This window comes from Prionailurus bengalensis, chromosome D4, assembly GCF_016509475.1.
Source record: "Prionailurus bengalensis isolate Pbe53 chromosome D4, Fcat_Pben_1.1_paternal_pri, whole genome shotgun sequence".
Lineage (NCBI taxonomy): Eukaryota > Metazoa > Chordata > Mammalia > Carnivora > Felidae > Prionailurus > Prionailurus bengalensis.
Window position 1 is genome coordinate 4525029 of NC_057359.1, and position 236828 is coordinate 4761856.

Here is a 236828-nt window from a genome sequence, read left to right on the forward strand (position 1 = left end):
GGGGAGCCGCAGCGGCAGCTGCTGCCCGCCTGTGCCCACGGCCAGGTGACAGTTCCCATTTTCCACTCTCAGGTGTCAACCCAACGGTTAAACCATCAGGTCAACGGAAACGGGAAGCAGCCCTATCCGATCCTGAGTTCTTTTCCTCCGCACCTCAGACCACACTCGCCAGGAGCAGGGGGCTCTGGGGGGGGTCTGGGGGCGGGGGTGGTGTCCCAGTCCCAACCGCCCAGTCATGCCGCTTCCTCTGCCAAGCAGGGAGGCCCTCCGGTTTCAGGATACACATTCCGACATCCTGGTTCGTGTGTCAGCAGCATTCTGCCAAAGCAGCGGGTGAGGGCTGCGCACGATGGCCCTGAAGCTCAAGATGACCTCAGGGGCTGCACCATCACGTGGTCGGGTCTGTGGCTCCGCGGCTCGCCCCCCTTCCGGCCGCTTGTACAGGCAACATCTTGGTCCCATCCAGACCCGCAGGGGAGCAGAGAGGGCGGTTCTCCAGCACACGTGATGCAAATTCCCCGCTGAGCTTCGCCGGCCCCTGTGCCACGGACCCACTGCCACCAGCTCCGATGGCCCCGTCCCAGGCTGGCACTGGGGCCAGGCTGCCTGCCGGTCCCCCCGCAGCTGTGCTGCTACAGCGGCCCCTCTCCCGACCAGAAGCCCTGGACCCCCCCCAGGGGGGGCGGTTCATTCGGGCTGAACTGCTCAGCGAGCAGAGGCACAGGCGGCCCTGGGCGGTGGTGCAGGCAGCCCATTCCCAACTCACCGCCTCGCCCCCACCCCCGCCCTGCTCCAGGGCCCTGGGAAGTGCCGGGCTGCAGATCCCCAGCTCTCAGGGGCCATGGGACCTCAGGAGGAGACAGGCTAAAACCCCAGACCAACTTCACGTCATCGGCCAGGAAATCACCTCCGAGAGACCCTAGCAGAAGAGCGACGGCATGGGTTTGCATCTGTCACGTGGCAACGTAAGTCCACACGCGGACGGAGTTGCCGGTCCTGGACGAGACCGCCGCCCCCCCCCCACCCCGACCCACGGCAAGCACTCAGCCCCAGGGCATCGCCGTGGGGTCACGCAGCACCTCCACTGCCCCACGTCCGCGCAACCCGCAGAGAGCCGACCAAAAGTTCTGTTTCGCTTTATTGGATACGCCAGGTATGGGAGTTACAAGTGAGAGCCACCGGGATGCGGGGGTGGCGCTGTCCCGCCAGCTCAGACATGAGCGGACCTCGCCCCCACGTGGCAGGAGCGCAGGCAAACGAACGCACGAGCGAGATCTGGTGGCATCCCGGCGCGGGTGGCACGAACGGTTAAATTACTAAAGCGCACGATACGTCAAGGGAAATGGTGCAGGAAACCACGTAAGTTACAGTTTTCGGGCCCGTACATGATTCTCAAGACACAAAAGAACAACACCGTGCTCTGTACGACGTCGCTCCTCGCGTTTCCAAACCCAAGAAACGCTTTCCAGAAAAGTGGGCAAGATACACATGCGGGAGAATTCAAACCATTTCACAAAGATACAAAATCCCATCGGTGGGTTTCTCTTTTTTTAAGGCACATTTTCATTGAAGGCACACAGGACTCCCACTGCAGGAGCCCACTGTGGCAGCGTCCTGTTCCCGCCGATCCTGGGTGGCTGAAGGGGGAGACCGACCCTGGCTGGCGGGGGGCGGCGGGGAGAAGGCAGGCCTCCCCCGTCCTCACACAGGCCAGCCGCCGGGAATCTCAAAGCCCGAGGTCGCACCTCGCCGCCCCCCCGGGGCCCGTTTTCCCAAAGTTTCATCACATTCGATCCATATGCCAACGTGGAGGGAAGATGCCGCCTACGTTCCCGCCGAGCACGGGCAGAGAGCACCGCCGGTCTGACCTCAGGGAATGCAGGCCGTGCAGGTGGGTGCCGCCCATTTTCCCGGGGGCACCCGGCTGGGTGCCACCAGCACCCACACCCTCCAACCACGAGTGGCCACCGCGGCAGCTCTGTGCACAAGAGGACGACGGAGGAACAGATTTCGCACGGTGACACCGCAAACCAGCCCGGCGGGGGTTGCCCAAGCCTCCCCGGGTGCCCGGCGGCCCCGTGCCCCTCAAGCTTCCAGCTGGCCCTCGGCCTCACCCATCTGCAGAGTGTCATTGTCCCCCAGCAGCTCGGTCTCCGGGACAGAGCCGTCCTCCTCCTCGGCTTCCTGCACAGGGCTCTGGGCCGCGTCCTCCGGGGTGTTCTGTGCGTCCTCGGTGGCCTCGGAGAGCAGGGCCGCCCTGTCCGCCATGGACGTGTTGGAGGGCGCGGTGGTGACGTAGCCCGTGCTGGTGGAGCCGCTGCCGCTGTGGTGGGAGCCAGGCTTGGGGACCACCTGGGCGGGCACCTGCTGCGGGGCCATCTGCATCGGGATCTGGACCGGGTAGAAGTTGTGCAGGTAGGCCCCGTAGGCTGGCACGGGCTGGTACCCGTTGACGGGGATGTAGAGCTGGGGAGGGGGCACCATGGGCCTGATCTGGCCCTTCATGGGCATGAACGGCGGCTGCGGGAAGGGCTGGGCCTTCGGCTTGGGCCCCCCGTAGCGGGCGTTGCTGACGTTGCTGACCGGGCTGGTGCTCAGGGAGCTGGTCTGCGTGGCGTTGCTGGCCCCCGAGGTCTGCGCCGAGCTGTTGTAGGCGGACAGGTTGCCCCAGGCCCGGAGCCGGCCGTGGATGTCCTTGAAGCGCGGCCGCCGGCTGGGGAAGTCGTTCCAGCACTCGAGCATCAGGGCGTACACCCAGGCCGGGCAGTCGTCGGGGCAAGGCAGCACCTGCCGGCTGCGTATCATCTCCACCACGTCCTGGTTGGCGTGCCCGCAGTAGGGCTGCAGCCCGTAGCTGAAGACCTCCCACAGGACCACGCCGTAGGACCAGATGTCCGAGTCCACGGAGAACTTGCCGTACACGATGGCCTCGGGAGACATCCAGCGAACGGGCAGGAGCGCGCTCCCCGTCAGCTTGTAGTAGTCGGCCGAATACACTTCGCGGAACAGCCCCAGGTCCGAGATCTTCACGCTCAGCCTGTCGTACACGAGCACGTTGCGGGTGGCCAGGTCCTTGTGGACCACGTGGTGGCTGGACAGGTACTCCATGCCCGAGGCGATCTGCGCCGCGACGTGCACGAAGTCGGGGGGCTCCAGGGTGGACTTCACCGTGCGGTCGTCGTCGGTGCTGCCCACGTCCGAGTGTGGCGAGCGCATGACCAGGAACTCGTGGAGGTCCCCGTGCGAGCAGTAGCTGAACACCATGCTGAGCGGCTGGTCCTTGGTCACCACGCCCAGCAGGCACACGATGTTGGGGTGCTGCAGCCGCGCCCGCAGCATGGCCTCGTGCCGGAACTCCTCCCGGAGCGGCCCCTCCGCTTTGTCCTTCAGCGTTTTGATGGCCACGGCCTGGCTCTGCTCCCCCGGCGTCGGGCCGAACAGGTGGCCTTTGTAGACCTTCCCGAACCGGTCCTCCCCGAGCTCCTCCATGAACCTCACCGAGGACAGGCTGATCTCCTTGAGCTTGGCCTGCCGAGGAGAAGAGGCCCAGTGAAACACAGGAGGGGGACGAGCAGAGCAGCTGGGAACGGGGGTGGGGGGGGGAGGCTTAGGGGGCAGTCCCAGCAACGCCCCCCGGCCCTGCCCACCACTCTCTGCTCTTCCACACGCTCTGAAGCCGTGAGGCTGCCTGAAAACCTTGAACGGCTCCCAAGCAGCCCGCAGATGACGTCCCCCCAAATACTCTGGGGACGCCGTCACAGTGCGCGTGCACCTGTTCACACTCAAGCGCACACCGCCCCCCCGAGCCAAGCTGGGCTCCACTGTCCCGGGGGCACCCCTGGACTCTCCCAGCCGCGCCCCCACCCGGGCCTTTCCTGCTGCTCTGGAAATGTGCCCGCCCTCAAACGAGGTTCTGCGTCTCCTCACCATCCATCCCCAGAGCCCCCCAGCAAACACACAGTGACTGCCGGCTACACAGCTGAACGAGTCCACTCTACCTCCTTCAGAGCTCAGACGGGAATGAGCTTTCCGCCCCCATGCCTGCAAGTAACAGAAACGTCCCCTCACGTAAGGCAGGCGGGTGATGACTTTCTCGTGTGCTGTATTTTGGGATGCTCTCGCTGTCCTAGGAGCTCTCGGGGAGGGGGGTGGCCTTCAGCAGCGCTCTGTCCTACCCCCACAAGGAGTCTGCTGCGACCCAACTCCACACGGACCAGAAAACACACCCCAGCCCCTTGGAAGAGCCAGCCTGGCCCTCGGGACGTGGGCCGATCCAAACCCTTTTCCTTTTGTTCTCCTGTGGGGAGCGCAGAAGCCCTGCAGGTTCAGGACCAGGATAGCTCCCTCGGGCTCCCTCGTTAGCGCGCAGGTCTAGGCGGAGGGGGGAGCCTTAGACAGTGGGGCGGGCGATCCCAAACATGCCTACAGCTTACTTCCTAAGCACACGAATGTCCTGATATGTCTTAGAGAACATACAGCAAAATCAAGGGCGGTTTAAAATAGTTACGTGTCAGGGTGCCCGGGTGGCTCAGTTGGCTGGGTGTCGGACCACCCCCCCGGGTTTTGGCACAGGGCACGATCCCAAGGTCGTGGGATCGAGTCCCGCATTGGGCTTTATGCTGAGTGCGGAGCCTGCTTGAGATTCCCTCTCCCTCTGCCCCTCTCCCCAGCTTGTGCTCTCGCGCTCTTAAAATATAAAAAAATAAAATAACAAAATAAAACAAAATAAAGGAAAAAGAAAAGAAAGTAAAATGCAAATTAAAAAGTAAAGAGAAAAGAAAGTAAAAAGAAAAATAAAACAAAAGAAAATAAAAATAAAGTAAAACAAAACAAAACAAATTAAAAGTCAAAATAAAGTAAAAATAGAACAGAGTAGAATAAAATAGGATACAGTAGAGTAAGAACAGACTAGACTAGACTAGACTAGACCAGATTGGAATAGAACAGAATAGCTACGTGTGGAGTTTCGAGCAAATCGAGAAGCCCAGCGATCTCCAGGTAGAGGCTACGCCTGGAGGGGCGGGAGACCTGCTTATGCTGGTTGATGAGAGGCATCTCCACGTCCTGGCTGGGAGAGGCCATCAGCTGCCGCCGCTGTGGTGTGGACGCAGAGGCCTTCTGCCTATTCCGACACATGCAGACCAGGAAGAAAAGGCACGCGATGACCAGGGGAATCGCGATGCTGGGAACCAGGATGTACAGAATTCCCATCCTGCTGCTGTCCTGGGGGCCTGTGAACAGCAAGGGTCACGAGTTTTTAAGAAATATCCCCTTCCCACCCGACGTGCTCCACCAGCCCCCCTGCCCCCGACTCCGCTCTAAGAGTCAAACACAAGTGGATACGTTTATGAGACACGATCCCAAACTGCCACCAAGGAATCAAATGGGAATGCCCAGCCAGCACGGAAGACAAGTGAACTCGAAGGGTCTTACAGGAGTAATAACCAAGGTACTGGGATGAGCAGTGACCCTTGTCTGCAACATTTGAGGGTTTTCCACATTTTCTGTATAACGGACACATATTCTTTTAAGATAATAATGACAAATGCATTTGATTTGAGGGGCACAGGCACCCAGTGAGTTTGACCCTATACAGTATGCAACTGGGGCTCGAGCATTCTTGAAGAAAGCATGGTGGGATGTGGGAAGCCTCCGTGAGGATTTACCTTTCTCCGTAATGAGAAGCAACACTCTGTCTCCCTCTACAGGACTTATGGAGACGCACAGGGGGCAAGCTGGGCTGAGGCACTGTCCCAGACCAGGGTCTGTCTGTCCCTCCCGTCAGTCCCATGCCCCCCACCCCCACACATAAAATCAAAACTCTCCTGGCCCCACCCTCGAGGCAGATGTTCTAGAAGCCTCAGGGGCAGTGGAGATTCCGGGTCATGGTCATTTGTCATCAGGAGGGCTGGGGGAGATTCCACATGCCCCTCAGGCCAAGGTCAGTGATGTGAGCTCAGTCCAAACACCTGTGCGACCATCCATCTTTTCAAAATCACCAACAGATAACATGCTTATTAAGGACTCTGGTATTACGGGAAAGTGGGTGTTCCTAACAGCACATTCACCAAAGGCTATCCCACTGTCAACAGGTTGGTGTTCACCTGATTCTCTATGTGTATTTTAAGGTGACCCTGAAATAAACGATATTCAGCTATTTCGGCACACAGAAGCAACAATTTGACATGATTTTAAAAATAGAATTATCAGTAGAATTCTTGTCAAATAGAAATCATACCACCCATATTTTCCTGTTCCTGGTTTGGTGGCAGAATAACACATCTCAGACAAGGCTTCATGAGAAACAGACAGCCCTATGCATTCTTCAACGGCCGCACACAATTCCATGGTACGGATGTGGTTCGATCACCATCCAACCTCCTACTGGTAAACAAGCAGCCTGTTTCTTATTTAGCTACTAAAAGTGACACTGCAATAAATATCCTTAGCATCTCTGCCCTCTTGAGTGCAGGTATTTTTGCGATGTTAGGTATTCTTAGAATTGCCAAATCAAACAACGTACAGATTTTTAGGTTTTGGTTTATTTTTAACTATAAAAGTAATCACTGCTCGTTGTAAAAACGTCTCACATTTTAACATTTCTGTAGGCCGTGGGAAATCACCGCGAAAAGTTTGGTGTGCGGTGTTCCAAAGCTTCGCCCCGAAAATGTAGGTGCCTACGTGTGCTCACACACACCCCCCCCACACACAACCCTTTCCTCTATGAAGAAAGAGACAGAGAAGGGGAAGGAGGGAGGGAGGCAGAGAGGGAAGTTGCGGGGAGGAAGAGCAAAGAAATAACACAGCTATTGCCCTACAATTTCCCTCTTTCCCTCAACAGGACACCATGGACATCCTCCCTCGCAGGAAATTGTTTTAGACAACCGTAGCGTTCCACGAAGTCGCTTTACGATAATCTAACTACTGGCATTTTCATTCTTAAAGTTTATTCCTGCAGCGATCACACATTCTTGAAGGCCAGTGTTAAGATCTGTGGTGAGAGGTGCCTGAGTGGCTCAGTCAGCCCCGTGGCTGGCTCTTGATTTCAACTCGAGTCATGATCTCACAGAGATTGAGCCCCTCATCGAGTTCTGCTCGAGATTCTCACTCTTCTCCCTCTGCCCCTCCCTGCTCTCATTCTCTCGAAAGAAGAAAGAAAGAAAGAAAGAAAGAGAAAGGAAAGGAAAGGAAAGGAAAGGAACCAAAAGGAAAGGAAAGGAAATGAAAGAAAAGAAAAAGAAAGATCTGTGCTGAGTAAAGAGTGGCAAATTTGGAACTGCCCAATTATACTTCCAGAAGGTGATGGATGCTAGTTTTCACTCCTGGTGACTGCAGGTGGAGACGTGCCCGGCCCGGGGCCAATAGGGGCACAGTGAGCCGGGTTTTGCTTCACTGTTCATCTCTCCTCATCCATGTCTTCTCAGTAACGTTCCACCAACCCACTGCCTCCAGGGTCCAAAATATAAGACTCAGAAGGCTCTTCTCTCGGGGTATCCAGGCGGATGGGAGCCGGCAACACGTACATAAATGGTTGTAACAGAGAAATAACGTTTGTACTTTGTACCGTCTGCAGCCAGCCCTTAGTCACACTCTCTCTTCCTGTTCATAATGTAACAGAGAAATTGCAGGGAAACTGGTTACAAGACTGAAGTCCTGTTCTTCCCAACTCTGCCGAGCCCACCTACGAAAGCTGGTGCAGCGGGAGGCAAGGGGGGGGCCAGGCGGTGTTGCGCCCCTAGCGACAGACGCCAGGAAGCACCCTATCAATACAGCAAAACCTTGGATTGGGAGTAACTTGTTCTGCGAGTGTTCTGCGAGACGAGCAAACATTTCTAATAAATTTGAACTTGATCGATGAGTGAGGTCTGGCGATACGAGTCGCCGGACGTCACATGATCAGCCCCGAGCCGAGGGTTCCTGAAATTCGCTTTGGGTCACAAGCATGTTTCCGGGACGAGTTACGCTTGCAAATCAAGGTTTTATCGTACTGGCACACGTTCCGTGACGATGCTCGTGGAGAGACGAGGGGCCTAACCGAGCATCCCAGCACCACGCACAGGTGACAGAGGGCCCCCAAAACGTAAACAGCAGTCCACGGAGCGGTGCAATTAGGGGTGACCAGCCCACGCCTCCTCAGACCTGTCTCTAACTTAAAACGTCCTAGAATGACCAGGTATTACTTCCCTAACCGCCAACGGCTTTACTTAAAACCGACAATCACGGTGGTGATGTGGGGGCGGCGACAGCCCCACCAGCCTCCTGGCCCCACGTCACCACGAGGTCGCACACAACAGTCAACACGTTAAAAAAAAAAGAGAGAGAGAGAATACATACTACAAGGGGGTACGTCACACAGTTCCATGCGTACGTTTTTATTCTGCGTGAAGCACCAGGGGCCCTCCATCTGCCCCCCGGGGTTCCGGCAGTATGCGTGGCCCCCTCCGAGCTCGGGGAAGTCCGTGCTGCTCAGGTGGTGGCTGTGCGGGAGCTGCAGGGCCCACGGCTGGCACTGGTGCCCGGACTTGGTGGTGGTGGCGGTCCCCCGGTAATCCGTGCCAGAACCGTTGTAGCACTGATGGTCTGCGAGGGAGGAGGCGTTAGGAGGCCCGAGGGCAACGGGCAGCGGCCCACCCCCGGCGGGGGACAGACAGCACCCTTCTTCAACTACCCCACAAACGGAAGCAACGAAACCACCGCGCCCACGTCTCCCACACTGGAAATTTCCAGACCGAAAGACTGTACGTACATAGCTTCCCGGAAAAGCGCCACTAAAAGTCATGACTTCATAAAGCCCTGAGCCCACGAGTTAAACTGGGGGTGCATCTGGGGCGCCTGGGTGGCTCAGTCAGTTGAGCGTCCGACTTCGGCTCAGGTCATGATCTCCCGGTTTGTGGGTTCGAGCCCTGGGTCGAGCTCTGTGCTGACAGCTGGGAGCCTGGAGCCTGCTTCGGATTCTGTGTCTCCCTCTCTCTCTGCCCCTCCCCTGCCCACCCTCTCTGTCTCTCTCTGTCAAAACTAACCATTCAAAAATTTGTTTTAAAAATTGGGGGTATATCAGGGACACACAGGTGGGGAAGAAAACCCACCCGGCGTTATACCACGATCCTGAAACCACCTCTGGGACCCACCAGGAGCCTGCATTCCAGAATGAGATGTCAACCCCAACCTCATGTTCACTTGCAGCAGAGGCAAAGCAGAAGTGAACGGGGTGGGGTTGGGGGGGGTGGGTAAACCCCCAGGCCCACAGCCTCGGAGACCCTCTTTGCTGCCCAGCAAGGACATCACGTGCATCTCTGCAGCCCAGGAGGAGACCCAGAGAGCTCTCTGAGCCAGACCTGGGGTGTGGGCGTTGAAATACAGAGCTTGCAGGGATGGGCACTGTTCTAAGCACTTTCTGAGGATGAACTCACTTGATCTGCCTCCCACCTTCGGAGGTTAGTGGTTCTTATCCCGGAGCAAGGGGAAGAAACCGGTATTTAAACTGTCCAAGGTCACACCTGAGGAAGCCCTACAGCCAGGATCGGGGCGTGAGCGGTGAGCCCAGGGACCAGGCTCTGAACTGCCCTTGGTGAGGAGTTCCGCCAGGCTCTGGGACCCCCCCCCCCCCAGCCTCGCCAAAGAAGTGAATCCAGTCCCAAGCCTGGGGGGGGGGGGTGGTGGGGGAGAAGGAGGTCTCTTCCTTGGGTCCCCGCCCCCTTCAAGGGGCAGCGCACCTGACCTGGTCAGGGCTGAGGCGCTCGGGGATCCCAGGGCAAGTCTGCCTCCCTCGGTGCTGTCAGCCTGCGGCGGAAGGGCTCCCGGTGACTGCGCCGGGCCGGTGGGGACCCCGGGGCCCTAACAGACACCCCGCCCCGCCCCTCGCCCGCCCGCCGGACTCACAGCGGCCCAGCCTCTCCGCAGGGATGCCGATGCGCATGCAGTTGGCGGCGTCCGGGCTCTCGGGCAGGGGCAGCGCCTCGCACTTGGGCAGCTGCAGCCGCATGAGGATGAGAGGGTTGGAGCGCGCGATGGTGTATTCCTGGCGGCACAGGTCGCTCTCCAGCACCTCGCACTCGTCCCGGCACAGCTCGCGGGGCTTGGGCGCCCGGGAGCGCGCGTCGCACAGCGGGAACACGAAGTGGCAGAAGGAGGGGATGGCGAACTGCGAGCACTGGTCCGACAGGTGCGTGGACGTGCCGATCATGGTGAAGGCCGCTGCGAGGGCGGGGAGACTGGCGTTAGCTGTGGGGTCCCCGAACCCCGCCCCACCTGGCGCGCCTGGCCCCTGCTCTAGCCAGGTGTTCCCCGCCTGCCCGCGGCCCCCGGCCCCCTCTCTCCTTCCCCGCACCGGGCCCCCCCCCCAACCCTCCACGCTGTCCTGCGCACACCCGGAAAGGCGCTCACACGAGCAGGCCCCCGGGCCGCGCAAGAGCCTCTCCGATCGGCACCAGACACAGAAAGGCCCTGGTCCCCACGCCTCACTTAACACAATCCAAAGGGGAACAAGGAAAACAAGGGACTCATCCAGCTGGATGCTTTTTCCATCAAAGGAAGACCCGGATTTCCGACCCAAAAGCCACTTGCTCGGGCCCTCCTGTGACCTGTGTGGGTAGAGCAGTGACTTCTAGAGGCAGAGATTGGAAAAAAGGACAGGGACCCAGGAGGGAGCCACCGTCTTCCGGCATCCCCGCCCCGTGGGCCTGCAGGCCGACGCCGGGGCCTGGGGAGGTGAGAGGGCACCCCAGAGGATGAAGGCTGTGCCGGACAGATGGACAGGTGGCCAGCCCTGTGAAATGCACCGCAGGAGGAGGAGTAAGAAGACAGTGGCGGAGGCAGAGGCGAGAGGGAGAGCCAGGAAACAGCTGGCAGGTGCTCAACGTGGGAAGGGCGGGAGGGCTTTGTGACAAAGAGAGCACAGAGGCAGGTAGAGGCAGGGGGTCCGGAGCCAGGATGGGCTGGTTTGCTGTTCAGAGGTAGCACACAGGACGGAGTGTGCCGGGAATGAACCTGACCCCTGGTCTGGGGAGAGGATACCGGATGGGAGCTGCAGGGTGAGCAGGATGAACAGAGCCCTTACTCGCCCCCTCTCGGCCATCGGGGCCCAAAGGAAGGCATCAGCCCCATGCCCACTGCCAGGAGGCCCATCCCCTTTGACCTGCGAAGACCTGCTTGTAACAATTTGATCCGAGGAAGCTGAAGAAAAAGAGGTCCCTTTGCTGGCACACCTTGCAGAGATGGGGAGAAAATGGGACAGGTTGGGATTCAATCCCTGGGACGCCCCCAGCTCTACCCAGGACTTGTGGTGCGGTGCCCAGTGTGACCAGCAGGTGGCGCTGCGGGCACCCCTTATCCCGGGGTGGGGGGGGGGGGGGGGACGGACGCGCAGCAGCCCCAGGAATAGGTGAGCTGGTGTGGGAGCCCCCTGCCCTGTTATTTACTATAGGTCAGTGGGTCACTCAGTCCCTTTCTGGTCCTGTGTCTTTATCTGCCAAGTGATTTGTTGAGGCTGTTGAGGCCAAACACTGTGGAATGGATGGCTGCACAGAGCCTGTATGAGCACATGAGGTGCATTCAGGGTCCTGCCTGGTCCCTTCCGGTCTATATTAAAATTGAGGACCGGGTGTCGGTGCAGGGTCTCTCGGAGACGGCTCAAGAACCAGGTGTGAACCCAGTTCTGTCCCTTCATGGCAGAGCTGGTGACCATCAGGAGGGCGGTCATGATGTACACCTTGACCGCCAGGCAGAGAAAGATCGTCTAAGAAAGCCAAACCCGGCATTTCTTTTGGGGTGATCAGCCAATAGGGTGTCACAGCTGACCCTGTAAGGGTCTCTCCTCTTCCCTCTCTCCCTCAGAACATATCGCATGAGGGCTGACTTCCGATCACCCAGAAGATCCAACAACTCGTGTCCTCACCTTCCCCCGCTCCCCACACCACTCTGAAGACTCCTTGGAAGCTTCCAGAGTCCTGGGACAAGCACGCTCTCCAAACAGAACATCCCCACAGCCAGTCTCTAAACCCCAAGCCGGTCCGTCTAGAGCAACTTCCACTTCAATCCACAAATCTAGAGATACTCATTTGACCCTTTTCCCTAAAGACGGCTGTAAAATCAGTCTGCTTTGGTATCTGAGTTGTTTAACGCTTCAGACAATTCCTAAAGAAATCACTGAGGGGCACTCTTGTGCCTGGAATCAGGGCTTGCCGATTAGTGGGATGTAAAATTTCAGGGTCTGTGGCTAGCATTCTAGAAGAGGCTTAGAACGCCCGAGAGGACTCAGAATGCAGGGTTCACGATAAGGCGGTAACCCGCTCTTCTCCCTTAATGAAATAAAACCAAAGAGAGAAACCACTGCTTTTGTTAAGGGAGCATTTTGTTTCCTGCAACCCATTTCCCGTCTGTGAGATCCATGCACGCATACACCCAGTCCTAACGTCAAGAACATAGCTCGCTGGCTGTGGTCCCCGAAAAGGTTTGAGAAGTTCTGCTTCCAATGGCATGAAATGCTTTTCCGATGGTTTCTTTTTTTTTTAAATATCTTTTTTTTTTCCACGTTTTTTATTTATTTTTGGGACAGAGAGAGACAGAGCATGAACGGGGGAGGGGCAGAGAGAGAGGGAGACACAGAATCGGAAACAGGCTCCAGGCTCTGAGCCGTCAGCCCAGAGCCCGACGTGGGGCTCGAACTCACGGACCGCGAGATCGTGACCTGGCTGAAGTCGGACGCTTAACCGACTGCGCCACCCAGGCGCCCCTTTTCCGATGTTTTCAAAACGTCCTCCTGCTGGGCCCCCCACTGCCCTTTCCACTTCTCCCTGGACACCTGGCCCTGTCCTCAGAGGGCTCAGTCACCACGGGCCAGGCAGGTCTATGCGTGACCGTGACCTCAGCCCCTCCAGGCTGGGGTGAAAGGCAAGGCCACGGCGCACCCGCATTTAGAAGGGCGTGTCAATGACACCCCCAGGAGCATACACCTAGGACCCTCACTCTTGCCCCTTACCAGGGCACCGCTTTCTTTGCCAGGCCCTCTGCCAACCCCACCACGTCTCCCGGGGAGCCCGGCCTCAGAGGCTGGCCGGTGGCTGCAGCGTGTGCCTGGGGGGACAGCAGAGACAGGAGGAACAGGGCTTTGCGGGGCTTTGGTCTAATTCATTTTCTTCCTTCTCAGAGGATTTTCCCTAAGATGACCTTCACATCAACGTGTAAAGGTCAGTGCGTTGAGGGCTAACCGCCCACCAGAAATGCTAACTCCCAAAGAGACAGAGAGCCGGCCGCTTCATGCTGAATGATCGGCTACGCTGTTCGTGCTGCGAACAGGCACCTGAAAACCCGAAGGCTGATTCGGTCTGATGGTGCAGCGTCCCCACGCACCACCGCCAACCTGCAAACCGCTCTCCCGAACAGCGCAGTTGTGGCCCTAGTAACCAAGCACAAGTCCGAGACGGCGCAAGAGTCAGGAAAGGCGGAACAAAGAAGTCAAGTGACGGAACGCCGTGGGCACCGGCCCGCCTGCAGTGTGGCCAGCCCAGGGACAGGAGGCCCTGACGACGCAGTGAGGACAGGACAAGGCAAGACTTGGGACCCATCTGGTTGGCCCGATTCGACGAATCAGACTGTATATTCTAAGCAATCTGCCCTTGGTACTGTGAGCGCACCAATGGGGACATGCTGGATCAAACCACAATGGCGACTCCAAATGCTTCTAATAAAGGTCTCCGCCTTTCCATCGCCAAGAACACAGAACAGGGACTGACTGTCCGAGCGAGTAACTGGCAAACACAAGCGGGTGCTCACTGTCTCACCGCAAAGATGTCGGGCTCCTACCTGTGATTCGATTTTCAATCTCTCCCTGCATCTGGAGGGAGTCCACATAAATGGTCCGGTTCCCGATGAAGCGCGCACAGGCGATCCCCCGGTAAGGCTGGCAGAATCCGTCCTCGTGGTAGTCGTCTCTGGGAAAGACACAGTCTGTGACCACACCAGAAGATCTCGGGTATCCTTCAAGATTTTTTTTTTTTCCCTTGAAAATCCATACCTTATGATCTAGCCATCTCGTTCCCCGGTATTTACCCAAATGGACTGAAAAGGACCACACGAAAATCTGCCCACAAATGTTGATTGCAGTTGTATTTATAACTGCCAAAAACTCAGAAGTAACCGAGCTATCCTTCAGTAGGTGAGCGGACAAACAAATTGTGGTCCATCCAGACAGAGGAATGTTATTCAGTGCCAGAAACAAAGTGCTGAAAATGTATTTTCTCTCTCCTGTGATGTTTTCAAAGTGTATTTATTTTGAAAGAGAGAACGTGAGAGGGAGAGGGGCAGAGAGAGAGGAAGAATCCCAAGTAGATTCCATGCTGTCAGCACAGAGCCCGACCCGGGGCTCGAACCCACGAACCCTGAGATCATGAAATGAAGAGTCGATGCTCAACAGACTGAGCCACACAGGTGCCCCTCCCTTAGGATTTTCTTGGTAACATTTTCTTTTCTGTAGCTTACTTTATGGTAAGAGTTCAATATATAATACATACGACATACAAACTATGTGGTCATTGACCATTTACGTTACCAGTAAGGCTCCTGGTCAACAGCGGGCTATTAGTATAGTCAAGTTCTGGCGGGGGAGTCAGAAGTTATACACTGACTTTCAACCATGCGGGGGGTCAGTGTCCCCATCTCCGCGTTGTTCGAGAGTCACCTGAACATCTGTCCAAATTTGCAGAATGTCCATCACCAGGAGTGAATGCTAACGAATACTACGGACTTGAGTCGATCATCATGTATTGAAACTGGCCCATCGATCGTAACAAATGCACCACACTAACGCAAGATGCAACTGACGGGGAGACCGTGGATGTGTGGGTGCTGCAGGTGGCACAGACCACACGTAGGAACATGGGGGACAGGCGGGGGTGTGGGCAAAGGCACGGCCCTCCCGCTGGGTCCCCCAGTCTGACTCCTGCCCCGGGGCCCAAGGGGAACAGCCTGCACATGCCCACCACGCGCACGTCCACACCCCCTGCCACCGCTGGAGTCTGTGTCACATTCCTTCCTGCAGAACCTGTCAGTCCTGCCTTCAGCCCACGGGATCAGGCATTCTGAGGGGCTCTGAGGATGCTCCCAGGAGACAGTGGAAGTTCCCACAGCAGATACATGAGGACTGCCCACCTGCTGGGGAGCAAAGGACAGGGGCCTGGGGCTCCCAGGGCAAGCTTCTAGCAAACGCCTTAGGCCTGTAATTACGTCAGTTGTTTTCCAGCAAATCTGTAACCTGCCCCTAAGCCTCATCATCTCACCCTACGCTGATGCAGACCACCGCCCATTGAAATTCTGTGTTGTCCAATTCCGCCAAACGGACTTAAAAATCCCTATCTTAGCTCCCTCCCAGATGTAAACTCTGGACGCTCCTAACAGTGGAGACAAAGGACCCGGCGGTACACCCTCTCTTCTGCCGCCTCTGGCTCTCTCCCCCCTCGGCACCTGCAGAAGCTCTTTTTCTCTCAAAGAAAGGAAGCTGGAGCCATAAATAATCTAAACAAAGAGACTGTGATGCCAACCACAGCGGGATGCCCTTTCTCGTAAGCTCGCTCAGCCATCATTTCTTCGGGTCAAGGATTCCTCAAATATAGTTTAAATGGCCCAGCACGCGTGCTGGCCATACACACCAGCACACACACCCCACCCCCAGCCCCATGAGCCGAGTTAAGTGCCGATGACATTAAAGCCAATGCCCACGCTCACCAAACGCACCGAAGGGCAGGTCAACTCTGCCCCGGGGTGTGCGCTACGAGTCACCGCAGCTCGGTTCGGGGTGCTCGCACACTGTGCGGGGAAAATCGCTGAGAGGCGCGTGCTCTGTCTACCGTCACCTACTCCCAGGTTAGGGGACTTGATGCAGCCGGTCCCCGGGGGCGACCCCACCAAGCGAGCACTTTCTTTCCTCCGCTTCAAGAGTCAAGGCATAGAAAGCGTGGTCCTCTGCCATGGGCTTCTTCCTGTCCCCTGTCAGGTGCCCCCAGAATGAGGGAAGGAGCAGTGGGCGGGCAAGATATGCTGCGAAGGGGCTCGGGGCCACTGTGTCCCATCCACTGCTAACTCAGCTCAGGGGGCGTCTAATCTGAACTGCAGAGAATGTCCGAAAACACAAACAGAAGTGGTTGGAAAATGACATGCTTCGGGTTTCTGAATTATGGTACAACAAGCAGGAATTACTTTCTAGTTTCAAGCACAGTTCTATCTTATCTTTACGGGGCAGAGTTGGGGACCTCTGAAGAGTGACAGAGCTGGAACAGTGTGTACAACTGGCCACTCAAAGACAAAAGAGAAGCACCGAGACAGACGCCGTCATCTGTAAAATCCCTTAAACCACGCAAGTGAAACAGACCCGAGTACCAAATTGCAGAACCTCAATGTTACGGAAATGCAATTTGGGGGATCTCCTACATTCCTAATGTCCCAGGCACTAATCTAAGGCCTAATGACACAGATGAAGAAGAAACTTACACACCTACAGATTCATGGTCAAGGAAGGGAGACATGAGTAACTACAATATTGGATTAAAACAACAAAAAGCAAGGGAAGGAGTAGGCGATTGAGAAGAAAGGGAGGAAGGACAGAAGGTGTTTTCCGCAAAAGGCAGAGAAGATGATGGGCTGATGGCAGGTACCTTCTCCTCAATGGTACACACGTAAAAATTAGTCTGAAGAAAAACATGGAAAAATTCCTGGATATAAGAAATGAATGACCTTTTCTCCCCCCCCCCCCCCCCCACAGTAAGCTGCATGCCCAGCGTGGAGCCTGCTGCAGGGCTTGAACTCACAACCCTGAAATCAAGACCTGAACTGAGATCAAGAGTTGGATGCTTAACTGATTGAGTCACCCAGGCACCGTCAATTAATGACCTTTAAAGGGAAGTAGGCTCCCTTGAAATTGAAAGGCAATCAGTGTCAAAATTCCAATGTAGTTACACATTATGTAGGAAGGTAACTTCCCCCCCCTCAAACAGTTTTTTGCTAAAACTGTGGTAACACCGTTTTCCTAATTGTTGTTCTTATTATGAAAGGGTCAGCCTGCATTAAATGGGCTGTCTGATGGAGTGAAGCAGAGGAGGCTATCTCTCCGGCATAGTGGAACGGGGGGAGAGCAGGAAAGAGCAAAAGCACAAAGAATAAATGGAGATAAATTGCTTTAACAAAGCCTGAAACTCCCTAAGTTTCAGGTGACCCGACAGCAACCTAATAGGCTGCTGTAACAAAACACTCTTCAGAGGAATGTAACAAAATCTAGAGTACAAACTACAATGTCTGGTATAAAAAGAAAAATTACCAAACACGTGGAGAAACAGGAAAGCTTATAACCCAGGGTCAAGAGAAACAAACCCAAGGACGATCCAGATGTTAGACTTGGCAGACCAGGGCTTTAAGGAGCTCTAAGTGCCGTAAACAGTGCATGGAACAAAGTGTAATGAAGATACAGGTAGTTTCAGAAGACACGGACACTTGGGGCACCTGGGTGGCTCAGTCAGTTGAGCGCCCGACTGCGGCTCAGGTCATGATCTCACAGCTCGTGAGTTCGAGCCCCATATCGGGCTCAGTGCTGACAGTGCAGAGCCTGCTTGGGGATTCTCTCTCTGTCTCTCTCTCTCTCTCTCTCTCCCTCCCTCTCTGCCCTTACCCACACTCTTTCTCTCAGAATAAATAAAGAAACTAAAAAAAAATTCCAACCTGAAACAGAGACAGACCAAAAGATTTACAAACAATAACCAGAGCCTCAGTGAGCTGTGGGCAAATACAATGGGTCTAACTGATGTGCCATCAAGCCCCAGGAGAAGACAGATGCAAGGGGTCAGGGAAAAGGTTTGAAGAAATAATCCCCAACATCTTTCCAGAGTTGATTAAAAAAACAGTAACAGACTAAGCAATGTCAGTGAAGAGCGAGTGGGATAACACCGAGGAAATCACACCTGCTCACATCACAGTCAACCTGCGCAAAACCTAAGATAAATAGAGGCAGAGCAACACGACAAATAATGGCTGGCCCCTCATCGGAAACAACACAAAACAGGGTGACAGCTTCCACGCACCAGCACAGAAAATAAATCGTGAACCTGCAATTCCACACTCAGCAGAAACATCTTTCAAACAGAAGGGTCTGTTAACCAAAAAGATGTAAATACGAATACACCTAATTTCAGAGCTTCAAAATATATGAGCAAGGGATGCCTGGGGGGCTCAGTCGGTCAAGCGTCTGACTCTTGATTTCGGCTCAGGTCATGATCTCACGGTTCATAAGATCGAATCCCGCATGGGGCCCTTTGCTGACACTGTGGAGCCTGCTGGGGATTCCCTCTCTCTCTCTCTCTTTCTCTGCACCTCCCCTGATCATGCTTTTTCTTTCTCTCTCTCTCTGTCTCCCACTCGCTCTCGCTCTCAAAATAAACATCTAAAACAACACAACAAAACATAAACAAGAATTGACAGGACTAGAAGACAAAACAGAAAAATGCACAATTATAGTTGAAATATTAACACCTGTCTGTCAGTAGTTAATCAAACTAGACAAAAAATCAGTGAAGAAACAATGGTGGAAATGCTGGCCACCCCCCTTGACCTAATGGACGTTTGGAGAACAATATACTCAATGAGACAGCATGGGTGCTTCAGTGCGCACGACACATTCACCCAGACCAACCATATTCTTGCCGTAAAATCAATCACAATAAAGTTAACAGAACTGGAGCCACAAATCTCAGATCACGTTGAGTCAAATTAGAAATCAGTAACAAGAACCTATTTAGAAACTCTGCAAATATTTTAAAATTGAAGACCCCATTTCTAAATAATCCTTGGGCTCAAAAAATAAAATACAAGAAAAATTAAATGGTATTTTATTTTATTTTTTAAAGTTTGTTTGTTTATTTATTTATTTAGAGAGAGAACGAGAGGGGGAGGGGCAGAGAGAGAGAGAGACAGAATCCCATCCAGGCTCTGTGCAGATGCTGGGCTCGATCTCATGGTTCCATGAAACCTTAACCTGAGCCAACATCAAGAGTTGGGATGCTTAACTGACTGAGCCACCCAGGAACCCAGGAAAATTAAATGGGATTTTAAATGAAATATGAAAATATAAAATATGAAAAATGAAAACAGGCTACTAAAAATTGTGAAATGCAGCTAAAACAGTAATTAAAGAGAAATTTATAGCTTTAAATGCTTAGACAAGCTTTTGCATCTTAACAAGTTGGAAAAAGAATACCAAGTTAAGCCTGAAGTAACTAGAAAATACTAACGATGAGAGCAGAAATTAATAAAATAGAAAAGAAACAATAGAAAAATCAATAAAGCCAAAAGTTGGTTCTCCAAACAAAGTAACAGAATTGCTTATACCTAGAAAAACTGATCAAGAAAAAGAGAAAAACACACATTACCGATATCATGATTGCTAAAGGGGGCATCACTAAAGACTCTACAGATGTTAAAAGATAATAAATATTATGAACAAATATGTGAACACAGATCCAATAACTTAGAAAAATATGGCAAACTCCTTGAAAAATACAATACACTAAAATTAATGGGAACGGAAATAAAAACTCAGAATAGACCTAAATGTCTTAAGGAAATTGGAAATTATAATTAAAAAACCTCCCCACGATTAAAACCCCAGCCCCAAACAATAGAAACTGGTGACTTCTGTTAAACATTTAAGAAAAAACCAGCAATTTTACACAAACTCGTTCAGAACATAAAGGAGGAAGATACTTCCTAATTTACTTTACAAGGTAAAATGATACTAATGCCTGACAAGGATGCCCAAGGACATTATAGACCAAAATGCCCTTGACCAAATGGGCACCATGCTTCACAAAACCAAAGCAAATTGGACCCAGCCAAGTTTTTTTATTTTTTATATTTTACTTATTTTCTTTTTGATAACAGAGACTTGGGTAATGAACGAACTCCGCTAACCAAGAATACAAGGTTATTTCAACACTTAAAAACCAGTCACCAAAAGCACACAGACAAAGAGGGAAACCATGTAATAATCTCGGTTGGTAGGGAAAGGGCTGTTGACATAGTCAACCGTCATTCATTACCCAAAGTCTCAACAGTCGCTTTCTTAATCTAATAAAAAGGGCATCTATCGGAAGCCTACAGTGAATATGCTACTTAATCGTGAAATACAGAACACTTTCCCCACAGACATCAAAAAAGACAAACCTGTCTGTTCTTACCAATTCTATCCAAATTGCTGTGGAAATGTTAACCATTATGAACAGGAAATAATCAATCCATCCATCCACTGATAAACAGACACGTAAATGGTATTTGGATAAATGACTTACAGATTAGAAAGAAATAAAACTGCTTTCACTCACAGCTGATATCGTAATTTACATAGGAGATGCTAAGTAATATGTATACATATATATATTTTTTAAATTTTTATAAGGTTTATTCATTTTTGAGAGAGAGAGAGAGAGAGAGAGAGCGCACAAGCAGGGAAGGGGCAGAGGGAGAGAGGGAGACACAGAATCCGAAGCAGGCTCCAGGCTCTGAGCTGTCAGCACAGAGCCCGATGCGGGGCTCGAACCCATGAATTGCGAGATCATGACCTCAACCGAAGTGAGACGCCCAACCGACTGAGCCACCCAGGTGCCCCTGTGAGGAATATATTTTTAAACTACTAAAAATAGGGGCGCCTGGGTGGCTCAGTGGGTTAAGCACCCGACTTTGGCTCAGGTCATGATCTCGCAGTTCGTGGGTTTGAGCCCCGCATCGGGCTCTGTGCTGACAGCTCAGAGCCTGGAGCCTGCTTCGGATTCTGTGTCTCCCTCTCTCTCTCTACCTCTCCCCCACCTGTACTCTATCTCTCAAAGATAAGTAAACATTAAAAAAAAATTTAAACGGGGGCGCCTGGGTGGCTCAGTCGGTTGAGCGTCCGACTTTGGCTCAGGTCATGATCTCACGGTCCGTGAGTTCGAGCCCCGCGTCAGGCTCTGTGCTGACAGCTGGGAGCCTGGAGCCTGCTTCAGATTCTGTGTCTCCCTCTCTCTCTGACCCTCCCCCATTCATGCTCTGTCTCTCTCTGTCTCAAAAATAAATAAACATTAAAAAAAAATTTAAACTACTAAAACTAGTACAGATTGAGTAAAACCGTAGGACTAAGTCAATACAATCGTTTTCCTATACTTAACAATTAGCAAATGAAAGTTTTTTTAAAATGTCATTTACAATCATGTTAAAAGCACACAAGAGAGTAGTCAGATTTATAGAGACAGAAAGTAGAATTGTGGTTGCTAAGAATTAGGAGGAAGGGAAAATGGGAAGTCATTGTTTAATGGATACAGAGTTTCAGTTTGGAAAGATGAAAAAGTTCTGAAAATGGATGGTGAGGACAGACAGCCACATAAGAGTGTGAATGTACTTAACACCATTGGATTATACACTTCAAAATGGTGAGATACTTAGGAGAAAACCTAGTAAGATACATACAAGACCTCCACACTTAAAACTTCGAAACACTGTAGAGAGAAAGAAAAGGGACAGAAATAGAAACATCTACCATATTCACAGGGTGGACCATTCAATGGCTTTAAGGAGTCCACTCTCCCAACGTGCAATCCCACCCATCGAAATCCTAGCAGGATTTTCTTCCAAATTAGTTTCACTTATGCAGTTAAAAATAACTCTATCATGAGAAATTTTTTTAAAAAAAGAAAAGAACCAAGTGGGCACAATTAACAGCACCAGTAAGGGGCAGACTGACATCATGTACCTCCAGATACAAGACCCTGAAAAGGAAACATCACTTGATCCGCTTTTAAGTAAAAAAAATGCATGGCCAGAATCTAACATCATAGTCATAACATCATAAACATCAGCCAAATCCCAATCCAGGGACGTTCTGTACAATAACTGCCTTGCACGTGTCAAACATTTCGATGTCGTGAAAGGCTGAGGAAATGTTCCTCACTAAAGCAATATGGGGGGCATTCTGTCCCAGGGAAGGGGTCTCCACAGAATCACTGAGGCCATGAAGGCAACTGGAGAGTGATGCCAATCTGACATACACCCTGAATTTGAAGCTGTTGTTCTGTAAGGAAATACGGTTGATCTTAGGGAATACGCACAGAAGTATTAAGGGGAAAAGGGTGTGATGAATGCACCCACTTCTCAACTGGCCCAGGAAAAGTAACACTTACAAACATGCACGGGCAAGTGATAAATCAAATGAGAAGGGATAAGCCTGGGGAAAGAGATCTGGGACTACGTATTACTCTTCGTGGAACTTTTCTGTACGTTTGAAGTAATTTCAAAATGAAAAGTTAAAAAAAAAAATCCCAGCACATACTTTTGTAGAAATTGATGAACTGGTTCTAGAATTTACTTGCAAATTGCAAAGATACTAGAATGGCCACAACAATCACGAAAGAGAGGAAGAATGAGGGCGCATTTACACCATCTGATTGTACGATTTACCGCGTTGTAACTGTCGAGACAATGTCATGTTGGGATATAAGGACAGGGCAATAGGACACGATACAGAATCTCAAAACAGATGCTCACCTGTGGCCAACTGATTTTCAATAAAGGCACTAAGGCATTTGAGGAGGACCATACAATCGTTTCAAAAACAATACTGGAAGAACTGGGTATCTGTACGGAAAAAATAAACCTGAACCCATAACTCTTACTGTACACAAAAACTGCTTTTGAGATAGATCACAGACCTAACCATAAAAGCTAAAACTATAGCATTTATAGAAGAAAACACCGGAGAATGTCTTTATAGTATTGAGACAAGGAAAAGCAAAGATTTCTCAGACATGACGCATAAAAAAAAAAAAATGACAGACTTACCAGAATTAAATCTTCCTGCTCATCAAAAGACAGCACTACAAAAATAAGAAAGCAAACCACAGACTGGGAGAAGACATTTTACGTATTTGGCAAAGGAATCATATACAGAATATATAAAGAACTCCTATACCTAAATAGGAAGATACCACAGTAAAACTGGACAAAAGCCTAACAGACGCTTCACAAAAGTGTGGCCTGAAAAGACGGCCCACTTTCGGTGATGGGAAAATGTAAATGAAACCACCGTGAATCATCACAACACAAGATGATGAATGGCTAAAATCGTACGAGGCCACACTTTGGCGTGGACGTGGAATAACTGGAACGTTCACACACTGCTGGTGGCAGTGTGAAAGTGGAAAGACCACTCTGGGGAAGAGTCTGGCGATTCCTTATGACTTAGGTCCACATTATCATCTGACCCAGTAATCGCGCGGCCAGGATGCATTCTAGAGCGATGAAAACATGCTCACAAAAATACTCGAACACGAACGTTCATAGCAGCCTTAACTGTAACTGCCCCGAAGTGGAGCCCAAACTTCCATCAACAGGTGAATAAACAGAATAGTTATCAACCAATAAACAGGAATAAACCACAGGAACAATCATTCGGATATTACATTCCAGGAAAGAAGCCAGACCCAAGGGTCTCCCCAGAGGATGTAAGCACCCCATGGGAGGAATTTTTAGTGTTTGTCTGTTTCCTTCATTGTCATGTCCCCAACACCCTGAGTAAGGCCTGGCACATCCTAGGCCCTCAATATAAATCTGTTAAAAGAATGAATGATTTCCTTAAAAATGAAACACTGTGTTTTATATTTCTGAATCCAAGACGAAATGCTCCTAGCCTCCAACTATACTGACGTCGTATTAGATGTGGCAAAAGCGTCCACATGATCCAAACGAACACGCCCAACACCCAAATTCATGTCATACAAGCTCAAGTCTGCAGCGCCTCTTAGAAATACTCACTTCTGCCATGGCCCTCTCTAAGGCCAGGATCACACGCGGCGTCCAGAGGCGGAGAAACGGCGGCTCCGGCGTTACCGGTTACCCGAGAAGTTAAGTGTAATTCTCCTCTACTGTGTTCACGGGGCTGGCCCCTCCCGGGCCAACCTTGGAAGGTTGGTATTTCCTTGGATGACTTTGGAGGTCGGTGTGTAAAAAGCATTCATCCACGCATCATAGGGCATACCAGCTAATGCATGGGCTTAAGTGAAAACAAAAGGCTAAGTGGGAGCATTAAATGTGTTACTACACGTCCAGTGCTAATACTCTCGTTGCCGCTAAAGCGCAAACGTCTTCGCCTGTGTCGCCTGCGTGGTCTGAATGAAGGAGAGTGTGCGTGTTCTCTAACTACTTTACCCACGATGATCTCTTCAGTCACTTGTTACCCACATCGTCCACTCCTAAAATGAACTACCTTTCTATCTTTTATTCAAGTTCCACGCTGTGGGATTCCAGGAGTTACGTTTTCCAAGAAATGGAACCTATCGTTAATGAGAAGTCACGGAGAAAAAAAAACAAACAACAAATCAGGCTGGCTTCTCTCCTCCCAACAACTCAGTTTGATTAGGTCGGTGGTTTAATGGCTTTAACATCAAATGCTCTGCGTCAGCCTTCTGCCTGAGCTAGTTTACTTACCAACGGGTAAGGCAGCTTGGTTTCTCCTGAAGTCATTTTTAATCACTGGCTTGGCAGTCTCAGGTTTTGTGTTTTTTTCATAGTGCTATTTTCCCGTAATTAGGATACAGTTTGAACTCGGTTATGACAGTTCCCTAAAAATACCAGTGGAAGCAGTTGGAGGGAGCAGACAGCCGAGTTCTGTTTAGACACGCCAACCGTGGGGTGCCTCTGAGTCACCCGCCTGGAGATGCCCATGGCTGAGGTTGGGGGCCTGGGAGTGGGGATTCCAGGGCCACGAGCATTTGGGTGGTGAGTAGCCGAAGCCTCAGAGTCACCTGCAGTTTGCGAAGTAAGAAAATAAAGGGGCTCAGGACGCAGCCCCAAGGAAGACGGTTTCCCAGGGGCCAATAACGAACGTAAATGGTATTTGTCCGGAACAATAACACATCTTCCATTAAGCAGTGTTTGTTGAAGCCCATTATGCGTGCACACACTTTGTGGCCCATGAACTCGGCCCGGGACAGCAACGCAGGAAACACGGAAGCTCTCACGTGCAGGTTTCGGGGGCCACCCCGCCACCGTGCGGCCATGCCACCGGGCTACCCCGTGGTGCGCGTACGGGTCTGTAGTCATGAACACGAGCCACTTTTTAAGAGAGCAGATAAAAATGAAACCCACATATGAAACGTGAGACACGCAAGTGTTGCATTAATCCCCTCACGTTCCCCAGGCTGCTACCTGAGTAAGCTATAATAACCCTGTCTTTGAACCTGCCTCTGTGGGCTAACAGCCTGTTCTGAAAGGCTTTGTTCCCCATATACACACCCTCCACACCCTCCCTCCAAAAAGATGAAAGGAAGAGCAATGTTTTAACGGTAGTAAATCCCTCTACCTCCCCCGACACACATGAACCGCTGTCCGGCGAACCTCCAGAGTCTGGGCGTGTGGGTGCGTGCGGGCAGCAGCTGGGGGCGTGACCTTGGATCGGAGTCACTGCGGCCGTCCCTGCTCGTGTTTCCGGACAGTAGCACGTCCCGACGCTGACCCGCGGCACTCGGGGATCGGCCAAGGCTCCGCTATTACTCACCGCTCAGCTCCCCATTTGGAGGCCCCAGCACACCGCTTGTCCAACAAGGAAAGAGCCTTGGGAAATGGCCCAAGAGAGGAGTCACAGGTGGGAAGAGCGGGTGACACTCCAGGGACGAAAATGGGAGAACGTGTGGACACATCTGGCTTAAGCCCACTGATTTCCCCCTCTTTCTGTCCTGGTTTTGGTTAACTTCTGAGATGCCACAAGGAGGTGGAGGTTAGTCTAGAGACCCGTGATCATGGTCAAGCGTGGGGACCCCCGACCACCAGGTGCCCGATTACAGAAGGTCATCTGCCACCACAACGCAGCAGATCAATTCAGCAGCCTCCTGAAAGAATAACTCCCCCTGACCGAGGGATTTCAGGCTCGAACTGTAAAGCTCCCCAACTCAAGGAGATCTACTATGCAACATAGTATGTTCAAAGAGAGAAACTACACAGTCACCTCTGTGTCTGAAAAAGTAATGGCAAAAACTGGATTTCTATGCAACTCTAATAAAACACAAACTGACAAAAATCCGGATGGAAGAATAAAAAGACAACGGCCAGGAGATCTAAAAGACACGGTCCGGGAATAAGGCGGATGTATGTGTCAGCTTAGGCTGCTGTGACAAATGGCCCAGATGGGGTAACCTGACTTCTCACAGTTCCGGAGGCTGAGAAGTTCAGTATCAAAGTGCTGGCCTCTTCAGCCCCTGGCTTGCAGATGGCCGCCTTGTCGTTGTGTCCTCACACGGCAGAGAGAGAGACTTCTGATGTGTCTTTCTCTTCTTGTAAGGAGAAGTCTGGTATTTCTTACAAAACTCAGCACACAAATACCCTGTGAGCCACACTCCTCCCAGGTATTCACCGAACACAAATTAAAATGTATGTCCACCAAAACGTGGATGAGAATATCCTTAGGACCTTTCTCCAAATAGTCCAAAGATGCAAACTACGTAGGCATCCATCAACAGAAGAGTGGGTAACCAACCGGTATGGTTATACTGTGGAACATTCTTCGGCAAAAAAAGCAGTGGTCTATCGATACAGGCACAGCACAAATAAATCTCAAAAACGTTATGCTAAGTGAAAGAAGCCAGCCTTAAGTGGCTATGTGCTGTAGGATTTCATTTCTATGAAGTTCCAGAACACATAAAACAAGTCCATGGTAGAAAAAAGAAAAAAACAAAACAAAACAAAACAGAACAGTGGTTGCCCGAGGAGGAAGTGAGTTGCCTAAGAAGCTGCATGATGGAACTTTCTAGAGTGATAGGAATGTTCTGTGGCTGGACATGGGGTTTGCACCGCAGAGAATTTTTGGCATTCGCTGGACCTTATTAATGGGATACTTAAGATCTGCGTGTTTCATTGTATGTAAGTTTTTTTTTTTAAATGTCTATTTATTCTCAAGAGAGAGACAGACAGAGACAGAGTGTGAGTGGGGAAGGGTCAGAGAGAGAGAGAGAGGGGGGAAACACAGAATCTGAAGCAGGCTCCAGGTTCTGAGCCGTCAGCACAGAGCCTGACACGGGGCTCGAACTCACAAACCGAGAGCTGAAGTCGGACGCTTAACCGACTGAGCCACCCAGGCGCCCCGTAAGTTTTAACTCCAAAAGAAGAAACAAGACTAGGACACAGTCACTGAACTCTTGTCAACGATTTCCCCGCTGCAATATTTACGTACAGATACACAAATACCTATAACTGATCATGAAACACATTAAACAAATAAGTTGGATTGATGATGGAGAGACGGGTGATAAGGTTAGCACAGTGAAGTGTATGCAAACGGCAGGGTCTGGTTGGTGGGTATATGGATCCCATGTTCATGGTCAGATCCTTTCTGCTTTTCCATATGCTTGAAATTTTTCCTAATAAAATGTCAGGGAAGAAAAGAGCATCTCAAAGCATGAAGAAAATGGTGCTTGACACAACAGTTCAATTTAGATGTTAATTTCCACCAACTTTATCCTACAGTCCATTGTCATTCCAATCAAAAACACCATCGGAATTCTTCAAGGAAATTGGGGTGTTCTTTAAGAGCTGATACAAACACCTTAAAATCGCTGGTGACTACTGATAAGTGACAGAAAAATTTTAATTTCTATGTGATCAACTAAAAATCACGAAGGAACAATGTGAGGGCAGTGGCCAAAGACAAGGAGACAGGTGACAGAGTGGAAACATGAGTGTCCAGAAACAGCGAGCAAACGTCACTGGTGGCAGGGAAAATAAAGTAGTCGATACCAGTCTTTCTCCTTCAGAGTAGCAACAACGAAGAGATTTACGGGAATCACCTTGGAAGTTAGGGAGAAACGGGTCCTCCCTTCGTGGCAGGGAAGGAACCCGCGCACACCTACTCGGCAAGATCACCGATCAAAGGTGGTCCTGTGCCCCTGCGTGTCTACGCTTCAGAATGTCCCCCAGAGAAACACCAGCCAGCCTCGGGACACACACAGGGAGGCCGCGGTGGATGTGGGTCAAGGGAAATTCTCATCACTGTGGGAATATCACACGCTTCTCCCGGGACAGAGAGAGGGAGAAGCACAACCCGGGAAGTTTAAAGTATACTGACGTCCTGGGCATCAAACATGTCCAGTGTGATATCCTTTAGGTAAAAAAGTGCACGGCAGCCAGAGGAAGCCACACTCCAGATACACGCGTGTGCTAAACGCTCGGAGAGGCTTTATCTGGCACCCACCCAGTGGGAGAGATGATCCTGGGGGCCGGGCTGGGGATGGGCCAGGGAAACTTTCACTGGACCAGAATGGCCTGAATGGTTGATCCTTCATTAAATGCATCCTTAATTAAAATGGATCCTTAATTAAAAATGAGAAAAAAATAAATGCAAAAATATTGCTGAAATTTTTATACAAAATGTGACTATAGTTGATATTTACATGTTTAAGAATGACATTATGATTACATATAAATTATATTTTGTGTCTTATTTCCCAATAGTGTCTGTTTGTGTTATAGAATGTTTACATAAAGTTTACAAGTATAAAAAAATAATTTCAATATTTTTGAAATCACTTTGAAATCACAGACATTTTCTCCAAAGACTCACAGCCGTGCCCCGGACGATGGCCACACGCATCAAACACCACAGCAGGTGACGCGGTTGGGGGCGGTGCTGGGATTTCCGTGGGAACGGCCTCCCCGTTTCCCAATGTGCTCGGGACGCCCGGGTCCTGGGTGGCCCCAGCAACCTGGCCTGTACTCCCACACACGCCCTCCAGCCTTGTAGGGTCACGGTCACGGAAAGGAATGAACAACCGTTGCTCTGAGACATTCCTCCCTCACCCTGAGCCACAGAAAACAGAAGTGTTCCAGCCCGAGGCCAGCACGTCGCCATCTTGTGTGAAGTCCAGCCAGCGTCCAGCAAATTCGGCACAGACATGTGCTTGCTGGATTGAAAAACCCGGATTCTTACATAACGGAAACCCTCAGGGAATGAGAAAATGGTTCGAGGAAAACAGATACTTACTGAAAGTTATGATTTGGGCTGTGTGTTGGACCTAAAAAGGAAAAAAAAAAAAAAGATAGGCTATTAATGCTTTATAATTTGGAATAAAACTTTTTTCCAAACCAGCCAATGGTAAAGGCAGCCACAGCCCAATGCACTCATTTGTGGTGAGCCGTCCTCGGGCCCCGGGCTTTGCTGCTGCCCAAGATTATACGGCAGGGACGATGAAAAACCACAAAATATGGAAGAGACGCTCTCTGTGTGTGCAGAAACGTCTAGAGGGATTTTTGGGGTTTGCGCTGTCTTCCCTCTCTCTCTCTCAGCTCATCCAACCTTGACTCACAAGATCTGGTTACTAACAGGGGCCCAGATGGTCTGGAGCCTGTGTGACAGGGCTGGGGCACCGTGGGGACCATCTCACAACTGGGATGAGAGAGGAGGCGTCCCCTCCGGTCGTGTGATTTCCCCGCCACCTCTGACGGGCACAAGTGTGTGGAACCATCAATGCGCTCCGCTCTGGGTTCTGCCTCTCAGCCGGGCCCGGGCTTCTGCGGGTGTCCGCGTCCCCGTCTCGGGGTGCGCGAGGCCGGCCTCCCCCACCCGGCGCACGGCCTTCCCCCTACGCCTCGAAGCTCACCTTTGTGTCTGGGGTTATTTTCTGCACTCCAGGTTTACAGCCCATTCCATCTGTGTCTGTTTTCCTTATGACTAGTAAATGGCTAACAGGTTAAGCCGGGACCTCGTGCACAATGGGAAAGGCCCCGGGGAAATGGTTTTATGGATTTCCTCTCTGCTGGCTCGTGCGTGTTCGCTTTCAGGCTGCAAAGTAATCTCCTGTTCCGTGGCTGCGGGCGCTGCTGGCTGATAACCACACGCCTGGGCCGCCCCGACTCACCGAGCCGCACGAACAGGACGCCGGTGGCGGTAATGGTCTTCACCCCGTTGGTGGCCACGCACTGGTAGTAGCCCGTGTCTGTCGTGTCCAGATCTTGGATGCGCAGCCGAGAACCGTACTCCGTCTTGCGGATGATGACGCGCCTCGGCTCCTGCACGACCGGGGCATCGTTCTTCAGCCACCGCACGGTGGGGGGCGGGTTTCCGGCCACCTTGCAGTGCAGGATGGCCGTCTGGCCTTGCACTATGGTGATGTTGTTCACCGGCTCCAGAAAATTCAGAAAGTAGCCTGCAGGGGAGAGAGCGGTCACAAAACAGCAAAGCTGAGCGAGGGCTGGAAGAAAGGGCTGCCTGCGAGGAAGCCTTCCGTTTTCTCTCATAAATACAGTCCGTTCCTGTCACTGGTGGGGATTACATTCTAGAATGTTCTGAGAGACATGCGTCAGCAAACACTGAACCACCGCTCCCGGGGAAATACGGCGTCAGGTTCCTTCGGGCCTCTGGTCGCAGTATTTTCATCAATCGCGGCATAACCTCATTTTCTGTGTGTTTCTGCTGAAAGATGCCTTATTAATACGTATTGTTGATTCACTGACATCGAGCCCACGGCTGACGCTGCTGTTAACTCATGCCTGGAAGAAGCTTATCTAACACGTGGTTTCCTACCACGAGGCACAGCGCAGCCTTCTGGTGTTTAGGAACGCTAGGCCGCCCTTCAGCACTGTCCCCGGGGGGATTTTGAACTGCAAAATCACCAGGGCGCCTGGGTGGCTCAGTCGGTTGATCGTCCTGTTTTGGCTCAGGTCATGATCTCACAGTTCATGGGTTCAAGCCACACGTCGGGCTCTGTGCTGACAGCTCAGAGCCTGGAGCCCGCTTCGGATTCTGTGTCTCCCTCCATCTCTGCCCCTCCCCTGCTTGCTCTCTCTCTCTCTCTCTCTGTCTCTTAAAATGAATAAATGTTTAAAAAAACTAAGCTGCAAAATCACCAAATCAAAGCACAGAAGTGCAGGGGAAAAAAAGACTATACAGACCCCCAAAAAGTACCCTTGTTTACAGTATAAGCTGGGACAATTAGACAGGTGTCGCCTTCTTGGGCCTCAGCTAGGAACGTGTGCATTGGGCAACTCTAAATGTTCACGGCTCTGGGCACGCCTAAATGCCCCCAGTGCACCAGGAGTAATGATTTGGGGTTACACGTACACGTTAGGCAGTGGGTGAACTCGAAAATACGGAACCCGAAAATGAAGATCAGCCGTGTTTCTCTCTGCAAACCCTAGATCTTAATCCAACCTCAGGGACTCGTGATGTAATTCGCACTCGGAAAGGCCACCCCCCCTTCCGGCCACAGCACCTTAAAGCTTCGATGAGGAAAAATCCAAAACAGACAAAACAGACACACACTGAAAAATGAGCTAATCCCTGGCCGGGACAGAACAAAGGTGTCTAGAACAAAGGTGTGCACGCTCGAGTACACGCCTGGTGTGGGTCAGGAACTGAGAGATGACTCGAGATGGACGTGCACTGCTAAATTCCACAACACGTAAAAAAAAAAAAAACCAAAACTAAGGCTCGACAGACAAGACGGTCAATCAGGAGATGAACTCGCTTCAGACCAAAGGAATATAATTGAGCGCTCTGAAAATGACCACAAAATACATTCATGTTCTGAATCTTTGGGTTCCTACGCTTTTTTTAAGCAGTGAGTTTGAAAGATTGAAAGACGGCACAAATCTGTTAGGACTGCCTTAATTGGATGGCAAATGACAGGATTTCTAGTGGGCCCTTGGGGTACATTTCACAGCACGGATGGTGGCCCCTAGATGTTGTGTGGCAGGGGGCAGCAGGGGGTGGGGACGCTGTGGGTTTTAAGACGAAGGGATGGTCTTACTTCACAAGGGAGGGTGGATGCATAGCTGTTTGTAAAGGTTGTCACTAATTAGCAGTAATCATCATTAACCACATCCTTGATTCTCCTTGATTCTCTCCTAGCCAACCCTTTCCTCAGTGCACTGAAGTAAGTTGCAGGTGAGAATTCTCGTGGAGGGACACAAAGCTGGAATGTGGAACAACCCCCTGAAAAGACAGGCCGAACCAAGCAGGGTGGCATTCTGGACGTACACTCTTCATAAATGCAACTGCACAAGCTGGGCTGGGGGAACCCTGGTTCCCGCGGCTCCCACCTCAGACCCTGAGTCTTTGGACACTAAACCCGATACGATCTGACAGTCTGCGGCGGTCACTTCGACACAATCTGGACCGCCCTGATTAGGATAAAGACACCACGTCACAGTGTTCTGGCCAGAGCCCAGCTTAATCGGGGGGGGGGGGGGGGGGGGGGGGGTTTCATACGAAGGAAACTTCCAAGTTGCTTGATATTCAAATGCTTCGTCAAGGTTTGCGTAACATGAATGCACCAGGGGGGCATATAAAGTGGTCATCAAGCCGGAATGGGAGATAGCAAATGACACATTAAAATCACAATGCTCTCTTTCGGGCGTGAGCTGAACTCCCATCTCCCCTGATGGGAGAAACTGATGACAGTTTCTCCAAAGCCCGGTGACAAACCGCAGCTTCCCAGCAGGCACGGGCAACGGGTCTGTATTCGGGTAGAACAGGAGCATCGGCGTCTCTGGGCTGATCAGCAAAAACATCTACAAGGAGCAGGCCCTGGGGATCTGGGGGCCGGGACATGATGGTCACGACTGGCTCTCATCTCCTCCCTCTAGGGGACCAGGTTGATGGTACTTCTCCCAAGGCCTCCCTCCACTTTTAGGACGTTTGCACACATCCACCTGGGACAGCTCCGCCAGCCGGGGCTGCGTCTCCTGAAAGATACAGGAGGATCCTCTTCAACACGGATACATTCATCTAGAAAGGGAGGGGGAAGTGGGGGAAGACGTCAGAGAGGAAGGTCAAGGGGATCGTTCCTTTTGAACCACCGAGGAGACTTGAGGAGGAGCCCGCTGGTAATCGCTGCACCATTACCACAAACAGACCCAGTATCTGCTTCTCCAGAGTATCTTTTTTTCCCATCAAATAGGTACGGAAACACGGAATTAATTCTTCACCCTGCCCGCCGACAGCTTCTCCTGCACTGTTGATTTGACAATTCGTCTTTCGGTGTTCCCCAAGAAGGCTCCTTTCTGAGAAGTCAGAGTAGGGAACATGAACTCCTGCCTCTCCTGCCCCGTGCAAGGACACGGAGAGCGGGGTGTTACCCCACCCCACCCGGCAAGGTGCCGTGAAACCATCTACCGGAGTCAGAACAAGGCTTAATTCAGAGATGGTGCCAGTATTTCCTTTTTAGATGCTTCAGCCGTAATAGCTAACATGGCCTGAAGAGACGCGTATGTGCTGGAAGCAAACACCATACGCCATTGACTTAACCACTCAAGCACTCTTGGCTCTGTCTGTTTCTATGAAATATCCAGATCGGGTGAACCTATAGAAGCAGAAAGCAGGTGAATGGTTGCCAGAGGCTGGGGGTGGGGAACTTACAGAGTGACTCTTACTGGGTATGGGGTCTCCCCGTGGGGCGCTAAAAATGTTTGGAACGGAGGTGTGCTGATGGTCGCAAGACACCACAAGTGTGGTCCTGGGTCAGCAAATGCTCCTGAGGCGGGACGGGGAAGGTGAGACCAGGTCGGACAAACCAGGTAAAAGTGGGGGGTACGGTGGGGTTGATGGAAGTGTCAGGTGTGGGGGAGGGGCCACTCTGTCGAAAGCATCCTTCCCCAGGTGCCGGCAACCACCCTCAGATTTGCTGGAATCCTGGGGTGAGGCCACCACCGATTTCTTCTGGGCCTGAGGTGTCCAATTTTTCCAGATCCCCTTCACTGGCAACAGACAAACACTCACCCCTGAAGCCACACCCTCCTCAGTTTGCAAAAAGCGAAGGAGAATCCGGTGCAGTGATCCAGCCCGCATGTGGAGCTCTCAACCAATCCTTCTTGACCCTCCACCATCTAAACCAGGGAGCTCAGCTCTGTCTTCACACTGGAGCCACCTGGGAGCTTACAAGAAGACCCACGGCAACCAGGACCCAGGAAGGGTCTGGACAATGGCATTCGTCAAAAGCTCTAAGTGTGTAGTCAGGACCTGGGACACCTGCTTAAAAATGCAGAGGACAAAGAGAAGCTACGGTTTCTCTTGGGATGAACCAAACCCACCCAAGAACAAAGTCAGTGCAGACCAGAGACAACCCCAAGATGAAGCATTGTTGGAGGAGAGCATCAGGACTGGAAAGAACGTGTCTGTATGTCCAGCACCAACCCCTGGAGGTTCTGGATGCAAAGGCATACGAAAGCCTCATCTAGTTGGGAATGGACAGGGCAGAATCTCCATGGATGGCACCCTTGCCTTGACATGGGTCTTATATCTGCCTCTACCAGAAGCTTAGAGAGACCAAAACCATAGGTAGATACCATGGTAACTTACTAAACTCATAGTACCCTCCCTAGGTGAGTGCCTAAAACAGCCTTTGGGAAGAAATTAAGACGTCATGATGAACAGCTGATATCCATGGTATCAATGCTTCTGGAATTTTCTCTAACCTTCCCATACTCTTCCTCCACTGGAAGCGGGGGGTCCCTTACTCTTCCGGAAACACACCCAGCTGGTCCCTCATCTTGCCGTCAACCAGAACACCCTGTCCTCAGATCTCTGCTGTTTCGCCAGGGTCAAGTCTCTGCCAAAAGGTCATGTCCACGGACGGTGTTCCCCTGGCTGCCCCATTTAAAACAGCTTCTATTCATTTCTAACCTTGCTCCCCACAGCACCGATCTTGGCCTGATGCTATGGCAGAGTCACATAATGGTTAAATTACGGTAACTGAAATAAGTTAGTAAGTTTTGACATCGAGAATAACAAAATGTGACTTTTTGGGGGTATGTTTCTCAACTTCGTGGCTACTTCTTGTCCAGATTCAATTTAGAATCACCCCGGTAAGTTTGATTTCAAGCCTGGGGTGTTGATGGAGAAAAGCTCTACGTTTAGAGATGATTTGTATAAAGCCGCCCTCTAGACAACAGGGAGAAAGCATGCTCTACGTCTCAGTCTCGGGCCTTCTCACTCATTTAGGACATCTCTTTGTCAATTTCTTCCTATAGACCTTCACGTGTATTTTTAGGTAGTTTTTTAGGTATCCTGTAATTCTTGGCACTGGGGTGTGAATTGTTTTCATTTCTATCTAAGTAGTTTAAAGGAGGCTCAGTGGTTTAAGAAGGCGTGGAGGACAACTCTTAGATTTCTACATCGACTTCCCACTGCTGCTGTAACAAGTTAGCACAGACTTAGTGGGGTAAACCAGCGCCAATTTATTGTTTCACACTTCTAGAAGTCAGAAGTCCTAACATCCAGGTAGTGACAGGGCTTTGTTCCTTCTGCAGGCTCTGGGAGTCTCTGTCCTTGCTTTTGCCGCGTCTGGAGGCGACACATGCCCTGGCTCGTGGCACTTCCCTTGCGTTTGGCCCCACCTCTGCCCCCATCACCACATCTCCAACTAGTAACGGTCACCAGCCGGCCTGCCTTTATAAGGACCCCTGCGAGTGTAATCACCTGGATCATCCAGGATCATTTCCCATCTCAAAATCCTTAACTTAATCCCATCTGCAAACCCTGCACGGTGAAAAGTAACAACACGTCACAGGTTCCAGGGGCATCTTTCTCTTCTGTCCACTGTGTATATTTTGCTTTTATCTTGCCCCTTTACTGAACTATCTTACTAGTTCTAACAGTTTCTGAGTCGACTGTCCTGGATTTTCCGTGCAGATCTCTTCTTCTTCAAATAGCAATAGTGTGGCCTTTTTGCTTTCAAAATTCATACCACTCACATCTCCTTTTGCCTAATTGTTTTGCTCAATATTATTTTTTAAAATAATTTTTTAGGGGCGCCTGGGTGGCTCAGTCGGTTAAGCGGCTGACTTCGGCTCAGGTCATGATCTTGCGGTCCGTGAGTTCGAGCCCCGCGTCGGGCTCTGTGCTGACAGCTCGGAGCCTGGAGCCTGCTTCCGATTCTGTGTCTCCCTCTCTCTGACCCTCCCCGTTCATGCTCTGTCTCTCTCTGTCTCAAAAATAAATAAACGTTAAAAAAATTTTTTTAAATAATTTTTTAAACCTTATTATTTTGAGGGAGAGGGAGAGGGAGAGCGAAAGAGAGAGAGCACACCCGAGGGAGGGGGAGAGAGAGAGGGAGAGAGAGAGAATCCCAAGCAAGCTCCATGCTATCATCACAGGACCCAACTTGGGGCTCGAACTCATGAACCCATGAGATCGTGACCTAAGCTGAAACCAAGAGTCAGATGCTTAACTGACTGAGCCACCCAGGCACCCCCCAATATTAGTTCGTTTTAATTTAACAATTTTAAATACTGAAATGGTACAAACACACAAAACTACAAATATTAATATAATAGATACCTGTGTACACAACATTAACATTTATGCTAACATTTTGCCATATCTGATTTAAAACACTGTTAAAAAAAATTACATACTCTAGAATGCATCTAAAACCCACATTTCCCTGTTTCTTGAAAACTGGTTATGCACCAGGCCAATGCACATTTCTACTGTTTTATATTTTTAGAAATGTTCCCTGAAAGATCACTTTGTTAGTTTTTTTCCCCGTTCAAAGTCAGCTTGGGATTTATTTTTGTTGATGCTCATTTATTTTAATGACTGTGTAATATTTCACTGTACAAACCAACCATAGTTTCTTTATCCTTTTCTCAAATGCAGGGCAGTAAATTGTTCCCACATTTTTGTTAGGACTTAATCACCACCTGTACACACATCTCATCGTGCACACATACAAGAATTCCTTGAAAGTGTCCACCCGGATGCAAGAGTGATGTCACGGGGCTTTGAAATCTCTCATTTATGTAAGTCTCAAGGGTGCCCGAAACCATCCGCGTTCACCATCAACGTCAATCGAATTGTTTCCCTTTCAACTATGTCAACATTTGTGTTTAGGGGCCAAAAAACGTTTGCCAACCTGATGAATCTGAAATAGGGCTGTTTCACTCTCCATCTAAAGAATGTGTCCTGAGATGGGGCTCCTGGGTGGCTCTGTCAGTTAAGCGACTGGCTTTGGCTCAGGTCATGATCTCATGGCCCAGGAGTTTGAGCCCTAGCTGGGCTCTCTGCAGTCAGTGCAGAGCCCATTTTGGATCCTCTGTCTCCCCCCATCTGTCTGCTCCTCCCCGAATAGCATATGTTTGCCTCTTCTCTCAAACATAAATACACATTCAAAAAAAAAAAAAGTAAGAATGTACCATGAGCTGGAGTCTCTTGGAAAGGTTACTGGCCCCTGGCCTCTCCTTCTGCAGCTGTCTGTTCAAACCTTTACACTGTTGCTCTAACTACTGCCATTCATACATTTTCTTTTTCCATTTTTTTTTAATTGATTTATTTTTGACACAGAGAGAGACAGAGCATGAACGGGGGAGGGTCAGACAGAGAGGGAGACACAGAATCGGAAGCAGGCTCCAGGCTCTGAGCCATCAGCCCAGAGCCTGACGCGGGGCTCGAACTCACGGACCGCGAGATTGTGACCTGAGCTGAAATCGGACGCTCAACCGACTGAGCCACCCAGACGCCCCTTTCTTTTTCCATTTCTAATATAAGCATTCAGTGTGCAGATTCCCTTCCACTTCTTCTTCAGCCATCTAATAAGTTATTTAATCTCCATACGGTTGGTCGGCCAGACCCACATATCTTCCAACTTACATTGTAATATTTTCTTTTAGCTCCAAGTTATTGAAAGTGTGCCTACCACACTGTTGTCATAGAACCCGGTCTACGTGATGATGATTCTTCGACACCACTGATATTTGCTTTACGGCCTAGCACGGACTCAATACCTAGAGTAGCGTTCCACATTTTACCAATAAGAATGTGTTTTCTCTAACTGCTCAGTGCAGGGATTTACGTACATGCGTTAGATTAAACTTGTTAAGTTTTTCAAAGTGTTAATAGGCTCATCTATTACTTTCGATGACATGTGTGTTCACAGACTCTGTGTTTGTCAAATGGCTATTAGTAACTCTGTGAAGGTGTGTTTACATATTGGAAACTATGTTACTGGGTGCAATAAACTTCAGGTTTATGGCATCAGCTAGTCTTCATATACTGTCTAATGCTTTTGTCTAAAAGCCCATTTTGTCTGATTTTGAGGTAGGGTACTCTTTTTTTTTTTAATTTTAATTATTTATTTTGAGGAAGAGAGAGACAGAGTGCAAGCCGAGGAGGGAGACACAGAATCCGAAGCAGGCTCCAGGCTCCGAGCGGTCAGCACAGAGCCCGACGCGGGGCTCAAACTCACCAGCCGTGAGATCATGACCTGAGCCGGAGTCGGACGCTCAACCGACTGAGCCACCCAGGCACCCCTGATGTAGGGTACTCTTGATTAACATAGTCCTGCACTATATTTTTAATTTTTAAAACCATTTTTATGATTATGCTTTAGAAACGAATCCTGTAAACAGCATATAATTTAACATGTTAATTGATGAATCTTTACATATGAACCATGAGTTTTTTAACTGGCCAGTTTTATTTTGAATGTTTCCATTTTATATTTTATTTCTCATTTCATTTTCATTTTAATCTGCCTTTCCTGTTTTCTGTTTGATTGATTTAAAAAAATTTTCTTTTTCCCCTTTACTTGTCTAAAACATGTAGTAGGCAGCTAACTTACCTATTTTTTACAGGCAGACCTAATTTGGCAAAGTTTCCTCCAAATGCAACCAAATACAAGTGCCATGAAATGCTCAGAGATGCAACCACATGCCCACCCACCAGTTTTGAGTTACTGCTTCCCGGTGTTCAGTTATACTGGATATCTGAGCCCCAGCGGTCATTACTATTTATGATTTTTACTCTCAGAGTTTATTTAGACTTGCTGACCTGTTAACCAAGTGCTTTTCCTTGCTTATGTGGCTTGTACTTCACCCTTCCTCTGGGCTTAGCTGAGAATCATACTTGGTCTTTGGGTAAAGGACTGAGGTTGTAAACACCCTCGGTCTTGGTCTAAGAGTTACCCATTACTTTCACACTTGAGTAATAGTTTAGCTGGGTATGGAATTCTGGCCTGACACTTACACTGCCATCTTCTGGCTTCTGAGTTTACTGCAGAAATCAGGCTGGTTCTTGTTCATTTGTGGGTAATCTGATATTTCCCCTCTTAGGCTGCTTTTCATGTTTCCCCTCTATTTTTGCCACTCCCACATATCTCTAGCTGTGAATTTATCTGTATATAGACTTAATGGGCCTCAGTACCATTCCCGATTCCACCAATTCTGTAAAATTCTCCACCAATACCTCATGAAACATCGTTCCTCCATTTCCCTTTATTCCTCCTCTGAAATCTGCTTCTGCATAGATGCCAAATTTCCTCCCATATGTAGTTTCTCCGTGTGCTTCGCTGCTTTGATATTCCCTAGCTCCTTTTAATCTCCAGCTGGGCACCCTGTTGCTCCTTGATCTGCCCATTAAGTTTCTCATTTCTCTGACTACAATTTTTTATTTCTAGACAGCCTCTTTGGTTTTCAAATCCACCACTGCCTTTTCTTCCTTTATTTTTAATCCTTCTGGCTTCCTTGTTTACTAGCTCACCACTCATCCCAAGCCTCTCCGAGTGTGCCTTGTAATTTTCCACTATAGGGTGGGTTTTCTGTGGGAACCCCTTGGGGACTAGGTTCCTGCAACACTCAATGCCAAGTCTTCACGTTAACTCTTGGGCCTGGGATTCCCCCACACACACAACATTCCCAGCATGTAAACCGGGTTTCCTGGGGGGTGGGTCCACGTCTTGTTTTTCATGGTAGCGCCTTCCGTGTTCGCCCCCTCGGGCCAGGGCTGAGGCGAGGACTGTAGCCCCTAGGTCTCCTCGCCTGCTGCCAATCACTTACCTACCATGGTCACTCAGTTCCCTGGACCCCACAGGTTCCTTCCTGGTTTGACGCTGAAACCCAAGATTCCTGCTGTGGCTGAGCCTTGATGACCGTTCAGAGGCCTTACATAGGGCACAAGAAATGTAAATGCTTTCACTGTCCTGAAGCCAAATTCGATTTCTGTCTCAACCTCTTATTTCTCCTGATTGAAGGAAATGTAATATCTCCAATTCCAAGTGATGTCAGTAAAGCTAAGGAATTTATTCACATGATCCCAATCAGCATTTTCCCTCTCTTGGCTATTCTCTGCAGTGTCACATTTGCGTCTGGGGATACTCCTCCAGCCTCAGTGTTTGGATGACTTGAGGCACCTGCAGAAGCCTTTTGCCTGTCTCCAGCATTTGCCAACATGTGCACGCCTTACTGGTGTTCCTTCTACTCTGGAGCCCACGGATGTGTCCATAGCCACATGGGGGCACATGTTGGGGAGCCCGCATCATAAGTGCATGACACCTGCAAAACACCACTCTTAGTCTCAGATAAACTAAACCATGGGGACATTCTCCAAGGCTGCAGAGTAGGACCACCTCAAGTGGCTCGTGCCCTGGCAGCCCAGGGCGGCCACAACTCAGCTTCCTCCCTATTCCTGGCTCCTGGTCATGTCTCCATCTCTCTTCGCAAGTGCACGTAAGCAATTACATCTTCTACTAATTTTTATTGAGCACTTGTATGTAATTTAAGCGGGGGGGGGGGGGGGGCAAGTTAGTTTGGTCCACCATCGTAACCATCATTAATGCTCTGGAGGCCAAGATCCAAGCCAGAAAGAAAGTTCTCTGAAGAGGAAGCACAGTGTTGTGTTGGCCCCTGGGGTTAGTTCACAGGCTCCCATTTAAACTCCTGGCTTCACTTCCCTTTTGTGCAAAATACGGGGTTTGTACTAATCTTTGCTCAGCTTTCCTCCAGGTCACAAGGCTTCCTTTTAGGACCATTCCAAACCACTCCGGACACGACAGAACAGGCCAGGAGGGGCCAGACCCCAGCGACTGAGAATCTGGCTAACTTGGATCAGTCAGCACCCCACAGTGTTAGAGGCAGAACAGAAGTCTTCCCTTCTAATTATCCAAGAGGGTTTCCCCTCTGCACAGCGGGGGAACTTTAACAACGATGCTAATGGATTCCGCGCCCCTGTTCCCAGGGCCAGCTCTCTGCTCACCCCTAACTCTGGACACCGGACCCGAGTCCAAGCAGGACCGACACGCCAAGGGCAGAGGTAACAGGAGAGCCCATTACTATGGGCCAGCACTCCCGTCTCACAGTCGGATCAGTGATGGATGGTCTTTTTCTCCCAACTGACCGTCCCCACGTTTTCTCACTCGGTCAAATTACTTAGGTGTTTGAGAAGCGGCCTGTTTACCAGGCCACGCTGACTGGTCTGGGAAGGAGATAAGGAAAGCCTTATGCACCAGGGGTCACAAGGTCACAGGGCTTTGACTGGTGGGAAATACAACAGACAAGCTGCCTGGCAGGGCAGGTGAGGAGGGGACCCTGAGGAGCACACGGAGGACATAAAGCCACTCTTCTCAGGGGAAGTATTTACAGCTCCATAAATCAGCCAGGGGCAGGGGCGAGGGGTCACTCTGCTCAGACGCTCCCGCTGAGCTGTCTAGCAGTCTGCACAGAGCCAGCTGCAGGTTGGGGGGGGAGGATGGCTGAGCAGAAGAGCCACAGGGACAGGATGGGGGGTGGTGAGATGGGCAAAGGTGGGAGTCAGAGAACACGGGAAACAGGAGCAAAGGAACCCGAAGGGCCTGAGAAATGCAGAAAAGGACGTGAGCGTTTCTGCGCATTTGGAGGAGGGTGAACGGTGGCCCCAACGACACAGGTTGGAACCTGTGACCGTGCCCTTATTTGGAAATAGGGTCACTGCCGATGCAATCAGGTTAAGAGGGGATCACATGGGTGGGCCCTAGTCCAATGGCTCTTGTCCTTATCAGAAGAGGGACATGTGGACATGGATGCGCAGAGAAGACCACACGACAAGAGGCAGGGACGGGAGAGACGCGGCCACAAGCCTAGGAAGTCCGCGGGCTGCCGGGCGCCACCAGCGGCTGGGAGAGAAGCCCGGGACGCTCTCTCCTTCAGAGACCCCAAAGGAACAACCCCACCCCACCCCCCGCCCCCGCAGACACCCTGATTTGGGACATCTGACTCCAGAACTGGGAGCCGGTTTCTGTCATTTGAGACACCTAGCCTGTGGTCCTTTGGTAGGACAGCCCTCGGAAGCTACTGCAGAAGGGTAGAGGGACTGAGGAAGGAAGGAGCTGGCCCCACAAGCCTATACCTGCACTGGGCGACACCCACAGACTCACAAAGGGTCGGGGGCATGAACACACACACACACACACACACACACACACCAGAAGTTCCAGAAATGTACCCAATGTATACACTAATCAATCCGCATGCCCTACAGGACTCAGGAGCCCAAAGCTCAGGAGACAGAGACAACAGGGCTCAGGGCCAGGCCAACACCGTGATCTGCGAGCTCTGCCGATTGTTCTGTCCCCTCCGTCCTGGGAGACTTCGGGTCGGCACCGGAGCGCAGCACCTGCAAATAGCAGGGGGCAGCCTGGACTCCTGCCCTGTGATTTAGGATGCCCTTGAGATCACCTACAACTGCAACGTATCCTCAAGCGGGGAGAGCTTGGAATTCTCCCGGGCCCTCAGAAATTATCCGCTTCCCACACACATTCCAAAGTACTGATTTGACAAAACCCCAGACGTGTTACCTCTCCACTTCAAATACAGCCTTGGAGCACAAGACCAAAGGGTTTCTGGGGCAAACGTATGCTTTTGTAAATGTCACGACAATAACCGTGACAATGACAAAAATGCTAGTGACCTCGCCAGTAATAAGCAGTGTGTCTAACGCGGCAAGGAATCTAAGCTCCTGGTATATATCCGCTCCTGGGTTAGCCCAGCACCGTAACCCAGGAGCCCTAGGCCTGCTTCCGTCCGAACTCCGACGGTGGTTTGGCGTGCGAAAACTTCAGGCGAACTTTCCTGGCGTAAATCACGTCTTCTGTGTTTTCTCTCCTACGTAGGCTTTTCGCTTGGGGGTCTTTCTCTGCCGATACCCACCACCAACTATGTATCTGTTAAAAACCGACTGCTGGCAGATGGCAGAGTATATCTGCACACAAATGCTGTCTACGCGTGTGCCTAATTCCCAGGTCCCGGTTTGCTCGGAAGAGACGCAGCTGTTCTCTCACCGGAGGACTGGCCTGCCAGCCATTTCCCCCTGCTGGTGATTTTATAGATGCTGGGGCGTCATAAATGCTAACCGGATTAAAAGAAAGAGCTCATAGAGTCCATTCAGCTACCAACACTTTTTTTTTTGTATGATTTAAGCCACATATGGCCAAATAGTGACACTCCCTGGAGTTCAGCAAAAAAAAAGCACACGGAACAACAAGTGTGGCGGGGCCAGGCCAATTCCTTCCGTCACGAGCGCGTGACGAGGAGGCCGGGGGAGCAGAAAGGAAGGGTAGAGTGAGTCCCCTCTTGTGCAAGAGCCATAACCCAGGAAGAAAGAAAATCGCACTACAGAACCAGAGAATTGGGCTGCAATGACTGGCTGGGGGGCATTCGCTAGGATCCTGTCCCCAAGCGGCTGCTGAGGTCTGGACGCCTGGGACTGAGGCACACGCGGATGGTCGCACCCGGGAAGAATAACAAACAGCATAGGCCTCCTGCCACTGCTTCCTGGGTGAGTGCCGTGCGCTGAGCCCTCCTGTCCCGCCGACAGCTGGGGGTGCGCCGGCCACAGCGGGATGCTGGAGCCGCATCCGATCCCGGGGTGTCCTCCAGCCACACCAGGCTCACACGGCTGCTCTGAGCAGCTGGCGGCACCCAGGCGGCCCCCACGGGGAGAGGGGCCCAGCTCGCCGTGGCCCCCTGCTTCTTTCCCACGGCCCAGGCACGGCGTGCGCACACAGGCCCACACGTGTGCACACACGCCCGCTTTGCCAGTGAGCATCTGCAGCTGGTGTTTCTGTGCCCTGGAGAAGCCAAGGCAAGCTTCCAGAAGCCTCAGCACTGCAGACACGAAAGCACGCTCCGTTTTCACACAATCCCATGTGGGTTAACAAAAGCAGTCAGGAGGCAGTCGAATCCCAACCAAGCAGAGGGCCTTACAAAGCATGCGGCTGTGGGCTTGAGAAATTGCTCCCAGACCAAGAAGGAGGGCCTGGAATCCCACCCAAGGCACAGGATCTGACTTATCCATGTTTGGAGCTTGTGGCTGGATGCAAACAAAAGTTTCTGTGAACGTTCGGCCTACGGTCGCTTCCGAGCCTTGGTCAGCAAATGCGTCTTGCATCCGGGCGGGCCCGAAGGACCTTTCATCTTGCAGCTGTGACAGGCCCTTCTGGCCCCTGGACACCCCGCACCCTGCACCTGGGGGACAGGTCTGCTGTAAACACGTTGCCCCCTGGGGAGTCTGGAGTCTACGAGGGGAGTGCAGGTTAGAGTTCGACTCAGCCAGCCCCACCTCCCGCCCACCGCCCCCTCACCTCTCTCTTATCTGCCCCTCACCTCCCTCCCACCGCCCCTCCCATTTCCCCCCCCATCACCCTCCAGACTACCAAGGCAATCTTTGCACAGCCATCAGGCTACCCCGTGTCCCAGGCCAGAACCTTGCACAGTGGAAGACGGCGCTCAGAATAAAGCAGAACATCCTCCTGCCACCTAAAAAGCTGTATATGTTCTACCCAGGGCTGCCCAATATAACTTTCCGTGGTGACGGAATGTTCTAGATCTGTGCTGTCCATCGTGGTGGCCTTTAGCGCATATGGCCACTGACCACTTAAAATGTAGCTCTGAGAACTAAGGAACTGGATTCTTGATTTTACTTCATTTTAATTGATTTAGATTTGAAGACCCACGCATGGCTGATGGCCTTGGGACTAGGTCATGTTGGTTTAGTCCCCTGACCCTTCTGACCTCAGCTACCCAACCCTTTCTCTCAGCTGCCTCAGGACCTTTGCACAGGCACCGCCATGCCTCAGGACTCCCCCGTCTTTGTCAGCTCTTCGGATCTCAGTGTAACATCTCGTCCTATGCCAAGACGCCCTTCCCTTCCTTCCAGATCAACACAGCCCCGTCTCTTCCTTCCAGCTACTCTGTCGCGCATTCAGGATTCTGACTCCCCAGTACGGGGCAACGTCATGAAACAGAGACCACACGGGATGGTGTCGTGCTGTTTGGGTCACCAGCGTGTACCTGGGCCTCACACAGCAGGGGCACAAAGAGACGGTCAGGGAATGTGTGTGGCCCATCCGGACTGCAGGCTAAGTCAGCCTTCTGAGAAATGTTTCACCAGGCCCAGCATCCAGAGCACAGGCCTTGCCCCCTGGGGACACATCCTTATCCTGCTGGAGGTCTGACGCCTGCAAGCAGCCCGTGTCCCTGTGAGGTCCCATCGAGGTCCACACACCAGGCCCCACCAAGGGCAGTCATGGCTCCACACGCCCTTGACTGAAATGACTGGCCTGTAAGCAAACAGCACACACTGGTGAGCGTTCTGGGACGCGGAGGGAGCTCAGCACCCCGTAGGACCCCGGGCAATCTCTCGGGACCTGCAGGGACAAGCCGGCCCTTAGACTGAGGCCAGCAGACTTGGGTCCTAGCTGCTCAAAGCCCAGGAGACCCAGCTGCGGACACACGGAGGGGCGACCTTCCTGAGGGGACGCGGGACCCTCAACACACAGCGGGCTAAGAAATGATTATGGATTCCTGGTCTTTGAATAATTAGGAAGAAATCAGGCAGAAGGAGAGCGGATTTTTTTTTTTAGCATTCTCATTTTTTTTTTAAAGTTTACTCATTTTATTTTATGGGAGAGAGAGAGCCCGTGTGAGCAGGGGAGGGGCAGAGAGAGAGAGAGAGAGAGAGAGAACCCCAAGCAGGCTGTGTGCCGTCAGCACAGAGCCCGACGAGGAGCTCTATCCCACCCACCTGGAGATCATGACCTGAGCCAAAAACCGAAAGCCAGACGCTCAGCAGACTGAGCCACCCGGGCGCCCAGAGTGGTCACTTTAACAGGCAATCGTCGGGCACTGAATTGCGTCTCCCCCGAAACGCACACGTCGAAGCCCGGCGCCCAGCGCGACGGCGTTTGAAGGTGGGCCTTCGGGAGGGGTTAGGTGAGATGAGTCTCGAGGGGTCCCCACGAGGGGGTCGGTGCCCTAAGGGGAAGAGGAGCCGGAGTGCTCTCTCCGCCACGTGAGGCCAGAGAGGGCGCCGTCCGCAAGCCAGGAAGGGAGGCCTCACCCAAACTGACCTGCTGGCGCTCTCACCCTCGCCCCCCAGCCGCCAGGACGCTGGGGAGTGCATTCCTGCAGATGACGCTGCCCGCACGTGGTGCTTCCTTACAGCAGCTGGGCTGGGACGGCGATCAAGCCGACAGGGTGACAAAGGGCTGAGCGGGAGGGCGGCCACCTCCCCGAGGAATCGGGCTGTATCGGAAGAAATGTGTCCCATCCACTCACGCTACCAGCCCAAGATGCCTGCAGAGTGCACCGCGGGAGCAGCGAGCCAGACGGTGACCTGTGGGGGAGGCTGAGGCACAAGACAGACCACCCGCTCCTCCGTGAGCCACCCGCTCAGGCGGGACGCCCACCGGCTCCGGACGATTCCAGGGAGGACCCCAGGAGACCGCCACCCGTCAGCAGGTGACGGCGGCCCAGCCAAGAGTCCGGCTCCTCAGGGTCTGCTCAGCCCCACGGGGCTCCCCACAAGGCCCCTTCCCCCCCTTCCGCGACCATCTGCCCGCCACCTGCCAGCCGCCACATTCCGACCGGCTCGGACCAGCCCTCGATGCCCCCACGGCTGCCGAGGCAGGCACGTCACCACACCCACCAATGGGGCAGCGCCGGGCCACGGGCACCCGCCACCCATCCCAGCAGCCACGCCCCGGGTACAGAAGGCACCCCACGCCGCTCCACGCGGGCCCCCGAGAACGCTTCCGAACACCTGCTTCCAAGAACTCCTCAGTCTTTTACCTTTCAGAGTTGGAATAGGGCCGTCCTGTCCATCCAGCTCTCCCAGAGGGTCATTCGGGTCCGGAACCTCCATTTCCCCTGGACGAAAGAAAGAGCACAGCACACACATCCGTGAGGTTTACTGCACGCCCTGCACTCGGCTTCTCGTGCAAGAACAACAGTATTCTAGCAAAACCATCCACCGTGTACAGAAAACCTAGGAGGACAAGGCGCTGTGGGAGCCTCTGGAAGGCTCTCATCTGGCATCGCAGCAGAAGGGATTCTTCACGTTGACCCCCAGTGTGGCAGAACACACAGACGAAGCGCACGTGTGACCGAAGCCCGAAGCGCCATTCAGGGAGGGACAGAGATTCGAACACGGGCTGGCGAAAGAGAGCACCTCGGTCGCCAGAGTCTGCAGGTGGCCCTCCGGAGGCGGGCCCTGGAGATTGTGAATAAATTCGGAACCGGGGTGTTTCAGGCAGCGCGTTCCCCTCCTGGTCCCCCCCGGATCCACTGGCAGCCAGCGGCCAAGGACGGACCTACCTGCAGCTGTGAGGACAGAGGTATCTCGTCCTACAGCTCTAGCAACCCACCCTGTAGAGACGGGGTCACAGCAGGCGCAACCACTCCCAGGCTCACCCCCACCCAGCGCGGGAGCAGATCTGGTCCGCCTAACCCGGAAAACCACACAGAGCCGTGGGCCCCTGTTCCCGGGTCCCACCAGTCGGGCCAGGAGGGTGGGGTAGAAATGGTGGCTCTGACGACACATCCGGATGGATCTGGGTCTGTGACATCAAAGCCTAGCATGGAATGGGACACACGTGCCGAACGTCACGCGGCTTAGAAGGAAATCTTGCCCTGCTACACGTGGATGAACCTGGGGGACATTATGCTGAGGGAAAGAGCCAGACACAGAAAGACAAATAGCGTCTGACCAGTGAGGTCCCCAGAGGTGTCCGATTCATAGGCAGAAAGCAGACAGGGGGGCGGTGGGGGGGGGGGGGGAGGCAGGAGTTGTTGGTTTAATGGGGACAGGTTCTGGAGATGCGTGGTGATGGCAGGAATACAATAATGTGAGTGCCGTTAACGCCACTGAACCCCGTACTTAAAAATGGCTAAGACGTGGGGCGCCTGGGTGGCTCAGTCGGTTGAGTGTCCGACTTCGGCTCAGGTCGTGATCTTACGATCCATGAGTTCGAGCCCCGCGTCGGGCTCTGTGCCGACAGCTCGGAGCCTAGAGCCTGCTTCGGATTCTGTGTCTCCCTCACTCTCTGCACCTCCCCTGCTCACACTCTGTCTGTCTCTCTCTCAAAAATAAATAAACATTTTTTAAAAAATGGCTAAGACATGTGGAGGTTCCTCAAAAAATTAAAAATAGATCTACCTTATGACCCAGGAACAGCACTGCTAGGAATTTACCCAAAGGACACAGGAGGGCTGATGCACAGGGGCACTTGTACCCCAATGTTTATAGCAGCGCTTTCAACGATAGCCAAATTATGGAAAGAGCTGAAATGTCCATCAATTGATGAATGGATAAAGAAGATGTGGTTTATAAATACAATGGAATACTACTCGGCAATGAGAAAGAATGCAATCTGGCCTTTTCTAGCAACGTGGATGGAACTGGAGGGTGTGATGCTAAGTGAAATAAGCCAGGCAGAGAAAGACAGATACCATATGTTTTCACACTTATGTGGATCCTGAGAAACTTAACAGAAGACCAGGGGAGAGGGGGAGGGGGGGAAAAAAGTTACAGAGACGGAAGGAGCCAAACCCTAAGAGACTCTTAAAATCTGAGAATAAACTGAGGGTTGATGGGGGGGGGGGGCGCGGAAAGTGGGTGATGGGCATGAGGGGGGCACCTGTCGGGAGGAGCCCTGGGTGCTGTATGGAAACCAATTTGACAATGAGTTTCCTATTTAAAAAAAATGGCTAACACGGCAAACTTCTAGGTTATGTGCATTTATCACAATTTCTTTGAAAGTCTCCGGAAGACGGTTTATAACTCAGTTACAAACCGGGTCACCCCGCTTGCCTCTCTTACACGAGACACAGGAACCAACAAAGCACCCAGACACTTGAGGCCGCTCTTGCGATGAGAAGCCTTGCTCGAGGAAGCTGGGGCCTGCGAACAGGGTACAAGCGGTTTTCACGCAAGAGTCTTCAAATTCTTCCGCTGAATAAACACCGACTGGCCAGCTGATTCATGAGGGCACCGGCGTCTCTAAGCTAAACCTGTCTGCACGGCCAGGTCCGAAACCCCAGGATGCGCCAGGGAACACATCAGCCTTGAGCGCCCTTGGCGTTGAGCCGCAGCACCCATGTGGCCAGCGGGAGGGTGTTTCTGCCCGGGCCGGGGCTTCTCACACCCAGTTAAGGAAGGTCCCCTCTTTCTATCACTTCTAGTCCAAACTCAACCACACAACAGACGCCACGCTCCATGCCGGCTTCCGTAAAATGTCCCCCATCGAACACGCGTCCTTTCTCCAATTCCCCGTATCGCTCAACGTTCCCCAGGGGACTGTAAACAGCGGTTAGGCCATCCCAGCATTAGAACCTAGACAGAATCCGGGGCCCCGGCAGCACAGACACAGGCAGAAACCGGGCAAGGCAGTCCACGGATGTGTGCTAAAGAATCAAACTTGAGTTGGGTTGGAAATTTTCAATTGGCATGTTATACATGCCATCACTCAGCGCTGTGTAAATGCAGAGAGACCACAGGAAATCAAACACACTTGTACTATATACACACATCTGAAAGAGGCATAAAAATTATTAACTGCTTAGAAATTGACAAATGGTGTGAAACAGTCAAATAAATATACACCCCGAAGAAAAATAAGCACTATTAGCCCAATTCTACCGCGGAACAGATTCCCAGCTCTTCCAAGGTAGCTTTCTGTTTTGCCGCACAAGGTTTCCCGGCGCGTCTGAGTCACGGTGTCCCGTGCGAAGGAGCCGGAGGCGGCCCCGATGCTTCTGCTGACTCTCGGGTCAACCTCACCCACCCACCCACCCAGACCTGCAAAGTCGCTGTTCACCGCAGAAATGCTAAGACTCTGTTTGAGCAGGTTGTGATGGTCAGCACAGAGGCTGCGACTTGACTTTTCATCTCTTTCGGCCTCAAGCTTTGCCTTAAAAAATAATTTAGTAGGGGCGCCTGGGTGGCTCAGTCGGCTAAGCATCCGACTTCGGTTCGGGTCATGATCTCGCGGTGAGTGAGTTCGAGCCCCGCGTGGGGCTCTGTGCGGACAGCTTGGAGCCCGGAGCCTGCTTCGGATTCTGTGTCTCCCTCTCTCTCTACCCTTCCCCCGCTCACACCCTGTGTGTCTCTTAAAAATAAACATTTAAAAAAATTTTTTAAATAAAAAATGACAGCAAGGGTCACATATGTGAATAAAGGCAGAATATGGCCCATTACCGTGGTCCTTCGAGCTGACACCCTAAGTTTCCACAGAACGGGGCCCCGTTGTTGCTTCCTGAGAAAGGAGGACCCCACTGATAGCCTGATATTAGAAACTGTCATTCTCCCTACAGAGCATGAAGTCAGACACAGAATGGTTGTCCTCACTCAAGATGCTGCACGTCCTAAAATTTAAAAGCCAAATGGAACAGGTGCAAATATGAACTTGGGGAAAGGAGACAAGTGGGCCCAGCGTTGCAGCAGATGCCAACAGAACCTCTCCCGGCCCCCCAAAAGGGTTGGAAACACCCCAGAGGAAAAACACAAAACAAACACAGGCCAGAACCAACAAAACAAGTGCAAAAACTACCACACACACACACACACACACACACACACACATATCCAAATGTCACTGTTGCATAGCCAGAATTACAAAGGTAATTTAAAATGTCTTCTTTTATTTTATTTTTAAACACCTCTACGATGAAAACACATTGGATTATTAATCGATGTAATTCACATACCACAAAATTTGCCGTTTTAACGTCTACAGTCCACGGGCGCCTGGGTTCAGTGCCAGGCTCTTGATTTCTGCTCAGGTCATGATCTCACAGTTTGTGAGTTCAAGCCTCACATCAAGCTCTGCGCTGTCAGCACAGAGATCCTGTCTGCCTCCCTCTCTGCCCCTCCCCTGCACATTCTCTCTCTCTCTCTCTCTCTCTCCCCAAAATAAATAAACTTTAAAAAGTATCTTTAAAAAAATCTCAAAAAAACTAAAAATAAAGTCTACCTTCCAGCTCCAGCGGGTTTGGGGATATGCACAAGATTGTGCAACTGTCTCCACTATGTGATTCCAGAATATTCCATCACTCCCAAGAGAAATCTTGTTCTCATCGGCAGCCCTCCCCATTCCCAGCTCCCCCAGGCCCGGCAACCACCGGTCTGCTCTCTGTCTCCAGGGCTTTATGTTTTGGGCATATTATATAAATGAAATCACACAACATGTGGCCTTTTGAACAAACACCAATTGTATGACTCTTTTTGCCTTTTGATATTATGAGTGGAAGTGCACACAAGACCCGAGGTGAGTACAGGACAGGAGGCTGGAGTCACCGGGATTATGGACGCCAAGACGGGTCTGAAAGTCACCTGCCAGGACACCAGCACACGTCCACACGCTGCCACGGGAAAGGCGGGGCTCCGGGGCTCTGGACACAGGGGACCAAGTCGGGGTTCAGCACCGCCAGCACTGGAGCTGGTCCCTCCTGCTTGCGCCCTGACTAGCGGGTTCTCCTGCATGTCACTGCTGCTGGCTGACCGACCTGTACCCACCTTCCTAACCCCGCACACTGCCTTGGTGATCCCTGCCAGCCCGGCTGGCCGGTGACAGTCCCCGGCGGTGTGAGCCCCGTGACATCTCCCTGATGGCCTGCCCAGCACCTCCTCACACAAAGCCCCGCTTCGGGCTTGCCTGGTGCTGCTGCCTTCGCCTCCGCTGGCCATCCGACAGACGAGGAGACCCGAACAGGGAACAACCTAGGGGAGGAGCCCTGGCTGCCCCAACGCCTCGGGACTTAATCCTCTTCTGAAATGGAGCAAATCACATGTCTTTCATTTTGGTAGAAGGCTACAGGGCATGCTATGAAGGCCACACGTGTCCATCAAGGGCGTGGAATTTCTGATGCTCTAACTCTCCTGCACCAGACATGGGGGGGCTTTCACTGTGAAAACCCACGCAGGGAGACACGTAAGGCCACCGGAACACAAACCATCGATGGCCTCAATCAAGTAAGAGGTTTATTAGCTCCTTAATTGTTTGTTTGATGTTTGAAGAAGAGAGAACATTTAATTTGAAACCAAGTGAAATGTGGCTGCTTTAGTGCAAAGACACATTAATTGCATAGTTTGATAGTCAAACTATTATAGTCAAAATTATACTTTAGTCAAAACTATAGTCAAAATTATACTTTAATGCCTAGAAGCAAAGGCTGAACACAACGTGATAATAACCCTCCTGGAACATGGGATTCTGGAACAGAAAAAAATACATTAGGTAAAGTCTAAGCAAAGAGTAACGGTATGGATTTTGGTTAAGAATAGTGAGTGGCCGGGGCACCTGGGTGGCTCAATCGGCTGGGTGTCCGACTCTCGATTTAAGCTCAGGTTGCGATCTCGAAGTTCGTGGGATCGAGCCCCATGTCCGGCTCCATGCTGACAGTGTGGAGCCTGCTTCGGATTCTCTGTCCCCACCTTTCTCTGCCCTTCCCCCGCGCATGCTCGCTCTCTCTCTCTCTCTCTCTCAAAAATTAAAAAAAAAAATCTCTCCCTCTCTCTTTCCCTCCCCCCACCACATGCCCTCTCTCTCTTTTAAAATAAATAAATAAACACTTTTTCAAAAAGAATCAGTCAATCGAGGCACATTTGCTGTGACAAATGTCCCACACTAACGTGTAAGATTTAACATCAGGGGAACCAGGTGCGTGGTGCAGAGGAACTCGATACGACCTTCACATCCTTTCTACTAATCTAAAACTGTCCTCACCGAAGAGCTCACTCAAAAACACTCACACATCCCATCACGTGGCTTAAGCCCATAACCAAGGCTCACGGGTAGAGAAGGGCTGTCGGAAAGATCCTATCTCCAAACACCTCGCATTCTGGATCACTGGATACGGCCCCAAAGCCAGGCACGAACGGCAGATTCAGTGTCAGGTGTTCAAAGGGTCCACAGCAGGCCAGTGACTACTCAGAAGTTAAGTGAGTTAGGTTTGGACCTGAATCCTACGTTATTCATCAGGCGTGGTGACGTCAGCTCTTACTCAGGAACTTAGGGCATATTCTGGGCAGCACTTATCAGCGTCCCGCACGTTCAGGGCTGAACTGACCGGCGTCGGAATGGCCTGATGAAAAGATTTGATGCTGGTATTTCATGGCACACACGCTGCCCACACGTGGGAAAATGCAGAGCGATTAGGAACCAGGCAGCAGTCACACACACACACACACAGAATCTTCCACAGACCTTCTCTCAACACGGGCCTCCAGCGTGACGTCCTGATTTAGGGCATCCGTAAGAGACGTTTGCGTCTGCAAAGCAGCAAATGGGTCTGTGCTGATTTCCAGGCTCTTTCTGTCCTATTAAAATCCCCGCTTTCTCAGGGCGCCTGGGTGGCGCAGTCGGTTGAGCGTCCGGCTTCAGCCAGGTCACGATCTCGCGGTCCGTGAGTTCGAGCCCCGCGTCAGGATCTGGGCTGATGGCTCGGAGCCTGGAGCCTGTTTCCGATTCTGTGTCTCCCTCTCTCTCCGCCCCTCCCCCGTTCATGCTCTGTCTCTCTCTGTCCCCCAAAAAATAAATAAACGTTGAAAAAAAAATTTTTTTTAAAAAATTAAAAAAAAAAAAATCCCAGCTTTCTCATTAGCAGCAGAGACACTATGAAGCAAGAATTTACTAATGAAGTTCAACCCACGCCCTCGGATTTGGGTCCACGGTGCTATTTTGTTTGCGATTTGCGTCTCTTAAAAAGTGTTTTGTTATTCATACTGTTTTCATCCTTACTCCCTACCTGTTGATCTGAATCGGTACACGTGCTGTGATTTAATTAGATGTAGTCTCTGGAATATCTGGACAACTTCAAAGCAGGCTCCTTTTAATTCGTGAGGCTGCCTTATTCACCGAAGCTTGGCATTCTTGGATCTGGTCATCCTTGTGAAAAGCTATAATTTCCAGGATATGAGAAAGAACAGCAGTCAGGGAGGGCCCAGAAAAAGCCCACAGTCTGGAGGGGTGATCGTGGTGCAGAACAGGAGCCTCCGGAAGGACAGGCCCGGATTTTACGATGAAAACTCAGACAGCACACCCGTTTTCGACGGGCGGCGTTGGCCATGCCTCCAGCGCAACCCCTCAGCTGAGCACCATGTGCCACCAAAACCATCCGTGACGCTGGAAGAGCAAGAATGGAGGGAAAGAAACTAACAACCGGGAGGGCGCGCGGTATATGGTCCTAAAAGGTGCGCCCGTTAGTCCGGGCGTTCGGCCGGAGAAGGTACGTCCGACAGTAAGAAGATTCCATAACGTCTCTGGGAACACGCTGGTTAAAACGTCGCACGCTGTGTGTCTCCAGCCAGAAAAGCGCACAGCGGTCAGGGTGAGCGGCCTGTGCCTAATCGCCGGCCGTCTTAATTCTCACTATTGCTACCTCGGGGTTGAGTAAACACTGGTGGTGTTCTCCCTCAAGGGCTGGCCTAACCCTGCCTTGGAAACACGGAGTAAAGCCCACCAACCTGAAACGGAGTCACCAGGGTCCCTCACCAACTTACACTCCGTGGCACTGCTGCCGAGGGACTGGCACTGTTGTGTGGCCAGCTGTCCCCTCTGCGTCCCCTCTGTGTCCTAATCTCTCCTTATAAGGACGCCAGTCGCATTGGCTTCGAGCCCACCCTAATGACCGCATCTCAATGTAATTACTTCTGTAAAGACGGTATGTCCAAACAAGGTCCCCCTCTGAGATACCGGGGGGCCAGGACTGCAGCGCGTCTATTCTGGGGGAGCACGATTCAACCGACAACAGGTAGCGTTCCTTTGCCCTCACTGCCTCTTTAGAAGGAATGCGGATGTGAAGCGGCTCTTGCGAGCGCGGGGCGCAGACGGACAGACAGGCCTCAACGAGACAGGAAGCAGGGGTTTGGACCAGGGTACAGAGGTGCGTCTGGGGGACCCGCCCACAGCCCGCTAATGATTCTAGCGCCCTGGCTGCTGCCTCAGACACCTTCTCTCTTGTGCGAAATACACCCCGTGGCTGCGCTCCCCCAGACGTGAGGCAGGACACGGGTTCTCCGAGCTCCACGCGCCCGCGACTTCCAGCAGCAGCTGTGACACCTTCCGAGCCCGCACCTGCCAGGCCCCTCCGCTCACGGCGCTCACTCACGTCAGCGCCACTGTCCCCGCTGGGCGGCAGGGAGGCCCGCAGGGAGGGGGGCGCTGGTCAACGTTTACATGGTGCCTCAGTTTACCCACGTCGTCCTCATAGCCCCTTCCCACGACCTCCGCGTCTGGACCTTCTCTTCCTGCCCTCATCTTCCGTGCGACTGAGTGTCTCCCCCTCCCTGCTCCTCCAAAGGCTGCACCTGCAAAGCTCCTCCCTCCTTCCACCCTTGAGGGGAGAGACGGCTTGGCTTTAAAAGAGCAAAACAGGGGCGCCTGGGTGGCCCGGTCAGTTAAGCGTCTGACTTCGGCTCAGGACATGATCTCACGGTTCGCGGGTTCGAGCCCCACGTCGGGCTCTGTGCTGACAGCTCGGAGCCTGGAGCCTGCTTCCGATTCTGTGTCTCCCTCTCTCTCTGCCCCCCCCACCTCTCTCTCAAAAATTAACTTAAAAAGAAATAAAAAGAAAATGCACAGAGCCCCCAAAATGTACCTTGTCAGGTCAGACCCCTCTCCGGGAAGCCAGTGTCACAGACCCGAGGACCGGTTCCCATCTGACACGCACATCATACTCGACGTGTCCAAGCAGGAACCCCGCTCTCCTCCACAGACTACTCCCCTGCAGCTGCCCCCCACCTCCTGAATTCTGACTCCGTCGAGCCAGAGGCCAAGGCCCCAGCCCCCCCCACAATTGTGTCTGACTCCCCTTCCAGCCACATTCTGCGTCCAACCCGTCATGAAATGTCAACTGCTCGGTCTTCAAGATGAATCAGAATCGATGCTGCCGGCCCCGCCCCACCGCTCACACCTGGTCCCCGCCGCTCCTGGCTCTGCCGGGTCACATGACAGCCCCTGCACAGGCCTCCTGGGGCCCACCTCCCCTCCAGAAGGGGCTTCACGCACCATCACCTGAGACAGCAGAGGTGACCCTCGAAAACATAAGGCCCGGCGGGAGAAGCCGGACACAGAAGAGCCCAGATTGTATGACTCCGCTTACACCAAGTTCAACCAGAGGCCGAGGCACGTGTGGTGACGGAGGTCAGCAGCACCCTTGCGGGGGACGGCCAAGACGGAGCAGGACAGAGGTTTCTGCGAGGCTATTGGTGACGTGCGAACTGATGCACGTATGCGTATTACGCCCACCCCAAGCTTACCGCGTTTCCCCTGGCGTGTTGGCTCCTGTAACACTACCTGCTTCAACGAGGCCCACCCTGACCCCTTCCTTCCACATCAAGCTCTCAGTCCTGCCGCCTAAAAGCCACACGCTCGTTTATTCCTCCGTCTGTCTGCTCCATGCTCAGCCCGGCAGCTGAGCAGGGATGGTTCATCTGGCGAACGGAGTGAATGAATGAATGCTCCTGTGCTCGACACCTTCCAGCACCTTCCACCTGCTCTACCCTCTGTCCGCCCTCCATGCAGATGCACACGCACACGCGCCCTCCTGAACTCACCCGGGCTCCTCTACCCTTCACGCCCCCCTCCCCCCGTCAACAACTCCAGCCCCTTCTCCCTCTAGAGTTGAGGCTGTTTGCCCCCCCGCCCCCGGAAAACGCCACCTGAGACCTCTCCGCTCCGTTGCTGGCTTGTGAGGCCACCCTCCCCGTCCCTTGCTGCATTTCTCTCCAGAGCAATGCGTCTGTCCCACGTCAGCAGAGGGTGATCCGTGGAACAAGGCTGCGGGTGACGGTCACAGGCGTTACCTCGAACCCCGGCATGCAGGAAGCACCCCAAAACTCCGAGGACAAAACGCATGCTGGCAGAGTCGTGGGACCGTCACGCTCACGTTCCGGAAACCCTGAGGTTCGGCTCACGGTGTGAAGGGGGGGCTCACACCTGTCCCAGGCATGCGGGGGGGCCCCTTTGCTGCACTCCTCTTCTCAGAGGCAGATAAGGGGGTCACAGTGAGGGCCCCTGCTCCTCCCAACAGCAAGCGAGCACCTCCTTGCTCCACTGCCCTCCGACCCGACCTTCCTCCCCGTGCCCCAGCAGGTGCACCTGAGATGCATTCTGCTGAGAGACGCCAGGCCCCCGGACCACACGCTGCAGAACTGGCCCGCAGAACGGTGGCCTGAGGATCTCGGTGAACTCACTCTGCCTCCAAAACAACAAAATCCTGGGCCACGCGATGAAAACCAAGCATGTCGGAACTCTGAGAATTCACCGGGGCCACCGAACGAGCTGAAAACAAATCGTCCATGTGAAACAAAGGACTGAAGGACTGGGCCCCGGGAAGATGGCCTCGCTGAGTCGTCTGGACGTGCAGCACCCGGGGGAGATCCTAGGTCTGACTTGGCTGGCCTGGGGCTGGGGTCGTGGGGAGGCAGCGGGGAGGGGGTGTCACCCCTGGGACACTGTCAAACAGAGCAGGCTGCCGGCAACGCCTCAGCAGCTCCCTCGTGGCGACCACAGGGCAGGAAACACCAGGCGCCCAGAATTCAAAAGGAAATCCAGACCCAGGGGACCACGGGAAACTTCGAGAAGTCCGACGTACTTCCCGGATCAACAACACTGCGCGCGCGGAAGGCCATGTTCAGGCCCGAGGAAGGCTACAGGGGGAAGACACCGGCCCCACATCTCTGGTGCCATCAGGAAGAGGCAGCGAAGGCTGATGTTTGATGGATGCCCGCTCACAAGATCCCCTTGGCAAAAGGTTCAAGACAGGCAGCGAGGTGCGTAAGAAAGTCTCCTGACCAGGGACTGGCTGGCCACACAACAGTGCTGACTGAGTGGTGACCCTCAGGAACCCAAACTTGAAAACGTAGAGGACCTTCGGCGCCGGGGTGGCTCAGTCGTTTAAGCGTCCAACTTCAGCTCAGGTCACGATCTCATGGTTCATGAGTTTGAGCCCCTTGTCAGGCTCTGTGCTGACAGCTCAGAACCCGGAGCCTGCTTCAGATTCTGTGCTTCCCTCTCTCTCTGCCCCTCCCCCACTCATACTCTGTGTGCGTGTGTGTGTGTGTGTGTGTGTGTCTCAAAAAATAAATAAACACTAAATAATTTTAAACAAAATGTAGAGGACCTCATGTTAAGTGTTCTTATCACACAGACAAAATAATAACAATAATAACAACAGTAATAAAGACGGGAGAAGGAGACTTTTGGAAGCAATGGCTATGTTTATAGCCCAGACTGTGGTGATGGTTTCACGAGCATCCACTGATCCCCAAACTTTACAAGTTGTGTACGTTAAATCTGTAAAGCTTTCTGGATGCCAATCATACCTCAATAGAGTGGTTTAAAAACAAAACAAAGAGAACTTAAGAATAGCGGACAACTCAGCGGTCACACATCATAGGAAAGAGAGAACCCGCAGAATTAGTCAAGGAAAGCCACTAAACAAACAAACGGTAACAAGAAAAACACCCCCCAAAACCGAAATGAAAAACAAAAACAAAACCACAGCAGCAAAAACAAACCTTGTTGGGTAGAGGGGTTTGCTACTAGAGTTGCTAAAATATTATTTAAAATGTCCAATTTTGGGGGTGCTTGGGTGGCTCAGTTGGTTAAGCGTCTGCTGTCTCACTCTTGATCTCAGCTCAGGTCATGACCTCAAGATTTTTGAGTTCGAGCCCCACATCGGGCTCTGTGCTGATGGCATGGAGTCTGCTTGGGATCCTGTCTCTCCTTCTCTCTGCCCCTCCCCAGCTTGTGCGTGCTCTCTCTCTCTCTCAAAATAAATAAATAAATTTAAAAACATTTTTAATAAAAAAAAGAAAATGTCCAGTTTTAACAAAGAGTACAAAGACATACAGAAAAAAAAAAAATCAGACAGCATGCCACATACACAGGAAGAAAAAAAACACCTAACAGAAAATGTCCCTGAGGAGACTAAGACCATTATAAATATAGTCTTAAACATATTATAAATATGTTTAAAAAAAGAAAGAAAACCACATCTAAGGAATCAAAGGAGGGGCACCTGGGTGGCTCAGTCAGTTAAGTGTCTGACTTCAGCTCAGGTCATGATCTCGCAGTTTGTGGGTTTGAGCCTCCCGTCGGGCTCTGTGTTGACAGTTCACAGCCTGGAGCCCACTTTGGATTCTGTGTCTCCCTTTCTCTCTGCTCCTCCCCTGCTCACCCTCAAAAATAAATAAACCCTCAAAAAATTGTATAGAATCAAAGGAAATTACAACAACTTTTTCTCACCAAACAGGGAATATCAATAAAGTGATAGAAATCAAAAGAATCAAATAGAAATTCTACAGTGGAAAGAACAATAGCTGAAATTCACCAGGTGGGCTCCACAGCACATGTGAGCTGGCAGAAGATTCAGTGAACTAGAAGACACTTTACTATCTTTCCTGGAATAGAGATTATCTACTCTGAAGAGAAGACAATGAAAAGAATGAAGAAAAGCAGCAGAATCTAAGGCACCCATGGGATATGACCAAGAGCACCAACACATACATAATGGGAGTCCAGAAAGAGATGAAAAAGGCAGAAAAAAATATCTGAAGAAATGATGACAAAAAACTTACCAAACCGGAGAAAAAGTATTCATTTAAACACTTAGAAAATCAAGAAACTCTAAGTAGGACAACCTCTAAGAGACCTACAACTGGACGCACCACAAACTTGAAAAACCAAAGCAGAATCTCGAAAGCAGACCTACAACTGGACGCACCATAAACAAACCTTAAAAACGAAAGCAGAATCTTAAAAGCAGCAAGAGAAGGGACTCGTCATGTAGTGGGGGTCCTCAGTAAGATTAAAGAGTTGGTTTCTCATCAGAAACCAAGTGGGATGATGTATTAAAAGTTTTGGGGGGAAGAAAAAGACTGTCAGTCCAGAATTCTATACCCAGCTAAACTCTTTTTCAAAAATGAGTAAGTTAGGCCACTTCCAGATGAACAACAAATGGGGAAAATCTGTCATTAGCAAACTTCTCTACAAGACATAGTAAAGGGAGTTATTTGAGGGAAGATGAAAGGACATTGGAAGGAATCCGAATCCGCACAAAGAAGTAAAATAGTACCAGTAAGGTACGTACATAGGTACTATGAACGTTATATAAACGTATTTTTGTCTGTAGCTCTTTTTTTCTATTTCTTTTAAAAAAACCACTGCATAGAACCATAACTATAAAATTGTGTTGATGAACTTAAAACATATAAAGATGTAAATTGTATGGCACTAATAGTTCAGAGGGAAGGGGAAGGAATAGCAACATATTGGAGCAAAGTATTTACTATTAATATTAAGTTAGTATTAATCTGAACTATATTTTTTAAATGTTCATTTATTTATTGGGGGGGGGCAGGGGCAGAGAGAGAGGAGGGAGAGAGAGGATCCCAACCAGCCTCCACACTGTCAGTGCAGAGCCCCACACTGGGCTCAATCCCATGAACCATGAGTGAGCTAGATTTTTTTTAAATAAGATGATAATAGTAATCTTCATGCAACCACTGAGAAAATGATTTTTAAAAATGACATATATGAGAGACAAATTAAAGAAATTTTTAAATCACACCAGGAGCTATCTACTCAATACACACACACACAAAAAAAGGAAGGAATCAAGGAACAGAGGAACAAAAAAGAAGTGATATATCGAAAATAAGTAGCAAAATGACAGAAGTAAAACCTACCTCATAATTAATTAATTAAAAGCAAATGGGTTGAAAGGACAAATCAAAACAGCAGAGATTGGCCAAAAGGATTTTTTAAATTATCCAACTTTATGTTGTCTATAAAAGATAGTTTGTATTCAAGAACACAAATAGCTGGAAAGGGGTATCACACACACAATAATCATAAGAAAGCTGTAAGGGCTATATTAGTACCTAACAAAATAACCTGCAGGATATAAATCATTACTAGAAACAAAGGACATTTTATAATGACAAGATGGTCAATCCAATCTATTTTAAACACGTATGCACCTAAAAACAAAGCCCCAAAAACACAAAGCAAAAACTTACAGAAATGAAGGGGAAAATAGCTAAGTCAGCAATAATAACTGGAGATTTCAATAATCCACTTTCAATAATGGACATAAGTACTAAATAGACCAGTAGGGGAACAGAAAACTTAACACTATACACTATGCCTAACACGAAAGAATATTCCACGCCAACCACAAGATACACATTCTTCTCAAACTTACACAGAAAGTATTCTAGGACAGATAATATTCTAGGCAATAAAATAAAATTTGATAGATTTAAAAGGAATAAAGTCACGCAAAGTACGTTCTCTAGCAACAGAATGGAATTAGAAATCAGTAACAGGAGAAAATTTGGGAAATTCACAAATATGTGGAAATGAAACACAACATTTCTAAATAACCAATGAGCCACAGGAAAAAAAAAATCACAGGAAGATTATAAAATACTCTGAGAGGAATGAGAGTGATGCCCAAAGTAACAGAACTTAAGTGTGCAACTAAAGTAATGCTTAGAGGGAAAGTTAGTCTTAACTGTCCGTACTAAAAAGGATGTCAAACCAATAACCTCGCTTTACATCTTAAGCCCTTATAAAAAGAAGAGCAAACTTAACCCAAAGCTACCAGAAGAAAGAAAAGAATAAAAATAACAGAGAAAATCAAAGCTGGTTCTTTGAAAAGATGAACGGAATTGAGAAAGCTTTGTCTAGGGTGATCAAGAGAGAAAGAGAGGAGACTCAAATTATGAAAATCAGAAATGAAATATGGGGGCATTACTATTGAATTACAAGAAACAAAAAGGACTAGAAAAGAATACTATAAAGAATCGTGTGCTAACAAGTTAATAATATGGATGAAATGGACACATTCTTACAGAAACACAGCAACTGACACTGATGTCAGAAGAAACAGAAAATCTGAACGGGTCTAGAACAAGTGAAGACATTGAATTAACAATAAGAAAACTGCACAGAAAGAAAAGCCCAGGGCCGGATGGCTTTTCTGGTGAATTCTACCAAATGATATATATCAAATATATCAACATATTTGATAAGGCTGGTATTGCCCTGATACCGAAAGCACGTCATGGTAAATCTGAACAAAGTAAATCTGTATACAAAGTGCAGAAAATTGCAAAGTCAAGACTCCTGAGTGAGCAGAGCAAGGTGAGAGCCAAGTGTACCCTGTGTCCCCCAAAGCCAATCCCAGACACAGAAAGGCAGGTGACCTGGAGTCGTGGAAGCTAGGCAGGAAACACAACCCTGCAGAGACTTATGCAGGAAACAGGATGCACCATGTCTGAGTCATGTTAGCAAATTTAGACATGTCCTTTTCCACTAAAAAAAAAAAAAAAAAAAAAACCTACCTAAATTTTTTAGGTAGAACAAAATAACTCATCTTGGAAATTCTATAACTAACGAGATTTTCTAGGGGCATCTGGGTGGCTCAGTCGGTTGAGTGTCTGACTTCGGCTCAGGTCATGATCTCACGGTCCGTGGGTTCGAGCCCCGCGTCGGGCTCTGTGCTGACAGCTCAGAGCCTGGAGCCTGCTTTGGATTCTTTGTCTCCCTCTCTCTGTGCCCCTGCCCTGCTCACACTCTGTCTCTGTCTCTCAAAAAAGTGAAGAAACATTAAAAAATATGTATATATCAAAAAAACCTAATGAGATATTCTAGTTTTTTTTTAAAGAATGTCAACAATTTAATGAAACTACGTAACTTAAAATATCTACCGCACAAAGAAAGATGCAGCCATAGTGAGAGTCCCCTGCACGCCCCAGGAGTTTTAAACAACCCAAAAACAGTCTTTATATTCTGTTTCCCAAATACCTGATCCCCTGGAGAGTATCTGATCCGTTCAATGCAAAGAGCAAGGATTTGCAATAGCAACACGAATATTTGCACTCTGTCAGTTATGATTTTGGACCGTTAACATTGACTATATTAAAGCAATACAGGGGCACCTCAGTGGCTCAGTCGGTTAAGCGGCGACTTTGGCTCAGGTCATGATCTCACGGTTCGTGAGTTCGAGCCCCGCATCGGGCTCTGTGCTGATGGCTCGGAGCCTGGAGCCTGCTTCAGATTCTGTGCCTCCCTCTCTCTCTCTGCCCCTCCCCCGCTCACGCTCTCTCCCTCTCTCTCAAAAAATAAATAAACATTTAAAAAAATTTTTTTAAACAATACAAACCAGGGGAAGTGGTTACCATAAAAATGCAGGTAATTGCCAATTATCATTTTTTCTATAAATGAATGTCGTTGTCTCTTCTAAGCTTCTCCTTTTAAACTGATTTACTGAAAGCATGAAGTTGGCAATCCTATCTCCAGACACTGCCTATTTCCTCATGCTCCAATAAAAAAAGGACATTTTTCAGTACACTGTTTTACCTAAGTGAGACTCTTAAACTCATAAATCATGGTTGCTTCAAGATTTTCTTTGAGGCTTTCTTTATTTTCACAGCCAGAAGCCCTAAACTAATCAATCATGGAGTAATGTCATGGGCAATTACCACGGGCGGGACTTGCCTGTTCTGTCTCTCAAGGTGTATTCTCAGCTTCATATTTTAAAGCACATTTGTTTTAACAACCAAAGGGCACCATGGAAGCTCTCTCTCTCAGTTGTTGGGACACCCAGGAAACACACACACACACACACACACACACACGCACGCATGTGCCTGTGACTCAGAGGGTCCCTGCAACTTCCTCCTCATGACTTTAAGCTTTCAGGATCTTAGATTTGGAAGAAAATGCGACCAGATGAGAAGAACAATAAGGGCTGGCATCCCTGGGCACAGGGACAGGGGGCTGGCATCCCCGGGCACACGGGCAGGGGGCTGGCATCCTGGGCACAGGGACAGGGGGCTGACATCTCTAGGCACAGGCATAGGGGGCTGGCATCCATGGGCTCTCCCTCCTTGTCCATGAAAATGGTAGCATCTCAGATACATCCTATGCAATCTGTCAGCACTGTACTGTACCTTCCCGAACCTTCTTTCCCAGCAGAGAATTCAGGGAAAACACCATTTCTGCTCATGATACATCTGTGAGGCTGAATAGACCTCGGGGTGAGGGAAGCAGGGGGAGAGAGAATGGCCACCAGCCAGAGAAAATCCCCTCCCGGCTCATCTGCAGGCAATTTGACAAGGACAATACAACCCTTTTGGAGAGCTGCTTGTAAAGAATTTTCAAAGAGAACAAACAGTTTAATGGAAATGAGTCTCTCTCTCTCTCTCTCTCTCTCTCTCTCTCTATTCCTGCCTCCCTTCCTCTCCTCCCCCTCTCCCATTTTAATTCTGTGTTTTTCCTTTTCGTTTTGAGGGTCCGTACGTGTAGGGGTAGAGGAAGCTGTAATGGGACCATTTCTCTGTCTCCTGGTCAGGTTCTCCTTCCAGACTCCCAGAGGGCGCCCTTCCTCCGCTCCACTGGTTCTCAATGGGCAGAGGGATTTTGCACCCTCCCCCCTCCACCCCCACTGATGTCCAGCAATGCCTGGAGATGTTTCTGATTGTCAGACTGGGGTGGGGACACCAGTGGCCCCTCGTGGCCCAAGGCCAGGGACGCTGTAATGCACACTCACCATGCAGAAAATCCCCCATCGCACAGAATTATCGGGTCCCAAATGTCCACACCGTGCGGTTGAGAAACCCCGCTTGGCTCTGTCCTACCTTCTATTTCGCTGCGTGTTCTTAGTTGAGGGTCCGCAAGCCTGAGAGTGGGAATAAAACTCAGGTACGATCTCATCCAGCCATCGGGGCTCCGGGCTCATCCTTTTCCAATGGCCCACGCGATCTAAGCCCTGGAAGGCTCTGGCATGTTGGACGAGCCCAACTTTTACAGCCGGACAGAGGTCCCCTAGCCTCTGCCTCTTACCAGCTCTGAGGGGGGGCAAGACAAGTGGCTTCCCGGCCTCTCTGACTCGTACCCCGGGAGACAAGCTTACAGAGCCGTGACGGTCCCGGGAAGTCACACGGAACTTCTTGGACTGGGCTTTACATCCCTCCCACCGAAGCCGGTAAGTGTGTGTTCTTGTTCTCCATCTGTCCCCTTTGTCTAAGCTTTCCTCCTCTGCCACCACGGCTGCCAGTGAGGTGGGGACCCCCCACGAACACCGGCCCAGGGCAGCGGCCGCAACTCGGCCGTGAAGGACCGGGCAGGACCAGCGGAAACACCAGCCACGCCTATGTTTGCTTCTGTGACGCCCCGTCACCGCGGACGTCCTGCGTGTGTCCCAGGGTGCCCGCAGGCCAGCCGCTGGCTGGGGCTGCACAGAAGGCGGCCCGCCGTCATCGGCCACGGAGGGACTGGGGTCGCCCAGACCGCTAAGCTACTGGAGGAAACACGCGCCTTTGACCAGGGTGAGAGGGACGCGAGCTCTCACCCACCCGTGGCTTCTCACCGCCATAAAAGCGTGAACAAGAGGGGAGGGTGGCCAGCGGCCCAGGCCGTCTCGGGAAGAACACGGGGACTGCGGCTTCCAGCGCCCACACAGCCGTCCACATGCACACCCTCTCGTACTTGGCTCCGCGCTTAGTGACCAGGCCACGGTGAAGTTCACGGCCCTGCTTCGAATATCTACCAAAACAGATGCCAAGGGTAACAGCACGTAAACGTCGCGGGGCGCAAAGGCCGGGAAAGCCTCCGCGCTGGAGGGGGAGGTTTTGCAGAAATGGGGAGGTCAGACCAAGGCACTCCAGCAGCGCCTAGCTCCTACAAAGGAGGCTGGATCGTATCCCCAGGCCACTCCGCCTTCCTTCCCACCATCACCTTTATGTGTAAGGAGTTTACAGCATGGGGGCCCCCCGGGGGGCTCAGTCGGTTAAGCCTCCGACTCTTGGCTTCGGCTCAGGTCGTGATCTCGCAGTTTCTGGGTTGGAGCCCTGTGTCGGGCCCTGCACTAACAGGGTGCAGCCTGCTTGGGATTCCCTCTCTGCACCGCACACACCCCCCCCCCGCCCCCGTCCAAAAAATAAGTAAACTTAAAAAAAAAAAAAGACTTTGCAGCACGGACACGGACGTTACCCATCAGAGGAGGCTAAGCTGTCCTCTGAACACGGGAATGGCCACGACGTGAGATGCGCAGGGCAGGGTGCTGGGCAGTTACTCTCTTCCAGGGCTTTCTTTGGACCTCGCTGACCCTCAGGCCTTGTGCTAAAAGCGGGGAGTAAAAAGGGAAGAGCCCAAAGATACCTCGGTGGCAGTTTTCAAGAGGGAAAGAGGACAAGGGATCACCTCCAGCGGGAATACACTCCCCTCAGTGGGAACAGAAACGTGCCTTCAGCACACCACACTGCGGCCCGGCACGGTGACGAGAGGCAGCGTCCACGCAGGGGGGCCCTCGGGAGGGGCAGACAGGTCCACACCTGAGGAGCCTGTCACCGATGAGGGTCCCTGAGGGCCCGAGGCAGCAGCTGTGCACGGGAAGATTGGAAAACAGCGGGCTCTAAAAGGAACTAGAACTCGAGGGCTGCTGTGATCTATCCAACATCCCTGAGGCCATCTTACCTGTCGAGAGGTAGGCTGGGGCCGGGTCCCAAGTGAGAGGCCTTGCGGCGGCTCCGTCACCAAGTCCTGAATGACAAGCGCACACGCGGAACAAAACTACCACTGGCAGGCTGCCAAAAGGAGTTTGTGCTTTCAATTTAACACGGGAGGCAGCCGAATGTGTGCGGGGAGGGGTGGGGAACCATCCCACGTGTGCAGGCCCATCTGGGTGACTCTGGCCCACGAGCTGCCCCGGACCAGAGTTTACCTGGCGTTTCAAAACTGATGGTTCCCCCCCCCCCCCACCATCAGCTGGCAAAGATCCCCAGGTCAGGCTGAGGAAGGTGCGGACACGGCGACGGGCGTGTATCTGGGGGAAAGGCCACACGGGACAGCCACCTTCCTCTGCGACGTTCACACCCGCCACCCGCCCGTTCCACCTCCAGGAAATGCATCTCGCAAAACGAACTCACGCACGCATGAAATGCTATGCGCCCACGGTAACCGAAGCGTTGCATTTCTGCTTTTGTTTGCATTTCCGTGGGCTTTTATTTTGTCTCTCGGTGTCCAGACTTAACAGATTTTAACACAGGAACAAATTCATTTCACCACAACCACAACCGATATGGAGAACAGACTCATCACCCAAAAAACTCTTCCCACACTCTCCCTTTACACACACACACACACACACACACACACGCACTTTTTTCTCCATTGGCTTTTTTGAGAAAAATGGAATCACATAAAATGTAACTGACGGGGATCAGATCATGCCACCCCCAAAAGAGGCTACTTTGGCAGAAGGATTATTCTGAATTGAGGACAACTAAGAAACAGCAAAGAGAGGGGAGCTCTCTGCTCTCTGCATCCGCCTAAAAGCAGGGCACACATCTCCCTTTGTGAAGGCGTCCCCCTCTTCTGTACCAGGAGGGAAGAACGGTCCTGATCGTGGTAGGTAGTACTTCTGGGTCCCTTTGTCACAACCCACCACCCTTGGAAGCCCAAACTCTTTCCCTTTGCTTCATCTTGTCTCCGCGACGTTTCGCCCTTCGTTTACGCAGCGTAAGGCATCCGAGCCTAAGCAGTTCTTTGGGTTTTCGCGGGTTTTTTTCCACGAAGCTTTCATCCGCGTGAGAAAATCAACATCGACTAAATCCGTGCACCTTTCCTACTGTGACGCCGTCTGTCAGTTTAATTCCCAGGCCTTAGTCACAGAACCTAAGGGAGTAGAGGAAGCTTTTTTCCTCCCCTACGTGACCTTTGATACTGGCTGTTTTCTCTCAACATAATGTCTTTGAGGGGCCGTCTAATTTGGTGTCTGTGGAAAGAATTCACTTCCTTTTTTTTTTTGATAAAACAGTATTCCATGGTATGGATGGGCCACAGTTTACTTATCCATTCATTCACTGAGGGACAGCTGCACTGCACCAGTTTGGGGCCATTCCAAACAGAGCTGCTAAGAATATTCGCGGACAGGTTTGGTGGGATTAAGTTCCCATTCTCGGGGTACAGGCCAGGAGCGGGGAGTGTCTGCTTTGAGGTGACCCCTTTGGACTCTGACTCGGCTGGCTGGGACCTGGGATTCTGCATTCCTAACGGCCCCCACGCAAAGCCATGCTGCTGGTCCGCGGACCATCGTGAACGGTCTTGGCTTCTGGGCAGACGGGCCACACGCTTTCAAGTTGGCGTGGGTTAAGACTGGCAGCCATCACCAGGCCCTTTGATTGGTCAATGACACTCGTCACAAACCTTTGCTCAATCTGGAAGGTTTTAGGTGAAGGACGCACTTGGCACTTGTATTCACCACCGAGCCCTGCGGGCGTTTGGGTCTGAGCCCCTGCTGAGTCTCATCTGCGAGCAGGAGAAACTGTGAGCACAGCGTCTGTAGACCCTAGATGTAGGGGCTGTACTTCCTCTGTGCCGCAAAGCATCTTCCAAGGCACTGAAACAGGGGCAAATTCACCTGCAGGGCTCAGCAAAGAGAGACACAGAAGAGGCCAGGGCAGTGGGGAGGGGAGGTGTGCAGAGAGCCCGTGAAAGAGCTCCAGATCACCGCCCCTCTTGCCCACGGGAAATGGACTGAATCCAGCCCCACGGGGCCATGTGTGCCGGGAGAGCCAAGTTAGGAAGGATGTGAGGTTTTTCTGGCTTTCCAACCATGGGGAGGGGCAGGAACCACGACACCATTACCCCAGGGAGAAAGTGCAGGGCGTCGGAGGGCCACGCAGGGATGCCGCCTTGTGAAAAGCCGAGGGGACTGACCAAAAAGTGGGCAAAAGGCCCAAAGAGACATTTCTCCAAAGAGGAAATGCAAACGTCCGACAAGCACATGCAAAGGGGCACTTGGGTGGCTCAGTCGGTGAAGCGTCTGACTCTCGGTTTCGGCTCAGGCCACGGTTCGCGAGATCGAGTCCCGCGCAGGGCTCTGCGCTGACAACACGGAGCCTGCCTGGGATTTTCTCCCTCCCTCTCTCTCTCTCTGTCCCTTCCCCACTCATACCCCCCTCAAAATAAATAGACTTAAAAATAAAAGCACGTGAAAAGATCACCGATCATCAGAGAGATTACAAAAACATCGGCAATCACTGGCAAGACCCACGAGCCACCGCAATGAAATACTTCGCATCCATTAACAGAAAACGACAAGTGTGGGAGAGGATGTCACCAAGCCAGAGCCCTTGCGTGCTTCTGGTCGTAATGCAAGATGGTTACCTGCTGGGAAACGGTATGGCAGCTCCCCCCAAAATTAAGAATATAATTACGACAGGACGCAGCAACCACACTTCCGAGTATGTACCCAAAAAACCCGAAAGCAGGGTCCTGAAGAGACAGCCGCACACTCATGTTCACAGCAGCTGAAACATGGAAGCAGCCCAAGGGTCCACCCGGGGATGAACGGGCAAGCTAAGTGTGGTGTATACGCACAACACCATAGTGTTGAGCCTTAACAACGAAAATCTAACGTGCGCTGCAGCGTGGATGAACCCGAAGATGTTCTGCTGAGTGAAATAAGCCAGTCACCAAAAGACAAATACTCTAGGAGTCCTATGAAGCGTCTAGAATAGTCAACCCCACGGGCACAGAATAAAGAATGGCGGTTGCCAGAGGCCAGGGCTGGGGAGTAGCGGTTTAGTGGGTATACAGTTTCAGTCTTGCACGGTGGGAAAGTTCTAGAGGTGGTGCGACATCGTAAATGTACCTACGACCACTGAACTGCACGCTTAGGAACGGCTAAGATGGCAAATTTTATGTGGTTGGGTTTCTTGTTGTTGTTGTTGTTTTTTAACCGCAATTGAAAAATAAATCTGCGCACGCTGGATGGGCGCACAGAAGGACGCACAGGTGGGGCGCGTGGGTGGCTCAGTTGGTTGAATGTCCGACTCTTGATTTGGGCTCAGCTCGCGATCATGGTTCGTGGGATCGAGCCCTGCCATCAGGCTCTGCATTGACAACACGGAACCTGCCTGGGATTCTCTCGCTCTAGCTTTCTCTGCCCCTCCCCCACCCCCAAATAAACCAACTTAAAAAAAAAAAAAGGAAACAAGGACACACAGTCTGGCCTCAAGACACCCACGTACGATGTTCCAAGCAGAGAGGCGCCCGACGGTCTCAGGCAGAACCACAAACACGCCCCCAGTGGGACCACGGCCGCACACGGACGAACACGGACACACGTCCTCTCCGGACCGGCTGGAGCCCTGCACAAAAGCGGCGTGGTCTATGCTTTCCACGGGGCCTCGGTCACTGGCAGGAACTCCTCCGACTCCACAGGTTCTGCCTGGCGACCGCCGCCTTTAGAATCTCACGGAGTCGGGGTGTGGACGTCAAGGCCCACATCACGTGGGATTACGTCATCTCTGGGTGAAAGCATTTTACATTTTTCATGTACCGGGACTCCGGGGAGGCCATCGTCACCAGAAACACGCTCGTTTCTGAAAGTCTGACACAACGAGAGCAATTTGTGGCTCTGGGTTAGGCGCCCGGGGGCGGCTCAGGCGGTTAAGCGTCCGTAGGTTTGTGGGTTCGAGCCCGCGTCCGGCTCTCGTGCTGACGGCTCAGAGCCAGGAGCTGCTTTGGATTCTGTGTCTCCCTCTCTCTCGGCCCCTCCCCTGCTCTCACTCTGTCTCTCAAAAATAAATAAGCATTAAAAAAAACAAAAAAATAAACGCGTGGCTCTGTCTCCCGTCTGCAAATGGGAGCAATACAAACAGCGCCCACCCGTGAGAGCCGCCGATCAGCACAGCACCGGGCACATGGGGGCTCGGGGCTGGCCCACTGCAGCGGCACCCAACGCGGAGCACACGGTGGAAGCATCGCATGCCACCCGCGTCTCCCCGCCGTGCCCCAGCAGCCCCTGATTTCCCACGCCGAGCCAACGTACCCATCGCTAGATCCCGTGCCTGTCCCCACAGCGGCAAGGCCACCACCTGGCTGCCCCCGGAGGGGCCTTGGCTTGGCAGCCTTTTAACCTGAGGTCCTGTGCAGCTGGGGGCCTCCCAGGGCGGGGGGCTCCCTCCCTGGCGTCCCGGCCCACAGGCTCCGCGTGGTGGCCAGAAGGTAACGGGCACACAGGACCAGCCTGGGCAAGCCCACTCCGGGTCAGGACTCAGCAGGTTGGCAAGAACCTACTGCCATCCCAGCGTGCCCTCCAAGCGTGACTGCCCTGCGTCGTGGCCGGTCCTTGCCCAAGATGCCGATTCCCCAAGATGCCACTGCCCTTCTCCGGCCACCTAAGCTCTGGACTCTGTTAAGAGCAAATCCTTTTTTTTTTTTTTCTTTTTAATGTTTATTTAACTTTGAGAGAGAGAGTGCAAGCAGGGGAAGCGCAGAGAGAGAGAGAGAGAGAGAGAGTGGGGGACAGAGGATCCCAAGCAGGCTCCGCACTAACAGCAGAGAGCCCGACGCGGGGCTTGAACCCAGGAATCACGAGATCGTGACCTGAGCCGAATGGGATGCTCAACCGACTGAGTCATCCAGGCGTCCCCAAGAGCAAATCTTCAGGGACGAGGCACGGCAGCGGTCCTGAGCTCTGCAGACCAGAAGTCTGAATGCAGATCGTTGGGACATTCCTTCAGGACACGGCTTTTGCATCATTTTCCTCTATTTTAATTAACTGGATCATTGGAAAGCTTCATTTGTCTTCTCCAGTCATCTCTATTAGCATTTCCCCCGAGGAACATTCCTCTTCCTTTTTTTTTATGGTTTAAAAGCTTTAAGCGAGACGCTCAGCAGGAATAAGGCAGATGCCCTTAATCCTCCAGACTTACCCAAAGCACTTTACGTTAACACTCCCATACTAAGTGTTCAATGAATACAACTGTATTCAACAGCTTCTGGCCTTCAAAAGCCACAGGACTATGCTCAAGTTTCCAATCTCCTCCGTATCCCCCTCTCTGTGCCTCAGTGTCCCTTGCACACACACACACACACACACACACACACACACACAGAGTACAGAGATCGTCACACAGGGCCGACACGGGCCTCTGGACACCCACACTGGGCCAGCAACAGTCACGGGCCACTTGCTTTTTACCCACTCCCTCCCCAGGCGCTGAGTTCAGGGAGGAACAGGGAACCTGACAGCCCCTCCTCTGGCATTAGCTGCCAGCTTGGGAACCAGTTACACAGGCAAGGACCCCAAGTCAGCCCGGGCAGACCGGCCGGAGGCAAAGCCAGAACAGCCCTGAGGTCCTGCCTCCTCCAACCCACCCCTCACCCTCCAAACACGGCCCCACTCTCCCCCTCTGTCCTGAATTAAAGACGCTGCACTCTGGCCTAGAGCAAGAAGTCTAGAGTAGGGGCACCTCTTGGCTCAACAGTCCCACACTCCCAGCACATGAGCTGAAAAGTCAAAATGCAGACCCTTACAAGCAAAGGGAGCAGGACAGGAAGAAATGCCAACGTGCTCTGGGTGTGTCATGAGGGGGAAGCCACACTCACAGATGCACGTGTCCACACATGTGCACACACGCGCACTCACATGGGCACTCATGCTTTCGTGTGCACACGCATACGAATATGCACACACGCGTGCACCCATTAACTCACACGTACACCCATGCTGTCGCGTGTACGCACGTGTGTGTGCACACATATGCACACGTGCAGGCACATGTGCAGATCCCCACACGCGTGCACATATGTTCACTCACATTCGCACGCATGCTGTTGCGTGCACACACATACATATATGCACCCATACACACACATACGTGCACGCGCGTGCAGATTCCCATACACGTGCACAGGGTCACTCACAGGCACACACACGCTGTTGTGTGCACACGCATACATCTATGCACACACATGCACACCCACACATGTGCACGTGAACACACATATAGACGACACATGCACACACAACTACGCTTGTCACAACGCCTCGTTGGGAAGCATCTCGCGACACGCCCTGGGTTGAACGAAGAAAGAACAGGGATGGAAGGGGCTCCTGGGCGCCTCAGTCCGTTAAGCGTCGACTCTTGATCTCGGCTCAGGTCATGATCTCACAGTTCACGGGATCAAGCCCTGCGTTGGGCTCTGCGCAGACAGCGAGGAGCCTGCTTGGGATCCTCAGTCTCCCCCTCTGTCTGCTCCTTCCCCACTCTCCCCTCCTTCTCAATCTCATAAGTAAATAGATAAACATTTTTTTTAAAAAGGGACCAGGGACAGGATGATGAGAGCCCACTCAAACTTCCAGAGGAATTGCATTCCGTCATCAACATCATCCCTTCCAAAAGGATAAAGGGACTATTATCCTCAGCCAGCATTCTTCCCGGGGCGTAACTCCCAGGAGAGCACAACACGTAAGCACGGGAGGGGGCGGGGTGCACATCACCCCACGACGCGGACACTGAATTCAGCAGCAAGTTCAGCTTTACTTGGATAGACAGCTGCGTGTGACGTGCATTTCAGCGGTAGGACCAGCTGCTCCTGACTCCTGGGTGGGGAAGGCGAGAGAAAGGGGCCCAGGGTGGATTATTAACAGAACCAGGGAAAACACGTAAGCGGTGGTTTGGGACGCGAAAAGGCATTCCATTCGGGGCTCGTTGGGGGAGGCGGATGAGATAGCTGCAAACTACGGGAACATGACAGACGGTTTCCAAACCAGCTGGCGGACCCACTGGGACAGGCCGTCTGGCCTCCCCTGGCGGGTGTCCTGGTCCCCTCCACGCCCCGACCGCATCGCCGAGCCCTGTGCCTTTGAGTGGCAGCTGTCGAGCCAAACCTGCTCCCAGCAGCCGTGTGCTACTTGCACGGGGCTCTGGCGAGAAGGACATTACTGCTAGAGAAGCAAAGGTGAACGCTTCCAGAAGAGAAATGAAAGTGGGTTCCCTGGCAACACTCCACCCCGTGTGCACATGACAGCAGTAAACACTGGGAGGAACGGAGGCCCGCATGCTGTAAGTGTCTTTTTCTTCTTTTTCTTTTTCTTTTTCTTTTTTCTTTTGTTTTGTTTTTTAGGTTTTTATTCAGTTACAAATAGACAGGGAGCCAGCAGGGGAGGAGCAGAGAGAGGACAGAGAGAATCCCAAGCAGGCTCTGCACCGTCAGTGCGGAGCCCGACGCGGGGCTAACGCTCACAGACCCTGAGATCACGACCGGAGCCGAAATCAAGAGTCAGACCCTCGACACACTGAGCCACCCAGGCGCTCCCCCACGGAGGTTTCTTTCCATTTCAAGGCAGTGGATGGGGCGCCTGGGGGGCTCGGTCGGTTAAGCGTCCGACTTCGGCTCAGGTCGTGATCTCACGGTCCGTGGGTTCGAGCCCCGCGTCGGGCTCTGTGCTGACGGCTCGGAGCCTGGAGCCTGCTTCGGATTCTGGGTCTCTCTCTCTGCCCCTCCCCCGCTCATAACTCTGTCTCTCTCTGTCTCAAAAATAACTAAAAACATTAAAAACAAAATTAAATAGGGGCGCCTGGGTGGCGCAGTCGGTTAAGCGTCCGACTTCAGCCAGGTCACGATCTCGCGGTCCGTGAGTTCGAGCCCCGCGTCGGGCTCTGGGCTGATGGCTCGGAGCCTGGAGCCTGTTTCCGATTCTGTGTCTCCCTCTCTCTCTGCCCCTCCCCCGTTCATGCTCTGTCTCTCTCTGTCCCAAAAATAAATAAACGTTGAAAAAAAAATTTTTAAAAACTGGAAACTTCCACGCACGCCCAACGAGTGAATTTCAACCACTGAAGCCCTCACTTACGGACCCTTCACCCCCAGCAACCAGCTCGTGGCCAGACATTGGCAGCAGCTTCAGAGACACCAAAAACGTGCACACCGGCCTCCTAACTGAGCGGGAGAACACAGGACAGAGCCTGGGGGTGGGGGGGAGGGGGCCGTGCCACAAAATACCCAGCACGTTTCGGGGCAGTGCAACAGAAATTAAACAAAACTCCACTCGAGAAAGAAGACAGGACACAGTCCGTGGCCTCAGTGGCCAGGCAGCACCATGTCGGGGACCCACGAAGAACTCTGTTCCAGCCATTCCTAACACGACCCACGCAGACAGAGCACCTTGAGGTCACCCATCCCAGAACCAGCACGCACGTGGCTCGGCTGCTGGGCTATGTGACACAGAAGGGACACCTTCCAAGTTTGTACAAGACACAGCCACCAAGGACAAAGACATGGTCACTGAGGAGAGGGCTTCACGTCTTCTTCCCTGGAAAGACACGCCCAGTGGTTGTGCCCGTGGACAGCTTTTCAGGACAGCGACACGCCTGACTGGGGAGTCGGTCGCTTGCGTGTGCCGTGCGTGTCCCCTTCCCCGTGTCACAGGAAGAAAGCGGAGCTCGAGAAACAGCCAGAAGGACCACCCGCCCGCAGCTGCTTCACGTTTTGACCCACGCGTCTTCAGGAGAGGTCCCCCGGCAGTTAGAGGGCCCCCAGGACCGGGAAGAGCCGGCTTTCAACCCTGGTACACACCGGGACCACAGGGGCTTTGTAAACCCCATGCCCAGGCGGCACCCAAACCTGCCAAGCTCCCCGGATGATTCCTGCATAGACCAGGGAGCACTGCTGTCCTTCCCCACTCAACCTTGCTGGCCCGGTGCCTCTGAAACCCGTGTGGGCGTCAGAGTCACCTGGGAGCCTTGGGAAGAGTCCCGAGGGGCTCAGCAGGTGTGGGAAGGGCCCGGGAACCTGCACGTCCAACAAGGTCCCAGCGTGTGATGCTGCAGGCTCAGGGACAGCATGCAGATGACAGCTGCCCTGGACGGTCCACCCACATGGCGTCATCTGAGCGTCCCCCGAGAGGATCTGAGACTCTGATGCTCACTGACCTCCCAGCGATAACAGCGTGCCAGCTTTCCTCTGCTCCCTGCGGCTTCTGCTTCTCTGCAAGTAACCACATGCCTTCCCGGCCACTCTTCTGGCAGAAGCAATGATTTGGCTCCACAATTGTCTGAATCCCTTTGGACAAACCACTGACTCTCCCTGACACACACACATACCTAAGAGACACGGAGAGAGAGAAAGAGGAGGAAGAAGAGGAGAGAGGGAAGACAGGTGGGGGAGGGAGGGGAGGAGGAGGTGGGGAATAGGAAGAGAGAGGAAGGAGGGGCAGGAGGGGAAGCAGCAGGAGGAGGAGGGGGAAGAGGGGGATGAGGGGAGAGAAGGTGGGGGGAAGGAGGGGAAGGGAGGAGGGGAGGAAGGGCGGGGGAGGAGGGGAAGGGAGGAGGGGCAGGCGAGGAGGGGGAGGTGGGGGAGGAGAGGGAGGAGGGGAGGAAGGGAGGAGGGGAGGAAGGGGGGGAAGAGAGGGTTGGGAAGACCAAGGCAGGGAAAGGCCAGGCCTGCCTCATGGCTGTCTGCAGCTTGTACTAATCGGGAAGGTCCTGGGCCAAAAGCAAACCCGGTCAGCAGCCCGCAGCGCTCACCAGCATGATTCACATTCAGCAATTCACTCCCACGTGGCCACATATTGTGGGTTTCGGGGACCGGGGGACAGCAAGGGAGGGTACACGTAGCGGGCGCCCTCACTGCTGCGTGTGTCCAAGCGCCCACGCACCCACAGACCAGACCCAGGAGCCCCCACGCACCCCACCGTGGGTGCCGTAAGGGCTGAAGTTAACCTTTAACGGATGGGACCACGTCGCCAGGAAAGGCTGTAACACATCCACACCCGTAACGGCATCTAAAGGAACAGTCAGCTGCGACCCACAGGGAGGGCCTGTCTCGGACACAGTTTGTGGCAATTTGGCGAAACGGACGGGACGCACCCGCAAGAACAAAGCTGGCCGAGCTGTGCCGGTGAGCCCCGGCACCCCCAGCTACGAAGGGAGGCAGGGGGGTCCACCCGTGGAAAGGACGAAGCAGGAGCGAGCATCACGGGGCGGGCTCCCACACCACCCAGAGGGTGCCAACGCCCACAGGCTGGCCCGGGACACCTGCCACCCCGCCTGGGGCCGCCCCAGCCCCCGAACGGGCCACTGCGATTTCCCGACGCCCCGGCTCGAGCTGGGAACGCCTTCGCAGCCACCCCATCTGTGGCACGGGGAACACGGAGCTCGTTCTAAGCCTTCCTGTGCGAGGGAACCGGGCAAAGAAGAGAGAGGCAGCCAGGGAGCGACTGGCGGGACCCGAGGGCCTGTGGGACTGACCGGGGTGGCATGGCAGGACGCGTAAGCAGCTAGCTGTTTCCACAGGAATCGCCTACCCGTGCTATGCGCTCGTGCAGGCCCACGGGGGCCGCCACACTCGGAGCCCGCTCCTGCCTCCTGCCGTCGGGCTGGGTGTCCGTGCAAGTGTGCCCAGCCCCCGGGGCCGCGCGGGTGGCCGCGAGGGGAAGACACAGGACACGGCAGGGGACGCCCTGCAGCCACGTGCCTCTAACACTGGGATAAACTGGACCCGAAACAGGCCGTAAACACGGGCACCTCCAGGCTCTCCCCACGGAAGCCCGGCGACTCAGGAATACAGGCTGCCGCGTGCTTCCCACGGACGGCGGGGACCGCAGTGTCTGCACTCACAGTCCCGGCGTAGGAGGTGACAGAGGGCACAGCAGGGCGGATGGTGTCCAAGAAGCCTGGGTACTGAGGCTGGCCTTGGTGATGACCTCAGCACAGGGGGCCCTGTGGGGCTGTGTTCCAGCTGCGCTGGGGCTGGGCCGAGCCACCTACGTCCACGGGGGCCTGCACGCTTTGCGCGGGGTGGAGGGCAGCCCCCCCCCCGGCCGGAGCCCCCTCCAGGGTGCCGGTGACGGGGGCGACAGAAGACGATGCCAGAGGGACTCCCTGTCCTGCTTTCTCAGGTCGGCGTATCTGTTATGGGCTGAATCGTGGCCCCCACGACCCGTGAGTTGGAGTCCTAACCCCAGCACCTCAGAATGGCGCTGTATTTGGGGGTGGAGCACGGACAGAGGTGATGAAAATACTATGAGGTCACTAGGGTGGGTCCTAAGCCCATAGGGTTGGTGCCCTCGGAAGAAGGGGAGATCGGGACACAGACACGCACGGAGGGATGACCCGTCGACACACCAAGTAGGAGGCCGAGGGGGAAGCCGCCCGTGCCCACGCCTGCCTCCCGGACTTCCCGCCTCCAGGACCGGGAGACAGTCAGTACCTGTTGCTAAGCCACCCGGGCCGTCGTGCTTTATCACTGCGGCCCCAGCAGACGGACACAGCAGAACGAGCAGCCGCTGGGTGCTAACAGGCTGGAGGTGAGGACAGAAGGTCGCTGCAGCGGCCTGGAAGTGCTCGACACCTGCCCGGGAGCCAAGAGCGGGCTGGCGGTCTCCTGCCTCGGCGGCCCCGGCCCCGGGCTGTTGTTTCTGTTCCCGTTTATAATCCGCTCTTGGTCATGACTGCGGATATAAAGGGGGCACTTCAAGTAGAGGAAGAAAGCCAACGGGGTCCTCATCCCCAGCATCAGAGCTGGACCTCCACACACCTGCTGGAAGGGGTGTGGCCACCTGCGTAGACACAGTGCCCTCCCTGCCCCCCCCCCCCACAGGGGAGGAGAGCTCACAGAAACCTCCAAGGACAGGCTCCAAACAGTCACATGAGACCCCACCTGCAGTGACAGGAGCCCGTGTTCCGTTCACTCAGCCGATCCCACGTGCCTGCACCACCTAGGTCCTCGGGCACCACCGTGGCCCCACGAGCCCCTGGCCTCCTGCAGCTCACACCGGCCACCAAGAAGCCACAATCGTGTCACTGAAGATGGCCGGCCTTCTGCGGGGATGGGCAGGGCTGAGAAGAAGAACCTGAGGTTGGGTGGGGCCCAGGAGACGCCCGCGGGGACCCCAGGAGCAGCGAGACGACGGGGGGAGCCGGGGAAGTGAGGTGCTGGTGGGCTGCAGGCGTGGACGTGGATGGGCAGGAGGCCAGCGGGGAGGCCGGGACCCGCCCGGATGGGGCAGAAGTCCGCCAGAAAGGCGGTAGGTGGCGGGGGTTCTGGGTGAAGCCAGCCCCCGGCAGCCATGCACACCACGGCTATCTTTTAAAAAGTCAACAAGCAATAGCCTTTGGGCCAGTCTGCAGTCTGCGAAGAAGCAGAACCAAGAGCCCCAACTCTCCAATGCCACGGCCATCGGCTCCTTCTTGAGACGAGGGTGGGAGCCAGTCAGTGAACTGCGAGACCCCAGTGGGTGGTAAATTTCTGAGGTCCAGTTAGAACCCTTATATGTCCTCGAAAGGAGCAATTAATAGAGGAAATCCACGATCTTTAGTGACAGCGGCATCGAAGCTATTCGCGCAGCGGAACGTGAATCACGAGGCGGATTTCCAAACAGGACCCGCGTGTTCGATTCTCGCCAGCCTGGGGGACTCCAAAAGTGTGGCCCTCGGGAAGCAAACGGCAGAGCACGAACAGGTCTCCCCCAGGCGGACGCCTCGGGCCCCCTTTCAAACGGAGCTGGATTCCAGCACTCGGAAACGTGAGCCCATCACACCTCGGGGTCAAGAGGAGAAACGAAAAGGCACAGCATGCCCAGATGACTTGTTTTTCCGGAACCGTGTTCGTGGAGACGGGAAGATGATACACAAAGACGCGTGGAAAAACACGCAGGAAAGAGCCGTCGCAATCCAGCGATTAGTCGGAATGTGTCTCTGCCTCGCTTAGGTCAAGCCAGGCACACGCATGCGGCCTGAAACCCTTCTCATGGCTTCTCTCTTATGAGGATTTAGATTGTTTTTTCTTCACGTAAATATCACAGGCTTGTAAAGTAAATGAACTGATACTATCGTAAATGTACGATAATGCATTTCTGTGATCCGATTAAAATAACCCCAAGAAACCCAAATAACATGAATTCCCATGACAATATAGACATCCTAAGACACAGAGAGTCAAAGATATTTTTAGAACCGCTCCCTCTGCGCACCTCGCTTTGCCTCGTCTCTGGGGCACATCTTCATTCCAGGTAACCTGGCGAGCATCCTTCCCTCCTTTTCTCCAAAAGAAATGCTCCTGGGTGTGGCTGGGGCCCACGTGAGGCCTCCCTGAGGGAGGGGTTATATTAACCACTCCTTTGTATTTTCTGCAGTTCTGGTGTTTTGACATTCAGGGCCTTTTGGACCCTGAAGACACCGGCCCCCACCCGTGGGGCTAGCCAAAACGCAAACCAACCAAACTCTCAGACCATCACCCCCCTGCCCTCATCACCCCCAGGGCCAACCCCCACGCCCCAACCTGCTTGGCCTGCTCACGCTGGCTCACCCATTTCTTCCTGCGGAAACTACAGTCGAGGCTCCTGGCCCAGACTCCCCTGTGCCTCCGGACTGACCCCGGAGCTTCCCCTCGCAGCCCTGCGTGCATCCCGGGATCCGTGAGGATAAAGCTTCTCTCTTCAGAAAAGTCGTTTTCCATGTCTGCCGTGTATCACGCCTGATTAAAGCAAATCCCAGGCACATCTGGGAACGGAGCCTTGCTGTCGGGGGGATGCCCACGCACACTGCCAGCACCTGCCTGCCTCTCACTCGGGGCTCTGGTGAGGCCCGCCCTGCTGTTCAGTTCACCTGCGTCTGCCTTTGCGCTCAAACACACACAATCCCTCCTTCAGCTCCTGTGGGTGCGTGTGTGTGTGCACGCACGCGTGTAACCCATGGTTCTCGTCTCCTGGAAGGGGAGATGCGGGAGAACGTAAGTAGATTTAGCAAACAGCTAGTCCAGATGACTGATCCATGTACTTTCCCAAGTAGGTAAGCTTGTCTTTTTAATTTTTTTAATGTTTATTTATTTTGAGAGCACGAGCAGGAGGGGGGCCAGGAGAGAGGGAGACACAGAATCCGAAGCAGGCTCCAGGCTCCGAGCGGTCAGCACAGAGCCCGACGCGGGGCTCGAACCCCCGAACCGCAAGATCATGACCTGAGCTGAAGTCAGACGCTCAATGGACTGAGCCACGCAGGCACCCCCCCCGCCCCCCCGCCAAGTAGGTAATCTTAAAACAAATATGGCCTCAAACCTCCAGGCTGGGCTGAGCATTTGGGGAGGAGGGGGCATCAGGGAAGCCTCAGAAGCCGACCCCTGATTTGCAATGACTGAAAGTCGATGCAAGGGTGACCTCCAAACACGGGGCGGGATCAGCACGTCCAGGGGTCAGGCACCCCCAGGTGTGTGGCCGCCTGACACCCCGGGGACCCTCTCCAACAGGCCTTGGATGGGAAGCAGGGATGCTGGAAACCCGCCGTCGCTGGGGAGAAACCCCAGTGATCCCTCCCACCCGGGCGGCTCTCTGCCTCTCCCGTTTCTCCTCATAAAGAAAACTACTTAATTTTATGGGACGTCCTGTAGTTCCCACGTTGGCCAAGAAATAGAGAGGGAGCCTCCGCTCTGTCCTCCCACAAGAGAGGCCCCGCCCTCCGTGCCCCAGCGGTGGAGCTTGAGGCCGGGGACTTGGAGGCGACACTGCGGTTCCTCACGCGTCCTTCTGTCCACTCAGCGTCCGAGTCACCTCAATCACAAGTCTTTGTGGCTTGTCTCTCGCTCTGTTTCAGTACCGGGAAAAGAGCCGCTACAGGTGACAGCAGGCCCCGGTGCAGAGTTCACGGTCAGCCCGCCCAAGCCAGCCTCGTTAACACCAGCCACCTATGCGGGGTCGACTTTTGCCAAAGACATTTTTTTTTTTCTTTCTGGCAGGTGCCGCCTGCCCCCTCGTGATTAATTCCCCGCGAAGGAAACAGAACGGCGTTGGCCTCCTGGCACGATGACAAAACACACATGAGCGAAAAGGTGGGCTTTCTCCGGCTTACATCACTCACACCCCTCCGTCTCCGTGGCGTACAAATTACAGCTGTGGAAGTTTTCACATAATCTAAACTTTCACTCGGCAGACCTCTTACTTGTCGAAATGTATTTATACTCTCGGTAATGGAGGGGCTCATTATTTACACCGGTTGTTTAAACAGTAACCAGATTGTTTGGGGCTGGCGCGTCTGGGTCGGGGCGGGTCTGCCGTCTGTGGGCCGCACGCTTACAGGAGCCAAATAAGCGGGCAGCGGGGAGATTATGACGTGAGAAGAGACCGTTGTGGGTTGTAAACAGGGGTACATTGTAGGGCCTGCTTTCTGGATCCTCGGTGAAACACACGGCGAGAAGCATTCCACCACAGAAGCCCCACCGGTCCCTGTCCCAGAGCCCAGCGCAGCCTTCTAGAAGATTCTGTCGTGCCCCGCCCCCTGGGCTGCCCTGGGCCACTCAGGAGGAAGTCGGGGCCCACTCTAGAAAGTGCCCTGAAGAGGCCTTTCCGACTCTCCCTTCACAGATGCGCCATCGGAATCACGAAGCCCATGCAAGAGAAGAGAAGGCCTTCGGACACTGGAAATGAGCAAACTCCACGGGGAAAACGTAAAGAGGGCAGAACAAGAGAGCTGGGGACCCGCTGGGCACCACGGGCACTCGTGATGACCCTGAATACCGCTGCATTTTCTCTCTACGAGGAGAAACCACGACATAATTCTGCCAAGAAAGGAGGAAAAAGCCCAAGCAAAATTAAGTCTGGCATATTCCTATCCTCCATTTCTGAGGGGTCAGCGGCCCAGAGAGCCGAAAACCATGCCCAAGGCATGCACGCCTATTTCCGGCCTTTAGCACAGCCCTGTGCACGTTCTGGTGAGGACAGGGGACACTCAGGGCTGCGTAAGACCTCTCTGGGACGGGGGCAGAACATCACAGCAGGTGGGTGCCCCAGGGCCGTGGCATGACAGGCACCCTAGATCCTGGTCGCTGGCTGGGTCGTCGCTCAGTGACTGCAGGGTTGCCACCAACCCGTGACTTCCGAATACAAGACAAAAATACAACGTCACCATAAGCAATACTGTGAAAGCAGACCGGCGGCTCGGAACTGCACTTTGGACCACGCTAGAAACGGTAACAATAATTGGGGCGCCTGGGGGACTCAGTCGGCTAAGCGTCCGACCCTTGATTTCGGCTCAGGTCCTGACGTCACGGTTCATGAGTTGGAGCCCCGCGTCGGGTTCTGCACTGAGAGTGCGGAGTCCGCTTGGGATTCTCTCTCTCTCTCTCTCTCTCTCTCTCTCTCAAAATAAAGAAATAAACTTAAAAAGAAAGTTAACTCCTGTTCCCTGAGGTTTAGGAACTCCGCTCGTGCTCCATTCTCTGCAAGAGTAAATTGACGGGGTTCCTTCCTGCCTCTCGAGGGTCCGGACGATGGAGGGACAACCACAGCCTCCCAGGGGGAGGAGACGGGGTCTGCACGGATCAATACCGTGAAACGGGAACATAGGCTTCGTGATTTAGAAAGCAAAACAAAGAACACGGAGTTCAAACCCACTAGCTGCACTCCCCGGGCGCTCTATCCCCGTCTCAGCCCAACGGGCCGACACAACCCGTGACAAGCCCGGGGCAAGGGTGGGAAATGAACCGTTCCTGAGAAGTGCCTGGCCAAGGCACTTTGCCGTCCAGCAAGGTTTGCCCTCGCGATCCGCTCAAAATCCAGGGTCCGGAACACAGTAGCACTTCTACGTCAGGGTCCGTGAAGGCAAGCAATTTAATCCTCCTACTGAATTGTGAAGGTATGTGTGGGTTTAGGAGAAAGTTCACCGTTACACAGATTATGTGTCAAGAAGGAAATCCAATCACGTCAACCACCCGCTCCCATAATAAATGATACGCGTTACATTTTTTAAACGACCTATGGCTTCCAACGGGCCGTATTGCAGATTCATGGCGTATATAAGATGATTTTTCTCTGACGAGCCGGTATGAGAGAGCACTCTAGCTCCCTCTCAGGAGCGAAGAAACCACCAGCGTTCTCAGTCATAATAAAAGTTATCACGTGGCTTGAAAAATAAACCTTAAGGCAATGAGAATACACGGGTCAGAAAAGGTGCTTAAAAGAGAACACTCACAATTTTGCAGGTAAAAAGACTGAGGCATTAAATCAAGCTCCCCTTACATTTGACAGGCTCCTGAGAATTACAGGATTTTCACTAATCCTCGAATAAACAGTGTAAATACTGTTCTTAGCTCAGAAGTTGCTGGCTGGCCGTCGAGGGGGTATTCTTGATGGAAACTGTGACAGCACCTTCACTGTCAGCCTTCTAGAAACTGATGGTCTTCCTGTAAATTCCTTACCAACCAAAACTATTCGAAGGGATGCCAAAGGAACCATGCCGGGTAGCTCTGGGGGACCTTTGTAATCGATGAGGAGGAAAGCACGAAATCCCTAAGCAACACCCAGAGGGCTGGAAGGCGCCTGTGCTTCAAACACCCAACAATAAAAACAATGCAAAAGCAACAATCACCCAGGGCAAGGGGCAGGGGTGGCGGGGCGGGAGGGGGGGGGGGCGCGCTGCCCTTGAATCTGCTTTCCAGAGCTGGTTCTCTGAGTATGCTCACGGTCACGGGCAACGGATAACGGACAGCCCTGTAGAACTCCCAGAGCCCACGGCTTCCTCCTCTCAGAAAACCCTTCTCAATCAGTGGTAAACAGCCCCGTCTTTGGTCCAGGTGTTCAAGGCAAACACCATCCGCCATCTTGCTTCTGGCAGCCAGTGGGTCAGGAGTCAGTTCTACCCCAGGGCAGGTCCCGAAGCAAGTTTCTTTTCCCAGCCTCCCCTGCCCCAACCCAAAGACCAGCCTCCGCCGTATTTGTTCTGGTGCCACAATGCGGCCTTCACTCAGGCTCTCCACCTCCACATTCGCCCATCATAATCCACATGCTTGCACCCCCCCCCCCCCACATCCCCTCACACTGCTGGCTGCATTGCCGCTACCTCTATCCCCAATCCCTTCGCTTACCCTTTAGTTGGTTACCGTCTCCCCCCTTTTCCAGAACTGGTGGGCTCTTCGTATTTCAAAGGAAATTATATGATAATCCACAGAGGCTTTAAACATGAGATAACAAATCAAGGGCGCAGGCCAGTAGGGGAAGACCTTCATTTACCACGCATTACTGGTTTTGAGCCCAACTTCAAAAAGAAAGGACACTTATAAACGCGACTTGTGAAAGACTCATAACCAGTCGCTGGCAAGTTGTGTTATTTTAAGTCGGCATTATCTCAACTCGCCCAAAACTGTGACAAAGTGCAGTTTAACGGACCACCCCCGCTTCAACGACTTTTCGGCAACACGTTCTGGAAGCTCGGTGCTGGGGAGGCCCCTGGCTTCGGTCGTGGCCAACATCACATCTGGGGTAGAGCCTGGGGGGAAGGGAGGTTTGCGCCCAGCTGTGGGACAGACCTGGGTGGGTGCGTCCCCCCCATCTCCCCAAGGTCATTCCTGCTTCCAACTGGTGGGAGGCTTTCCACGGCGTCCAGGGATCCGGGTGGCCGCCCAGACCCACAGGACCACGGCTGCCCTGAGGGCCAACCGATGGATCACATGGTCACGGTCAATGAGCGAGGCCACGTCAGGAGCTTGTAACTGTGGCCTCAGGGTGTATATGCATCTGAGAAGAGAACGTCTACCACCAGGAGCCGGAGAAGGGGGTCTGTGTCCGGAAGGCTGTCACCTCGTCTTCCCACATCTGGCAGGCCCCAAGAAGGGGCCTCCCTTGGCGCCCACTGGTCCGGGTGATGACGCCCGGGAACACAGCACCACGGTCCCCCTGCAGCCGGGCAGTCCTGCGTCCATCTCGCCAAGCCGAGGCCCCATCTGGTAACCATGGGAACGGAAGAAGTCAAAGCTGGGCTTAACCACCATGATGCAGATTTACTTAGGGAGTAAAAGCAGAAAGAAACCACAAGGCCGGGGGGTTGTTAAGGGGAGAGGGGAGAAGGCGGGAGGAGGGCGCGGAGGAGGGGCCGGCCAGGCTTCTCGGTGTCTCCCGCGTTTGTTTATGGCTGTTCCAGACGATCTGAAAATTATCAGGTGGGGGAGAGGGAGCCTCGGTGCGCTGGTCCACGGGGCAATTTATGAAGCATTTCCTCTTCTCCGGGGCCAGAGATGGGGTCCCATGAGCCTTTGCTTTTCTGAGTTCCATGTTTGTTTTTGTAGTTTCTGCCAAACTAAATCAATCCAGCTTGTGGCAACCTTTAAAGAGTCGTGACTCGCTCCAACAGTCTCCAAGTTTGACTTCCTTCCAGGAACGTCGACCAACATTTGTACAGGCTTCACATGCCTGGTGATCAAACCCTCTAATTACTCAAATCTGTGTCACATAACTGTACATTAGTGACTTCTGAGATGACAGATTTCCACTCTTTGATGTGCACAGCTGAGCATCTTTCACTCAAGCCGGCAGAGACACTCAAGCTTTCCCAACAGCACCCGCCAGGCGGCCGCTGGTGCCTCTTGTAACATGTGTAACGGGAACAGAAGGCCACACGTCCCCGACAGCCCTCCGCCTCCACCCCATCATGGCCCCTACCCCCCCACCTGGCCGTGTCAACCCTCCCGTGGAGCCACCCCTCAGCTGCATGGTCACCGCGTCTCTGGAAGCCTGATCGGCCCTAACAGAGCCCTCCGGTGTGGAGAGAGGAAGAATCTGTCACAAAAGTGGCCCCCGTGGCTTTCTGCAGAAGACACGGGAACAAATGTTCCAGGCCACACAGAAATCTAACCCTTTCATACGGGAGAACCCAGAAAAGAACAGGCAGAGGTCAGGAGCACTCAGCCACTGCCCCAGGACACTTGTGCTACGGTCAGAATTCCTGTATGGTGGCGTTAGTGGGGGGGGCTTTGGGACGTGAGCAGGTCCCGGAGGGGGGGCCCTCACGAATGGGATTAGCGCCCTTAGGAGAGGCCTCGGAGAGCTCCCCACCCCTTCCTCCACGTAGGACGCAGGGAGGAGGCAACCGCCTGCCATCCGGAAGAAGGCTCTCGGCAGACCCCCCCTAGCACCCCGATCCCGCACTTCTGGTCTCCAGAACTCTGAGAAACCTTGTTTTTCTAAGCCATCCGGTCTGTGGTGTTTCTTCACAGCAGCCTGGATGGACCGAGACAACTTGGAAACACAAAACACCAGCCAGAGGCCAACTGGCCCGCCCACGGCACCGGGAGCATGAACTTGGGTCTCTCTCCCCGCTGGAACAGACACGGCCAACGGCACGAACGTCAACTCCGGTGAACTCTGACCTCTGGACCCTGAAATCTCCCTACCTGTGACCTGCGGGGCATCAGACCTTCTCCACCCTCCTACCGTCTCCTCTCCACGGGTCACCTCATTTGCCTCTGTTCTTCAAGCACGGCGCCCCTTTCTCTGCTCCCCGCTGCTCCGCCCGGGCAGACCCTGGGGAAGTCACCCCTCCTTCCCCGCCTCGACTGCATCGAGGAGCCTGATGGTCCAGCTTCGGGGAAGAGACCACTGCTGGGCAAGCAACCAGGCCAGGGTGAGCGTCTGGGGGACAGGCTGGCCGGATCCCCTGTGGCCCGGGGAGGGCGGGCAAGGGGCCAGGAGCGGAATGGGTGCCTCCATCCCATCACTAAGCTTCCGATCCCTTCAGCCGCTGGGCACCTCGCAGGGTTATCACCACACAGAGAGCACCCTTGCTTCACGGTCTCCTCCGCATGAGGCCCTGAACACTCTTCCCCGGGGCTGTATTACAGGGTGGTGGTGGGGAGGGTATCTAACACCCACCAAACTTGTTAGGAACAACTAAGTAGAACTGGACAAATCCCAGCTCTGAACTGCTAACGGGGGGCGAGGGCGCCTCCCCTCCCCCCAGAAACGGGTGTTTCTCTAAGGGGCCAGGAGTAGAAACGGGTTGGGGAGCATGATGCAAACGGTGCCTGGGGTCAGGTCCCAGGGGCCCCATCTCCCAAGGCTTTCTGCTTCCTGGGCAGGTCACATAAAATTGGTACTTGAGGTGCACCTGGTGAAGGGTGAACACAGGCAGAGACGACACGGGAGGAGACAGCGTTACACACTCACCACCAAACAAAGAGCAAGAAAAGACCCTTCAAGGAGCGGCAGATGGACAGCGAACCGAGGTTGGGATGCGGGGAATTCAGGAAAGTGAGGAAAACGTAGAGGCGTGCATTCCAATTCCAATTTGAATCACAACGATCTGGACAAAATCTTTTTTTCTTTTTTTTTTTTTTTTTTTTTTTTTTTTTTTTTTTTTTTTTTGAGACAGAGAGAGAGCGAGCTGGGGAGAGGAGCAGAGGGAAAGACCAAGAAAGACTCTTAAGCAGGCTCGGTGCAGAGCCCAACACGGGACTCGATCCCACAACCTGGGGACCAGGACTGGAGCCGAAATCAAGAGTTGAACGCTCAACGGACCAAGCCACCCAGGCGCCCAGAAGTCACGCTTTTTAAAAACATGGAGCTAGCCACAGAAAGGGCCTGGAAGCAATGAGGGCCCCGTAACCAGGAGGCCAGCAGCACCCATACCTGGGGTCTCCACATCGCTAGCAAGGACCAGGCTCCCTGGGAAAAGGGCTGCTTGTCTGTCTGGGTCAGGGGGACGCTGAGGGGAGCCGGGCAGCAAGAACGCACCCTCGAACGCTAACAGGGTCAAGTCGAAGGACGCAGGTGCCAGCCTAAAGCACTCCACTGACTAAACGTGAGCATCAGCAAAACTAAAGATGCCTTTAATTCTAACACATTGAGGGGTTTTTTTTTTCCTTTTTTTAAACCCGCAGTCCTAACGAGTCCCAGAAACTGGGGTGGAAGGAAGCCTTGCGGTATTAACGACTAAATGAGAACGTCACCGTTTCGCCACCTGCTGCGTTGCAACTGGTTGGGACAGGGCTCGTCCCGGGAGGCAGAACACGGTGCAGAGAGGGCTGTGGGGGAGCTGGGACCCTCCGTATGCGACGCAGTAGGAAGCACACAGCTCACCCACCCAGCGTTCGGGCCACAAACGCTCAAATACCGTCCCAAGAGTGTGCGCGAGGGATAGGGGCGCCAGCGGGAAGGAGTCCGGCATTCGGGGCGGGCGACATCCCACAGGCTAACCAGCCCGCTGTACCACACGGCCAATGTCACAGAGATAGGAAGAAAGGGGGAGGAGACTTTCTGGATAGAAAGAGGCCAACTAGTTATAACCACGAAACCGATGAGTGTTTGGGGACCCTGGTTTGGGGGGGGATAGGAAGGACACACACTTGGGGAGACCCGGAGAAGGGAGCATGCAGCCCACAAATCAGCAGCCGCTGACATCCCGGGACAGTGGCTGCTCTTCCTCCGTGTAGGAACGGTGTCACCGGGATGTACAAGGAAGCCGTAATTCTCAGGAGATGCTCATGTGCGAGGTCCGGGGACAGGTCACAACGTCAACAGCTTAGTTTCAAAACAGCTCAGCGAACGAGGTTTGCAAAACGTAAGTGCGGGGGCGGGGAGTCTGTGCGTCTCTGCCCTACCAATACGTTTTCTTTTTTCTTTTTGAAGTTTATTTATCTTGAGAAAGAGAGAGGGAGCATGAGCAGGGCGAGGGAGTTGACAGAGAGAGAGAGAATCCCAAGCAGGCTCTGCACCTCCAGCGCAGAGCTCGAGACAGGGCTCGAACCCATGAACCGTGAGATCGCGACTCTGGAGTCTGCCGAATACCCGACTGAGCCTCCCAGGCGCCCCCTGCTGTACTGTCTTTCACACTTCTGCACACTGGAGAATGTGCATCGTCAGGACATGAGGGACATAAAAGGAGGGAGGCACACAGGCAGGGTGACGACGAGTCCACAGGGTTATGTTCAGTTAGGTTCCCGGGGAAGCCCGATACGCCGCCCCCCAAAGTCCTGGCACGCAGTCCTGCTGGATTTGGGTGACTCCTCTGAGATCCCCAATTGGTAGCCGCTCTTCCCCCCTCCCCGCCCCCACCTCCCTCGGGTTCGCGAGCCCTTAGAACGCACGCCCTGCTCAAGACACATGGTCTCTCCCTCGGGGAGGAAAGAATGAGGTCTGCTGACCGTGCATTTGCGGGACACCACTTCCTGCGTCCCTGGTGCTCATCATGACGCCCCCCCCTGCAGGGGAGAGATGGCTGCTGGCCCCTCTACATGGAGAAGGGACTTCAGGGGGCGCCCGGGTGGCTCAGTCGGTTAAGCGTCAGACTATGGCTCAGGTCACGATCGTCTGGTTTGTGGGTTCGAGCCCTGTGTCAGGCTCTGTGCTGACAGCTCGGATTCTGTGTCTCCCTCCCTCTCTCTGCCCCTCCCCTGCTCATGCTGTTTCTCTCTCTCTCAAAAATAAACATCAAAAAAATTAAAAAAGAAAAAAAGAACGGATTTCAGGGGGGTCAGCGGATGCTCGGGGCCACAGGGAAGTGGCCAGTGGGACACAAGCCCATGACTCACTCACGCTGCTGTGCACGCAAGCCCTCCCCACTCCAGGTTAGGCCCCTCGGGCGGCATCAGCGTCCCCTCTGCGGGACACAAGGCAAACACATTCACAGGAAGAGAAAGGAGAGGCAGAAAGACTGGAAACCATTTCCCGGAGCTGCAGAAGATGCCCCAAATGCAACCAGATCCCAGCGCTCAGCAACCTGCCCCAGGACGTTTGTGACGGATGCGTCCGGGAGGCGCACCTGAGCTGAGGCAGGTGTCCTCTGTCCCTGGTAAGGGAGGGATGGCCCTGCTTCCTCGAGGAGAAACAGGGCATCAGGGGCGGGACACGCACAGCTCTCAGCAGGCGGACACACAACCGGTCCCCGAGTTCTGGAACTCACCCATGTGTTTGCAATCAGGAGGCGGCCTGGCAGGAGGGGAGGGCCCAGCAAAGCCTCCTGCCAGCTGCCAAAACAATGCCCCCTAAACCCAGCGAACGGCACTGCTCACAGGGCATCCTGGTCCTCTGGCCTGTGGGAAATGGAGGACAGGGAGCTCTGGACTGCAGATATGTGTCCAAGTCAGACAGGCCACACGGCCAAGCCCCTGAATATTTCTTTACGGCCTTCTGGAAGCCAGTGCCAAATAACATGTGTCTCTCAGACTTAGGGGACGATCAGAAAAACACACACATCTGTTTCCACCGCTGGCATGCCCCACACAGGGGCCAGTGCTGTGCGGTGTGAGATGGCCAGCAGGGAGGGGCGGAGGGGAGGTGCACGGGACGGGCCCAGGGACACCCCCCCCTGGAGAGCCGGTGTGCGGGTGACTAGTACGTCCCGCTCACGTTTAATTCATCTGTAATCACGCTGGGGTGAAAACTGAAACCGAGCAAAACATCTGAGAGACCAACCTGAGATCCTGCCCCTGAGAGACCTGGAGAGCTGCCATTGTCCAATTACGATTCCTATAGGACTATCTGGCCTGGGGCACAGTATCTGACTTCGGCTCAGGTCATGATCTCATGGTTCGTGGGTTCGAGCCCACGAGCTGTGCTGACAGCTCAGAGCCTGGAGCCTGCTTCAGATTCTGCGTCTCCCTCTCTCTCTGCCCCTCCCCTGCTTGTGCTCTGTCTCTCACTCTCAAAAATTAATATCAAAAAAAAAATTGGGGGGGGGAATATCCAGCCTGACACCCGGGAGGGGAGAAGGTGGCTCTGAGGACGCCTCCCGACTCCCATCTATTGGGACGCCCAAGGGACGGGACACGAGTCACATGTTACGGTTTTATAAATCACAGGACTTTTGAATCAGCTCAGAATTGGGCCATCAAAGGAAAAGCATCAATTTAGCAAAGCCGCAGAGAGAATCCTCGGATTTTCTCCATGGCCACAAACTGCTGACTCGGGCAAACACTCTGATTTCAGCAAGACAAAGTCCTCCTGAATTCAGCAAAGGCACCGACGAAAGGCATCAGGGCTCATTAAGTCAGCAGTGATCCACAGGCCCAAGGGACACCGCCTTTCAGGTCCACACATTCCTGGCTTCTATGAAAATCTACCCGGGTGGGAAGACGGGAAGGCCCACGTGGCAGTTCTGACTTGCAGGGGAGTAACCACTTTTCCTGGGGTCTGTTCTGACAGCATTGCAGTAGATGTCCTATAGTTTTTGGCCAAGTCCTAGACAGGCCAAGGATGTCCCCAAGGAAGATGCTCTCCTGGTTCACAGGATGAAATGCACAGGAGTGTAGACAGAGCATGATACATCGAGCACCCCACCCGTGCTTACGGTGGTAGTTCATTTTTATATGTGTCTTTCTTTTCCTTTCAGTTTTTTTAGATGTTTATTTATGAGAGAGAGAGAGAGAGAGAGAGAGAGAGACAGCACGAGTTGGGGAAGGGCAGAGAGAGAGGGAGACACAGAATCCAAAGCAGACTCCAGGCTCTGAGCTGTCAGCACAGAGCCTGACTCGGGGCTTGAACTCATGAACCACAAGATCGTGACCTGAGCAGAAGTCAGACGCTTAACTCACTGAGCCACCCAGGTGCCCCCGTGTGTGTGTCTTCTCACACACTCCAGGTCTTCTTCTTCTGCGTGGTCCTTCTATCCTTGACATACTTTTTTTTATCCTTGACATCTTTCTTTGTGTTACAACCAAAGTGTTCTCCTAGAAACCCCACATGTGTTGTGGTTAAATTCCTTGACCCTGCAGTTGTACAAGGTAACTACAAATCCAGTAAGTTAATTCATGGGTTAAGCAGACGATCTTTTGTCAATGCGAATAGGCAACAATTACTGTGTATATAAATGACTCTGTGTTTAATTACTCTTGTGTTCACATTTTGAGAAGGGAACACTGTAAGTTCCCTTCCTTTCTTAACTTTGTTCTTAGCTTTGTTCTGATCACTGAAATAGAAGTCAGATTTTACGGAAAATTTGGGAAATACTAGAAAGCACAGGGAAGAAACAAAAACAAAACAAAAAAACCTATCAGACTTTGAGCCAATCAAAACCAGTATTAACGTTTTGGTGTGCGTTTCTTTTTGACTCCCCTGACTATACATGCTTACATGGTGATAAAAACACTTATTGTTACCGGGGCGCCTGGGTGGTGCAGTCGGTTAAGTGTCCGACTTCAGCCAGGTCACAATCTTGCGGTCCGTGAGTTCGAGCCCCGCGTCAGGCTCTGGGCTGATGGCTCAGAGCCTGGAGCCTGTTTCCAATTCTGTGTCTCCCTCTCTCTCTGCTCCTCCCCCGTTCATGCTCTGTCTCTCTCTGTCCCAAAAATAAATAAACGTTGAAAAAAAAAAATTTTAAAAAAAACAAAAAACACTTTTTGTTACCAGAGGAGAGTCATTTCGTAAATTGAGCTTTATATTGTTATATGATCATTAACAGTACAGTCATAATTCCTCCCTGGGCTCTATGCTCCATAAGGAAGGGAATTCTTCATAGTTCAAACAGATCCTGGGAGTCTGGAGCACTGTCTGAGACACGTGAAGCACTCAATATGCCTTAGTTGAACAAATGAATATTATATTGTAACATTTTCCCCCATCATTATAGGTATCATTGTGTGATGAAGATTTTTCTGTATCATCAATTATTCTTTGAAAACGTAATTTTTTTTAATGTCTACAAAATACAAAATGGAGTATGTCAAGTTTACTTAACTAGTCTCCTGCTGCTGAACACTCAGGCTCTTTCTAATAATTAACTGTGCCAAATGAAGCTGTAATATACATCCTTGTCTATAATTCTTTCTCTCTCCCCATATTCCCAAGATGGATTCCTAAAAGTGTAAGTAATAGACACAAGGTCTGGTCCTATCCACACATTTGCTTATGATATATGTAAGAATACTGGGGCACCTGGGTGGCTCAGTCATTTAAGCATCTGACTTCAGCTCAGGTCATGATCTCCCAGTGGGTGAGATCGAGCCCCACATCGGGCTCTGTGCTGATAGCTCAGAGCCTGGAGCATGCTTCCAATTCTGTGTCTCCCTCTCTAGCCCAGAAATAATAAATGAATAAACAACAACAAAAAAGAATATAATTTTGGGGGCACCTGGCTAGCTTAGTCAGTCAAGTGTCCGACTCTTGATTTTGGCTCTGGTCACGATCCCAGGGTCGTGGGACTGGTACCCAAGTTGGGCTCTGCACTGGGTTTGGAGCTGCTTGAGATTCTCTCTCTCTCCCTCTGCCCCTTCTCTGCTCATGAGCAAGCGTGCATGTTCTCTCTCTCTCAAAAAACAAAAACTAAAAATAAAAAGAATATACTTTTTGAAAGCTTCATGATTCAACAACTAAACAGCAGTCCATCATTCAGGTTAATTTTTATTTGCATATTTTGAAGGATGCTGAGGCCTTTGTACATTTTTGTGATGCCCATTAGTGTTTTTCTTCTTACTTGCATCATTTGCCTATTCTCCTATCATTCATTAGTCATTATTTGGGGCAGAATCATACTGTGTTAGAGACTACAGTTTTATAATCTATTTTAAACATAGCAATGATCTGCTTTAAGCACCTTTCTTACTCAAAAATTTTTGTAGCCATTTAACCAATTCTTTATTCTTCAAGATGGGCTGTTGGGTCATTTTGTCCAGTGTCACCCAAAAGTCCTATTGGGATATGGATTGAGATTATTTCTGATGTTTGTTACGCTGGGGGGAATGGACACCTTTAAAGCATTTAACCTTCCTGGGGCGGCCGGCTGGCTCAGTCAGGAAGAGCATGTGACTCTGGGGTCTCAGGGTCTTGAGTTTGAGCCCCACGCTGGGTGTAGAGACTACTTGAAAATTGAATCCAGGGGTGCCTGGGTGGCTCAGTTGGTTGAGTGTCCGACTTCGGCTCAGGTCATGATCTGACAGCTCGTGAGTTCGAGCCCCATGTCGGGCTCTGTGCTGACAGCTCAGAGCCTGGAACCTGTTTCGGATTCTGCGTCTCCCTCTCTCTCTGCCCTTGCCCTGCTCATGCTCTGTCTCTCTCTCTCAAAATAAATAAAATAAGGGGCGCCTGGGTGGCGCAGTCGGTTAAGCGTCCGACTTCAGCCAGGTCATGATCTCGCGGTCCGTGAGTTCGAGCCCCGCGTCAGGCTCTGGGCTGATGGCTCAGAGCCTGGAGCCTGTTTCCGATTCTGTGTCTCCTTCTCTCTCTGCCCCTCCCCCGTTCATGCTCTGTCTCTCTCTGTCCCAAAAATAAATAAACGTTGAAAAAAAATTTAAAAAAAAAAAAATAAATAAAATAAACATTATAAAGAGAAAGAAAGAAAATGGAATCCAGACCATGCCTAAATTGTTGTCCTTTTAAAATTTTTCATCATTCTAACACACGTTCATACCCTTTGGTAAAGGTGTGGTTTAACTGGTTATGCTTTGTGCAGTGAAATGTTTCCCCTAGACAGTTTCTGATCATTAATGGTGTCTAGAAAAGGTTTCCCAATGGATTTTTCCCAAATATATTAATGATTTCACTAATTATGAAAGTTTTTAGTCTATTTACCCAGGTTTCTAAAGTACACAGTCTCTATAAACAGTCACCATATCTTACACAACCCATTCAACCTCCCCTTACCAAACGTCACGTAAGGCTTCTTTAATTGGCCTGGTATTAATAGGATTATGTAGGCAACACCACTCATGTTGGCTTCTACTTTGGCATAGATATTAATTAACATCATAAAAAGTTATCTTTTCTATCTCTCGTTTCCTACGGCTTTTAAAAACGAGAAATGTGGGGCGCCTGGGTGGCGCAGTCGGTTGAGCGTCCGACTTCAGCCAGGTCACGATCTCGCGGTCCGTGGGTTCGAGCCCCGTGTCGGGCTCTGAGCTGATGGCTCGGAGCCTGGAGCCTGTTTCCGATTCTGTGTCTCCCTCTCTCTCTCTGCCCCTCCCCTGTTCATGCTCTGTCTCTCTCTGTCCCAAAAATAAATAAACGTTGAAAAAAAAAAATTAAAAAAAAAAAAAAACCGAGAAATGTGTGATTAATTTTCTTAAAAGCCTGTTTGGGGATCTCATAATCTCCCTGTTTACAACGTCTAAATGGTTACAGACGCCAGAAAGTAAACACCAGCTGAGAACCAGGGAGAGTTCCATTTTCAAGTGACCTCAAGGTAGAACTTAAATACACATCGGCGGGTCACTACCGCTCCGCCACACCTCTGACACAGCACGAGCAGTCACCTCCCTGGAGTGCATTCAGAGAGACAAAATGAATGAACACAATGCTGTTCTTCCCCCAAACGTGTGGCCACACTTTGTCGCGCGTCGGCGCTGAACCGCGGACATCCAGGGCAGGTGTAATCTGTATTTCCACATCCCTGGAACGACCAGAGAGAGAAGAATTTTAAACAATCAGAACGGGGAGTGATCAAATGAAGGCACGGCCATATCCTGGAGTGTAAGCCCAACGGACACCTTCGTCCCAAAGTGACCGGGATTTGCAGATGGCTGATTAATGGAAGCCAGCCACATGGAGCGGGGAAGTCGTAAAAAAATGACATACACCTACGATAAATATTTTATTTTAACCTAAAACACACAAAGGAGCCATCATTAATCAATCTACTGGTGTAGATAGAGCCCAGAACCTTTCTTGGAGTAAAAATCTACTGAGTTCTGTTTACACTGATTTCTTCACAAAGCACATACAGCTGATCCTTGAACAACACGGGTTTGAACTGCTTCCGTCCACTTTTACACAGATTTTTTTCGATACAGTACTATAAATGTATTTCCTCTTCCTTAAGATTTTATTTATTTTTTTTAATGTTTATTTATTTTTGAGAGACAGAGACAAAGAGTGAGCAGGGGAGGGGCAAAGAGAGGGAGACACAGAATCCGAAGCAGGCTCCAGGCTCCGAGCTGTCATTACAGAGCCCGACGCGGGGCTCGAACCCACGAACCACGAGATCATGACCTGAACCGAGGTCAGCCGCTTAACCGACTGAGCCACCCAGGCACCCCAATTCTTTTTTTTTTTTAATGTATGGGAAAAAAAGGTTGGAAAAAGAGACACCAGACTATTACCAGTAACTCAGAGTCAAGAAGGGGCGTCCTGATTGGGACTCCTCACCCAATATGCCACACATCGGGCCGGACAAGGGTCTCCTGCCCTGCTGGGCCTCGCCGCCGGCTGATCCTGGCAGGTCACGGCAAAGCCGACCTTGCAGAACAGGTTCAAGGAACAGAGAGAGCCAAACGAGGCACAGGCACCAAGGGTCCCCAGCCCTGCACCAGCCACTCCCGCACTCACAGGACATGACAGCCCCATCCTCTGAGTGCACAACATCTCTAGTCCCTCCATGGCACCCACAGACCCCAGTTCCCTGCACCACCTACCTCCCGGTGCCTCTCCCCCCACCCCCTGCCCACTGAAACAACCCAAGACCCAGCCCAGCCTGTGGACCTCATGTGACTTGACCAGCAAGCACCGAAACACCCTCGGTGACCCATGTTCTGCCGGCTTTCCCGTGGTCCACCTCCTAGACCCTGCCTTCCCTCCTCCTCGCACAGGAGAAGGAGCTCCTGCCCCAAGCATCCGCTTGAATGCACCGATTAGATCGGCTTTTTCCCAGCCCAGCTTTCGGGGAAAACCCAAAGCATTTGTGAGCAGCATGGTATCTTCCAGGGGTCTGGCCCCCCAGCCGCCAGCACTGCTGGCTGAGGTCAGGGGCGGTGCAGGAGGTCAAGGAGGGCTGGCCCTCCCCCCTTCCCCCCCCTCCCCCTCCCCCCCTCCCCTGCTGGGCTGTAAAGCTCATCCAAGTTCCCTGCCAGCTGGCAAAAGGGAAAGCAAAAATGTGGCTCAGGTTGCAAATTGATTTCCATGACAAAGAGCAGTAAATCCTGTTACCCAGAGAAAAAGAAAAAGGCACACCCTTGGCGTGGGGGACAGGCCGAGGAGCAGGGACAGGCCTAGGATCGCTGGGACCAGCTTCCCACCTTCAAACCTGCGGCCCCGCATGGCCGCTGGCTCTTCCAGCCAGCCCTGCTTGAAGGGCCACTGTGCTCTGTGGTTTCTTTTTTCAATCCAGGCACTGAGCAAACATGAATTCTGGACCTGGCCCGGCGTGTGCTGTGTGAATTTTCGGCACTTCTAACTCCGGCCGAGGCAGGAGATCCGCTCAACCAGCCTCCCAGAGGAGTAACAGGGAGAGAACAGCCCCCAACACCCAGTCAGTCCTTCCAGGGCCACTCAAAGCCAAGGTCAGCGCGATTTACATTCTAGCCCCAAACCAACATCACCAGGTAACGGACCCATCTACCCAAACGCTTAAAATTCCAAAGTAATTTTTTTTTTTTTAACGTTTATTTATTTTTGAGAGACAGAGCTTGAGCGCAGGAGGGGCAGAGAGAGAGGGAGACACAGAATCCAAAGCAGGCTCCGGGCTCCGAGCCGTCAGCACAGAGCCCGACGCGGGGCTGGAACCCACGCACTGTGAGATCATGCCCTGAGCCCAAGTCGGACGCTTAACCGACTGAGCCACCCAGGCGCCCCTTAAAATTCCAAAGGCAAAAACCTGAAGTGGAACCAAGTTTTTAAAGCCTCCTCAAAGGGTACAGATCCCCAAGGGGAAGCCCTTGCGATTTCAAAGCTGAGACAAACGTTTGCCGAATCCTGAATCGAAGGAAGGTGTGGCTCTGAAGTTTACCTAAAGGTTTCACTCGAGCCTCGGCTCTGACTCCCGCGGGGCTCAAGACAAGCACAGCCCTAATAAAACCCGATAGCGCGGGCTCTGCTCACGGGAGGCCGCTTTATAACCTGGCCAAGCCCTCTGCCAGGGAATGATTGCTTTTCCACCCCAGCACAAGAATGCGCCCGGCCTCGTGTCTGGGAGTGTAGACGTCATGCGGACGGGTGGGCCGGGGGCAGCGGGCCAGAGGCCGCGTCGACGCCCGACGGGGACCCTGCGGACCATGGCCCGGCCGGTCTGGAAGCAGCAGGAATGGAAGGGGGCCGGCGAGCCACCTCCCTCCTTTCCTGCCAGTGTCCTTTACCAACCCAGCCGCTCGCTGATGAACGCTGAGATGTGCCTCACGTACCAACGGTGCAGGAGAGGCAGCCGTGTCCGGTCTTCGTAAGGCATTCCAATTCCATGCTTCCTCGGCAACTCGCTGGGATCGCGGCCTTGGTTACGGGCTCCTTCGCTCTCTCCAAGCACCCACCACCCCGCCCCCAGCCCCTATTCCAAAACAACAGCTACAGCTCAGCCAAATAAGCAGGTCCGGAACCCTGGGCTGCCCCGGCAGGCTTTGGGTTCGATGCACGTCAGAACGGGCCTCTCCAGGATCCCGGGCCTCATTCCTGGCCCCCCCCCGCTTCGCCTACCAGGGAAGATGCCCCTCTCTTCCTCTGGTGCACCTGTGCCAGGGGCACTGGACGTTCTTTCCAGAAGATTCCTGAAAAAACGGTGCACAGAGTCCCTGCAGAAAGGCCAGGAAAGGCCTGAACGCAGGGGTGTACCTGTCACCATGGGAGAGGGCAGGACACAGCTTGGGAGGCTAGGGGCTGACCCGGGGAGGCAAAGCCGGCCCCTCCCCTGGCCTGGAAAGGTCACCCTGCGAGGTCGTCCTCGAGGAGACACTGAAAAGTACTCTCCAGCGACGTCTCCGTGCGTCCTTCCCGCTCAGGGTCCCAATCCCCTCCGAACATAACCAAAATGCTTCTGTGGTCACAGCTTCCCCACTTCTCTATAGACCTCGACCGCCTACATCGTCGGCGGGGCGGAAAGCAGTTCTCCAGGTTGGAATCCCGCACCTGCGCCTGCGGTCTCTGGTTAGACACCCGCCCGAGAGATTCGCCCACGATGCGGCAGGAGCGCCCCCGCTGCCCTGGCGTGTGTAGACCGTCCCCGCCCACGGATCCAAGGCTCATTTTCATGCAGAGCTAAGAACATTCTGAACCAGGTCTCCTGTGTCCAACTGTAGTGATGACGCGGGACGGCACCCCGCCTCGCCCCGACACCCCACAGGGTCTGGGGGCTGCACAAAGGCTGTTCGGCGCCCCGCTCTTCACTGCAAGAGCCGGAACTTCCCAGGGCGTGGCTTACCCGGCCCGCCCAATCAGGACTCATGGTCATGGTCAGGGCGAAGCCACGTGCGCGCGTCTATGACACGCTCAGTGCGAGTGTGCAGCCCCCACCCACCCACCCCGCGCTGCCGCAGAGCCCGGGGAAGCGACGGTCCCTAAACGAATGTCCCTCTGCAGCCCCTGTGGCATACAGACCATCTGGGCCTGAAGGTCATCACCGACAATTCGTGCCCTGGCCAGCAGCTGGCTACCCCCCAAAGGATTTAGGGACGCCCTACTATGTGCATCAGCTTCTATACCAAACACCTACTTCTATTCAGTCCGAACAGCAGCTCCTAACCTTGGCCATACTTTAGAACCACTGAAAGTATACCTGCTCTGGGGCGCCTGGGTGGCTCAGTCAGTTAAGCATCCAACTCTTGGTTTCGGCTCAGGTCATGATCTCCCGGCTTCATGGGTTTGAGCTCCACGTGGGGCTCTGCGCTGGCAGTGTGGAGCCTGCTTGGGATTCTCTCTCTCTCTTCCCTCCGCTCTTCCCCCACTCGTGCTCTCTGTCTCTCGCAAAATAAAGAAATAAACTTAAAAAACACAACATGTTTCCACGCCACACCCTGGACCCAGTTAGTCCGCGTTTCTGGGCCTGGGCATCAGCATTTCCCGAGACGGTCTCAAGGAAGGCTCCCAGGCATGGGACAGCGTGGCGGGCTGGAGGCAGCGGAGAAACCTCGGTCCTCTCCCACTTCCCCTCGAGTCTGGGTGGGCTCCAAGGCTACTCTGACCCCAAGAAGAAGGCAGAAGCGATGCTGTGCCAACTCTGGACCCAGATCTCATGAACCCCCGGCAGTCTGTGCTTCCGGTCCCCCAGAAAACTCCCTTCCGGAGCATGAAGCATCAGCTGTGATGCCACCTGCCTCAGCCTCCCACACACCTGGAGAGAGAAGAATGATCTGGGCCGCCCTGGGGTTCCAGCCTCCCAGCCCAGGTACCAGGTGAGGACACCCCGGGCCACCTCAGCCTGTCCCGTTCAACCCGTCCGCTCCAACGCGCTACACTAACCACAGTATTGAAAGCCGGGCCGCCTCTGTTTGCAACTGCAGTCAATGGTGTGTGGTTATTATTACCTCCCAGAGAAAAGAATTTACAATAATTCCAGATTACTGGATTTGAGAACCAACAGAAAAAAATAATGAAAACATTGTTTTTTTCTTTATAGAATGTGTACCCAAAGAAGCTATTTTAAAAGTTCATTTCAGGTTAAAAACATTTATATCTATGCATGTTATTAAGTCTTTCTTAAGAATTTCTGTTCTACGCTGTTTTGCGGGCTGAAGACCAGAAAACCATGTCATGAGGTCACATCCAGGGTAGCAAAGCCCAAAACTGTAACAGTAAAAAAAAAAAAAAAAAATCACCAAATAGTATAAGCAGAGAGGTAAGTGTTGGGGAGGGAGGGAAACCTGACTCTTTATGAACACCATCCAAGAGTGGGAGACCTTGAGGGGTTTGGGGGGGGGGTGTAAATCAGTTACGGGGGGGGGGGCAGGTATTCTCAAAAAGCTTCTCATAAATTTTCCATTTCCCAAATGTCTCATTTCCAGGATTCTTAATGTGTTTCAAAAGGAGGAAAAAAATCCCAATCGTGCCCCAGAAAATGTCTTAAGGCCCAGGGTTCTTAGACTGATCGGTGCACATTTGGCAAGCGGAAAAAAAAAAAATTTTTAAGTGCTATCGTGGGTTCAACTCATGGTCCCCATACCTTAGTTTAAACTACCCAGTAGAAGTAAAAGATATGGCAGGGTGTCTGGGTGGCTCAGCCAGTTAAGCGGCAGTCTCCTTTTATTTTTTTTAAGTTTATTTATTTATTTTGAGAGAGAGAGAGCCCAAGCAGAGGAGGAGTACGAAGAGAGAGAGACAGAAAGAGAATCTCAAGCGGACTCTGTGCGGTCAGCGCAGAGCCCGAGGTGGGGCTCGAACTCACCAACCATGAGGTTGTAACCTGAGCCGAAATCCCGAGTCCGACGGTTAACCAACTGAGCCACCCGGGCGCCCCGGGCAGCGAACTCTTGATTCCCGCCCGCGCTGACAGCTCGGAGCCCGCTCGGGATTCTCTCTCTCTCCCTCTCTGATCCTCCCCCACTTGCACTCGCTCTCAAAGAAATAAACTTAAAAAAAAAAAAAGAAAGAATGGGAGACGTGGGTTAAAGTGCCACTTGCTCCCACATTCTAACTGAAAACACGTAAAAGAAAAAACACAATCCTCACGTCAGTTCCAATTGTCAAACTGCTACCTTAAACGCACATTTCCGGAAACACAGCAGTCACCCACACCCCCGCTGCCCTCGCAAGACCAGTTCTGTGTTTGCCTGTTGACTCGGACGCTTTCCTGCCTTGTCCAGAGTTTATTTTGGGATTTATAGTTTATTAGGCAGTAAACATCTTTACCGTATTCCTGAAACTGGGCACATCTGAGATGCAGAATGTTCCCTTCGGATCCTGAAAGATGCAACTCGGACCATGAAAAGACTATCCCTTTGAGAAGGTCAGTGTCTCCTGTCAGCTTGTAAAGGCAAATGAGAGCAGGCGGTACGAGCCGTCTGGGGACAGAGCAAGCCACCTAAACCACCAGTTTGAGACTGCGTTAACCTGAGGGCCCAGAGGGAAGGCATCAGGGCCTCCACTTACTTCTGAGCCAGTCTGCCGCGGCCCAGGCCCCATCCCCGCACGGGGCACGCAGGGGGACGCCCGCGACACGGCCCCATCCTCTCCGGAGGGGAGGGGGCCCGGGCTCCTGGGGACACCGACCCCGAGCAGTCAGAAAATGTGATGTGTGGTACCAGGCCCTTTTAAAATAGCAAAGCAGGCATTGTGTGTTTATGCACTTCGCCACTACAGATGTTATGAATTTTCGTGAAACCCAGCATTCATAAAAGCAAACGCTCCGCTCTGGGGTTTTAAATAAAAGGCACAAAGAACAAGAAAATCGTTTTTTCGGCCTAGAGTGGAAGTCTGCTTCAGCAGAAACTAGAGAGAAGGTCTCTTTGTGAACTCGGGAGGGAAAAGTGGATAAATTTCCCTTCGGTAGGGGAAAACCTAATGACCCATCCTGGGCAGGGAGTCAAGAGGACATTAAAGTAAAGACACTCAGAGCTCCCTCTCCACGAGGCGTGGAACAGACAGAGGAAGGGGCTCACGGGGAGCGCGCGGGCCTTCTTCTGTCTTTACCAAGATACCTCCTCTAGTATCCCGGGCTGATTCTTGGGGTGGCCGGCCCAGAGCACACGCGTGCGTATGCATGTGTGTGTGTGTGTGTGTGTGTGTGTGTGCGCCTGTCTCTGTGTCTGTGTATCTGCCTCTGTATCTGTATATATCTGTGTGTGTTACTGTGTGTGTGTGTGTGCGCCTGTCTGGGACGGGGTCAGCGGGCAGCGTCGGGAGCCAGAAGCCCCCGTCTCGGCTGACGTCACGACACCACCCGCAGGCCGAGACCCCTGTAGGGAAGCCGCGTCTCACCTGCCCTCCACCCTTCGCTCGCAGCCCTGAAGCACGTCCTGGTTCTCACGAGCACGTCCGTCTCAACGGCTCACAGAAAGGCCTTGCTGGCGGCCAAGTCCACACCCGTGTTGCCCGAAGCCCAGCCCGCACGTGCGGCCTCCCTTCTCCTGCAGGAACAGCGTCCCGCGAGTGAGCCCGCCCCAGAACATTCCAGAGCCCTACCTAGACGTCTGCACACTCCACCCGCAGCCCCGCCACGTGGGTCCAGGTGTCTGCGTCTGGGAGGCCGGATGGGAGGCCTGCGTAACTGCGGGGACAAATACTGGTACCTGCACACGTGGCTGATGGAAATGAGGCAGAACGTGACCCCCAAGAGCAGAAACTCCCGGCCGCACGGGCTGTACCTACGAGCGACCCCACGAACACACCGCAGCCACAGGTCACATCGGGGCATCCTTCCTTGTCTAACCGTCCCTCTGTGATGAGGAAGGCCAGAACCGGGCTTTCGACGAGAACAGACATTTCCACACATGCATGAAAACATAAGATATCTGTCTTTCCGTGACTGACTTATCTCGCTTAGCATAATACCCTCCGGTTCCATCCGCCTTGCTGCCAACGGCCAGATTTCATTCCTTCTCATTGCCACAGAGTTCTCCATTGTATATATAAGCCGCATCTTCTGTACCCATTCGTCAGTTGATGGACATTTCGGCTCTTTCCATAATCTGGCTATTGTAGAAAGCGCTGCCGTAAACATCGGGGTGCATGCGCCCCTATGAATCAGCACTCCTGTATCCTTTGGAAAAATTCCTAGTAGTGCAACTGCTGGGTTGTAGGGTAGTTCTCTTTTTAATTTTTTGAGGAAGCTCCACAGGTTTCTTTTTGTGGCATCGATGCTTCTAGAAGCTGTTCCACTGAGCACGCGTTCATAATTCCCTAGCTCCCTGCCCTGACGGTCAGTTCTGGAGGCCTCAACATTTCACTCCGGCTCGGGGGACCCAGGACGGAGCCAGGTGGGAAGCCGGGCCCAGGCCCCAGCGGAGCACCCAGGACACTGGGAGAGGAAGGGCAGAGGCGTGCCGGGCCCTCCCCCACCGCCACCCACGCCCCAGGCTCCCGCACCACCAGCCCCACGTCTGCTGGGTCTGCAGGACCCTGAGCGACGCTGCACGTAGCAGAGCTAAAGGGCACAGAAGCCACGGATCGTGGCAGGCTCCCGGCCCCCAGGGCAGCATCCTCCCAAGGCACACTCCCTTCCGCCCCTTGGACCCAGGTGTCCACCCACACGGCTGGTGCAGCCCACACCCCTGCAAGATGGCCTTCCAGACTTGCTTTCCATGAGCACCTGCTGGAGGAAGATGGACTTAGAAGAGAAACCCCAGGGACGGACTCTGGACAAAACCAGCCTGTGCCGAGTGCTCCACGGGACATGAGCCTACAGGCTAAAGGGAGCACCCGGGGAATTTCGGACAGACACAGGATGTCGGAAGGGGCCCGTGGGAAGATCCCGATCACAGGCACAGGGATACAGCCAGCTCCCGTCTGGGGGGGCTCCACGCTGCCCCTGGGAGTGGCACAGGTACCAGAGCTGCCCAGAAGCCCACATGGCCCCATCAGACCACCTGTGTATCCTAACCTTACTGATAGTTCCAGAAAGCTTCTCCGGGCCCCACATAACACATCCTGACAGCCTACAGCCCCCCAATAGGAAGTGCTCATCTAGACTGGGGTTGGCAAGGGTGGTTATCAGGGCACTTCTGCTCCCGTCTTTCCGGCTCCTTCCCACTTACCGATGACCACATGTCCACCAACTGTGCGTCTTCCGAGAGGACATCGAGGTCTATATGTAACAAACCAGGGGGCGGCTGAGAGCCTGGAACACGTGTGCCATCCTCCTTCGCAACCCCTGCTCCCCTTCCCAGCAACCCCAGCCTCCGCGGACACCGGGCAGAGAGGCGCTTGTCCTGGGCAGCGGCCCCCACCACCGACAGAGCCGTCCGAGAAACGGGGCCAGACCTGCTCAGCCCAAGCACCATCTGCACTCGGACCTAAACCAAAGGTGGACACGCCAGCCCCGACGTGAGGGGAGGAGGGCAGACACCAGCACCAGAGCAAGGGTGACGGAGAGGCCAGGGAGGCCCCACGGGGGGCGCTGTGGGGCTCCACGCCTCGCCCACCTGCCACCACAAGGCAATCAGCTCGGGCCCCGAATCCACACCTGCTGATGCCGGATGCTCAGCCACCTGGTCACCCGTGCAGAGCGGTCCCATCAAGCCCAGATCCTGACACCAACGTGGGGAACACAGGCACAGAGCCGCCCCTCCCCGGCCAGGATGGCCTCCACCCCGCCGTCCCTGCTCCCCTCTGCGGAATGGGAGTCTCCAACACCGAACTCCAGGGTCTCGTCCTGTCGTCCTGTTGGAGGCGCAGAGCCCAGAGTCCCAAAAGCCTCAGCTCAGCACAAAAGGAAAGCAGCCCGCGGGCACGCATTTCCCCGCTGGTTGGCCCGCCCGGCCGCTTCCCTGCAAGACCCCCTTCCTTTCAACAGCCACTCGCTGCACCAAGGGCCTCCCCGCACTCCTTCTGAAGTGTTTTTTCATCCCTGGAGTGGGGGGAGGCCGCGGGGAGGGGGTCCTCCTAACTGCGCGCAAGCCGCCCAGAGCCAAGGGCATAAATCACAACGTGCCTTAGCGTTTCAGGGCAGAGGAAACGGCTCTCCAGCTAAGCTCCCTACTGTTTCTTAAAGTGATTATTTTGATTTAAACCGCTGCCTGTGACTAGACTTCCAGCTACCAGCTCCAGGCCGTTAGTCCCGGGAGCCGCGCGCACAAAGAAACACTGTTGGCTGGGCGTCGGGGCCTCCTCGTCCAGGAAGGCGCGGGCTCCTGGCTCCGGTTCCGTCCGCAGACAGCCGCTTGTTCCAGCCCCGGGACGCGGCCACCGTGGACTCGGCCCACGGCCGCCACCGCTTTCCTCGGGACCAGCCGTCCGTGTTCAGCTGAGCAGGCCCCCGCGTGTCTGGGGAACATCTTGCCGCCAGGACCCGCACGGCTGGGAGGGCCGCGGGGAGAACCAGAACCGGGGGAGAGTCACTGGGGCAAAAACAAAAAGAGGCTGCACTGAGTAACTGTTCCCCCACGACCTCCGCGGTCGCCCCTGGGTCAGGGCCGGACAGAAGAGCGGGACTGATGCCTGCGTTTTCCACACACGAGTCCCGACTCAGAGCAACCATTTCCTGGTTTGCAAACTCCTGCCAGGCCAAAGCGCAACGCATTCGTGACCCTGCTGGAAATTACGGGTCCGATCAAAACTGGGGGTTGGGGGGGGGTGGCTACGGTGTCGTGTTGGGTGCTCCTCGTGCTCTGTCCTCTCTGGGCCCAGGTGCGGCCCTCCCTGCCGTTCAAGGAAGGACGAGGACGGTGTTCTCTGAACGGCCCTCCGTCCGGCGACATGAGGACACGGTGGGGTCGGTCCCCCCAGCATCCCTAACCCCGGTGGCCAGCCTGGGCAGCTCAGAGTCTGCGCTTATCCTGGAGGAGGTCGTTCTGGACTCAGGGTTCTTCGATGGAAAAGCAAGGAGGCTGTTCGCCTGCGAGCCAGGAAGAGGCCTCCCCAGAACACAGGCTGCGGGCACCCCCGATGCTGGCCTCCGGCCCCCAGAGCTGCGGGGTGTAAACGTCTGTTGTGGGAGCCGCCCAGCCCGTGGTGTTCTGTTACGGCCCAGGCGCAAAGACACAACACTTGCCTTAAGGAAAACCTCCGGGGAGGCCCCACTTACTCAGCATGTGATGGACCCGCCCTACTCACATGGGCAAAGGGCTGCAGGTCGAGCTGTCTCCTCCAGGGCTCGGGAGAACCCCCAAAGGCTCTGGGGCTAGAAACGTCTTTTTGTTTCCTGCTCCGTGCTTTCTACAGAAGAGGAGATGCATTTCCCTGGGAAACCCCACCACCCAAATATCAACAGCTCGGGGACAGAACTGCACTTCCAGAAACTATGTGTCAAAAATGCATAAAGACATGCTCAGGAAAATGTGTCCACCAGCACACAGTGTGGAGATGCTGGGGGAGGGGAGGGTGCCACAGAGCCGAAGCTGAAAGAGGGCTGGGTTGCCCAGGAAACGGAGGGAAAGACAGCACATGCTGAGGGAGCAGCACGTGCAAAGGCACCGGGGCACAAAATGGCACAGGGTAGAGAAGGGCGGGGAGAGAGAGGGAGGGGGTTTACGGAGGGAGGCAGCAGCTATGCAAGGGAGTCTCGGCTAAAAGTAGGCCTAACCCCGTCCCTCCCAAAAAGGACACAGGGGCTACTGTGGCCAGGACGGGCAGTCACTCACAACAGCCCCATGAGCCCAGGGCGGGACGCTGTCCCCAAAAGAGGAGGCAGATCAGACTCAGGGTGTCAGCATGTACCAGCCATGCAAACCGCAGGGGCAGGGTGGGTGCCGGGAGGGGGCACCGCTCCACCGGGACGGGCTCTCACAAGCCACCTGCCCTCCCTCCTGGAACCTTCCACCCAGCCGAGGCCTAGGTTAACTGTAGCAGGCAGGCCACTGTCTCCAAGCACCTGTCTTGCTAAGAGCTTAGATGCCCCCATGTTCCTCCCTGCCACGCACCCGAAAATGGAAGGCTACACTCACACACCACACAGAGACCCAAATACGCCCCAGAAAGCGCTACCAAACCTAACTCCCCATCTCAGTCAGCTGCCAGAGCAAACACCACCGCCTGGGGGCCTTCAACAGCAGACATTTATTGCTCAAAGCTCCGGAGGCTGAAGTCCCAGATCCGGGCACTGGCAGATTTGGTTCTGGTGAGGGCTCTCTTCTGGGCGTGCAGACGGCTGCCTTCTGGCTGTCCTCTCGTGGCAGAGGAAGCGCTGTGATCTCTTCCTCTTCTTACAAGGGCACCGACCCACCACGGGGACCCCGTGCGTCATCTCCTCCCAAAGGCCCAACACCAAACACGACCCCGCTGAGAGTTAGGGCTCCGACACGCGGACGTGGGGCAAACGGAGTTTCAGTCCAGAGCACCCCACACACAGGCAGGCTCCGAGGGCACCAGAGACGACAAGGGGCAGCTTACAAATAAAACAGTAAGTCCAGTCTTTTATGTGTTTAATTTTTTTTATTTCTTTTTGAGAGAGAGAGAGAGAGAGAGACACACAGAGTGAGAGTGGGGGAGGGGCAGAGAGAGCCGGAGACACAATCGGAAGCAGGCTCCAGGCTCTGAGCTGTCAGCACAGAGCCCAACCTGGGGCTCGACCTCGTGAACCTCGAGACCATGACCTGAGCCGAAGACGGACGCTTAACCGACGGAGCCACCCAGGCGCCCCAGCAGTTCCCGTCTTTCGAGAGTCGCTCCGAACCCACAACACCCGGCCGTTCTCAATTCCGCCCCGAGGGTGCCGGGTGGACGTCAGGTGAGAACGCCCCGGCACACGGCGGGCCCTGCCCCTTGCATCCTGCTGTTGAGCAGGAAGGCATCCTTCACGTCTATGCTGCCACTGAAATTACACTCCCCAGGGCTCCAGTTCCGCTCGGCTGGACGCGCGTCTGTCTTTGATCTGGAGAGCGGCCCAGACTCCTTCCCCGGGATGGGAAGCACGCAGGCACCGGCTTCAGCCGACCTCATCGCATCGCGTGTCCCGCCAGACGGTGTCGAAACTGCCTCGCAATGCGAAACAGATGAGCCTTCTAAAGAAAACGTTATTTATGCTGCGGCATCTTTCAGAGCAAGCAGAAACTTGAAGAGGCTTATCACCTGGGGCACAAAACTAATGACACTCGGGCCTCCCTGCGCCCAAGGGGCGGATGTGTTTTACGGAAACGAAACACAAGGAAAGGCGTTGGTTTGATTCTACTAACCCGTGATTTCACCTTCCAGTAACAGATGCACGCCGTTCTCATCCATCAAGGGAAAATGCCATTTGGTGAAGGCGCTCCTTTATTCTTTGTTAATATTTACTTATTTTTGAGAGAGAGAGAGAGAGAGAGAGCATGAGCTGGGGAGGGGCAGAGAGAGAGGGAGACACAGAATCCGAAGCAGGCTCCAGGCTCTGAGTTGTCAGCACAGAGCCCGACGCGGGGCTCGAACCCACCACCCGCGAGATCATGACCTGAGCCGAAGCTGGACGCTTCACCGACTGAGCCACCCAGGCGCCCCAGAAAGCGCTCCTTTTGAGACTGCACCCCCTGAAGGTCAGGACTAAGGGGAGGGAGGCTGTATTCTAAACTCTGCTGGTTTCTCAAAAAGGGGTGGACGTGTGTGTGTCCAGCCATGCAGACGGAGGAGACGTGGAGTTGGATGCGTGGGGTCCCTGCTCCTTGTTTCTTCACCCGCCTGCTAAAGTTCTGTTACTTCGACAACAGCTGCACACAAGGCTTTGGTCCCTAATATCAGGTTAGACTCATGCTGGCCTACGGCTGGGGCCAGCCTTAGAATGATCTCCAGGTCAAACATGGGGGAAAGAAATATGTTAGACAGTACTTCACTGTTCCAAGACTGCTGAAGCAATCAGAACTCTAGGAAAATCAGGATTCTCAACGCTCCACCCCAGAGAACTGAGAAGTCAAGTCTTCGGCAGCCACCGTGCACGCACCCATCAGCGCGTCCACCTTCCCCCTGTGTCATTCTGGAGGCGTCCACAGGCTGCTCACTGTGTGGGGAGATCCCCTCGGCCAACAATACCAGGGGACCCAAGGCCTTCTTGCGGGGTTGCGTGATTTCGGGAGCATCTCAGGAAACGTGCCCAACCGCGGTCACACAGGGGTCTCGGGTTTCTCTTGATTTCAACACTGAGAATCTCAGGAGGGAAAAGAGAAAAAGACCAGAGGAAGGGACCCAGGAGGTGGAAATACAATGCAACGTGAGAAGCATCTCCACGGACAAGCAGATGGTCCCAGAAGCAAGAAAATGCAATTGCTGAGCTTCTAGGTTCTGCTCTTTAACTCTTCGGATGGGACTAACTCTTGCAACGGAGCCAAGTCCACACAGGACCCAGAGCCCGAGAACCAAGTGCATCCCCACAGACGCCACGCTTCTGGGGGCTCACTGCCGAAGAGCTGATTTCTGCCTCAAGTGAGCTGTCCATGCCTTTCAACCGTCGGAGTCATGCCCACGGACAAAAATGAAGTTCGCCTCAATCTCCACACACGTTACCAGTTCTGGCTTTGTCACGGACGCTTCCAAAAGCACGTGGTTCTGAGCGTATCTTCTCCCCTAAACAGCATCACCATGGGCGTGCTATTTTACAAATGACTTGGGTTCACCGAGCCCGGACCTCTCAGGGCAGAGTCACCTCACTGCCTCCATGGCTGCATAATACTCCCCAGTACGAATGCACCACATCTGTGAGTGTGTTTTTACACCGCTTGCAAAACAAGAAACAGTTTGTGTTTTTTCTTCTTGCTCACAAACAGCACTGCCACGAAGACCCCATATACTCTCTGCGCCCCAAGCTCTGTGAGTCTGGAATGGAAGCCCGAGACACGGACCCAGCAGGCCCATGGGAGTACACGCTGTTCATTTTTTTAAGAGATACGGCTAACGAGGGTGCCTGGGTGGCTCAGTTACATGTCCCGACTTCGGCTCAGGTCATGATCTTGCGGTTCATGGGTTCGAGCTCCACATCGGGCTGCGTGCTGACAGCTCAGAGCCTGGAGCCTGCTTCGGATTCTGTGTCTCCCTTTCTCTCTGCCCCTCCCCTGCTCTCTCTCTCTCTCTCTCAAAAATAAATAAACATTAAAAAACATTTTTTTAAAGAGATATGGTTGACCTCCAAATGGATGAGGAGTCTATACTCCACAGTTTATACCAATGCCCATTCCCCCACACCCTCCACAGTCCTTAGCAAACTCTTCAGACCTTGCCAGAATGATGGTGGGAAATCATAACTCATTGCATGTTTCTCAATGCTAGTGTGGTAGACAGAATTACGGTCTGCCGAAGATGCCCACGTCCTGATGCCCAGAATTTAGGACTATGTACCTTACACGACAAAAGGCACTTTGCAGATGTGATTAAGGATCTTGAGATGATGATCTTGGATCATCAGGGTGAGTCCACGGTCATCCCCAGCACCCTTGTGAAGAGAGACACAGGAGGGTGAGAAAGGGCCATGCGACGAGGGACAGGGGGAGACGGGAGGATGCTCCACTGCCGGCCGCACAGGGGAGGACGGCCCCCAGTCAAGGAGCATGGGAGCCTCCAGGAGCCGGAAGAGGCACAGAAACAGATTCTCCCCTAGAGCTTCCAGAAGAAATCCAGTCCCGCCGACCCAGTTTAGACTCCTGACCTCCTGTTTCAAGCCACGCAGCTTATGGTATTTGTTCCAGCAGCAGTAAGGGCCTAAACTACCAAGGATGAGCATTTTTTTTCTCATGTTCCCGGCCCCTTGTATATACCTTGCTGTAAATCCCCTTTTTAAGATCCTTTGCCCATCACAGCTTCTATTAAGATTTATCCATCGTGGGGTTGCCTGGGTGGCTCAGTGGCGTAAGCGTCGGACTCTTGATTTCAGCTCAGGTCATGACCGTAAGGTCGTGAGATCGAGCCCTGCGTCGGGCTCTGGGCTGACAGCACAGAATCTGCTTGGGATTCCCTCTCTCTCCCTCTGCCCCTCCCCACCCCTCTAAAATAAAATAAAATAATTTTTTTTTAGGATTTATTCATTGCTCCTTTCATAAACAAACTCTCATATCTACTCTTTTTTGGTGACTGGTATAAAGCAGGGGTCTGACATGATATTCTCCCCAAGGCACACTTAATTACTGCAATGCTATTTATTATAATAACTCCACTATCTCCCCACTCATTTGAAAAGGCACATTTATCATTTAACAAACCCCCTTATATCCCACGGGTCTGCCAAAGGATTCTCTAATCTATTCCATAGATCTACGTGTCTATTTAATTCTGGTTGAGACGTCCTCGTATCAGATACAGCGAAAATCCCACTAGCTTTACTTTTTCAAAACGATCTTGGCTCTCCTTGCTAATTCTCAGTTCTAGATTTTAGAAAAAGACAGCTAAATTCTACTACAATACCTTACGAGGGCACTCGCCAAAACCGCATTAAACGTAGACGTTCGTTTCAAAAGAACAGGTGTCTTTGTAAGGTTGCCTTCCCACCCAACAACTGCATTCTTGCCTCCAGGAATTCCAGTCTTCCTTTACCCCCTCCGCGGTGACGTCACAGAGCTGTCACACATTTCTTACGAACGTCATTCCTGGGTATCTGACTGGTTTGATTCCTGTTCTCAACGTTTCTGCAGGTACGTAAGAACGATGCTGATGTTTTCGAGCTGATCCTGAATCTAAGCCACCCGTCCTATCCAGCCCATCAGTGCTAAGATATTCAGTTGAGACCGCTGTATTTTCTATACACGGGAAAGAGAACCAGATGCAATTAGTTATAGATTTATCACCTTAAACAATAGATGCCTACTGTTTGCTTCATTGAACTTCATCTGAGAGAAATTTTGTTGTTAACAAATAGATCCATACGGCTCTGCACGGCTTCCTGGTGTTTGTGAGACTGGCGTCGCCCCTCCTAAAGGCGGAGACGACTATGACAGGGCTCTCCCACGTGGGCCGGGGAGTTAAACACCTAATTCCATCCCAGGTGGTGATGGCGGGGGGGGGGGGGGGGGGGGGGGGGGGGGCGGGGCGGGGCAGGGAGGAGGAGTGTATTCTAGATACAATACAGAAGGACTTCCTGGAGGAAGCGTGGAGGGCAGAATTTTAGCTCCAAATGCAGGAAATATCAGCACATCCGAAAGGAAATGAGAATCCGGTTGAAAGAGCAAGGCCGTAAATAAGTGAAACGGACACACAAAGACACGAGGCCGTAAGAAGCCTGGAGAGGAATGTGGTCCACAAAGTAAACCAAGCAACTGCCCTCCAGAAATCATCTTCCCCATCCTCACAGGGAGGGGGAGAGGGAGGGAGACAGAGAGAGAGAGAGAGAGAGAGAGAGAAGGCAGGTACGGACGGGATGCAGACCAGGGTCCCAGCGCGTTTCCCTTCTAAAGGCCTCCTTCTCTGAGAATCAGGAGGACCATCTGGGGAGCTGGAGACAAAGGGAGATTTCTAGCATCCAAGTGAAGTATGCCTCAGGCCACCGGATTTGCGACACATCATTTCACACCACCCTACACTCGTCCACATGCCTTGCTGCCTTTCTCGGCCCCTCCGGGGAGCACTTGGGAAACGCTGGCTACCTGAACGGATCAAAATAATCGCTGTGGCGCAGGGGAGGACACGCCCCTTGAGCCAGGCCGTGAGTCCAGGGACAGGTCCCGCTGGAGGCCCCCACCACGGGCAGAGTTGGACCACTCTGCCCCATGGGACGCCCTCCAGCTGCGTTGACGAGCAGGTTTCTGGGGCTCAGTCACACTGGGCACCCCTGGGAGGCCGTGCAGAACGCACATCGTGGAGCTGACCCACCCACGGGCGAGGCAGCTGATGTGTTTCTCTACCGGGCCCTGGTCATCGCCGGTCAAAGGACACCGGACGCAAAGGGTACGTGCACCTACGGTGTACCTTACCGCTGGGCCCAGGATGACCCCCGCCAGCCTGTGGCATGCGGGAGGGGTCAGGGCGCTGTCCCCTAGGTGACCGCGGGGGCTCACAGCGTCCTCGGCACATATACGCCCTGGTGCCGCTGACAGTCTGTACGCCGACATTACTCATCTGCGGAGTCCTCGTCGCAGAGGAAGAGAGCGACAACTTGATTCTACCCTCAGCTCTCAGCTCTCAGCTCGCAGCAGAGGTGATTTGGCTTTGTATCACTTCCCAGTTACTTAAGAAGTTCACGGGGTGCCTCAGTGCTCAGTCGGTTAAGCGTCTGACTCTTGATTTCAGCTCAGGTCACGATCTCCCGGTTTATGAGACTGAGCCCCATGTCGGGCTCTGGGCTAAAAGCGTGCAGCCTGCCTGGGATTCTCTCCCGCTCTCTCTTTGCCCCTCCCCTGCACACATGCGCTCATCCCCAGTAAAATTAAGTGAAATAAAATAGGGGCGCCTGGGTGGCTCAGCCGGTTGAGCATCCAACTTCGGCTCAGGTCATGATCTTGCGGTCCGTGAGTTCGAGCCCCGTGTCGGGCTCTGTGCTGACGGCTCGGAGCCTGGAGCCTGTTTCGGATTCTGTGTCTCCCTCTTTCTCTCTCCTCCCCCGCTCATGCTCTGTCTCTCTCTTCTCAAAAATAAATAAACGTTAAAAAAAATTTTAAATAAAATAAAACAAAACAACATAAAACAAAACAATAAAATAGAAATTCAGATCAAGTATCCTTTTTTAAGGAGCCCAACTCAAGAGGCAGGAGCGGGAGCTTCCTAATCTCAGGGCACAGGATCCTCCGTGGCCTCCAAGAGCGTGGCACAGTGGTGGGCACTTGGTAAGCCAAGGGTCTTACGCCAAAACATTATCAGGCAAAACCATTTTTAGAAAAAGCCCTTCTAGTGTTGACTCCAGTGGGAAGCAGGGTTTGATCTGTGGAGAATCGCTTTAGTAGCATCCGGCTTCAATAAGCCCATGAAGAACTAGCAAGGGCTTTCTTTTAAAAACTATAATTAGGAGAGGGGCCTCAAGGATTCGACAAGAGGCAAAGGGGAACACCTATCAACAGGTTAACATCACAACTGATATTTCCAAAATGCTTGAAACAGCGTTCGCAAGGGAACGGAAGTATTCACACGTCAAGTTACTGTTCCACACGTGAGAACAGAAGGCCTAGCTCAAGTCCCCCCCCAAAGTGCGCAGACCGGAAGTTAGGTTCCCGCCCCCACGGCCGTCCCCACCAGGACTGCTCACCCGTCCCGTCCAGAGTGCATCCCTGAGGCCCAAACCCCCGGGGCCGGGATGCGCTCCCTCCCGGGACGGGGACGAGGCTGCTGGAAGGGGCACTTTCCCACGGAAGCAACCTGAGTTGGCTGCACCCACGTGGCCGGTGAGGGTCCAAGAGGAAGACAGGTCAGGACGAGCCCCAGAACGGTCTGGGGCAGAGGCGTCATGCACCTGGGGTCTGCGCTCGCGGGGCTCGGTGACCCTCGATTGAGTGAGGGCTGGGCTCCCCCTCCCGGAACGGACAGCCCCGAACAACGGCGCAAATCCCAGCGGTGGACGGGCACCCCTCCGCTGCCACCCCGGCGTGCACAACCTCCTCCCAGGGCTGCTTGACGCGGTGTGGAGGCAAGCGTGTCTGTCGTCACCCACCCCGAGGGATGGAGCAGAAACCGGGACCGCTTTCCGCTCAAGTCACTCTCCCGGGCTCACCTAGGGGTCGGCGGCAGGGCCGGGACTGGGGCCCAGGCCGTGAGGCTCCGGAACCCACTCCCCCTCGTCGGCCCCTGGGTCAGGGGGCCCAGCACACACTTGTGGGGACTGGACGGTGGCGCCTGATTCGCTGGTGACCGTGGGCAAAGCCGTCAGCACCCCCGCCCCGCCCCGCCCGGCTCTGCACGTCTGGGACCTCAGCACTGTCACTAAATGCTCCCAACACCCACACGAGTCGCAGACACAAGGTCGCAAACAACAGCAGCAGGTCCGAGGTCCTTCCCGTCGGCGCGTAGACCATCCATCCGCCTGCCGGCCGTGACCCCGCCCGTGGAGTCCTGGGAGGGTCCCCGGGCGCGAGGGCTTCGTGACCCGCTGATGGCACCATCAGGCTTGCAGTGTGGCCGTCGTGATCAGTGTGACCGGCACCCAGGGAGCGAGTCAGCCGGAAACACGCTCTCCACAGACGTCCACACGGGCTGGCAGGAGGCCGCCTTGCTCACAGGCTAACACGCGGGCGCGGCCCCGGGGCAGGGAGGCCGGGAGCACAGGCTGGGTCACCCCGGGGCGGCCCCGAAGGCCCCGAACTCCCGGGCGCCGGACGTGACGGGGCCGCCCCTGCTCTCCTGCAGGTTCAGCAATCTGGTTTTCATCGAGGGCAGTCTCGAGTGCTCTCCCACCACATTTTTCTTTAATTATGATAAAAGAGAGTAACTTAATCAAGCATACATCCTGTGGAGACGAGCATGAGAAAATAACGGGGGGAACGTGGGAAGGGGGTGGCAACTACTCCCAGAGGTCCTCCGGGTTTAGGGGGACGCCCGCGAGCGGCTGCCAAGCCCAGGAAAGGGAAACACCGGCTCGTCCCCACTCAGGATCAGGCCCCGGTCCTGCTGCGGGAGGAGGGAACAAAGGCGGCCCGGCCCCGCCCGACTTTGGCACCGGGGGGAGCAAAGACCGTCCCCCCGGGGTTGTCCCCTGCAGCCTCCCACCCGGACTCCTGTCCCACCGCGCCAGGGAGGTGCTGACCGTCAGCAGCCCACCTGGGCCACAGGAAGAGGCACACGGACACACACACGTGCACATCCACCCACATGCACATGCACACGTGCACATACACGTACACGACCACTCACATGCACACAGAGAAATGCACTCACATGCACACTCACATGCACACACACACGCGCACACACGCCCGCCAGCAGCCCAGGGAAAGTCCTCCGAAATGCAGCATCCCAGCCACACCACAGACCTACAGGACCCGGCACTCCGGGGCTGGACGTGGGTAAGAAGCCCTCCAGGCTCACGGCTGAGAACCGCAGACACTTGGAGCGGGTCTGACTCCTCCAGAGGTCAAGTGCTGGTTTATAAAACAAGACGGCGATCGAGGCAAGGGAGTATTACGCAGCGCTAAAAGGAAGCGGCCCATCAAGCCGCGGAAAGACGCAGAGGAACCTCCGATGCGTTTCATTAATCGAAAGAAGCCAGCCAAAAGGGTGATATAGACGCTATGCTGTGGCAACGCAAAACTAGGGAGACAGTAAAGGGACCGGGCAGGCGGGGGAGGGGTGACCGGGCAGGGCGCGGAGGGATTTCGGGGCAGTGGACCAGTCTGGGAGACACCTTCGTGGCTGACGTGTGGCATCCCACACGTGCCCAAACACACAGCATGCACACCACCCCGAGTGTGCCCCAGGGTAAACTCGGGGCTGTGGGGGACCGCGACGGGCCAGTCCAGCTTCGTGGGCTGTGACAAACGCAGCCGGTGGCCAGGATGTTGACGGGCTGGGTGGGGTCAAGAAGTACATGCGAGATCTGTGCCTTCCGCCCAAATTATCTGGGAACCTACAACTGCTCTAAAAGGAAGGTCTGTTTACATTTTAAAAAAAAAAAGAACAGAGCAATTTTACGGCTTCACTTAACCCTTGGCGCTCACAGGCAGTAACAAGGACACTTAGCTCCAGGAGCCCCCCCGGTGTCCTAAACACCCACACACCAACCCCGTGACCTTCAGAGACATCCCCTGAGGCTGTGATGCCTCCTGCACCTTACGGTTGAAGAGCAGAGCACAGGAAGGTTGAGCAACGCGCCCGAGATCACACAGCCAGCGAGGCGGGAGGCTTGGCAGGTCCCGGCGTCCACCCCCTGAACACACAGCCACGGCGGCCATCACACAAGGCAGGCACGGTCCTGCCTTCTAGAGCTCCCGAGGAGAGACAAAGGACGGCCGATGGACAGACCGAAGGACAGAGGGCTCGGGAGCGTGCGGGTGTGGGTTCCTGCCCAGCACGAGTCCCAGCCCGGGCAGGTCTGTCAGTGAAAACCTTGGTGACCGGTGAGGAGACACCAACGCTGGCCCGGCCCCAGCCAAAGACCACGAGGCCCCCACTACACAGGCATTTGAAAGTCTTGTCCCCACACACTCAGGAAAGACTCCGATGAAGGCCGGGGTCCTCTCCGGGGCATTCCAGGCACAACACGTGCGGGCACATGCTCCCAGTGGGTGGCAGCGTCCTGAAGGACCCGGCCTGGAGAAGACCCAGCCGGCCTCAGCCCCCACACCCCCTCTGAGAGGTACTGGGCAAGTGGGGTCCTGCAGGCCCAGGGTGCTGTGCCCATGGGGACAGCGACAGGGAGGGGGCTCTTCTCGTGGATGCGTGTAAAGATTCGCATGGGATGGTTTGAGGGAGGGAGGTAGAAAAGGAAATGAGAAACCATCAGGAAGGGCTAGGGTCCAGGCCCTGCCTATCAGGGACTTCTGGAAAAGTGAACCCCTGGCCAGCATTTGGAGGCCTTCAACCTCTGAGGGAAAGGGCCGAGTCAAACCCACTGGCCTTCCCACAAGAGGGGGGGCGGTGGGGTTCCCGCGGGAGGCAGGGCCCTTCCTTGAAAAAAAGTCGAATCCCAGCCAGGGTGGTCCCCTTCCCTCCGGACGAATGGAGGGGCCTTGTCAGGAACACAGGAGTCAGGAAGAAGAGGGGGAGGGGGGTACTGAAGCCACCAGTGAGCGTGTTGATAATCAATACACAGAACATAAATACAAAATGCAAACCGTATTTCCATGCACTAGCCATGAACGGCCTGAAAATGAAATCTAGAAAACAATTCCGTTTGTAATAGTCTCAAAGAGAACAAACTGCTTAGCGTTAAAGTCATTCCCCCCCACAAAAGTGCAAAACTTCAAAACGTTGCTGGAAGAAATTAAGAAGATCTAAGTAAACAGAAGAACATCCCACGCTCGTGGTCTGGAAGGTTCAACACAGTTAAGATGGCAACGCTCCCCAATCCCCACAAACATCCCAACTGATTTTCCTGCAGAAGTTGTCCATACGGAAACGCAAGCGACCCAGAGTAGCCAGAACAATCCTGAAACACAAGGCTGGAGGCCTCACACTTCCCCAGTGACTGAGACAGCGTGGCAATGACACAGGATGGACATACAGATCAACAGCACAGAATTCGAAGGCCAGCAATGAGCCATCGCATTTATGGTCTGCTGATCTTTGCCGAGGCTGCTGGGACAATTCAGCTGGTGTTGAGACATCCGGACATTCACACGCCGAAAAATGAAGATGAACCCCTTCCACACCAGATCCAGAAAAAGATTAACGCGAAATTGACCACAGACTTCAACACCGGAGCTAAAACTATAAAAGGCTTAGAAGAGAGCACAGGTGTAAATCTTTGTGACCTTTGGTTAGACAGTGGTCCCGAAGATGTGGCACCCAAAGAAAGAGCAACACAAAACACAGGAACCGGGGTTCATCGATATGGAAAACTTTTGTGCTTCAACGGACATCATCAAGAAAGCAAAAAGACTCCCACAAAATGGGAGAAAAACTTGCAAGCGATATATTTGATGAAGGATTTGTTTCCGACATATGTCAAGAAGGCCATTACGGACTACATGATTGTGTCCCCCAGAACTCCTACGTGGAACCCTCAGGGGGATCGTATTTACAGGTGGGTCCTCTGGGAGGTGAGGAGGTTTAGCTGAGGTCATGGGTGTGGGGCCCCGGGCCCCACAGCTCTGTGGGTACCCTCAAAGTCGCTGCATTTTATACCCTCTATGGTCAGCTGCAATTGTAAGTGAATTATATCTCAATAAAAGCGTATCGGTAAGAATGACTAAATTGGAGATGCCGGCAACAGGACAGGGAGCAGGCGGAGGTGATATAAAACCTAGAACAAAAGCAAGGAAGCAGAAAGAAAGCAGAAGAGAAGGTGGTTTCCAGGAAAGGTGGAGGTGGGCTCCATTTGGGCTCACTGGGAACACGCGAGGTTCCCATCTTTATGCTCGCGTGCGGACGCATTTCCTTTTCCTCTACACACCTGTGTGCCCCAGAATTTAAACGCAGCCCGATGGGGCACCAGGGTGGTCAGCAGGTTGAGCGTCCAACTGCTGACTTCACGCACAGATCCCTAGGTTGTGGGATCGAGCCCCACATCGGGCTCCGGGCTGAGTGTGGGGTTTGCTTAAGAGTCTCTCTCCCTCTGCCCCTCCCCCATTCACGCTCCCTCTCTAAAAATACTACCCCTCCTCCTCAGATAAATAAACAATAACAATAAATAAGAAACTCAACCCAAAAAGCCCCAACGCATGTGCCAGACTACCAGACCCCCGCCCCCACCATGAGAAAGTGGTCCTTCAGTTTCTGACGCTCGTCACTGGGCTTGGCCAGGACGAGAGCTGGTTCCTGCAACGGAGAAAACCTACGTTTCGCTCTGAGTCCACAAACCCGCCCTGGGCCCCCCTCCGCCCTGGGAGCCGAGCACAGGGGCCGCGGACCTCCGGAGGACAAAGGGCACAGAAATAAGGAAGCATTCCCAACACGCGCGCGCGCACACACACACACACACACACACACGGCAGGAGGGGACTGTTCCAGTAATTATACCTCAGCGATGCTACGATCCTGGTGCTAGAATCTGCAGGGAAACGCCGCCGTAGATCAAAGCGTGTGGAAGGCGCCCAGTAGGGGCAGCACAAGTCACAGGACTTGCGAGGGCCCCTTTCCGGGGCGGTCACTCGCACAGCGTATCCTTCCAAACGAGTCCAAGAATCTACGGTTTCCGTGAGGGCACGCCAGAGGAGCCGGTGACGCCAGGATAGTTTTCAGAATGTGCTCGTTTTAGGCAACTTATTTAAAAGGCAGCTCGTGGGGCGCCTGGGTGGCTCACTCTTGATTTCGGCTCAGGGCATGACCTCAGGGTGGTGGGATCGAGCCCCACATCAGGCTCTGTGTTGACAGCATGGAGCCTGCTTGGGATTCTCTCTCTCTCCCTCTTTCTCTGCTTCTCTCTCTCCCGTGTGCTCTCTCTCTCTCTCTCTCTCTCTGTCTCAAGATAAATAAACACACATTAAAAAATAAATCAATAAATAAAAATAAAAGGCAATCATTTTCACCATAACCGAGCACAAAGAGGTAAATCAGATCTTGGTAAACTGAGATGGGCCATATGTTTCCTTTCTGCTGACACTGCACACCCTCCTCCCGTCCCCTCCGAAGGGGAGGGCAGTGGTTCACGAAAAAGGCATTTTGCATCCCATTAGCCAACAGACAGCCTTCCTCAAAAGGGAAATTGGAATGACCACAGCCAGGAATTTCTGCGCTCGGCAAAATACTACCCCCCCCCGCCCCCCACCAGCAGCGAAGTCGTCAACTCAGTTGTCTGTGATCTCCAAATCCCCAAAGTACGAGCTAAGGCTGAAAGGTTTTTTTCAGTATAGTTTTCAAATACGGTAATTCTATATGGCAATAAAAAGCTTAAAAGATCTCCAGCAGCCCTTTCAAGGGACAACAAAGGGAAAAACCACATGAAGGCACTCTCGGTCCTTAAGCCCGTCACTCGACGTAAATGGGTCGTTGATACACCTCCAACCACCAGGTTCTTCCTCCGACTGAGGGTGTCACCTCTCTGTGTGAGTGACACCTCCCCTGAGGAAAACAGCCACCAGACTACAGAGGCACAGACTCAAAGGACCCAACTGGGAGACCAGTTGTTGTTTTGGGGTTTTTTTGTAATTTCACCTGATTTTCACCACGTGAACGTTACTCCTCTTTATGTGGAACAAAGATATCAAAACGCCAGCTTCCCAGGGACGGTGGCAGGGTCGTTTCATTTAAACAGGCACACGAAGTGACCAAAAGCGATCAGTAAAGATCTCGTTCTGAGCAAGAAAGAAATGCCCGTTTGCAGAGGAGTCCTTCACCGTTCCTTAGAAAATCAGACAAGGGCACGGGGTGGGGGGCACAGTGAAAAATGTCAGTTCCACTGGGGGCCAGGTCAACCTCCCGACGGCGATTTCTAAAAATCAGAGTGCCCAGAGATGTTCAAGAGCCACCACGCCTCCCCCCAACCCCCACCAGATGAAATCTGGAAGATGTTTTCTTTAAGCCGTTCCACAGCAGACGCCTGGAACACGGGCCACTACCCAAATTTAGCAACACAGGTTGAAAAAACAGCCACTTCCTGAATTACCTAAATCAAAACACTCCGCTGGGTGTTGTGTTACAACTGTGCAGTCGGTCTGAGGCACAGTGAAAACGCTGTCGTGTGAACTGGCAAAGGCAGAAGTAGAGATGTTCTTTCCTTTGACCCAAGTCCAAGCTCGCCAGCTGCGTGCTTCGGAGCCGCAACATACATACGGCAGGGACGCGGCCACACAGAAGGGGCTGCGGACGTTTCAATTAATTACAATGAAAGAAGTTAGTTTCCAGATTCAGTTACTTGGTCCCACCAGCCACGCTTCCAGGGCTGAGGGGCCGCGGGAGGCTGACGGCTCCCACACGCCGACGTGGAACATCTCCATCATCCCCCGAAGTTCTACGGGGCAGGAGTGATGAAGGAAAGGAATTAACTACTTCGTGGAGATGCTTTTGCTTGGAGAAAAGAAACGGGAGAGGGTCTCCGTACAACCTGAGACCCACAAATCCTTCTCAAGTGGGGTTGGTGCTATCGTGTTTGAAGACACAACAGAACATGAGATCTGCACATTTTCTAGGATGATCTCAACACCTTGAGGGCTGGGTCCTGGGCAGGATGGGGCTAATCACACTCTGACCGTGTCTCCCAGGGAACGAATACAGGGACCAGTTGCCTGGGGCTTCTATTCTGCAGGCCCTCCCGACACAGCCCGAAACACACGTGGGCACCCGCACAGGAGAGTGAGCACCGTGAAAAGCCTTCCGGATCGGTTTGCGGAGAATCGAGAGAAGTATAGAACACAGGAAGCACCCCCACTTATTTTTCAGTTTTTCCTTTTCTTCATTCTCTTACACCCCAGCCCCGTGGGATGCCGTGAAGGTGGTCTTGAAGTCGGCAACAGGTGGCTGCGGGAACTTGACCCTCTGAGGAGAGCCTATCTCTGCAGTTAGAGGGGCTGGGGTCCCAGGAGGGGATCAGACCTGCTGTCTTTGTCTCTTTCTGTCCTCTAACCATGGGTATGGTCCAGGAGAGCAAGCAGCAGTAAAGGTAGCTAAAACCCAATTTTGTGCCAGGGGACTGAAAATGGGAGCCCCTGGGAACCAGAAAGTATAGAGATCACAGGGAGGATGAAACTCAGAAAAGTATTCCCTTAATGTTGTTTATAACCAAGGTCCCCCACGAGCTGTAGTGGGGGGGGAGTCCGACCCCAAAGAGATGCTTAGAATAACTGAACAACAGGGGCGCCTGGGTGGCTCGGTCGGTTGAGCGTCCGACTTCGGCTCAGGTCACGATCTCACGGTCCGTGGGTTCGAGCCCCGCGTCGGGCTCTGTGCTGACAGCTCAGAGCCTGGAGCCTGTTTCAGATTCTGTGCCTCCCTCTCTCTGCCCCTTCCTGCACTCACTCCTCTCTTTTTAAAATAAACTTTTTAAAAAATATACAAAAAAAAAAAAAAAGAACTGAACAACGGAATACCACCCAGGTCCTGACAGCCACGGTGAGGTGCTGTGGGGGGGCACACCTGACTAGCACTACAAAGGCTTTGAACACAGAATTGACATTGATCCACAAATACAGGAAGCAGTTGGGACCTTGCAGGTGAACCCAAATGAACCAACTGTGCTCACACGACACCAACATTCCCCACAAGGACCAAAACAACATTCTGGGTCCCACAGCCAAATAGAACACCTCAAATCTCCCTGATACAATCCAAAGTTACTCAACCTACAGAAAACCAGGAAAATCTCAAGCAAGCAACAGACATAAAGAGCAAGAAGACATAGGTGTCGGAATTATCTGTAACTGCCAAAAAAAAAAAAAAACCACTCCAACAAGTAAGGATACACACTTTGGAAAACAACAAAAGTAAGAAACAGTTCAGCAAAGAAACTGAAAATATAAAAAAGAAAAAAAAAGGAAATTTTAGAATGAAAACACAATAAACAGAAGAAAAACCTGTTGCATGAGAATGAAACCAGTATGGAGATGGCAGGTGTCCATAAAAATTACAAAACCTGAACAGAAAGATTGGAAAAAGAAATGAAGAGATCCTCACAGATCTGTGGGACAAAATTAAGTGATCTGACATTTGTACCATCAGCGTCTCAGAAAAAGAGGGAAAAGGGGTAAAGAAATCATAGCTAAGGGGCTCCTGGCTGCCTCAACATGTAACTCGATCTCAGGATCATGTGTCCAAGCCCCAGGTTGGGCACAGAACTTACTTTTAAAATGAGAGAGAGAAAAAAAGAAATAATAGCTAAGACTCTCCTAAAAGGGGCAAAAATATATATAAAGCCACAAAATAAAGACCTCAATGAATCCTTAAAAAGATGAACTCAAAGAAATCTACACCTGAATAGATAATAATCAAACTGCTGGAGAAAAAAAAAAACTAAAGGACAAAGCAAAACGATCTTTAAAGCAATCAGAGAAAAACACAGTATTTATAGAGGAAAAACTATTTTTATGGGTGCCAATTTCTCATTAAAAATAATGGAGGTCAGAAGAGTGAAAAACCAACTATTAAAGTTCTCCGAGAAACAAACTATCAACCCAGAATTCTATACCCAGCAAGCAAAAGAAGCACCCTTACCAAATGAAGGATTTTCAATTTCAAATGAAGGCAAACTCCTGGATCCCACTGTCAGCAGCCCAGCAGGAAAAGATCTGCTAAAGGAAGCACTTTGTGCAGAAGGAAATTCCTACTGGAGAACCTGAATGATCAAGCACGAAGAAAAAGGAACAAAAAATGGGATGAACTATCGAGAGCTGGAACCAGATGGGTGAATCAGAAAGGTTTATGCCAACTCAGAAGGTCAACGCCGTTATGACTCCACAACATGACATTCTTGAGAAAACAAGAATACAGGACAGAGAAATGATGGGTGGTTGCCAAGACTTATGGGCGACGGGGATCGGAGCGATAAAGGGGTGCCACAAGGACGTTTTGGGGGCCACTGGGACTGTTCTGAATCCTGCTTTCGGTCGTGGTTACACACACCAATCTCTGCTTGTGATGTTAAAAGCAACTCAAGATCAAAAGTGATTTTTTTAACGTTGAATAACATGCTGAATGCTGAAAGTACAGATTTCCAAAGGGGGAAAAAAACCCTTCATATTTCAACAAATCTGGACTGCATTATTTTATGCAGCCTGCAAATGGCCCTAAGCCACAGATTTGGAACTGATTTTAAGGAGAGTCTGAGCAAGTGTGTATAATATTTTTATATACCTGGGGGAAAATATTTATTCTAAGGACACTCACAGGAGCAAGGAAACTCTAGACACGAGCATCCTTTAATTTCTGGAATGCTATTAGCAGAGCTCACATTACATAAAAATACAACCACAAAGAATCGTTAATGCCAGCATCATAAATAGTATCGTTCTATAAATATAGCTCAGTTGAATTACTCTTTAAAGTGGCGCCTTCTGGGGAGAGGCACGATCCAGGTTTAGGGACTGACTCTGCTGAGCACAGAAACCCTTGGTTGACCTAGCACAGCCCAGAGGCCAAGAGTACACTACCTTCTCCAAGCGAGAAGGTACGGCCAGAGTGCAGCCCACATCAGCTCCCACTTGCTGTTCTCCCCTCTGTCTGTGAGTCTCACCTTCTCTGCGTCCACACTGGGCCTCCCCCCGTGTGGAGAGCAGCTGTCCGATATACATACCACTGTGTGTCTGTCTCCATCTAAAACACTGTCTGTGTGTTTTACTACTTCCTTCCACCTCGTCGTTTAGGGGCCAGGATGCGTCCAACAGCACCCGGTAAACAAATGTGTGCTGAATGAATGAACCAGCCTGCAGGTTCCAAGCGTCTGTTCACGGGCTGCAACATACAAATGTGTACCAGCCTATTTCAAAGGGATTTGAATTCCAATTTAGACTTTAAAATCTTGTGACGGGCTATATTTTCCAAGGGAGGCTGCAACAGTATCTCTGTTCTACATGTTCTTCTGCAAGGTGACCTTGACACTCCCCACCAAGAAGCGGGGTCCATTTCTCTACCCTCCAGAATCAGGGTGGGCCCTGGGATGCCTTTGACCCACAGAATATAGAGGAAGTGACCTGGTGCCATCTGAATAAAGCCTGGATCTGGCCAGGTTCCACTCCCTGCCCTTCGAACACTTACTCTCCGGAAAGTCCTTCTGGAATCCAGCCGCCATTCTGTGAGAAGGCCAAGCCACACAGAGAGGCCACGTACGAGTTCTCAGTCAAGAAACCCCTTAGTTCCGAGCCAACAATCAGCATCAACCACCCACCACGTCAGTGCATCTTCTGGGACAAACAGCCTGGATGAGCCTTCAGATGAGACAGCGGCCCTAGAAGACCCCAGACTTACGAGAGCCCCACGTGGGAAACTTGCAAACCCAGAGAAGGGCGGTATTTAACACGTGATCATTTCAGCCTGTAACTGGTGGGGTGTTTCATTACACAACAATCGATAACCAGAACAGATCTGGAGAGGAATCTCATTCTCTCCATAAATTCTAAATAAAGAAGTTTACATCCTTTATTTCTGTTTCTTCCTTTTTTTTTTTTTTCCTTCTCTTTCTGGGAAACAGCCAGCATAAAAGAGATCCCTCACCTTTGCTATAGTCGAGACCATGGCACGTGGAAAGTTTTCTGACCCAGGTCCCTCGTGTAAACGCTTTGCAGGTACAGGCGCTGGTCGGCAGTCCACCCCTTGATCACCTTGTCCTTTTATGTTTATTCATTTTTGAAAGACAGAGACAGAGCACAAGCAGGGCTGGGGCGGAGAGAGAGGGAGACTAAGAATCCAAAGCCGGCTCCAGGCTCCGAGCCGCCAGCACGAGGCCCGATGCGGGGCTCGAGCTCACGAACCGCGAGATCGTGGCCTGAGCCGAAGTCGGACGCTCAACCGACTGGGCCCCATCCACCTGGTCCTTTTAATTAGGAACCACAACACCACCCAAGGGAGGCGGCTGTTCTCCCTCGACAGAGGTCAGCAATCCCCAAGACTTCCCAAACGTGCAACGCCCGCCCCACGCTGGGCCTGGAGGAGGGAGCTGGCAACGTTCACCGCGTGGCCAGAATCAACTCTATTTCTGTCAGCGCCGATTTCTGTCAGGTGGCTACTAGGTCAACTCTCCTCCCACCTCAGTATTTCCCAACGCCCACATGTGGCTGGCGTGCTCCGCGGACAGCGCGGTCAGCGTGGCCCTCATGCCCAGGAGGGCAACGCCGTCCGCTGCCAGAACACAGGGCGTGCGTTCTACCGTGTGACCCGGGAGGCCGGGCTGGAAATAAGACGAATGTGCAGAATAACAACTTCCGCAGCAGCGCCTCGGTATCAATCGGGAAGGCCCGGCTCACGGCCAACGTAGCAACACGCGCTGGGGTACAGAGGGGGACCCGCACACCGTGGGCCTGTTCGCGCCGAGAAAAGCAAAAGGCGCCTTGGTGCACTTGGCATAAAGCTAAAGACCCACGCAGGGCACAGGCCCGGTGTCCCCCTGACTCGGCAGGACCGGAGGAGACCCCGAGTACGGCGCCTCCGGGATTCTTCACGTTCACAGAGACTCGACTCTTTCATACCACCACTGCCATCACCCTCTCCTCGGATTCTGACCGCTGGGAGCTGGGGCTTGTCCCCCGCGGGGAGGACTTTTGGGCCCTGTGGGTTGGGTTCCCTCCTTTGGGTGAAGGAGCTTATAAGGGTGGGGTTTACTCTCTCCACGCTGTCACCTGCCCCCCACCCCCCGCTTGCACGTCTGGTCCACACACCCCTTGTCCATCCTCTTGCCCTTGGGCAAGAGCGCTGAGATCCCACCAATGGGGGCCCAGAGCGCAACACGGCCTCTCCGGGGCAGTCCCACGGGCGTCTGGGTGCATTTGAACCCGGGCAGATGCATGCACCCCCCCCCCCCAAAGTGACAGAGTGTGCCCAACCCGGCGGTAAACCCGGCTGTGTTGACAATGCTGTGATTTACCCAGGGCCACAATCCCACAATTTACCCAGCGGCTCAATCCCAGAGTCTCTTTCTACAGCCGGATCCCTTCCATAAAGAGATGCCTTCAGGGAAACTTTACCTCCCCTGGAAATTCAGGCCGTAAATTACCTCTGACAAATTAACCTTCACTTCTCCTCGGAGATGAATTTTAAAAGGAGTGCGTCCAAGAGAGTCCATTAAAGGCTTTTCCATCTGGTGGTCTGTTGAATCGGCTGGGGGACCTTAGACTTCTGCTTTGACAAAGACTTAGACCAGCAACTCGGTGTGTGCTCTGTAGAAAAATCAAGTCAGGACGTGGGGGGAATGATGACAGCCACCTGGAAGGGGGCTGACAAAGCCAGCCCCAGAAAGGGCCTCCAGGAGCCATCAACTTTGGGCTCATGCTCAGGGAAAGACAGAATATCCTTCATTTCCACTCCCTATGGTGGGAAACTGAATCTGCTTCAGAGCAGGATTAGTGCAGCAGAAGTCTCTTAACCAACGTCTACTCAAGCAACTATTCTGGTTAAGGGAGGTCCTCAAGGCCCCTGAAAAATGCACCGAGCAATCACGGTGAGACCACACTCCCCACTTCTGCTCCACGAAGTGACGCACACCCTCGCCAGGACTCAACCACATCCGCTCCCGAACCTGTTCGCACCCGTTATACCTATCAGAGTGTTAAATTGTATAATTAAATGTTGTCTAAATTCATAACATTTCTGCGGAACAAGGAGGGCAGAAGGCGGCTTTGGAAAAAAAACGGGGGGACGGGATGTGGGAGACTAAGCTCTAAAGGACTACAAGACATTATACACTTCTGCCCTCGGACTGCTTTACAAGCTCCTTTTGGTTTTCAGTCCGTTTCTAAAGACGCCCAAACTGAAGACTCTGGATGCAGTTTGGGCAAAAAAAGACAACTGCGGACTCCTCCTAGGTAACCCTCACTGGGAGACCTTGGCCGACAACCAAAGATTAGCGGGGGCATGATCATTCGCATGATTTAACTCAAACACGTGATTTAAGTCAAATACAACGTGGATGTGTTGTCTTATTATCTTTCACTCACTTCAAAAGACACTTTTTTGGTGGGATGCATGGGCGGCTCAGTCGGTTAAAGCGTCTGACTCTTGATCTCGACTCGGGTCATGATCTGATGGTTCATGAGTTTGAGCCCCGCGTCGAGCTCTGTGCTGACAGCTCAGATTGGGATTCTCTCTCTCCCCTTTTCTCTGCCCCTTTCCCGCTCACTCTCTCCACATAAATAGAGAAGACATTTTTTTTGGCGAGCCCACCTGATCACAGATCCCAGGGGCAGAGCGTGAGCAGACCTCTCCTCCAACCTCAGCATGAAAGGCTGCCAGTGGGACGCCTGAAGATCCATTCCAAGTGCTTTCATACTTTTGTTGATGGCGATGTTTTAAATGGACCAGAGCCTGACTCTATCAGAAGTAACAGACATCTGGCAATGAGAAGCCTGTGCAGAAATCCCAGTAGGGCTCTCGATCCACCTGACAAAGGTGTAGAAACGTCAATGCTTCCAAAACAATTTCCAAGTACCCTTAAGAAAGTCACTGGTTAGTTTTCTTGTTTTCAGAAAACAGGAAAGGCGTGTTGTGGTGCTTCTCAAATTATTGTATCCAGCTGGGGAAAAAAATTGCTGGACTGACCACATGCCTCTCTGTTTCCCTTTCCAAATGCCTCACAAAATAATGGGAATGAAATAAGGTAGAAACCCATAATCATGTAGAGAACAAGATTGTTCTCTCGGTGAAAGGAGAGGAGAAAGCCCACAAATAACAGAAGAGAGCAAGTCACCGGACAGAGGGCACAACAGGCAGCAGCAGAACCCACAGCCTTGGAGATCCGTGGAGGGTGACGAGAACGACAAACAGCACAAAGAGTCCACATGGCACCAGTGAAGAACGTTTCAGAGCGCAGAGACACCACCAGGTCCATCAGAGAGCAGGTGGGAGTGAAAAACAGCGGTACTGCAAATACGGGGAGGGACCGGCACAAACCCTAACCACCAAGTCCCATCCCAACCAGGCTACACCCTTTTCCATCCGAGCTCAGAGCAGGCCTGACACTCCAGCCTTCGTTTCTTGCCTTCCTCCTAACTGCTCTAAGGGACATTAAAAAAAAGTGTGCCTGTTTATCAAAAGATGCAATGGACCTTCCAGAAACAGACTGGTAGACCTTGTAAAGTGCCCAGTCCCAACACTGAACCTGAAGTGAGTCCACTTGGGCCTCACCGGTCGTATGCTACTGTTTCTACTGGGAATCAACCAAGAACCACCAGACATTGAAGAAAGCCTCCATTCTCAAGCTGAAAGACTCAAGCACGCCGACTGAAAAAGCAAGCCAGCATTCAGAGCAATGAACCAGGAGACGTGTGCCTCTTGTACACCACCGTGAAATTTCAGAACACCACGGAGAAGGAGAAGATCCCCAAAGGTCTCCAAGCAAAACCAAGACACCGGAAAAGAAAGGAGGATCCGAAGGCAGTGGACCTCTAAGAAGGAAGCATGGGGCACTAGGCAACCGTGGGGTGACATTCCAGGGAACTTGGCATTCAACTGAGAATGATACCCAGCCAAACTATCAGCGTGTGTGTGTGGAACTCATAAGGACTCAAACGTCCCACTGACACAGCATTTCTTAGAACGTTCCTGTCTCTTCTCCCCACACCCCTCGCCCCTTCCACTCTCCTTCTGACCTCACTCACCACCACACACTCGAGGTTTGACCCACACATCCCTAAAGGAGATCAGGAAGCACCGGGGCATGTGCCCACCCCTTAGTCATATGCCCAGCACTGATTTGTAGGAGGCAGAAAGACACAGAATGAGCTCCCAGGAAACTGAGGGATTCTAAGACCAGAACAGGATCAAGAGGGTCAGAGACTATGGTATTCAGGGAAAGGAGAGGGGCGCCCTTAAAGGGAAAATTATAATCCAGATGTGCCCAAATGACTGGACCTCTAGGAAACGTGCTAAGTGCTGCCAGGTGCCATTATTACACTCACTCCTAAGAGTCGACTATTCAGTCTCGAAGAACTCTGAAGAACCATCACAAAGAACGTGGGCAAATCACTTCACAGCTGGAGTTTGCTAGATGCCGGTGATTCCTGTTTGGTCTATTGACAGACTAAATTATACGTAGGCCAATCGCTTTGTCTCCCAGATTTAGATTTATGCTCAAATACTAGAGGAAGGGGCCAAAGAGATAATAATACTTGAGTCCTACCTCAGTGGGAGGTTGTAAGACGTACAATTAGATCGCATTTGCAAACTGTCCCAGAGCTCTCCAGGAAGGGCTATAAATATCTCAAGGTATTATTATCCCTAAAGATAATCAATTATTTTCTCATCACAAAGAGGCTGAGAAAGAAAGGCTTTACGCACGAGGAACCTTTAATTTGTGTAAGCCTCCAGCATTAACGAGATTTTCAGAGCGTTCAGAACTTCACAAGGCCCCCTACCAACCATGGCTTCCTCCAACAAATGGAATATTTACAATACCTGAGAAATCCCTTTATTGCTAGGAAAATACACAGGTAGCACTCTGTGCACGTTCATTAAATTCACTTACTCTACAGGCTGGCGGGGGCCGCGGGAGGCGGGGGCAGTAAGAATGAACGACCCTGGCCTCAGCAGACCATGACACCCCATCCCCTCCCCAGGCCCAAGGCCACAGCCATTAACAATGACGGTTATGGGGGCGCCCGGGTGGCTCAGTCGGTTGAGCGTCTGATTTCAGCTCAGGCCATGATCTTGCAGTCCATGAGTTCAGGCCCCACACAGGCTGTCTGCCGTCAGCATGGAGCCCGCTTTGGATCCTCTGTCCCCTTCTCTCTCTGCCCTTCCCCCACTCACACACTCACTCTCTCTCAAAACTAAACAAACATAAAAAAAAAAAGGTGGTTATGGAAAGACTAAATAGACAACGAGACACATGTTTATGTAACAGAAGCCTGTTAGGTACGATCACGAATGTGTAAAAATGGAAGTAAATATTCCAATTTTTTAAATACTGAGTTATCTGCGGTAGCACAATTTTGAATTTTTTTCTTCTTTTTAAAAAAATTTTTTTAACATTTATTTATTTTTGAGAGACAGAGAGACAGAGCACAAGTGGGGAAGAGGCAGGGAGAGAATGACACACAGAATCCAAAGCAGGTTCCAGGCTCTGAGCTGTAAGCACAGAGCCGGACGCGGGGCTCGAACTCACGAACTGTGAGATCATGACCTGAGCCAAAGTCGGTCGCCCAACCAACTGAGCCACCCACGCGCCCCTATTTTTTATTTCTTCTTGACAGTTTTCTTTCCAAATACTGACATACACGAATCAATTTTATAATGAGGTGGGAAAAATTGGGGAGGGGGTAGGAATTCCTCCGAGCTGTTCAGTTTCTTCAGTAAAGACCACTAGGCAAAGGGCAAAAATAAGACCGTGCGGGAATGTTAGCAAGAGGAAGGAGGCCACTGAGGTCAAGGAGAGATGAGAGGACAACATGCCGGGAGAGGTGCTAACGGATCAAAATTTCAAGCGGAGGCTGAAAGAATGTTCTGTCAGAGGCCCGGAGGCCACTCTCGCGCTGGGCGTCCATGTGTGTCCGCACCTGGCTGGGCAGAGGGAGCACGGGGCTGCCTGGGGACTGCCCGGGGAGCCACCCCTCTTTGTCATATCCAGGCAGAAGCCTACTGAGCCAACAGCAGGTAACATCTGATTCCGGCCCTTTTAATCCCGAAGGAAGGGACCCCCCACCCCCCGGCCCACAGAACTAATGTGTTGCCCAGGCAACCACACCCCCAAGAGAGCCGTCCGATGGCCTGCAAGTGACCGTGAAGAGGCAATGGAAATTCTGGGTGACGAAACCCAGCTGCAGAAGCATAGGTAACACACCTCCACCTGCATGAGGGGCCACACTCGCAAAACCAAGCAATATGCTGTTCAGGGATGCTCCTGGCTCGAGAGTAAGTCTCCGTAATTCATACGCTGACATCCGAGCCCTCGGTATCTCAGAATGGAGGTGCACCTGGAGACAGGGTCTTCAAAGAAGCAATGAAATGAGGTCATTAGGGGGGACCCTACTCCAACGTGACTGATGTCCTAAGAGGAGATTAGGACACAGAGGGACGACCATGTGAGGACACGGGGGAGGCGACGGTGACCACACGTGCCAGGGAGAGAGACACCTTGAACTTGGCCTCCAGCCTCCAGACTGAAAGGAGAGACACTCCCCTTGCTTACGCTGCCGCATCAGCCCGCTTTGTCGCATCAGCCCTAACACAGAGACCCAGACGCGCTCCCAGGCGGCAAGACCACAGACGTGAAACAGAGGACTACTGGGACCTTGGAAGACGGTGGGACCCAGAACGCTACCCAGCAAGCGAGAAGGAGGCTCGGTTTCTTAAACCCGCCGGAGGGCACGCGGCTGGCCACGTCCTCATCCTTCACGCTGGGCGTGTGCACATTATACACTGTTCCCCGTTGACGACATAAACCGTGGAATGGTGAGAGGGAGCCACCCCTCCAGGCTGCACCGTCCGACACGGTAGCCACGAGCTGCAGGGGGCTCTTTAAATCTAAGTTACTTGAAACCGGGTTCCTTTTTAACACAGGGGTGCCTGGGTGGTTCAGTCAGTTAAGTGACCAACTTCAGTTCAGGTCACGATCTCCTAGTTCGTGGGTTCGAGCCCCGCGTCAGGCTCCGTGCCGACAGCTCGGAGCCTGGAGCCTGCTTCGGATGCCGTGTCTCCCTCTCTCTCTGTCCCTCCCCTGCTCACGCTCTGTCTCTCAAAAATAAATAAATGTTAAATTAATTAATTAATTAACAGGTAACCGAGGGGCGCCTGGGTGGCTCAGCAGTTCAGGTGTCAGAGCGTGCACTCAGCCTAGTTGGGCTTCTCTCTCTCTCCCTCCATTTCTCTGCCCCCCTCCCGCTCATGCTCGTTCTCTCTCTCAAGATAAATACACATTTAAAAAAAAAAAACAAGTAACACGATTAGAAATTCAGCTCCTCAGTCTCACTGGTCCCGTTTCGCATACTCGACGGCCACGTGTGGCTGGGGGCTGCCGATCCGGACGCCACGAATGGGCAATACCTCCCTCCGGGCAGAAAATCCCACCGTTGGGAGCCGCTCCGCACCACGTCGCTGACGAGAGGCCCCGGGAGGGCGCCCAGGGCTAGAACCCTCTCGCTGCAAACCACACACTTCTTCCTCTGTTCCGCGCTCCGGGAGCCACGGCCGCCTGCACGGTGCCGGGAAAAGCCGGTCGACCGGGCACCTTTCCGGCAGAGCCCTCGCTGCAGCCGAGACCCTGCCCCAGGAGGCCGTCCGAGGTCTCCCCCACCTCCCCGGTCCCGGCCCCTTTCTAGCACCAAGTCCGGCAGGGAGCAGACTCTCAGGGGGGTTCACGCCCGCCCGGGTCTGGCCAGGGCACACGCGTGTCACGGGAGGCGCGTGTTACCATCACGGCCAAAGCCACAGAGGGAAAGCAGGCTCAGCGCCCTGCCGGCTGGCTGGGACCACGGTGCCCCCTCCTCCCCCCAAGCGGGCGGGGGGGGTCTCCGTGGGGGGAGCCCGAGCACTTGACCGCAATCCCTTCCTGCCTCCTAACTCTCGGCCTCTCTGTCTGTCTGTCCGTCAGCTCAGCGGCACGGTCCCTCATTCAGCACCACCGAGAACACCCGCCTGCTGTCCACACACGCCAGCTTCTGTGGAAACATACCCGAGCAAACCCAGGCAGCCACACACACACACACACACACACACACGGGCGCACACAGCAGTCAGGGCCCTTTGTGGCAGGAGCCCCTGTGATGCCCTCACCCCCTCTGGTGATCAAGGCAGAGCATCCAGGCAACATTCACCTAACCGACCTTTAAAGAGGATTACTTCCTCCCCGCTTACCCTCAATTATCTTTTTTTTCTTTTTTAAGCTGAATCTACATTCGGCTTTCCTACTGTCAGAACATTCCTGACGAACGGCTTTACCTCCACGATCTGATCTGATCTGATCTGATCGGCGGTATATGACAGCCCTTCCCTCTCCTGCATTTCTGGCTTGAACCAGGGCTGACGCACCCCGTGGGGCCGCCCGGCAGGTCCCACATCGCTCCACCAGGGAACACCCTTCCATCTCCAGTCTCACAAAACCTTGGAGTCTTTTTTTTTTTTAAATGCATGTCAGGATATCATCTGCATAGGCATAAACATGCACTGAGTTAAGTCCCAACAGCCTCTGGACCAATTTTTTTAAACCATATTTTCGAAATTAAATCATCGGCTTCCTGTGCTGAGAAGGTGATGAATCGGCAGGGGAGACGGAGTAGGAAACGCTTTATTGCCCTAACTCAGCATTTTCTGGGACCAGGCAGGGCTCTTAACTAAGCCTTCTACTTACAAAGTTAACGAGCCACTGGGCTCGGGGTTGGTGGGGGGAGGCCAAACCGGGCAGCCCCCCAGAGCCCGAAATGGGCCCTGAAAGTCGGGGGCTTTGCACCCCATCTCTCTCCCACCAGGGAACCGGGGCGAGGGGGCGGTGTGGCCTGCAGCCAGAGAACAAAAGGAAGAGGGAACCAGGGCAAAGGGCTGCAGAAAGTTATAAAAATAAAAAAAGCCTCTGCTGAACAACGTGAAGCGAGGACAAGGGGGCCCCATTCCTGGATCTCTTCAACAGGGACCCACCAGCCTCCAAGGAGGGTGCTGTTCATAAAGCTAACTGCCCAGCACGGTTGTCACATCAAGACAGCCACTTGTCTTGCCCTGGCTTCTGGGTCCCTTCACCTCTGGAGGGGTAGCGGGGGAGGGGTGGCCGTGGGGGGGAGGGGCGGCAGGGTCCAGAACTGGAGTGCGATGCCCCCCGCACCCCCAACCCCTGCACCCCACACCAGGGTGGGTATACACGAGGTATCATTCAAGGACCAAATGCCTGGGACACAAAAGGGTTTGGGACTCACAGACCTGGGATCCCAGCAGGAGCCCCACCAGGGCCCCTCCCCCGGGGATGCAGTTTCCTTCAGGGTATTGAGACTTATGTTAATTTAACGCGTCTTCAGTCAATCAACCAACTGCAACGTGTAGGCCTTAAGTCAATCCGGGTTAAATAATAAAAACATAAAAAATAAAAATCAGGAGACAAACAGTAAAATGTTTTATATGATGAAACGTATCGTTCACTGAAGTGTGACAATATGCCGGTGAGGTTCCTTTGGTAAAGGAGCCCCTACCCCTGGAGGCACATAGTAAGTATGATGTTTTCATGGATGAAATGACGGATCTGGGGGCGGGGTGGAGGTAGGAGTGGGCGATTTCTGCTGGAGCCAATGGGGGGGCCCATGGGTCCTAGCTACTCAGCTTCTGGGAGAACCCGAACTCTCCCGTAACGAAGCCTTCCGATCAAACCTTCCTCCTCCCCATTTCGAGGGTGCACAGCGAGCCCGGGCTGGGTTGGGCTGACAAGGTCTGTCCCGAGGACTCTGTCTGTGAACACTGCAGGCTGTCTACACCACAGTGTCTGGGTCGGGGGTCCCGGCTAGGGAGCCACTGCCCTCCTGCCCTGAGACAAAGGCTCTCCTCCTCCCTCCATGATGGGATCCCACTCTGGGCAGAGGGCAGGAAGTGATCCCTGACCGCCCCACGCGTCTCTGGAAAGAAACCAAATTCCGTTCCTGGGATGAGGTTTCCTTTCTCAAGAAAATCAGGTTTTCCAGCTTCAGGGGATGGCAAAGAGCGTAATTGCAGGGTTCTGGAGACGTGCAGACCCAGGGCTCCGGGGGGTGTTTGGCCGGCAGCAGGGAGATTAACAGATGAAAGGAAAAGATAATATTACCTGCTGGGGTTATCTTTCTTCTCACCAAGGGTCATGAACCCATTACTTACCATTTAAAAGCCCGGCAGGAGAGGATCCCCTGAACGTATCAATACAGACCCAGGCGCAGCTCCCTTGACAACCAGAGAGATGGCTTGCCTTCCTTTGATCCAGGATTGCAAGGAAATTCAACCTCTTCCAGAATCCGGAGCGAGACAACTTTTTTTTTTTTTAATTTTTTCAACGTTTATTTATTTTTGGGACAGAGAGAGACAGAGCATGAACGGGGGAGGGGCAGAGAGAGAGGGAGACACAGAATCGGAAACAGGCTCCAGGCTCTGAGCCATCAGCCCAGAGCCTGACGCGGGGCTCAAACTCATGGACTGTGAGATCGTGACCTGGCTGAAGTCGGACGCTTAACTGACTGCGCCACCCAGGCGCCCCGAGACAACTTTTAAGGTCTCTGCCTCCCAGAGCAGACCCACAAAGGAAGGCTGGGCAGGACCGCCGGGGTGGGGCTTTGGTTTTGGGTGACCATCGCCCCACCCTGGGCTCCGGGTAAAGTAGTGGGAAGCAGAAAGTCTTTCAGGTCCATTTCTAACATCCAATTTTTCAGAGGGTTCAGGGTCCATTTGCTTTTCCAGGTTTGGACGTCATTTAGGATGAAATGTTCCAGATGTGTGCCCCCCCAAAAAAAGTGAACGAATACCACAAGCGCCCGGTGAAAGCCCCGTTGCCTTCTGAACCCCCCTCCAAAGGTCGCCTCTACTCTGAATTTATATCAATGCAGCGCCCATACGTAGCTGCCCACTCTTAGCACGCGTGTATCCAACCCAGAGCAAGAGATCTCGCAGAGTTTTCGCCTTTAACATAAAAATCGCACCGGGCTTTCTGGATCCTCCCGCAACTGAGTGGCTCTTCCTGCCCCACGTGGTGAGCCATCCGGGTGAGAACCTGTCACTCCACTCAATCCACGCATCCCGATCGGTTCCCGCTGCCCGTCCAGCTTTTGTGAACGCGACCACGGCACCTCTGGGCACCCACCGCGGCTTGTCCGGTCCCGCGTGCCGGCTTCTCTGGTCCGTCGGCGGAGTGCCCATCTGCAGGGGGAGAGACACGACCGGCATCCCGGACGGGGCGGAGCTGCCCGATGACCGGACGCCCCGGTCCGCACTCCGTCCGTCCCGCTCTTCTCGAAGGTTTGTGCGGACACTTGGAGCGGTCAGACTCCCCAGCGTTTGCGAGCCTGGTGGGGCAGAGCTGTGCACCTCCTTGTGCTGTGAACCTGCATTTCCTGTTCGTGGGGCTTCTCCGCAGGTGAGCTCCCTGTTAGGGTTTTGCGTTCTATTTATCTACATAGAGGGGAAGGGGGATATTCACACAGACTCAAAGGCACTGACGAGGGACGGCAAACCACGCAGACCTACGGGAGAGACAGGACCACGTCGGGAGGCACCTTATGCAGGCAGCCCCCCGAGGGGCAATAATCCCGGCCTCGTTCTCCCGGCATGGACACCCTCCTATATGAGACTCAACCTGCTCCTACTCGCTTCCTGGCTAAAGACAGACGCTCCAAGGGCCCCTCTTGGCTCATCCATTCTGTCTACACACTCAAGAGTGTGACAGGCTCGCACGGGGTAAAACAGAGGAGAGCGCCTCTCCCCTCCGTGCCCAGGAGTCTGAACCACTCTGAGCTCAGACGCCGACCACGGCCGAAGCCACCGCTCCACAGGTGGTCCCCCTGGAGGCTCAGGGTCAGACCTACGGCATGAAAGTGCACCCACGCACGCAGCTGACATGCTGGGGGCTCTCCAGGTCAGGAGGCCTGAGCTCTGCACCTGCTGTCCCTCCACTGGAGGGTCTGGAGAAATCGCCCACCTTTCCGCCACACCCCCGCTGCCCCTGCTGACCAGCGCACCCGGTGGACCAGAAGGCGTCTGCGGTCCCTTCCTCTAAAGCAATCGATGATGGGTTTTCCCAACATAGCAGGGCCAGGGTGAGACTCAAAAACTCAGCACACAACACACTGATCCCTTAAAACTGACCCAGGGAGACTCGGCTTCAGAAAGGCTCATGTGGAAATGGTAATTTCTCGAGGTCTGAACGCTTGAGAATCTGTACTTGTGCACCTCGCCTCTTCAAGGGGCTGTAGCGGGAGCAAGGAGGTGTTTCGTAGCCGATTCCCTCACGAAATCCCCTCACAGTGGGCAGGCTTGAGTCGCTCTGGCACAGGCCCCTGAGCAGGGGGTGTGAGCTGGGCAGGGAGGGGGTCACCGCCCCTGTGACCAAGGCTCCCCAGCAGCCGAGAGGCCTCGCTAACTCTGCTCCCCACACACTGCAGGGCCCCACGACGTCAGCCCAGCGTGGCTCAGAAGTGCTCTCTTCCCCGGAACGTCCTCTTCTTAGAAAATGCAAACAACCTGGGGCGCCTGGGTGGCTCAGTCGGTTAAGCGTCTGACTTGGGCTCAGGTCACGATCTCACGGTTCGTGGGTTCGAGCCCCACGTCGGGCCCTGTGCAGCCTGGAGCTTTAGATTCTGTGTCTCCCTCTCTCTGCCCCCCTCCCCTGCTCTCTCTCTCTCTCCCTCTCTCAAAAATAAACAAAAACATTAAAAAGAAATTAAAAAAAAAAAAAACGCAAACAACCTGTCTCCCTCGGTTTCCTGGAAGAAAAGCCTGCAGGAAAAGTCAGAGGCTGGAGAGCAATTCAAAGGCCATCTGTGGGGACACAGACAGCTGGACAAGGACACCTATGTGAGCAGAGACTTGCTCCCTGGGAAACCACGCTCAGCCTCCAGCAGGGAGATGTAAACCTCAGCTTCTAGAAACTTCCGGGAAACCGGGGCAGCCCGCCCTTCTGTCCTCCGGCAGAAATGTGCACCACCCTTCCGGATTCCTCCCTACAGGCTGTCAGAACCCGCATCCATTTCCCCACACCCCCCCACGCAGATGCTTGAGCCTCCCGAGGTGTGTAGGGGTCCGCAGGGACCCCTGTGAGTGCACAGGTAGGCTGTGTCCACCCCAAGTCCAGATCTTTTGGGCAGACTTCGTAACTGCAACACAGAGGGACACAGTCGGGCTTCAGAGGGCTAAAAAGACGTCACACAAAACCAACGTCGTTTAAAGACTGAGCTTCACACGCACTGAGCCCGCTAAAATACAACGCCCGGCTCCTCCAGCAGGGAAAGGACCCTCCCTCTCTCCACAGGGCCACCTTCCTCGCGTGGGGTACACCTGGCGATTCTACAGCAGACACACGTGGCTTTCAGACGAGGTTTGCGAGGCAGTGCGGACACCAGGTCCCTTGCACGTGGCCGGGCAGAGAACTGTGTCAGTGAATCCCAGTGTTTCAGTGAATCCCAGTGTTTCAGTGAATCCCAAACAAAGCCACACTCCCCTCCCTGCCCCCGGCCGGAGTGTCTCTCCAACCCCCTCCCCGGCCTGGCCTCCCCCCTCCAGGACAAGAAAGCACCGAATCGGACTGCAGAGCGGAAGATCTCCCGGGAAAGTTAAGAGAAGAAGTGCTCACTCCCAGATAGTGTCACGGTGCAGTGACAGCCGTCACTGTGCAGCGATAAGGTTTCCCATCAACCACCAAGCTCCCTTCCCATACAGAGATTATAAACTTGACCTCTTCTACGCGCCTCTTTAAACTGTAGCTCAAAGTCGCACCTGGAATTTGAAATCTGGTTTTGTACGTGGGGAAGGGAGGGCCATTTTTCCCCAAAGGAATATTGGGCAGCCCCCGCCACCTCCATCACAGGGAATGCTCACACAGACAGGGCTCGGTGTCCGCACCGGGAAGTTTTCTTGCTGGGTCCGCGTGTTTGTTCTGTCTGCCACAGCAAAGCACCCCAGCCTGGGCGGCTGAGGCCACGGAAGCGTATCCCCTGGGGGTCCTGGAGGCTGCAAGCACAAGGCCAAGGTGGGCGCAGGGCTGGTCTCTCCCGAGCGTGTACACGGCCGGCCGTGGGCGTCCCTCCGTGTGTGTCTGTGTCCCCATCTCCTTTGAAATACACCAGGCACACTGGATTGGGACCCACCCTAAGGACCTCAAGTTAACTCTCTCCTCGGAGGTCTCCCTATGCAGTCCCACTCTGAGGCCATGGGGGTGAGGACGTCAACACGTGGACGCGGGGGACACAACACGGCCCCGGCAGTGGTCCGTTCCCATGGCAACAGCACACAATTCCAATCATGAGAGCCTAAGACTGCACCTCCCTCTCTTACAGTAAGATAACCTCCCCACTTTTATTGTTCGCTTCCAAAATGAAGCCTCCAGGCTCCTTTTTAAGGGTTTGCTTCTACTTGGATTTTAGATTCACACGTTGAGTTTGACGAAAAAGCCTCTTGGAACGTTTTTTAATGTTTGTTTATTTTTGAGGAGAGAGAGTGGAAGGGACAGAAAGAGACAGAGAATCCCAAGCAGGCTCTGTGCTGTCAACATGGAGCCCGACGTGGGGCTCGAACTCATGGAACACGAGATCGTGACCTGAGCCGAAATCAAGAGTCAGATGTTCAACTGACAGACCCACCCAGGCACCCTGCCTTTTGGGATTTTGATCAGCAACGCGCCGAATTTATAGATTCTTTGTCAGGTGTTACTGGTTTTGTTCCAAATGGTCACTCCTGATGCAACAGGAATCCGGTGGGCTTTCTGTGTTAACTCACATCTTGTCGCCTTGCTGAACACTCTCCTTGATTTCAATACTTGTCAGGGGATTCCCTGAATTTTGCAGAACTACATTTATATGACCCACAAATAACGACAGCTTTCTCTTATCCTTTCCAATTATCACGTTGCCTAGGACTTCCAGAAGGACACTGGATACCAACAGTTATAACTCACCTCCGGACCTTGTCACCATCTTTCACGCATCTTCTCGGAAATGCAGCATTCAGCGCAGGTCTCCAAAAGATTCTTTTCACGGAGTTGGACAAGCCTATTTTGCTAATTTTTTCATCGGCAAAGAATTCTGAAATTTAGCACAAGCACTATAGCATCCATGGTGATTTTTCCCTCCCGCCTACTCACGTGGATGTTTTCACGCTGGATCATACCAGAATTTCTAGGGTAAACCTTTCTTGTGTTCGTTTAACGTGTCGCCAGGTCGCACCTGCTAAACTCTACCCGAGAACTTCGCGTCTGTGTTCTCGAGGGTTCAGAAGGCATCTGTTGTTCAGTCTACTTCTCCTGCCACAGGACAAATCCCCACAAATTCCGAGGCTCAGCACGTTTACGGACAAGCTTCCAGTTCTGCAGACGAGAAGCCCAGGCACAGCATGGCGGGTTCTCCGCTCAGAGTCTCTCCCAGCTGTCCCCACGGCTGGGGTCCTTTCCGGCAGCTCTGAGCTCCCTCGGGGTGTCGTCTGATTTCTGTTCCTTGTGTCTGCAGACCTGATGCCCCCCATCCCGCACTGGCTGTTCCTGACGGCCGCTCTCAGCTTCTAGAAGCTGCCCACATTCCTTGCCACGTGGCCCCCTCCATCCTCAAAGGGGGCGACACACATCAAACCCTACTCGCAGTTCGACTCCTGACTTCCTTGTCTGACCCCTAGTCCCGGGCGGGTCTCAAGCGACAAGGCCAGGCTGGCTGGACATAATCTCCCTTTCTTAAAGTCAGTTGTGCCGCGTGATACAACCTAATGAGGAAGGGGGACTCCATCACGGTCACAGGCTGGGGGGGTGGGGCAGGTGCCCAGGGCACCTCTGCCTCCTGCCCCCTGCAGAAAGCCAACCTGAGGCCAGGCACCTGCAACCACTCTCCGCCTTCTGCCCCTTCTGGCTCCGATCATGGGCAGGGGGTTCTCTAACATAAAGCTAGATTACAACATTCTTCTGCTCGAAACCTTCCAAAAGCTTCCCGGCGCGTACAGAATACAGCTCTAAATCCCTACTGCGGCTTGCAAGGCCCTCTCCGAGCCTGGCCCTGCTCCCCCTGCCCCCCCCACACACACCCACCCACCGCCAGCCACGCGGGCCCTGTGCTGTTCCGGAACACTCCACCCTTTGTTTCCGCCTCGGGGCGTCGGCACTGCCGTTGTGTCTACGGGGCAAGAACCCCCTTAGACCTTCCAGTGTTCCCGTCCCTTGTTTCCCGCCTGCATTTGTACCATGTGCCTCAGGCTCACCCGACCCCCGATGACATCACCATACGGGATCCCCCTCCCACCCCGCTACCCGAAAGCAGGGTGCTCCTATGAAACCTTCCATAAGCCACAATGGCATAAAGTGTGGGCTCACTGACTGCAATTCTGGTGAGGGGGTGTTGATAACCGGGGAGCTGTGCATACGTGGGGCCAGGAGGTACATGGGAATCCTCTGCACCTTCCATTCAGTCTTGCTATGAACTTCAAAGTGCCCTAAAACATAAAATCTATTAAAAAAAAAAAAAAACAACTCTTCCTTCACTTGATGATTCAAGCATTTGGTGAGTCAGGGAGGCCAGGGGCACCTGTGGAGGCCCCGAGATTGCTAGGATATCAGTAAATCATTAACCCTTGTCAAATCATTTAGGAATACGCAAACAGCCCCCATCTTTACAAACGTGGGAAGTTTAGTGATGTAACAGCAATGATAACATCCAGAGGGTCCGAGAGAGAGGAGGACCTGTTACTGGAAGAGTTTCCCAAATCCGTCTATCTCCTCCCAAAAGGGAAATTCAAGCAGTCTGTACCCTGCAGTCTAGAAGAAAAAGGACCAGCAGGTCCTGCCAGTGCTGTTCCACTGGGCACATTCATAGCAGCAGCCTCTGTCTCTAAACGAGGCTTCTAGATGCAACCTTGGACCCCCTGCTTCCCCACGATTCTGTCCCCGTCAAGTTTATCTTCAGCAACAGTACAAAAGAAAACAGAAACACTACAGACACGCCACAGACATCGCAGGTTCAGTGCCAGACCACTGCACTAGAGCAAATAATACCTCGATAAAGTGAGTCAGGTGAATTTTCTGGTTTCCCGGTGCACAGAGAAGCTATGCATACATTATACTGCGGTCTATTAAGTGTGCAGGGGCATTATATCAAAAAAACACAATGCATGCACCTTAATTAAAATGCACATCATTACCCTGGGGCGCCCGGGTGTCTCAGTTAGATAAATATCTGACCCTTGATTTCGGCTCAGGTCATGATCTCACCGTTCATGAGTTCCAGCCCCGCACAGAGCCTGCTCGGGATTCTGTCTCTCTCTCTCTCCCTGTCTCTCTCAAAAATAAATTAAAAATAAATATAAAAAAATACTTTATTACTTTGAACTGAGTCTCGGTGAGCGGTAGCACGGATGCCAGATCACAGTAACCAATGTGGTAATGATGAAACAGCTTGAAATATTGCAGGAGCGGCAAAAACGTGACTTGGAAAAACAAAGTGAGCAAATACTGTTGGAAAGACAGCTCCCGAAAGACTCGCTCAACACAGGACTGCCACAAAACACTGCATCCGCGGAGGGCGGTGAAGCAGACAGAGCAAAGACCAGGGGCGCCTGGGGGGCTCAGTCGGATGAGCGTCTGACTTCAGCACAGGTCATGATCTCACAATTCATAGGTTCGAGCCCCGCGTCGGGCTCTGTGCTGACAGCTCAGAACCTGGAGCTTGCTTCGGATTCTATGTCTCCCTCTCTCTCTGCCTCTCCCCTGTTCCAGCATGCTCGCTCTCTCTCTCTCTCTCTCTCAAAAATAAATATCGAAAAAATAATAATAATAAATAAATAAAACCAACAGAATTCATTCTCCTTCAGATCTCCATTTCTTGTTACAGACTGATCGAGTTCCAGGTTTCTGCCTTCAGCTTCTGGAAAGGGCTGGCCCCATCCGGATCTTCTGCAGCCGGAGAACTGTGAGTCACCAGGTGACATTTCCTGCTCACAGGCCTGCTTCTTGCTCACCTCTGCTTCGGGCTCCCAGGACACAAACTGCCGTGTCCCAGAGAGGCATGAGACCAGAACCAGGAACATAGACCTGACAGGCCCCTTCCCCCGAAAGTTTAAACCCGTGAAGTAGGTGGAAAATGTTCACGTGTATGTTGTAATCCCTTTTAAAATGACTTCTAAGGGTCCTCCCCCCCCCCCCACCTTTTGGACTTAGAACTGATTAAACAAAACAATGTTCTGTCCCAACCTGCGTTTTTCTTATTACTTCCTAATCATTTTACCACCGACATAAAGGCCTGTTCTTTTCCAACACTGGGCTCTTTAATCATTCCTGACAGGCCTGCTTTCTGTTTGGCCAGGCCCCAGCAAACCCTCCGCGGCTCTCCTCAGACCCTCTCCTGGGGGTAACAGCTAGCTTGGGGAGGGGGGCGGGAGGGCAGGCAGAGGGGGCCGTTACGCCCCCAGAAAAGCACCTCTTCCTTGCCTGTCAAATTCAGGCCTGGGAGCCGGGCACACCCTGAACATCCTGGGGGTGCCGGAGGACCCCCCCACCCAGCCCCGCAAGAGCTGTGATCAGAACCAACATCCCCAAAGTAAGTGGGAGGCCAGGAGTCTGCAAGTCCCGTTAAACTTGAGAGTCAAGCTAATTATTAATACGAGCAATTAAAACCATACTACTTAATTTCCAAAGTGCATCCAAATACGGTCTCCTGCCTGAGGTGGACGAAACTGCATGGCCTCGCAGCAGACCTCTGCACCCCAGGGTCCCTGGCACACCTTGCTTTAAGGGGCTGCCAGAGCCAAGGGTCAGAGGCTCATAAATGATATAAATAACCCCGTGGCAGGGGCCCCCTAAAAAGGAGCAGAGGTCGGCATCACCTCGGGGAATCTGCATCAGATAAAAGCAACCACGCGTGTGGAATGGAACTCAGATGGGTGATCAGGATTTGGGGGGCAGAACAGGGAGACCACGCGGGGGAAGGGAACGGCCCAGCCCAAGGTGTGGGGCCAGAATATGGGCTGGTCACCAAGGAGGGGTCTGGGGGCAGGGGGCCAGCTCACTCTGAACCTCGAAGTGTCTTTTATTTCTTTGTTTTTTTGAGTTGATTTACTTGTCTTGAGATAGAGAGAGCCCAAGGAGGGGAGGGGCAGAGAGAGAGGGAGAGAGAGAGAGAGAGAGAGAGAGAATCCCGAGCAGGCTTGATCAGGGGGTTGATCTCATGACTGTGAGATCATGACCTGGGCCGAAATCAAGAGTCAGACGCTTTAACCGACTGAGCCCCCCAGGCGCCCCTTGAAGCTTGAGACCCTGGGACACCCACGCCAAAGCCCCACAAGGGAGGCCAGGCTGGCGTCCTGGGGGCAGACCCGGCCGGGAAACCCAGAGTCGCTCCCTGAGGACGGGTCCGCTTCAGAGTGTCCCGAACCGCAAGCCAAATCCACATGCGGATTCGCGGTTACCGAGGAAGCATCACCGGGGCCTGGGAGCCCCAAGGCTCCAGAATGAAGAAGGTGCCCGAGGACAGAGGGAGTGGGAGGGTCAGGCCACAGGGACACCCCGCAGGTTCAGACCAGACCTCACTGCAGCTGGGCCCCCAGGCCCTTCGGGCCCGGCCACGATGGTCACCGCCTCTGGAAAGGGAGTCCCGAAAGGCTACGCACAGTTAATGAGGGATCCCGTGCCCAGCCCGTGGTCCATTTCAACTTCCCTCGGAGGAAAAGGGACCCGTGGCCTCCTTAAAGATCAGGGTGACCGGCAATGTGCTGGGGCACGGAGAAGACACGGTCCCTTTTACAGACCCGTGATGGTAAATGACCTGTCAAAAATACACGAGAAGAGCCAGGATCTGAGCCCCAAGACCACGCTTGGGTTCACGTCAACTTTACTGAGGTGTCATTTCTATATGGCAACTTGTGTCCATCACTGGGGTATGACAAATGCACTTACCCGTGCAGCCAGCACGACACGGGCCCCCCCCTCCATCCGGGGGTCTGGGCCAGGGCCCGACACGTAAAGGGGACCCCCCCCATCCAGGTGCCCTTAACTCACGGACTCTAGCAGCAACGTAAAAGGCCAGTCCTGTTTGCAAAGCCGAGGTCTCCCGGCTCCCAGGGCACAGCGAACACCTCCAGGCCCGGCAAACACAGGGCCCACGGCAGACCCCGGTGCAGAGCAGAGACTTTGGAGCCCATGAGGGCGCCTGCCGGCCTCCACACGCTCTGCCAGCTGGAGGTCCCACGGAGGCCGCAGGAGGCCTCAGGCCCCGCACGCCAAGTCCCCCTGCAAGGCACCTGCCACCAGCCTTGGCCCGGTCACCGTGTCTCTCAGCGAGAAGGGCGGCTGAGCACAGCAGCCGTGTCACTCTGTCTGTCCACACCTCCAGGACACCGGCTGCCAGGAGCCCTCCTGAGCCGCGCCAAGAGGCCTCGTTCTGTTCCGCGCACCAGGCGGACGAGTCACGGCCAAGGCGGTGGACCCAGATGATAAATGCCCCCAGGAAGGCAGGGGCGGGCAGGTGATGGTGGGGAAGGAGGGTGTCCTGGAAACTGCCCGGGGACTCATGAGGAAGATGAGCGGCTGCTGACAGACTTCACGAGGGGACTTCAGCCAAGGGCGGCAGGAAAGTGGCCCTGGGGGGGGGTGGGTCGGAGGGTCTGGGAGCAGCGGAAGAGCAGGGCCCTGGGACGAGGGGGGCCTGGCGCTCACCGTGAGGGGGGCTGCAGGCGGTGCCTCCTTTCCCCTGGATGCGCCAGGGGCGAAGGTGCCCCCCCTGCCCCAGGGTCAGGTGCACCTGGACGACAGGTGTGCTCCAGGACAGGGAAGCCAGGAAGGCCATCTACCTGAGACCAGGCCCCCGGTGTCCCCCGAACTCCACCTGCATCCACCCGACACCTCAATCCCGAGCCACTCACACACCACGAAATACACACAAGATACACACACAGGCACACGCCCCCCCCACCCCCACCCCCACACATGCGGGCACACGCACACGCACCAGGAGACCAGGAAGAAGGGCCCAAAGCCCATGAAGGGATAAAATCTCTGCGTGACCTGCGACTACAGCCTGGCCGGGTTGGAGAAATGTTAACCCACAAGGACCTAGAGACCCAAGGCCTCGAACCCAGAGCCTCGCTCTACAGCGAGACTCGTTTCGTGTGTAACACGTGGCTGCTGGGCCACCGACAGTCCGAGAGGGGCAGGGACTGGCCCCAGCACACGTTACAGGCCTGGGCCCCGGAGGACACGCAGAAGACACCCAGAGCTAGGGGTGGGGTCAGACACGTCCCTGGGGTCCCACCCTGCAAGGTGCACAGTCGGGACCCAGTGGACCCCTGGCATCACACAGATGTGAAGACGAAACAAAACGAAGCGTGCTGAGGTGGGGGGGGGGTCCCCCAGGATGACAGCAGCCCCTTGAAGATGGTAAGCTGACAGGCTGGCCACACCCCCCCGAGATCTCCGGCAGGAAAGCTGGGGAGAGCACCTCCTGCACCCTGCTTCACCAGGTCTCCCCACTCAGTCATGGCTGTGCAGCCCCTGGCAGGGAAGGCTCCACAGGCCCTGCAATCTGGGGCACTGTGCCTTGAGGGTGAGGCTGGGGGTGGGGTGGAGGCTGGGGGTGGGGTGGAGGCTGGGGTGAGTGGAGCCTGGGGGTGGGGTGGAGGCTGGGGGGTGGAGTGGAGGCTGGGATGAGTGGAGGCTGGGATTGGGGTGGAGGCTGGGGTGAGTGGAGTCTTGGAGTGGGGTGGAGGCTGGGGGTGGGGTGGAGTGGAGGCTGGGGTGAGTGGAGCCTGGGGGTGGGGTGGAGGCTGGGGTGAGTGGAGGCTGGGGGTGGGGTGGAGGCTGGGCGTGGAGTGGAGACTGGGGGTGGAGTGGAGGCTGGGGGTGGAGTGGAGGCTGGGGTGAGTGGAGCCTGGGGGTGGGGTGGAGGCTGGGGGTGCGGTGAAGGCTGGGGTGAGTGGAGGCTGCTGGTGGAGTGGAGGCTGGGGTGAGTGAAGGCTGGGGTGAGTGGAGGCTGGGGGTGGGGTGGAGACTGGGGGTGGCCTAGAGGCTGGGGTGTGTGTGGGTGAAGTTGGGCGGAGGCTGGGATGCCAACCGCCTTGTGGGGGCGGGTGGGGACAGGGCCTGAGAGGAAGGCCAACCGAGGAGGAATGACTGGCCTTCAGGAGCGCTGGCAACATGCCCACGTGATTTAAACAGCCTCAGTGCCGGGTGGGGGGGATGGGGGGGGACACTGATGAAGAGTTTTCAGAGCCCCCCCCCCCACAGGCTTGTTAGAGAAAACCTTTTAAAAGAAGCACTGGGGCTTGAAAAAGGCAGACAGAAGAGGGAAGGGGGTTCCCTAGGGTCACACTGGGCGGTCCTGGGTGGTGGGAAGGGCGGCCGCGGGGGAGATCCCTCATCTATGCCCTAAAACCTCAGCCTTCAATGTCCCCACGCTGTCACTACGACTATACCCACCTTGCTCCTCCGTCCTGAGCAAACAGAGGACCGTAAGTCCCCTCGTGGAGGAGAAAAGCTCTAAGTCAAGAACACACATCTGTTTCCAAGCAGGGAATCCATTGTTAAATAGAGAGCAAGAAGCAAGACTCCTGGAATTAAGAATTAGCACACTGTTTCATCCGGCACCGGATTGTTAAATCCCTTTCTGGGAAGATTTTAAAGAAGCAAAGCTACAGGGCTTTCCTAAGAACGGCCAGGGCACTGCCCAGAGAGCCCCTCTGCTGGCTGGTCGGAAGCGGGGTGCTCATCCGTGACCTCTCCAGCATTCCTCTGTCATTCCTCTGTCATTCCTTGTAAGGAATCAAAGACGATCTGCTCCAGCCGGTTCACTCGACAGCCCGCCGACACCCGCCCGAGATGCAAACTGCGTAACAAACAGGGACAAGTTACCCGCTGTATGTGCATTCATAAATTACACGGTATATGCAGAATGAGTTACACCCACACCCCACGCTGCCACCTCCACGAAAACCTGCAGGCTGACAGCTGGCTTGTTGCAGATCCCTGGGGGAAATCATAAAACTTGTGCAAGACAAGAGAGGGTTTACAAGTTGCTTCAAATGTAACCAACCAACGAGGCGGCGTGGGTTTATCTACCCCCACCCCTCCAATTTAGAACTAAGCTCTAGGTTTCCCCGCCCCCAGGAGAAAAAGTTCTGGGTCATTTCAAAGGTTGGCTCAGTACCTTATCTTCTTGTGCAGAGGGTTAAAAATAAAAGCACCCGGACACTTCTCAACCTGAGGGGAGGAGCTTTGTTTATCCGCCCACAGCTCTTGGGCAAACGAGGCCATTGGCACCTAAGCCGGGGGCCACCCAGCTCTGGGACTAGAGCACCAGGCCGGCACTAATAAAGGCATTTGAAAGAGACCGTGTGCCTCCAAGAGGCATATTCCTCAGTTTACCCAACGGTGCTTTAATCCACACAATGCGGTGGTCACACCCATTGTGCAGGCTCAGAAACTGAGGCTCCAGACGAAATGGCTCACAAGGGTTCCAACACGGCTCAAGGCCCCAGCTCCAGGACGTCCTAGAACTTTCTCCTCCAACACAGAGAGAGAGAGAGAGAGAGGAAGACAGAAAGAATCCCGAGCAGGCTCCACACTGTCCGCACAGAGCCCGGCAAGGGGCTCAATCCCACGAACCGCGAGATCCTGACCTGAGCCGAGACCAGGAGCCAGATACTCCACCAACTGAGGGACCCGGGCGCCCCACAAATGACCGTTGAAGAACCAGATCATCGAGAAAGAAACCCGGTCGCTGTCACATGCTAAGGGCACGGGTGAACCCTGGTACGTCACACCCAATGGAGTAAGCCAGTCATAAAAAGACAAACATCGTCTAATTCCACTTAGGTGAAGAGCCTTGAGTCGCCAAACCCACAGAGACCTGAAGGTGGCCGCCAGAGGCTGGGGAGGGGAGTAGGGGGCTGGCCTTAGACAGGGCCAGAGTTTCAACTTCGCACCGAGAAAGAAGTCTGCAGCAGCCGACAGTGGTCACGGCGGCCCAGGGGGAAGGTCTGCCTCCTGCTAGCAAACCGTAGGCTGAACAATGGTTAAAACGGTCAACGTACAGTACATATGTTTTGCCACAACAAAAAAAGAAACAAAAAAACCCCACCTATTAAAAAGTAACAACGAAACAAACTTCTCCCCTGAAGTGGGAATCCAAGGAAGGAGGCAGTGATGGGGATTTTCTGGGCCCCCTCCTGGAAGGACAGGGGGCCGGGCCTGACTCCAGCCGGCTGTGAAGGAGCCTGTGGGGGCACTGGGTGGGGGCCTCCGGCGCTCTTACTGCGGAAACCCGGGGAAGTCCAGGAGCTGGGCTCCCTCCCCGGGAATGAGCTCTCCTCACCTTCGAATGTGTTCCAGAAGGCAACAAGCACACTCCCCGCGTCCCCGCCCCCGCCCCCGCCCCGCCGCCCAGTCAGCAGGAACATCCCGGGCACAGAGGGAACGCCGCGCCCCACAGACAAAGGGGGCTCACAGCAAAGCCAGTCGGTTTCTAGGGCAGGCTCACTAGGAGCTCATAAAAATACCGGAGTCTTAGGTCTGCTAAAAAGTATACGGCAATAAAATGCCCGTGCTTGCTTTTCGTATACAAAGGCACACTGCTATGTTCCCAACACAAAATCCATTTGATTTCCAGAAACACAAATCCGTTGACGGCCAGAGTAGTTTTAAAGGAAAGTGCTTTGGGTATCCAGAGACACAAAGTCAAAGGGAACTGTCACCAGGTCAGGCACGGCCACCCTGCCCCCCCCTCCCCCGCCCCTGCACAGTGCTGATCCCTGCAAACCCCTGCATATCCCGGCCCACAGATTCCCTGAGCAGATTCCCTGGAGCAAAACCCGGGCGCTCTCCCAGCTTCATCCCACTGACCCACGTAGGCCCAGGAATCGCCAGGGTCCAAAAATGCTCCCTCCGGGGGGGCTCCAGCCTGTGGTGGAGGGGAGTCTGCCTCCAGGCTGCCTTCCAGGCGTGGGTGGCGGGACCAGGGCCAAAGCGGATGTGCCCTCAGCCTGAAAGAGTGTCAACACTTCTGCTTCCGGGTGGGAAGACTGAGGCAGAGCCCCGGCAGGAGCCGGCCACCCGGGGCTACCGCTGAGACATTGCGTGGGGGCCACCGCTCTGCACTCCCCGGGCGGCCACCAGCCCTACAGAAAGGCAGGAGCGTGGAGGACAGTCAGACACACTTTAGTGCCCTTCCAGCCCCCGAAATCGGACACCCTGGCTCATCACGATCCCCCATGGGTCTTGGACAAGCTGCTCATTTCTGACGCCACCTATGGCTTTAGGGTCCCGTGGTTCCTCCAGAAGGAAAAATAAAACTGCTCATTACCCACAGCCTGGAACACCATCGGCTGCCTGGGACTGCACGTAGCCCATGGCCGCATAACGGGCACACGCGTACGCGAATACACATGCACACACACACATACACGCACTCGTGCAAATGCACACAGAGTGCACGCACCCACGCGCGCTCGTGCAGATAGAGTGCACGCACACACATGCATGCACTCACGCAAATGCACAGAGTGCACACACATGCATGCCCACCTACACACGTGTGCACAGTCGTGTACACGCATGTACACATCCATGCATGCACGCGTGGACACACACACACACACACACATACACCAAGCAAAACTGCGTCAAGCCCCTGGCTCCACAGGGTTGAGGCGTGGAGGAGGAGGGGAGGAGGCAAAACACACAATCCAGGAGAGGAAATGGAAACGAAAGCAAATGGGAATAAATCGGGGAGAAAGTCCGAGAACAAAGAAAGGAGCCCAGCAGCATGCTCTGTTTTTTGTTTTTTGTTTTCTTTTAAGAACTAAGAGTGGAGGCTTTCCTAGGAAATTCTAGATCCCAGCAGAAGATTGCATATTAAAGGAAATGCAGAAAATTACAGACTACGTGTGCAACTCCAAATTGCTGGTTTTTAAAGAAACGATTATTAATGAAAAGGGAAAAACACCGTTCATTTGAAGAGAATGCTTTAAGAAAAAAAAACCCCAGTAATAACTGCTGAGCAGGTATGATAAAGTAAAACTCAGGAGGAGGCTTTCTAAACCACACCAAACCCGGAGAGGTGTGGCAGGACCGGAGACGGTTGTGCACAGAGGGCAGCCTTATCCGGGGGGGAGTCCTCCAGTCTGGTCTGTGGGGCTGGGGTCAGGGGAGCACGCGCACCCCTAGACTGTAGGCGGCTCTTCCGGGGGAGGGCAGACTGGCTCTGCAGGAGCTCGCCCCGGATGCCAACCTGGGACGCCCACAATGACCAACTTCCACTTTAGAAGGAAAAATCTCCCCTGACCAACAGACCCAGGTCTGCACCTAGCAATCTTTGAGAAATCCGCACGTGTGGGGAAAACTAACCCACGGGAGATGGCCCGGCAGTCTGCACTGCTACCAAACCCACGTGGTGGCACGGTGACAGGAAAATCACCAAGATGCGATCCCTCGTGGACAGTCCCCTGCCTGCGGCCGGTGATGCCCCACTGGTACCTGGCCTCCCAGAGGACCCAGCCCTTCCAACACACCATGACCGTTCCTTCATGGAGTGAAGACCCCTTTCACTTTATTTTACTGGGTCTTAGCTTGAGGTCACGGTCACATGGACCTTGCATTATTAAATGGATCTTATCCAACGTGCGTGTTTTTTTTTTTTTAAATGAAACATAGTTGACACACAACAGTATAACAGTAAAACCTCCGTTTGCGAGCATAATTCCTCCTGGACACACGCTTGTGATCCAAAGCACTCATCCATCAAAGCGAATTTCAAGAACCATTGACTCAGTTGCGATCACGTGACATGCAGCGTCACATGCGACTCTTAAGACGTGGCTCGTTTATCAAGTTAAAACTTACTAGACCGTTTGCTGGTCTCGTGGGACACTCACGGAACAAGCTGCTCGCGATCTGAGGTTTGGCCGTCCTAGTTTTGGGTGTTACCACACAGCCATTCCACACTCACACACGTTATGAGATGCTCGCGTGTTCACATAGCTACCATCCGTCACCCGACAAAGTTATTACGGTATTCCTGACTATATTGCCTATGCTGGACTTTTCACGTACTTTTCATCCCGGTGACTTATTTATTTAACACTGTAAGCTTGTAGGGGCGCCCGGGTGGCTCAGTCAGTCGGTTAAGCGTCCAACTTCGGCTCAGGTCATGATCTCGTGGTTCACGAGTTCGAGCCCCGCGTCGGGGCTCTGTGCTCACAGCTCGGAGCCTGGAGCCTGCTTCCGATTCTGTGTCTCCCTCTCTCTCTCTGCCCCTCCCCGGCTTGTGCTCTGTCTCGCTCTCTCTCTCTCAAAAATAAACACTACAAAAAACTGTAAAACAAAACCGTAAACTTGTACCTCCTGAGCCCCTTTATTTATTTTGCCCACCTCCTACCTCCCTCCCCTCTGGCAACGACCAGTTGGTCCTCTGTACTTAGGCGTCTGTTTCTGTTTTGTTTGTTCATTCGTTTTGTTTTTCAGATGCCGCACATGAGTGCAATCATACGGTATCTGTCTTTCTCTGCCTGACTTACTTCACTTACTCTCCAGCTCCGTCCAGGGTGCCCAGAACGGGGAGATCTGATCCTTCTTTTCTGGCTGAGTGATATTCCTTGTACATACGTCACATCTTCTCCAGCCTTTCATCTATCGATTCCTTTCATCGTGATGTGGAGAAAGTACCGGGGTGCAGGGACTCGGGGGGAACGTGAGTAGTTCTTTCCCTGACAGTCTGAGAAGCACAGAACTGTGGACAAAACGTCCGGGCTCCAGACTGACCATGCTTCCACCCGGCCCTGTGCCTTCAGTTCTCGGGGCTTTGTTACTGGTGGTAAACGCACCCCGTAAGATGTACCACCTTCCCCGCTTTGCGGGGCACGGTCAGGCGATACTGGGCACAGGCACACCACCGCGCGGCCAGCATCACAGGGCCCCCGCGCAGCCCTCTCCATCGTGCAAAACTGACAGTGGCCGGCTCATCTAGCTCTCGGATCAAGGTGGCCACCCTGGCAGGGGCTGACCCCAGCCGCCAATGGAATCCCACGTAAGGGAGAAATCTGCTTCATGTTCTTGAAACCCGAGACAGGAAGCCATGATTTACCAACACCTCCAGGTCTCAGGACCCAGCCTTTCTTCTGGCTGAGTGGGACCGAGGTGGGATTCTGCAGGAGGAAAATCCAAGAAGTCGAGGGCTGGGAACGGCGATTTGAAAACAAATCGATCAAGACGGAAGGGATCAAGCCACCTTTCTGAGCAAAGCTTTCTGAAAACAGCTACACCAAAGACGTGCTCGGCCAGCACCCATGCATTTCCACTCGCCGCAACGTCTAAAGGGGGCCAGCTGTCATTCCTTAGCTGGGAGTATCCTCCCAGGACCCGTCAAAGCAACTTTTGTCTTCTACACGGACCCAAGAATGGAGAGGATGGATGAGGAGCCTCCGGTGGATACAGCCTCTCCAGAGCCACCGAGCTACCATTTCTGAGTTGGGGTGCTGCCCCCACCTGCACGCTCAGGACGTTCAGGGGCATGGGCCACCCACCCGCTCGCCTCCAGTGGGGGCTGGAGGAGGGGTCTGGTCCTCTGGGAAACGTGGAGTTGGAGATGAAACGAACCTGTACTGGATGGTGACTTTCTTAGAGAATGCAAACACCAGAATGTAAAAACTCCACGATGAAAAATTAAAGACCGGATGACCATGCCTACGACGCGGGTGTTCGTCGGGACACCGAGAAGGAGCAAAACCAAGGGAATCGAGGGCACGGCCTCAAAGAGATTCACAGCAGCATGACTCATATGGTCAGAAGGGGGAGGTAACCCAAGGGGACAGAAGAGGGGATAGACAAAATGTGAAACACACACTCGGGGGAACGTTAGTCTCAGGAAGTCAGGAAATCAAGACACCTGCTACCATAGGGGTGAACCTTGAGGACCCGATGCTCAGCGAAATAAGCCAGCACGAAAGGACAGATCCTGTATGATTTCACGTCCACGAAATAGACAGCAGTCAGATTTCGCAGAGACACAAAGCAGCATGGCGGCTGCCGGGGGCGGGGGGAGGGAGGGGAGGGGAGGGAGGGGCGTCCGCGTTTAATGGACTCGGCTGGTTAGAAGGAAGAGTTCCTCGGAGGGACGGCGGTGATGAAGGTACCCGGGCCCCACCGCACTGTTCAACGTTAACTGTCTTAGTGCCCGAAAACGGTGTTAAGTGGCTGATTTTACGCTGCGTATAATTTACTGCAATTGAAAAATTTTAAGATATTTATTTATTCTCTTAACCAAGACGAGTTATTAAGGGTCTTCTGTGCGCCTGGGCATTTGGGATACCACGGGGAACCTGGTACAAGGCCCTGGAAACAGGGGGCTCCCATCCCCCTGCCAGGTTAATGAACCAGTTCGCCTGCTGACTTACACACCTAGGGCGACCGATCCTCGATTCGGCAGAGGAGCTTCTAAAGGACACTGGCGTTCACGGGCAGGGCCTTACGAAGCAAGCGTTGGGTGGCCTTTGTTTCTGTCCTGAGAGCAGTTTCTGGTTTCCACCCTGAGCTCTGTCGTTTTGCCAGCACTTGGCCTCTTCTGATCAATGACAATCCCAGGGGCTCCATCAACACGTCCACACTGACTACTAAGTGAGGCAGAGGGTGTGCAAAGGGGGGGGGACGGTCCCGAGGCTGCAGGAGGCCGATGTGAGCTCAGAGGAGTGACGTCCGTCCCGAAACGGAGCCGGCCTCCCTCCAGACAGCTCCTGTGCACCGTGCCTAGTTCGGGGCGTTGCAGAGGGAGGGGGGAGGTGGTCATCTCCCAGGAACACAGACCAGGAAAGAGGCTGTGACCAAAGAGGCTGGGCTCCTCTCAGACACCAAGGCCGCTTCTAGAAGCCACTTCCGGGGGCGCCTGGGTGGCGCAGTCGATTAAGCGTCTGACTTCGTCCCAGGTCACGATCTCACGGTTCACGAGTTCCAGTCCTACATGAGGCTCAGATTCTGTGTCTCCCTCCCTGTCTGCTTCTCCTCTGCTCATGCTCTCTGTCTCTCAAACATTAGTAAATGTTAAAAAAATTTTTTAAAAAGAAGCACTTCCGAATTCCTGTAACAGCTTGTGTGTTGTCAAGGCTCTTGCGAAAGGCACCCCCAAGTGCTGGTAGAGGAGGCGGCCACTGCCCACGTCAGCACAGCTGTGTGAGGCAGGGGACAAGTTAGAGGGGGGGACAAGATAGAGGAGGGTACAAGGTACGGGGGGGGCCAAGATAGATGGGGGGACAAGACAGAGGGAGGGACAAGACAGAGGGGGAGACAAGATAGAGGGGGGACAAGATACAGGGGGGGACAAGATAGAGGGGGGGAAAGATACAGGGGGGACAAGATAGAGGCGGGGATGAGATAGATGGGGGGACAAGATAGAGGGAGGGACAAGACAGAGGGGGATAAGATAGAGGGGGGACAAGATACAGGGGGGGACAAGACAGAGGGGGGACAAGATACAGGGGGGGAAAGATAGAGGGGGGGACAAGATAGAGGGGGGACAAGATAGAGGGGGGACAAGATACGGGGGGGACAAGATACAGGGGGGACAAGACAGAGGGGGGTGTCTAAAATTAGCCGGTAGCTGAAACGGACATTTACGTGTTATCAACTGTTGGGGAGGGGAAGGGCCCGAAGCACTCCCTGGCTTATGTCTCGGGTCACCGGAGGAATGGAGGGGACACTTCCCGTGCCTTGAAGGACAGGATGAAGGGCCCCAAGGAAGCCGGAGCCAAGTCTGCTTTTATAGATGAAGCTCAGGAGGTGCCCAGCACACCCAACACGAGGTCTGCAGGGGCAACTGGTCCTTGGAAAACATCCACCGAAACATCTCCCAACTACGGTGTTTTAGAACCAGAAGTTCTAGCCTGGGGAAGCGTAAGCTCTTAACGACTTTTGAACGAGGAGCACGTACAGGCTTGATAGAAGTTACCGCAGCAAACACCAACCTAGCACTTTCAGCAGACCAAGCGCAGTCCCTAAGGGCTTTGTAAGCATTAACTCATTTAATCCCCAAGACGAGAACCCCGCGAGGTGGGCAGGTACTGATGCCTCCCCGAGGGGAGGCTGTTTGCGAAGGAATCCAGAGCACACAGGACCACGGGGTTAGAAAGTACACCAGCCCCAAAGAAAGATGCTTCAGACAAACTCAGCATCCTTCCTCTGCTCCCTCAAAACTAATTGATTATTAATGGATATGAATAACAAGCAAAATTAATCTCCTCTTTAAGAGATTATCCCAAACGAGCTCCGCTGAGATTTTAAAACACTCGACAGAGCCAGAAGAAACAGCAACTAAGATTTCAAGGGGAAGGTGCCAATTAAGAAAATGACTCCGATTCCTCCAAATGCAAACCCTTATAATTTCATTAGGCAAACCTATAAAGCTGGCACCTTGGACGGCTGGACTGGGCTGACCAGGAGGGAAAGTTTTCCCTTCCACGACCCCACATTAACGCGTCACGGCGGATCCGGCTGTTGTCGGCCTCCAGCCAAGGAGAGGAATTTAAGAAGAAACCACAATGCCCCCAAACCTCTTTAATTTACAGAGCACCGGGGTCCACGGGGCCTAATGCAACACACCACTCTGCCAAAAACAACCTATAGAATTTCTTTCGGATGAGAAAACTAAAATGCCTTGCTAATTGCTTTTCCTCTCCAGCGACCATCTTGGAATGCAATGCGCGGGCCTGGGTGCACTTCTGTCCCCATCCCCGGGGGTGCAGAGCCGGCCCGTGCTCACAGCTCCTTCCCGGGCGGTGGAGGGGTGGGGGGGTTGCCCAACGGGTCCATGAGAACCAGCACGCACGAGGATGACAAGCCCACAACATCCTCACTCCCGTTATTATTGCCAATACCTGCACCCAATACCATGCTGAGGACCTACTAACTTCCCATCTGGGGAGTCTGCACTTAAGAAATAGCTTCAAGGTGGGGCGGGGGGGTGGTGCCTGGGTGGCTCAGTCGGCTGGGCGTCCAACTCTCGGTTTCGGCTCAGGCCGTGATCCCAGAGTCGTGAGATCAAGCCCCGGGTCGGGCTTTCCATGGAGTGTGGAGCCTGCTCGGGATTCTTTCTCTCCTTCTCCCTCTGTCCCTCTCCCCTGCTCTCGGTCTCTCTCTCTCTCTCTCTCTCTCTCTCCCTCAAATAAAAAAAAATAAACAAATAGGGGCGCCTGGGTGACTCAGCTGGTTAAGCGTCCGACTCTTGATCTCAGTTCAGGCCATGATCTCATGGCTCTTGGGTCCAAGCCCTGCATCAGGCTCTGCACTGACAGTGTAGGGCCTGCTTGAGATTTTCTCCCTCTCTCTCTCCCTCTCTCTCTGCCCATCCCCCACTCGTGTGTGCTCTCTCTAATAAAAAATAGAATAATTTAAAAATAATTTAAAAATAAGATCATTTTTAAAAAAAGAAATGGCTTCAAATACAGAGAGACAATCAAGTTCAAAGAAATCTAGCTTTATATTTAATGCCTAAAACATGTAACATTATTAACAACATGGAATAACAGAAGCAACTTAACACAGAACAGAAAAATGTTTAAAAACACTATTACGCATTCCCTATACATGATGTTTCTACACACATTTCCGGGACGAAGCAAAGTATCCCATCACTGTGGCCCCATCAACCCTGTCACCTGCTCCTTTTAAAAACAGTCAAACTCAGGGAGCCTCCGACTTCGGCTCAGGTCACAATCTCATGGTCCATGAGTTCGAGCCCCGCATCGGGTTCTGTGCTGATGGCTCAGAGCCTGGAGCCTGCTTCGGATTCTGTGTCTCCCTCTCTCTGCCCCTCCCCCATTCATGCTCTGTCTCTCTGTCTCAAAAATAAATAAACATTAAAAAAAAATTAAAAACAGTCAAACTCAGTGTCCTCCACACAGGCTCTCTTTGAAAGTAGACATTCCTTGGAGTGCCTGGGTGGCTCAGTCGGTTAAGCGTCCGACTTCGGCTCAGGTCACGATCTCACAGTCCGTGAGTTCGAGCCCCACGTCGGGCTCTGGGCTGATGGCTCAGAGCCTGGAGCCTGCTTCCTATTCTGTGTCTCCCTCTCTCTCTGCCCCTCCCCCGTTCATGCTCTGTCTCTGTCTCAAAAATAAGTTTAAAAAAAACGTTAGAAAAAATTAAAAAAAAAAAAAAGAAAGTAGACATTCCAATTTTACTAAATGCAGAATAGATTGTGGAAATAGGAAGCCAACATAAAAAAAAAAAAACAAAAACAGGATATGTACATAGTCTCAAAAGTATCTCCCTGAAAGATATGACCTCGTCAAGAAAGAAAAAACAGAAATTGTACAGCAGAGAAACCTGGCAGACCCCGCCTTAGCCAAGCGGCCAGGCTAATGCCCACAGCAGAGGGACACGTGGACATCACACGGCTCTGGAAAGAGCTCCGCGACGCTTCTGCTGTCTTCCCCACACAAACGCACCCTCTGAATCTGAATCCACACGTCCGAAACATACAAACCCAAGTCAAGGAATATGGCGCACAATGAGCAGTGCTCTTCAAAAGCGTCAAGGTCAAGAAAAACAAGGCAATCCCGAGGAACTGTCACCGGCTGGAAAAGAAGAAGGAAACATACGAATGAAACGAAATGAAACGTGGGGTCCTGCGGCGGATCCCGGACTGACAACAGACATCGCGAGAAAACTGGCAAGATTCCAATTCGGTCTGCCGTTCAGCTAACGGGATCACGCCCATGTTAATTTCCTCTCTCTGATACATGCGTTGTTTTGATGGGTGCTGTTCACTCTGGGGAAAGCCGGTGAAGGGTTTGGGGAAACTGTACCAGTTCTGCAACTTTCTGTCCATCCGAAACTATTTCCAAGTAAAAAACAGTGTGTATTTCCAAGTAGAAAACAGCTTGATCTCACAAGCTACAGGGTGTGGATTCCTACCAAGATGCACTTCTAAGTCAAAGCAGAAAGTTTGGATTTGAAAAAATGTGAAGGATAAATATTTCAGGAAAAAAAATGTTTAGTTCCACAAAACATGCAACAGGTGAAAATTGAGGATCATGTTGGCTCATCAGTTAAAACTATTTTTGAAGCAATTTTTAAATGTAACATTTCTTTAATATTCTGTTTCAGATAGTGTATTAAGAGTTTAATAGACTTATTAACATTATATAATAGATATTTAGTTAATGTTGTCTTGAGATTAAAAAAAAAGTAGAACTACTTATTATGTAATAGGCCAGCAAAGAGTATATAACATAGTACAGCCTTTTAAAGAAAACATTGACAGTAATTATTAAAACCTAAAAGGAAGACAAAAATCTATCATACGGCAATGTCCAAAGCCCTCAAGTGCACTGGTAACAACGATCCACGCTTGACAAAGACTTTTATTCTTTGGAATGAATCACACTGAAAAGATTCAGCCTCTTCTCTCTCTACAAAAAGACCCCAGCTCTGCCAGTCAATGAAAATGGCATGGGACCGTGTGTCACACCAGCCGGGAGGATTCACAGAACATTCAACCGCCTTCCAGAGACTCCGTGGACAAGCCGACCAAGGAGAAGACAGAAATACTAACCGCTGCCCCAGGTTCCACCATTAAGTAGAAATAACCTCCACACTGGGCCCGGAGCTTACTTTTACAAAATGGTTATTAAGATAGTTAGGGGTGGGTAAGATAGATAGTTATTAAGATAGTTAGGAGCCCTGGGTGGCTCAGGGCATGATCTCCTGGCTTGTGAGTTCGAGCCCCGAATCAGGCCCTGTGCTGACAGCTCAGAGCCTGGAGCCTGCTTCCGATTCTGTGTCTCCCTCTCTCCCTGCCACTCCCCTGTTTGTGCTCTGGGTCTCTCTCTCTCTCCTTCTCTCTCTCAAAAAATAAACATTTTTTTAAAAAGGCTCTTAAGGGGCGCCTGGGTGGCGCAGTCGGTTAAGCGTCCGACTTCAGCCAGGTCACGATCTCGCGGTCTGTGGGTTCGAGCCCCGCGTCAGGCTCTGGGCTGATGGCTCGGATCCTGGAGTCTGCTTCCGATTCTGTGTCTCCCTCTCTCTCTGCCCCTCCCCCATTCATGCTCTGTCTCTCTCTGTCCCCAAAAAAATAAACGTTGGAAAAAAATTAAAAAAAAAAAAAAGGCTCTTAAAAAATGGTTAAGATAGTTAAGGGGGCTCCTGGGTGGCTCAGTCGGTTAAACATCCAACTCTGGATTTCGGCTCCGGTCACAATCCCAGGGTCTTGGGATGGAGCCCCGAGTTGGGCTGTAGTCCCCGAGCTCTGCGGAAGTAAGTTACCTGCAAGTTTATGAGCTAAGAACTCGGGCACAAACTAGCCTCCTTTTAGCTCATCAGTTCCGCTTGTAGCTTGATAAGTTTTATTTTTCCCACGAACACATTCACAGAAAGTTTAAGCCCGTAATAAAGTTTTCAGTTTTGTTCATACGATGCAATTCTGTCTCCAGGAGTTAGGATGTTTGGGGCTCTAAGCAGACAAATCCTAACCGTAAGTGTCTTTACCTAAGAAGAGGTCTGCAGGGGCCCCCTGGCAAACAGTATGGAGGTTTCTGGATTAAAACACCACAAATGCGCTAAACACCTTTCACAAACACCGTGGTTCTGTCCGCCACGTCAGAACATCCAGATCACCTGCATTCCCCTCGTGTAACATCCGACAGCACAACTGTCTCTCAGAGACGTCATCCTGAAACAGTGACAGTGACCCGTAGGCCGCCGTAGCCGGCATCGACCTCCCAGAGGGGCACGAAGGGCACGGAGGGCTGTGACCCCACAGACGACCTGAACCCGCCTCCCACCTCGGTGGCCCCTGGGATCTGTCTCGGCCTCTGGCACCCAGGGGGGAAGAGTCTCATGCGTTCGGTGTCCCGCTGGAGGATGTGCAGAGGGGGTGCCAAGGGCGGGCTGACCTTGGCCTCTAGAGTGGGCGTCGGGGCGAGTCTCCCCCTCACCTGTATCACAGGTCCGTTCACAGAGGCTCTAAGACCTCTCTGTCTCACAGAGGGATCCCAGGAAGCCCAGCAGCATCTGGGAGGTGTACAAGGTCGCATCTGGGCTACAACTCGCATCTGGGTGGCTCAGTGGGTCGAGCGTCGGACTTCGGCTCAGGTCATGATCTCACGGTCCGTGAGTTCGAGCCCCACATTGGGCTCTGTACTGACAGCTCAGAGCCTGGAGCCTGTTTCGGATTGTGTCTCCCCCTCTCTCTGCCCCTCCCCCGCTCATGCTCTGTCTCTCTCTCTCTCTCTGTGTCAAAAATAAACATTAAAAAAAAAAAGTGTGCATAGATTTTGAGTCCTTTTTGCTTCTTTTGTTCAGGGGAAGCTGCCATGACACTTCTGTTGGTGAACTCTCTAAGCTCGCCAAGCATTCTAGTGGACGTTCCAGTCAGCAGCCAGAGCCCCCCCGCCTCACCTCTGCTCCCTCCTCGAAGCCTCGACTGGGCACCCCCTCCTGCAGAGAAGTCTGGAGGGGCCCTGGCCTCCACTGGCCCCCACCCTTCCACCGTTATCTACTCAACCGCCAACATCCGCTGGGGCTCAAATCCAAAAGTCCTCTTGTAAAGGGTCAGAAAATTCTGAAGTGAAGCCATTGTCACCATTAGGCAGCCGGTCCCATCTGTGACCATCACGGTCACGGTTTTCCTCGTGGTAACTCAGACCTCGACCAAAGCAGCCAGAGGGATGACGACTCTGTTCAGGGCCCTTCTCGTCAGGTCCTTGACGTCGGGAACGTTTTTTTCTTGTAATTAAGAACAGAAACTTAGCAACACTTTTCTAGAACGTCAAACCTTATTATCTAACTAATACCCAACTACTGCTTCTCCCAAGAAACAGGCAAGCAGTATGGAGACTCTGAGGCTGGCCACCACCATGGCAGAAGGATCCTCTAGGATCTTTAAAGGGGCACCTGGGTGGCTCTGTCAGTAGAGCATAAGACTCTTGATCTCAGGGTCGTGAGTTCAAGCCCCAGGTCAGTTACATCTGACAAAAGTTGTCCCCATCCTCAGGTGGAAAACGTTCATTGCCTCTTAGTCTATGGGAACAACTGAAACCATGGGACAGGCGAGGGGCAGAGAGAGGGAGACACAGAATCGGAAGCAGGCTCCAGGCTCTGAGCTGTCAGCACAAAGCCCGTCGCGGGGCTCGAACCCACCAACCGTGAGATCGTGACCTGAGCTGAAGTCGGAGGCTTAACCGACTCAAATGTCCAGGTGCCCCTCTCTTCCATAATTCTTCAGCTATCTCCCTTCCCAGTGGCTCTAAGATTAATTCCCGTGTTTGTTCAAGTATCAGTTACCTGCTTGATCACCAGCTGCTCGAGGACGGTCGTTAATCCCCTCCCGATGCCGCTGTGCTCTTGGGGTTCCCTTGCACCCTGAAAGGCCCCTGGTATGGGGGATTCTTCCAGAAGAATCCATGGCTGCCTCTCCAGCTGCCCTTCCACACACACACACACACACACACACACACACACCAGTCCCCGGGTTTCCTAGCCCTAAGCTGCAGCCACTACTATCTGAAAATCAAATCAGATTTTCAGAAAGAATCCACAACCCAGAAACTAAAGGGAAGGAGATATCTGGAGAGAAGCTACTAGGAAAGAGGTTCCGTGGGGGGTTTAATTAACGTGGCAGAAAAAGGCATCGAGGCCACCACAGGTGGGAAGACACCGGTCACACCTCCTGCACCAGCACCGAGTCCTCTGTGCCGAGAGACGGTGACGGCAGAGCTAGAGCACGGAGAAGCCTGCCCGGGATGGCCGGGCACCTGCTTCCCAGGCTGGCACGGACCCCGCTCGCCCCTGCCTACGAGCTGCAAGACGGCGGGGCCGGGAATCGAGGACGCATGTGACACTCAGAACGTGCCTGGGGACAATTTCAAGAGGTTAGCCTTGGGTCTCTTTAAAAGGAGAATCTGTTGGGGCGCCTGGGTGGCTCAGTCATGACTTCGGCTCAGGTCATGATCTCACGGCTCATGGGATGGAGCCCCGCATCGCGCTCCGTGCTATGGGTGGGGAGCCCACTTCGGATCTTCTGTCTCCCCCCTCTCTGCCCTCACCCGCTCATGCTGTCTCTTTCTCTCTCAAAATAAATAAATAAACTTCTAAAAGGTAAAAAACATAAAAAGAGAATCTGTCAAAAAGACAGGCAAGGACAAGCATTGGTGGCGATGTGGAGAAATGGAACCTTCGAGCATCGCTGGGGAGGGCGTAGCCCAAGACGGCGCAGACACCGTGGAAAAGTCTGGGGGGTCCTCAAGATGTTAAACGCGGACGAGCAGATGATCCCGCAGTCCCACTCCTAAGCAGACACCCAAAAGAACTGAAAAGGTACATCCACAAAAGCCCAGTAACACCGTGCGCACAGCCGCGTTATTCACATCAGCCGCAGAGCAGAAGCGAATCGCGTGTCCGCCGATCGATCGATAAAATGTGCTGCTTCCATACGGTGACTGTACTCGGCAACCAGAAGCCAAGGAGGGTGGCCAGGCGACACGGTCCGCGACAAGCCATGTGGCTAGCAGGTACGCTGCGTGTGACGTGCCGGGAAAGGCACCCTCCCTCCGGGGTCTCCGCCCACCAATCCCACAACCCCCCTCTGACCTTGAGAACATCAGATAAACGCCCAAGCCGCTGCAAACTACACGACTCCACTCCTCAAAGCCGCCACGGTCCTCAAAAACAAAGCCCGAGGCACTGTGCCAGCCAAGAGAGGGCACGGGACAAGTAAACGCAGTGTGGTGCCCGGAACGGAGAAAGGTCACGAAGTGAGAAGCCAGGGAAAATGGAAAGTGCATGGACCTCGGTTGGATCCACTAATGCGGAGACGTGCACTCGGGAGATGTTAGCAATCGTGGAAATGCAGGGTCCGGTTTCTGGGAGCCCCCTGCGCTCTGTGCGCTTTTTCCATAAATCTAAAACTGTTCTCCCACCAATTATCTTCCGAGAGAGGCGAAGTGCCCTGGGATGACGAGGATGAGCCTCGAACACACGATGCTGAGTGAGAGAGGCAGGCACGAAAGGCCACCTACGGTATGATTCCCTTTATAGGAAGTATCTGAACAGGTAAATCCACGGGGACGGAAAGCAGGTGGCTGGTGGCCAGGGCCGGAGGTGCAGGGTTTCCTTCTGGGGTAATGGAAACGGTCTAAAACGGACTGCGGTGGCCGCACGACTCTCTGAATGTACTGAAACCCAGCAACGTGTGCGCTTTAAAATGCTCAATTTAGGGTCTGTGAGTCGCATAAAGCGATTATGACTGTTGTGTTTAAAGAGGATCCAATGGGGAGGCGGGGCTGAACCATGTGAAACGGACTTTATATTTTAGAGCTCAGGTTCACAGAAAAAGTGAGCGGGAAGTACAGAGAGAGCTCCACGTGTCCCCCCCCACCCCGCACCCCCCTCCCCCGTCTCCCCCCCTCCACCGTCTCCCCCCCACCCCCTCACCCACCCACTCCCCCCACCACCGCACACCTCCACCCCCTCCACCATCTCCCCCACCCCCGCACCCCCTCCACCGTCTCCCCCCCACCCCCTCACCCACCCACTCCCCCCACCACCACACACCTCCACCCCCTCCACCGTCTCCCCCACCCCCGCAGCCCCCACACCCCCTCCACCGTCTCCCCCACCCGCGCACCCCCTCCACCGTCTCCCCCACCCCCGCACCCCCTCCACCGTCTCCCCCCACCCCCTCCCCACACCCTCCACCCCCTTTCCCATCTGCCCCACCCTCTTTCCCATCTGCCCCACCCCCTCCACCGTCTCCCACACCCCCTCCCCCACACCCCCTCCACCATCTCCCCCACCCGCGCACCCCCTCCACCGTCTCCCCCACCCCCACACCCCCTCCACCGTCTCCCCCACCCCCTCCCCCACCCCCTCCACCCCCTTTCCCATCTGCCCCACCCCCTCCACCCTCTCCCCACACCCTCCACCCTCTCCCCCACCCCCTCCACCGTCTCCCCCCACCCCCTCCCCCACACCCTCCACCGTCTCCCCCCACCCCCTCCCCCACACCCTCCACCCCCTTTCCCATCTGCCCCAACCCCTCCACCATCTCCCCCACCCCCTCCACCGTCTCCCCCACGCCCGCACCCGCCCACCCCCTCCCCTATCTCCACCGCCTCCCCCTGCACCCCCTCTACCGTCTCCCCCTCACCACACTCCCCCCCACCCCCTCCCCCCCACCACACACCCCCACCCCCTCCCCCCACCACCGCACACCTCCACCCCCTCCACCGTCTCCCCCCACCCCGCACAGCCTCCACCCACCCACCCCCTCCCCGTCTCCCCCACCCCCGCACCCCCTCCACCATCTTCCCCCCTGCACCCCCTCCACTGTCTCCCCCTCACCACACTCCCCCCACCCTCTCCCCCCACCCCCTCCACCCTCTCCCCCCACCCCCTCCCCCCACCACGGCACAGCCGTACCCCCTCCACAGTCCCCCCACCCCCGCATCCCCTCCACCATCTCCCCCACCCCCGCACACCCCCACCCCCGCACCCCCCCACCGTCTCCCCCACCCCCGCACCCACACACCCCCTCCACCGTCTCCCCCCCCTTATTACCATCTGACACCGGTGTGCTGCATTTGTACCCTGATGAACCAAATCCACATAGTTACCCCCCCCCAAGTCCGTGGTTACAAAGGGCTCACTCTGTTGTAAAGCTCTATGGGTTTTAAGCCAAGCGTGTCTTGTACCTGCCATGACAGCATCAAAGAGAACAGTTTCTCTGCCCTAAAAATCCCTGTGCTCCGCCTGTTCACCCCTTCCCCCCGACCCCTGGCACCACTGATCTTTTTCTGGCTCCAGTGCTTTCAGACCGGCTCCTTCCACCTCAATCACCGTTTACCTACCAAAGCAGCAATTTCGTACCCCTCACTCCACCTAACAGCATTACTTGCCTTCAAGACTACCCCAAGCAAGACCTATGCATCTGGATGTGCGTCTACGCATCTACACACACACACCTGCTCATGAGGTGAGGCCCGGGGTATGTGGGTGGCCCGATCGCTTAAAGGTCTGACTCTTGATTTCGACTCAGGTCACGATCTCACGGCTCGTGGGCTCAAACCCCAAGTTGGGTCCTGCACTGACAGCTCAGAGCCTGAGGCGGGGCTCAATCTCACAATCCTGGGATCGTGACCTGAGCCAGAATCAAGAGTCAGACGTTTAACTGACGGAGCCTCAGGAGAAGACAAGTGTGTGAAAGTGGGACCACCTGAAATTGCCATTTTTGTAGGCTGAAAATAGCCAATGACAGGCAATGTCATTTGGGGGGGGGGGCTCTCATATCTTGTCTAAACAGGCACCGGTGACAGAACGTCCTGCACGAGTCTGTGAATACCCTAAAACCAGTGAAGTCTACACTCTCAAGGGGAGAGTGTTATGGTTTGTGACTGTATTGCAGTAATTGTGGTGTTAAAACAGAAGAGGCAGGAAGCACGTGCAAATGGCCTGTGCACTTAGTCTGTGATGGCACCTAACGGGCTCACTCCTATGTAGCAAAAACCACTTTCATCCAGATGGTGGAAACGGAGAAAACAACCAAGGCAGAATCAGCAACCGGCCCCCTCCGGTCCTGGTCAAACCTATGACCGGCATCGGTCACCGTCCCCTGACCTTCCCTCATCACCCAGCCCATGGCGACGTCTCTCCAGAGCCCGTGTTCCGTGCTGACCTCGTCTTCCAGGCCACTTTTCCACGCAATCACACGGCCTAAGATTTTACACATTCTTTGACAAACGGAGCCTAGCTTCCCGAAGACACTGGCAATCTCTAAGGGCAAATCCGTGGCACAAAGGAACTTCTCTGCCCTTCAAACGAGCACTCGGTCAGGGTTTGTTATCACTACTGACGATACGCAGGGTTTTTATACAAGATCCCTCGCTTTTTATTTTTTTTTAACGTTTATTTATTTTTGAGACAGAGAGACACAGAACATGAATGGGGGAGGGTCAGAGAGAGGGAGACACAGAATCTGAAACAGGCTCCAGGCTCCGAGCTGTCAGCACAGAGCCCGACGCGGAGCTCGAACTCACGGACCGCGAGATCATGACCTGAGCCGAAGTCGGCCACTTAACCGACTGAGCGACCCAGGCGCCCCAAGATCCCTCGCTTTTTAACCAGCTGACTTCTCAGGCAACCAGAAGGCCTCGGCCCAACTGTACGACAGGATGTGCTTTTTTTTTTTTTTTTGACTCTTTTCTTTAAGTACCAAATTCATCCGGTATAAATTCGCATGAAGGCAAAGGCCAGCTCGTAAAAGTGACAGTTCAGTAGAACTCACAGGTGCCTCAGTGTCTCTGAGCACAGGGCCATCTGAACAAGTAGCCCGTGATTCCTGACCTTCCAAATATTATTCCTCTAGTATTTTCTGCTTCCAGTGTTAACGTTTTTAAAAATCTCAGAGGATCATTTCACGTGTTAACGGCCTCGTTTAATTTTTTTTCTTCTTACCGAGTGCATACCTGGGTCCCTGCAATACCAAAGTCGTCAAGTCTGGGGGGGTGGGGGTGGAGAATGGTTCTTTCTGACTGCTGGCAATGTAAGTTTTCATTTCAGATGCTCCCACTATGTGCTCAGGTCTTCATGCTGCCCAAGGGCGGGGTGGGGCGGTGGGAGGGCTGGACCCAAGCCCCAGGTCTCAGATTCCACTCACTCTGGCCTTACTGGAAGGTTCCTCCGCACCCTTTTTTTTTGTTTTTTTTTTTATTTTTTTTTTCAACGTTTATTTTATTTTTGGGACAGAGAGAGACAGAGCATGAACGGGGGAGGGGCAGAGAGAGAGGGAGACACAGAATCGGAAATAGGCTCCAGGTTCTGAGCCATCAGCCCAGAGCCCGACGCGGGGCTCGAACCCACGGACCGCGAGATCGTGACCTGGCTGAAGTGGGACGCTTAACCGACTGCGCCACCCAGGCGCCCCATCCTCCGCACCCTTTTAAAGCAGGTATCCGCCTGCCCTTCCGAGGGAGCTGAGCCGATAGCTCCAACACTTACTGAGCCTACGTTTTCTCAAAAAAATTTTAATGTTTAAATATTTACTCTTGAGACAGAGAGAGAGAGAGAGAGAGCAGAGGAGGGGGCAGAGAATGGGAGACAGAATCCCGAGCGGGCTTCATGCTCACAGCACAGAGCCCAGTGCAGGACTCGGTCCCATGAACCATGAGATGATCGTGGGCTGAGATGAAATCAAGAGTCGGACGCTTAACCCGCGAGCCACCAAAGTGCCCCTTTTCAAACATTTTTGCCCAGGCTGGACGGGGCTGCTCTGAGCAGCCAACTCCCGACCCTCCATCTGTCCCTCTGAGGCCACCTGACCCCTGAATGCCTGCAAGTGACAGAGGGACTCCAGCCCCAACAAATCCAGTTCGACAGCCAGTATTAGGAGGACACTGTGTGAAACGGAAGGTTTGAGAGCTCTCTCTCCTCCTCTTTTGAGTAACTGGGAAGAGGTTGGAAAAGAACCTAACCCCTCGATGAACTACCTAGAAGATCCTACACTGTTATTATTGGGACCTGAAAACTGACATGCGGCATACTACTGATGCGAGAACTCTGGAACTGGGGGCGCCTGGGGGGCTCCGTCGGTGGGGCATCCGCCTCCGGCTCAGGTCATGATCTCACGGCTCATGAGTTCGAGCCCCACGTGGGGCTCTGTGCCGGCAGCTGGGAGCCTGGAGCCTGCTTCGGATCCTGTGTCTCCCTCTCTCTCTGCCCCTCCCCCGCTCGTGCTCTGCCTCTCTCAAAAATAAATACACATTTAAAAATAATAATAATAATAAATAAAATAAAATATACAACCAGCTAATCAGCCAGTACCAGCCAGCTACCGGATCTGCCCCACTGAGGGGTGAGTACACAGTGTCCGAGGGGGACACTGGCCTCCCATCCGTATCAAGGGCAACATCACGTGCAGCCAGCCCACAAAGCGTCCCACAGGCCGGCGCTGGGCACACCCCAGTGCTCCTTCTGACCTACAGAGCAGAGCGAGTCAAGAAGCCAACCTCAACACAAAGCAGAACGTCTTTCTTGAACACAGCGCAGGAGGCGGGGGGAGGGGTGTTAAAGTGGAGTCCAAATAAATACTTCTAGAAGGTTCGGAGTGGTTCCTCGATCTTGCGTGGCAATCTTTTAACTGGGGCGAACACACTCGAGGTGGGGACCCCAAGGACACAACGGGCAGACACCCGGTCCGGTCTAGGGCGCCGTGCTGCACCGAAGGAGCCTGGAGCCCCCCATCTCTTCTCCGGCCAAGCTCGACGGGGTGGCGAGGGCTGCACCAGTAACAAGATAAACAGCCCGAGTAAAAACTGGGCCAAGGACATCAATACACGTTTCTCCAAAGATGACACGGAAAACAGCCATACACACAGCGAAAGCCGTTCGACATCATCAGTTCTCGGGGAGTGCAGAGTGAAACCAGCACGAGGGACCGCTTCCCCCGACGACGACAAAGGCCACTGTCAGCAGGAAGGCCCATCCATACCAACCCAGTACTGCAGGGGACAGGACCAGCCGGATCCCCCCCCCCGCCCCCGCCACGTGCCCGCTGGCGGGGCCCCGAAAACGACACACACTCCTGGGGCTGTGGGAGGGAAACCACCAGCTTCACCCCTGGTCGCCTCATCCTTACAACCCACTGCGAAGCGGTTTAAATACCGGCAGTCTACCGCGCAGGTTACGCACACCTGAAGACTACTCACGGCCCTCCCGTGAGACCCCACCCCCACCCCCCCAGTACGCGAGCCTAGCTGGTACATCTCAGGAGCTCGGTCTGTAATCTTGATGCTAGTGAATTTATTTATTTGTTTATTTACTTACTTATTTATTTATTTATTTATATTTACTTTTAAGTTTGTTTATTTTGAGAGAGAGAAAGTGTGTGCGCAAGCGGGGGAGGGACAGAGAGACAGGGAGAGAGAGAATCCCAGGCAGGCTCCGCGATGTCAGCGCGGAGCCTGACGCGGGGCTCGAACTCAGGAACCTCGAGATCGTGACCTGAGCCGAAGTCCGACGCTCAACCGACTGAGCCACCCAAGCGCCCCCGTTCTAATGAATTTAAGTTAAACAGCCACCTACTGGACAGTGCACCTGCAGGAACAGCACATGCCCCAGGCATCCTGAAATTACATTCCAGAAACATCCAAGACCGGAAAACCTGCCGTGGGCTAATTCAGGACCTCGGAAGGAAAACAGTTAAGGAGACCACAGGCCGAGGACGTGAACACAGATCTGAATGAATGCTTTCTGTCTAAAATGTGCACAGAAAGCATCAGAGACGGCACATTCCAGGACCGTGAACACGATCGTCTTCCCGAACACTCACTGTCCTATGATTTATTCGGGTCGACGGCACTGACCTGAATACTTTAACCCTGACCTGCGATTTTACAACGTGCTTATAAATGTGTTGCTTGTTTGCTGATATCGTCCGCACAAAGGCGCCCGTTTTCTGGACCGCATGCTTGCCCACCTGCTCAGTATCCTTCTGATCCGGCAGAGTCCTGCCCCTGTGGACGCGGGACGGAGGGACACTACTCTGCACGCGTGGCCCAAGTTGTCAGACGAACTGCCCCACGTGACTCCCGCCAAGAGAGCCCACGACAGCGTCGGGCCGCGTGGGTCCCTTCCTCGCCCCAGAATTTTGCGGGACGCTCTGGTCTCACACATTCCCGCCACAGATCACACTTTGACCCTTGATTTGCACTGATCCCGTCTCGGCCTTCCAGGTGCCCAAATCCAGGAGCCCTGCGGTCAGGCTGGGGCTCCCCAGTCCCTGCAGTGGACAGGGAGAAGCAAGGAAGGAGCTGAATTCAGGAAAGCGACGTCCGCTTCTAACCCCTCGGCACCCAGTGACGTCCACGGCCTTCTCCTAACCCAGGCCCACCGCGGGAACCACCGCCAATGGATCTCCAACTGCTGCCCATGTCAGAATCCCCGGGACAGCCTGTTAACACACACTGCTGGGCATCCACTCAAGGGTTCTGACTCAGAAGGACCGGAACTGGCATTTCTAACGCATTCTCACCGAGCTGCTGCAGGGAGCACACTGAGACGATCGCGACCATGGGGCCCTGGTCCTCCGGAGAAGGACACATTCACAGCACCTAACACCTGTTCATCCCGCAGACACGAACTCACACAGCGCTCAGGAATGCACTTCCTCAACATCCAGACCTTCTTCCATCCCACGAATGGGGTCCCAGCACCTCCCGGGAGAGCTCCGCCCTCACCCAGTGTGGGCAGGCTCACCAAGCCAGGGCCCCAGAGGTGTTCTTGGCCTCCAGTGTACGTGTGCGTGTGTGCACGCGTGCCTGGCCCGAACACCCACTTTTTCCCAAACTTATGACCTGTCTCTGCACAAGCCCTAATTCCCAATTCCCTCCCCTAATTACTCCCTGCCTCAAAACGCACACACCCCGAAGCGTCTCGTACGGCCACAGCTCTACGGACAAGTAATCCACAGGAACTCAAACTCGTAATAACCCCGTATTAGGAGCGGCGGTCAGAGGAGACGAGACCGTCTATCCAACCAGGTGGATCCAGAGGCATAACACCATTCTGATCCCACAGGGATGGATGCCTGGACGGAAAAACCAGCCGCCACGTTCCTCTTTGCAGGGAGCAAGTAACTTGGTTTCCGTGACCACTGCCTCATTTCGTCCGCGTCTGACGCGCACATCCGCTTGGCCCTTCAACTGCAAGGGTGTGAACTCAGCAGAGCTGTCCATTTCCATGAAAAACCTTTGATAAAACACAGGACAGTACTGTGAGTGCATTTTTCTCTTCTTTATGATTTTCTTAATAACATTTTTCTTTCCCCCGGCTTCCTTTTCCTAAGGATTCGGCATATAGAACGCACAACATACAAAATACGTGTTCGTCCGATGTGGATGTTATCAGTAAGGCTTCCGGTCAACGCTATCACCATCAGTCAGAAGTTATGGGGGGGGGGGGGTTCGTCTGCGCAGGGGGAGCCGGTGCCCCAAGCCCCATGTTGTTCAAGTGTCAGCCGTGCACTTAAGAAAACATCTTGTGTCGGGGCGCCTGGGTGGCTCAGTCGGTTAACGTCTGACTCCAGCTCAGGTCGTGATCTCGCGGTTCGTGGGATCAAGCCCCGCATGGGGCTCTGTGCTGACCATGTGGAGCCTGCTTGGGATTCTCTCTTTCCCTCTCTCTCTGCCTCTCCCCCTGCTCTCCTTCCCTGTCTCTCTCTCTCTCTCTCAAAATAAAAAAAAGCATCTTGTATTTTCGCTTCCAACAGAGATGGAATATGTAGTGAATTGTCAAACTTCAAGCCATCGCTACTACAAGAGGCAGAAATCCATCTACCTTGACAAAACACCAAGGGTGTTACGTCCGTGTGAACCTTGCGGACGTTACGCTAAGTGACAAAAAGACTAACACCTACATGAGGTCCCTCGAGCGTCAGATTCACAGAGGCAGAAAGGAGAAGGGTGGTGGCCGGGGCTGGGGGCAGGGGATTGGGGGGGGGGGGCGGTTATTGCTTAATGGGGACAGAGCTGCAGTGTTGAAAGATAAAGAGCTTGGAGACAGACCGTGGGGATGGCCGTGCCACGGCGTGGCTGTCCCCGGTTCCAACGAACAGCACGCTTACAGATGATAAAAATGGCAAATTTGATGTGCGTTTTACCACAATTTGATGAAAGTACAAAAGAATGCATTTTTTTCAGTCGTGTGTCATGGGAGTGGGTGAAATGCTTCTCTTCATGAAGCCCCGTTTCGCAAGCTGGACTCTGCCCAAGAGAGCAAAGCAATCTTTTTCAGACCACAACTGTTTCATCAACACCCAAACTGTGTCCGAGGCGGGACCACAGCAGGTCAGAGGTCACGCCCCTCCCCCCCCAGGAGCCCTCCTGGAGCTCCAAGTGGAGGGAAGAAGTCACCCCGAGGCCCTAAGATCTTCACGTCACTCGGAGGCCTCTGCCCTCGGTCGCGTCTAGACACTCGTCCGAATCCCCAACTAGCCACTGGCAGGGACTAGCAGGCTGCCCACGGGAAAAGTCCCCACCCACCCACCCTCCCGCCTGCCGTGGGCAGACCGCAGCTGGGGCAAGGTGCCAGGAGCCGTCTCCCCCCCCACCCCCCACCCCCCCAGTCCTAACTCTGCTCCTCACATTCGGGAATTGTCGATATGGCGCCCATTCACCGCAGGGCCAACCGTATTAGCCAGCTGCTCTTAGTTTCTGCATTCTCGAAGCTCTGGCATCTGGAGCAGGCCCCTCCCAGGGCCGGCCAATTCTTAGAGACGGCAAAAGGCTGGCGGGCATGCCTTTTATGTGCAAAGCAGACAGCGCAGAGCCCACATCCCCACCACCTTGCTTCCTCACACGGCAAGCCGGTGTGCCTCCTGCCCCGTGTCACCCCAGGGCCGGGAGCCAGACAAGGGAGCCCCCGTGTCCCAGGGCTCGCCAGACTTATTCCAGCTGGTCATTCCTAAGCTGCTGACCGCACAGCCTTGCCATTCCCGTAAAACCTCAACGAAGGCTCTGACCTCGCTCCTCCTCACTCTTACTTCTGCCTCCCCACCAACCTGATGCTTCCCTCGGGGGGGCCCTGCACGGCCCGCTGTGTCCCCCTCTCTCGGGAAATGTGAAAGAGCCTTCTTTCAAGGTAAGATCCCATGGGCACGATCACTGGCGCACGCACGGCGTGAGGTCGGAAGAATGGAAGGTGGGCCACACCCCACCCCAGTGTTGGCTGCTTGACGACCGGGGCGGGCGACGGGGGAGAGGCTGGTGGGCCTCCAGCAGGTGCAAGAGCTGGGCCTCAGAAAGCCGGGTCCCGACCCGGGGACGTGACTCTGGGCAAGTCATGGATGGGTCTTTGCCCGGGTTCCTCATCTGTAGAGGGCCGTCCTCACGGACGGCTCCCAAGACTATACGTCTGAAGAGCACAAGGCCAGCCCTGGCCCAAAGCTACTGCTGAGGGATGACCGTAGCGTCCAGAGGGCCGTCCAGACTGCCCACACCGCACTGGATGGCCGCCCTCGTCCGCCAGGACCTCGATCACAAGGAGGGACCGGGCGCCACGGATGCCTGCAGCCCCCCATCGCTTGTTAGCAAAGACTGAAACACCCTCGATGTCAACAGCCCGGCTTATTTTGTCGCAAAGTCTGAAACGGACAAACTGGGGCCTTCACCAACAAATACACGGCATCCCCGATCCCCTCCGCAGGCGCCCCGGTTCACGCCGTGGGGCAACTCTACACGATGCAGCTCCGTGGTCGAGGCAGAGACCACGCCTTCCGCCGGTCCACAGATGCAGAAGTGGTGAACCCCCATGCCCACGCCCACACTTCCCCCAACACGGTCCCTGAGTCTAAAGAACCCCCTGATCACACGTCTGGGAAGCAGGTTTCTGTAAAACCGCACGTATCAGTCTCCAGCCGTGCTCACCTCTCACCCCGGCCTTTCTTCTGGGGAGCAACTCTGGGGAGGGGCGACCAGGGGAACCCACTTTGGGAAACAGAGACCAATGTCGCCACGGAGGAGAATCTCAATGACCCCACTAGGCCATGACAGCCTCGAGGATGTCCCCGCCCACCAAGGCTCCGCGGTGACGCAGAGGAGACTAGACAGGTTCATAAGGATGTGTGCAAAGGAGAGAGGGGTCCGTCTGATGTCGCTGAATTTACACACCGTTAAGGGACTGAACCCCACCTGCAGAGGAAGTGACACCCAAGACACTGAAGAACTGCATCAGCATGCGCATCTGGTCCCTTGGAAACTCAACTCTGCTCACGGGCCAACCACATTCTGACCCCCGATTCAAGATGGCAAAGACATGCGCCCTCCCCTCACGGAGTCTCCCCATTTTCAAGAAACCCCCACACGTCCTCCATTCTAACCAAGTATGAAACTGGAAACAGAACTCACCAACCCCCACGAGCCTCAGGAGGACGCATGTCCCCGCTACTGGCGTCAGGGACGAAGGCCACAGCACTGGGGTCACCGCACGGGCACAGCAGATGCAGGGCACAAGGCCCACGCCTGGCTTCTGCACACCACGGGAGCCACGGTGAGGGAAAAGCCCAGCACGTTTCCCATCATTGTGTCAAATTCCCAGACTTCCCAGAATTCCCAGCAGCAGCTCCTCCCCATGGCGCGGAGACGTCAGCTGGGAGCTGTGAAAACGAAATCCGGATTCACACGCCACGACCCGGCCAGTCAGTAAGGATCTCAAGCAGGGAGAGGGAGACGCCAGAACCACGGTGTCGGAAGCCCCCCAGCCAGGCAGAGACCCTTGTGGGAGTCACTAAGCGTCTGTGCGTGACCAAGGTCCCGCTGGCAATGAACAAAGGCTTCGTAAGTGAATCCATCGCTCAGGCAAGGTTGCGAATTGCTTACAGCGAGTCAGGACCCAGGGTGGACCTACTGACCGCAGGGGCCACACCGGCGAAGCCACCAGTGGTGTCCCTGAGAATATGGCACCAGAAAGATGTGTACTCATAGGTGTGACCGATGACAATGAACTAAGATAAAGAACGAACTAACTTGCACAATGAAAATTGGGTACAGGCCAGTCATTACCAGGGCACAAACTGGCGAAGCGACTGAATTTCAAGAATTCACAATATTTGCTGGTAAATCTTTGCCCTTCCCTTTTATGTTTTACCTCCTGGTCACTTGATTTAGATGCGTATGCATCACCAAAGTCAAAGGAAACAAAAATAGAACGTATAACCCCCAAAAGTAACAGAAGTAAATAAAGCCAGAGGGAAAAACTTACTAGCTAGAAGAAAAAAGGACCAAAACCCAAACAAAGCGATTTGTTACATTTAAAATATAACAGACATTTAGGGGTCTAGGCGGCTCAATCTGTTGATTTTTTAAATTTATTTACTTTGAGATGCAGAGAGAGTAAGCATGGGAAGGGCAGAGAGAGGAGAGAGAAAGAATCCCAAGCAGGCTCCACACTGTCGGCACAGGGCGCGACATGGGGCTCGATCTCACAACCTCAAGATCATGACCTGGGTGGAAATTAAGAGTCAGACACGTGACCAACTGAGCCACCCAGGAGCCCCAAGTTAAAATTTCTTCTTTAAAAAAAAAAAATTTATTTTTTTAATGTTTACCCATTTCCTGAGAGACAGAAGGTCAGGAGGGGAGGGGCAGAGAGAGGAGGAGACACAGAATCCGAAGCAGGCCCCAGGCTGTGAGCCATCAGCACAGAGCCCGACGCGGGGCTCGAACCCGCGAACTGTGAGATCGTGACCTCAGCCGAAGTTGGATGCTTAACCGAGTGAGCCACTCAGGCGCCCCTAGAATTTCTTCTTAAACAACTCTTGAATCACAGAAGAAAAAGAAACTGAGGATTGTAGACTACCTGGGAAATAACAGTAAGGAAAACACTCGTGCAACATGTAACACAATCTAAAACGTGTAGCTACCGCTGGGCTCACGAAGAGACCCTTAAGAACTTGCTAACTGGGGCGCCTGGGTGGCGCAGTCGGTTAAGCGTCCGACTTCAGCCAGGTCACGATCTCGCGGTCCGATCTCGCGGTCCGGGAGTTCGAGCCCAGCGTCGGGCTCTGGGCTGATGGCTCGGAGCCTGGAGCCTGTTTCCGATTCTGTGTCTCCCTCTCTCTCTGCCCCTCCCCCATTCATGCTCTGTCTCTCTCTGTCCCAAAAATAAATAAACGTTGGAAAAAAAAAAAAAAAAGAACTTGCTAACTAAGGATAAAACTGATCTGAGATTCATCTAGAAAATTACACAAGACTAGCCAAGAACATTCTGGGGGAAATGGGTAAGAGAACAGATTACTCCTAGTAAATGCTAAAATTTATAAAGCTATGGTAACTTAAAAAAAAAATGCTATGGTAACTAAAAGTGGGCCAGCCACTGAATAATCCAAAAATAACGCCAAGCTAACAAGGAATTTTTAATACCATAAAAAAAAAAAAGAGAGAGAGAGAAAGAAAAAGTCTGCTGTTCCAGTAATTGAAAGCAATACATTATTCAATAAAAGGATTTCAGGGCAATTCATGTCTGAGAATAAAGTTGTATCTGAATTCCATGTGAATGAAAGATTCAACCAGAAAGATGAATCATAAAAACTCCTCCAAAAAAGGGTAATTTTAAAAATAACCTTAGAATGGCAAAATTCAAGCTACATGCAAGCAAGCTTCATTTGTTCCTATAAAACTTTCTGCATGGAAACAAATGTCGTCAGGCAAAGGCAAAGGACAGCCTGAGGAAAAAAAAATAGTTTCACATGATCAGGAATGGGGCTAAATATTCTTCGAAGGCGGGGAGGAAACTGAGGACAATGAACAGAAAATTAGTAGAAAAAGTCAACAGTCATCTCCCAGAAAAAGGAAACACAAATGATGTGGAGACACTTAGCGTCGCGGATCATTTAAAAATTACCAATACACAACGTTAACGTGCTGTGTCTATTTTTCAGACTTAACTAAGATTAAAATGCCTGACAATTCCCAGTGTTAGGCAGGGCTTGGGAAAACCTGAAGGGCTTGCCCTCCCTCCCCCACCACCCCCACCTCCCCACCCCCCTCCCCCCACCCCTGCTGGAAGTATAAACAGCTGCCTTCTGGAAGGGCGATTCTGTAAGAGCTATAAAAAATTTAAATATAAATACGCCGGAGGAAAAAAAAATTCACTTCTGGGAACCGACTCTATAGAGACACAAGTGCAAAAAAAAATAATAATAATAATAATAATAAATGTATCTGCAGATGTTCCCCCGCAGCCCTAGTTTATGTAACAGCTACCCCTTCTGATGAGAAGGATCCATCCGTGAGACCAGTGAAATAAACACGTACCTGTGTCTCCAAATGACAGACCTCGGCAAAGGTCTAGAGAAAGAATGGTACCTGGCACGCACGAACAGGGAAAGATTTATACGGACTATTGTTATTGGAAACAGCAGTTCATTACGTGTGACATAAGCTCACTGTGCATAGAAACACATCGAGAAGACCACAATACGGGGGAAGCTTGAAAACATTAAGCTCAGTGAAAGAAGCCAGATACAAAGGCCACATATTGTAGGATTCTATTTAGATGAAATTTCCAGAAGAGGCAAATCCAGAGAGACAGAAAATAGATTAGCGTTGCTGGAGGCTGGAGAGGGGGATGGGCGGGAAGCGCTGATGCAAAGGGGTCTCCTTTGGGGGCGATGGGAATGTTCTGGAACCGGACGGAGGCGGTGAGTGTACCAAATGGCCCTGAATTGTGCACTTTAAAAAGGCTGATTTGGGGGCAGCTGGGTGACTCAGCCGACTTGGGCTCAGGTCATGATCTCCCAGTTTGTGGGTTCGAGCCCCGAGAGGCCGTCTGGGCTGACAGCTTCAGAGCTCGGAGCTGCTTCGGATTCTGCGTCTCCCTCTGTCTCTGCCCCTCCCCCGCTCGCACTCTGTCTCTCTGTGTGTCTCAAAAGTAAACGTTAACAAATAAAAATAAAAATAAAAACAAAAACAAAAACAAAATAAAATAAAATAAAATAAAATGGCTGAATTTAGGTCAGGTGAATTTTACCACAATTTTGGAAAGTAAAATGAAGGAGATGGGCAGGCAAGCACGTGTGCCCAGAAAATATTTGGAATGAAGCACAGAGACTGTTGGCCACATTTATCTGAGGATCCAGGACTAAGGGGGGGGGGGGTGGAAGGGGGAGGGGCGAGGGGAAAGGAGGAGGGAGAGGGGGAGGGGGAGGAGAGGGGAGGGGGAGGGGGGAGGGGGGAGGGGAGGGGGCGGGGTGGGGGAGGGGAGGGGGAGGGAGATGGGGAGGGGGGACGGGGGGAGGGGGAGGGGCGTCTCATTTTCCCCAAGCCATCAGCATTTGTTACTAAGGTTTTTGTTTTTATTTTGTTTTTCTTGACTTTTACCTGGTCAGGTAACACATGCGCTACCCTGATACAAAATCTAAACCTTCCAGAAAGAGCTACATGATTCTCCGTTGCCAAGAGAGACCCCTTGGAAGCATCCGCCGGCACAAAAGACAGAAAAATCCTACAGTACCGTTTCAGGAGGGTTTTCACATCGTGATTCTTCGAATAAATACTTGCAGCTGTAAATTGGTGGCTGGGCCCAAGCCAGAGCTTCCTCAACATCATGAGGACCCCCCTCTCCCCCCTCACACACACACCCAAACACGTGGCAGGCCCCATTCCAAAGCCGGGGGAGGGGGGGGCAATTATAAAGAGCATTTTAAACCTCAACCCGGAGCAGATCAACTTGTACCCACACTTGGTTTTCATTCGTCTTGTTTTGTTTTGTTTTGTTTTGTTTTGTTTTGTTTCGTTTTGTTTTGTGTCAGCCTGACTTCTCGACCCCGTGGTCTAAAATGAGTCAGTCAAGTAGAGGCTGGGCTATCTTGTTTCTTTTTTTTAATTACTATTATTTTACAGAGAGAGAGAGAGAGAGAGAGAGAGAGAAGGGCTCCAAGTTTAGAGTAGCCACACAGAACAACAGCGGCAAAAGGTAAGTGAATTTTATGTGAACTCTGGAAACCCTCCACTCGGGACAGGGAATGGGGCCGGGCTCCGCCTCGTGAAACCACCGGCTGGCGTTCCTTTTTCCCAAATAAAATGACAAGGACACACTGCATTTCGCAAGCAGTGAAAGGAACGGAGTGTAGGTCAAAGCCATCATCCGAATCTTAGCGATGAAAGAATTACCCGCTTGGGGCGCCTGGGGGCTCAGTTGGTTAAGTGTTGCTGGCTCTTTTCAGCTCAGGTCACCATCTCATGTTCGAGGGTTTGAGCCCCACATCGGGCTCTGCGGTGACAAGCGCGGAACTTGCTTGGGATCCTCTCTCTCTCTTAAAATAAACAAACATTAAAAAAAAGAAAAAGAATTCCGTGCTTACATTCCTGACGCAATCCGGCTACACTGGGATTATGCGTCTCCTTGTGGCATCCGCTCCTTCACAGCCGCCTGGCGCCCGGCTGGAAGGCCCAGCGGCCACTGGGGTGCACGCGGACACCCCTGCATGTACCCCTCCTCTCTGCGTGGCCCCATGCGCTCCCCACCCTCCAGCCCCCCAAGGAGCCGACCCTGGTGAGCTGGTAGCCGTGCACACTCGCGTTCTGCCCAGGGTCCCCCCAAAATCTAGAGGGGGCCTCCCCCCTTGACAGACCGCGAGCCAGCTTTGTAATCAGGGCCTCTTTCCCGCCGGGGACTCCCTGCTGCCTTGTGCCTGGGAACAGGACAGAGGGAGGAACAGAGAAGTGCCCCTCCGAGAGCTCCTTCCCTCACCCGCCCTCCCGGGACCCCGAGAGCAGGCACCCCGGAGCCGGGCCAGGGCCCCTGGCCCCTTTCCTCTCCTTCTGGCGCCTTCTGTGGCTCCCCCGCGGGGGCCAGACTTCAAGGAGTCCGATGCCTCCGGCTTCAAAGGCTTCCAGGCCCAGATAAATCACAGGCGCTGATAGCCGAGCGGTCCCAGCGCCCAGGATGTTTGCTTCCAGCGTGTTTGTTTCTGCTGTTACCGGGGCTCCCTCAGGGACACCAAGGGCCGGGCGCCTGGCACTTTGAGGGCTCACCGTGGAGGGGAGCGTGCGCAGATGCCTCCCTCTGCTCTGGGAGCCCCCCCTCGAGAGCCAGGCAAGCAGCCGGAGGAAGGGGGGGGGCGGACAACCACAGAGGGTGGCCACAGCACTGTCGGGGGGGGGGGGGGGGGGGGGGGGAGGGACAGCACGTGACACGGAGCTCTTCCGGAGGGCGGGCATGTCCTCTGTGCCAAGTGGCTGGCCCCCGTCTGGCCACGGACACCCAGAGGCTCCCTGACGGCAGGCCCTGTCGTGTGGGTGCCCCAACTCCTGACCCCAATACCGACCAGTCCTGGGGCCCCACGGCTCACGGATAGAAGGGGTGTCTGTTAGCAGTGTATGAGTCAGCTTGGGCTGAAGTAACAAATAGCCCCAGCTGGAGCGCTTATTCGATAGACATTTACTGCCTCAAGTCCCAGGGGCTGGCAGGGCTGGGTTTTCTCTTCCTATTTTCCCTGTGTCTTCTCTTCCTATTACCTTCCCTCCGGGTGTCTGTCCCTGAGCCCTAGATCCCCCTTTTTATAAGGACACCAGTCATACTGGATTAGGACCCACCGTAACGACCTCGTTTTCACACGATCACACCTGCAAAAACCCTCTCTCCAAATAACGTCACCTTCTCGAGTCTGGGGGTTAGGATTCTAATGCACCTCTTCGTGGGGGAAACGGAATTCATCCGGTAACAGCACGGTATCCTCTTTGTGAAAAAGCTTTGAGAGGAACAAGCCTCCAGCCTACAGCTAGAAGAATTTTAAACTAGGTTTTGAAAGACGGCTCCAATTGTATTTCCATCTCCGCATCCTTTCCGGTTTCCCGTTTTCTGCTTTGGTTTCAAAATATCAAGAAAACTCTGGTTCCTGTGGCCATTTTACACAAGGTTCCAGTATTTCAGCGGCTCTGGGGATTCTGGGATTAAAGGGAGCAGGCCGCCCCGGAGGTCCCAGAACAAGCCCCACCTGGACGCAGCCCCCACTGGAGGGTTTGGGGGACAGCTTTTTGTTTTTAAATGTTTATTTATTTTGAGATTGGAAGAGAGAGAGAAAGCAAGCTGAGAGACACAGAGAGAGAGAGAGAGAGAGAGAGAGAGAGAGAGAGAGAGATGGAGGGAGAGAATCCCAAGCAGGACCCGTGCCGTCAGCACAGAGCCCGACATGGGGCTCGAACCCACAAACTGTGAGATCATGACCTGAGCCGAAATCAAGAGTCAGACGCTCAACTGACTGAGCCACCCAGGCGCCCCTTGGGGGACAGCTTTAAAAATGATAAATGTTGGGGCGCTTGGGTGTCTCAGTGGGTTGAGCATCCGACTCTTGATTTCAGCTCAGGTCACGATCTCGAGGTTCACGGGATCGAGCCCCGCGTCGGGTCCAGAGCCTGAAGGCTGCTTCGGATTCTGTCTCTTTCTCTCTCTCCAGCTTGTGCTCTCTCTCTCTCTCAAAATAAATAAACTTAAAAAATGATTTAGAAAATGATGAACGCTTAGAATGGGATGTGGACTGGACACCTGTGAAGCCAAGAGATGCCCCGTGTGGAGAGTCTAAAAACCCAGGAAACGAGCGGACGTGGGGTTCGTACATCTGTCTGCCCTTCCCCTGCTTGTTCCCTCCCTCTTTCTCCCTCTTTCTCTCTCAAAATAAATAAATAAACTTAAAAAAAAGACACGTCGGTATTCCCAACGTTTCGCCGTTAGAAATGGGGCCGCAGTGAACAACGTGCCTCCCAGGCACGCGTGTATTTTGGGGGGGTAAGCCACAGAACCTGTGGGTTTTGAATGTTAACAGTCCGTGTGAACCGCCCTCCAAGTGGCCACCGACACAGCACGGTGCCACGCTGCCCACGTCACCGCTGGCACAGACCTCGTGACCCACCCCAGGCTTCAGCCAGGACGACACCGAGGTCACCGTCCTCTAAGGTGCACTGTGTTCCATCCTAAGGAGACCAAACCCAAACGCCTTCCCTAAGTGTCGGGCCTTGGGCTAGTTCCTGTTCCACACACAGCCTGCTGCTTGCTCCCTTTTCACCGCGGCATTTATGTTCTCATCAGTCTCATGAGTTACGTGGTCTGGATACAAACCCCCTCATCTGCCCTGTACGTTTTTTGTTTTTGTTTTTTTTTCATTTTTTTTAACGTTTATTTATTTTTGAGACCGAGAGAGAGACAGAGCATGAACGGGGGAGGGTCAGAGAGAGAGGGAGACACAGAATCTGAAACAGGCTCCAGGCTCTGAGCCATCAGCACAGAGCCCGACGCGGGGCTCGAACTCACGGAACGCGAGATGGTGACCTGAGCCGAAGTCGGAAGCTTAACCCACCGAGCCACCCAGGCGCCCCTTCGGTTTATTTATTGTTTTGAGAGAGAGAGAGAGAGAGAGAGAGAGAGGGGGGGGGGAGGGGCAGAGAGTGAGGGAAAGAGAGAATCCCAAGCAGGCTCTGTCCTCGAACAGGAGCCATGCCAAGCAGGCTCGGTGGGGCTCGAACTCACGAACCTTGAGACCGTGACCTGAGCCGAAACCAAGAGTCAGACTCGTAACCGACTGAGCCCCCCCAGGCGCCCCTGCCCTGTTTGTTGTAAACATGTTCTCTCCATCCCGCAGTCTGGATTTTAGAGCGGGCGTCAAATCCTCTGTAGCAGGAAACACAAGACTTGAGTCTTTTTCTGCACTGTTGCTGAAAAGAATGGGGAGGGGCCAGTACAGCCCTGAAAGCTATAACGCCCCCCTCCTCCCTGTCTTTCTACACCTTGATAACCTCTGCCTGATGAGGCAGGTCCTCTGAGACGGGCGAAGAAATGCCCGCCGCACGGATTCCCCCCAGAGGTGCCAAGGAGCACCGATCCAAGAGACACCCGGAACGAAGGATCAGACCGACTCGATGGGGCCTTCCTGGGGCCCTCCGCACACCTCTGCCCCAGGACCCAAATCTGCGGGGCCCCTCTCCACAGAGTGCCCACAGCCTGGGAACCACGGAACAGCACCCAGACCTGCTGGAATTCAGAGCCACAGCCCCCCCGGGAACCCTGGGAACCCCGGGTCGGGCCGAAGGCCACTGTGGATGGTGAACAGCAAAGTTAACCGGCACCCGGACCCGGCTATGAACACAGCAAGCGTCAAAGGCCATTTTCCAGGGAGCCGGGAAAACAGGGCAGGGCCCAGGTCTCAGATAACGCTTGCCTGTGATAACAGTATTGAGACTATGTGGGAAACAGTTCTTACCATTCATGCCGAAGCATTTACAGGTAAAAAAATGAAGGCTGTCCGGGACCCATTAAGAGGGCCAAGGGAAATGAAACAAAATTAACAGAACGTGTGACTGTTGAGGCTGCCTGAAAAATACATAGGCGTTCACTGTGGTAGTCTAATTGCACGTATGTTTGAAGTTTTCTAGAATTAAAAAGACGAAGGAAGGGGCGCCTGGGTGGCTCAGTCGGTGGAGCGTCCGACTTCGGCTCAGGTCATGATCTCGCGGTCCGTGGGTTCGAGCCCCGTGTTGGGCTCTGTGTTGATAGCGTGGAGCCTGGAGCCTGCTTGGGATTCTGGGTCTCCCCCTCTCTCTGCCCCTCCCCTGCTCGCACTCTGTCTCTGTCTCAAAAATAAATAAACGTGGGGCGCCTGGGTGGCGCAGTCGGTTAAGCGTCCGATTTCAGCCAGGTCACGATCTCGCGGTCCGTGAGTTCGAGCCCCGCGTCGGGCTCTGAGCTGATGGCTCAGAGCCTGGAGCCTGTTTCCGATTCTGTGTCTCCCTCTCTCTCTGCCCCTCCCCCGTTCATGCTCTGTCTCACTCTGTCCCAAAAATAAATAAACGTTGAAAAAAAAATTTAAAAAAATAAAAATTAAAAAATAAATAAATAAATAAACTTAAAAAAAAAAAAAACTGAGGGAAAACACGTTAGAAGTTCTGGCAATCCAGAAACAAGGCTAAGACTTGGCGATTTTCAATCTAGTCGAAGAAACGGGGTCAAAAACATGTGAGTCCCACCCCCTCCCCAGCCCTGTGTGAGGTCTGACACCATTTCCAATAAAACACAACCGATCGTGTCTTTCTTCTAAGAGACGCTGCCGGTCTCACGTGTGTATCACTGGACGTGTTCAGTTCTCTATTTGGAAACTGTTTCAAAATTTCCAGAAATGTTGTGAGAGTCACGCACAAAGCTCCCCGCCCCCACGCTGGTGCCCAGATCCATTTCACCCAAGTGTCCATCATCCTCTGCACACACGGTGTTTGTATTCCGACTGTGGACACCACGTCGTTTATCCCGGAACACACAGCATACGCTTCCCGAAAGCCCGCATGTCGTTCTCTTCCGTAACCTCCGTACAATGAACACACTCAGGAAAGTGAACTTTGACGACACTTTTGAATAACTTACCCCACATTCCAACGACAGCCACGGCGGCGTGTTTTTGCTGCAGCACGGCCCCTATGGACTCACACACTCTGCATTCGCTGTCCCTTCCTGGAGTCTCCTTCAAGCTGGACCCGTCACGCAGCCGTTTTTGTCCTTCACGACACTGACCTTTTCTACGCAAAGCCAAGTCTTTCATAAAGTGCCCCTCCAGCTGGGCTTGCTGGTTTGCATCACCATCACACTCAGCTTTTGCAACCCCGAGCTCAGATGCAACCCCAGGGATGCCCTTCGCAGAAGGGTGATGTCTCTCTGCCCGCCCTGGTGGCGTGAGCCTTGATCACCCAGTCGGGGTGACATCCCATGTCTCCGGTCTTGTCACTAACTGTCCCCTTGCAAGTGAGGGCTCTGGGGGGAAATAACTTTTCCCCACGAACATTTCCTGCTCCCCACGAAGTATGGCTTCTTTTTTAAAACGTTTTCTTAAATGTTCATTTATTTTATGGGAGGAGGAGGGGCAGAGAGAGAGGGAGACACAGAACCCGAAGCGGGCTCCAGGCTCCGAGCTGTCAGCACAGAGCCCGACGCGGGGCTCGAACCCACGAACCGCGAGATCGTGACCTGAGCCTGAGTCGGACGCTTAACGGCCTGAGCCACCCAGGCACCCCACGCATGGCCTCTTTTAACTAGATTCAGCACTCATTGAGGACTCTTGGCCAAACCCATCTCTACAATTACTGTGGCCAAGAGTGATTCTTCCTACTCACCGCACACGTATGAGTTGGCATTTTGCTGTAAGGAAGTGCCCTCTCTTCCCCCATCCCTTCCATTTATTTATGTAACACAGTGGGTTAAATAGTGTCCCCAAAATTCATATCCTCCTAGAACTTCAAATGTGACCCTATCGAGAAGCAGTCTTTGCAGAAGTAACAAGTGCCAGATCCCGAGACAAAATCATCCTGGACTTAAAGCAGGCCTAAACCCAACGACAGGTGTCCTCACAGGAAGAGGAAGGGACACACACAGTCACAAAGGAAAGGCGGCCACGTGACAGTGGAAAAAAGAGCAAGCTGATGGGGCCACGAGACAAGGGACCCCGGGAGCCACCGGGAGCTAGAAGAGACAAAACAGGATCCTCCTTCAGAGACTCCCGAGGGAGGCCGGGCTGCTGACCTTGACCTCTTCATTTTCTATGGACATCTCCATCTTCTAAGTCACCTTGTTTGTGCTCCTCTGTCAGGAGGCCCCGGGGCCCTAACACTCGTATTCAGTTGCTTATTTACTTACCATCGGCGTTGAATCACAGATTGCTATTTTGTTCCATGGAACATCCACCTTCAGTTTGAGGCTTAACTTTGCTCCAGATTTGACCACCTGTACTCCTTCGAGTTGGCACCTGCATGTTTCCTATGTCCCCATTATGTCTGATTGCTTACTTTGTATCGCGAGAACTCGCTCCGCGCTCCCGGCTTCTCTTGTATTTCTCCCCATCCTGGCCCCACTGGAATCAGTCATTTCTCCAAAGTATTCCTAGTTCCTTCAATGTGCAACAGAATCTAGCAACCAAGACCCGCACAAGAAGAGTGCTCATTGCTAATGAGGTGCCAGGACATAACTATTACCGATAGAAAAATACATGTTTTAGGATTTCATAATCTTAACACTCACTATTTTGTGTGTGTGTCGTTGTGTCTGTGAATACAGGAAATCGTGACTTATACCAGTTTCTCCAATTCCAATCCAACCCCTCTGGGTTCTTCCTTGTCTCCCTCCCTCCCTCCCTCCCTCCCTCCCTCCCTCCCTTCCTTATTTGCCTGCCCCTCCTTCCACAGTAGGAACCTTGCCTACAACACTATCAACACACTTCGTACAAGGATGTCTGATTTCATACGCAGTTCACAGTTTTAGATTAGATCTCACTGTGAAAAATGAACCTAAGAATGCAAGATTTGTTTCCATTTGTTTTGTCTGTTTTTAATCTACACGGAGGATACATAGAGTACTGGGACCACGGTCACCTGATCTAGGTCTCCCGGCTCCTTATTAGTGTAGTTTCGTTGTTCATTTCCAATATACTTGGGTTTATTTACTTGGTTACATTCAGTTTTAGTTTCCTGCCATCTTTAGTGATTTAGTTTTATTTCTTGAACATTAGTACATTTACATGTTCCAAAGTCAAAACTACACAAAAATATATGGGAATAAACTAGGAAGAGAAAGAAAGTACCGTGGGGGCTCCTGGGCGGCTCAGTCAGTTGAGCATCAGACTCTTGGTTTTGGTTCAGGTCATGATGAAAATACATAAAAATCCTAATATCATACTGAATAGTGAAAAACAGAAAACTTTTGCTCTAAGGTCGGGAACAAAACAAGAGTGTCTGATTTCACCACTTCTATTAAACACAGTATTGGAAGTTCTAGATCAAGCAATTAAGCAAAAACAAAAAAAAAAGAAACAAAAGGCATCCAAAATCGGAAAGAAGTAAACTTATTTCTGTTCACAAATGGCATGACTTTGCTTACAGATCCAGAAAAAATCTACTTGAGCAACGAAATGAATTCAGCAAACTCACAGGACACAAAATTAACAGGCAAAAATCGGTTGCATTTCTACACAGTAACTAACAACAATCTGAAAAGGAAATTAAGAAAATATTTCCATGCACCACAGCATCAAAACGAATAAAATACTTGGAAACATACCTAACCAAGTGGGTAGAAGAGTTGTACACTGAGGGGCACCTGGCTGGCTCAGTCAGTGGAGCGTGGGATTCTTCATCTTGGGGTTGTGAGTTCGAGCCCCACATTGGGTACAAAAACTACTTAAAAAATAAACTCTTTAAAAAAAAAGACTTGTTCACTGAAAACTACAAAACATTACTGAGAGAAATTAAAGAAGATCTAACTAAATGGAAAGACATCCCTTGTTTGTGGATTCAAAGACTTGTCAAGATGTCCAGGGTGCCCCAGGGTGCCCAGGGTGGCTCAGTTGGTTGGCCATCTGACTCTTGGTTTTGGCTCAGGTCACGATCTCAGGGTCGTTGGATCGAACCCCATGTCGAGCTCCTCGCTGGCGGTGCAGAGCGCGCTCGGGATTCTCTCTCCCTCTTTCTCTGTCCCTCCCCCACTCATGCAAGCCCTCTCCCTTTCTCTCTCTCTCTCTCTCTCTCTCTGTCTCAACAACTAAAACAACTATGGGATTTTTAAAAAATTATTCAGCCTTAAAAAGACATGAGGTACTGAAACATGATGCTACAATGTGAATGCACTTTGAAAGCCCTACACAAAGTGAAAGAAACCCGTTACAAAAAGACAGAGCGTATAATCCCATTTACTTGAGGTCCCTACAGTAGTGACCTTCAGAGAGACAGAAAGTGTAATGGTGGGCGCCGGGGGCTGGAAGAAGGGGGAGTCAGGAGTCAGTGTTTAATGGGGACCGTTTCAGTTTGGGGAGAGGAAAAGTTCTGGAGATGGACGGTGGGGATGGGGGCACAACAGCGTGAATGTGCTTCCTGCCACCAAACTACACCATTATGAGTGGTTAAAAGGCTCTACTTTCTGCTTATTTTATATTAACCAAAAAAAAAAAAAAAAAAAAGATCTTGGCCGCCTGGGTGGCTCAGTGTCCAACTTCGGCTTAGGTCGTGATCTTGCGGTTCAGGAGTTCAAGCCCCGCGTCGGGCTCTGTGCTGACAGCTTGGAGCCTGGGTCCTTTTTGGTTGTTTGGTTGTTTGTTTGTTTGTTTGTTTGTAAAACCAAGCAGATGTACAACTAGCCAGAGCCTGTACCCCACAAGCTCATTACACAGAGCACCCCCCCACTGGCTCCTCCTGTAGACTAATCATGCTCAATTTTTCACTGTTGCACACTGCTCTGGAGTCGTATCCAATGTTACACCCAGACTATGATATGGTGACCGGGGGTCATTTCAGTATGTAGAAGAAAACCCCCCATTTCCAACGGTCATTCCCAAGTGTTCTGCAGGAGTCTGCTGTCCAAGAAAACACAGCACAGCATCCCGTGGGAGGGCTACGGGGTCGATTCCGCACCACATGTGACCTGGGGGCTGTGCCCGAAAGCTTTCTCCAGCCTGCAGCCCCTTCTCCCTCCTCACGCCCCTCAGGCCACCCATCCGTGGGCTGCTCACGTTCCAGATGGAGCTCGAGCGTCCACACTGAACTCCTCCTCGCCGTAGCCCAAATCCCACTCATTCTCCTGTCCGATGCCCGTTGTCTGCCCGGAGCCAAAATGCTGAGTGCAACCCTCCTCCAGACCCCTAAGGGACGACTGGACTTTTTTTCTGCCTCAGTTTCCCCCCAGGAAGCTCCTTACCCAGAGAAAGACCCTTTCCTGGAAGTCTCCCAAAGACTCCAACGCCAAGCACCTCGAGATTTTTTCCTTAAGTTTATTTATTTTTGAGAGAGAAAGCGAGCATGCTGGAACAGGGGAGAGGCAGAGAGAGACACAGAATCCGAAGCAGGCTCCAGGCTCCGAGCTGTCAGCACAGAGCCCGACGCGGGGCTCGAACCCACGAACCGGGAGGGTCCTGACCCAAGCCGAAGTCGGACGCTTCACCGACTGAGCCACCCAGGCGCCCCTAACCCCTCGAGTTTTCATGCACCTCCTTTCTTGGGTGCAAACACGACCCCCTCAACCCCCCCAGCGGCTGCCAAATTACCCCTAAGACCCGGCTGCAGCATCCCACCCCTTGTCCCACTCACCCCCCCACGTCCTGAACACGTCTGTGAGCGGAGACCCTCACGCTTGACCCCGTGTGATTTCCCCTGCTGCGTGGACGGCACTCCGGCTGCTCCCTCCTGCTGCGAGCACAGGACCGGCCCCCCAGGGCTGCCGTGGGATCTGGGGTAAGAGAGACCTCCGCCAGGGCTGCCCTCCTTTGGGGGTGACCACACGTCTTCTGCTCCCTTCGGGGGGTCCCTTTGCCAAATCTCGCCGATTCGGTCAGTCTGGACTCTGAGTTTCCCCCCCTCCCTCGTCCTGCCCCCGACAAGTGGCCCTCCCTGTGGGAGACCGCTTCTGCACCTCCCAGTGTGCCAGGCATGGTGCAAGGGGTGGGGGCGACCAGGTAGGCGGGAAGGCATCCTCGGCCCTTCCGCCGTGCGCAGGGGAATCTGCACCGTGCACGCTCGCTCCTCCAGGCGACACGCGTTTCTCTTCTCCTCTTCGAGATCTCCCACTGCAAGATGGATCCCACACTCGGCCTGATTGAACAGTCGTCGCCGCCCCCCCCCGCCCCCCCCCCCCGTCCTCTGTGCTCTTCGTGGCATGGAAACTGCGGCGCCACCCCTCCCCAACACACACACACACACACACACACACACACACACACGGGTGCACAGTGCACATACGCGCTCACGTAATTCTGTCTAGCTGGTGCCCTGGGAGGCTCCCTGCCTTGGTCCTCACCCACCCGCTGGGCGCCCTCGGGGCAGGACGGCACAGAGCAGGGCCCATCCAGTCCCGGTCTGCCCTTCCGACCCCCCACGGCCAACAAGCAAAACGTAAGCAAACATGGGGGAAGCCCCTCCTTGCTCTGGGCTCTCCCACATGCTCCTGGAGCACGTGACAAACACACAGCCCCCGGACAAAGAGGAGGGACGGGCAGCCCCTTGGGCGGTGGCCGACACAGCTTCCCGCGGTGATGAAAATGTCCTGTGGGCGCCGCCCGGGAAATGCAGCCAGTGCGGTGAGGATCGGAGTCTTTCGCTTCACTGTCACCGCAACAGCTCCACGGACCCCGTGGACGGACCCCGTGGCTCCTGTCCCGCACAGCTCCCGTCTGTGGTGAGGGTTTCCTATACTTAACCGCGCGGTGCCCCACCCAGCCGTCCAGGAGGGCGCGGGGGCCATGGAAACCAGGAGGCTGGGAGCTCTGGGGACCCGGGGAAAACCCTCCCCCACTCCCCCAGGACTTGAAGAAGCCGCCACATTCTCCCTAGATAACATCTCAAAAGTGACAGAGTACCTCCCGGGGCTTACTCCGACAATTAAAGACACACACACCAGCTCCCACTGGAACCTGAGACTTTCTGGAGGACAAGCCACTTAGCCTAATTAGGCTAAATTTTTCTGTAATTATCTCCTTCCCTTTGGCTTTTGATTTTTTTGGGGGGGGGGGGGTTCTTTCCCAGATAGAACTCAAAAAAAAAGAGAGAGAGAGAGATTCCCAAACTGGGGCAAACCACACACCAACACAATTCCCTAATTTTGGAAGCTTTCAGAAAATTCCCAGCGTTGTTCGACACTTCCTTGGCCACCCCGTTCATAGGATTTTGAAACAGATGCCACCCCAGATATGATTTATGACCATCTTTCCAACCTGGCGAGCTCCCCCACAAAAGCAAATACATACAGACTGGAAAGAGGCCGGTACCGAACCCCCGCTGGTTGTGGCCCTGATTAAGCGGCAAGAGCGCCCGTGGCTGCAGGATTTTCGCTTGCAAACTCAGGAAGCCCTCCCTACACATCAAACTCCCTGCAGCAAGCAGCACAGAACCAAAGCACCCAAAGGGTCGCCGCAAAGCGATGTTTTCGACAACCGTCCTTTTGACCCCGATCGACCTCTCGTGAAATTGCTACTGGCCACGCAAAATCCAGACTCACCCAGCAACGTTCCTCCGTAAAGCAAAGCCCCCCCTTTGCTTTGAAAGCTTTCGTGCATGACATTCACGGAGGTCACCGGGCAGTCACCACAGGGTCCCCCAAGAAGGAAGTATCTTAATGACAGCCTTCTTTACCAGAATGGAGTCACAGCCCTGAAGAAGCCCCCCCTGCCCCCTGTAGGGCACAGCAGGGGAAGCTGGAAGCTTCCCTTCCCGGCCCTTTGCCACATGGTGACCGCATGGCAGGGGAGGGGGCGGGGCGGACACCTTGGGATCTGCTTTCAGGTTCCCAGGGAATGGACCAAATAAACACCAAAAGGCCTCTGACATCAACGAAAGCTTCAGAAGATGGTTATAAACCCTGGGTGGGGAGTACACTCGCAGCCCAGCAGCCCAGCCCCGCTCTTTCCCTGGACTCCAACTTGGAATTACAGAATTAGCACTCTCCCAGGGAAACGAGATACAGAGTATACAAATTTCCTGTGCTTCATCAGACTGGCCAGGCTTCTGCAGATCAGGGAAACCAAGCCCTTCACACCCAGCTGCCATTTCAATGATAATAACTTTCCACCTCCTGCCCTCCCCAGGAATGCATTTGAAAGACCAGCCACCTCTCCAGCTGATAACTGGCCTCAGAAATCCCCCCGCAGAGGATTCATCTTCCCTACCTGTCAGAAGGCCTGTGGCCCCACCACATTTCTATCCCACTGATGGCTCCGGAAAAGATTCCGAAGGAAAAAGTCGTGTCAAACCCAGGCTCTGCCAGGCTTAAACGTCTGAGGTTAAACCAAGACTAACCCTTCAACGGGAAGCGAGTAATTCACTGCAAATCACTCCATCAGAGGAGAGTAACATACAAACGCCAAGGAAGGCTGTGCTTTGACCGACAACGGGAAAAAGGGTTAACAATAAAGACAGAAAGGTTTTTCACACTGCCTCCTCAATCTGCAAATCACTGTCCCCCAAAACTATCCCAGTAAGCACGTTTTTAAACCCTGGGGGGGGGGGTTGTTTGTTTTTTGGTTTTTGTTTTTGAACCCAAAACACTAAGCGCAAAATTCTGGTCCGTTTTCCAACTGTGACTTACTTTACTAATTGAAAGTTCAGCCTCGTGGACTGGAGCCCCCGTGGGCACCCAACGCCATTTCTGGGAACACTTCAGGACAACAGCTTACAGCGGGACGCCCCTCAGGATCGGTGGTGTCGCGGGTCTCAGGGTAGCCCGGGTAGCCTTCAGGATTTAGCAGACACCAGGGTTAAACTCACTATTCAATATCGAAACATTTCAAATGTGTGCGTCTTTGCTCAGTACTCAGCCATAATAAGAAAAACATGTTGCCTTACTATATCCAGGAAAACTTTTCTTTTTCCCAAGTCTTCTTATTCAAGATGTGTTCACTTGCTTACTTCCAAACGGACTGCTATCATTTATTACGACCATCTCTCCAGGGATCCCATCTCTCCAGGGATCCGAGGCCAGAAATCAACGCTGCACTATCAACATGGGCTAAAGGAGAGCCCCCAAACTGTCCCTCCCAGTCGAGCCCACCTAGGCGGGGCACACAGTCCATCAGGTGTTTGTCTCCTTAGGAAACAGAGCCTTCTAGAAAAACGCAGACGAAGAACTGATAAATCCTCCCACAATAACCTTTCCAAGTTTTTCCATAGTAACGTGATTTGTGTATAAAATACACCCAGATTACAAGGATTCCTCTTCATAGCAGAAAAGACTCCAAGCACCCAAATCCCCTGTAATCACTAAAGTGCATTCATATTTGGAGTACGAATGGTCGTATTTGAATCCCAGAAGGAGAAGGAGGGGGAGGAAAAGCTTTCCTACTCCCTCCCGGTACAGAGATTACTAGTTCCCTGGAAGAAGAAAGTTACCTCCCCACAGGGTTCAAAAGTTAAGCAGAATGACACAGGACTGCTTTCTTCCTCAGAGACGGTCTGAAAGTCGACTGGAAAGGACAGCAATGTGTAAACCACTGCGCTAAAAAAAACGCGAGCGACTTTCCTGTTGTCGGTCCAAGAGCCGATCTGAGCAACAGACGGGTCACCCTCCCTCGGAGCTCCCAGCTCCCACGCCACCCCACCCCACCCTCCGCACAGGCCGCAGCCGCAGGTCGGCCCAGCGGAGTCGTGCAGGACAAGTGACCCCCGCGCGCCCACCGCGCCAGCGCTGCGCCACCGCGCGTCCAGGCTCGGCTTTAAGCCCCTCCCGCCCCCCTCCCAACAGCGCAGCAAACGGGTCGCCCGACTCTTAAAGGGGAGGGGGACTCCTGCGGGGAGGAGGGCTGCAGAAATCCACAGGGAGGTTGTGCGAATCGCCCAGACCGACTTCGAATATACTTTACTCACCACCGCACCGTGCACCCGGGGCGGTGTATGCTTTGAGGGACAGCGACGGAATGCAAACCCCCTGCCCAAATCCAGTAACCAGAAATGTCTGACGTAATCAGCATCTGCTTAAACCCAGACGACCCCCAGAAAGGCTGCCCAGCATTGCCGGTTCTGCAGGCAGGTCCCCGGAGCGGGCAGCTGGCAGCAAGCAAGACGGGGGAAGAGCTGAGCCCCCTTGCGCGACAGTCCCTTAGCTCTCACCTGCCCGCAGGAATACGCGGAGTGGTGCACGGTGCAAGAAGAGGCGGGCGACTCCGAATCCCTCTTACGAGTAAGGGAGCGGCTCACACATTTCTGGGGCTGGAAGCGAACCTCCTCGGCCTCCAAGCCTCCCGCCAGGAGGCACCGCCGCCCTCCCCCACCCCGGCAGGGTGCCCGGAATTCGGCCGCCGCGCGCAGGCCGGAGGTGCCGGGGGGTCCGGACGGCGTGGGCGAGCGCCGCCTCCTTGGGCTCCCCGGGGGGGTGCCCCCCGGCTCCCTCCGCACCGCGGCAGTTCCTACGCGCCCCGGGGCCCGCGCAGACAAGCCCGCGCAGCGCCCCCCACCCCCACCCCTCCGGGGGCAACGTGTGCCCCTCCAGGAAAACGCCACCAGGAACCTGGGCCCGACCCTCCAGCCGCGTGCCTGGTCCCGGGTCTCGGGGCGCCGCCCCAGCAGCCGAAAGGCCTCCCGGCGACCCCCGACCCCAAGCAGGAAACGCCACTCGGCTACCTCCCGGGAGCCGAGGAGGGGGGTTTCGGGGCCAACAAAAGGGAAGCCAAAGTCCTCTTCGACCGGGCGGCGGGGTCGGGAGCCCCCTCCCCCGGGCCCCGCCCGATCGCGGCGCCGGCCCCGCTTGGGGGGCTCGGGGGCCGGGGAGCCCTGCAGGGGAAACCCGGGAGGGCCAGGTCCGAGACGAGATCCTGAGAACCAGAGACAGGTCTGCGGACCCAGGCCCGGGCCGCATTCACACTCACGACCCTCGCAGACCCCCGGCCGGGGGCTTCCCCGCCGGCACCGCCTGCCCGCGCGCCCGGCCTCTGGAAACACTTAGCCGTCCCCTGAGCGCGCCTCCCTGGAAGCAGCCCCCGGCGGCGGGGCGCGGGGCCGAGGCGGGCCGGGCGCGGAGGGACCCTAGGCGGCGCCCCTGGCTCGGGAGGGCGGCCCGGGGCGGCACAGGCTCGGAGGCACAGACCCGGGAGCACCGAGGGGACGCGCCGGGGCGGGCGCGGGGCGGCGAGTCCTACCTGAGGTCCGGGGCACGCAGAGCAGGAGCGCGGCGGCCACCCAGACGGCTGGGGCGCACAGTGGCGGCAGCGCGGAGCCCCGGGCCATGCCGCGGGCCGAGGGGGCCGGGGCGCGGGGGGCCGGCGGGGCGCGGGGGGGCCGGGCGCCACCAGCCCTGTGGGCCGCGCGTCCGCTGCCCTTCCTCCCGGGCGCGGCGCGAGTCGGTCCCTTTCGAGGAACTCCTCGTCTTTCTCACGTCCCGGCCCGAGTGCGCCTCTCGGCTCCCGGCGCGGCGCGGGCTGGCTGCGAGGCTCCGGGGCGCGGGCTGGGCGTCCCGCCGGCCGCCGGGACGAGCGCGGGGGGCGGACCGCGGGCGCGCAGGAGGCAGGGTCCCCGGCTCGCCCGCCCCGATGGGCAGAGCAGGGCCGGCGCCGGCGCCCCCTGCCGGAGGGACGCGCCCGCGGCGGGCGGGGCGCGCGGGAAGCGGGGGGCCGGCACCAGGGGCCGCCGCTCGGTCCCGGGGCTGGCCTCCCGCGCGCGCCTTCGGGACGCTCGGACGCCAAGGTGCGCCCCGGGGGCGCCCCGCCGGCCCGGGCCGCGGCAGCCGTCGCCGCAGAGGCGCCCCGGGCAGCTGGCATCTAGCTTCAGGGGGCGGGGCCCCCGGGGGCCTGGTCACAAATCAGTAACTCGGGACCACACTGCTCCCCGCCAGGCCCACCGGGGCAGATACGACAGCCACCCGGTCCCAGAAACCAGCCGTGCGGGAGGAAGAGAGGCGAGTGCATGCAGAAGCGACACGTTCCAGGAAAGGAACGGGCCAGGCCGCGTCCCCGCCGGCGCCTCCCGCTGCGCGGTGGGGACGACCGCGTCTCTCCAAAACGCTCAGAAACCCGGCGGCGGTAGAGCTGCGTAGAGGCAGCGCGATGCTATCTGAAGCCACCGTGGCTTTTGGTTTACTGTTAAAAGCAAATTGTGTAATTTTACCCATTAAAGGCAGAACACTATTTGTTCTCTGCAGAGCCCCAGAACATGCAGAAGTAATTTGCTTCACTTGTAAAAGACATTTTGAATGCAATTCAAATAGCATATTTTCTTGCTTATTCTTGGTTTTGCCTAACACATGCCAAGCAAGGTCTGGAATTGGAAAGCCTGACCCTCCTGTTTGTAACTTAGGAATTTTCTTTGTTTTTGCTCTCTTGGAGAAAGGATTTGGAACCGCCAGCCAGCGTCTCGGTTGTTTGTTTTGTGAGATTTATCTTTTAACTGATTATCGAGCAGTGTGTTTGGCGTTTTTTGCTCAAGCGCCATTTCCTGCTGGTTGGGGTGAATTAGGGAGAGCCCCGGCCTCGGGTGCCGGAGCCCCAGGCGGCTGAGCTTGCCCCCTACTCCCGCCCCACCCCCGGAATCGCCCGCTCACCGCCTCACACATGGCAGGAAATAAAAGTTCTCTTGCTGTGATCTGCTCACAACATGGCCGAGCCCGCCCCAGCGGCGCGCTGCCCCTGGTAAAATGATTTAGGCCTCCCTCCCTCGCACTGTCTCTGCCGAATCTGCTCGCAGTAATAGCCCACACGCTTCTCTTTCCTCATGCACGTTGGAGGGGCTGTGCCCGTGCCTGGCCAGGGGCTGCCGGCTGGTGCAGGCAGCCCGAGCTGTCTGTCGGTCTGTCTGAGCTGCAGACAGCTCTCCCAAATGCTGTTTGAGGACGGCCAGGTCTTTATCTGTGGGCTTTTCCTCACTTTTCTTCCCCTGGTGGGGGGGGGGGGGGGGTTCAAGGATGCTTTAAGAGTAAATAAGGCTTTAAGAGTTGGTCCTGAAGCACTTAGTTCCAGACCCTTCCGTTGTGGATCTGGTGGGAACCACCCAGGGAAGGCGGAGAAGGGTCCTGTGAGCCTGGCCCTCAAAGACGGTCCATAGCAAAGCTTTGTCCTGTTGGGGGATCTGCATTCCTCTCTCTTTCTTTCTGCTGGGTAGGCTGGAGGCTGTGGTTCCAGAACTACCCGGTGGGTCAGCAGCCCCGCCCTGACTTTCAGTGTGAACTTTGGGGAAATGACCTGATCACGCTTCAGCCCCTCATCTGCGTGCAATGTTCACATGCCTAGGCGCCCCACACACCTGACCTGAGAGTTTAAAACAGCAACGTGTATTTTTGCTGACAGTTCCTTGGGTGGAGTCAGAAATGTGGGTTATGTCACATATGATTTCTTCAAGGTTTGTAAAAATTATCTTCCCAGCATTTCTGTCTCCAAAGTTCCCCTACCTATAACTCTGGCCTGCTCCCGCCTCATCTCCCCCCCCTCGCTCCCTCCTTGCTGCCCTCTCTACAGGTTCAGCACCTACAGGAATAAATGCAGTAAGTCTACCTTTATAAATGGGGGGGGGGGGGGAGTCAAAATGTGTGCTCTCTAAGCAGCAGAACGTGGCTTAGATCCCAAGCCAAATTGTTCCCTCCAACCTGTACTAGTTATTGGTTGCTGCATGACTAATCACCCCCGACCCTAACAGCCGGATACAGTAAGCCTTTATGGTTTCACTGGTTTCTACGGGTCAAGAATTCAGGTCTGGGTCAGGGTCGGTCAGTGCTGCATCGTCTGATGGATTCCCTGAGACCAGAGGGTGTTCCCAAGGCAGCTTGCTCACGCGCCTGGCAAGTTAGCGCTGCGTGTGGGTGGGGTCCCCATCCCTTGCCACGTGGATCTCTGTGGGGCTCCCTGAGCACCCTCCCAGGGTGGCAGCTGGTCAGCTGTCTTACACCCCCAGAGTAAGAGCCAGGTGGCAGCTGTAGCGTCTTCTAAGTCTCAGAAGTCACTCGGACATGTCCGCAGCATTGGTGTCATGGGCCGCCCTCTTCGTTGTAGGGGGAAACCGCGTGGGGGTGTGTCCAACCAGGAGGCTGACGGCCACACCTCCCAGAAGGAACACAGCCATGCTGTCCTCAGGACAGGCAGCGGGAAAGAGGAGGAGGAAACGCGCGTGGTGTGCCAGCGAGAGCAGCAGGAAGCAACCGGGCCCCCCTGCAAGACCGTGAGTGGGGGGCCATGCAGGTGTCTGAAGGAAAACACTTAGGTGCAGTGGCGGGCCAGTGTGAAGGCTTTGAGGCAAAGGGCTCCTGGGGTATCAGCCTGTTGGCCATTTGTATACCTTCTCATGTGAAATGTCTGTTTCAATCTTTTGCTCATCGCCTAACTGGGTTATAGATCTCCTTAGTTTTGAGTTTTAACAGTTCTTTACGTGTTCTGGATAGAAGCTCGTTCTAGTAAAGATACAGGTAACGTTTCCCCCAACCTCCAGTTTGTCTTTTAGTGGTTTTTAACAGTGCCTTTTCATAAGCAGTGCTTTCTCATGTTGATGAAATCAATTTACCGGTTTTGTCTTTTCCAAGTAATGCTTTTTGAGTACCAGGAAATGCTAGATCAGACAAAAAAAAAAAAAGGGATCTGGGGTGTCAGAGTATAGCAAACGTCCCTGCACGGATGTGAAAAGTGGGGGGCTCTGTTCACGGCCTCTGCCTGCTGGGCTTTTGCGGGAATACAGGCAGACCAGTGCCGGGGGTGGGTGGGTGGTCCTCACGTGCTCATTTCCACGCCAGCTGGGAAATCGCCGCGCGAATTGTATTCTTGTACAACTGTGAATTGTGTTCGTGTGCTCTACCAGTAGCCGGCAACGCAGAAGTCCAAGCAGGGACAGGACGGCTGCATTTCCCCACCCTCCTGGCCAGCCCGGCTTCAAGACCCACCCCCCACCTCGAGCCACACAAACACTCTGGGCAAGGTCAGCTGGGACCCCCGAGTACGAAAACCAAGGAGGTCTCTGTCTCTCGCTCGGCCCCTCTGCAGCACGCGGTCCTAGACCACTCCTTCCTGAGAGCACGCACCTCTCCTCGGCTCCCTGACACCGAGGACCCCCAGCTCCAATGCTGCTTCTTTAGAGGTTTCTCCTTGTTCTGCACTTGGCCGTTAGGCTGGCCACGGTCTCCCCCGAGCCCATGGCCTCCGCTGACGTCCATCTGCAAACTGAACCCTCGCCCTCACCTCCAGACCCATGTTTGGCGTCTCTACTTGGCTGCCCCAGGGGCGCCTCAAACTCAAGTTATCCAAACTTGAACTCCTTTTTTTTTTTAACGTCTATTTATTTTGAGAGACCGAGAGCAAGCGAGCAGGCGGGGTGGGGGTGGGGGGCAGAGGGAAAGAGAGAGACAGAGAGACAGAGAGAGAGAATCCCAAGCAAGCTCCATGCACAGAGCCCGATGCCAGGCTTGATCCCATGAACCATGAGGTCATGACCTGAGCCGAGATCAAGAATCGGATGCTTAACCGAATGAGCCAGCCTGGTGCCCCCGAACTTGAGTGCCTGATCTACACCCCCTGCTGCACCCTGAACCCTGCCTGAAACCTAATCTTTTTCCTAATCTTTTTCCTAATTTCCCTCCATCACCCACCGTCCATGGAGCCCCACGAGACACAAACCCGGCCCCACCCTTGACCCTTCCCTCTCCCTGTACGTCCACCCCATGGCCATGTCCGGTTGCTTTTACCTCCCGGATGCCTCCTGCCTACTGTCCTCTGTCCCCAGTGCCGTCATCCGAACTCAGGATGACATCATCGCTTGCCCAGTTAAGAGCCTCTGTCCCAATCTCCCCGCTTCCTCCATCACCCAGCTCCAACAGGCTGTCCCCACCGCCATGAAAAGATCTTTCAAACCCAGGTCTAACTACCCTCTGCTGTCTCTTCCTCAAGGACACTTCCCTGATCACCATCACCCCAGGAGAGTGAGTCTGGAACCCCACCCGGAGGCACATATCACAGTTGTGATCGAACCCGTGTGTTTCGAGTGTACTTGAACTAGGTCCGTTTTCCCTACTGACCTGAAGCGGCCCTGAGTGACTCTGCCCTAAGAAAAGGGCCGGGGTGCGCTCGCCAGCTCCCGGGGTGCGGTGACGCCACACGCGGAGGGGATGGAGGGAGGGAAGCGGAAAACACCGTGTTCAACTCGTATTTAGGACGAACCCAACGTGTTCTTTCATTTGCCAGTCCACCACCTTCCCTCGCGGGGGGCAAGTCTTTACGACACGACACCAGGAAGTTTTCCAGTTCACACTGCGCGACCGGGTGTATTTTTGATAGGCTTGCCCCCAAGTTACACACCCGTCCAAAACGACGGTGGTTTTGCAAAATCAGTTTTGTCTCAAACCACGCATGTCTGCGGACGGTTTCGCAAAATCAGTTTTGTCTCAAACCACGCATGTCTGCGGACGGTTGAAATTGGCTTTCTTGTTCCTCCAAATGCAGACCCAGACACAATGAAACCAAGGGTCCAGTTTGCACCACACTACAAACTTCCGAAGCTCACAGAGCTGGAGCGCGACCCTTATAACAGAGAAAGCTTGTCTTCAATTTCCAATCTTTACGTCAAGACACGGGGGCAGCAGAAAGGCGCTGGCAGGAAGTACCTTTCTGTGTAGTTCACCACTTTGCATCAAGCGGACCCCCCACCCCCCCCACCCCCCCCCGGGCCGGGGGTCATCCCGAGGAGGCCCCACGACTGGCTGAGGGGCTCGTCTTAACCTCTCCAGGACGAAGAGAACCACTCTCCTCTCCTCGGACAGCAAGTACACGGCGTCTCCTCCAACGTCAGTTTTCCAAAGAGCAACCGGGGGCCCTCAACTTAACCGTTTTCTGACACTGGCCACCCACAGTTAGCACCAGACTCCACGGGTTAAGGGCTCAGTCCCACAAGACGCCCGCCTGCACGTCAGAAGCCAGTCTCAAGTCTCAGGGGCCCCGGGGCGCCCACGCTTCTGTCCCACTTGGCCGCGAAACCGGGGTTCGCACAAAGCTGTTCAGGGGCCCTCGAACAGTCACCTCAGTAGCACGCACTCAGGTGTAGTTGAGAGAGGCTGGCTCTGAAAAACAAAAGACACTCATGACTCAGGAGATGCCAAGGGCATTAGGAACTCTGAGCCAGGAGCCTGGAAACGGGAAGCTGGTTCTTTTCAGATACTGTGTATTAATGAAATACACGAATTAATGATTAATTAATACAATAAATACAATAAATGAATGATGAGGTCATCAGGGTGGGCCCTAACCCACTATGACTGTATCCTTCTAGAAAGGAAAATATTGGACGCGGACAGACGTGTAGAGAGGGCAGGCACCAGGGAAGATGGGAGGGACGTTGCCACGAGACAAAGAACTACCAGAAGCTAGGAGACGCCAGGCCTGGAACAGATGCGTGTTGTGCTTTCGGAGGGAACCTGGTCCGGCGGACGCCTTGATCACACATTTCCAGCCTCCGGATCTGCGAGGCCATAATGCTCGTTGTTGAAGCCTCCTGGTCTGGGCGCTTTGCTCCGGCAGCCCCAGGACATCCCCGCGATGCAGCAAAGGGACGCAGGCCCGAGGTCGCCCTTTCCGATTACTTACTGTTGACTGTAAAATTATCACACACAACACAAGAGGGCCCCGTGTAAAACTGCCTAACCCAGATGACGTCCCCGCAGACGCACGTTCCCTCGAGTGATGGGAAGGCCTCGGGGCCTTTGGCTCCAGGAGGGAGTGAGGGCTGGTGCCGTGATCGCCGCGACCGCGTCACCGGGTTCACTCGGAGGACCCTCGTCACAGCGAGATCCAGAGCTTCCGGGAAGGGCGTGGCCTTCCGGGTTTACGCGCGTAGAGCGACAGCCTCACGCAGGGAGGCGTGGCTTCATCCTCAGCAAAGCCGGGCATGCCGGCCCCAGACGGGTGTTCGAGGCCCCCCCCCCCAGCCCCTCCCGCAGATGCCACGCATCCAACGGAGACGCGGACGAGGCCGCCCTGGGACCCCGCCGCTGCGAAGCTGCGGTGGGAACGGGTCCTCACGTGTCCGCGGAGGGAGTGTTGCGGCCAGAACGGGCTTGGAGCCACAAGAGCGGTAACAGAGTCGTGTGCAGGGCGATGTACGCGCTGTGCGTTCTCTCCTCGCCCCGCGAGGAGGCGGCCGTCCTCCGGTTTCTGTGTTTTAATTTTTTTTTAAGTTTACTTATTTAGGGGCGCCGGGGTGGCTCAGTCGGTTGAGCGTCCGACTCTCAGTTTCGGCTCAGGTCACGATCTCGAGGTTCGTGACTTCGAGCCCGGCGTCGGGCTCTGGGCCGACGGCTCGGAGCCTGGAGCCTGAGCTTCGGATTCTGGGCCTCCCTCTCTCTCTCTCTGCCCCTCCCCCGCTCACACTCTGTTTCTCTCTCTCTCAAAAATAAATAAACATTTTAAAATTTTTAATAAATCAAATTTATTTATTTTGAGAGAGAGACAGAGGCAGGGAGGGGCAGACAGAGAGGGGGGGAGAGAGAGAGAATCCCAGGCAGGCTCCACGTTGTCCGCACAGAGCCCGACACGGGGCTCAAACCCACGAACCTTGAGCTCGTGACCTGAGCCGAAACCAAGAGTCCGATGCTTAACCGACTGAGCCACCAGGAATCCCGTTTCTGATCCGGCAAGCGCTTCAAAGGAAAAAGGTAGTCTCAAGAGCGTGGGTGCGGAGGTGAAGTGGGGCAGGGTCACTCTGGAGAGGAACTAGGCGGGATTTATTACCATTTGATGTGCGGCCCCATGGCCTCGCCGTTCGGTTCTCTATGCACAAAGAGATCAGGAGGGAGCTTGTGTGGTTTCCTGCAGAATTTCGCTTACCCACTGCCGCAGAGTGGACCCCAGCACTTGAGAGCATAACACGACAACTCACGATAACCCCTCAAGGTCCTGTGGGTTGACTGGGCTCGGCTGGACGGTTTTCCCCTGGGTAGTAGAAATCTGAGGCTCCACTGGGTGGAAACACCCAGAAGGGCTTCTTCACTCATGCGTCTGGCATCTCGGTGCCCCTCCCCGTGGCCTCCACCTCTGGGGAAAGCATGGGGCCGGCTCTTGTCCAAGGCCTCAGCAGGTGGCCTCTCTCTTTTTTTTTTTTTTCACGTTTATTTATTTTCGAGACCGAGAGAGACAGAGCATGAACGGGGGAGGGGCAGAGAGAGAGGGAGACACAGAATCGGAAGCAGGCTCCAGGCTCTGAGCCATCAGCCCAGAGCCCGACACGGGGCTCGAACTCACGGATGGCGAGATCGTGACCTGAGCCGAAGTCGGACGCTCAACCGACTGAGCCCCCCAGGCGCCCCATGGTGGCCTCTCTCTTCAAAGGACATTGGACTCACGTGGAAGCCAGCTCCAAAGACCACAGATGTGGAGGCAGCCATCCTTGGTCAGGCTTAGTTCCGGAACCCCCCGATAGCATCGGTTCCCAGCAAGGTGCCGACTACAGAAAGCCCAGACCCGGTGCGGGAGGGACGCCGTAAGGCCGTGGAAACCTGGAGGTGAGCTTTCCTGGGGGCTGCCTTTGTAGACCGGATGCTACTCCATACAGCATTATTATTCAGAGCAAAACATTTGAAATGACCGAAATATCTATCGATAGGAGAACGTCTAAATGCACACACACATACGTAGCATATAAATATATTAATATAAACGCTGTGTGTCATATCAACCAATCTATGTTAATACAACATAGATATTGACGTGTGTGTCTGTCTCATGGTCTTGTGCTACAGTGTAACAGGATCGGGTAGAGCTGTTGACAGACAGGCATCTAAGACAGGCTAAGTGACAAAAGCAGGTCACGGAGCCCCGAAGATCGGAGCTTTCCAAAGCCCCTGGGGATAGCTCATTCTCCAGCTTTCCCCCTCAAGCTTTCTCATTAGCCCACCGTTCACCCCAGCTTTGCGCACCTGTGAAGTTAGACGATTACTTCTACGTGGTCTCAACATACGTGTCTTCTCACGGGAGAAGCTCAAGGCCAAGTTCAAGGCAGCCTTGCAGGTGGGGTGTCCCAGGGAGCCCCAGATGAGTCAGATATCGACACTGCTCTGGCAGTGGGGCCCTGGAGAAGCTGCACCTCCATTGTGCCCTCCCTGGGGGCTGTCAGGCCGCTGGGCTTTACGGCTTTGCAAAGCTGCAGAGACAGAGACAGGGATAGGGCAAGTTAAGGCTCCTGTTCTACTCAAATGTCACTCTGTTCTCACCAAGACTTGGCTGCTTGTCTTGCGTAAGTGCTTCCTCCATCTAGAATTGTTACCGGCTTTTAGTTCGTTTCCAGGGTTCTTAGAAAGCTGACTCTGATCAGTTCACCGGTTTTGTCATTGCCTTTACAGAGCAGAGAATTTTCAGATGTCCTTACTCTACCATTTTCTCTGACCTTGAAGTCACTTCTAGCACGATGTCACCTCTTCCCCTCTACAGAAGCTCCCCTTGACAAGGTCTTGAGTGGTGCCCACGGTTCTAATCTCCAGGGTCAATTATCAGTCCTACTCTTATTCGATTTAGTAGTAGCTTTTGACGTTCACCTTCTGGGACCACTTTCTTCATCTGGCTTCCAAAGCATCCCCCGGTTTTCTTCTGCCCACACTGGCCACTCTTTTTTTCACCTCCTCCCCTGTTTGCTCTCCTCTCCCCTACTTCGAAACGTCCCACGGGGATGGCAGGCAAGTCTCGCGTCTGTAAAGGCCCACCATAGACTGACACTTCTAAGGGAGCATCTCAGCTGGGTCCCCCCCTCACACGCCACTGTCATATGTCCAGCAACACGCTCAACATTTCCCCCTTGAGTCCGTCAGGTGCATATCCAACTTGAACTAGCGAAAACACAACTGTTGACCGTTCCCCCTGGCCTCCTCCCTCCGGTCTCTCCCATCTCGGCAAACATCACCCAGGCCAGAGATCTTGACGTCACCCTTGACTCCTCACGTTCTCCCGCATCAAATCCATCGGAAGACATATTGGCTCTACCTTCAGAATGTATCCTTCAACGAATCAATGTTTTACACCCTCTACCGTGGTCTGAGCCTCCATCAAGTCCCAGCTGAATCAGTGCAACTAGATGGCAGCCAGGATGGCTCACTTGGAATCCAACTCGCGTCTCTTCTTCCTCTCCCACCGACTTCCTCTGCCACAGTCTCCGTCTGTAGGAAAAGCAAACATCTCTCCAGTGGTTCACAGACGCCGCGTGATCTGCTGCCCATGCACCCTCTGCTCCTACAACACCCCCTGTCCGTCCTTCCTCACTGGCTTCCTTAGTCTTCCTCAATGGCCCAGCGCACTTCATCACCCTCTCCAGCTTCGACTCAAATGTCCCCTTCTCGGTGCCTTCCCTGATGCCCTGTTCTCAAAGCTGACCATTCCTGTGTCCCTCAGCCGTTGTACATTTTCTCCTTTGCAAGTATTACTATCTATAATACTGCATGTTCTACGTATCTACTTATTTTTAAACTTTTTTTTTTCAACGTTTATTTATTTTTGGGACAGAGAGAGACAGAGCATGAACGGGCGAGGGGCAGAGAGAGAGGGAGACACAGATTCGGAAACAGGCTCCAGGCTCTGAGCCATCTGCCCAGAGCCCGACGTGGGGCTCGAACTCACGGACCGCGAGACCGTGACCTGGCTGAAGTCGGACGCTTAACCGACTGCGCCACCCAGGCGCCCCCTACTTATTTTTAATATGTAGTTACTTAATATCAACTGCCCACACGAGCTGACCCAAATGTTGCTGGTTTTGTTTTTATTTTCAGATTTCATTTCTTCCCTTCCTTAAGGCATTGTCTGTGAGCATGGGCGAGGCTCACTGCATCCCGACTGTCCCCAGGTCCGTGCAGGGAGCCCGGCAGCCTCACGGGTGGGATGGCTGGACTGGGTCCACTCCCTGGTCTCATCTGGCCTTTGCCATCACCTCTCCTGAGATTCCGTGTCTCCAGCTGTGGGACTACCACCCCAACTGGTCTTATTTTTTGAATGTTTATTTATTTTTGAGAGAAGAGAGGATGGGGTAGGGGCAGAGAGAAGGGGACAGAGGATCCAAAGCGGGCTCTGTGCTGTCAGGGCTCAAACCCACGAACCAAGAGATCATGATCTGAGCCGAAGTTGGACACTTAACCGACTGAGCCACCCAGTCGGATGGCTCACTTGGAATCCAGTCCCCAAATTGGTCTTTACCTCCTGAACCAAGGCTCTGACATTCCACAGATGTGCTCAGAGTTCCTTTGCTGGAGCATGTGGGAACTCCGTCTACCCTGTTACACAAGAATGTCTGATTTATTCATCTCTTAGGGGGCGTAGATTATACAAACAATGTAGTATGCCACGAATTCCAGCCCTGCTCTTGTCAGTATCTGTTTGAGAGTCTGATGCCATATCATAAAAATGATATGAACAGTAACAACTCAAATTTATTGGGACTAGTTGAAACAATAAGACTGAGAACTTGTTGAAATAATAAAGCACAGAGTGTTTTTCTTTTTAAAGAGGGAAGGAAATTTAGTATTCACATGGGATGGAAACCGAATCCTTTTTGGTAAATCTTGATCTAACCAATGTAGCAAAGTAATGTAACAGGATGCACATCATCCTTAAAATTGATTGCACTCTCAAGTTCAACATTTTCTGAATTGCCATATATAGCAATTCTCGCTGCCCTGTTGTAAACGGACTACTTGACCATGAAGTAAGGTTAAATAAATTAATATACGGATAGCACTCAGAATGGTGCCCAGCGTCGAGTAACCACCATATGTAGAAGCAATTATGATTCATCACAGAACACAAAGCTATGTGTTACAGTATGCATTTTTACGTTCTACGTGGAAAAATAGTTTATAGCAACATTACCCTATAAATCTATCACTTTTATCCCAGCAGCTGTTTGAGAACTTTTTGAGGCTTAAATGAACATGCAGTGTTGAAACCATGAAGAATCTATACTAATAATTTGATGAATTTCCTGATTATGTTGCATTTTAGACAGGATTCACCTCACATTTAACCAGCAAGATCTTTCCTACTTGAAGCTTGTCAACGATTAATTTGAGCTGAGGATTTTTATTTGTTTTCATTTTCTTTTGAGTTTATTTATTTATTTTGAGAGGGGGGGGAGGGAGAGAAGGAAGGGGCAGAGAGAGGGGGAGAGAGAGAATCCCAAGCAGGCTCCACACTCAGTGCAGAGCCTGACATGGAGCTCAGTTCCAAGACCAAGAGATCACAACCTGAGTCAACATCAAGAGTCAGATGCTTAACTGACTGAGCCATTTGGGCACCCCCACTTTTGTTTGTTTTCTTGTTTTCTTGTTAGCATGTAGATTCGGTGAATGGACTTTGGATCAGCCAATCTAGGCACTAAGACTATGTGACAGAACAATCTGTGGGATTTATAACATATGCAGAAGTGAAATATATATGACAACAATTGAATAAAGAATAAATAGAATAATAGAAGAAACAAGAAAGGAAAATGGAAGTATATTGTTATAAGGTTCTCATACTATACATGAAGTGGTGTAATACATGTAAAGCGATCGTGATGAATTACAGACAAATACTATAAACCCTAAAGCAACCACTAACATGAAAAAGCAAAGAGTTGTAGGTCATTAGCCAATGAAAGAGATCAAATAGAATCATAAAAAATGTTCAATTAATCCTAAAGGAGCCAGAAAAAGAAAAGGGAACAAAGAGCAGATGGGACAAATGGAAAACAGAGCAAGACACCTGATGATTACAGTAAATATGAATGGCTAAATACGTTGATTAAAAGTCAGAGATCATCAGATTGGACAGAAAAGCAAGTCCCAACTATATGCTGCTTACAAGAAATGCACTTAAAAAAAAAGAAATGCACTGTATTTTATTTATTTTTTATCTTAGAGAGAGAAAGAGAGCACACAAGCAGGGGAGAAGGACAGAGGGAGAGAGAAAGAGAGCCCAACACGGGACTTGGTCCCACAACTGTGGGATCATGACCTGAACCGAAATCAAGAGTTGGATATTCAACCGACTGAGCCATCCAGGCACCCCAAGAAATGCACTTTAAATTTAAAAAATAAGACACAAATAGGTGAAAAGTAAAAGGATAGAGAACAACATGCCATGCCAACAGTCAAAAGAAAGCTGGAATATTAATATCCAACAAAGTAAATTTGATAGCAAAGACTATTACGAAGGATGAAGAAGACTATTTCATAATAATAAATGGGTCAATTCATCAAGAAGACATGATAATGCTAACATTTCTAAATTATAAATGTTTATGAAGCTAATAACAGAGTTCCAAAATACTGACGCAAAAGCTGAAAGGAGAAAAAGACAAATTGATCATGATAGTCAGAGGTTTCAATACCCCCTCTCAATAATGATTTAAGAAATAGACACAAGGGCACCTGGCTGGCTCAGTCGGTAGAGCACGCAACTCTTGATCTCAGGGTTGTAAGTTCAAGCCCCACACTAGGTGTAGAGACTACCCAAACAAAAATTGTTAGAAAAATTGACATAAAATCTGTAAGGACACTGAAGATTTGAACAACACTATCTTTTAACTTGGTCTGATTGGTATTTATAGAACATTCCATGCAACATTCTTTTCAAGTGTAGAAGAGAACTATGAACATAAAACCACATTGTGTACCATAAAACAAGTCTTAACAAACTTAAAAGGATTCAAGTCATACCAAGCATTTATCTGATCACGATGGATTGAATTTGAAATCAATAACAGAAATATCTCTTAAAAATGCCCCAAATATTTGGAAACCAAATAACACACTTTTAAATATCCCATGGGATGGAGAAGACATACAAAGAGAAATAAGAAAATATTTTGAAATGAATGCGAATAAAAACACACCACGTGATCCAAATGTGTGGAGATGCTGCTAAAGCAAGATATAGAGGGAAATTCATAGCGTAGACGCCTACATGAGAAAAGAAGAAAGGTCTTAAATCGATGATCTCAAGAAACTAAGAGAGCAAATTAAACCCAAAGTAAAGAGAAAAAAGGAGAATATAGATCAGAGAGGAATTCATTTGAAGCAGACAACAGAAAAAACAATAAAACAAACCTTCGAGACCATCAATGGCATTTATGAATCTCTAGCTACAGTGACACAAATTTGACATTATACAGACAATAAAAAGGATAATAAATAATAAAGGGTTATCCTGAACAACTTTAAGCCAATAGTTTCAGCAACTTACATATATCGAGCTAATTCCGTGAAAGACAAAACTCCGAAAGCTCATTTGGAAGGAAATAGATAAACCAAATGACCCAATATTTATTAAAGAAACTGAAACTGTAGTTGAAACCTTCCTCCCAAAGAAAATGCCCAACCCACATGACTTCCTTGGTGAGTTCCACAAATTGTCTAAGGAGGAAATAATCGCAATTCTGTACATAGTCTTCCATACAACTAAAAAGGAGGAAATATTCTCAGCTCAATTTATGAGACCAGCATCATCATAATACTAAAACAATATAAAGACATTACAAGAGAACAAAACTATAGACCCATATCTTTTAGGAGCTAGATGTAAAATACTCTAAGTAACATTTTCACAGATCAAATCTAACAATATATAAAAAAGATAACGCATCATGACCAACTGGAGTTTATCCCAGGAGTACAGGTTTTGTTACAGGCACCATTGGCTACTCAGGGAGTAGAGTTGTACACCTTAAACATACACGATATTATATCTCAATCATATCACAATAAAGCTGGAAAAAAATTGTCGAGAAAAAAAAAGAGTCACATACTCTTCAGACGGAGTCAGCCAGGCACCCCTGCCTGACTGTTTCTTTTAATGAATTTTTTTTATTAAGGTTTTCTAACTTTTATTTATTTATTTTGAAAGAGAGAGAGAGAGAGAGAGCATGAGCAGGGGAAGGGCAGAGAGAGGGAGAGAGAGAATCCCAAGCAGGCTGCACGCTGCCAGTGCGAAGCCCAATGTGGGGCTTGAACTCACAAACCGTGAGATATCGTGACCTGAGCTGAAATCAAGAGCTGGACGCTTAAGCGACTGAGCCACCCAGGTGCCCCTTTTAATAAAGTTGTATTGAAACACTGACATGCTCATGAATTTCAGTCTTGTCTCTGGCTACTTTTGCATTCTTTAAAAAAAAAATTTAAGGTTTTTATTTATTTTTGATAGAGAGAAATAGAGACAGAGCGTGAATGGGGGAGGCAGAGAGAGAGGGAGACACAGAATCTGAAGCAGGCTCCAGGCTCTGAGCCATCAGCACAGAGCCCGATGCAGGGCTCGAACCCACACACCGTTAAGATCATGACCTGAGCTGAAGTCAGACGCTTAACCGACTGAGCCACCCAGATGCCCGAAACGCATTCATTTCTAGCCAGTGTCACAGACATGCCTCTAATGTCATGATGTGCTTCCCGTTCTTCTTTGGCTTGTGCGTCACCCTCTTCCTGCCTTCCTCTCCATTTTACTGGAGTAGATCCTCAAGGAATTTTTTCAGAATGGGTGTAAGAGTGTGTACTAGACTTTGCTGTCTGGCAATCCGGGATCCATTTTCCCTTCTTTCCTTCTGAGCAAACCTGTTCTGTTCGGGGGGTTACCCCTCTTCCGCTTGGACCGCATGGCTCACGGTAAGGAACCCCCCCGTTCACTCCCGGTTGGTGGATGAATCTAAGACAACCAGCACGGGTCACGTGGTGCAGGGCACGCACGGCCTGGCTCGGATCGAAGAGCACAACTAATAGCCTGTTGCTGGAAGTGAAGTCTCCCCTCTTTTTCTTCTGATGCGCAAAAACGAGGCACCTTGGTGCCCTCAAGAGCAAGTCCCAGAATGAAGCCCGATGCCAATGACGACGGCGTGGAGAGATGGACAGACGGGAACGGGGTCTCTGATGCCTCATCTAGCCCTGAAGCAGCTCCACGGGAAAATTCACCCTATTGGGGGCACTCCTGCCACCTGCCACCTGCAGTCCAAAACCCAACTGTGTCTTTATTTTCCCTCATACTTCACTGGTGCTTGGGGGTTGGGGACAGGAGTCTGGGTTCGAATTCACTTCCCCTGGGAAGGAAAGCGCTCTTTCCTTGTCCTCAAACATCAGACACAGCTCAGTCTAATTCTTAGTGCTTATGAGACACCCCGGTTTTCCTCTTGGAGAGTTTTGGGGTTTCCTTTTTATCCTTGACAACAGCAGTTTCTCCTAGTTGTACCCAGACGTGTGCCTTTTAAACGTCTCTGCTTGGCGCTTGGTGGGTTCTTCATAGCTCGAAGCCTGAGCTTATATTCATCTCTAGGAAAGTTTCTTACGGGAATTCTTTCTTAATTTTTCCCTACCTGCCTGTTTTATTCTTCAGAGAATCCAGCGCATTTGTTGACTTCTCTGTATTTTTAGATTTGTTAAGTTTTCCCTAATTTATAAAATCCTAGGTTTTACATTACAGGTCACAAATAATTCCCTTTGCCCATGTGAAAGCAATAATTTGAAACTTCAAGTGAAATCTTCAATTACAATAATCATTCGCGTGTGTACTTTTAGATATAACGTATATAACTTAAAAAAAATTTTTTTAATGTTTTTATTTATTTTTGAGACAGAGAGAGACAGAGCATGAGCAGGGGAGGGGCAGAGAGAGAGGGAGACACAGAATCCAAAGCAGGCTCCAGGCTCTGAGCTGTCAGCACAGAGCCTGACACGAGGCTCCAACTCACGGACGGTGAGATCATGACCTGAGCCGAAGTTGGACGCTTAACCGACCTAGCCACCCAGACACCCCCATATATAACTTGTTAAGATTCTAGCGACTTTGGCTTGAATTGCTCCTTTTTCATAGCATCCCATTCTTGTTTTATTGATGCAGTATGCACTGGGGTCTAAGGATGGTGATTGCCATTCACATTAGCCTCTGTGTCGGCTGCCACCTTCCTGCTTGTGATTAGGCAAAATATTTCCATTCTCCTATAAGCCCCTTTGCTGTTTGTTTTTTTTTTTTTAATCAAGCCCATGGATTTGTCATGGAAAAATAACTTTCCTCTCATTTCAGTGGGATTTGGGAAGGAAGCAATACTGTGCTCAGGACTCATTCTTAAACTGGGGATCCTACAGTGCCCTGATCCCAACTCATAGCTTTGTCAAGTCCTTCTCGTGCTGGGAATCTGAAGCCGAAGCGGGGAAATGTGAGTCTGGGCAAAGAACAATCGGTTAAAGACTGAACTTTCATTAGAATTTTCTCAGGAAAAATTAGAAAAGATTCTTGTTTATATTTGTTATTCCCTTATCTAGAGAACATCTGGAAAACATTTTCACTAACTCACTCCATTTGTATTGTGTGTTTCCAAGAAGTAAAAAAAAAAATGAAAGGAAATTCCAAAACACAATGTTTTCTTTTGTCGAGCCAAATATTATTATCCTTCTCTCCCTATTATAGACACACTTGGTTCTGTATAGAGACACATACTGATACAGCTCTCAGTATTTGGAAAGCCCAATGGTAGTGGTTTTTACTTGCAAGCTGTCGACTATAATAATTGCTACCTTTGTTAAGAACAAGTAGTTAGGAGTACCTCCTACGTATGCAACATGATGCCTCAGAGTGCGTGAGATACGGCATTTACATGTGGCTCCCTCCTGCAAAGAATGCATGGTTCAGGGGCTCTTGGGGGGCTCAGTCGGTTGAGTCTGACTCTTGGTTTTGCCTCCGGTCATGATCTGGTGGTTCGTGAGTTCGAGCCCCGCATCGGGCTCTGCACTGATAGCACAGAGCCTGCTTGGGATTCTCTCTCTCTCTCTCTTTCTCTCTCTCTCTGCCACTCCCCTGCACAAGCACTCTCTCCCTCACTCTTAAAAATAAATAAAATAAACATTTAAAAAAAGAATGCATGGTTCAGTTGGGGGGATAATGTTAGCGGTGCTGTTGTTGTTCGAGATCATGAATTACGTGGTTCTGACAACAGGGATCAGCAGGGACTTGGCCTTGGGGTACGAAGAATGCTGCGTCCTTCAGGCTGGTCCTTGGAGACTGATCAGGCAGCCCTTCACCTGTGCTCTGTTCTACTGCTCAGAATCGAGTCCCAGGCTCTTCCCACACACGAGGACCATGTCTACAGCGCCTGCCATGTAGACCCAGCCTACAGGAGAGAGGAGATGACCTCTGTAGAGACCACAAGGAGAGGTATGGGGGCGCGGGACCATGAGGAGATGCATCAGACCAGACACGGGGACAGTGTGCAGCTGGGCAAGGACAGGAGGCACAAGGGTCATGGCCGAGAAGCTTGCCTGGGTGTGGGAGGCGGCCCACGGCTCCGTGGGACGAGAAGGAACCATGAAAAATACCCACGTGGATCTTCTACGGTGTCCTTGCCAAAAACGCTTTAATTTGACTCAAATCTCATCAAACCTTTCCACATCACTCCAGTTACAGGAAATCTGGGGAGAGAGGGGGCACGAAATGACACCAGCAGGAAACAATCGGACAAAATCGATACAGCGGGATGCTTTTCATGACAGCCGGCCTGGCCTCTCCAACAGGACAATGTCACACGGAAATATGGGGACAGGGATAAAAACAATGCAACGCTTCGATCGCAGCTCTAAAAAAGCAACTATGGGGGTGCGTGCGTGGCTCAGTCACTTGAGCGTCTGACCTTGGCTCAGGTCATTATCTCGTGGTTCGTCGGTTCGAGCCCCACGTCGGGCCCCGTGCTCCCTCAGTGCGGACCCTGCTGGGTCCTCTGGTCCCTCTCCTTCTACCCCTCCCTCGTGCTCTCTCTCATAAATAAATAAACATTAAAACATGAAAAATGAAAATGCAACTATAGGAGACATTTGGGGTGGGCAATGGGGAAATTTGGATATGGATTTGGGCATTGGTTTATATTTGGGAATTATTAAATATGATCATGCTATCATGGTCATAGAGGAGAAAGTCCTTAGTTTTGGGAAGTGTAGGAAGGTATATTCCATGGCAAATGTCATGGAAAGGTTTGATGAGATTTATAAAGGTTCAGAAAAAATACATACACAGCCTTATGTTGGCAGGTCATAACAGAAAAAAACAAAATGTGCTAAGACCCGGGGCCGTGACGGTACTAACTGGCTTTCCTGTACATTCTGTGATGTGTTGTCAGAGCAACGACTCCATGATCTCTTGATTCAGAGATATTACTCAAAAGACCCTAGGCCACCTTGGGGCTAAAATGGCTCAAACAGAGAAGGGCTGAATTTTCTTGCAGAAGGAGAGGCCTGGGGACAGCAGTTAGTGTCACAGGCTCAGCCGCTCCACGATGCCCTCCGGAATCCTGGATCTTTCTATGGCCCCACTCCTTCCCCCTTGGTGCGGTGGGTCCCAGATTCACATTTGCTGCCTCCAGTCTCCCGGTGGCTCGGTGGCCATCGGTGGAAGAAGAGGAGAACAGGGTGGCCTTGATCACAGAAACCTCCCAATGGACTTTGGCGGTTTCCACTTTGGTCATAACTGGCCCCGTGGAACATTGAGCCGGAAGGGAGTCTGGGAAACCAGGACGGAGCCCTTCTAACCTCTCCTGGGGGCCAACAAAAGAGCAGCGGCTGTGAATGGGGGCCCAGAGCCCTTAACATACAGATTTTCCATCCAACCTTTCCTACAATATCTAAATGTATCTTCTAAGCAGATTTCTTCCGCAGGTATTCGTATGCAACGAAAAGAAAGCAAAACCCTTTTAAAAGTTTAATTAGAAAAATGATCGGACTCATTAATTCTTTCCACAAACACTTAACAAGCCCCCGACTCCACAGCACGCATTGGGCTGGAAACCCAAGAGACGCTCCTTAGCCTTGGAAAGTCTACAGTATGGGGCGCCTGCGTGGCTCGGTCAGTTGGGCGTCCGACTTTGGCTCAGGTCACGATCTTGTGGTCCGTGAGTTTGAGCCCCGCGTTGGGCTCTGTGCCGACAGCTCGGAGCCTGGAGCCTGCTTCGGATTCTGTGTCTCCCTCTCTCTCTGCCCCTCCCCCGCGCATGCTCTGCCTTTCTCAAAAATAAACACTGGGAAGAAAAAAAAAAAACAGAAAGTCTGTGATACAACAGTGGGAACGTGCGTGCACATAAATGGTTAGGGTGTCATTGTGGAAAAGATCCTATAAAAGAAACTCTAAACAGGGAGGAGATAAACCAGCCAGGGGACCCAGTTTAGGGGAAAATTCGGCCCACGGGAAGGCCTGATGACCAGGATAGCTCACTGCCAGCGGCCTGATGTGACTGCTGTCATGAGGGTCCCTCAAAGAGCTTCCATTTCTCAGCTGTGCGGAAAATGTGCAAGACGTGGGCCCCGGAGTCTCTTTCTGCTTCTGCCGCTGCTTAGCTGTGTGAGATCCAGTCTGACATTGAACTCAGGGAGCCCCACACTTACCACCAGCAGCTTAGCACCTGTCCTGTCCCGCGGGGACAGGGGTGCCGTGCATTACCTCTTCACTGCGTCTGTCACATGGGGGTTGGAAGTGGAGCCATCTGTTAGCACTTGATATATATCTATATCTATGTCTGTATGTGTATCTACATCTGTATCTGTATCTGTATCTATACCTGTATATGTATCTATATCTGTACCTGTATCTGTACCTGTATCTATATCTGCGTCTGTAGCTGTATCTACATCTGTCTCTGTATCTATATCAATATCTGTATCTGTATCTACATCTGTATCTCTGTCTGTATCTATATGTGTCTATATCTGCATCTGTATCTATATCTGTATCTGTATCTATATCTATATATGTATCTATATCTGTACCTGTATCTATATCTGCGTCTGTAGCGATATCTACATCTGTCTCTGTATCTACATCAATATCTGTATCTGTATCTACATCTGTATCTATATCTGCACCTGTAGCTGTATCTACATCTGTCTCTGTATCTATATCAATATCTGTATCTGTATCTCTATCTGTATCTATATCTGTACCTGTATCTGTGCCTATATCTGTATCTGTATCTATATCTGTACCTGTATCTATATCTGTACCTGTATCTGTACCTGTATGTATATCTGCATCTGTAGCTATATCTACATCTGTCTCTGTATCTATATCAATATCTGTATCTGTATCTACATCTGTATCTCTATCTGTATCTCTGTGTCTATATCTGCATCTGTATCTATATCTGTATCTGTATTTATACCTGTATCTGTATCTATATCAAATCTGTATCTGTATCTGTATCTATATCTATATATATGTCTGTATCTGTATCTCTATCTGTATCTATATGTGTCTATATCTGCATCTATATCTATATTGATATCTGTATCTAAATACCTGTACCTGTATCTATATCTGCATCTATATCTATATCTATATCTATATCTATATCATCTATATCTGTATCTATATCATATCGGTATCTATATCTATCTACCTATATAGATTTTTTTTTTTTTCTGGAACAAGCCAGACATAACTTACTGGGGCAAATTTGTGCCTGGAACTCGTCGGGGTGTGATGGTCCCGGAGGTCTCTCGCCAAACCACGAAGCAAACCCGCTCCCCCGAGCAGGCATTTCCCAGGGCTTCCTTCCCAGGGGCTAGCGGCCCCCAGACACGACGCTCCCCGCAGGAAAAGACTGTAAGTCGGGAAATATTCAAGTAAGTTTGCAGCCGCCAAATTGAGAGAGAAGAGACTGCTGTCATCACGGCCCTCGTTTAAAACATTTTTTTCTTAATAGAAAGTCTTCACCTCTCCTTTTTTGGTCACTTAAGCTCTTTTGCTGGCGGTTTAAAAATGTCCTTTCTTCCGTGACATTATAGGGAAGGCGCTCTTGGAGCCGCGGTGTAGTTATAAATGACTCGCGCACAACTGGTTTTTATTTCCATTTTGTTTCACTGACTGAGAATGTAAATTGAACTTTGGTGCTATTGTTCTTTGTTCTCTCTCTCTCTCTTTGTGGAAATGTGTTCTGAATTAAAGCCCACGAATAAACCAGAGCGGTCCCAAATATTGCCCTTCAGCTTTTGAATAGCCCGCAGCCACGAACAGATAGAGAATGTGGTTTTATGAGCCCCAGATGGCACAGTGGGGGTCATGGACGTCTTTACGTGCGGAGGTCACGGGTTCAGTCTCCATCTGGAGCCGCCCCAGAGCCGCTCCGGATCTAAGGGGGTCAAGATGGGTCTTGGGGAGGGACACGCAGCCTTCTGCACCGTCCCGCGTGGCCTCCATTAGGCCCAGATCACCGTCCGCGCCGTCTGTCGTGAACGCCTCTCCAGTCTCCTGCCTCCACACACTTGGTCCTTGCTGCCTCCTGGGCATTCGTTTCTGCCCTGATCACCGCTGGGGGACTCACTGCAGCCTCTCACTTGTCCCTGGAGCAAGCACGAAGGCTCCGAGGGGTATTTTCTTATCCCCACCGCCCCTCCCCCAATACTGCAGTCTTGCAGAGGGAATAACTAAAAGTTTCTGAGACCATTTTCCGCTTCTCTCCAGAGCAGACATAAATCTAGACACAGTGATGACATTTGGCTTTGCTTTTAAAAAAAAAAAAATTTAATGTTGATTTATTTTTGAGAGAGAGAGAGAGAGAGAGAGAGTGCAAGTGGGGGAGGGGCAGAGAGAGAGGGAGACACAGAGTCCAAAGCAGGCTCCAGGCTCTGAGCTGTCAGCACAGAGCCCGACGCGGGGCTCGAACCCACCAACCACGATATCATGACCCGAGTCGACATCAGACGCTTAACCGACCGAGCTGCCCGGGCACCTCTGGTTTTGCCTCTTTGCAGAGCACTGATATAGTAAAAGTCATGATGGACTTGTGGCCATGTCATTAATTCGTGTACCTTTGCTTCCTTCCATTGCTTTAAATTAATTTTTTTTTAAATGATGGTAAAATGCACACGACACCCGGTACGCGATCGATCCCAGCCGTGTTTAATTAAGCACACCGTTCTGGGCACCAAGGGCACTCACACGGCCGTGCGGTCACATCATCCATCCACAGAACGCTTCCTCTTGCAAAACCGAAACCTGTCCCCCTCCCCTCCTCCCCCAGCCCCTGGCGACCTTAATTCACGGACGTTGGCTCGTCTTACAGGTATAAGCCACAGGGAGACCATTCTCCCTCTTTCCCCAGCCTTCCGAGCCTGGCCCACCCAGGGTGCCTGGCTCATCCGTAACTTCTGCAGAAATCCAGATCTGGTCGCGGGGATTTCCTGCCTGCCCGGGGGCTGGGGTCGTTGAGATCTGCCTGCGGGTGGGGCTGGACGGAGGGTCTGAAGAAAAAGCCCCTGGAAAGAAAAAAACCCTTTCCTTTAACACTAGTGAACCTGGCATTTTGATCTCGACTGTCTTGTCCGTCCATCGGCTCAGAACTCGGGAAGAGAGAAGGGGTGCTCCTCGTGGGCTCCCGCCCCAGACCTCAAACACGAACTCGACGACGCATTTTAAATTATGGACACGTCTCCAACGACTTGCCCACGTGTCTCTGGAGACGCCTCAATTCTGCGTCCCGCTTGGGTCACGGGCCCGTCTTGGTGAGCCAGACGGAGCCCGCTCTCGTATCACCAGCTTCCGGAACCTTCCACCCTGCAGGAGACGAAACAAAACCCCAGGCCCGATTCTCCCAGAGCCCCGGTCACCGGGCAGGAATGCTGCCGGCCCTGGGGAGTCGCCACCAGGGACGCGATCTGGGGCTCACGTCGGAGAAGGCCTCCTCCTCCCTGCTGACATTGCTTCCTTCATTACTGTTTGAGTCTGAAATAACTCTGGACGTACGGAAGGGGCTCAGGACCGAGGCTTCCTCACCAGGTTCCTTCTAGGCTCAAGTGTCCGAGGCACCACGTCCGACTCCGGGAAACTCGCTGTCGACGACACTATGGACCCTCCGCGGATTTTTCTCCGGTTTTCCCAGCAATGCCCCGTTTCTGTTCCGGGTCCCACCTTGCACTGAGCCTTCAGGGCTCCTGAGTCTCCTCCGTGCGGAGGGCAGTTCCCGGGTCATCCCGGTCCCTCACGGCCGTGACCCACTTGGGAAGAGCGCTGGCCGGTTGTTCCCAGAGAACATCTCTACGCTGGGCTCGTCTGACGCTCGTCACAATCACGAGCAGCCAGGACACCACACAGCCTTTCTCCGCACAGCGCGCCTCTCGGGGTCACCGTGGGGGCCTGTCCGACGCTCGGAGAGGACGCCCCGGGTCCCCGGGGTCACACCGTGCGTCGGGGTCTCCACTGTGCCGGGTCAGTAGTAGAGGCGGGTACTGTGAGACGATACAAGTATCCTGTTTCCCCTCCAACCTCTGTCCCCCGACCACTAACTTTCACACCCGTCGCAGGACCCTGCCTGTAACAATCGTTACTTCAGTGTCTGCCTGAGGTTGGCTTTCGATGTCCCTCTTTCCTCCTGTCTCCGTCACCCGGGACTTCCCGCACCTCCTGACTTATTCAAGTCGGTGTTTCCACAGCCTGGGCTCACAGGGATTCCTTGGACCCCGAGGGTCAGACCGCAGCACTCTCGTGCCTTCTGTGCCTCCATTCATTGTCCCCTTGTGTCCCCGCTCCGGGGCTCCGCCTCCCTCCTGGCGTGTGCAACCGACCGAAAATGCCTCGGAAACCGGGGGCGGCCTCTGTTGTGCGTCAGTCACCCTCCCCGTGGCTGCCCCCTGCGGAAGCCCCTGGGCTTTTTCTAATATCTTACTTAATAGAACAGTCTACTCGCTTATCTTGATTTAATGAGTAGATTCATTGGTCCTAAGCAGGTTGGCATTCATGGGAGGTTCTGCCTGGTCTTTGAGTCAATCAAACACGTGCTTGACAAATTGTAAGGGCTCATTCAACTCTAATCATTATTATTATTATTATTATTATTTGTATCACTGGGGAGGGTACAGTGCAATTGTAAATAGGACACTTTATAGAGATGCAGAAATCCAGACAAATCAGTAACCATATAAAATTATTATATTATTACCTCGTCTTTACGTGTTAAGGGGACCATTTCCAAACAGTGCCTCTTTCCTTAAGTTTCTTAAAGAAATTAAATTAATTAATTTATTTTGAGAGAGAATGAGAGGGTGCCAGTGAGGGAGCGCCCGAGGGAGAGAGAGAATTCCAAGCAGGCCTCCTGCCGTCACTACAGAGCCCGACACGGGGCTTGAACCCATGAAACCACGAGATCGTGACTTGAGCCAAAACCGAGAGGCGGACCCTCTACCAACCGAGCCACCTGGGCGCCCCCAAATGGTGTCTCTTGCAAACTGCTCCTCCGGGGCGCCTGGCTCGCCCAGTTGGTGGACCAGGTGACTCGATCTCAGGGTCATGAGTTCAAGCCCCCCGCTGGGCACGAGGCCGACTTAAAAAAGTAAACAAACAAATAAATACATAAGGTAATAAAAAACTAAAGAGTGCTCCTCTACTCCCTGAACTAACTCTGTCACTAGGTCGGTTACTACTTTCAAATCTTAATAATAATTCGTCAATTACCTCCATCTGGCAGGATGAAGGATGATTTTTTGTACTCGACGCTTTCCTGCACTTCAAAGGCTTTTAGACAAGAACGTGTCATTTCTTCGATGACAATAAGATGTTGTTTAAAATATTTTATAGGGGCTCCCGGGTGACTCAGTCGGTTGAGTGTCCGACTTTGGCTCAGGTTATGATCTCGCGGTCTGTGAGTTCGAGCCCCCCATTGGGCTGTGAGCTGACAGCTCAGAGCCTGGAACCTGCTTCGGATCCTGTGTCTCACTCTCTCTCTCTCTCTCTCTCTCTCTCTCTGCCCCACTCATGTTCTCTCTCTCTCTCTCTCAAAAATACAGAGACGTTGGGGTGCCTGGGTGGCGCAGTCGGTTGAGCGTCCGACTTCAGCTCAGGTCACGATCTCGCGGTCCGTGAGTTCAAGCCCCGCGTCGGGCTCTGGGCTGACGGCTCAGAGCCTGGAGCCTGTTTCCGATTCTGTGTCTCCCTCTCTCTCTGCCCCTCCCCCGTTCATGCTCTGTCTCTCTCTGTCTCAAAAATAAATAAATGTTAAAAAAAATTAAAAAAAAATACAGAGACGTTAAAATAAATAAGTAAAATACTTTATACTGTTACCCTTAAACGCTGTTCCAAACGGAGTAGAAATCCCAGTTTGCTGCAAAGACACGATGCCTCTTCCCGCTCCTCACTTTGACCCGCGAGGCCGGTGCCCCCCGCGGGCTCGCACACTTGTTTGTTTAGACGTTAGAATGGCGTTAGAGAGATTATTTTGTTAGCTGGTGAAACACGCACAACTTTATTCATTGTTCGCCTTTTTGAAAATGGTCCCACCGGGAAGACGTGATCTGTTACAATTTCCCCGAATCAGTCAAGAATTTTAATTTACTTAGGTTTTGGCTTTGCGAAACAGGATTGCTTAAGCGAACTCCCGCCGGACCTTGGCGCGCTGCGCGCCAGGCGCTGGATTGAATTACACAAGCCGGGTTTTCCTACCTAAGCGTAACTGTATGGGAGTAGAAGGGGCTGCATCAGAAAAGCGTTTGCTCACCAGGCGATGTTAAAACCTTGAATGGATTTTTCACCTAAGTGGGCTTCATTCAGAAAACTCTTCCTACAGAAGTACACCTTGAGAGCACCGCCATTCAGGGAAACATGCAGGATGAGGCCGCGTAGCCCGAATTCCGTGGAGATGGAAGGACCCCAGGGGCTGTGAGCAGAGTGCCAGGGCCTCACCAATTCGGGGCCTGCAGCGAAGCTCATCTAAGTGCATCCAGAACACCCCGGGGCACATCTCTAGGCTGTTTACTTGCTGGATGAGAGGTAAGGACCCTGCCCTGGGAGCAGGCTGGCAGGACGGGGTGAAGGGAAGACCGTGGGACCCTCCCCACTGAAGGGATTGGGACGTGCCACCCTCAGTCAGGCCACGTTGGCATTTTGATTATTTGGAGCTGAAGGAACTTGAGAACAGCAGAGGCAGGAAGGGCTCTCTGACCTCCTTTCCACCTAAAGGCAGGTCGTAAAACGTCCTGTGGTAAAGGGCCCTCCCCGTACCGAGAAGAGAACATTCTTGTCACCTGAGACTGGGAGTCAACACCGATATGGATCTGCACAAACCTGACCCAGACAACCCTCGCCTCCCATTAGTCTCCCCATGTATTTGTCTCCCACCGTTGGCCTCCTCTAGAAGCATGTCTCCACCATTGGTTGCTCTGTGTTGAATGTGATATAGAAGTTCTCAGGCCTAACCATTTCTTGGAGGTTTTCATTTCATTTCTGAGGGGCCTCTCATAGGGATATGAAATAAACCTGTTTGTCCGTTAATCTGGTTTTGTTTTTGTCCATTTAATTAGCAGCGCCCCAGGCACAGAACCTAAGAGGGTGCAGGAAAATGTGTTGCTGTTGTTTTTTCCTTCCCTGATACCATCCACGGACTCTCTTTTATTCACATGAGTAAAACTCCAGGAGCCCCAGAAGCTAAGGAAAACGAAGACTCTCTTTACTACAGAAGTTAAAAAAAAAAAAGTTACCTCTGTCAGTTTTGGTGGGGGAGCTTGAGATGTAGACGGGTGGTATGTTTGGTAAATTAGCCTTTGAGCTGATGAGCCTCTTTGAGAATCTTACGGAAGCCATGGAAGGAAGTCGGTGGGTGTCACGAGAGTGGGTGATCCGTCCTGACGGTCTCCGAAGGTGTTTCTTGCTACCCCGTGGGAGGGCGGCAAGGAATGCCGGCCAGGGCATCACGGGGTGGGGAGGACCCAGGCCGACGCCTCAGGTGTGGATGTATGGCTCCGCTCCCCATGGTGAGGGTCCCAACTGGCAGTTCTTGCGAAACGGGAGGTGTCCTTGCAGTCCCTGAGGAGGGCTTCCCGGTCCCTTTCCGGAGAACTCCTACAAGCCAGGCTTAGCCTGCTCTAAACAACATTCTTGTTTTTCAACCGGACGGTTCCGAGAACTCCTCCTGGTAGATGCGCGAGCGGAAGTTGCGGCTCTGTCTTGTTTACCCATTCCCCAGACATCTGGCCAACTGTCCCGGTGTCTCCCTTGGTTCCTTCCTTCCTCACACACAAAACTGGGGTAACAGTAGCAACTTCTGCGAACTGTTGTTGTGAGCAGATAAGCTAAAACGCGTAAGACTGAAAACTGCCCGCTACGTGGTGAGTGCTGTCTACGTAGTGTTAATTCAGTGATCTCTAACTCTAAATAACGCAGGGATCTCGAAGCTTCCCCGCCACCACCCCCACCCCCCGCCTGCTCTCGGGATCCATGCGTCACAGCAACATCGATGTTATCTCTGGATGTTAATCTATTACCCTGTTGACAGGCTTCATGGTTTATTTCGCTTAACGCCCTGGACAGACGTGTGAATCAGGCTAAACCACCCCGTTAGACACAGGGGAGACCAAACTCGGGTAACGTGCTTCAGATCAAACGACAGGGTGACTCGATGACATACAGACAGAATGCAAACCCTCACCTGCCCCAATCACAGAGGGGGAGGAGTTGTTTGCAGCACAGAGAACAAGGGAGAGATACCAGAATACAAAAGAAAGCTTACGTATCCGTGAGGGAAGAGACAACAGGTACGTAACGGGAACAGACAGTTCCTACAAGAAACCCACACGGCCAATAAGTCTGTGATAAATGCTCGGTCTTACTGGGTATCGACAAGTTCAAATTCACCTGCTGGACAAGTCTTACTGCTGCTATCACTTCTGATTCTTTGCACGTGTATGAGCTAAGATGCTTTGGGTAGCAAGGAACTGAAGGGGAGAAGAAACTTTTCATGCACCCTCTTACGTTCCTGGGCTGCGGTTTGCAGATGAAATCAACCAAGACAAATTAACAGGACTGAAAGCACACCAACTGTGGTTGATGTTCATCTCATGTTTCCCGTGTCCGTGGAGGTTTTCATAGAAGTAAACACTTAAGAGAGGTGGCTAGACCAGGAGCCTTACGCGTTAACACAGGGTGATAAATGGTACGGACGCAGCCGGACAGAGGAAACAGGCTGGGCTTCTGGTGGCAGTAATGAAGGGAAGTAACGCTGTGGGGAACGTAACGGGACGTAAGGGTTATTTAGTAAGGTCTACTGCTGGACACTCATGTGGGTGACCTCCATCTCCGGTCATAATGTCGCTCCACCCTCGCTGGTGTGGTCGAGGGGACACCTTCACAAAGGGAACTTTGCGCCCCATTTTTAGGAAGAGAGGGGGGCTTTTCCTATACCTGCTGCTTCTCGATGGCCTTCAGCTCAAAATAATCCTTCTGCCAGGGTGGCGTATTTGGGGGGCCACGTTCCGATCCCCGCCAGGACATAATATCAGTCTAAAAACGACATGAGTACAGTGATTGTCCTCTTAGTGGGAAGAATATCTTGGACCCCCCCACCCCCAGCACCTGGCCCCGTCATGATCCCTCCCCCAGGAGGGGCCATACTGCGGGCATCCAGTCTGGGTTCTAGGCGTTCCCCAGAAAGGGGGACGGGCTGCTTGGCAGACACCTGGGGCCTCTGTCACTGTCGAGGATCCGTGTTTTTTCCTCTGTGAAGGTTTAGGACTCTCAGTTCTCTCCCGTGTTTGGGGTGGGAGTAGAGAACTCTGAGCCCCATCATCTTTAATCCAGCCTTGGCCGGAACATTTGGCTCGAGCAGAAGCATTTAATGAAAAACCCTGAGGAAAGTGGGAATCGGCTGAAACAAGTGGTTTGAAAACAGAACAACCCTGAGGTAGACGGCGGATATTTTTTTGGACAGCGAAGATGTTTCACCGAGCAAGCCTGCTCATCTACACGCGCTCTTTACCTCACTGGCATAAAGTTAAGCTCTGGCTAAGTCTTTGTGATAAGAAGCATACGCATATGCTCCGAATATGGATAGTGTTGTTCCATCGGCTGTTTTCCTGTCGCCTGGGCGCCAGAGTGCGTTTGCCACGAGACTGGCCGAGTGTTTAGACTATTCGATACAGACGGCCGTGTTGGTTCGCTTCTAGTTGTAAACTGCATTTCGGATCGGAGGCTGGCTTCACTCACAACCGTGGTGACTCCATGTGATTAACTCAGCCTCTGCAAAGTGCCCTGTGGGTCCTCTTAAAACTGGAACCATCGCTCAAGGCACAGCCTTTTATGAGTATCTACTTATAAGTAAATGACACAAATTTAACAGATTTTAACTCTGAAACACGATTCAGAAACTCAGTTTGTTACGATGTGTGAGGTTTCACGACGATGTGCTTTGCCATGGGTCTCCGAAACTCGTTTTTGGAGGTGTTCAACAGGCTTCTTCGATATGGCGACTCACGTCCCTGGTTTGGCAGAATTTCTGTGTATTAATTCTCGAGGATTGAGAGGTCTGGGTTATTTATCCATTCACCCATCAGTTATCGCAGAATGTCCAACATCTAACTCATAGTTAAGCTTTTTGTTTATTTAACAATATATTTCTGTGGCGCCTGGCTGGCTCAGTTGGTGGGGCATGTGGCTCTTATCTTGGGGTTGTGGATTTGAGCCCTATGTAGAGATTATTTAAAAATAAAATCTTAGGGTCGCCTGGGTGGCTCAGCCGGTTACCAGACTGACTTCAGCTCAGGTCATGATCTCACAGTTCATGAGTTCGAGCCCCACATCGGGCTCTGTGCTGACAGCTCAGAGCCTGGATCCTGCTTCGGATTCTGTGTCTCCCTCTCTCTCTGCCCCTCCTCCACTCGCTCGTGCACTCTCTCTCTCTCTCTCTCTGCCCCTCCACCACTTGTGCTCTCTCTCTTTCTCTCTAATAAACTGAAAATAAAATAAAAAATAATCTTTTTTTAAATTTATTTTTGAGAGAGACAGAGACAGAATGTGAGTAGGTTAGGGGCAGAGAGAGAGGGAGACCCAGAATCCGAAGCAGGATCCAGCCTCTGAGCTGTCAGCGCAGAGCCCGATGCGGGGCTCGAACTCACGAGCTGTGAGATCATGACCTGAGCCAAAGTAGGCTGCTCAACCGACTGAGCCTCCCAGGCACCCCAAAATTAAAAATAATCCTTAAAAAAGTTTGTTATTTTTTTTCTATGCCTTCCGTTAATTAGATATTCTACCTCCTAGAATGATTCTCTACTTTTCTTATATTAAAAAAAATTTTTTTTAAGTTTATTTCTTTATTTTGAGAGGGGCAGAGAGAGTGCAGGTGGGGGAGGGGCAGAGAAAGAGAATCCCAAGCGGGCTCTGAGCTTCCAGGGCAGAGCCTGACAGGGGGTGGGGACTGGAACTCAAGAACTCATGAGATGGTGGCCTGAGCGGAAATCAAGAGTCCCAGGCTTAACCAACCCCGGGACTAGGCACCTCTAGTCTTCTTACACTTCTTCCTGTATTTTCCATTTCTCCAGCCCCCGTAGCCCGATCTTCATCCTTCAGTTCATCTTTCCCCTTACCTGCTGAACTTGTAAAAAATTTAATTTCAGGCTCTATCTGGTCTCTGACGATGAGTCTCAATCCATGATGCAGAATTTTCAGTTTCTAATGGTATCCAACAGCAGGTGTGTGTGTGAGAGAGAGAGAGAGAGAGAGAGAGAGAGAGAGAGAGAGAGAAAGACAGAGAGGGAGAGAGAGAAGAGAGATTCTTTCCCGGAGTCGGGGCAATCTGTGGTCCTTTTTGTCCTCTTTTAAAAATTTTTTAAAGTTTATTGTTGAGAGAGCGAGAGACAGTGTGTGAGCAGAGGAGGAGTGGAGAGAGAGGGAGACACAGAATCCGAAGAAGGCTCCAGGCTCTGAGCTGTCAGCACGGAGCCTGACGCGGGGCTCGAACCCACGAACCGCGAGATCAGGACCTGAGCCGAAGCCGGACGCTTAACCGACTGGGCCCCCCAGGTGCCTCAAGGGCGATTTGTAGTCCATTTTGGATCAGCCACGCGACAGGTGCAGGGCGCGTGGGACACAGGTGTCACGGGCAGGTCTGGGCGACACCCCGGCTGTGGGAACAGACACGGGGTGATTTCTCTGGCTCTGTTTTCTCCTCTGTGAGTAGATTTTGTGGAGGTTTACATGAGATGCAGCTTTGAGACAGGCCCCTGCCGGTGCCAAGATCCTGCCCCCTCCCCGGGTGATTTTAGGCTGAGTCTTGGGGAGAAACGCGGGCGGGACCCAATCGGGCCGTGGAAAAGGAGCTGTGCGTTCCGAACCCTTCCGGTGCACAAACTCTTCCCGAGATACTTGTGGAGCTTTGTGCGAGGCTCAACACAAGCCGTTCGTCCCGGAGGCAGGAGTGTGCCCAGCCCCCGGCTTCCGTGAAACCATCCGAGGCGTGGCCGTGTGACTGTTTCCAAAACCACGGGAAGGAGGAGATCCCGTCGGCCAGCTCTTTCGACGTGAAAGCGATTGTTTCCCTTCTCTTTTGACCGGACCCTGCTCCTGAAAAACAAACTTGCACCTACAAACATGCCCCAAATCAGAAAACGGAATGTATCAGCTGCCGGAGAGCGGGGACAGCCCAGTTTGACCCGCTCTTGTGCGACCGCAGACAGGGGTGGGACGCAGGACGCGGGCCGGGTTTGAACTCCTGGCCACAGGCGACGCAAAGGCAGTGAAGCTTGTCCCACGGGGACGAGGCGGTGGGGAGCCCCATCTCCGCCCGCGGGCAGCCCAGAGCACGCTAGCCACATTGTCGGTGGCAGGTGATTTTGGAGCCAGTTTTTACCCACTTAATAAACACTGACGGGAGGACCCAGCTAGCGTCACGTGCGCTTCTGAGGGAAGAAGTTCAAGGCGGACAAAACGCTCCAGGGTTAGTCTACCCTCGACACGGAAGCCACCACCATGGATGAAACGTTCTCGGCGCCGACAAACGCGGCGCAGAAACAAGAAGCTGAGGACGAAGGGACCCGCTTCCTTCCAGGCACTCGGAACGCGCGCCCGCCTCCCGCAGCATCTCGGGCCCCGGTTCCGTCTGCCGTTAGCGGCTCCGACGAGGGGTGGGGGGTGCCAGCGCCCCCCAAGCTAATTTAAAATAACCAGGTCCAGATGCGGGTGCCAAGAAAAAGAGGTCTGCACCGTTCACCACCGTGGCCTGGATCGTATTTCAAAAGTGTCAAATCAAAGCCGTCCCACCGAAGCGCCTGATTTCTTAACGAACTCCTTATGTATTTCGTCTCTTGAATGCAGAAAAAGTGGGGTGTCCGCTGGGGAGTAGATTTCGGATTTACGGAAACGAAACCCGCGGGCGTGATCCTTCGTGACACACACCCCGTGGAGCCGATATCTCGCCGTGGAATTATTTGCTGCTTCGTTAAGATGCTTTCGTCTAAAAGCCACATCTGAGAGGCACTTAGAGAAGAGGGTGTGGGCACTGGAGGGAGATCCGGTTGAAATCTCCACATTTAAAGGCTTTGCAAAACGCTGACGTTCTGTCGCGTTGATCCAGGGCTATTAAGAGCAAACTTTGAAACAAAATCTTGTCCTTTCTGTATGTTAGAGCGCTGGCCTCTTTCCTGAAGAAAGATTCCCACGAAGGGGTTGTTTCGGAGTTCTGGCTCACTACGTTAGGTGCGTCTGGATACTGAATAAAGCAGGGTTTTTCTTTTCTTTTTCTTTCTTTTGAACAGAGAAAAGAGGCACATACTCAAGGTGATTAGACGGAGAAATACCTATCTGCAGGCAGGCGGATGGACAGAGGACAGATGAGCAGACAATATAAGCAGAGAGTAGCGTCATCAGCTTTTGGAACATCGCGATGTCCTATGTTCGGGCTCCCGGTTCAACGTGGTTTTGGCTCAGAAACATGCAGCCTGGAGTGTTCTTGTCCAAGGATGGAGGGAAGTGCCTTCAGGACACTGACTGAGACTCTGAAGACGCAGTGATTGTTAGAGTGCGCCCACCCTACGGTGCCCAGCAGCGGCTCTCGCAGCCATGGATCTCAAGCGGTTCTTTCCAGCTTCCGTGTGCGGAATCTTAAACGGTACCTGTAGCTTCAGAACGAGCAAGCGTAACTGAAGTCACTTATCCACCTCCTGCCCGCCCCCCCATCCAAACGAATAGCCTGGAAATAATTGGACAGAAACTGGCAACAGGACTCTGAAAAATGGAAAAGAAGAAGGGGGACAGGGACCTCAGGTCTTGGGGTGTGGTGACCTGTGAGGTCTTTGATCTCCCAGATGCCCCGCAGGGGTGCCAAAGTGGCCTGAAACCTGGCGGAGACAAACAAACGAGAAAGGCTGGGGAAAGGAGGAGCCCAACAGGGCCCGAACGGGGGCTGCTTCCCAAGGGGACCTAGCAGGGGACCGGATCTGCCTCCAAAGCCTTGCTGGGCTGGCCCAACCCCCACTCCGCACCTGGGAACTGCTCCCCTTGGGAGGGGCAGCATCGCAGCTCGGAGCTCTCCACCCAGTGGCAGGAGACACCCCTCCCACCCAGTCCCGTGGCGGAAGGTGGCCAGCAGCACAGATGGCCCAGAGGAGCCACTCCTTCCCTTTCAGGCAGCTGCAGAGGGGCCGGGACTGATCCCCCAGAGCCCCCAGAGATGCCACAAGAATGAGGCCGACCGGTATAGCACCACGAGGGCTCTAGCAACTCACCGGTCACTGGGGCTACAACCCACGAAAGCGGGTCAGAACCAAACAGTGAATGTAAAAGGGGTCACTTGCCTGCTAAAACAGAAGATTTATGTAGCATTAAGAGGCCCCCTAACAAAGTGGCCAAAATGCCCGTAAAACTTTGCTCATCATACCAAGAACCAGGAAAACTACCCTTTGAGAAAGAAAAACCAGGGGCACCTGGGGGGCTCAGTCGGTTTAGCATCCAACTTTGGCTCAGATCACGATCTCACGGCTTGTGCGTTCAAGCCCCGTGTCGGGCTCTGTGCCGGCAGCTCGGGGCTTGGAGCCTGCCTCGGTTTCTGTGTCTCCCTCTCTCTGCTCCTCCTCCTCTGCTCTCTCTCTCTCTCTCTCTCCCAAAAATATAAATGAAAAAATAAAATTAAAAAAAGGGAAATAAAAATCAACAGATGTCAATACTGAAGTGAAAAAGTGTTGAAAGTGTTTGACAAGGGTCTGAAAACAGTCGTAATTAAGAATGTTCAATAAACAATGACACATTCTCTTGAGACAAATTAAAAAACAAAAAATTTCTGCAAAGAAATGGACGTTATAAAAACTCACTGGACGGACTGAGTAGTAGAATGGAGATGACTTTGGATAGGATCCATGAACCTGAACACAGATCAATGAATCCATTCAATCTGAACAAAACCAAAAAGAAACAGACTGAGAAAAAAATGTAGTCTGGGGGATCTGTGAAACAGATGTCTAACTAAATATCCCAAATGGCCAACATTTATCATCCGAGTTCCAGAAAGAGAGAAAGAGGGAGTGGCTGGAAAAATACTCAAAGAAACAATGGTTGACAACTTCCTAAATTTGGCCAGAGACATAAAACTACAGATTCAAGAAGCTGGGAGAAATCCAAATCGCAGAAACCCAAAGAAATCCAAACAAAGACACGTCACTATTAAACTTGTGAAAAACTAAACACAAAAATAAAACAAAATGAAACAAGACTTAGAAACAACCAGGGAGAGAGGATGCTCTACCTGTACCGGAAGACTGAATTAATTATGCAGATTTGTCATCTGGAACCATCAAGCCAGAAGTTACTGGCGCATTTTTTCAAGAGATAAAAGATCTGTCAGCCGCGAATCCTATATCTGGCAAAGCTATCCTTCAAGAATGAAGGGGAAATAGACTTCTCAGATGAAGGAAAATTAAAAGGATTTGGTGTGGGCAGACTTACCTCTAAAGATTGCTACAGGAAGCGCCCTAAACCTTAAAAAAAAAGGTTATGGATTGAATTGTGTCCCCCCACCCAAATTCATACGTTGAAACCCAACCCCCAAGGAGGTTGTATTTGGAAACAAGACCGTTAAGGAGGTAGCTAAGGTTAGGCAAGATTATAAGGATGGGGCCCTATTCTGATAGGATCGGTGGTCTTCATAAGAAGAGGAAGAGCCCCCAGGAGCGTGTGCACGTAGAAAACCGTGTGAGGACACAGAAGGTGACAGCCTACAAGCCAAGGAGACGGGCCTCAGGAGAAACTACGCCTGCCAACACCTCGCCCTGGACCCGCAGCCTCCGGGACTGGGAGGGACGGGCTGCTGATGAAGTGCCCAGGATCGTGGCATGTGTCATGGCAGCTTGAGCAGACAAAGGCATAAAAATGACAACAGACAGAGGAGGGGCCCTTCGGAGAGGAAGACAGGGACAACGGAATGAGAAGATACAGAGGCAAACGTAACAGACTGTTCTTCCCCTCTTGAGTTTCTTTAATTATACTTTATGTTTGAAGCCAAAGTTGTAATACGATCTGATGTGGTGCTCAATGCACGTACTGGAAACGCTTAAGACGATTATTTTTTTTTTAATTTTTTTTTAATGTTTATTCATTTTTGAGACAGAGAGAGACAGAGCATGAACGGGGGAGGGTCAGAGAGAGAGGGAGACACAGAATCGGAAACAGGCTCCAGGCTCTGAGCTGTCAGCACAGAGCCCGACGCGGGGCTCGAACTCACGGACTGCGAGATCATGACCTGAGCCGAAGTCGGACGCCTAACCGACTGAGCCACCCAGGCGCCCCTAAGACGATTATGTTTAAGAAGTGGGGAGGGTCGGGGATCTAAATGCAGGTAAAGCGTCTACACTCAGAGGGCAAAACACTGATAGCACAGGTAGTGGCATCAGGTCACAGCTGGGACGACAGTAAAGTTATGCCAAGTGGTATGCAAAAAAATATTGTATATAAAGAAGAATCCAGTGCTAAAAACTGTTCAGGTGACTAACAAGAAAGGAAGTCCCCCCCCCCGAAAAAAAAAGAAAAAGAAAACCAAAGGAATGAAAAAAGAAGATATGTAGGAAACAAAATATTAAAATGGCAGACTTGGGGCACTTGGGTGGCTCAGTCGGCTGAGCATCTGACTTGGGCTCAGGTCATGATATCGCAGTTGGTGAGTTCGGGCCCCGTGTCGGGCTCTGTGCTGACAGCTTGGAGCCTGGAGCCTATTTCGGATTCTGTGTCTCCCTCTCTCTCTGCCCCTCCCCTCCTCGTGCTCTGTCTCTCTCTGTCTCAGAAAAAAAAAAAAAACGTGTTTAAAATGGCAGACTTAAACTCTAATGTATCAATGACTATTTTAAATATTAGTGGTATAAATATACCAACTAAAACACAGAGATTAGGGCATCCGGGTGGCTCAGTTGGTTGAGTGTCTGACTCTGGATTTCAGCCCAGGTCATGGTCTCATGGTTCATGAGTTCAAGCCCCACGTTGGGCTCCATGCTGGCAGTGCAGGGCCTGCTTGGGATTCTCTCGCTCTTTTACTCTCTCTCTGTCCCTCCCCAGCTCGTGCTATCTTGCTGTCTCTCAAAATAAATAAACTTAAAAGAAAAAAAGAAACTACTGTTAACAAAAAGACGGAGATCAATTATTCTTCGGTAAAGTTGGAAAAATGAAAAATGAGAAAAGCTAGAGATTGAGTGGGTAAGACACGTGATCCGATCCCATGCAGTCTGGGAAAAATGACTTCAAAATAACGCCACTGATAAGCAGGGAAGGAAAGGATGGGAAAGCTGTATCACGGAAATACGAATTAGGAAACCAAAAAACACCAAGAGTATTTATCATAACATCAAAGAAGGTAAGCTTCAGAGCAAAGAAAAGTTACCAGCAACAAAAGCAGGCATCACAGAATGATTAAGGCTCAGTCAACTCAGCACGACCCAGCAATCCTAAGTCTGTGTGTAGCATACCGCAAGGTTTCAAACTATACGAAAACAAAACTGGTGGAGAGGAAAGGAGAAACACACAGGCACAGGGATTTCAAGAGCCAGCTCACAGCGTTGGCTAGAACTCCCAGAGATAACACCCACAAGGCTGCAGAGGAACCAGCAATGCCATGGCCCACTGGGTCTGCCTGACATCACAGAACCGTCCACCCACCCACGGCAGGCCACACATCCCGCTTCGTGGACCACTCACCGAGAAGGCCATGTCCTCAGTCAGACAGCAAACTTTAACCGATCGAAGAGAATTTTGAACTATACCGAGTATGTTTTCTACCCACAACAGAACCAGATTAGCAGTCGGTAAGTGAAAGACAAGAGAACAAGCCCCAAATTCTCGGAAATTCAACAACACACTTCTAAATAATCTGGGGGTTGAAGCAGGAGTCTCAAAGGAAATTTGAAAATAAAAATAAATGAATGAAGTTGAATGAAAATTGAAACGAAATTCAAAATACAACATATGGAGGCACCTGGGTGGCTCAGTTGGTTAAGCATCCAACTTCTCTGTTCAGGTCATGATCTCGCGATTCGTGAGTTCGAGCCCCACATCAGGCTCTGTGCTGACAGCTCAGAGCCTGGAGCCTGCTTTGCATTCTGTGTCTCCCTCTCTATTTGCCCCTCCCCTGCTCACGCTCTGTCTCTCTCTCAAAAATAAATAAACATTAAAAAAAATTTAAAAAATAAAACATATCAGTTTGTGGGGTTTAGCTAATATAGTGTTGACATCTGAAAAGAGAAAAACTATTGATCAATAATCTAAGTTCCTAGCTCAAGAGCCCAGAAAAAGAAGAGAAAGGAGACAAACAACAACTAAAAGCAAGCAGAAAGAGATTTTAAAAAGAGCAGAAATCAATGAAAATCAAGACATGGAAATGAGAGAACGAAACAAAAAAACGTTATTTGTCAAAAAAGTCAGTAACACTGACAAACCTCCAGCTCAACTGGCAAGGATAAAGAGAAGAGACAGGGGCGCCTGGGTGGCACAGTCGGTTAAGCGTCCGACTTCAGCCAGGTCACGATCTCGCGGTCCGTGAGTTCGAGCCCCGCGTCGGGCTCTGGGCTGATGGCTCGGAGCCTGGAGCCTGTTTCCGATTCTGTGTCTCCCTCTCTCTCTGCCCCTCCCCTGTTCATGCTCTGTCTCTCTCTGTCCCAAAATAAATAAAAAACGTTGAAAAAAAAATTAAAAAAAAAAAGAGAAGAGACAAACCATCAATGTCGAATGAAAGAAGGGCATCACAGAGGATCTTGCAGACATCGTAAATCATAAATTTGTCACAAATGTCAGATATTTGACAACTGAGAAGAAATGGACTAATTCCTTGAAAACCACAAACTACCAAAACTCAGCAGGATGAAACATACGCGAATAGTCCCATAACCGTTAAAAAACAGAGTCTATAATTAAAAGTTCCTGAAAAAGTTCCAGATGTTTTCAAATAGAGAATTTCTCCAGCATTCAAGGAATTAACACCAGTCGTACAAAATCTCTGCCAGTGAAGAGAGGAGGTCCTCTCATCTGCGTCCCAACTCATTTTATGAGGTTGCTATTACCTTAACACCAAGGTACAACAGACAGTACATAAAAATAAAGCTGTACGTCAACACCTTTCGGGAGCTTAGGTGCATAAATCCTCAAGAAAATATTAGCAAATTGAATCCAGTGATGTTTTAAAACGATTCTACATCATGAGCAATTGGGGTTTGTTCCAGGGATGCAAGGCTAGTTCAACATCAAAAGTCAACCAATGCGGGAATGCAAACTGGTGCAGCTGCTCTGGGAAAACACTGTGGAGGTTCCTCGAGAAATTAAAATAGACCTACCCTATGACCCAGCAATAGCACTGCTAGGAATTTACCCAAGGGACACAGGAGTGCTGATGCACAGGGGCACTTGTACCCCAATGTTTATGGCAGTACTTTCAACAGTAGCCAAATTATGGAAAGGGCCTAAATGTCCATCAACTGACGAATGGATAAAAAAGATGTGATTTATATATACAATGGAATACTACTTGGCGATGAGAAAGAATGAAATCTGGCCTTTTGTAGCAACGCGGATGGAACTGGAGAGTGTTGTGCTAAGTGAAATAAGCCATACAGAGAAAGACAGATACCACATGTTTTCACTCTTAGGTGGATCCTAAGAAACTTGACAGGAGACCATGGGGGAAGGGAAAGAAAAAAAAAAAGTTAGAGAGGGAGGGAGCCAAACCATAAGAGACTCTTAAAAACTGAGAATAAACTGGGCGCCTGGGTGGCGCAGTCGGTTAAGCGTCCGACTTCAGCCAGGTCACGATCTCGCGGTCCGTGAGTTCGAGCCCCGCGTCAGGCTCTGGGCTGATGGCTCAGAGCCTGGAGCCTGTTTCCGATTCTGTGTCTCCCTCTCTCTCTGCCCCTCCCCCGTTCATGCTCTGTCTCTCTCTGTCCCAAAAATAAATAAATGTTGAAAAAAAAAATTAAAAAAAAAAAAAACAGAATAAACTGAGGGTTGATGGGGGGTGGGAGGGGGGGAGGGGGGTGATGGGTATTGAGGGCACCTGTTGGGATGAGCACTGGGTGTTGTATGGAAACCAATTTGACAATAAATTATATTTAATAATAAAAAAAAAAGTCAACCAATATAACCCATCATATCAATGGGCCAAATCACTTG

At 52.7% G+C, this 236828-nt stretch overlaps 1 protein-coding gene across 2 annotated transcripts; it reads right to left on the reverse strand.

Moving 5' to 3' along the window:
• Positions 1-1120: 1120 nt before the first annotated feature.
• ROR2 (receptor tyrosine kinase like orphan receptor 2) lies at positions 1121-196989 on the reverse strand. Of its 2 annotated transcripts, none has more exons than XM_043566563.1 (9): positions 196653-196989; positions 46858-46935; positions 29901-30188; positions 29027-29057; positions 13801-13928; positions 9880-10194; positions 8335-8580; positions 5029-5231; positions 1121-3528 (listed from the first exon to the last, which is right to left on the reverse strand). In XM_043566563.1, the coding sequence occupies exons 1-9, from the start codon at positions 196738-196740 to the stop codon at positions 2086-2088; spliced, it is 2820 nt and encodes a 939-aa protein (XP_043422498.1). In that variant the 5' UTR covers positions 196741-196989; the 3' UTR covers positions 1121-2085. The 2 variants fall into 2 exon arrangements, 1 of the variants encoding a protein (XP_043422498.1); XR_006295075.1 differs by having other exon boundaries at positions 3417-3528; positions 8369-8580; positions 196653-196987.
• Between the last annotated feature and the right edge of the window lie 39839 nt (positions 196990-236828).

What these genes read in the sequence shown, in the direction of transcription:
- ROR2 (XM_043566563.1), bottom strand. Translation starts at nt 196,740, where the DNA reads ATGGCCCGGGGCTCCGCGCTGCCGCCACTGTGCGCCCCAGCCGTCTGG. An exon ending in AGCCCAAATCATAACTTTCA is followed by an intron (nt 13,929 to 29,026) that starts GTAAGTATCTGT and finishes TGTCTTTCCCAG; the next exon opens with AGACGACTACCACGAGGACG. An exon ending in GTGTGACGTACCCCCTTGTA is followed by an intron (nt 5,232 to 8,334) that starts GTATGTATTCTC and finishes TGCTGTTCACAG; the next exon opens with GCCCCCAGGACAGCAGCAGG.